At 41.7% G+C, this 288,358-nt stretch overlaps 1 protein-coding gene across 1 annotated transcript; it reads left to right on the top strand.

The window, feature by feature from the left end:
- Nucleotides 1-46,950: 46,950 nt before the first annotated feature.
- On the top strand, nt 46,951-286,173 carry LOC140205737 (cAMP-dependent protein kinase catalytic subunit beta). The gene is made up of 10 exons (XM_072273292.1): nt 46,951-47,306; nt 223,115-223,176; nt 237,700-237,828; nt 249,572-249,670; nt 258,224-258,306; nt 264,482-264,608; nt 267,381-267,476; nt 268,331-268,453; nt 272,159-272,323; nt 283,745-286,173. Exons 1-10 carry the CDS (start codon nt 47,261-47,263, stop codon nt 283,868-283,870), a joined length of 1,056 nt encoding a protein of 351 aa, XP_072129393.1. The 5' UTR covers nt 46,951-47,260; the 3' UTR covers nt 283,871-286,173.
- Nucleotides 286,174-288,358: the final 2,185 nt, after the last annotated feature.

Below are 288,358 nucleotides of genomic sequence, written 5' to 3'. Positions count from 1 at the left end.
AAGAGTCTTTCTCTGTTGATGAGTGTCAAAAAAGCCAAATTAAATACAGTGATTCAATGTTGTAAAACAATAAAGCATGAAAACTTCCAGATGTGAATACTTTTTACAGGTATTGTACAAGGGAATTACAGAGGCTTGAGAAAGGAGCTGACTAAAACTGAGTGGAAACGAACGGTAGCAGGGTTGACAGTAGACCAGCAATGGCTGGAGTTTCTGGGAACAATTCAGAAGGCACAGGATAGATGCATCCTAAAGAAGAAGTATTCTAAAGGCAGGATGACGCAACCAAACATAAAAGCCAAAGAGTATATAATAGAGAAAAAAAAGTGGGAAGTTTGAGAATTGGGAAGGTTTTTAAAAACAAACAGAAGTCAACTAAAATAGTCACCAGGAAGAAAAAGATGGAATATGATGGTAACTTAGCCAATATTGTTAGAGGATACCAAAAGTTTCTTCAGATACGTAAAGTGTAAAAGAGAGGCAAGAATAGATACTGGACTGCTGGAAAATGATGCTGGAGAGGTAGTAATTGGGGACAAGAAAATGGATGAATTGAATAAGTATTTTGCATCAGTCTTCACTGTGGAAGACACAAGCAGTAAGCTGGAACTTTGAGAGTGCCAGTGGGCAGAAGTGAGTGATGTTGCCATTACTAGGAAGAAGGTGCTTGGGAAACTGAAATCTGAAGGTAGGTAAGTCTCCTGGACCAGATGTTATACAACCCAGGGTTCTGAATGAGGTGGCTACAGAGATTGTGGAGGCACTAGTAAAGATCTTCCAAGAATCATTAGAGAGCTGGAAAATTGAAAATGTCAAGCCACTCTTCAAGAAGAGAGAGAGGCAGAAAAAAATGAAAATATAAACCAGTTAGTCTAACCTCAGTGTTTGGGAAGATGTTGGAGTAGATTGTCAACAATCTTTTGATATTTCAGTTTGCTTTATCCACACTTTGAAAAGGACTAATCTCGGTACTATACAATGGAATGATTTAACAATGCCTTAAAGCTCGGTGAATTTTCTCTCCTTTTTCTGTATTTATGGAATTTTTCATCTAATGAGGCCATTCAGTTCATTCTGCTTTGCTAGCTCTTTGAGGCAGTTATCCAATCAACCCTATCTGCTACACAAAATACTCTGCAGATACTGGGGTCAAAGCAACACTCACAACACGCTGGAGGAACTCAGCAGGTCGGGCAGCATCCGTGGAAACGACCAGTCAACGTTTCGGGCCAGAACCCTTCGCCAGGACTGAAGAGGGAAGGGGCAGAGGCCCTATAAAGAAGGTGTGGGGAGGGTGGGAAGGAGAAGGCTGGTAGGTGCCAGGATAACCTTATCTATTATTCTTTTTCAGGCCAGAAGACGTCACCTTCAGAGCTGATAACTGTGTGTTTGACTCCCTCTGCTGTCTGTAAGGAGTTTGTATGTTCTCCCCATGACTGCATTGAGGACATCTTCAAAAGGCAATGTCTTAAGATGGCAATATCCATCATTAATGACCGCCATCACCAAGGACATACCCTCTTCTCATTGGCACTATCAAGCAGGAGGTACAGCAGCTTGAAGAAATGCACTCAATATTTCAGGAACAGCTTCTTCCCATTCGCCATCTGATTTCTGAATGGACAATGAACCCACAAATACAACTTCAGTATTTTTACCCTCTCTTTTTGCACTAATTTAATTTATTTTTATGTACAATTTTATTGTAATTTATAGTTTTTTAATAATTGTGCAACAAGTTTCAGGACATTTGCCAGTGTGTAACCCTCTCACCGGGGTTTGTATACAAACTTGGCTAGTTATATGGCTCTGCTAACAGCCACATGACTCAGTGGTGAAGAGGCCGAATTTCACAAACAATTTATGTCTAGGGTCAGTATGATTTGGTGCTCAACCAAACGGGAATGTTGCAATGTTCTGATAAAACCTCGAGTTGAGCGGAAGCTGGGTAAATACTGGCCATAAGCAGTTGTCCGTCAGAAAGAAATAACAGATCGTACACCTCATAAAGTGGCAAAGAAAGTCTAGTTATAAGTATCAGCTTTATCAAACAGTTAAATGGAAAGAGAAAAGAAAAAAATTAAAAGGGCCCATTGCAGTTAAAATAATCCACTGTACACATAAAGTTGGAGCTCATTCTGGAGTTGTCTTTACTCACGCACTGGGCCCACACCACCTTCTGAATTTTGCTCGAAATCCATCTTGAAAAAATGGGCTCTCTCTCAGGAGTATTGGCCCTTCCTCCTTGGAGCTACTCACCTGCATAAAGCACTCCATGCAACAGGGACTTGCCTTCCAATGGCATTCTGTGGCATCTTCCCTTCTCCGCAGCTCCTGCCTAAAGCCCCGTGATCCAGACTACTGTCCTTCAGAAAACCCTTTCCCACATCCCTGGAACCTTCTCTCACGTCCCACAAGCCTGATTGGCTGGCTCACATTCCTAAACTGGACAACATGGCTCTTTTTCTTAGTCAAAGTCAAAACACACTTTCCAGTGTGGCACAGTGTTTTAACAAAAAGCTGCTAAAATAAACTACCCACAGCATAGCAGTAGAAATCTTAACCAGGGTATTACAGGTGATGTTAAGTCAGATTCTGATTCTGATTCGTCATCTGATATGGAGAGGCCTCTACACAGGATCGGAAAAAGCTGCATAAAGTTGTAAATTCAGCCAGCTCCATCATGGGCACTAGCCTCCCCAGCATCCAGAACATATTCAAATGGTGATGCCTCAAAAATTTGGCATCCATCATTAATGACCTCCATCATCTAGGACATGCTCTCTTCTCATTACGGCCATCAGAGAGGAGGTTCCTCCCTTCCACCTTCAGATTTCTGAATACACAATGAACCCTTGAACACTCCCTCACCATTTTGCTCTGGATTTGCACTAGTTATTTAATTCAATATAAATACCTACAGTGTATATACAGTCTAAGGCTCATGAACGAGGGGTGATTGATAAGTTCGTGGCCTACAGTAGAAGGAGATGAGTTATTGACTTCAAACTTTCTGCATTATCACTCAAAGAGTTGAACTGCACGTGCATGGAATGAGAGTGTCTTGGACCTCCAAGTGGTCCACAGAAGGGGCGATTGATAAGTTTGTGGCCTCAGATAGAAGGCGATGAGTTACACAGCTCTCGTTACATGCATGTGCAGTTCAACTCTTTGAGTGAAAATGCAGAAAGTTTGAAGTTTTTCCTCATCGCCTACTTTAGGCCACGAACTTATCAATCACCCCTGCTGTGGACCACTTCTGGAGATCCAAGACGCCGACTGCTACAAAGAAGGGATCTGTATGCTCCACGACCGCTGGACTGTGTGTGTAAATGTAGGAAAAGTAAATGTGCTAGGTTTTCTAAAATTGACGTTTAAACGTTTAAACAGAAGTAACATAACATGGTGTCAGAAGTGGTCCTGGAAGAATAATACGGGAGAATCCAGAATTGAGAATCGAAGATAATCGAGAAAAAAAAAGAAGAAAAAAGTTCGAACTGTAAACGGTAAAATGGAAGGTTTACAACCCCCACCAAAACTTAAGCTGACTGGCAATGTAACTGAGAATTGGTGGATATTCAAGCAACAGTTTGAACTGTACTTATCAGCAATCGATTATGAAGAAAGATTGGAAAAAAAACAAAGCTGCCCTTTTGCTCCAGGTAATCTGGAATGACGCAGTACAGGTATATAATAATTTTGTCTTTGAAGATGGAGATAATTTCAATTTAAAGTCGATAATGGACAGATTTGAAGTATTTTGTATACCTAACCGTAATTTAACGTATGAGCGATATACAAGTTCTTCACACGTGCGCAGAGAGCCACTGAAACAATTGATCAGTATGTTACTGAGTTAAGAAAGCATAGTAGAACATGCGAGTTTGGATTGCTCACGGACTCTCTCATTAAAGAAAGATTTGTTTGCGGCATTCGAGATAATGCTCTGAGAGAAAAGCTGTTGAGAGAGCAAGATTTAAATTTTTCAAAGCTTCTGAGACCGTGACATTGCAGGCTGAAGAGCTTTTTGTTAAAAAAATGCAAAGTAAATGCTGTAAAAAAAAAAGCGCGAATATATCAAGAAATATAATAGTATGTCGACGAAACCGACAGAGAGCAAGACGGCATTGGAAAGAAAAAAGTCATGTGATCGCTGTGCGCGGGAACATCATCCAAATCAGTGTCTCGCACATGGCAAAATTTGCAATGGCTGCGGTAAGATTAATAATTTTTCACGCTGTTGTAAAAGTAGAAAGAAGGAAAATAAAATGAAACAAGTAAATGCTGTGCTTGAAGATGAACGTGAGGAATTTTATAGAGATATACTTTGTGAAAATAAATGAAGTAAGAATGACTGGACTATTCTGTTGCAAGTGAATCAAAACAATATTCTGTTTAAACTTGATACTGGAGCGCAAGTAAATGTTCTTGCAGAATCTGAGTTTAATGCTTTAAAGTCAAGACCGAAGTTACATCAGACAAATATAGAAGTGACTGGGTATTCAGGAGCAGACATTCCAGTTAAAGGAACATGCGTGGCAAAGGTATCACACAAAAATATTGTGCACACGCTTTCATTTGTGGTCGTGCCAAAAAATGTACAGTCAATTCTGGGTTTATCTGCCTATGAAAGACTTAATTTGGTAAAAAGAATTTTTGTCTTGGATAGTGACACAGAGCTGAAGCGACAGAATGTTGCAGTACAGTCGGCAGAAGGTGACGTAACTCGACTGCAGGTCCAGCTCATGGAGGCAAATGCTGACATGGAGAATATAAAAGCAGTAGCTGCAGTGTCTGAGACGACCAAACAGGAGGCAATTGATGATGTGAAAAAGCAATGGCAGGAGGAGGTTGCTTCAATGCAAGCAATAATGAGAGAGACACTGAGAAAATATGAGATTCAGTTTCATCACCGTCTAGAGCAAGAACGCTCACAGTGGACACAGTATAAGGAAGAAGTGAAAGCACAGGTGAAGGCATTGAGAAGTATTATTGAAATGATGAAGTCTCAGCATAAAAAAGAGATTACATAGTTAATGAATGAATTAGATGAAGAAAAGAAGATTGGTATCTCATTACAAATGGAAGTGGAATATGAATTGACTGATCTAAGGAGACGTTTGTCTGAAGGACAAGGAGACAAAGTGAGGATACAAGATAAAAGTAACACATGGACACAGACCAGATCATACATGGTCCAAACAGAGGAGGGAGCAGTGTTAAGAAAGAATTGCAAAGGCTTTAAGAAAGATCCAACTTCAGAGTTTCAGTTATCTGATACAGTATAGATGTGTTTTGATTAACGTTGTTAATTATTTTTCTTTTTAAGGAAAGGAAGATGTGGTGATATCACATGCCATGATGTGCCAGAATGTTCCAGCACATGGCTGGGTTAAGACGTGTTTGTTTATTACGGTAAATAAAAGTTCTCTAATTCTTCTAGAATATGATTCTTTACTGTTAACCCATGGTACGTTTAAACAGAAATAACATAATTCCCCTCTCCCTGCCCCCTTCCCACTCTCAGTCCACAAAAGATATATTTATATTTATGTTCCTTCCTCCAGGACATACGGTTAGGGTTTGCTGTGGGCATGCAACATTGGCACTGGAAGCATAGTAACAACAGACTGCCCCCAGAACATCATCGGACTATGTTAGTTGTTGATGTAAATAATGCATTTCACTGTATGCTTTGATGTTTTGCCATAGAGTACACGTGACAAATAAAACTAACCTTTTTAAAAACTCTTTAAGTGCTGCATAAACAGTTTTCTCTGTTTCTTTGTGGGAACGTGACTTTGAAAATTCTCACTGATTACAGACAGCCCGCATGACTTATACAGAAAAGTTCACATCCAATAACCCAGAATGAAATTTTGAAGAGCTGACTAAATTGGTTTAAATGGACTCGCAAAAAACGTTTGCCAACACCCCTCACCAATGACTCATCTCTTTCCAATGTACTGATTCCATCCAAAGTGTGTGGAATGCATGATGAGATTCACCATAGAGTCATAGAAAAGTACAGCACAGAATCAGGCCCTTTGGCCCATCTAGTCCACACCGAAACATTTAAACAGCCTATTCCCATTAACCTACACTGGGACCATAGCCCTCCATACCTCTACCAACCATGTACCTATCCAAACTTCTCTTAAATATGGAAATCGAGCTTGCATGCACCACTTGTGCTGGCAGATCATTCCACACTCTCATCACCCTCTTAATGAAAAGGTTTCTCCTCAAGTTCCCCTTAAACTTTTCACCTTTCACCCTTAACCCATGATCTCTAGTTGTAGCTCACCTAACCTCAGTTAGAATAGCCTGCTTACTTTTGCCCTATCTATACCCCTCATAATTTTGTATACCTCTGTCAAATCTCCCCATGTTGCCACGAGCAGCTGTGGAGGCCAAGTCATTGGGTGTATTTAAGGCGGAGATAGATAGGTTCTTGATTAGCCAGGGCATCAAAGGGTATGGGCTGAAAGCAGGGGAGTGGGGATGACTGGTAGAATTGGATCAGCCCATGATTGAATGGCGGAGCAGACTCGATGAGCCAAATGGCCCACTTCTACTCCTATATCTTATGGTCTTATAATCTTCTCTGTTCCAATGCCTTAAGTCCTAACCTATTTAATCTTTCCTTATAACTCAGGTCCTCCAGTCCCAGCAACATCCATGTATATTTTCTCTGTGCTCTTTCAACCTTATTTACATTTTTCCTTTAGGTAGATGACCAAAAATGCACACAATACTCCAAATTAGTCCTCACCAACATCTTATACAACATCAATGTAATATCCCATCTCCTGTACATAATACTTTATTTTATGAACGCTAATGTACCGACAGCTTTCTTTACAACCCTATTGACCTGTGACTCCGCTTTCAATGAATTATGGACCTGTATTCCCAGATCCCTTTGTTATTTCGCACTCCCCAGTGCCCTACTGATCATAGTGTAAGACCTACTCCGGCTGGTCGTACCGAAGTGCAGCACCTCGCACTTGTCTGCATTAGATTCCAACTGCCATTTTTCAGCCCATTGTTCCAGCTGGTCCAGATCCCACTGCCAGCCATGATAGTCTTCCTCACTGTCCACTACACCCTCAATCTTGGTGTCAGCTGCAAATCTGCTGATCCAGTTAACCACATTATCATCCAGATCATTGATATAGATAACAAACAACAGTGGAACCAGCACTGATCCCTGTGGCATTCCACTAGTCACAGGCCTCTAGTCAGAGAGGCAAACATCTACTACCACTCTCTGGCTTCTCCCAAAAAGCCAATGTCTAATCCAATCTACTATTTTATCTTGAATGCCGAGTGACTGAAATTTCTTGACCAATCTTACATGTAGGACCTTGTCAAATGCCTTACTAAAGTCCACGTAGGCAACATCCACTACCTTGCCTTCATCAACTTTCTAGGTAACTTACTCGATAAACTCTACAAGATTGGTTAGACTTGACATACTATGCATGAAGCCATACTGATTATGCATGTCTATCCAAATACTCATATATTCAAGCAACACACATCAAAGTTGCTGGTGAACGCAGCAGGCCAGGCAGCATCTCTAAGAAGAGGTGCAGTCGACGTTTCAGGCCGAGACTCATATATTCAGTCTCTTAGACTACCTTCCAATAACCTTCCCACCACTGATGTCAGGCTCACCAGCCTATAATTTCATGGTTTATTTTTAGAGCCTTTCTTAAACAGCTGAGCAACATTGGCTTCCAGTACCTCACCAGCACTAAGGATGACTTACACATCTCTGCTAGGGCCTCGGCAATTTCTGCACTTGTCTACCACTGAGTCTAAGGGAACACCTTGTCAAGCCCTGGGAATTTATCCACCGGAATTTGCTTCCAGACAGCAAACACCTCCTCTGTAATCTGCACAGCGTCCATGAATGTGATGTTGTTTTGCCTCCCTTCTATAGACTCTGTATCCATCTCCTGAGTAAATAGAAATGCAAAAAAAAATTTAAGATCTCTCCCATCTTTTCTGACTCCACACATGGATTACCATTCTAATCTTCCAGGGGACCAATTTTCTCCCTTGCAATCCTTTTTCTTTTTTTTTGTAATTTATTTTTTATTGAATTTCATCATCAAACAAACTTTTCCATAAGATGTATTTCAGATACTGTACATATATATCATATAATCATATTTGTCACAAATCTCCACATAATATTTATCTGAGGTAAATATTTATAGAAAGGAGAGGAAAGAAAGAACAATCGAAAGAAGAAAATTATGTACAAAGTAGGGAGTGATCTTTTTTTTAGAACATATTGTGAGAATAAAATCAGGCCTATGAGGTGTTATGTAGTTAAACCATTTTTCCCAGTATGAATCAAATTGTTCCAACTTATGATTAACAGATGCTGTTATCTTCTCCATTTTGTAAATGTCCATTGTAATTTCCATCCATACATTTAAAGTTGGGCTCTCCTGAGATAACCATTTCCTGGTAAGAGTCTTTTTATCAGCCACCGGCAGTACATTCATTAAATATTTATCTCTTTTCAACCATTTTTGAGGTATATACCCAAAATATATGGTCTTACTCCCTAAGGGTACTTCATATTTAAAGATGTCTTGTAGGGCATTATGTATCCCACTCCAATAGTCTTTGATAACGGGGCATTCCCAGAAAATATGATAATGGTTTGAATTTTGATTTCCACAATTTCTCCAGCAAGCAGCGGGGTTACTATTATAATGGGATTTCTGAGAGGGTGTAACAAAATATCTTACTAAGTTTTTCCACCCAAACTCCCTCCATTTCTGTGAACCAGTACACTTCCATTGATACCTCCATATTATTGTCCAGTCTTCCTCAGATATTATTATCCTTCCTTTCTTCTCCCATTTTGTTTTAATGTATGAAGTCAAATGTGTTTTAAGATTTGACAAACCCTTATACACGCTTGAAATGATTCTACTACCGTTGTCTGAATTATATGCTTTTCTAAATAGCTCTATCAGACATGTACTTGCCTTGGCTACATTTTTAACTGTCCTGTTAACATGCTGTCGCATCTGTAAATACCAGTAAGAGTCTTGTTTTTCTAATAAGTGTTTCTCTTTGAGCATTTCAAAACTGAACAGTGTCCCTTCTTTCATTATATTGCAAATAGCTGTTATTCCTTTAGCTGTCCAGTCCTTAAATCTAGCATCCAGTTTATTCGGCGTAAAATCCGAGTCCGATGCACACCATTTAAGAATTGCAATGTCTCTCTCTAGTTTATATTCTTTTATAATAGCTTTCCATATTTTAAGAGTCCATTTCACCCACGGGTTGTCAATATTATTTATGTAACTTTGTAGGTTGTTATCAGCCAAAATTGCCTGTATGGGGATGGAAAGCATCCTCTCCTCAATGTTTTTCCATTGAGCGTCATATGATGGGTTGCACCAGCATATCACGGCTCTCAACTGTGCTGCAAAATAATAATCTCTAAGAGAAGGTAGGCCCCATCCCCCCTTTTCCTTGGCTAATTGCAAAGTTTTGAGACGAACTCTAGGCCTTTTACCTTGCCATGTATATCTTGATAGCATCTTGTTCCATTCATTGAATTGATTTTGGTTAATCTCTATTGGTAGGGTCTGAAAGAGATATAGTAGTCTGGGCAGTATATTCATTTTAATAGATTCAATCCTTGGACTGAGACCAAGATAAGGAATTAGGTTCCATCTTGTTATAGCTTCCTTAATTTTTTTATATATAGGCTGATAATTGCGTTCTGATAATTTTACCAAATCTTTTGGCATAATGATGCCCAAATATTTGATGGACTCTGTAGATACCCTTGGGCATGGCAATCCTTTTTCTATTAACATATCCCTCAGGATTCTCCTTCATCTTGTCTGGTAGAGCAACATCCTGCCTTCTTTTAGCCCTCCTGATTTATTTTATTGGCACGTACATGCACCAAAACCTCTGGCTGCTCACCCACCTGCTTAAGTAGAACGTACTGCCCAGCCACTTAAACCGAGAGCAAGGTCTGATCGATTTAGGCATTGGGCCAATTTGGAAAGGTTGGTACAGGCTGGAAAGTGATGGCTGGGTTCCGGCCCAAAGCAAATCAATGCGGCGGAGCCCAGGTCCTAGTGCGAGGAATGACCCAATGTTCAGATTATTTGAACGCGGGGCCGGATGGATTGAAAGGGCATGATGTTGGGACTAGAGGCAATGGTCGGGCTGCTTCTGCTCACTGCTCTGCAATGTTTACTCTGCTATCCGCGGCCCTGAGGCCAAGGCTGTGTTGTGCTACAGCTACACTGAGCTTGGTGTCTGCGAGTTCCACAATGTTTTGCCCCACTGACTGAGGAACTGAGGCTGAAGCTGTGGGCCTGCTCTGGACTCTGAACGCTGTTGCTTGCTTTTATTCTTTGCCCTATATATGTTTATTTTCTCCCTCTGCACCTTGTGTGTTGGTCATTTATTTTTAATTGGGTTCTTTGAGGTTTCTTGTTTTGTGGTTGCCTGCAAGCAGACGAATCTCAAGATTGTATAACTTATACATACTTTGTTAATAAATGTACTTTGAACTTTAACATTTAAGAGACTCAGAAAAAAGAGGAAAATGGAGCATTGTGCGCGAGGGATGTGTCAGATTGATCTTAGAGCAGTTAAAAGTTCAAAGTAAAATTTATTATCAGAGTACATACGTGTCACCACATACAACCTTGAGATTCTTTTTTCCTGCAGACATACTTAGTAAATCTATAGAACAGTAACTAAACAGGATCAATGAACAACAAACTGTGCAAATGCAGACATAAATAAATAGCAATAAATAATGAGAGCATGAAATAACAAGAGATCATTGGTTGTGGGAACACCAAAACTAGAATGAGTGTAGTTATCTTCTTTTATTCAAGAGCCTGATAGTTGAAGGGTAGTAACTGCTCTTGAATCTGGTGGTACAATTCCTGAGGCACTTGTACCTTCTACCTGATAGCAGCAGTGAGAAAAGAACATTGCCTGGGTGGTGAAGATCTTTGATGATGAATGCTTCTTTTCTACGGCAACATTTCATGTAGATGTGCTCAATGGTTGGGAGGGCTTTACCCTTGATGTGCTGGGCCAAATCCACTATCTTTTGTAGGATTTGCATTCAAAAGCATTGGTATTACCAGACCAGGCCATAATGCAGCCAGTCAATACACTTTCCACCGCACGTCTATATAAATTTATCAAGGTTTTTGATGGTGTGCCAAATTTCAGCAAGCTCCTAAGGAAGTAGAGCCGCTATCGTGCTTTATTTACAATAATATTTATATGATGGGTCCAGGACAGGTCCTCTGAGATAGTGAAACCCAGAAATTTAAAGTTACCAACCCTCCCCACCTCTGATCCTCTGATGATTACTGACTCATGGACCTCTGGTTTCCCTGTCCTGAAGTCTACAATCATTTCTTTGGTCTTGCTGGCAGTGAGTGAAGGGTTGTTGTTATAACACCACTCAGCCAAATTTTCAATGTCCCTCCTGTATGTTGGTTCATCACCACCCATGATAAGGCCCACAACAGTGGTGTCATCAGTAAACTTGTATATGGTGTTGGAGCTGTACTTAGCCATACAGTCATTGGTGTAAAGTGAGTAGAGCAGGGGACTAAGCACGCATCCCTGTGATACACCTGTACTGGTGGAGTTTGTGCAGGACATGCTTTTGCCAATCTGAAATGACTGGGGTCTGCAAGTCTGCAATCCAGGATCCAATTGCACAAGGGAGTATTGAAGCCCAGGTCCTGAAGATAATGATTAGCTTTGAGGGGATGATGGTATTAAATGCTGAGCTGTAGTTGATAAAAAGCATTCTGATGTTTGCAACTTTGCTGTCCAGATGTTCCAGGGTTGTGTGAAGAGTCAATGAGATGGCATTGCTATGGACTTGTTGCTTCATTAAGCAAATTGGAGCGGATCCAAGTCGCCACTCAGACAGGAGCTGATATGTTTCAACGTTAGTCTCTCAAAACTCTTCATCACTGTGGCTGTAACAGCCACAGCACAATGATGTGGGCCAAAGGGTCTGTACTGTTCTATGAAAGATTGGACAAATTTGGAGCATCAGAGACTAAATGGACAAATTTTGGATGTTCTCCCTCGAGCGATGGAGGCTGAAGGAGGATGTGTTAGAGGTTCCTTTTTAATTCTGAGAGGCATAGATAGGGTAGACAGTCAGAATCCTTTCCCCCATGGGTAGAAATGTCAAACACCAGGAGTTTTCAAGGTTAGGGTGATGGAGCAGTACAGCAATGAAACAGGCCATTTGTCCATCTAGTCCATGACAAAAGGGGTAAGGTTAAAGGTGACAGAGAGTGATCAGTGCCTGGAATGGGTTGCCAGGGGTAGTAGTGGAACCAGGGAGTTTGATATAGTTTAAGGGACTTTTAGTTAGACACGTGCAGTTGAAGGGAATGGACAGATGTGAATGATACACAGGTGGAGGACATTTAATATCAATTGGCATCAAGATCAGCACAACATTCTGGGCTGGATGGCCTATACCAGGGGTCCCCAACCTTTTTTGCACCGCGGACCGATTTAATATTGACAATATTCTTGAGGACTGGCTAACCAGGGGTGGGGGGGTAGGGGGAGAGGAAGGGGAGGGTTGCCAACGGAAAAGAGTAGCAGTCAAATACGTTGTGTTTACCCCGAGAAAGACTACCATGACCATGAAGCTTTGCGCATGCGTGTACATGCCGATTTTTTTCTACAAATCATTTCTGGCAATTCTGTTCGGTGAAACTACAGTGTACATACATTATTTCTACTTTATATAGGCTGTGTATTTATCATATCATTCCTGCTTTTACCATATGTTAGTGTTAGTTTAGGTTTTATGTAACACAGCACATGAATATAGTGGTAAGTCAAGTATAAGTCACTTATAAGTCAATAGCATCATAACATTTTAAGTAACGTTTGGATATTAAACACACAGCACATATTTCCCTCGTATGAACATATAAAATCATTGCAACACACCAATATCGCTGAATCAGTGGGAGCCCTGGGCTTGTTTTCCTGCAACAACAACACGGTCCTATCGAGGGGTGATGGGAGACAGCGATACTCGAAGGGGGTTCCTTATGTCCAGTCTATTCCGCAGTTTAGTTTTCGTTGCATTCATTGCAGAAAAGCCCGCTTCGCAGATATGTTGGAAATGGAAGCAACGTTTTCAGTGCTTTCGTGGCTATCTCAGGATATTTAGCCTTGACTTTGATCCGGAATGCCAGCAGAGATGATATGTCAAACATACTTTTCAGCCCACCGTCAGTTGCAAGCTCGAGGAGTTGATCTCCTTCCCGTTTTGACATGGATGACGCGTGCATTCAAGTTCAACAGTGCGTGAGAGGGAATGAGGAAAGGTGTAGCTGACTCATATCGCCAAATCATATCGTTTCCTCGCGGCCTGGTAGCACATGCTTTGCAGCCCGGTGGTTGGGGACCACTGGCCTATCCAGTCCTGTGATGTCATATGTTCTGTGCTCTAATAGTTGACATCGGATTTTTTCTACAAATTAGACGGTGTGGCCCGTCAAGTCTGCTCCATCATTGCATTGTGGCTGACTTATTATTCCCCCCAACTACATTCTCCTGCCTTCATCCCATAACCTTTAACACCCTAACAACTTCCATTTTAAATATACCCAATGACTGCACAGCCATCTGTGACAATAAACTCCACAGATTCATCACCCTCTGGCTAAAGAAATTCCTCCTCATCTCTGTTCTAAAGGGATGTTCTTGTACTCCGAGGCTGCGCCCTCTGGTCCTAGACTATCCCACTGTAGGAAACATCCGTTCCACATCCACTCCTTCCTGGCCTGTCAATATTCAATAGGTTTCAATAAGCTCCACTCTCATCCTCCTAAACACCAGTGAGTACAGGTCTAGAACCATTAAACACTCCTTATACGTTAACCCTTTCGTTCCCAAAATCATTCGGTGAACCTCCTCTGGATCCTGTCCAATGCTAGTACATCCTTTCGTAGATAAGGGTTCCAAAACTGCTCACAATACTCCAAGTGCAGTCCAACAAATGTCTTATAAAGTCTCAACATTACATCCTTGCTTTTGTGTTCTAGTCCTCTCAAAATGAATGTCAACATTGCATTTGCCTTCCTTATCAATTTGCAAATTAACCTTTATGGAATCCTGAACAAGGACTCCCAAGCCCCTTTGCACCTCTAATTTATGTATTTTCTCCTCATTTAAAAAATAGTCTATGCCTTTTTCCCTTCAACCAAACTGCATGGCGATACACCTCCCTACACCATATTCCATCTGCAATTTCTATGCCTTTTCTCCTAATCTGTCTATACCTTCTGCAGCCTCCCTGCTTTCTCAACACTACCTGCTCCTCTGCCTATCTTTGTATCATCTGCAAATTTAGCCAACCAATTCCATCATCCAAATCATTGACATATAATGTGAAAAGAAGCAGTCTCAACATCAACCCCTGCGGAACACCGCTAGTCACCGGGAGCTGACCAGAAAAGGCCCTTCTTGTTCCCACTCTTTGCCTTCTGCCAGTCAGCCAATCTTCTATCCATTATAATATCTTTCCTGGAACATCATAAGCTCTTATCTTGTTAAGCAGATTCATGTGCCCTGTCAAAGGCCTTCTGAAAAACAAGAAAACGACATCCATTGACTCTCCTTTGTCTATACTGCCTGTTATTTTCTCAACAAATTCTAACAGATCTATCAGGCAAGATTTCCCCCCAAAAAACTCATCCTTAATATTGGACTCCAACATCTTCCCAACCACTGAAGTCAGGCTAACTAGATTTCCTAGCTTTGGTCTCATTCTTTTCTTAAAGAGTGGAGTGACATTTATAATTTTCCAGTCCTCTGGAGCCATTGCAGAATCTAGTGATTCTTGTTAGATCATTACTAATGCCTCTACAATCTCTTCAGCTACCTGTTTCAGAACGCTGAGGTGTAGTCCATCTGATCCGGATGACTTACCTACCTTCAGATCTTTCAACTTTCCAAGCACCTTCTCCTTTGTAATAGCATTTACACTCACTTGGGCACTCTCAAATTTCTGGCATACTGCTAGTGCCTTCCACAGTGAAGACCGACGCAAAATACTTATTGAGTTCATCCACCATTTCTTTGTCCCTCATTACTACCTCTCCAGCATCATTTCCCAGCTGTAATATATCCTATTAATCTTCGTGTCATCATCGAACTTTAAAATTTGACTTTCATATCTTCTAACCTCTAATTTAAATTGTTCAGATGGGAGTTGGAGCCCCAGCAACTATTGACATAAAAATCAACCTGCAGATACAGAAAATCTTAAATAAAAACAACAAAATGCTGAAATAGAAGACAGGGAGCAAGAGAAACCAGATAAAGTTTCAGGTTGAAAACACTATTTGAGGACTGAGATTCCCTCCCACAGATGCTGCTCAACCTGCTCTCTGTTTCAGCATTTTACTGTTTTAATTCAAAATTTATTCAAAGTCAAAGACATTTATTGTTATATAATAATAATAATACACCACTAACCTTAAATGAAAACTCAACCCAGAAAAGTGAAGAAATTATCACTACAGAAGAAAAGTTAACCAATGGAAGGGCATGACCCCCCATGGAAGATATCCCCATGATCTGAGCAGACTAGATGTTGTCAAGGAAGCATCAAAGGCCTGGCTCATCCTAGAAAGAGTGGGGTTCCTTGTGGCAATGCAGGACCAGGTGACTAGATAGATCTGAGCTGCTCTGCTAATCTCAATACATAGCGAAGTAAAAAATCACCCATTTATAAGAATTCCTTTGCTAAATGCTTGTACGTTTAGCTCTGCCCCTGCAGTCTACACTTAAATCCCGCTAGAGTCTAAATTATGTTTTTCAGTTTCTTATTTCTAGCCATGTCTTCAATGCTTGCTTATTCTTATTCCTCAATCACTGAAATTAATTCATTCATAAGTACAAAAGGTATTCCTTCTCAGCCAGCTCTCTTCCATTCTGACCTTTTGTGTGCACTCTTCATCCCACTCTTCAAGGTGGGGTCCTCAGCTAGTTCCCTACTTTCTTTGCATGTCCTTTCTGATAAACCATCTCAGTCTCCACTAACTTCTGATCTCAGCTGCAGTTGCATATCATAGCACATACAAGTTGTGCAAAGTAAAATTTATTATCAGGTACATATGTGTCAACACATACAACCTTGAGATTCTTTTTCTGCAGGCATACTTAGCAATTCTAAAGAACACTAACTTTAAACTGTAAACATCAAGAACTGTTAACTGCAAATAAACTGTGCAAATGCAGATAAAAATAAATAGCAACAAATAGTGAGCACGAAATAACAATATTATAAAGTCCCTAAGACCACAAGATCATAAAATATAGGAGCAGAATTAGGCCATTCAGCCCATTGAGTCTGTTCTGCTATTCCATCACGGCTGCTCCCGGATTCCACTCAACCCCATACAACTGCCTTCTCGCCATATCCTTTGATGCAGCCAGTCACTGCACGTTTATAGAAATTTGCCAAGGTTTTCGATGACATGCCAAATTCAGCAGACTCCTGAGAAAGGAGAGGAGCTGTCGTGCTTTCTTCGCAGTAATATTTATATGATGGGTCCAGGACAAGTCCTCTGAGATGGTGTGTGTAAAGTAGGCTCAGATTGAGTTTTATTTTAGCACATGTACATTACAACATACAGTGAAAGGTGTTGTTTGCACCAACAACCAACACACCTGAGTGTGCGCTTTGGGAGAACCTGCAAGTGTTGCCACACATTCCAGCGCTAATATAGCATGCCCAGCATGTTCAGCAGAACAACACAGAACACATCCAGCAACAAAACAACAACAATAAAACAAGACTCCCTTCCATCCCAAGACCCACCCATGCATATACTCAGCCCTCTAACCACAGACTTGGGACCCCAACTTCCCCAGCGGACTCGCAGAGATTCACAGACTCGGGGCCCCGACTTCCCCAGTGGACTCACAGAGATTCGCTGACTTGGGACCCCAACTTCCCCAGCGGACTCGCAGAGATTCACAGACTCAGGGCCCCGACTCCCCCAGCGGACTTGCAGAGATTTGCAGAATCGGGGCCCCGAGTTTCCCAGCAAACTCACAGTGACTTCCAGACTTGGGGCCCCAACTTCCCCTGTGCACTCACAGAGATTTGCAGACTTATGGCCTGGGCATTGGGCCTCGACTTCTGAACTTCCAATCGACCTTCAGCTTTTGATTTTTGGTATCGACCCGGGACTCAAAGATGATGACGAAGGAGGTCCCTGGATGAATTGATGAAACTCATTGTTTCCTTTCAATTCTAGTTTTTTGGTGGATCTTCATGGATTTTATAGCCGGGGTGGGGGAGGGGTTATTGGGATAAGCTCCCACTACCTATTAAATGCTCCCAATGGCATATGTTTCAAATAGTCTCTGACAACTAAGTCCAGCTCCTGACCTTTACCTTTGGCAAAATACTAAGCCTGGCGGAACTGTCTCTACTGACAGGAGAAGGGGCAAAGACAGGTTACTGGATCCTTAAAGCCAATCTCTTCAGGCAGATGGGACTCATCAGCCATGGATGGCAGCTCATCTAGGAGAAGGAAAACTGAACTCAAACTTCCGCTGCCTTGGGAAGACTTCGGGAGTAAACCTGAGGAAAAATCTGGAGCTGGAGTCCCTTAGGCAGACCCGCGTTGAGTTCAACTCCTGCGGCACCAGTGGGGGCAAAACTGTATTGGTCTCTGTTGTTCCTTCCTTTGGATTCATCAGCTGAGTGGAGAGGAGGCGGCTACAGGGGCAACAGCTTACCCTCCATATTGTACTGCCCTGGGCTGTGTATCATGCAGACAGCTGGGACATAACACCTATGGTCAACTCGACCAACGAAGGCCTCAAGTTTATTGTCGTTTGCTGAAGTACATGTATGGGCAAGTAAATTTGTAAATCCGTTTATTATTATCATATGTACAGTGAAAAACTTATGTTGCATACCACTCATACACATTAGTTCATTATAACATTGTATTAAGATGGAACAAGGTAAAGCAATAACAGAATGCAGAATAAAGTGTTACAGTTACTATGAAAGTGCAGTGCAGGCAGCCGTAAGGTGCAAGGCCGTAACAAGGTAGATTGTGAGTTCAAGAATACATCTTATCATATCAGGGGCGATTCAACAGTTCATTAACAGTGGTTTGGAAGCTGTCCTGGAGTCTCTGGGAATGTGCTTTCAGGTGTTTGTATCTTCTGCCCGATGGGAAGGGGAAGAAAGAGTACGTCCGGAGTAGGTGGGGTTATGGCTGACTATATCGGCTCCTTATTGAGTGAGCGGAAAGTGTAAACTGGAATGAAGAACTTCCTGGCAGCAGCATCTTAGACATGTAGCATCAGATAAGCAGAATCCACAAGAAAAACATCAATCAAATATAAATTATACACAATTCTTTTACAAGAAAGAGCAATTAGGGCAAAAAACAAAGTGCATTTTAGTGCAAAGATGTCAGGGTGTTGCTGAACTGTTGTGAGCCAACCGTCTCACAAAATGGAGCAGACTCATTGGGCTGAATAGCCTAATTCTGCTCCAATGTCTAATACAGGTTTCCCCCCGCCATCAGAAGGTAGAGTGTTCCTATGAAACGGTTCGTAAGCCGGAATGTCGTCAAGCGAAGAAGCAATTACCATTTATTTATATGGGAAAATTTTGTGAGTGTTCACAGACCCAAAAATAACCTACCAAATCATGCCAAATAACACATAAAACGTAAAATAACAGTAACATATAGTAAAAGCAGGAATGATATGATAAATACACGGCTTATATAAAGTAGAAATACTTTTCCACAATCATTGCCTGAACTGTTCTCCGTAGCGAAAATCTCACGCAAGCGCCGTTGGCAAAAGCACAGCGCAAACGCTCTCCAGTAACCTTTAAGCTATGAAGCTGCCAAATCGTACCAAATAACACATAAAAATACACAGCCGATATAAAGTAGAAATAATGTATGTACAGTGTAGTATCACTTACCGGAATTGGGAAAGCGTGGAGCACACTGATGATGGTGTGTTAGACTGAGTCGTCGGAGTTTGGGTGGTGCAGTGGCCCCCACCCTCCAGGCAGCGACCCAATACCAACCCACGAAGCATGCAGCGGTAGCCGGGAAGCACACAGCACACCTTTAAGAAAAAAGCCAAAATAAACATTCTAACTAATTCGGTGCCGCCCAGCACGTAATTGTCGGCCCAGATCAGTGCCGATTGCCGACTGCGTCGCCTCTTATCTGGGCCAACGGTTACGTGCCGGGCGGCACCTAATTAATTAGCATGTTTATTTCGGCTTTTTTCTTAAAGATGTGCTGTGTGTCTCCCGGTTGCTGCTGCATTCTCCGCGAATCGGTATCTGTCCACGGCCTGGGCGTTGGGGAGGTAGGACACTGGGGTGTCTGCTCATCATCATCTGTTTCTATAAGAACAGGCAGCTCATCTTCTCCTATGACTGCCCGCCTCGATGTCGAAGGTCGAGGTTCGTCGTCTGCTGTGGCTGATGTGGAAGGCTTGCTTGACTGCTGAGCCTTGTGCATTTTTCTATCATACAGTTCTTTGTAAGCACTCAAACCATCCTGCAAATATCCCCTAACCCGACGTACCCTTTCAAAATTAAAGTCATACTTTATCATTACTCATTCGGTTTTGATTGTTATCCTTTCCTCTTCCAATTGCATCAGCTCTTCATCTAACAGTTCTTGGTCATGTGATGCCAAAACCACTTCAACATCATCTTCGTCAGCTTCCACAATCCAAACTCACTTAGTCCTTACTTCGTTCACCACGATCAAAACGCTTAATTATGTCTAGTTTTACGCTAAGTGTAACACCCTTACAAGCTCTTTTAGGCTTTTCTGATACCATAGAGCTCACCTTGCAAACGGCTGCTCACAGGCAGGTGTTTAAGCAATGCTGGCGAGATTGCAGTTCCAAATCCAGGGGAGAGTGGCTGCTCGGGGCGCGTGCTGCCTTTTATCGCGCGCTGATTTTTTCATAACAGTGAAAACACCTTCTGTTAGCGAAAACAGGGTACTAATGTAGGTCTTTCGTAACAGTGAGGTTTCGTAAAGCGAACGTTCGAAAAGCGGGGGATACCTGTAATCGTATTATCTGTTACTGGTATCTGAAATATACAAGACCTGAATTAACTCTCCAATGTTATTTAATAATACTGATATTAAAGTACTGGTAGTGGAATTGGTTTATTATTGTAGTGTATATGGATTTTAGCAAGGGATTTGATAAGGTACCCCATGCAAGGCTTATTGAGAAAGTAAGGAGGCATGGGATCCAACGGGACCTTGCTTTGTGGATCCAGAACTGGCTTGCCTACAGAAGGCAAAGAGTGGTTGTGGACAGGTCATATTCTGCATGGAGGCTGGTAACCAGTGGTGTGCCTCAGGGATCTGTTCTAGGACCCCTACTCTTTGTGATTTTTATAAATGACCTGGATGAGGAAGTGGAGGGATGGGTTAGTAAATTTGCTGATGACACAAAGGTTGGGGGTGTTGTGGATAGTGTGGAGGGCTGTCAGAGTTTACAGCGGGACATTGATGGGATGCAAAACTGTGCTGAGAAGTGGCAGATGGAGTTCAACCCAAATAAGTGTGAGGTGGTTCATTTTGGTTAGGTCAAATATGATGACAGAATATAGTATTAATGGTAAGACTCTTGGCAGTGTGGAGAATCAGAGGGATCTTGGGGTCCGAGTCCATAGGACACTCAAAGCTGCTGCACAGGTTGACTCTGTGGTTAAGAAAGCATATGGTGCATTGGCCTTCATCAATCGTGGGATTGAGTTTAAGAGCCGAGAGATAATGTTGCAGCTATATAGGACCCTGGTCAGACACCACTTGGAGTACTGTGCTCAATTCTGGTTGCCTCACTACAGGAAGGACGTGGAAACCATAAAAAGGATGCAGAGGAGATTTACAAGGATGTTGCCTGGATTGAGGAGCATGCCTTATAAGAATAGGTTGAGCGAACTCGGCCTTTTCTCCTTGGAGCGATGGAGGATGAGAGGTGACCTGATAGAGGTGTACAAGATAATGAGAGGCATTAATCGTGTGGATAGTCAGAAGCTTTTTCCCAGGGCTGAAATGGCAACACAAAAGGGCACAGTTTTAAGGTGCTTGGAAGTAGGTACAGAGGAAATGTAAGTTTTTTTATGCAGAGAGTGGTGAATGCGTGGAATTGGCTGCCGGCGGTGGTGATGGAGGTGAAAATGATAAAGTCTTTTAAGAGACTCCTGGATGGCTACATGGAGCTTAGAAAAATAGAGGGCCATGGGTAAAACCTAGGTAATCCTAAGGTAGGGACTTGTTTAGCACAGTTTTGTGGGCCGAAGGGCCTGTATTGTGCTGTATGTTTTCTATGTTTCTATGCACCAAGATACAATGAAAAACTTGTCTTGCATACAGTTCGTACAGATCAAATCATTACATTGTGCACTGAGGTAGAACAAGGTAAACCAATAACAGTCTTACTTGCCTACTTAAGCCCATCACCCCTATTGGGGCATTGCTGTCAACAGAAGCTTGCCTTGGTCCTCTGTTATGGGCCAGTCTTTCAAGTTATTCTCCAGGTGTAGCCAATCCTAACTCTCCCAGGGATGAGGTCTTTGGAGGTTCTGCTGGCGTTTCTATAGCTATGGGATTTCATGGGATGGGGTTTCAAGCCCATTGCCCAAATCTTCTACATTCATAGCCAGACTTAACACCATCCATGGCGGATGTCCTGGGCCCAGCACATAAGTGAAAGCATGGCAGCACCTCTGGAAGATCAGGCATAACTCTGACAAACTTCCATAGATGTGTGGTGGAGAGTATATTGATTGGTTGCATCACAGTCTGGTATGGAAACATCAATGCCCTTGAACAGAAAATCCTATAAAAAGTAGTGGATACAGCCCAGTTCACAACAGGTAAAGCCTTACCCACCATTGAGCACATCTACACAGAGCACTTTCAAAAGAAAGCAGCCTCTATTATCAGAGACCCCCACCATCTCGGTCATGCTCTCTTATCACTGCTACCATCAGGAAGAAGACACAGGAGTCTCAAGACACACACCATCAAGTTCAGGAACAGTTATTACCCCTCAACCATCAGGTTCCTGAACCAGAGGGGATAACTTCACACGTCCCATCACTGATATATTCCAACAACCTATGGACTCAACTTCAAGGGCTCTTCATTTCATATTCTCGATATGTATTGCTTATCGTCTCAGAGGCGGATGTTAGACTGTCTTTAAAGAGAGTGAACCCTCGCAAGGCAGAAGGTCCCTGGTCGGTCAGTCAATCAGTCAGTGGGTGCCATCCCGAATCCGGGGTTGGCGGCTATGCACCTCCATCTTCTTCGATCTTGTGACAGCACCGAGTACAGCCTCTCCTCCAGTTTGTTCTCACTGGCCACCTTGGCACCGCCCACCGCACTCGAGCCCGAGGCCGTGTCAGCTTCCAGCCGCAGCTGCTTCTTCAAGCTCAGCCCTTCCTTCCGTGGAGGACTTGGGCAGGTCCAGGCACACGATGCAGCGCCCAAGTTCATCATGTCTCTTCTAACTCGGTGCACAGCATACAATTTGTAGATACGTGGTGAGGCTTTAATCTCTTCTACGGAAGATGGCCATTGACTCACAAGGAGCTCATCCGCCCTTTGTCAGGTCTTGTTTTTTTTAGTCCTGCTGGGTGTCCTCACACCCTCCTCACTAGACTAAGTCCAGTGGGGAAGCCAGCCCAAGTCGTCGACTACTCGACCATGGCACCCAGCCCCCGCCGTATCTCTCCGAGCGCCCGGCGCCTGACCGAGAACCATGGTCGAGCAGCCGGCAACCAAAGCTGGTCAGGCTCTGAAAACCTGTGCCAATCAATTACTGGGAGTATTCAAAGACATTTTCAAACTCTCACTGCTACGAGCAGAAGTTCCCACTTGCTTCAAAAAGGCAACAGTTATACCAGTGCCCAAGAAGAATAATGTGGGCTGCCTCAATGACTATTGCCCGGATGCACTCACATCGACAGTGATGAAATGCTTTGAGAGGTTGGTTATGACTAGACTGAACTCCTGCCTCAGCAAGGACCTGGACCCTTTGCAATTTGCCTGTCACAATAGGTCAACGACAGACGCAATCTCAATGGCTCTCCACAAGACTTTAGACCACCTAGAGAGCACAAACACCTCTGTCAGGATGCAGTTCATCAACTATAGCTCAGCATTTAATACCATCATTCCCACAATCCTGATTGAGAAGTTGCACAACCTGGGCCTCTGTACCTCCCTCTGCAATTGGATCCTCGACTTCCTAACCAGAAGACCACAGTCTGTGTGAATTGGTGATAACATATCTCCTTCGCTAACGATCAGCACTGGCGCACCTCAGTGGTGTGTGCTTAGCCCACTGCTCTACTCTCTCTATACACATGACTGTGTGGCTAGGCATAGCTCAAATACCACCTATAAATTTACTGACGATACAAACATTATTGGTAGAATCTCAGGTGGTGACGAGAGGGCATATTCGATTGAGATATGCCAACTAGTGGAATGGTGCCACAGTCAGTAAGACAAAAGAGCTGATTGTGGACTTCAGGAAGGGTAGACGAAGGAGCACATACCAGTCCTCATAGAGGGATCAGAAGTGGGGAAAGTGAGCCGCTTCAAATTCCTCGGTGTCAAGATCTCTGAGGATCTAACCTGGTCCCAACATATCGATGTAGTTATAACGAAGGCAAGACAGCAGCTATACTTTGTTAGGAGTTTGAAGAGATTTCGCATGTCAACAAATACACTCAAAAACTTCTATAGTTGTATCGTGGACAGCATTCTGACAGGCTGCATCACTGTCTGGTATGGAGGGGCTATTGCACAGGACCGAAAGAAGCTGCAGAAGGTTGTAAATCTAGTCAGCTCCATTTTGGGCACTAGCCTACAAAGTATCCAGGACATCTTTAGGGAGCAATGTCTCAGAAAGGCAGCATCCATTATTAAGGACCTCCAGCACCCAAGGCATGCCCTTTTCTCACTGTTACCATCAGGTAGGAGATACAGAAGCCTGAAGGCACACACTCAGCGATTCAGGAACAGCTTCTTCTCCTCTGCCATCCGATTCCTAAATGGACATTGAAGCTTTGGACACTACCTCACTTTTTTTAATATACAGTATTTCTGTTTTTGCATATTCTTTTAAATCTATTCAATATATGTAATTGATTTACTTGTTTATTTATTATTACGTTTTATTTTACTTATTATTTTTCTCTCTCTACTAGATTACGTATTTCATTGAACTGCTGCTGCTGCTACGTTAACAAATTTCACATCACATACCAATGATAATAAACCTGATTCAGATTTTGTTGCATTTTGTACATTGGTTGTTTGACTGTCCCATTGGGTACAGTCTTTCATTGATTATTATTTCCAATGAGAAAATGAATCTCAGTGTAGTATATGGTGACATATATACACTTCGATCATAAATTTACTTTGAACTGTGAGTTAAAATGATAACATAATGCAGATTGGTTCCTTACGTTTGTCATAGCCAGGAGAGGTAGTGGGGATAAGGTTCCATTATCTATTAAATGCTCCTAACGGTGTCCACCTCAAGTGGCCTCTGACAACTAAGTCCAACTCCTGACCTTCATGTGTGGCTTAGCTAATAAGTCCAGCAGAACCATTTCTACTGACAGGAGAAGGGGCAAAGGCAGATTACTGGCGTCTTAAAACCGGTCGCTTTGGGCAGATGAGGTTGGCCAACCATAGTGGGAGTTAGGGCATATTCTGGACCTAGGTTATATAACAAATATTAAGTTCAATGGCAGCCATTCTTCAGATTTGAAAATGGATTGCAGATGGAACTTAAGTTGCAGCCCTGAACAATAGTTTTCCTTGAGGTGTGCACTCGAGTTGATTGCAGACCAAACAATGCTGATTAATGTTCATTCTGGGTGCCTGGAGTGTTGGTGCAAAGAAGTAGGTGGGTGTGAAAACTATATACAGGCAGACCCCCGGTTACGAACGTCCGACTTACGGACAATTCGTACTTATGAACAGACTGCCATAAAGCCTATTATATAAAAAAATTTCAGTTAAATACAATGGTTCGTAATAACGAACGCACACACTACTTTGTGACGCTCATGAAAACATTGTGCAGCTTCAGCGGTTCGTCGGCTCGAGGAAGGAGAACGCTGTCCACCATTTTAAGTCAGATCACGATGCCGTTAGCTCTGTGCTGAGTGTGTAACTTTGTACTTGGCTTAAAATTTTCTCTTACTTACCCTTGTAACCGTGCCTCCAAAGTGTAAATCTGATGCAAGTGCTGGTGATGCATCAAAGAAAAGGAAAACTATCACGATTGAAAATAAAGTGGAAATAATAAAGCAATCGGAAAGAGGTGAAATGCCATTGGTCATGGGAAAAGCCTTAGGCTACAGTCGGTCAACAATCGGAACAATTTTAAAGGATAAAGTTATGATAGCATTTGAGGAAGAAGACTGGACCTAAAAACTCCAGAACCGAATTAGCTGAAACCTTTCGTCTTATTGAAGCAGGGATGGCAAAGTTAGAGGAGCAAGATCCCAATACAGAGAGGTTCACCAAAGTTTACCATACAGTTACCGAGGGCCTCAGCTGCTACAAGACCATTTATGACGAGAAAAAGAAAAGCTCTGCATAGAAAGGTAAACTATATACTAAGACAAACATTTGACTAACTGACGCTAAATAAGAACCGTATGTACCTGTTCCAACTTACCTACAAATTCGACTTAAAGACAGACTTAGGAACGGATCTCGTTCGTAACCCAGGGACTGCCTGTAATTCAAAAGAAGCATTGTAGATACATTGTAACTATTGAACTACCCTGCTGTTACCTTTGATCTTCCTCCAAGAGTGTCTCAGTTTGTTGAATAAAACACTTCTGTATCCACTAGCTTCAATATCTCTCCAGTGAGTTTGTTCACATTACAACAGTTGGCAGCTCATCTAGCAGAAGGAAAACTCTGATCTCAAACCTCCATTGCATTGCGGCTATACCACTCATGGGAAAGGCTTTGGGAGTAAACCTTGAGGTAAAATATGGAGCTGGAGTCCCTAAGACAGTCCTACATTGAGTTCAACGTTGACTGGAGACCCCACGACACTGCTGGTGCCAAGGTATACTGGTCTCTGATGTTCCTTTGCATTCATCAGCTGCGTGGAGAATCGGAGCCCTGGTTTGCGTATCACATAGACAGCTGGCAAGCAATATCCATAGTCAACGATGCAGAATAAAGTGTAAAAACTACAGAGAAAATGCAGTGCAGGTAAACAATAAAGTGCAAGATCATAGTGAGGTTGCTTGTGAGATCAAGAGTCTATTTTGTCATACATTTTCACTCCATTCACAAAAAGTGGAACTTCCCAGTGGCCAAACATTTTAATTCCTATTCCCATTCTATTTCCAACATGTCGGTCCACAGCCTCCTCGTGCCAAGATGAGGCTGCCCTCAGAACTGGGTGGCCTCCAACCTGATGGCATGAATGTAGATTTCTCCTCCCAGTAAAAAAAATTACCCTCCCCCTCCCATCTTCTATTCCCCACTCTGGCCTTTTACCTCTTCTCACCTGCCTATCACCTCCCCCTGTATGGCCTCCACCTTACCTTTCTCCTATTGTCCACTCTCCTCTCCTATCAGATTCCTTCCTCTCCAGCTCTTCATTTTTCCCAGCTACTGGCTTCACCTCTCACCTTCCGGCTACCCTCCTTCACCTCCCCCCACCTTTTTAATCTAGCATCTTCCCCCTTCCTTTCCAGTCCTGAAGAAGGGTCTCAGCCTGAAACATCGACTGCTTATTTATTTGTATAGAGGCTGCCTGAACTGCTGAGTTCCTCCAGCAACATCAAACAAGAGAAAATCTGCTGATGCTGAAAATCTGAGCAACACACAAAATGCTGGAAGAACTCAGCAGGTCAGACAGCAACTATGGAAAAGAGTACAGTCGACGTTTCCGGCTGAAGCCCTTTGGCAGGAATGAAGAAAAGTAGCTAAGGAGTAGATTTAAAAGGTGGGGGGACGGGAGAGAGAAATCTGAAGGGGAAGGGATGAAGTACAGAGCTGGGATGTAAAGTGGTGAAAGAGACAGAAGGCCATGGAAGAAATAAAAGTGGGGAGGAGCATCAGAGGGAAGCGATGGGCAGGCAAGGAGATAAGGTGAGAGAGGGAAATGGGGATGGGAAATGGTGGAGATGGTGGGGGTGGGGGGTGGAGGCTTTACCAAAAGTTCAAGAAATCAATGTTCATGCCATCAGGTTGGAGGCTACCTGAATGGAGTATAAGGTGTTGTTCCTCCAACATAAGTGTGGCCCCATCACAGCAGTAGAGGAGGCTATGGGTAAGCATATCAGAATGGGAATGGAAAGTCGAATTAAAATAGGTGGCCATTGGGAGATCCCATTTTTTCTGGTGCTCAGTAAAGTGGTCTCACAATCAATGTCAGGTCTCATGAATATACAGGAGGCCACACCGGGAGCACCACAGTGTATGACTCCAACAGATTCACAGGTGAAGTGTCACCTCACCTGGAAGGACTGTTTAGGGCCCTGGATGGTAGTGAGGGAGGAGGTATAAGGTCAAGTGTAGCACTTGTTCCACGAGGGAGATTACTGGGGAGGGACAAATGGACAAGGAAGTCGCATAGGGAGCAATCCCTGTGGAAAGCAGGATGCGGTGGGGGGTGCAGGGAAAGATGTGTTTGGTGGTGGGATACCATTGGAGATGGTGGAAGTTTCAGTGAATTATGTGCTGGACGTGGAGGCTGGTGGGGTGTTAGGTGAGGACAAGAGGAACCCTATCCTTGGTAGGGTGGCAGGAGGATGGAGTAAGAGCAGACGTGTGTGAAATGGAAGAGATGCAGTTGAAGGCATCGTTGATGGTGAAGGAAGGGAACCCCCTTTCTTTGAAAAGGAGGTCATCTCCTTTGTTCCTCCAGCATTTCATGTATGTTGAATTGGTAAACTGGTTTATTAATGTCACAGTTATTAAGGTACAGTGAGAAAATTTGATTTGCATGCCATGCATACAGATCATTTCAGCTGACGTCTCAACTGCAGGAGGCTGAAGGGGTAGCCCCAGCTAAATGTTTCAGTTTGGAGAAACTTAAACAGCAGCTACCGATCGAGGGAATGAGGAAAAATACGGATTCGAAGGATGATGTGCTGCACATGTGGTACATGTTGCCTTTCGCTAACTTCCCCGTGATTGAGGAAGAGACCTTTGGCCCTTCTCCCACTGAGTCAGGTGTAGTGGGGAGGGCTAGCTGTGGGCAGTCTGAGTTACGACAGCATCAGGAAGGAGGAGAGGCGGGACCCCGGACACGGGACAGGGGGCTCCGAGTTGTAGTGGTGGCCTGAGTGAGAGAGGAGTTGGCAAGCAGGCCCGAGGTATCCCTAGTAGTATCTGAGCCTTTTGGGTTTAGGTGAGGGGGTACGGAGGTCTCGGAGGGTTAAGAAGCTCCCAGATAGGTTGGCCTATGTAGCGCCCGTGGGACGGGAGTAAGGTCCACTGTCACTGTGTGTACCTGTGTATATGTGTGTTGTGTGTCTGCAGGACTGGTTGGCGAGTTATTTAGAAGTCATGAGGACATGACTTTCTTTGGTGGGGGGAGAGTGTAAGGGGGTTTCGACTTTTATGTTACTGTGGAGGCTAATCAAAATGGCGTCTTTATTATGTTAATCTGGGGAATGCGGCTTTGTTGTGTTAAACACTGAGAAAGTTTGCACTAGCAGCTTGTTTTGGTTTAGAGTGTGATAAGAAAATACTATTAACCAATTGGGATAGTTGTTATGGTTTTGGTGTATTTGAAGATACTGTATGCGCGGGGTTTTGGGGGAGAAGGCGGGAGAGTGAGACAGAGGATGGACGAGGTGCTGTGATGTCCGCTAACGGGGTCGGACCCCGAGGAGGGCGTTCGGCGAGGAGATGGAGACGGACTCGGACTCATGTGGAGCGTCTGGTCGACCACCATTGTTGGTCCCAGGTGGCTGGTCGAGGTGGCCCGAGGGGTCGCAGGGAGAAGAAGAAGGTCCTTGAGCTCCAACTGTTTGTGCACGAAGAGATTGGACTTTGATAAGTGTGGCGCCTTTTATTTTCCTTTTATATTTTATTCTCTATTAATTATGTATAGTTCCAGTAATATCTATAAACTGTAAATTATTTAATTGCATCTGGTGTATTGTCTGTTATGTGGGCGGGGTGGGGTACCTCACACAGCATCCACACAAACTAATTACCCAGTTTGCCGGGGCCAAGGGCTGTTTCCCTAGACTACAGCGAGCCGAGCGACCCTGAGGGTGGCCGGGAGGGGCTACGTGCATTTAAGTAGTACAAGGGAAAAGAAATAACAGAAAGCAGAATAAAGAGTTACAGTTACAGAGAAAGTGCAGTGCAGGCAGACAACAAGGTGCAAGGAAGATTGTCCTTGAGCCTGGTAGTACGTGCTTCCAGGTTTTTGTAACTTCTGTCTGATGAGAAAGGGGAGAAGAGACAATGCTCGGGGTGCATAGAGTCATATTTACTTAATTAGCAATACAGTGCTAAGTAGGCCATTCTGGCCCTTTGGGCTGCGCCGCCCCAGCAACCCTAAGAAATCCAAACCTAATCATGGGACAATTTACAATGACCTCTCCAGTCCGTCTTTGGACTGTGGGAAGAAACTGGAGGACCCGGAGAAGACCCACTCATTATACGGGGAGAAGTACAGAGACTGATTACAGCACAATGCCAAATTGAACTCCGGGGTCCAGAACCCCAAGCTGTAATAGTGTTATGCTAACCGCTACGCTACCATGGCATCTTTGATTATGTCCTCTGCTTTACTGAGGTAGCAAGAAGCGTTGTCATAGAGGGGACGCCAGTTCAGTTGATGTGCTGAGGAGAGTCCGCAACTCTCTGCAGTTTCTTGTAGTCATGGACAAAGAAGTTGCCATATCAAGCTGTGATGCATCCTGGGTAGGATGTTTTCTGTGGTGTATTGAGAAAAGTTAGTAAGGATCAAACTTCTTTAACCTCCTGAGGAAGTAGAGGCGCTGGTGCACCTTCTTGGCCGTGACATCTACATGGTTGGACTATTGGTGATATTCACACTGAGCAACTTGAAGTTCTCAACCCTCTCAACCTCGTCACCATTGATGTAGACAGGAGCGTGTGCATCACTTCTCCCTTCCTGAAGTCAGTAGCGAACTCTTATGTTTTGCTGACATTGAGGGAGAAACTGTTGTCATGACACCATGATACTACATTCTCTATCTCCTTGCCATACTCTGCATCGTCGTTGACAGCAATCCAATTAGCCCACTTCACACAGTTCCAGAAAGTCTCTTCTCATTTCAAAGAAACCTTTCTTGCATTGATTAGGGGTTTCTTTTTTGCTCTCTTGTCCTCCACAAAATCTTTAATTGAGTGCAACAGGGAAGGTCCTCAGCCTGAAAACTGACTGTTTATTTCCCTGCATAAGTGTTGCCTGACTTGCTGACTTCCTCTACCAATTTGTGCATGTTGCTCAAGATTTCCAGTATCTGCAGAATGTCTTGCGTCTATAAGAGGGAAGGAAGCTATTTGGCCTTTTGCCAGCCATCCAGTCACTTATTTTCCAATTACTCTGTGTTTTTTAACTACCAAAACCACAAGTGCATCAGCTTCCACCTTCTTACAGGCAGTGGGTTCCAGATCACAACCAGTCCATTCCTTTAATTTTCTCCACTTCTCAGTGAGAGGCCATTGAGTAAGAAGAGCAAGCGCTCATGAGAAATGTAGTTTGACATCTAGCCTCTGGGGCCACATCAGAATCAGGTTTATTATCTCTGATAGACGCGTTAATCTGGTTGTTTTCTGGTAGCAGTACAATCCAATACGTAAAAATCACTTATTTCTTACAAAAAGAAATATATTATACACATATAAATATGTATCTACTAAAGGAGATGTAAGGCACTTCTTCCCTCCGCTAGCCTGCAGGTCACCCCTCGGCAGGGCGTGGCACCTGCTTAGCTCCGCCCCCTGATCAGGGTCACGTGAAGCCATGGGAGCAGGTGGTGGATGGTTGTACGAGCAGCTGGTGCAGATCACAAGTCCTGGTTATGTGACCACTGACACCAGGCAGACAATTTCTGAAGGTATTGGTAATGGCTGGGGTTACCCGTCTTGTAAAGACACTGCCCAGAAGAAGGCAATGGCAAATCACTTCTGTAAAAAATTTGCCAAGAACACCCATGGTTATGGAAAGACAATGATCGTCCATGTTATACAACACAGGACATAGTATATATAAACAAATAAGTAGTGCAAATGATGAGATGGTGTTCATGGGTACATCGTCCACTCAGAAATCTGATGGTGGAAGTGAAGAGAGAAAGAAGCTGTTCCTGAAACATTGAGTGTGTGCCTTCAGGCTCCTGTACCTCCTCCTTGATGGCAGCATTGAGAAGAGGGCATGTACTGGACGGTGGGGATCTTTTACTTCCTTTGTTCATGCTTAACCCCTGCTCTCAACCCAACAAGACTGCATTTGCCTGGATTTGCATTTGCTGAGGATTCTGTCTGGTGTGCAGACAGAGTACACTTGTGGTACAGTGTGTGGAAGGAAGTCAGAAGTTGGAACAAGATTTATGGAAGTGTTTGTGTTTCTTTCCAGAGCTTTGCGCAATGGGTTTCATTTTCAGTGGGTGAGAATAAGCCACATCAGGGTGACAGGAGTAGCACATTAGCACAGCAGTTAATGTAACACTATTACTGCCAGTGACCCAGGTTCAAATACGCCGCTCTCTTTAAGGAGTTTGTTGGGTCTCCCCATGACCGTGTGTCTTTCCTCTGGGTGTTCCAGTCTCCTCCCACATTCAAAAGACGTATGAGTTAGAGTTGGTCAGTTATGGGCTTACTATGTTGGTGCCAGAAGCATGGTAACACTTGCAGGCAATGTTCCCTCTAATTTTTAGTAGTCAGTGTGCGCAAAAATCTTATGTTGTGCAAATTTTTTTCCTGTGACAAAAGAATGTGCACATTGAATGCACACATGGCACAGTTTTTAGATTATGAAGAAACGTAGTACTATTTTATTGTCATTTAGTAATGCATGCATTAAGAAATGATACAATATTTCCTCCGGTGTGATATCACAAAACACAGGACAGACCAAGACTGAAAAAACTGACAAAACCACATAATTATAACATATAGTTACAACAGTGCAACAATACCATAACTTGATGAAGAAGTCCATGAGCACAGTAAAAGTTCAAAGTCTCTCAAATGTCCCACATCTCACGCAGACGGGAGAAGGAAGAAAAACTCTCCCTGCCATGCCAACCACAATCCGACTCTGAGTCATCCAAAAACTTCAAGCTCTGATCAGCTCTCCGACACCGAGTACTGAGCGCCATCTCTGTCCGAATGATTCGACCTCTTTCTCGGTTGCCAAAAGCAGGCAAGGCCGGGAATTTTGAGGCCTACCCTCCAAAAAATTTCCGACCACGCAGTAACGATAGCAGCGAACGAGCGTTTCAGAAATTTCTCCAGATGTTCCTCTGTGCTTTCATGTCCATTCTCCATCAAATCAGAATTGTCCATGGCCCCCATTTAACAGATACGATATCATTTTTCACCGGAGGGCTGCGCAGGCGCACTGCCATCTTCTCCTCCCATCTCAAATATTATGTAGGTTTACAAAATATTTGACATAAAACTGCACAGAATAACAACAAAATAACATACATATTTAAGTCACTCAGTTATTTTTTCTCTCTCCTGTCTTAGGCATTTACCCATTCTTTGTAAACTCTATCTAGACTATTAGAACTTCCATCCAATTGATAGCTTTTGATTCTCATTAACATATCCAAATGACGTTCACCTAAACGGTCTCTCAGCTTGTTTTTGAGTTGACTCACAGTCCGCACTAGACACAAGAAAGGTTCCCCCAATGTCCATCAACTGTGCAAGGTCACAAAACTGTTCATTTTGAAGTACAAATGCCACCATTTGAGCAAAGTTTGAAATCAGTTTGGATTTAATTTTTTCTTGTACAGGAAATTTGAAATCATTAAACTATTACAGTATTTTCAGCTAGAAAATCATGATATTTTAGACATAAGGCATTAACTTGTTCATCGCCAAATGTGAAGTCACAATCTGCAATTGCAGAGAAATCAAAAGCTGACCATTCTTGTACCTCAACTTTGATTGTTTTCACTCTCGCTCATCTGCACTCAATCGTTATATGCGTAGCACTCCTGTAACGGGTAATGACGGGTTCTGTTGCCTGAGCTTTTGCACACTGTCCAAATGCGATTTACTTGCCAAATGTCGCTCCAAAAAGTCAAGTTTCCAAACATCATCCCACTTCTTTCCACTAGCAAATTCTCCAGCAACTTTCGCATCACGACAATACAAACAGATAACTCCAGTTTCCAAATCATACATAAATATTTCTTGTAGCTGAACTTTCATGCACTCATGAGCTTTCGGTGTAGCAGTTTCTACTATTTTGTTAAGCCATTCAACTTTAAACAAATTTGCGGTTCTTTTGCGCTTCACGCCTTTCGCTTCTTTTGAATTCGACATAGTGAATAAATACTTTTTTCAATAAAAACTTAGTAAGCTATCTACAGGATTTGAAACAGGTCTTTGTAAACTTTACGATATGAACACTGTCCGCCAAACATGGCTGCCGCCGTGATGCAGCTGTACAACCTGGAACAGGAAAGGTGAGGTGACGTAAATTAGTGACGTGCATTGTGGTGTTTGAAAAACCGACTAGCTCGTTAACAGCGCAAACACAAGGAAATCTGCAGATGCTGGAAATTCAAGCAACACACACACAAAAATGCTGGTGAGTGCAGCAGGCCAGGCAGCATCTATAGGAAGAGGTACAGTCAACGTTTTGGGCCGAGACCCGTTGACTGTACCTGTTCCTATAGATGCTGCCTGGCCTGCAGCGTTCACCAGTATTTTTTGTGTGTGTAACTAGTTAACAGAAACAGTTCGCTAAAAGATTATTTTCACTAAGTATAATTAGTAATTACTACATTATTTTAGGTAACTAACCTTTTGTGTGCACATTAATTAAATTTGTGCACTGGTCGAAAAACGTGTGCATGTGCACAGCTTAGAGGAAACTATGCTTGCAGGCTGCCATCAGCACATCCAGAATCAGATTTATTATCACCGGCATGTGTCGTGAAATTTGTTAACTTAGCAGCAGCAATTCAATGCAATACATAAGATAGAAGAAGAAGAAAAAAATAGTAATAATAAATAAATAAGTTAATCAATTACAGTGTGTGTGTGTGTGGCCTCCGTCGGTCATGGTCAACCATGGGTACTGCGCCTCTGGGAGTCACTGGTTTGTCGAGCAGCGTCGACTGTGGCTATTGAGGCCAATCCTGGAACGGCAAACTCTGCCACAGTTGCTGCATGTGTCTGCTGTGCTCTGCGCTCCTCAAACTGACTCAGGATCACTCTTTCGCCTTGCTCTAGGTGTTGCTGAAGAGTACCTCGCCATTTGTTGCAGTCATCTGCTGTATCCTCCCAGCACTCTGTGTTGATTTTTAAGGTTTTCATGTCGTGCTTGCAGAGGTCCTTGAAGCGAAGCTGGGGTCTACCAACGTTCCTCTTGCCTGTTGCTGGTTCACCGTAGAGGATGTCCTTTGGCAGTCTACCATCCTTCGCATGATGGACGTGGCCCAGCCAGCGCAGTCTGCGTTGTCTTAAAAGTGTGAACATTGTGGGAAGTCCAGCGCGGGAGAGGACCTCAGAGTTTGGCACTTTGTCTCTCCAGGTGATGCCAAGGCTGTGGCGAAGGCTGCGCAGGTGAAAACTATTGAGTTTCCTCTCCTGCTTGGAGTAGATGGTCCAAGTCTCACTACCATACAGGAGGGTGCTGATAACGCATGCACTGTACACAGCGGTCTTGGTCTCTGTAGCGAGTTTCGGATTCTCCCAGACCCACGAGGAGAATCGAGCAAGGATCGATGCTGCTTTGCTGATACATCTATTGACTTCAGCATCAAGGGAGAGCATGTCGCTAATGGTCAACCCCAAGTATGTGAACTTGTGGACCACTTTTAGATCGTAATTGTCCATGGTAATGACTGGTGTCTCCACTACGTTCTGGGCAAGGACATTTGTTTTCTTTAGGCTGATGGTAAGCCCGAAGCCCTTGAATGTGCGGTCCATGAGAGTTTGTAGTTGCTGTTTGGCGTGCGAGGTTATAGCAACGTCATCAGTAAAGAACATGTCACGTATTAAGATCTTTCACACCTTTGTTCTTGCTCTCAGGTGCGCAGGGTTGAACAGCCGCCCATCAGACCTGGTGTCCATGTAGATGCCTTCTGTCAATGTCCCAAACAATTACAGTATAAACAGAAATAATGTATATTGAAAAAGTGAGGTAGTGTTCACAGGTTCAATGTCCATTTAGGAATCAGATGGCAGAGGGGAAGAAGCTGTTCCTGAATCACTGAGTGTGTGCCTTCAGGATTCAGTACCTCCCACCTGATGGTAACAGTGAGAAAAGGGCATGCACTGGGTACTGTAGGTCCTTAATAATGGACGCTGCCTTTCTGAAACACTGCTCTTTGAAGACCTCCTGAGTACTTTGTAGGTAGTACCCAAGATGGAGCCGACTAAATTTACAACCCTCTGCAGCTTCTTTCGGTCCTATGCAGTAGCTCCAGCACCACCCCTCCCCCCCCCCGATACCAGACAGTGATGCAGCCTGTCAGAATGCTCTCCACAATACATCTATAGAAGTTTTTGAGTGTATTCTTGACATACCAAATCTCTTCGAACTCCTAATTAAGTATAGTTGCTGTCTTGCCTTCTTTATAACTGCATCGATATCTTGGGACCAGATTAGGTCCTCAGACACCCAGGAACTTGAAGCTGCTCGCTCTCTCCACTTCTGATCCCCCTATGAGGATCGGTATGTGTTCCTTTGCCTTACCCTTCCTAAAATTCACAATCAACTCTTCCGTCTTACTGACGTTGAGTGCCAGGTTGTTGCTGCGACACCACTCCACTAGTTGGCATATCTCACTCTTGTACGCCCTCTCGTCACCACCTGAGTTTCTACCAACAATGGTATCGTCAGCAAATCTATAGATGGTATTTGAGCCCAGCCACACAGTCATAGGTATAGAGAGAGAAGAGCAGTGCGCTAAGCACACACCCCTAAGGTGCACCAGTGTTGATTGTCAGCGAGTAGGGGACGTTATCACCAATCTCAACAGATTGTGGTTTTCTGGTTAAGAAGTTGAGGATCCAATTGCAGAGGGAGATACAGAGGCCCAAGTTCTGTAACTTCTCAATCAGGATTGTGGGAATGATGGTATTGAATGCTGAGCTGTAGTCAATGAACAGTATTGTCCAGGTGGTCTAAGGCCATGTGAAGAGCCATTGAGGTTGCGTCTGCCGTTGACATATTGTGGCGAAAGGCAAATTGCAATGGGTCCAGGTCCTTGCTGAGGCAGGAGTTCAGTCTAGTCATGACCAACCTCTCAAAGCATTTCATCACTGTAAATATGAGTGCTACCAGGCGATAGTCATTAAGGTAGCCCACATTATTCTTCTTAGGCGCTGGTATAATTGTTGCCCTTCTGAACTCTGCCTGTAGCAGTGAGAGGTTGAAAATGTCCTTGAATACTCCCACGAGTTGGTTGGCACAGGTTTTCAGAGCCTTACCAGGTACTCCATTGGGACCTTCCGCCTCGTGAGGGTTCACCCTCTTTAAAGACTGCCTAACATCAGCCTCTGAGACAGAGATCATACGGTCACTGGGTGCAGCAGGGATCTTCACAGCTGTAGTTGTGTTCTCCCTTTCAATGCCGGCATAGAAGGCATTGAGTTCATTTAGTAGTGAAGCATCGCTGCCATTCATGCTATTGGGTTTTGCTTTGTAGGAAGTAACGTCTTCCAAACCCTGCTGGAGTTGTCGTACATCCAGTGTTACCTCTAAACTCATTTGAAATTATCTCTTCACCCTTGAAATAGCCCTCTGCAAATCATTCCTGGTTTTTTGGTACAAACCTGGGTTGCCAGACTTGAATGCCACAGGTCTAGGCTTCAGCAGATGACGTACCTCCTGGTTCATCCATGGCTTTTGGTTTGGGAATGTACAGTAAGTCTTTGTTGGCACGCACTCATCCATACAGGTTTTAATGAATTTGGTATCAACTTCAGCATACTCATCCAGGTTCGAAGATGAAACCCTGAATACAGTCCAGTTCACTGATTCAAAGCCATCCGTAGGCACTCCTATGTTTCCCTTGTCCATTCCTTATTGGTCCTCACTACTGGTGCTTCAGTCTTCAGTCTCCGCCTATACTCAGGGAGTAGAACTACAGCTAGGTGATCAGACTTCCCGCAGTGGGGGCATGGAATAGCATGGTAGGCATTCTTGATAGTGGTGTAACAATGTGATATTTTCTTTGGTACTGTAAGTGATCTGTTGATGGTAATTAGTATTTTTTTCAGAATAGCCTGGTTAAAATCCCACAAAACAATGATGAAGGCGTTAGGGTGCACTGTTTCGTACATGTTGAACTGTGTTGGCTGTTGACGCAAATGACGCATTTCATTGTATGTCTCGATGTTTCAACGTGACAAATAAAGCTAATCATTTTGTTATCCTTAATCATTATCTGCTTTTGATAAAGTTTTATAAATGTTTTTGGTAGCACACTATTGGGGGCAATTAATAAGTGCTTGGATTGAAAAGCCAATTTCCAGTAAAAATAGTGACAGAATTATCCAACTGTTATTAAGAACTGCTTTAAGCAGGTCAGCAGCAACACAATGGAAAGTGATCACTTTTAAGAAGGAGCAAAGTGAATTTAATCAGTGCTTAAAAAACAAGCTTGATCCCCAAAATATGGTAGCTATTACAGAAGCAGCATCCCAGGTTCAATTGCTGCTGCTTTCTGAAAGGAGTTTGCATGTTCTCCCTGTCCCCACATGGGTTTCTTCCCACATCCTAAAGATGTCTGGGTTAGTAACTTAATTGGCCACATAGGTGTCATTAGGCAGCATGTGTTCATTCAACTAGCAGGGCCTCTTACCACGTTATATCACTAAATAAAGACACAAGCTATACAAATATATGCATAAGCTCAGTAAATGAGCATTTCAAAACTGACAGCACTTTAATAAATTACAGCCTTGCCAGTAGTGTGTATGTTAAAGATGGTGAACATGATCTTTTATTCCCAGGGAACTAAAAACTAAAGAGTTTAGGTTTAAGATGAGAGGTGAAAATTTTAAAAGGGATGCAGAGGTTGCAGAGCATGGAATGAGCTGCCATAGATTCAGACTTACTTATCACATGTACATCAAAACATACAGTGAGATGTGTCGTTTGTGGTAACAACTAACTCATCTGTGGATTTTGTCCACACTTCTCACTGCTTCAGTAAAGCAGACAGTATAATCAAAGATCCCACCTACACTGGGCATTCTCTCTTCTCCCCTTCCCATTGGGCAGAAGATACAAAAGCCTAAAAGCACGTACCACCAGAGTCAAGGACAGTTTGTACCTCACTGTTGTAAGACTATTGAATGGTGCTTTGGTGTGATAAGAAGGACTCTTGGCCTCACAATGACATTGCTTTGGTTTTCACATTGTTGTTCACCTGCACTGCATTTTCCCTGTAGCACCTTATTCTGCATTCTGTTTTCATTTTACCTTATCCACCAAGAACATATGCAGCTAATGGCAAGGTCTGCACACCAACACAGACTTCAAAGCTAAACGCAGTGGTGCTGCCAACATCGCTGCCTCTCTCCCAGATGAGCTAAATCTTTTTTACTCTCAGTTCGATGTCGCCAACACTGAACTCCCAAGGAGAGCCGCTGAAGCGACCTGCACCTTGGTCATCTCTGAGGCTGAAGTACACAGGTGTATCCAACGGGTGGACAGTCACAAGGCTGAAGGACCGGATGGCATCCCAAAGTGGGTTTTCAGGATGTGCACGGCACAATTAGCAGACATTTTTAATCTCCCTCTCTCCCAGCGTAGAGTGCCCACCTGCTTCAAAACATCCATCAGGTCCCTGTACGTAAAAAGATCACGGCAACATGTCTAAACAACCGGCATCTTGTCCTACTCATCTCAATAATAAGCAAATGCTTTGAGAGGCTGGTCAAGGACTACATCTGTAGCTTACTACCACCCAAACTGGACCCTCTACAATTCACCTCCTGACACAACTGATCAACAGATGATGCAATAGCCACAGCTCTACAACCGTCCTTACACACCTGGAGAAGAGTAATGTTCTTGGACTACAGTTCAGCATCCAACACCTCCAGGCTTGACAAGAAACTCACCCTCGGCCTTCACCCTGCCTTGTGCAGCTGGATCCTGGACTTCCTGTCAGATCACTGGCAGGTGGTAAGAGTGGGCTCCCTCACCTCTGCCCCTCTGAGCCTCAACACAGGGGCTCCCCAGGGCTGTGTACTAAGCCCCATCGTTTACTGTCTGTATACCCATGACTTTTTCGCCACCCACAGCTCCAATCTGCTAATTTGCTGACAACACTACACTGATTGGCCTTATCTCAAATAATAATGAGGCAGCTGACAGAGAAGAAGTCATCACCCTGACATAGTGGTGTCAAGAAAACAACCTCTCCCTCAATGTTGCAAAAACAAAGGAGCTGGTTGCGGACTACAGGAGGAATGGAGACAGGCTAACCTCTATTTATGTCAATGGATCTAGGGCTCAGAGGGTGAACAGCTTTAAGTTCCTTGGTATACACATCACCGGGGACCTTACTTGGTCTGTACATACCAGTTGTGTGGTGAAAGAAAGTACAACGGTGCCTCTTTCACCTCAGACGGTTGAAGAAGTTTGGCATGAGTCCCCAAGTCCTAAGGACTTTCTACAGGGGTACAGTTGAGAGCATCCTGACCGGATGTATCACTGCCTGGTACGGGAACTGTACCTCCCTCAATCGCAGGAGTCTGCAGAGAGTGGTGTAGACAGCCCAGCAGATCTGTGGATGTGAACTTCACACTATTCAGTAAATTTACAGTGACAGTGCATAAAAAGGGCCCAAAGGATCATTGGGACCTGAGTCACCCTAACAACAAATTGTTCCAGCTGCTACTATCCAGGAAACAGTATCGCAGCATTAAAGCCAGGACCAACAGGCTCCGGGACAGCTTCTACTACCGGGCCATCAGACTGATTAATTCACCCTGACACAATTGTATTTCTATGCTATATTGACTGTTCTGTTGTATATCTTAGTGTACATACTATTAATTACTAATTACTATAAATTGCACATTGCACATTCAGATGGACACATAACGTAAAGATTTTTACTCCTCCTGTATGTGAACGATGTAAGAAATAAAGTCAATTCAATTCAATTGTGCAATGAATTGATCTGTATGAACAGAATTCAAGACAGAAAGTAGTGGATAAGGCCTCGTCCATCATAGGCAAAGCCATCCCCACCATTGAGCACACTTACATGGAGCAATAGAAAGCAACATCCATCATCAAGGACCCCATCATCCAGGCCATGCTCTCTTCTTACTACTAATATTGGATAGGAGGTACAAAGGCCTTAGGTCCCACACTATTAAATTCAGGAACAGTTAAAACTTATACTTTATACTTTATTGTCGCCAAACAATTGGTACCAGAACGTACAATCATCACAGCGATATTTGATTCTGCGCTTCACACTCCCTGGATTACAAATATTAAATATTAAAAATAGTTAAAATTAGTAAATATTAAAAATTTAAATTATAAATCATAAATAGAAAATAGAAAAATGGGAAGTAAGGTAGTGCAAAAAAACCGAGAGGCAGGTCCGGATATTTGGAGGGTACGGCCCAGGTTCATGTCAGGATCTGTTCAGCAGTCTTATCACATTTGGAAAGAAGCTGTGCCCAAATCTGGCCGTGCGAGTCTTCAAGCTCCTGAACCTTCTCCCGGAGGGAAGAGGGACGAAAAGTGTGTTGGCTGGGTGGGTCGTGTCCTTGATTATCCTGACAGCACTGCTCCGACAGCGTGCAGTGTAAAGAGAGTCCATGGATGGAAGATTGGTTTGTGTGATGTGCTGCACTGTCTTCACGACTTTCTGCAGCTTCTTTTGGTCATGGACAGGATAACTTCCATACCAGGTTGTGATGCACTGTAGAAGAATGCTTTCTACGGTGCATCTATAAAAATTAGTGAGGGTTTTAGGGGACAGGCCAAATTTCTTTAGTTTTCTCAGGAAGTAAAGGCGCTGGCGGGCCTTCTTGGCAGTGAACTCTGCTTGGTTGGACCAAGTCAGGTCATTTGTGATATTGACCCCGAGAAACTTAAAGCTTTTGACCTGTTCCACTTGCACACCACCGATGTAAATTGGGTCGTGCGGCCCGCTACTCCTTCTGAAGTCAACAACCAATTCCTTCGTTTTGCTGACGTTGAGGGATAGGTTATTGTCTTCGCACCATTCCACCAGGTTCTTAATTTCCTCTCTGTACTCAAACTCATCATTACCCGAGATATAGCCTACAATTGTGGTGTTATCAGCAAACTTATATATTGAGTTCGATGGAAACTTGGCTACACAATCATGGGTGTACAGTGAGTACAGCAGGGGGCTGAGTACACAGCCTTGTGGGGCACCGGTGCTCAGAGTGATTGTAGAAGAGAGTTTGTCCCCTATTCTTACAGCTTGGTTTTTTACAGTTTTTACCCTTCAACCATCAAGCTCCTGAACCAGAGTGGATAACTTCGCTCACCTCAACACCGAACTGATTCCCCAATCTTTGGACTCACTTTTAAGGATTATACAACTCATGCTCTCAGTGCTAAATTTTTACTTGTACTATTTGTCTTCTTTTGCACATTGATTGTTTGTCAATCTTTGATTATGTATGGTTTTTCATAAAAATTATTGTATTTCTTTATTTCCCTATATATACCTGCAAGAAAATGAATCTCATGTTAACATTTTAATTCCACGTCCCATTTCCATTCTGATATGTCTATCCACGGCCTCCTCTACTGTAAAGATGAAGCCACACTCAGGTTGGAGGAACAACACCTTATATTCCATCTGGGTAACCTCCAACCTGATGGCATGAACATTGACTTCTCAAACTTCCGCTAATGCCCCACCTCCCCCTCGTACCCCATCCGTTATTTATTTATATACACACATTCTTTTTCTCTCTCTCCTTTTTGTCCCTCTGACTATACTCCTTGCCCATCCTCTGGGCTTCCCCCCACACCCTTTTCTTTCTCCCTAGGCCTCCTGTCCCATGATCCTCTCATATCTCTTTGCCAATCACCTGTCCAGCTCCTGGCTCCATCCCTCCCCCTCCTGTCTTCTTCTATCATTTCTGATCTCCCCCTCCCCCTTTCGAATCTCTTACTAGCGCTTCTTTCAGTTAGTCCTGACGAAGGGTCTTGGTCCGAAACGTCGACTGTACCTCTTCCAATAGATGCTGCCTGGCCTGCTGCGTTCACCAGCAACTTTTATGTGTGTTGCTCATGGTAACATATATAGTACATACTTTGATAATAGCAGGGGCTTTACAAGGCATTGGTCAGACCACACATGGTGCATTGTGATCAGTTTTGGGCTGCTTATCTAAGAAAAAATGTGCTGGCATTGGAGAGGGTCCAGAGGAGGTTCAGGAGATTGATTCCAGGAATGAAAGGGTTAACATATGACGGCTTTGGGCTTGTACTCACTGGAATTTAGGAGGATGGGGGGGGGGAGGGTCTCATTGACAGCTATTGAATATTGAAAAGCCACGATAGAGTGGATGTGGAGATGTTTCCTATAGTGGGAGAGTCTAGGGCCACAGGATATTCCTTTAGAACAGAGATGAGGAGGAAATTCTTTAGGCAGAGGGTGATGAAACTGTGGAACCCATTGTCATGGATGGCTGTGGAGGCCAATTTATTGGATTGATTTAAAGCATAGGCTGATGGGTTCTTGATTCGTCAGGTATTGGGAAGTAGGCAAGAGCGTGAGGTTGACAGGGATAATAAATCAGCCATGATGGAATGATGAAGAGATGCAATAAGCTGAATGGCCAAATATTGCTTCTGTGTCTTATGGTCTAAATTTAATTTTACCTTAAAAGCCTGAAAGAACATAGCAACAGATTTAAAGACAGCTTCTATCCCACTGTAATGGTCCCCTAGAAAACATAGAGGTTAGCACAATGCTTGTGACTGAGCTTATTTCCCACCGCTGCCTCCGGGTGCTCCGCTTTCCTCCCACAGTCCAAAGACGTACCGGTTAGTAGGTTAATTGACCATTGCAACATTGTCCTGTGAATAGGTTAGGGTTAAATTGGGGGACTGCTGGGCCAGAAGGGCCTATTCCGCTCTGTATCTCAATAAAATAAGGAGGACACGACCCCACAAAGTACCCCTTGCACTCAATTGTCCAGCTGCACTTCACTTTAGTCTGCTTTCTGCTATTGTTTTCCCTTGTACTAGCTCAATGAACTGTTGTAATGGAATTATCTAGATGGATGGCATGTACAACTAGGTTTTTCACTAATCGCATTATGTGACAATAATATTGCAGTATGTGACAATAATAAACCAACTTACCCTTGATAGTTGTTCTTATTTTACTTATTTAGAGATTTAGTGCATAACAGACCCCTCTGGCCAAACGAGCCACACGGCCTAGCAACCCACCTACTTAACCGTAGCCTAATTTCAGTACATTTTACAATGACCAATTAACCCACTAACCCGTACATCTTTGGACCGCGTGAGGAAAGCGGAGCACCTGCAGGAAACCCATGCATTTCATGGGGAGGACGTACTGTACAAACTCTTTATAGACGGTGTCAGAGCAGAACTCCAAACTCCAAGCACCCCAAGTTGTAATAGCGTTGTGATAACCGCTAGGTGCACTTGTACAAATCCTTCTCAAATGCAAGTCCTGACGAAGGGTCTCGGCCCGAAACGTCAACTGTGCTTCTTCCTATGGATGCTACTGTGGTAGTGTTCTGTTTCATTTGCGTCAATGACAAATACAGTCTGAGGATGTGCTAGGAGCAGCCTGTATTTGTTGCCAGGCTTCTGGTTCCAACATAACACCATAAAATATAGGAACAGAATTAAGCCATTTCGCCCAATGAGTCTGCTCCACCATTTCATTATTGCTGATCCATTTCCCCCTCAGCCCCAATCTTTTGCCTTTTCCCTGTAACCCTTCATGCCCTGACTTGTAGCACACCCAGCACTCACTAACCCTAACCCATACATCTTTGGAATGTGGGAGGAAATCAGAGCACCCAGAGGAAACTCTCATGGTCACAGGGAGAACATACACACTCCTTATGTTTGGAATAAGGAATTGATTCCTGATTCAATACTAGCTGTCCCATATTCCAGGGAATATAGATACACACACACCCATACCCACCAAATATGTTTTGATATAAAATCTGGCAACACAAGAGGTTACTGAAGCTTGAATCTGGAGTAACAAACAAAATGTCTTTTTGCCTGTCCCCCAAGTCCTGATGAAGGGTTTTGACCCGAAATTGTTGGTTGTCTGCTGCACTCCAGTGCTCTCTCAGTGGAAGACAAACTGGATTGAGTTTGTACGTATGTTCATCTGCGGACTTCTGAAGATTGCTTGCCTACCACACCCATATACCATCAACTTACAAGATATGTCACTCAGAGACTTGGGCTAAATATATGTGTGACTGGATGTTTACTTGTTATCTTACATGTGCCTTGTGCTGTATATGACTGTAGACACTGTATTCTGCACTTCAGTCCTGGGGTGAGGGGGAGTGCAGAATACAGTTGGCTATATTCATATATGGTTGAATGATAATTAAACTTGAACTTGGCAAGAAACCAGCGCAGGAGAGTTTTTAAAAGTGGAAAAGCCATTACACTTGGGCAGTTCCACTTTCCTGGCCTTGGAAGTCTAGTGACAGGTGTATTTGTCACAAACTGGGGTTTTCCTTGGTTGCAATGGATGACCATGCTTTCTTTCCTCGAAGCCTTGACATGCCCTTTGCTCTCTGGGAAGCATTGCCTTCCTGGCCATTGCATCACATTCACTGGAGCTGATTTCACATGCTGGGACAGGCATGTTCCTCTCTCACCGGGGTACGAGGCCAGCTGGCTGCACTCAACTTGCTTAGCTCACCTGTCGAAACAGTATACAGGTACCGCAGACATCCCACCTCTCCCGGAAGTTCTGGGAGTCTCCCGCAAATTAATAGCGGCTCCCTGATGCCCGCAAATTATATATGATGTCCCGGAAATTGATTTTTTTTGAGAGCGAGCGTGAGAGAGCAAGCGCAAGAGCGAGAAAGCGAGTGAGAGAGAGTGAGAGTGAGAAAGCAAGCGTGAGAGCGACCACGAGCGAGAGCGCGCGCAATAGAGAGCGAAGGCAAGAGCGAGAGAGTTCCAAAAATAAGTCAGAGTGGCAATGTGTTCCAAAAAAAGAAAATATAAAACATACGTCACTCCAGACTACCCTAAAGTGTACCCCTGCCTAATAGGGGTCAAAAATAAAGACAGTGTTGCTCACAGCACTGTTTGCAACAGTGACTTTTCTATTGCCCATGATGGGTTAAAATGTAAAAGACATGTTGAGGTGAGATTAACAGGTGTCATTCATTCATTAGCATAGCTAACGTGATTTAAACTAGCTGGCTGGCTGCTAAGGAGCTACTCTATTGCAAACATCCCACCTCTCCCGGAAGTCTCCCGCAAATTGATGGTGTTACCTCCCTGAAATGAGTTTTTGCAGGGTGGGATGTCTGGGTACCGGGGTGTGGCGGCTGTCGCATGCAAAGTTGGAGCCAGACTAGTAGAGAACGAAAGTGAGTGAACTGCCCCATAATGGACATGGCAAGCCCCCACACCAGAGGTGCCAACCCTCCCTGGGCATACACTTTTCAGCCTGGAATGTCGACAGTTTATTTCCTTCCGTAGATGCTGCCAGATCTGCTGAGTTTCCCACGCATTTTGTACGTGGTGTTGTGGATACAGCATCTGCAGTCTCCTCTGTTTATGCAAGGCTGTGAATATTTAATAACTAATGTACATAAAATGCTGTATGTAAATGTGTATGAAAAGTTTTTATAAAAAAGCTTCAGAAGCGACGCTATTTAACAGATACATGAGAATAGATCAAGTTTAGAGTTGGAGTTTGCAGGGAGGGGCTGAGGGCCGGGCACTCTCGCCCCTCCCCCTGCGGAAGTGCCTCCTGTCCCCAGGGGGTGAAGAGCCCAGAATAGCCCGCGGCTCGCGCCGTTAACGTGGAAACAGCGGCGAAGCGCGCAGAGCCAGCTCGTGTCCGCCTGCGCCGCCGAGAAGTAGTGCGGATAACGTTGTGGGGTCGGATAGCGGCGGCGCGGGCCCGACTGATGCAATGAGCACCGACCCCCAACTCCCATTCCCATTTGACAGGAAAGTCCGAAATAAACACGTCGGCCGCCGGATAATTAAACCCGTTGGGCGCATTCGGTGACTTTGATCCCTATAAACGGTTTGAGTAGAGGGGGGAGGGGACGGAGAGCGCAGTCAAAAGCTGAAGTCAACCTAACCTGCTTAACTGTCTGAAGCCCGGCCTCCCGGCTTGTTACATCATCGTCGCCCCGCCCACCCCTCAAACCACTATAAGAGCCGCTCTTCCTCACGTGACCTCGCGGCGTTCCTTTTATCCCCGCGCGCCGCCCTCTCCAGTGACGTCATGCTACGTGTAGTTCTAGGCGAGCCGGGTTCGCGGTGATGTCATGGCGCCGCTCTCTTTCGCGCGGTAGCCGGAGAGCGAGCGTGCGCGTGGCCCGGCCTAACCAGCGAGTATATTTGTTTGTGCGAGCGTGTGCGCGCGCGCTCGCGCTCGTTTTCACGTCACTTCCGGCAGCGAGTTGGGTTGCGGAGTCGCGGTGAAGGGGCCCGTCGAGCAGACGGAGGGTCGCGGGGCAGCCGCATCCGACCCGTATGCGCACGGCGGCCGGAGACATCGCTAGTTCCCGCGGATTTACTCTTTCCTCTCTCCGCTTCGCCTTGCGGGCAGTTGTGTGTGAGTGAGTGAGTGCCTGGGGGGGTGTGGGGGCAACCGAACCAGCCGCCGCAGCAGCAGCAGCAGCCGCCCGCCCACCAGCTTCAGCCGTTGAGCCTCGGCCCGCTCTCCCGAAGGATGGGAAACGCTGCGACCGCCAAAAAGGGCAACGAGATCGAGAGCGGTGAGTGTGGGGAGGGAGACCACGGGGGCTCATTCATTCCCAACCCCCACCCCCTTCCACCCTGCCGGCCAGCCTGGGCCCTACTGCAATCTGGGCCTGGCCTTGGCAGCACATCTTCTGTCTGTCTGTGTGTGTATGGACTCAGACACAAACACTGGCACTCAGACACACCAGCATGAATTGACACAGACGGACACAGGCAGGCTCAAAAAGACCGGGGCAAATGTAGTTAAGATAAAACCACAATGAAAGGGCATAGCAATAGCAAACTACACAACGTATCCACAAAAACAGACTACAGTGTGCAAACTACACCCTAGAAAAGGCACACACCCATGTGCAGGCACTGTGACACCAACAGAGTGCATTACTTTCAATCTTCTACTATTTTCAGTATTCCTTTTAGAAGCATTGTTTGTTCCAATTCAATTTGTTGACTGTTTTTGGGTTGTAGAACTGTCTGTTTTTAGAAATTAAGTTTTCTTTCAGGAGGTAAGCGTTGATTGTATCTTAAGGCCTAAATGAGAGTATCAGCGAGCAGAGATTTTCAGATGAGTGTAATTTAGATTTACACTACAAGAAGAGTGATACTTGATTACTACCTGATTGTTTTGATTTATACATTTCTTTCAGAACCTTTAGTTTCATACCCTTGTAGCTTTTAGACATTGCTATTATTTTAAAACTCCTTTGTATAACTACCTAATTGTGCAAGGTAAGTGAATTGAGTTGGTTGCTGTCAATCTATTTTTGACAACTTCTGCGCACAACAATGCAGTCATTTGCAATCTGCATATATTTTCATGTGGTTAAAACCGGGTAGGAAATCGTTTGGATGTATTGCAAAATATCTTTTGTTAGGCCTCAAGTGCAGTGAGCTAACTTGTGAAATTTGAACTGTTGAATCTAGCTGAGTGTTGTTTTATTACCTGTGTACAGTTTCCACACAATCTCTCTAGAGCCCACATTCACAACCAGCAATAAAATGTCCCATGTCATTTTTAAAACAATTCCCTAGTACAATTAGAAATGAAACTCAGAAAATGTTATGTGTCTGGCTGTCTAAAAGCAAAAGTGTTAGTTGTTACAATGGTGATCTATTTTTGGGATGTGGTTTTGCAACGTTAGACTCTGACCATCTTGTTATCTTTGAAATGTTTAAAGTATTTGGCAAGTTATTGGGAAATGTGAGGACTCTTACCTGCTTTGTTAAGTGATTAATTCTTTGGAAGTTTTATAATGCTGTCACAAAATGCTAAGCTTTGATGTTTAATGGAATTTTAAACTATCCAAATTATAATGTCATCAAACCCATTAAATATTTTAACTTGTCATTACTTATTCTACCATTTTGAAGAAAAAATTACATGTAAAGCTTTTTCAAACAAGTAGTTCTTTGCAGTGTATTGCATGATTTATGATGGTTGACTGCACATGGACAGGTCAAATGGTGGTAATTTTGGTTCAGTCATTGACCTATTGATAAGAATATGATCATGCACCAAGCATGGTGTCCCATGGCTGTTGGTGGCTATCACAACTTGTATTGCTCTGGAAAGTAGTACAGTGAAAACAAAAAAAAACTTCTATATCTAGACTAATAGAAATGCACACCAGCTAGTAATCTTATTGAACTTGGAATTGTTTATTGGCTTTTTTTTTGTGATGCAATTGGTCATTAATTGTGCATGATAACTTCAATCTATTGTTCTCTTAATAAAATGTTAGATTTCTTAAAAAAAAAAGTTTCTAATATTTTAGGTGCTCCAATTCCAGCTAGACTTGATGGTTCTGACTGAGTAGACTGGATCTAAATAGGGTTCTTCATCAATTTTAGATGCAAGCATATGCATTAGGAATTTTCTCTGGGCACCTTCCCAATGATCAAGTAAGTCCCCTATATATCTGTTTCAACCTGCATTTTTCTGTTGGGGTTACTTGGAGCTTGTTGAGAAACCCCCAGGAAAATTGTCAGGCAATTCAAATATATCGTCCGTTTAATTCTCTGAGCCTTCTCCATTCAGAGATGGTGTACAGTTACGTACTGTGCCTTTGAAGTGTGGGAACATAGAACAGTACAGCACAGTACAGGCCCTTCGGCCCACAATGTTGTGCCAACCCTGCCTTCCATATAACCCCCCCACCTTAAATTCCTCCATATACCTGTCTAGTAGTCTCTTAAATTTCACTAGTGTATCTCCCTCCACCACTGACTCAGGCAGTGTATTCCATACACCAACCACTCTCTGAGTAAAATACCTTCCTCTAATATCTCCCTTGAACTTCCCATCCCTTACCTTGAAGCCATGTCCTCTTGTACTGAGCAGTGGTGCCCTCCGGAAGAGGCGCTGGCTGTCCACTCTATCTTTTCCTCTTAATATCTTGTATACCTCTATCATGTCTCCTCTCATCCTCCTTCTCTCCAAAGAGTAAAGCCCTAGCTCCCTTAATCTCTGATCATAATGCATACTCTCTAAACCAGGCAGCATCCTGGTCAATCTCCTCTGTACCCTTTCCAATGCTTCCACATCCTTCCTATAGTGAGGCGACCAGATTCTGGGAAAAGACCAGAAATAATCTGCATGTCCACTTTTCTGCAGAGTTTTCCAGGCCCCTTTTGCATGATTTACCAAAAAGGCTATTTAGCCTCTAAGGCAGTCTGTTCCCTTTTCCTGTGGTTTTTTCCACTAATCTGACTTTGCTCAAGGCTTTTGAGTTCTTTACTTTTTACCTGTGCTGTGCACCACTGGAATTATATTTTATTAATTTACAATATTTTGTATGTGCTGTATGTGATATGTATTGTGAGTGCAGAAGAACATTTTCATTTGGTTGTATTTATGTCAGATGACAATAAACTTGAACTTCTAAGTTGCCAGAAAAAGCTGAAAGATCGTTGTCCATCTTTTAAACCCTGTCCATTCATTGGTCCCTTGTTGTGTTTTTTCTTTTTTCCGTCCCTTTGTCAACTTGGCCTAGAGTTACTTGTACTTTGACTTTCTAGTTAATTTTTGCCCCATATTGCAAAACTTTTTAGAGTTAATCTCATCACTGACCCCAGCCCCGTTACTGTATAATTTAGGCTCTTTCATAACCCTGTTTCTTGGAAACACTCAAAGATATTTTTGGACTGTTGAATGTTTAGTTTTCCATCTTTTACTGGAATTCTTCTTAAATAAAATTTTCATTTCATGCATATTTTTCTCATTAGGTTATGCACAACTTCAGCCCATCACCCCCTACTGTGGCACAGTAGCTCGCCAGAGTTCTCTGTCCTGGGCTGGTCTTTTGGATTGTCTTCAGGTCTAATATATCTTGGTGCATCCTTCCTCTCCCAGGAATGAGGTCTTTGGAGCATCTGTTTGTGTTCCTGTAGCGCAGAGTTCTTGACAGGATGGTGTTGCTAGTCCCAAGCCCAGCTTGGAACTGTCCATTGTGGTATTTCCATGTGGAATTGCATGCACTTACTCTGTTGAAAATGATTTTGTGTCACAGATCAGTACCAAACCTTTATGAAAATTTTATTCCACTGCTGTTAATCTGCTGTAATATTTTGTAAATTATTGGTGTGCATATAGCTCTGAAATTATTGTAAATGGTAGAGAGGTTGCACATTGATTTTGGAAAAGGAGTTTAAAAAATGGTACCCTGGTGGCATTGGGTTGCAAGTGAGCTAATCAGTTACTGTTTATAAGGAGGACCTAAAAGGAACCAAATCATCCTAATGTGGGACTTGGAAACTGGGAATCAGTGTTGATAACATGCACCAATTTTAGAGTTAAACATACATAATCATATGCACCTTGACCTTGTGCTAATCTTCCAATCCATATGTGAACTTTATTCTCAGAACCCTGTTGTGAGCACTCCAGTTCCATACATAGTTTTTTAAAAAAAAGTTATATTCCTCTTTTGTGCCATGTTTTATTCTAGTCGTGTTCACTGGATTAGCTGCTAGACAGTTCTACTAATAGCACAGGAAGATGTGCTGAAAAAAACAGCTTGAGAGAGAAAAAATAATCTGCTTCAGTTCATGCAAATTTGGCTGTTGAAAATCCCAAATAATTTAGCTGGTGGTACAACCAATGCTAGTTTAGATGTAGGGTTTTGACTTGAAACATTGACTGTCAATCACCCTCAGTATATGCTCCAGTTTGTGTGTTGTTCCAGATTCCAGTAGTCTCGTCTCCATAAAATAGTAACCACTTTTGTTGTTCTTTGCTCTCAACAACAAAGAAGTTTTTGATGTTTCGTCTCCTTTGCAAATTGTTAGAGTACTGGTGAGAGAAGGAAATTGCTTTGGGATTGCAGGTGAAAGTGTTACAATGTGATCACAATAATTCCAAGTGTATAAAGATTTCTTAATCCGTTACTAGTTTTGCCACTGTGAAGGAAGCAGGGGTTTACATTAAAGGGGAACAGTTATTACTCATCAACCATCGGGTCCTTGACTCAGAGGGTATAACTTCACTTGCCCCATCATTGAATTGCTCCCACAACCTATCAACTCACTTCCATGGTCTTTTCATCTCCTCTATTTATTATTATTATTACTTTTTCTCTTTGCACTTGCATAGCCTTTAATCATTTGTTGTTTCTCTGTATGGTGTGGTCTTTAATTGATCCTGTTGTTTCTTTCTTTTTACTGTATATGCCTGCAAGAAAATGAATCTCATATGTACTTTGGTAATTTATTTTGAACTTTTTAATCAGTAGTAAATATTGGAGTTTATTGTCAAGCAGGCATGGGCTGTTGGAATGGACTCGTGACAGATAAAGTTGCCTTAAGAGAATTGCAGGGTCTTTCATTACAACAGGAAGAACAACAGCGCAATTCTAAAAATGATGACAAATAGGGTAAAATTGTGAAAGTGATTAGCTAATAAAGGGTTTGAATAAAGTTATCGTGCAGCCCCATTCTAGAAAAAAGCTGCTTATGCAATAGAAGTTCACAATAAGAGACTTAAGTTTTGCTACCTTAAAGTTCAAAATAAATTTATTATCAATTTCCCCCGGGATCAATAAAGTATGACTATGACTACTATGACTATATACATGTCACCATATGCTACACTGCAATTCATTTTTTGCAGGCATTTACAAGGAAAAGTGAAATAGAATAGAATTTATTTAGAGAAAGATTTGATATAATGTGCAAAAGAAGACAAAATGTACACACAAAAAAACTAAATATTGAGAACAAGTTGTAGAGTCTTTGAATGTGAGTGGAATCAGTTCATAGTTGGGAGTGAAGTTATTGACTCTCATTCAGGACCTTGACGGTTGTAGAGAAATAACTGTTCCGAACTTGGTGGTATGGTACCTCAGTACCTCCAGCTTGATGGTAGTAGTGAGAAGAGGGCAAAGCCTGGAAGGTGGGGTCCAAACATGAGTGATCAGGTGAGAAACCCAAGATACCTCTATAGTTCTTCCTACTACCTCTCAATGAGAGACAATTTGCACCATTTAACATTTTTAAAAAAATATACCTAAAGCACCTGACTTTTGTAAATTAGTTAAAACTAATTAAAAGCTTCCTTCATTAAATTTCAATGATCAATGGCCATTTTGGGATACATAGTGTGATAGTTGATGTGTAGCTGAGAAGCCCAATATGAAGTCTGTGTGGTTCCTTTGGGCAGTATAACACATAGAAGTCAGTGATTTTCTGTCTCTTTTGGTCAATCTTCAGTCTGACTCTGTGAAATGTTGACTAGCTTACATCTGGAGTGTTGTCCATAAAACGCAGGAGATTCTGCAGCTGCTAGAAATCCATTGTAGCAAACACAATGCTGGAGGGACTCAGCAGGTCAGACAACATCCGTGGTGAGGAAGAAACAGTCGTTGTTTTGGGCCCAGGCCCTTCAGGGCTGAAAAGGAAGTGGGAGGATGCCCCAGAATAAGGTGGGGAAGGAGTACAAGCTGGAAGATGTTAGTTGTAGTCAGGTGAGGGGGAAGGTGGGTGGGATCATGTGAGAAGCTGGTCGGTGGAAAAGGTAAAAGACTGAAGAAAGACTCTGATAGAGGACAGTGACCATGGGAGAAAGAGAAGGAAGAGTGGGTACTAGAGGGAGGTGATCTGCAATTCATGAAGGGAGGAGAGGGGCGCCGGAATGGGGAATGAAAAAGGAGAGGGGGTGGAAAGTGTTGTCCACTTCCAGTTACATTCTTCTTCAGGAAAGACAAGTTCAAGAAGGCATAAGAGATATTTCAAGAATGGTTTAAGGAAAGACAGATTTTGGTTACAAAGTTTCTGTATTTGCCAAACTTGGGCTGAAGGGACGAGCTCTACAAGTTCTTGTGTACTTGTAGATCTTTGAAGCAAGTTCCCTATTGCTGTTGCCAGGCACTAATGATGAAATCAAGATTTAAGGCTTGTAGCACCTTAATGATTGGCTTGGATATTTTTTTGTGGTTGCGATACTGCAAGTCCAGTTCACTGGTTCGTTGGCGAGACTGACAGGCGTGTTTGGTTGTTGTGACCAGGCCTGCATGCCATGGGGTTGTCTGTTATAGCCATCCAGGGCCAAAAATGCCAGAGGTAGCATGGAGTTGGGAGCTGACCCCTCGTGTCCATGCTGCTGTGCAGTGTTCGCTCTGAAATGAGCTGGATTATATTTGTCTGCAGCTGCACAAGAGCAGTTGAGGAGCTGTGCTTGTTTTTGCAGAAAGGTAGCTCCAGGACAACATCCCATGTAGCATTAATCTACAGGCCTTGACACTCGGACTTTGGGTATATTATTTTTTGTGACTATATTTTACTGCTATTGTAATTATATTGTGTGTTGTGTGTGACTGTTGGTACTGTAGTTTGGGCCTTGGCCCCAGAGAAATGATGTTTCATTAGGCTGTACTCATGTGGATGGTACTTCAGAAATTGTTGTCAGATTATTAGTCAGGAATGCCTTGCATTTTATTATATCATGGATAATGTTTAAATGGTGGAGTATTTCTAAAAAGACAAACAGTATGTGTTTTTGCATGTCATTGGATCTGATGTTTGTTTAATGCATCTTGTGCTTGAGATTCCTTCATTCACACACATTAAATATGTAAAAATGTTAATTGTGTTTGGGCTTAAATTCATTCCTTTGAACATCAGCTTTGGCATTTCCCTAATATGTTTGACTTTTTATGTAAGCAAAGTAACTTGAAACATTTTAGTATTTTCAAGGTGTATTGATGCAAGTTTTATTTTTTTTAAAGTGGGGAACATTGGGCATAGTTCAAAATTAATTATCATTCAACTATTCATGAATACAGCCAAATGAAACAGTGTTCCTCCTGGGCCAAGATACAAAACACAGTGCCAACAGTCATACACAACTCAAGGTACATAGAACACATATGAGATAGCAAGTAAACATCCAGTTGCACATATATTTAGCCCAAGTCCCTGAGTGACATATCCTGTAAATTGATGGTGCATAGGCGTTATCGGCAAGAACAGCAGTCCTCAACATTCTGCAGATGAACTCGCGCGCTACAACCGAGGCTATGCAGCTCCCGTGCTATCTGTCTCATCATTAGACAAGGGAAACAAACTTGGCAGAATTTACATTACCAATGCCCAACAGGTTCTTGCAATTGGAAGAAAAACATCCAAAACAATCATTAGACTATATGGTACAGGTGTCAGAATTTAATTTAAATCAAAGTAACAGTATAATAGAATTGATTTGTCAGTTATTAATTCCATGATTTTGGTTTCTGATAGAACGTCATTAAAATTGGAGTGGGAAATTGCACCCCTCCACAACCCCCACCACCACTGCTTTATCGTTTCCTATCAGTCACTTTACGTACAGACAGTCCTGTGCCTTTGTGTCATTTTATGGTATTGCAATCAATCTACTGCATGTATCTAAAGTTATCTTCAAGATGATGACACACCTGCCACTTCACTGCCAGTTTTCCATCCAGGCAGATATACTTTAATTTCCCTGTATTTCAAAACATCTTCAGTTTCAGCTTCACACAAAATGCTGGAGGAGCTCAGCAGGACAGGCAGCATCTATGGAGGGGAATAAATTGTTGGCACTTTGGGCCGAGTCTCTTCATCAGGACTGAAAAGGAAGGGGGTCGAAGCCAGATTATTCTGTTTACTGCCCTCCAAAGATGCTGCCTTACTTGCTGCGTTCTTCCAGCATTTTGTGTGTTGCTCAAGAATTGCAGCATCTGCAGAATCTATTGCCTCCAGTTTCAGCTTTAAGTGTACTCTGGTAATATTTATTTGAGATACAGTGCATAGTGGGCCCTTTGAGTCATGCTGCCCAGCAATGCCCTGATTTAATTCTAGCCTAATCCTGGGACTATTTACAATGACCAATTAATCTACCAACTGGTATGTTTTTGGACTGTGGGAGGAAACTGGAGCAGCTGGAGGAAACCCACGTGTTCCAGGTAGAACATACAAACTCCTTGCAGATATTGGTGGGAATTGGATCCGGGTCACTGGTACTGTAAAGCGTTCTACTGAACATTACGCTTCCATGCCGTATATTGTGAGTAGCACAACAACCCAGGGTAGGGAGAATTTCAAAAATTCACAAATTTCCAAACAATTAAAAATTATGCAACTTTATTCCTGAATGTCCTAAACACAAACAAAATGCCATGATTGGAGGATGTTAGAAAGTTGTAGTACTTTAATTTTTACAGCATTTATTAAAATGCACTTTAAGTGACTTTACAGATATTAAGCACTGGCTCAGTTTTATTTTAAATAGATTGCGGCATTAAAAGCAATTTAGCACAAACTCGTGGCGCTTCTCAGGAATGAGTTAACATTTGAGGTAAATGTCCTTTCAGAATGTAGTCCTGAGGAAAGGTCTCAGCCCAGGACGTTGACTGTACACTCTTTTCCATAGATGGTGTCTGCGCTGCTGAGTTCCTCCAGTATTTTATGTATGTTGCTTTGAGAATTCATCTTGGTTACTGCGCCCATTGACTAGTGGATTTACACTTCAATCATTTCCTTTCATACTGTGGATTACTTTTATTTGTAATATTTCAATTTGTCCTTCAGAACATAAATGGAGACTTGCACTACTATTTTAATATACTGCATGCTTATATCCCTGGGTTGATAAATCATGATTACGTTTGCTGTTCTGTCAGCCATCAAGCTATGAATAAAATATTGCCAAGAGAGTTGTATACGAAGGGCCCGAAGTATTGTTGAGGATCCCTCCTACCCATTCCACAATCATGGTCAGGGTCTTCCTGAACCAGAAACCCTGGATCATGAGTTCCGTGCGTGCAGCACTTACTGCAGGACATAGAGCTTACATTGCCAACAATCATCTAGAGCTCAGCAAAAGCAGCTATGATCTGTGCAAAGCTATCAAGGCCGCAAAACAACAATACAGGGACAAGGTTGTGTCAAGATTCACGACGAATAGCACACATGACTTGTGGCGAGGACTGCATACCATCGCAGACTTCAAAGCCAAACGTTGTGGTGCCACCAATATCACAGTCTGTCTCCCAGATGAGCTGAGTCGCTTTTTTGCTTGTTTCAATGCCGCTACCCCTGAGCTTCCGTGGAAAGCCACCGCAACCTGGTCATCTCTGAGGCTGAGGTACGCAGGTATTTCCAATAGACAGTCGCAAGGCTGCAGGACCGGATGGCATCCCAGGTCAAGCACTCAGAATGTGCTGTGCACATCTGGCAGGTGTGTTACGACATTTTTAATCTCTCACTCTCCCAGTGTAGCGTGCTCTCCTGCTTCAAATTATCCACCATTGTCCCTGTACCAAAAAAGACCGAGGTAACATGCCTGAATGACTGGTGTCCTGTCGCCCTCACCTCAATAAGCAAATGCTTTGAGAGGCTGGTCAGGGATTACATCTGCAGCTTGCTATCACCCAAACTGGACCCCCTACAATTCGCCTACCGACACAACCGATCGACAGATGACGCAGTAGCCAATACTGTCCTTACACTTCTGGAGAAGGAGGATGCTTATGTGAGAATGCTGTTCTTGGACTACAGTTCAGCATTCAACACCATAGTTCCATCCAGGCTCGACAAGAAGCTCAGAGAATTCAGCCTTGACCCTCTTTTGTGCAGCTGGATCCTGGACTTCCTGTCAGATTGCCAGCCGGTGGTAAGAGTGGGCTCCCTCACCCCCAACCCTCTGACTCTCAAAACAGAAGGCTTTGTAGTCCAGCTTCAAGTTCCTGGATGTCAAGATCTCTGAGGATCTAACCTGGTCTTAAAATACTGAGATAGTTATAAAGAAGGCAAGACAGCGGCTATACTTGATTAGGAGTTTCAAGAGATTTGGCATGTCAACAAATACTCAAAAACTTCTATAGTTGTACTGTGGAGAGCATTCTGACAGACTGCATCACTGTCTGGTATGGTGGGGCTATTGCACAGGACCAAAAGAAGCTGCAGAAGGTTGTAAATCTAGTCAGCTCTATCTTGGGCACTAGCCCACTAAGTATTCAGGACATCTTTAGGGAGTGGTGTCTCAGAAAGGCAGCATCCATTGTTAAGGATGTCCAGCACCCAGGGCATGCCCTTTTTTCACTGTTACCATCTGGTAGGAGATACAGAAGCCTGAAGGCACACACTCAGCAATTCAGGAACAGCTTCTCCCCCTCTGCCATCCGATTCCTAAATGGACATTGAACCCTTGGACACTACCTCACTTTTTTAATATACAGTATTTCTGTTTTTGTACTTTTTAAAAATCTATTCAATATACATAATTGACTAGTTTGTTTATTATTATTTTTGATTTTATTTATTTTTTCTCTCTGCTAGATTATGTTTTGCATTGAACTGCTAAGTTAACAAATTTCACGTCATGTGCCGGTGACAATAATTCTGGTTCTGAACTTGGTCAAATATGTAGTTCAAAACCACTGACACAATGATGTTGTGAAATTTGCTGTTTACTTTAAGCTATAATAAGAAATAGTGCAAAATGTGAAGTAATGTTCATGATTGTTCAGAAATCTGATGGGGGAGCAAAAGAAGCTGTTTCTAAAATGTTGGGTGTCTCTCTTCAGGCTCCTATACCTTCTCCCTGATTGTACCAATGAGAAGAGGGCTGGTGATGAGGGTGACAAGTCTAGCAGTAAAAGCAGATAAAGTGAGAGCTTGACATGAATTGTTGTTACCCAAGTTACAAAGTATAGACATGATTATTATCATCAGTTCCATGGCTTCAATTTCTAGATGAAATGCCAGTATTCTGGGCTGGATAATATTTGTTTATGTTACTCTGGCTGTGAAATTGAGCCAGTGAAATGAAGTTATAATGTTGGTCTGAACAACTGAGATGTTGTGTACGTGTTCTGGGAAGTTAATGTGCTACATTCTGTGGCCAGCTTCTTTTTTTCCCAGCGTAAATTGTCAACTTGTATTGGAAATAGAACAGATGTTATATATCCTTGTGTGACAGTTGGAGAATTAAATCAGCATTAATTAGTGACAAAATGCTGCAGATGGTGGAAATCTAAATTAAAATTGGTTGTAGGTCAAGCAGAGACAATAAAATCCGGTTCAATATGTCGTGAAATTTGTTGGGAACGGTGCATTACAATATATGATTTTAAAAAACCCTATTAATTGCTATATATATTTATATTATATATAAAATAAGTAGCGCAGAACGAGAGCAATAAAAAAGTGAGGTAGTACTCATGGGTTCATTGTTCATTATAAAATCTAATGAGTGGGGAAGAAGCTGGTCCTAAAGCATTGAGTGTGTGTCTTCAGGCTCCTGTACTATCACCTTGATGGTAGCACTGAGAAAAGGGCATGTCCTGGGTGATGGAGGCCCTTCATGATGATGCCACCTATTTGAAGCATTGCCTTTTGAAGATTTTTTCGATGCAGAAGGCGACTTCTTGCAGCTTTTTCTAATCCTGTGCGTTGGCCCTCCATACCACATGGTGATGCAACCAGTTAGAATGCTCTCCATGGTACATGAGGAGAAATTTGCGAGAGTCTTAGGTGTCATATCAAGTATTCTCAAACTTCTGATGAAATATCACCTCTGCCGTGCCCTCTTCGTAATTGCATCAATATGTTGGACGCAGGATAGGTCTTCAAAGATGTTCATACCCAGGAACATGAAACAGCTCACCTTTCCATTGCTGATACCTCAATGAGGACTGGTGTGTGTGTTCCCTCGACATCCCCTTCCTGAAGTCCACAATCAGTTCCTTGGTTGTATTGACATTGAGTGCAAGGTGGTTGTTGTGAAACAACTCAACCGGCTAATTGATCTGAGACATTAACTTTGTGTATTTCTTTCTCCATGCATTCTACTTGAATATTTTGAGAATTATCTGTTAGGGTGGTGTCAATCTAGCCTAAGGTTCTCTGAACTGATAATTGCATTGATCTTTAAATCGTGAGGTTTAATTAAGTTAATTTGTGTGCTATTGTACTCTGCCTATTATATATGTTATGGAAATGTTTTAATTTTAATGAGTAAAGAATTTAGTTTTAACCATTTTAGGTTAAGTATCATATTACATTGGATCTTATAGTATGGAAGTTCCAGGATCTCCGATCTTAATATAGTGCTTACATGATCTTCAGTTTGAACATTGTTGCTCTTTTTAATTTCCCAAGTTATCACGTCGCTATTTGGTCTATGAAATGTCTTAACTTGCTATTAAACCTGTGAGGAAAGATTATCTTTTGAATATTCCTTGTAGTTTGCAATAACACACTACCATTTGGCCATCTGAATATAAGACACAGCAGGTCAGGCAGCGTCAGTGAGGAAAGAATTGAGAGTTGGCATTTCTCTCAGAACTGGGAATTGATAGGATTTGGGAAACTATCCAGTTCTGTCAAAAAAAAAAAGAATTGACAAAAAATTCTCCTTCTGAAGATGCCTGACCTGAGTTTTCCAGTGTTTTTTTTTTAATTTCACATCTATAATATCTGCATTTTGTAATTGTCAGTTTTATCTTTGCATTGGGTAAAGGGAGTTATAAGGGGAGTAGTTTTAATGCTTGATAGTATTGATTTTTTTGATTAGTAAAGCATTCCACTATACCATTTATGCTTGATAAATAAAAGCTACACAGAAGTTCAAATTTTTCGTCATATGACTGTACAATAATACAGCCAAACAAAACAATATTCCTCCTGGCCTGTGCAATCTCAAAACGTACGTCACTCACAGCACGTAACCAAATATTGCCATACACATGTTAATAAAATATAATTCAAAATTACATGTGCAGCATATATAGGCATCTGTTAGTCTCATGAGACCATGGATTTGCGCCTTGGAAAGTTTCCAGGGCGCAGGCCTGGGCAAGGTTGTATGGAAGACCAGCAGTTGCCCATGCTGCAAGTCTCCCTTCTCCACGACACCGATGTTGTCCAAGGGAAGGGCATTAGGACCCATACAGCTTGGCACCAGCATCGTCGCAGAGCAATGTGTGATTAAGTGCCTTGCTCAAGGACACAACACGCTGCCTCAGCCAAGGCTCGAACTATTGACCTTCAAATCACTAGACGAACGGCTTGACCACTTGGCCACGTGCCAACACAGATGCAGCATAGGTAAACAGTAAATAGTACAGTAAATAGCTCGCTGTACTAGTGACGAGACCTCGGTGGTGACAGGGTATTTATTAGTTTCACAATCTGAGGGAAGAAGCTGTTACCTAGTCTGGCAGTCCGAGTCCTGATGGTTCTGTAACTCCTTCCTGACGGTAGTGCGTCAGAGAGATTGTGGAAAGGATGTTAGAGATCCTCAACAATGCTTCAGGCGTCTTTTCTGCACTGCCGCTGTAAATGTCACAAATGGGGGAGGGAGACCTCAGTGATGTGATTGTCTTTGGCTTTTATGAAAAGATTTGGGTTCGATTGAGGCACGACTGCGCAGGTGCGTGGACGTCAGCGGATTAGACCAGCGGGAAGAGTTTAAAAAGACAGCTTTACAGAACAGGTGTTGGGAGTAGAGGGATTCAGACTATGAGGGCTTTGGCTCAACGGGGCTTTGGCAATTATGCGTTGAGGCGAGGTGAGTTACTTGTGAAGAATAAGGAGTATGTCTGCGAGGCCGGTATTATGTACTGGGTGTGGGATGACTGGGAGCCTCCCAACCTTCCTGACGGCCACAGGTGCGTCGAGCTGCAACTCCTTAGGGACTGGGTTAGGGAACTGGAGATGCAGCTTGATGACCTTTGTCTGGTCAGGGAAAGTGAGGAGATGATAGAGAGATGATACTATAGGCAAATAGTCACACCGGGGCCTCAGGAGACAGATAAGTGGGTAACAGTCAGGACAGGGAAGAGCAAGAGTCAGATGCCTGTGGCTGTCCCTCTTAACAATAAGTACTCCTGTTTGAGTACTGTTGGGGGAGGGGGGGAACCTACCTGGGGGAAACAGCAGTGGCTGCACCTCTGGCACAGTCTGGCCCTTTGGCTCAGAAGGGTAGGGAAAGGAAGAGGATGGCAGCAATGGTGGGGGACTCTATAGTTAGGGGGTCAGACAGGCGGTTCTGTGGACACAGGAAAGAAACATAGATCGTAGTTTTCCTCCCAGTGCCAGGGTCCAGGATGTTTCTGATCGTGTCCATTATGTCATGAAGTGGGAAGGTGAACAGCCACAGGTCGTGGTGCATATTGGTACCAGCAACATAGGTAGGAAAAGGGAGGAGGTCCTGAAAACAGACTACAGAGAATTAGGAAAGAAGGTGAGAAGCAGGACCTCAAAAGTAGTTATCTCAGGATTGCTGTCTCTGCCACGCGACAGTGAGTATAAGTATAGTGAGGTGGAGGATAAATGTGTGGCTGAGGGGTGGGAGCAGGGATTCAGATTTCTGCATCATTGGGGCCTCTTTTGGGGCAGGTGTGACCTGTACAATAAGGATCAGTCGTACTTCAATCTGAGGGGGACCAATGTCCTGGCAAGGAGGCTTGCTGAGGCTATTGGGGAGGGTTTAAACTAGAATTGCTGGGGGGTGGGAACCAAACTGAAGAGCCGGAGGAAGGGGAGGTTGGCTCACAAATAGAGAAAGCTTGGAGACAGTGTGAGGGGGAGGATAGACAGGTGATAGAGAATGGATGTGCTCAGACGGATGGTTTGAGATGTTTGTTTTAATACAAGGAGTATCATGAATGAAGCGGATGAGCTTAGAGCGTGGATCAGTACTTGGAGCTATGATGTTGAGGCAGGAACTTGGAAGCATAAATTGGGAGCAGATGTTCTCAGGGAAATGTGACATGTTCCAGAGATATTTGAGTGGCGTTCTGCACAGGTACATTCCAGTGAGACAGGGAAAGGATGGTAGGGTACAGGAACCATGGTGTACAAAAGCTGTAGAAAATCTAATCAGGAAAAGGTTACGAAAAGGTTAAAAAAAAACTAGGTAATGATAGAGATCTGGAAAATTATAAGGCTGGCAGGAAGGAGCTTAAGAATTAAATTAGGAGAGCCAGAAGGGGCCATGAGAGGACCTTGGTGAGCAGGATTAAGGAAAACCCCAAAGGCATTCTACAGGTATGTGAAGAGCAAGAGGATAAGACATGAGAGAATAGGGCCAATCATGTGTGACAGTGGAAAAGTGTGTATGGAACTGGAGGAGTTAGGCAGGGTACTTAATGAATACTTTGCTTCAGTATTCACTGCGGAAAAGGACCTTGGCGATTGTGGAATGATTTACAGCGGGTTGAAAAGCTTGAGCATTTAGACATTAAGAAAGAAGATGTGCTGGAGCTTTTGGAAAGCATCAAGTTAGGTAAGTCACTGGGATCGGACAAGGCTACTGTGGGAGATGCGGGAGGAGATTGTTCAGCCTCTTTGCATCATCAGTAGGGACAGGAGAAGTTCAGGAGGCATGGAGGGCTGCAGATGTTGTTCCCTTATTCAAGTAGAGTAGAGGTAGTCCAGTAAATTATAGACCAGTGAGTAGTTGTTAATTTGATGGAGAAGATCCTGAGAGGCAGGATTTATGCATATTTGGAGAAGCATAATATGATTAGGAATATTTAGTATGGCTTTGTCAAATGCAGGTCATGCCTTATGAGCCTGATTGAAATTTTTGAGGATGTGACTAAACACATTGAAAGTAGAGCAGTAGATGTAGAGTATATGGTTTTCAGCAAGGCATTTGACAAGGTACCCCATGCAAGGCTTATTGAGGCATGGGATCCAAGGGGACCTTGCTTTGTGGATCCAGAACTGGCTTGCCCACAGAAGGCAAAGAGTGGTTGTAGATGGGTCATATTCTGCATGGAGGTTGGTGACCAGTGGTGTGCCTCAGGGGATCTGTTCTGGGACCCCTTCTCTTTGTGACGTTTATAAATGACCTGGATGAGGAAGTGGAGGGATGGGTTAGTAAATATGCTGATGACGCAAAGGTTGGGGGTGTTGTGGATAGTGTGGAGAGCTGTCAGAGGTTACAGTGGGACATTGATAGGATGCAAAACTAGGCTGAGAAGTGGCAGATGGAGTTCAACCCAGATAAGTGTCAGGTGGTTCATTTTGGTAGGTCAGATATGTTGGCAGAATATAGTATTAATGGCAAGACCCTTGGCAGTATGGCAGATCTGAGGGATCTTGGGTCCGAGTCTATAGGACACTCAAAGCTGCTGCGCAGGTTGATTGTGTGATTAAGAAGGCATGCAGTGCATTGGCCTTCTTCAACCGAGGGATTGAGTTTAGGAGCCGAGAGGTAATGTTACAGCTATGTAGCACCCTGGTCAGACCCCATTTGGAGTACTGTGCTCAGTTTTGGTCACCTCACTACAGGAAGGATGTGGAACGTATAGAAAGGGTGCAGAGGAGATTTACAAGGATGCCTTATGAGAATAGATTGAGTGAACTCGGCCTTTTCTCCTTGGAGCGATGGAAGATTTGAGGTGACCTGATAGAGGTATATAAGATGATGAGAGGCATTGATCATGTGGATAGTCAGAGGCTTTTTCCCAGGGCTGAAATGGCTAACATGAAAGGGTACAGTTTTAAGGTGCTTGGAAGTAGGTACAGAGCTGACGTCAGGGTTAAGTTTTTTTTATGCAGAGTGTGGGGAGTGCGTGGAATGGGCTGCCAGCAATGGTGATGGAGGCGATATAATAGAATCTTTTAAGAGACTCTTGGATAGGTACATGGAGCTTAGAAAAATAGAGGGCTATGGGTAACCCTAGGTAATTTCTAAAGTACATGTTCAGCACAGCATTGTGGGCCGAAGGGCCTATATTGTGCTATAGGTTTTCGATGTTTCTGTGTTTAATGGATATGGTCCTTGCACATCTGGGGAAGAGGGATGCTTATGTGAGAATGCTATTCTTGGACTACAGTTCAGCATTCAACACCATAATTCCTCCAGGCTTGACAAGAAGCTCAGAGACCTTGGCATTCACCCTTCCTTGTGTAGCTGGACCCTGGACTTCCTGTCAGATCGCCGGCAGGTGGTAAGAGTGAGCTCCCTCACCTCTGCCTCTTTGACCCTCAACATAGGTGCCCCTCAGGGCTATGTACTAAGTCCCTGTTTTACTCTCTGTATACCCATGATTGTGTTGCCACCCCAGAGCTCCAATCTGCTAATTAAATCTGCTGATGACAGTATACTGATTGGCCGAATTTTAAATAATAATGAGGTAGCCTACAGAGAAGAAGTCATCATCCTGACGCATTGGTGTCAAGAAAGCAACCTGTCCCTCATTGTCGCAAAAACAAGGGAGTTGTTTGTGGACTACAGGAGGAATGGAGACAGGCTAACCCCTATTGACATCAATGGATTTGGGGTTGAGAGGGTGAACAGTTTTAAGTTTCTCGGCATACACATCACTGAGGATCTCACATACATACTGTGGTCTGTACATACTGGGTGTGTGGTGAAAAAGGCACAACAGCACCTCTTTCACCTCAGCTGAAGAAGTTTGGTATGGGCCTCCCCCAAATTCTATGAACTTTCTATAGGGGCACAATTGAGAGCATCCTGACTGGCTGCATCGCTGCCTGGTATGGGAACTGTACTTCCCTCAATCTGTGTATATACATCTATTGATGATTCTGGACACATCTTCAGTGATGTTCCTGGAATCATCGGGTGTTTCGGGTCTTTCAACATCATACAACCTCCTCCAGGTGACCCAGCCAGGGCTGATCAGACTCCAGCTTGTGTCCAGATGGCTAGCTACTTACAACTCCATGGCCCCCCTCTTTTGAGCCACAGCCATCTTGAGGCCCTCTCTGCCGCATCAGTGGTACTGCGGATGGCTCTCCTCTTCCTCCCTCCCTCGATGCCCAAAATGCTGAAGGCTCTAACTAATCACAGGACTCTACAGAGAGTGGTGCAGACAGCCCAGTGCATCTGTAGATGTGAACTTCCCACTATTCAGGACATTTTCAAAGACAGGTGTGTAAAAAGAGCCCGGAGGATCATTGGAGACCCAAATCAACCCAACCACAAACTGTTCCAGCTACTACCATCTGCGAAGTGGTAAAAGCCAGGACTAAAGGCTCCAGGACAGCTACTTCCACCAGGCCATCAGGCTGATTAACTTATGCTGACGCTACTGAATTTCTATGTTATATTGACTGTCCTGTTGTACATATTTATAAAGTACTATAATTGTACATTTAGACAGAGACGTAACGTAAAGATTTTTACTCCTCATGTATATGAAGGATGTAAGTAATAAAGTCAATTCAATTCACTCTCCCAGGTTGACAGCAGTGATATTGCTCAGCAGAGTCACTGCCTTTCTAATAGCTATGTGAATTAAAACTTGAGGAGGGAATACTTATGTAAATTAACATGGGTCCCATACAGTAAAGTTCAAAAGCTTGGCTAAAAGCTGGGTGTACCACACAGGTACACATGTCCCCCACAGGTGTACATTTTCCCTCCCTACCCTACCCAATGGTGGGGATGATTACAATTGCCAGGATTCTAACCTGTAAAATTAGGGGCCCCACAGAAGCAGAGTGGTTAGCACAATGCTATAACAGCCGGGAAAGTTGAAGTTTGGAGTTCAATTCCAATGTTACCTGTAAGGAGACTGTGCGTGCTCCCTGTGGAATGTGTGGGTAATCTTCAAGTGCTCTGGTTTTCTTCCACAGTCCAAAGACCTACTGGCTTGTAGGTTATTAGGTGTTTGTAATTTGTTCTGTAGGGTTAAGTGACATAACTCAAAGGGCCAGAAGGGCCTGTTCTATGCTGTATGTCAATAAAATAAAATTCCCTGACCATTTCTCTCCTCAAATTCTGGATATTTTGCCTAGTTTGTAGTCATCTTTTTGCAGCTGCCATCAGACGGGAGGTATAGAAGTCTGAATTTCCCGCGTCACCAGCTTCAGGAGTACTGTAATTGTTTTCCTTCAACCAGTGCAACCCTAATCACTACAGTTCAGCCCACTGTGACCACTTTGTTCACTTTGCACTAAAATGAACTTAATTTTTTGAGTCCTGATGGATGGCCTCAGCCCAAAACATTGACTCTTTACTCCCTTCCGTAGATGCTGCCTGGTTTGCTAAGTTCCTCCAGCATTTTGTGTGTTGCTCAAGATTCCCAGCATTTGTAGAATCTGTATTTTTGGTTTTTGATCGCTTTGCCCTAAAATGATCTTTTTCTTAATGTAAAAATAATGTTTGTTTGTGAATGCATCTGATGTAGTAATGCTGCTGTAGGTTTATTTCTTTGCACTTGTACATATATATACTTGTGCCTATGACAACAAACTCTACTTTGACTTTGATCTTGCCTAATAGCTTTTTGCCGTTAAAATGCCATTAAACTAGGTAAAAGATCTAAGTTCTGTGCGGAAGGAATTTCAGGGAATGAATTTTATTTAAACTAAATCTAGCATGGAATAGGCCCTTACAGCCATTGGAGTTGTGCTGCCCAGTAACCCACTGATTTAACCCTAGCCCAGTCATGGGACAATTTACAATGACCAATTAACCAACTAACCAGTGCATCTTTGGACTGTGGGAGGAAACTGCAGTATCTGGAGTAAACCCACACATATGGAAGGAATGTAACAAACCTGCTTAGTGTATGCTAACTGCTACGCTACTGTGGTGCACATTGTACTTAGTATTTCAGCAGCAGTAATCATTGGCTCCATTGGTGGAACTATTAACCTTTCAGATTACTAATGAGCCACTTTAAGGCGTGATAATCTTTTTCAAAGCTTAAGATATTATCGAGTATTACAAAATTTGAATGGTGAGATTTTGGATGAATTTTAAAAAACGATGAAGGTTTTAAGGTCGTGATGTTGCCGAATGAATTTCATGTAAGTGAGGTGGTAGTGAGCACTTTAAGACCTCTTCCTGAAATTATCTTGGCTTCAGAAATTCCCAAAATGTTATCATCTCTGGACCTTTGGTTTCTTCCCACAGTCCAAAGATGTGCTTGTTGGTAGGTTGATTGGTCATTGTAAATTGTTCCTTAATTAGGCTCAGGTTAAACTGGAGGATTGCTGGGTGGCACAGCTTGCCATATCTTAATAAATACATCTGTCTCTATATATGCTGTTTGATATTTGGCAGCCAATAATATGTGCACAAACCACAATATCTATAATTTAAAGGTAGTTAATGTTTTGAGCCAAGTTTCAGTAGAGGTACTAAATTGAATCTGTTGAGTCTGTTCATTTGCTTCTACATTTGTCAGTTTCATAAATTATATAAAGTCAATTAGAATCAGGTTAAATATCAGTAGCATATGTTGTATAATATGTTGTTTTGCGATAGCAATACATTGCATTACATAATAAAAATCTCTTGTTCGATTAGCTTGAGCCCCCAATTACACCCATGTGACCAATGAAATTACTAACCAATACAGACACGAGGAAATCTGCAGATGCTGGAAATTCAAGCAACACACACAAAAATTGCTCGTGAACGCAGCAGGACAGGCAGCATCTATAGGAAGAGGTACAGTCGACGTTTCGGGCCGAGACCTTTCGTCATGACTAACTGAAAGAAGAGATACTAAGAGATTTGAGAGGGGGAAGGGGAGATTTGAAATGATAGGAGAAGACAGGAGGGGGAGGGATGGAGCCAAGAGCTGGAAAGTTGATTGACAAAAGGGATATGAGAGGGTCATGGGATGGGAGGCCTAGGGTGAAAGAAAGGGGGAGGAGGAAGCCCAGAGGATGGGCAAGGAGTATAGTGAGAGGGACAGAGGGAAAAAAAGAGAGAGAGAAGAAAAACATAATAAATAAATAACGGATGGGGTACGAAGGGGAGATGGGGCATTAACGGAAGTTAGAGAAGCTCATGCCATCAGGTTGGAGGCTACCCAGAGGGAATATAAGGTGTTGTCCCAGTGGCCACACATTTTAATTCCAAGTCCCATTCCCATTCTGATATGTCTATCCACGGCCTCCTCTACTGTCAAGATGAAGCCACATTAAGGTTGGAGGAACAACACCTTGTATTCCGTCTGGGTAGCCTCCAACCTGATGGCATCAACATTGACTTCTCTAACTTCAGTTAATGCCTCACCTCCTCCTCGTATCCCATCCATTATTTATTATTATTATTAATTATTTGTTTTTCGCTCTCCTTTTTCTCCCTCTGTCCCTCTCACTATACTCCTTGCCGATCCTCCTGTCCAGCTCTTGGCTCCATCCCTCCCCCTCCTGTCTTCTCCTATCATTTTGGATCTTCCCCTCCCCCTCCCACTTTCAAATCTCTTACTGTCTCTTCTTTTAGTTAGTCCTGATGAAGGGTCTCAGCCCAAAACATCAAATGTACCTCTGCTGCCTGGCCTGCTGCGTTCACCAGCAATTTTTGTGTGTAACCAATACTGTATGTCTTGGGATTTGGGAGGAAATCCACACGGTCATGGGGAGAATGTAAAAGCTCCTTGCACACGGCAGCAAAATTGAACCTGAATCGCTGTGCTGTAAAACTGCTTATACTACTACGTTTTTAATGGCGCTGACTCAAATGCGGAGTTCTGTAGCATTTTGAATGCATTCCATTTATGATTGTACAAACTTTATTAGTGACTCTGCAGTTTTAGGGTTGCCTGTCATATTTAGCAAGTTTAGATCAGATGTGTTTGAGGTATTTTTCAGCATTGTGTGAATTTAGATACAAATCATAAACACGATTTTGCAGAGGCTGGAAATTTTGAGCAACGCAGTGTTGGAGGAACAGCAAATCAGGCAGCATGTACAGAGAGGAATAAACAGTGGATATTATACGCTGACACCATTCATCAAGACTTACCAATTGACTCTTATAGTTTTATATTGTGTACCTGGCACCCATCATTTTACGAAGTTCTGATAGGAACTTGGTAAAGGCGTGGTTGAGAGTGTGCTGACCTTTTGCATCGCAACCTGGTACTCCACCTGCTGTGCTATTGACAAAAAAGCCTTGCAGAGGGTGGTTAGGGGAGCAGAGAAGGTTATTGGGGTCTCCCTACCTTCTGTCCAAGACCTCTTTCAGAGTCGATGCCTCCAGAAGACACGGTACATCATAAAAGACCCCTCACACCCTCTCCATGAACTGTTTGTTCTTCTGCCATCAGGCAAACGTTACAGGAGCATCAGAACTAAAACCACAAGGCTACTAAACAGCTTCCTCCCACAGGCAGTCAGACTGCTAAATAGCTGCTCCACCTGACTCTGCTTTGGACACTTTTAACTTGCACTGGACACTTATAACTGATTTTAACTGATGTGTGGCTGTTGTGTTTTACCATTTATTGTTATGCTTATTATTTAGTGTTGCGTTTGTTAATGCTATGATTGCACTGCCCCTGAGAAACACTGTCTCATTCTGCCCTGCAGAGCTGATGTATGGTTAGAATGACAATAAAGTTTTTTGAATCTTTTGAAATGTAAGCGTGGCAGACTGCAAGGGAGTCTCAGCAGCAGATGACTAATTGCCCTGCAGAAATTAGCTACTGTGGTGTGGCTTTTTAGCACCTGTTCATGTTCTGCAGCCGCTTCATCTGGAGGAAATGTGCTGCTGCTCTACTTTGCCTGGGAGAGATGCACTAGTGGAACTTTTTTGTTAATGGCCAGTCAATTTCACAATTTCTGCACTGAAATGTTGCAGGCACTGTACTGGATTCCTCGTATACACTCACAGTCGGTGCTGTTTTCAAGGTCTGTTTTGTCTCCTATTTGTCATTGAACATAGGGACATGTCATCAGACGTCCGTCAGCAGATCAGCATAATTATAAGCTTTTAAATGGTTTGACGCAATTGGTCTTGGTTTCTCTTCTATTTGCCAGAGCCCGCAGTATGCTAATACTTGATCTGTGTGTTGTCAGTGACTTGTTCCAACTAAACCAATGCTACAATGAAATTGTCCAGTGCACTTGATGCACCTCCCTTTTTTTGTCATATTGGATTTGCCTGCGTGGTAATGCAGATGTGGGGAACCTCTGCATTGAACCCAGCTAATCCATATCTGTATTTGTTCAATGCAAGAAAAATTCCATTCATCTTCATGGAGCCCTGTCACTTTATCCCCTTTTTCATAACTTTATATAGCTTTCTTTTAAATTTATCTTGCAATTAACTGTCATAGTGGCAAAATTTTACGCATGAGCACACTCATGTGCAGCTGTTCCTGTTTTGGACTACTACAGATGAAATCCAGTCTGTCAGACATTGGTAATTCAGTAAGCAACATTGTTTTAAGATGTTTAAAAAAATCTATCGCAAAAAATTTAATGACATACACCAGTGATTTCAATGTAATTCTGATATCAGTTGAATGGATTTGCTTGTAGAACCTGGCTTTCAGAGTTAAAAGTACATTTATTATTGAAGTACGTATATGTCACCATATACTACCCTGAGATTCATATTTTGCAGGCATTCACTTTTAAAACAAATACAACACGGCATGTTGTAAAATTTGTTTCATTGACCATTCAGAAATCTGATGGTAGAGGGGAAGAAGCTTTTCCTGAAACATTTGAGTGTGTGTCTTCAGACCTCTAAACCACTACCTTGATGGTAGCACTGAGAAGAGGGTATGTCCTGGGTGATAGGCATCTTTAATGATGGATGCTGCCTTCTTGAGGCATTGCCTTTTGAAGGTGTCCATGCTGGAGTTGGCTGAGTTTACAACATTCTGCAGCTTTTTCCAATGTGCAAAAGAAGACAAACTGCAAATACATACAAAAAATTATAAGTAATATTGAGAACATGAGTTGTTGAGTCCTTGAGAGTCCATACGTTTGAAGCTTTCAAGATAGATAGAGCTGTCTTCTGTATTAAGCTTTGTGGTTTCTACTGCATTAGTTACATACAAGTTATGCCAGTGTTATTGCAAGAGCTTCTGTTGCACAATGGACCTTTCCAGACAGTGTTTAATATGAGTCAGTGAATGTTCTTAGTTGTACCTGATGAACGCCTGAAAAGCAATTGACTGTTTTCTTCAGCTGAATGGGTTTTTAAAACAAAATAAACTGTAACATCTTGGTGGTCATAGTTGAGATGTCCTTCCTGTTGAGCAGCATTGCTAACTACCAGCCGCTTCTAATTGTGCAAAAAAACTTTATTTCAGACGAGAGGATTAATCCAGTTGCCAGTTTGTGAAAGACAGGGAATGAGGCATAGTTAGGGTATATTGCTTTTCTTTAAACTGACCTCCATTTCAGCATCTGAAATGGATGGGAAAAATGTAAGTTAATGATCAGGGAATTCTTCAATGTCCTGTCCAATTTTTGACCTTGCCATTTTTGTTTTAAAACAAAACTCAATGTAGTTAAGGGATCTTGGTTATACAACTATAAGACACAGCAGAATTAGGCCATTCGACCTATTGAGTCTTCACTATTTCATCGTGGCTGATTTATTATCACTTTCAGCTTCATTCTCCTGCCTTTTCCCGTAACCTTAGACATTCTTACTAATCAAGGACCTATTCGTATCCACTTTAAATATATCCAGCAAATCAGCCTCCAAGGCAATAAATTCCACAAATTCACCACCCTCCTGCTAAAGAAATTCCTCCCCATCTGTCAGTTTTTTTGTAAAGCAGAATACTTCATTGGCTATGATACTTTGAGGTGGATTTAATAGCAAGCTCTTAGCTTATTGCTATTTGATTCATCTTGCCATGCACAAAATGGCATCGTGTACTTGTATTGATAAATTAGTTCTGCTAAGCCCTGAGTTATTTAACATGCAGTGCAGTTCTGCAGTTCATGATGCACTTGTACTGTATTATATAAACTTAATCCTGCTATTCAGGGCAGCTTTGGGAGGCAGTGTTAAGCAAGTGTAACAGCTTCAAGCTGTTGTACTACAGTTTCTCTCACTTCTGTATGTTCAATTGTGTGTGTATGTGTATGTACACACACAACAATTGAAGAATTTAAGAAGTACTACTAGATGCAGGTTGATACGGTGTTCACTGTGACAAGACAGTAATAAATGACTACAAATTCTTCATGGGTAGCTATAACCTGCAACCGTTGTTGCGGAAAGAACTTCCTCTTTGAAGGCAGATCTCATTGAAATGGTTCAAGTATTGGAAAGGCTTAGACAGAGTAGAGGTGGAAAGGAAGTTTCCTTTGCTGGGGGAGTCTAGTACCAGAGAGTACAGTCTCAGAATAGAGGGGTGTCCATTTAGAACAGATAAGGAGGAATTTCTTTAGCCAGTGGGTGGTGAATCTATGGATTTCATTGCCACAGATGGTTGTGAAGGACAAGTCATTGGGTATATTTAAAGTGGAGGTTATTAAGTTCTTGATTCGTCAGGATCTTAAAGGTTATGGGGAGAAGACAGGAGAATGGGGTTGAGAGGAAAGATAAATTAGCCTTGATGGAATGGTGGAGGAGACTCGAGGGCCAAACAGTCTTGTGGACTACTTTCCCTCCATTTCAAAAAATTAAGCTCATGGCGAAAGTTTGTGAGTGGAGAGTTAGAGGTTCTTCCAGGACGTCCAGTGCCTTCATGATGTCCAATCTTTGTAGGGCAGTTGCGGGAGGCCAGTGATTCTCTTGCCTGAAACCAACTCACCATAGAGGATATCTTTTGAGATGCAACCATCACACAAGTGGCAGGAATTACCTAGCCAATACAGCCTATGCTGCCTAAGCAGCAAAGTTTCTAGCATCTGCAGAATCCCTTGTGTTATCTGAAAATGATCTTTAAACAAAGCTGAAGCAGTGCCTAAACCTCCACTTTACATTTTGTTTTTGAAACTCACTCCATTTATGGGCCTCAGAATGATGGTCAATGTTAATTGGTCATTAAAAGCCAACCTGGCAGCCATGACCTGTGTCTATGTGTGCAGGAAAATTAATCTTCAGCTTCAATCAACATGTGTCCCCCTCCCAACATGTTTGCCACCCAGAGTTCATATCAAGGTTTTTTAAAGAGTTCTGTCACCTTGTTTGCTTTTGGTCAACAAATGCTAGTAGTTTGTGATGGTATTCAGTTCAAAATGATCATGTGTAATTTGGGAAAGTCAGTATCTGACTGTATAAGGTTTGATGCACTCTTTTTGGCAAGCATACTATCTTTCCGCCTGCTGCTTTGCTTTGTCTTCATGTTACTTTTTTCCTCCCACTGTTAGAATATAGAACATAGAACAGCACAGTTTGCCTGTTTTTTGCTTATGATGTGTCGACCTTTTAACCTACTTCAAGATCAATCTCACCTTTCCCTCCCACATAGTCCTCCATTTTTCTCTCATCCACATGCCTTTCTAAGAGTTCCTTAATGTCGGTTCAAAATACATTTATCAAGATAGGTATACTTTATACAACCTTGATATTTCTCTGTTTACGGACAGCCACAGAGCAAAGAACCGCTAAAGAACATGTTAAAAACAAAAGACCATCGAACAGCCCATGTGCAGAGAGTAAACAAAATAAAGTATTTGCCTCTACCACCATTCCAGCAGCATGTTTCACACACTTACCACTCTGTTCTTTTTTAAAAAAAAGTTTCCCTCTGACATTCCTCTACACTTCCCTCTAATCATCTTAAAATTATACCCCCTCATATTAGTCATTTCCACCCGGAAAAGGTCTCTGGCTGTCCACTTGATCTGTGCCTCCTGTTCACCTCTATAAATTCATTTCTCATCTTCCTTCATTCCAAAGGGTAAAGCCCTAACTTGCTCAGCCTTTCCTTATGAGTGTTGGCATGGAGGCAAGGTGACACTTGCGGACGGTGCAGCAATATCCTCATTGATTTGATATGCAAATGTAATTGCGATGGTGCTTACCATTGCAGCCCAGTGGGTGTGGGGTGCCGTAGTGGGGCATCAGAGTTCAGAGTTGAATTCTGGCATCCTCTGTAAGAATATGTGTACATTCTTCCTGTGAGCATGAGGGTTTCCTCCCACTGTCCAAAGAACTACCAGTAAGCATGAGTGACTCTGTCTTGCCACTGGATCCAGATGGGAATTGGGAAGAGAGAGTGAGGCTGATGCTGCGCAGCTCTCCCTCACTTGAATCCATATCATGTGCTAGTCTCGACACCATCATAATGGTGTTGAGGTCTTCATCGATGTTGACGATGGACGAACACACCAGTGAGTAGATTAATTGGAGAGTGCAGCGCGTGCGGCCACTCCGGTGAATGATATCTGTAATCTGTCAAGTAGGGTACAGTGCACAATTCTGATTTGATGGAGACAGACGCGAGAGTACTGAGGAACATCTGGAGAAACTTCTGAAATGCCCGCTTCGCTGCTGCTGCTACTGTGTGGTCCGGAATCTCCGGAGGAGAAGGCCCTGAATCCTCGGCTTTGTTTGTTTTGGTGGCCGGGGCAAGGTTGAAGGCCCTCGGCCGAGGATGGCGCTCGGGAGGTGGTATCAGAGGGGCTAGTCGGAGGCTCGAAGTTTTCGGATGGATGGACTCAGTGTCAGCTGTTGTCGGGTGCTTCCAATGCATCGGCAGTTGTCGGTCCCTGGAGGTTTATGGCAGGGAGTTTCTCCCTTTTGCCATCTGTTATTCGGGACTCGGGAGTCAATCGGGACTTGAGACTTTTTTTTAACTGTGCCCGTGGTCTGCTCTTCTTCAAGTTATGGTATTGCTTTGCACTGCTGTAACTATATGTTATAATTATGTGGTTCTGTCAGTGTTAGTCTTTGGTTTGTCCTGTTTTTCTATGATATCACTGGAGGAACATTGTATCATTTTTAATGTATGCATTTCTAAATGACAATAAACGAGGACTGAGTGTTCTCATAATCTAAAAAAAAATCGGTCATTGTAAATTGTTCTATGATTAGGCTAGGGTTAAATAAGTGGGTGCTGGGCAGCACAACTCCTTGGGCTGGAAGGATCTGTTCCTGAATCAGATTTAATAACGTTGGCATATGTTGTGAAATTTGTTTTGCAGCAGCTGAAAATTGCAATACATAAAACTATAAATTACACAAGAAAATAGTTAAATAGTGCAAAAAGAGTTTTAAAAAAATTAGTGAGGTTAGTGTACATGTGAAGTGCTGTATCTCTGAAATAAAATAGGTTGTTGCAGGCATGTGAAATTGCACACAAAGCTGTTGTGATGCAAGGCTGCATGCTGTAGTAAGTTAGTTCAGAAATGTTGTCATTGCCTCTTAGCCAATTCAAATTTGCAATTCAAATGTGAATTGTTATTGGGACTTCTGACTTGCTTAACCGCTTCCCTACACAGATCATATTGACATCAGTTTAAAATGCATTCAGTGACCATATCTTGCACTGAGATCATTTGCTAAAATGTTGGGCACATTCCTAACTTTACATGGTGGCGCAGTATCGGAGTGGTTAGTGCAACGCTTTACAGCACTACTAACCACAGTTCAATTCCCGCAGCTATCTGTAAAGAGTTTGTAATTATTTATTTAGAGATACTTTGCACAATAGGCCCCTTCGGCTTTTCGAGCTGCACCGCCAGCAACCCTTGATTTACGAGCCCAGTCATGGGTCAATTTACAACGACCAATCAACCTACTAACTGGTACGTCTTTGGACTGCGGAAACTCGTGAGTACATGGAAAGGATGTAGAAACATCCTTACAGAGGATGTCAGGATCAGACTTATAACTCTGATGCCCCGGGCTATAATAGTATCGTGCTAACTGCTATGCTACCATGGCGCCCATGACTCTGAACTGTACTTCTCCCCATAACTGTATGAGCTTCCTTTGGGTGCTCTTGTTTCCTCCTATTTAACATGAGTAAGTTGTGGGCATCACGAGGAAATCTGCAGATGCTGGAAATTCAAGCAACACACAAAATGCTGGTAGAACACAGCGGGCCAGACAACATCCATGGGAAGAAGCACAGTCGACGTTTCGGGCTGAGACCCTTCATCAGGAAGAGATAGTAAGAGATTTGAAAGAGGGAGGGGGAGATCCAAAATGATAGGAGAAGACAGGAGGGGGAGGGATAGAGCTAAGAGCTGGATAGTTGATTGGCAAAAGGGATACAAGGCCGGAGAAGGGCAAGGATCGTGGGACGGGAGGCAGTACAACGATTCTGGGATTGAAAGGTTTATTTGAGGAGCATTTGAAGTCTCTGGGCCGTTACTCACTGGAATTCTGAAGAATGAGGGAGGTGGAATCTCACGGAAACCTATTGAAAATTGAAAGGCCTCGATAGATGTGGAGAAGACCAGAAGACATAATCTCAGAGTAGAGGGGCGTCACTTAGAACAGAGAAGAGGAATTTCTTCAAGCAGAGAGTGGTGGATCTGTGGAACTCGTTGCCGCAGATCGCTGTGGAGGCCAAGTCATTGGGTATACTTGGATAGAATGCAGATTAGTCAGGGCATGAAAGGATACAGGGAGAAGGCAGAAGAATGGGGCTGAGAGGGAAATGAATGATGAAATGGCAGAGCAGGCTTGATGGGCCAGATAGCCTAATTCTGCCCCTATATCTGATGGTCTGATATAAATCTTTAATGATGTTCCAATAAATACTAAAAACGAGTAAGGGACATTTTGTTGTATATACTACATTATGAATATCACCATTTGTCCATCACTGCACATCGTGTGAGAGTGGAGTGAATTGCATCAGAAGTGTCTGCACAAGTCTGACTGTGGATTGCAAAGGTTAGGGAATAGGTGCAAGGTAATTACAAGTGATATTTTTGAATATCCTTGCATTTCTCTCTGGTGCTGTTGCTAATGCCACAACAAGTTTCAAATGTATAGTTACCAGAGGGTGAGATTCACATGTGCGGTGATGTCAAGCCTGTTTACAAGTTTATTGTAAAATTTTTATTGACCATAACTTGAAATCTATGCTGAAAGGCTGTGAAAGTTCAGAATTTTTTTTTGAAGCGAGGAAGCTCAAAGTAAATTTATTGTCAAACTGTCACCATATACTACCCTGAGATGCATTTTCTTGCAGGCATTCTCAGTAGGAGCAAAGAAATACAGCAGAGTCAATGGAAAAACTATACACAAAGACTGACAATGTGCAAAAGAAAGCTGCAAATACGAAAAAAACTAGTAAATAAATAATACTGAGAGCATAAGTTGTAGAGCCCTTGAAAGTGAGTCCATAGGTTGTGGAATTAGTTCTTTGTTGAGGTGAGTGAATTTATCCATGCTGGTTCAGGAGCCTGATGGTTGAAGGGTAATAACTGACTTTTGAAAGTTTGAAGACTGACCTGAATTTAGGATTTTGCAAGAATTCCAAAGACTGCAGCCTTTGCATAGGAAAAGGCAAATGTGTTAACATTCATGACATTAAGATTTGAGTAATTGAACAAATATTTTACCCAGTTTTACTTAACTGCAGTGAAGAAAATGCTTTAAATTGAATTTACTTTATTACTTCCTTCATATACATGAGTAAAAATCTTTGTCTCTGTCTGGTGGTGGTGGTGGCATCCGTTAGTCTCGCGAGACCATGGATCTGTGCCTGGAAAGTCTTGTGGAGTGTGGAGGTCTCTGAGCTTCTTGTCGAGCCTGGAGGGAATTATAGTGTTGAATGCTGAACTGTAGTCCAAGAAGAGCATTGTCACATAAGCATCCTTCTTCTCCAGATGTGTAAGGATGGTGTGTAGAGCTGTGGCTGCTGCGTCATCTATTGATTGCACACTTCATTCCGTTTCATAAAATTATGGCATTGAAAGAAGGAAAAATGATTATCAACCAGTTTCTCTGCCCTTAGCTGGCAAGCTGTTAGACTAATTCGGATTGAAAAGTTGTTTCTTTATCTCTGCAGTTGAAATGTTAATATCCAGTGAATTGGAATAAAAAAAATCCCATTTGCTTTAATGCTTGACTTTGCACTTAATGGATATTAACTCTAATCATTTATGTTCTAGTCATTTTGAAGGGCTTCAGGAACAATGTATTGCCTCATCTCATTCATCTTCAGTGTGCTAATCCTGTGAATAAGATCCAGGTCTCCTCCAAATCAGTTCTGGAGTCAGCCAATTTATACTTAAGAGTTTAAGGTGTCAGATGTTTCCTTTGATCTCACTTACAGTACTGTACAAAAGTCTTGGGTATCCAGGATGTTTGTATAAATTTTGTTTTTAGATTTTTTTTTGTCTTCTGCATTGGTGTGTCAGTAGAAAAGTGCAAATTTTAGATTTCCAAACATTCATTTCCCCAAAAAATTAAATGTTATAGGGAAAATGCATTTTGTTGAAGTGACAGTAAGTAATAGACCACTTTTCAAATAAGTACTTGATTACTTTGTAGGTCTTTAGTTCAGAGTACAGCTAAACAAAGATAACCAACAGGTGCTAATGATCATAAGACCATAAGACATAGGAGCAGAATTAGGCCATTCAGCCCATCAAGTCCACTCCGCGATTTCATCATGGCTGATCCCGGATTCCATTCAGCCCTATACACTGCCCTCACCATATCCCTTGATGCCTCGACCAATCAGGGATCTATCAACTTCTGCTTTGAATATATCTGCGGACTTGGCCTCTAATGCAGTGTGTGCCGAGCATTCCACAGATTCACCAGTCTTTGGCTTAAAAAAAAATCCTCCTTACTTCTAAAAGGTCGTCCCTCAGTTTACCAGAGGAAACATCCTCTCCATATCCACCTTATTCAGCATTTGGTAGGTTTCAATAAGATCCCTACACATTCTTCTCAATTCCAGTGAGTACAGGCTGCCAAATGCTTCTCATGTATCAACTCCTTCACTCCTGGAATCGTCCTTGTGAACCGCCTCTGGACTCTCTCCAATGACAATACATCTATTTCAAATAAAAACGATTACTTTGTAGGTCTTTAGTTCAGTCCGTGGTTAAATAAAGATAACCAACAGGTGCTAATGATCAATTCCATAATGAGTTGAATGAACTAAACTGATAAACTGAAATGGGAACGTGTGTAGAAAGAATCAAACTGGTGAAGAATAATCAAACTAAGAAGTGAGGGTGTGGCAGAGTGACAGTTTAACCGTCATATCATATAACCTCAAATCTTGTACCATGCCAAGAATGAACATGGCAGCAAGACATTCTGCATTAGCAAGCTGCAGACAGGAGTTTCAAGATGTGCTGTCCAAGCTCTCCTGAAGAAGCACAAAGAAACTGGCAAGGTTGAGGACCAGAAATGCAATGATCGGTACGGATACTGAATGCAACACATGAGAGATACATCATATTGATGTCTGTTCTAAATCAGAAAAAGTCCAGCATTGCTAGCTGCTCTGAACTCACAGAAACCACTGGGACCCAAGTACACCCCTCTACAGTCTGGAGAAGTCTTGTCAGAAGTGAAAGAATTGCTGCCAAAAACCCATTCCTCCGAAGTGGAAACGAAGCCAAGAGACTTGCCCACAAACAAAAACGTACTGGCGTGCTGAACAATGGTAGCAAGTGACTGACGAGTCCAAGTTTTAGATTTTTGGTTCAAACAGGAGGCAGTTTGTCTACTATAGAACAGTTGGAAAGTGCTACATGCATAAATGTTTGCAGCCAACAGTGAAGCGTGGTGGAGGTTCCCTACAGGTTTGGGGCTGCATTTCTGCAAATCTGGTCAGAATTAATGGAACCCTCAATGCTGAGAAGTACAAGCAGATTCTCACCTATCATGCAATACATTAAGGAGTCATCTGGATGGCTCCAGCTTCATTCTGCAGCAGGACAATGTCCTCAAACACACGACCAAGGTCATAAAGAACTATCTTCAGTGAAAAGAAGAACAGGGAGTTCTGCAGCAGATGGTGTGGCCTCCATAGAGCCCTGGTCTCAACATCATCAAGGTTGTTTGTGATTATCTGGAGAGACAGAAGCAAGTGAGACAGCTGAAGTCTGCAGAAGAAGTGTGCGAGTTCTCCAAGGTGCTTTGAGCAATCTACCAGCTGATTTTCTTATAAAACAGCACGACAGTGTACCAAAGAGAATTGATACAGTTTTAAAGGCAAGGGTAGTCACACCAAATATGGATTTGATTTTTGTTTTTTTTTTATTGTTTACTGCCTTTTATAGTAAATTTTTGATATTTAGAAACTCCTAAATTAATTTTGGAAGCATCTTTGCTTTACTGAATTTTTTTACCTGTGCCTAATACTTTTGCACACTGTATCTCTTGCTTTCATACCTGCAAGCCTTGGTGAGAATCATTGCTCAATACTCCCACCAATGTCACTACTTTATCATTTCCTGTCAGTCACCTTATGTACAGACAGTTCTCTACCTAATGTCCCTTTTTCAGTACACAATCAATTTATGTATCTTGTGTATTTATGTTTGTTGTATCGATCAAAAGCAAGGGTTCCCAATTTTTAAACATCATGGACCACTAAGCAAGAGTCGCTGTGGAAACCCCTGATCCAGAGTAACAATTATTTCATCTTGCTTTACACTTGTGCACTCAAGATTTGATTTATTTAGAGATGCAATGCAGAACAGGCCCTTCCAGCCCAAAAACCGCATCACCCAGCAACTCACCAATATAATTCTAGCCTAATCACAGGACAATTTGCAATGAACAATTGTAAATATCCAACTGGTATGTCTTTCGAAAGTGGCGGAAAGTGGAGCATGCAGAGGAAGTCTAGGCACTGGTAGGAAGGATGTGTAAACTTAAATGTTGCTGGAATTGAACTACAAATACCACCCCGAACTGTAATAATGTTGCATTAACCACTACTCCCCATGACTTTAAACGATTTTTGAGCTAGTCTTCCAAAAGGTTAGGAAATGCAGTGTTTGATAGAACAAAGCTTGTCAGATGTGGCTTTAAATATTGCCAGCATTTTGTTCAAGCAAGATTCCTGCTATCGTTGTAATTTTTCACCACTGCTTTTGAATTCTTGCTTGGAACTGAAGTTATATTTTTTAAATTGTTACGAAAACAAAACTAAATAAGATTTTTGCTTTTGTGTAATTTGCCATTGATTTCAGGATTAGCATCCAGATTTTAACTAAATTTCTTAGGCCTTTATATCTTGGTTTAAATCTGCTGGCTTTGCAGAAAACGCGATAGTTTATTTTTCAGTGAGTTGGTTTTTGGTGGGAGATCTCATTTTCTTTGACACAATTCAGAATTTAGGTTATACCTTAGAATTGTGTGTCCATCCATAAAAATAAATGTATAAAAATTAAGTACTGAGAAGTATGAACATTCAGTGCTGAATTCTGGTGTTGGTGTTCCTCGCTAATTTGAATAATTAGTTTGCAATACGATAGTGCAGTCGTTGCCGCAATTGCTTTAGAACACCAGCAATCACTGATTGAGGTTTAATTCCTGCCACTGCCTGTAAGGGGTTTGTGCTCTGCGTGACAGCATTGGTTTCCTTTGGGTGCTCCAGTTTCTTCGAACGTTCCAAAGATGTATGGTTAAAGTTAGTAAATTGTGGACATGCAATGTAGGTGCCAGAAGTATGACGGCTCTGTTTTATCATTTTGTGCATTATTATTGCATATTATTGGTAAATTATTGTGTGTATTATTCTGTACTTTAAGTCTGCACACAAGTGCATCTTTAAATGTTGCTGCTGTAGCAAAAGAATTTTTCACTCGGAATCATTAAAGCACTTATTATTATGACTCATGGCATTCACAAGGGTCACTGCTGGCACCTCATCAAATCATTTACAGATATACAAGTGCAGACAACACAAAAATTAGAAGAGCTGTGTATAGTGAAGAAGTTATCAAGTGATATAGGATATAATCAGTAGGGAATGTGGTTGAAGAATGGTAGATTCAGTTTAACCTGGACAAATGTGATGTGTTTTGGATGTTAAAGGTGAGAGGAAACAATGCAGTAAATAGCAGGTTTGTTTAAAGCAGAGATCTTGGGGTGTGAATCTATAGTTCACCGCAAGGAGATAGGTGATAAAGAAGGCATATGGCATGTTTGCCTTAACTGTTGTGCTGTCATGTGAAAGTAGAGAAGTTGTGTTTGCAGCTGTATAAAACTTGGACCTACTTCAGTACAGTAAGACTATGACCATTTAAAATTAGTTATTTTTTTACTTTTTTCACTTCTAGTTCAAGTTTATTACCGTTCAGCCATCCACATGTATACAGCTAAATAAAATATAATTTCTCTGGGGCCAAGGGGCAAAACTCAGCACATATAGTCTCATTTTCAAGGACTTGTCATCTCATGTTCTCAATATTTATTGCTTATTAATTATTATTCTTTTGCTTTTCGTTTCTTTGTATTTATTGTGAATGTCTGCAGAAACATGAATCTCAGGGTTGCATATGATGACATATGTATTTTGATAATGAATTTATATAGTTGTGTGTAATTGTCCTCTTGAACAATTTTCATATTTTTAATTTGTTTTTCTTAATGTCCTTTCTAATGTAATGATGCTGCTGCAAGTAAATTTTAAATGTACCTTTGCAGACAGTTGTCCAGATGACAATACATTTGCATTGTACTCCTTAATTTCATAATTCATGCTGAGTCTGGAGATTTAGCTATAGAACTCCAAAAATAGGTCTCTGATCCTTGAGGTTGGCAATGGCGAGTCCAGTCTTGTGGCTGATTACTGTTCTGTAATTTCTGTGATAAGAGTCAAGTTTGGAATGAACCATAAATTCCCCATTCCATAATCAAGTGACTGCCAATACCTGATGTCCGATCAAAAGTGCAGCGACTTACCCTTGCCTCTTCTCTCGGGAGAATTGGAAGAATAACATCGAGAGGCGTGGATAAGACAAGTAATTATAGGACACTGTAATTATGGTCTTGGGTCTTATGGTCTTCCCCACAGCCTGCAGCTCCTGAACTTTCAAAGGTTTATCAACATTCTTTTTAAATGCATCCAATGGCCTCTCTTTGGCAACCCCCTAGGGTAGAGGATTTCGAAGGCTCACCTCCCTCTGCAAGAAGCAGCTCTCCTCCAGCTTAACTTTAGATGTTTTAAAAGGTCCTGCAAAAAGTAGTGGATACGGCCCAGTCCATCACGGTAAAGCTCTCCCCACCATTGCAGAAAGGCAGCATCCATGATCAGGGACCTCCACCACCCAGGTCATTCTTTCTTCTCAATGCTGCCATCAGGAAGAAGGTATAAGAGTCTTCGGAGTCACACCACCAGGTTCAGGAATAGTTATTACCACTCAACCAACAGGCTCTTGAAGCAGAGGGGATAACTTCATTCAACTTCACTCTCTTCAACACTGAACTGTTCCTATAGACTAACTTTCAAGGACTTTTTATCTGATGTTCTCCATTTATTACTTATTTATTACTATTTTTATTTCTTTTTGTATTTGCATAGCTTGTTATCTTTTGTGCACTGGTTGTCTGCCTTGTTGGTGCAGTCTTTCATTGATTATATTATGGTTATTGGATTTATTGAGAATATCTGCATGAAAATGAATCTCAGGGTCCAATCACAAACAAGACAAAACCTGCAAAGGCTGGAGGTGCTCAGCAGGCCAGTAGGCCAGGCAACACCTATGAAAAAGAAGTATAGTCAACATTTCAGGCCAGGACCCTTCGTCAGGACTGGGAAAGCAAAAGATGAGTTGTGTACGCCTCAGGTTTGTGTATGGTGACATGTATGTTCCTGAAATGTTAAGAGTTCTTTCAGGCTTCTCTACCTCCTTCCTGATGATAACAATGAGAAGAGGGCATGTCCTGGGTGATAGGGGTCCTTAATGATTGACACCGCCTCTTCGAAGCACCACTCCTTGAAGATATCCAGATACTACAGAGGTTTGCGTCCCATGATGGAGCTGACTAATTTTACAACACTCTGCAGTTTACTTCGGTCCTGTGCAGTCACTCCCCCCTCCCCATACCTTGTGGTGATGTTATCAGTTAGAATGCTCTCAGTATATCTGAAGGTTCTTTCAGAAGTCAGGAAAGAGGCACAAACTCTGTTGCTTCACAATTGTTTTATTAGGCATTAATAGAACAAATAAAATTGGAAAACAGTGACAAGAGCAGAAGCTAGTAGCAGAAGGCAAAACAAAGAAAGAAGATAGTGCTGCTTTGTCATCAGCTCTTTTTATGCACATAAGCATTCCATTCAGATTTGCAGTTAAGCAGCAGCCAATCAGGAAGCCCCTATTCAAATAACACAGCACCAGAGAAGTTTCCAGAGTTTTTCAAATCATATAAATGTAACCACTGCGGGATTCGCTGAGCAACTGAATATACACGCTGTGGCCATGAGGAAGCATACTAAACAGTTACACGTACATAAGTAGCAAACAAATAATTGTGAACTGCAAAGAAAATAACAAACAGTCTAATCCAAGAATTAAACAGTCTGATCCAACAGTAGTCTGGTCAAAAATGTAAACGCACGTGAGATCCAAGAAATTGGCTCGTTGACGAAAAACTAAGGGTGATGGTTATGGACCACAGGGCGCCATCTGTGGACAGAGGAGTACAGTTAATGACGTCAGACAGCAGCTGTGGAGGGACTGATGGAAAATCATTAGTAGTAGGAAATGCTGGAATGGTTTTTAGTAAAGTGGTAACAGGGATTTTGGGGGAAAATGGGATTGAGTAGAGTCACAGGGCTATACAGCATAGAAAAGGATTTTTTGCCCAACTTGTTCATGTAGACCAAGGTGCCTTTCTGAGCCTTTTCCCTATTTGACTCCTGTTCCTTCACAACAGGGCTGCCAACCTGGGATCCACGGACCCTTTCGTCCATGGCATAAAAAAGGTTGGGAACTCCTGCTTTAAAGCTTGTCTGCCCATGAATCAGTCGGAATTGTACTTATACCACCTTCACTTTAAGCCCATGCCCTCTAGCATTAGACTAGTCTATCCTGGGAAAAAGACTGTAACCATCCCTCTTTCTGTGCCCTTCATGATTTTAGAAACTAAGTCACCCCATAGCCACCTTCTTGAAGTTCCCTGTTGGTCGTGGTCAACCATAGATGTTGCGTTCTAGCTGTCTACTTGATACTCAAGATGAGTAGTATGATGGAGGGTGAACTGTTGCCTGTGTGTAGGCTCCCCCTTTCCGTGCAGCTGCTAAATACAAAGGAATGGCAGAGACTGATACAGTTTGGCACCATTGGCATTGCAGGAGGTGCCAGTCAGTGTTATACTCAGTAGAACTTTCTCTGTTGAAGGCCACCTTCACTCCAGGGAAGAGTCCCAGCCAGTTTATTCTCTTATAACTTAAGCACTCAATCCTGATAACTTTGATCTTTCTTCCCCCTTTTTAGTTTAATCACATCTGCCCTATAGTATAGGGTCTAGAACTCTGTACAGTATTCATTTGTGAGCTCATCAATATCCTATACAGCTGTAACAAGGTCTCAACTTTTATACTTGATGTTCTGTCCAGTGAAGGTAAGCATGCCATTCATTCCCTTCACCATTTTGTCAACCTGTGCTTGACAAGATGATGCAGGTGGTCCATCACCATCTAGTATAGAAGGGCCCCTGCATAAGATCAGAAAAAGCTGCAGAAAGTTGTAAACTCAGCCAGCTCAATCATAGGCACTAGCCTCCACAGCATCGAGGACGCCTTTGAAAGGCGATGCCTTAAGAAAGACAGCATCCATCATGAAGGACCTCCATCACCCAGGATATAGCCTCTCCTCATTGCTACCTTAATGGAGGAGGTTCTGGTGACTGACGAGACACAGTCGGCATTTTAGGACAACTTCATCCCCTTCACCATCAGATTTCTGTATGGATAATAAACCCATAAACACTATCTCAGGTTTTTTGCATTAAACTTAGTTTTCTTGTGTATATTGTTGTAACCTTAAGTTTTAATTGTGTTGCAATGTACTGCTACCGCAAAACAACAAATTTCCCAACAAATACTAAATCTAATTGTGATACCACTAGGTCTATCTGTTGAACAGTGTTTTCCAGCATGCTGCTATTCACTGTGTATATCCTGATTTAATTTCCCAAAGTACATCACTTTGCACTCCTGAATTAAATTCTGTCTGCATTCACTTGCCCAATTTCCCAGTCAATCTAGATGCTGTTTGGGCAATCTTTGGCTGTCCACTGTGTGACTTATTTTGAGACCATCTGCAAATCTGCTAATTACGCCACCTACATTTTCAGAATCGGACCTGTTTACAATGGCGTGTCGTGAAATTTTCATCCAAATTGTAAATGAATAAGACAACAACAGTGGAAGGAAAATCATGTCTGACAAGTTTGTTGCAGTTGCTTATGGTCACAAAGAGCGGGAGAGGATGAGCCACATGCCATGAGACATAAGAGCAGAGTTAGCCTATTCAGCCCATCGAGTCTTCATTCGATCACGGTGGATATTATCCTTCACAACCGCATTCTCCTTCCTTCTCTCTGTGATGCCCTGACTAATCAAGAACCTAGCAACCTTCTCTTTAAATATACCAAATAACTTGGTCTCCACAGCCACCTGTTGCAATGAATTCAACAGATTCACCAATCTGTGGCTAAAGAAATTCCTCTTCTTTGTTTTTGGACATTCAGACATGATAAGGTGCCCCACAGGTGATTAAATTTGGAGCACATAGTATAGAGCATAGCATAGTTAATGGACAGAATACAGTGTGGAAGTCCCCAGGGTATTCTTGAGTTGTAGGCTTTGACCAGTGGGATGGTGCAGGAATTCAGAACCAGGTTCATTGTCATTGACATTAGTTGTGAAACTTGTTTTGTAGCAGCAATGCAGATGTTACAAATTACTGTAAGTTACAATAAAAATAGTGCAAAAGTGGGATAGTAAAGTAGTGTTCATGGACCATTCAGAAATCTGATGATGGAGAAGCTGTTCCTGAATCATTGTGTAGGCCTGCAGGCTCCTGTACCTGCTCCCTGATGGTACTAATGAGAAGGGTGAGTGTCTTTAATGATGGATACCGCCTTTTTGAGGCATCGCATTTTGACTGTGTCCCTAGTGGAGAGTGTTGGCCCTTGATGGACCTGATTGAGTCCACAACCATCTGAAACCACTTATGATCCTGTGCATTGGCAGCTTTATACTAAACAGTGATACAACCAGTCGGAATGCTCTCTACAGTACATCTGTAAAAATTTGTGAGAGATTTTGGTGATGTTCCAAGTAATCTCAACGTCCTGATGAAGTACCTTCATCACAATTGCATCAGTATTAAGTCCCTGGATAGATCCTCTGTTACATGGACGCTCAGGAACCGCTGACCCTTTCCACTGCTGATCCCTTGAAGAGAACTGGTGCGTGTCCCCTCGACTTCCCCTTCCTTCAGAGTCCACAATCAATTCATTGTTGTTACATGTTGTTGCTGTGACCACATCTGTTAAGTCTACAACATTGTACTATAGCTGTAGATTACTTGAAATGAACCATCACTGTGAAACGTAAACATAAGGAACCGCATGTTAGGTAGAATTTCATTGAAAGGTTGCCTTGTTATATTTGTAGTTTATGGAATAAATCCATGTTAAATGAGGAAAGTTATTCTGAACCTCATCTTTTGTGTTCGGAAGGCAAAAGTTACAATTTTATTAATTTCAAACCAACTATCGAAAGCTTGGCCTGCTGAATCCCATATGCATTGATTGTGTCAAGTTGTGTGGCCTTTTGGATTGCCAATTCCGATTGGCTGTATTCCTGGAGGTTTCATCATGTGACCTTCCTCCAACCTTTTCCTCGTGAAATGGTCTCTTTTTTTCTTAGATCTATTTTTTAAATATATTAAAACAATGTTCCAAATAATCAATTCTTACAAACTTCGGATATTCTGTAACCTGCTGCTATTATCTGTTCACGTGTGTGTCAGTTCCATGTTAATACTATCTTGCATGTCTCTACTATTAACTTCTCTTTAATTTTCTAAATCATTGCTAAACCTGTTGGAAGAAAAACACAATTGTCTTCTGGCATTTATAAGGAGTAGTGTTGGTCTACGAGGAGCTGCTGTCCAATTGTTTGTTGGATCAAAGAAAAGTTAAGTGAGTCACCTACTGGCACAGCCCTAGAAGTGCAGTAACCAGCACCTTGTAAGAATTCAGCAGGTCAGGCAGCATCTATAGAGACAAGAAGGAGGGAAGAGGAAGGATTGCACATGCTTAGCAGGGCTGGTGAGTGATGGATGGCACCATTCCATTCCGTCAACCTCTCCTCATCTGGCTCCACCTGCAACCTGCCAATCTTCCTCCAATCCACCCCACATTATGCAGAATACTAGCAAACTATCCCGTTGCAGGGCCTCAGCCCAAAATGCTGACTTGCATCTTTTCCTCCTCAGATGTTGCTTAACTCAGACTTCTAAAGTGTTTGGTTTTTGCCTTATTTTTCAGCACCTGCAGTTTATTTGTCGTAGAAATGACATGCCTGCCTTTTAATTACAAATGATTCTACAGATGCTGGAAATCCAGAACAACACACACAAAATGCTGGAGAAACTCTTGAGTCCTGATGAATGGTCCCAACCTGAAACATCGACTGTTTATCCATCTCCATAGATGCTGCTGTCTTTTAGTTTAATAAAATCCAACATAATTGTGAAGGAAAGGACTGCATGAAGAATAGTAAAAGGAAGGCGAATCTGTTGAATTCATTGCCATGGACGGCTGTGGAGGCCAGGTCTTTGGGTATGTTTAAAACAGAGGTTGGTAGGTTCTTAATTAGTCAAGGTGTTAAAGGTTTTAGGGAGAAGACAGGAGAAATGGGTTTGAGAGACATAATGAATCATATCCGATGGAATGGTGGAGCAGGCTCAATGGGCTGAATGGCCTAATCCTGTTCCTATGTCTTGTAAGTGCCATGCGGATGTTCTGAATTACTCTGAATTATTTGCCCCATTTGACTTGTGTTAGAAATAAACCTTGGGCCTTACCGGCTCTGTCAGCGCAGGCACTTTCCATGTGTTCAGATCAAGTTCAGGCTGGCAGTTTGACAGCAAGTAGATTCTGCAGCTGCGTTCACTGTTTTCATTTTATATCTACATCTCCAAACCCATTCACTGGAATGAAATGATCAATAAAAACATAAATTGTTTTTATTATGAACAGGTCATTATTATGAATGTTGAAGAAGTTCCAGTGTGGTCTGTGAATGATAATGTTCTAAGTACAACATCGTATGTAGAAAAATATGAGTTCCAGTTTTAACATAGCAAATACCCATGAATGAAATCCCAGCTGTAAATCCAATTAATCTATTTTGCTTAGCAGTCATAGCATGTACAGGTTTTAGACTTCGAAGAAAGCGTATTGCATTTTTTGCTATGTATTCAGTTTCAAATCTGTTGGTATATCTATATATGACAGTGCCTAACTTTGTGGGTGTCACTTAACTCACTGAACTTGACCAAAAATACATACAAATCTCAAGCTAGTCCAAGCTGGGCATGCTGATTTATTTTTTATTTTTTTTTTATTTTTGCAGCTCTCAGGTGAACTCTTTTGCTGTGAAGCTACTTGAAGGAGAACTGGGAATGTCTCCCAGTATATTTTTCATTATTAGAGATAGAGCACAGTAGCAGGCCCTTCTGGCGTAATGAGCCCACGCTACCCAATTGCACCCATGTAATTAATTAACCTGTGTGTTTTTGGAATACGAGAGGAACCCGGGGCACCCAGAGGAAACCCATGCAATCATGGGGAGAACATACTAACTCCTTGCAGGCAGCGGCGGAATTAAACCCGGGTTACTGGCACTGTAATTGTGTTAGGCTAATTTAACACTACCGTGCCACCTCATTCTGTATATGTTAAAGGTCTTCAGCATGAACACTGTTTTAGTGTTATCAGTTTGTCTCAGATAACATTATTTATCACATCACCTTTTGGCTACTGATTGTCTGGTTTGTTTCTGCACTTCACAGTAAAATTGCATTCTAAAAATACTTCACTGGTTGAGGTGCTTTGAGGAATTAGCACTAGAGGGATGTGCCAAGCTTCGACACAAAATCAGTTTATTAATATTGCCTCAGATTCAAACTGCAAATAAAAGAAATCACAGTGCTTACAAAACATGATTAAAGATATACAGAAAACATGAAACTGAAGAATGTGACTATATTTTGTGAATTGTCAGCAAAATAAGGTAACATAATGTTCTTACACTAATTCTACCACTGCCGCAAGTGATTAATAAAGATATCAATGCAGAAACTACCAAACTACCCACCCTTAACAAAACTAAACACCTCAGTAGTACCTTGGAGAAACTTTTTAATTAATTAAAAGGGTACAAAGTTCAAAGTAAATTTATTATCAAAGTACACGAAAGTACAACATTCTGGTCGGGGAGAGTGAGGAGGTGATAGATCAGAGCTGTAGGCAGGTAGTCACACCAGGGCCTTGGGAGACAGATAAGTGGGTAACAGTCAGGAGAGGGAAGAGCAAGAGTCAGATGCCTGTGGCTGTCCCCCTTAACAATAAGTACTCCTGTTTGAGTACTGTTGGGGGAGACGGCCTACCTGGGGGAGGCCTCTGGCACAGAGTCTGGCCCTGTGGCTCAGAAGGGGAGGGAAAGGAAGAGGATGGCAGCAGTGATAGGGGATTCTATAGTTAGAGGGTCAGACAGGCGATTCTGTGGACACAGGAAAGAAGCACAAACGGTAGTTTTCCTCCCAGTGCCGGGGTCCAGGATGTTTCTCATCATGTCCACGATAACCTTAAATGGGAAGGTGAGCAGCCAGAGGTCGTGGTACATATTGGTACCAACAACATAGGCAGGAAAAGGGAAGAGGGCCTGAAAACAGACTACAGGGAATTAGGAAAGAAGTTCAGAAGCACGACCTCAAAGGTAGTAATCTCAGGATTGCTGCCTGTGCCACGCGACAGTGAGTATAGGAATAGAGTGAGGTGGAGGATAAATGCGTGGCTGAGGAATTTGAGCAGGGATTCAGATTTCTGGATCATTGTGACCTCTTTTGGGGCAGGTGTGACCTGTACAAAAAGAACGGGTTGCACTTGAATCCCAAGGGGACCAATATCCTGGCGGGGAGGTTAGAAACAGAGAAACAGAAGAAACATAGAAAACCTACAGCACAATAGAGGCCTTTCGGCCCACAAAGCTGTGCCAAACATGTCCTTGCCTTAGAACTACCTAGGCTTACCCTTAGCCCTCTATTTTTCGAAGCTCCACGTACCTATCCAGGAGTCTCTTAAAAGACCCTATCGTTTCCGCCTCCACTGTCGCTGCCAGGAGCCCACTGTTTTTTTTTAAAAAAACTTACCCCTGACATGCAGATAATACTAAGATAGGTGGAGTTGTGGATAATGAAGTAGGTTTTCAAAGCTTGCAGAGAGATTTAGGCCAGTTAGAAGAGTGGGCTGAAAGATGACAGATGGAGTTTAATGCTGATAAATGTGAGGTGCTACATTTTGGTAGGACTAATCAAAATAGGACATACATGGTAAATGGTAGGGCATTGTAGAATGCAGTAGAACAGAGGGATCTAGGAATAATGGTGCATAATTCCCTGAAGGTGGAATCTCATGTGGATAGGGTGGTGAAGAAAGCTTTTGGTATGCTGGACTTTATAAATCAGAGCATTGAGTATAGGAGTTGGGATGTAATGCTAAAATCGTACAAGGCATTGGTAAGGCCAAATTTGGAGTATTGTGTACAGTCTTGGTCACTGAACTATAGGAAAGATGTCAACAAAATAGAGTACAGAGAAGATTTACTAGAATGTTACCTGGGTTTCATCACCTAAGTTACAGAGAAAGGTTGAACAAGTTAGGTCTTTATTCTTTGGAACGTAGAAGGTTGAGGGGGGACTTGATAGAGGTATTTAAAATTATGAGGGGGATAGATAGAGTTGATGTGGATAGTCTTTTTCATTGAGAGTGGGGGAGATTCAAACAAGAGGACATGAGTTGAGAGTTAAAGGGCAAAAGTTTAGGGGTGATATGAGGGGGAACTTCTTTACTCAGAAAGTGGTAGCTGTGTGGAACAAGCTTCCAGCAGAAGTGGTTGAGGCAGGTTCGATGTCATTTAAAGTTAAATTGGATAGCTGTATGGACAGGAAAGGAATGGAGGGTTATGGGTTGAGTGCAGGTCGGTGGGACTAGGTGAGAGTAAGAGTTCGGCATGGACTAGAAGGGCCAAGATGGCCTGTTTCCGTGCTGTAATAGTCATATGGTTATCTCCTCTGTACCTACTTGCAAGCACCTTAAAACTGTGCCCTCTCGTGCTAGCCATTTTATCCGTTACAGTGGGACATTGATAGGATGCAAAACTGGGCTGAGAAGTGGCAAATGGAGTTCAACCCAAGTAAGTGTGAGGTTGTTCATTTTGGGAGGTCAAATATGATGGTAGAATATAGTATTAATGGTAAGACTGTTGGCAGTGTGGAGGATCAGAGGGATCTTGGTGTCCGAGTCCATAGGACACTCAAAGCTGCTGCGCAGGTTGACTCTGTGTTGGCCTTCCTCAATCGTGGGATTGAGTTTAGGAGCTGAGAAGTAATATTGCAGCTTTATAGGACCCTGGTCAGACCCCACTTGGAGTACTGTGCTCAGTTCTGATTGCCTCACTACAGGAAGGATGTGGAAACCATAGCATAGAGGAGATTTACAAGGATGTTGCCTGGATTGGGGGCATGCCTTATGAGAATAGGTTGAGTGAACTCGGCCTTTTCTCCTTGGAGCAACGGAGGATGAGAGGTGACCTGATAGAGGTGTATAAGATGGTGAGAGGCTTTGATCGTGCAGATAGAGGCTTTTTCCCAGGGCTGAAATGGCTGAGAAGGCACAGTTTTAAGGTGCTTGGAAGTAGGTACAGAGGAGATGTTGGAGGTAAGTTTTTTATGCAGAGTGGTGAGTGTGTGGAATGGGCTGCCAGTGACAGTGGTGGAGGCTGAAACAATAGGGTCTTGGATGGGTACATGGAGCTTAGAAAAATAGGGGGCTATGGGTAACCCTAGGTAGGTTTTCTATGTTTCTATAAATGTTACCATTTACCCATGCAAGCACAGGGAGAATATACAAACTCCATACAGGCAGCAGTGGGAATTGAACCCCAGTTGCTTGTACTGTAAAGTGTTGAGCTGACCACTATGCTAATGTGTCACTGACATCCCAATATTGCTCACCAGACCTGGAATACTTTGCAATTAAGTGCTGTCCATTTTACCTGCTGCGGAAGATTTCAGCGATCATTTTGGTAGCGGTGTACATTCCATCCAGGCCAATGTCAAACAGACTCTAGACGAACTGAGCAATGGGATCAACAGGCACGGAGCAGCACATTCTGATGCCTTCCCCATCATTTTGAGGGATTTTAACCAGGCCAGTTTGATAAAGTTGCTAAATAATTATCAAAAAATCACCTGTAGTACTAGAGGAAATAACACACTGGACCACTGTTACACTAAGGTCGAGTGCTTACTGTGCTGTTCCACTCCCACACTTTGATAAGTCTGATCACTTGGCTTCTACTCCCTGAGTATAGGCAGTGTGTGAATACTGCAGCACCAGTAGTGAGGACCAAGAAGGTATGGTCTAGGGAGGCACAAGAGTGCTTACAGGGCTGGTTTGAATTGGTAGACTGTACTGTATCCAGGGATTCATCTTCGAGTCTGGATGAAAGTGCCACAGTTGTCACTGACTTCATTAAAACCTGTGTGGATGGTTGTGGGCCTACGAAAACTTACTGTACAGTCCCAAACCAAAAGCCGTGGATGACACAGGAAGTTCGTAGTCTTTTGAGGGCTAGATTTGTGGCATTTAAGTGTGGCGACCCAGGTCTGTGTAAGAAAACCAGGCATGACTTGCGCAGGGCTATTTCAAGAGGCAAGAGACAATTCCGGGAGAGGCTGGAGCTGATTTTGGATGCACGTCAACTCAGGCAGGTTTTGCAGCCTACTTCCCGGTACATGTTTAGATAGATATACTTTATTGATAGACTGTAGGAGGATACTTGTGCAGGGGCACAATAGGTGTAGTGTGAAGGCAGCAGTCGCACTTTGAGTTAAAAGCATTGTATGAGCAAAACCCTTTGCTCTGTAGTACTAAAGTAATAGCAATACACTTCATTTCTTGCAGAATTTAAAATGTTAACATTGTGTGTTTTAAATCTACCAGTATATATGTGTGTGTGTGTGTATATATATATATATATAGCCAATAGAAAACATGAATGAAGATATCTTGTAACCTCATTGTGGAAAACAGGTGCTTAACAAAATAAGTTCATAAAAAGATTTAAATATTGCTACCTCAAAGTTTAAAGTAAATTGAATGTCAAAGTAGAGACAAAGAAACACAACAGAATGAATGAAAATCTATACACAAAGACCGACAATGTGCATAAGAAGCCAAGCTATGCAATTAAGAAAAATCAAACTCTTGTTTATTGTCACTTGACTGAGTGTGTGTATGTATGTCTGTACATATTTGATTTGTCAACTAAAACACTGAAAAACATCTACAATACCGTAGAGAGTATTTTGAATGGCTGAATCACCATCTTGAATGGGAGGGGGTGCATTGTATGGTACACCTACAAAACATATATTGCACACAGCACATAAAACAAAATAATACCACATGTAAGTTAATAAAATATAATTCAAAATGCATGTAGTGCACAGCACAGGTAAACAGTACATAGCTCGCTGGTGGCAGAGTTTCGCAATCTGAAGGAAGAAGCTGTTACCCAATCTGGCTGTCCTAGTCTTGTTGCTCCTGTACCTCCTTCGTGAGAGTGTTGTGTCAAAGATACTGTGGGATGGTAAATAAGTATAGTGGATCCTAGTTAATTGGGACACATCAAGACTGGTACTTTTTGGTTCAATTAAGCAGCTGCCCCAGTTTGCTGAAGTTTCATGGAAATAGTTAAAAGGCATAACAAAGAAACTACCATTTAACTGAGTAACAAATTATGCATTCAGGTTAAATGCAGAACAAATTAGAACACTAGCAATACTGCTGCAGTATTATAAAATTGTATTCTCATAGTTATTGACAGAAGAATTCATCGCTACTATGTTCTTTTGATTGACTAAATGAACAAAAGCAGCCCAGACAACTAATAGGGATAATAGACTACCTTCATTGCCTTCCTGCATAAAGTCAAAATAAAAAAACAAAATATCAAAAACTCTCTACTTTTTTCAATCAATGTTCTGTGGTCCTAATGGATAACATAACAACTGATGCTATTTTAAAAACTGTTCGCTCTGTAATGTCTAACAGCCATTTTTGGCATCTCCGTGCCTGAATGCTTGAAACTGCAGTGGGTAAAACAGTTCTGAATTGTCTTATTGCTTATTTCTTGCCAACTATCAATGATAAAATCAATGCTTTTTGAACAGAAGCTGACACTAGTTAGAAGTGCATGCTACTGACACTAGTTAGAAACTGTTAGCAATATCTCCTGCCCAATTAAGTGGCATAATGTCCCAAATACACAAAGGGAATCCTGGCTATTTTAATGGTTCTTTGAGCTGTCCCAAATAATGGCTGCGCCGATGGCCCAATTAATCAGGATCCATTGTAATAGATAATGCTGAAAACATGAGTTGTCAAATCCTTGGAAGTGAGTTCGTAGGTTGTGGAATCAGTTTGGTTTTGAGGTGAGTGAAGTTATCCGTGCTGGTTCAGGAGTCTGATTGAAGAGTAATAATTATTCCTGAACTAGATGGTGTGGGACCCAAGGCTTCTGTACCTCTTGCCTGACCCCATTTCATTTAAGCCCCTAAACAGAGTGGCTGAGGGAGATGTATTTCTGCAACTTGGTATCTGTTTCTCTTGCTCTGAATACCAGATTGGAGGCTACTTAAGCAGAACGGAGGGACAAATATTTTGACGAGATTTAGTGTCAACTGATCTTTGTTTCGGCTCACCATGAAGTGTGACAATTGACAGTTGAAGCATTTTGAAATGCTGTCATCACCACAATAGCCATATTGTCTGCTGCTAAGAACTTTCCCTTTCCAAAACTGAGGGACAAAAATTCTATATTTGGTTACATTTTTTTGGCATGTGCGTGCATGCATGTGTGTGCGATGTTGGCGGAACGATGTTTTTTTCATGCCTTTACAAGGCGCGAATCGACAGACAGACTGTGTGGCGCACCACTCCTCACACAGACATTTCGCAGTATTTTTCCCTTTATTTCATGAGGTCGAGTTGCGATCTCGACACTCAACCCGGCACGGATGGAAAGTGTACTCGGGAGCGGCTCCGACTGGATTTGAACCCAGAACCTTCGTCCCAGAGTCCTGCGCTGATGTCATTGCACCACTAGCCGTTTTAAGGTAACTGTGACCCATTTGTTAGTGCATTTAACAGAGCTGTTGTCACTGTTTGACTATTAACAATAAACAATTCTTGAAGTTCTTGTATAAAGTAGTTAGAAATTTTGTCATAAGAACTTGTTTTGAAATGTAAGAATGACTTCTGTACTTCTCCCAAAGTTATATTGTAGTACCAGTGTTAGAATGTAATGAATATATTGAAAGATTAATTATCTGATTAGAACAGAAGTTGTGTTTTATTGTGCAAATTCCATGTTAAATGCGTAGTCCTAGTATCTATCTTGTATTCTTACACATTAAATTCCTGCATCGCTTGATCTTGAGGCTGGTTATATTTATTCATCTACCGCCCCATCAGAAATAACATCACCAACCTCTCCCTCATCACCACTGAGCTCAGAATCAGATTCATTATCACTGAGATGTCATGAAATTTCTAAATTTGTGGCAGTGGTGCAAGTGCAATACATAAAAACTACTATAAATTATAATAATATATACAATAAAGTACAAAAAGAAAGCAAAAATAGTGAGGTATTTGAGTGAATGGACAGTTCAGAAATTTAATAGCTGAAGGAAAGAAGCTATTCTTAATGTATGTGGGTGTTTAGCCTCCTGTACCCTATCTCTGATGATATATGCAAATAGGGTGCTTGTTATGGTAAATCACTAAAAGTTGGTAAGGGTCAAAGCTGACATGTCAAATTTCTGTAGCCTCCCAAGAAAGCAGAGGCACTGGTGAGCTTTTTTGACTGTGGTATCTACATGGTTGGTCATGTTCACTCCCAGTATTCGTTAGAAGTTTGTGCAGATTTGACAACCATCCAGATGCACAGTGGAGAGTATCCAGACTGGTTGTATCGCGGCCTGTAGGGAAACACTGATGCCCAAGAATAGAAAAGCCTACAAAAATTAGTGCATTCCTGGAAAAGTACTCCCCCACCATTAAGCATATCTACATGGAGCGCTGCCAGAAGGAAGCAACCACTATCTCGGCCTTGCTCTCTTCTCACTGCTGCTATTGGGGGAGGAGGTGCAGGAACCTTGGGTTTCACACTACCTGGTTCAGGAACAGTGATGGCTTTGCAGTCATCAGGCTCTTGAACCAGCGTGGATAACTTCACTTAGTCAACACTAAACTGATTCCATAACCTTGGATTCACTTTCAAAAATTCTACATCTCATGTTCTCAGTGTTATTTATTATTTATTTATTTATTATTGGGTTTTGCATTTGCACAGTGGCTGTCACTCTTTGTGGTGCTTAACTTTTCATTGATTCTGCTGTATGTGTTTATTCTACTTATACAGCAGCACACCTTTTTTGCACAGAAATTGCATTTACTATTCCCTAATTCTGTATCCGATGGTGTCTGGCCCCAAATCTGTCCATGACCTTGCCAGGCTAAGTGATTTGTTTGTTCTAATGCCTGCTCATCAATATCTGTGCTTCCATTATCTCCACTGCAACCTCCACTTGAAATTTGTTGGCATCTGCTTTCTAGATAAGATCAATACAAAGCACTCATTTAGTTTTCCAGCCTTTCCCTCTCCCTCTGTGCAGATCACTTTCCTGGTCTCATTGGCTCCATCCCTCTGCTCTGTGTTTATAAGTTACGTGCCAGTAGAGATGTTCTGAGTTTTCTTTTTTTCAGTCCTGCTGCCATTTCTTCATTGTTTTGTTCCTTACTCAGTTTATTGTATTCAACTTTTCATTTGAAGTGTCATGTTTTGCTGTCATTGGAGAAGGTCAAGAGAAGAATCCTGGGAATGAAAAGGTTAACATACGAGGACCTTTTTATGATTCTGGCCCAGTGCCTGTTGGTGGTGTGGAATCTCATTGAAACCTATCAAAAATTGAAAGGTCTAGAACACAGGTTCCCAACCTAGGGCCCATGGACCTCTTGGTAATGGTTTTGATTTCTGACATTAAAAAGTTTAGGAATCCCTAATTTAGAGATAGTTGATGTGGAATGGGTGGGGAAGTCTAGGACCAGAATGCATAGCCTTAGGATAGGACAACCCTTTAGAACAGATTTCTTCAGTCAGAGAGTGTTGAATCTGTGAAATTCATTGCCACAGATGACTGGAGACCAATTCATTGGGTGTATTTAAAGCAGAAGTTGATAGGTTCTTAGTAAAGGGTATCAAAGGTTATACGGAGAAGGCAGGAAAGTGGGCTTGAGAGGTATAATAAATCAGCCATGATGGTACAAGTTATTGGTATCTGCATGATGGTATTATCCTCTTTTAGTGACATACCATTATTGCCAAGGATTAAATTATTCAATGGTCATTTTCTTCCTAGTTGAGGAAATGGAAATTTAATGTACATTAATTGCTCATAAGCATAAGAGACTAAATTTTCAGATATTTTATCGTTGCACCTTTCTCCATTTTGTTAAGACCACAACTGACTTTCTCTTTTCAACCCCTTCTCATTTACTTCCCTGAAGCTTTTTCAAATTAGCACCTTCCATCTCCAGTATTTCCAACCACACTTGCCATAGACCTTTTTAGTGATACAGCATGGAGTAGGCCTTTCCCCAGACAACCCCGATTTAACTCGAGCCTAATCACCGTACAATTTACATTGACCAATTACTAACCAGTATGTCTTTGGACTATGCAAAGAAACTAGAGCACCCGGGGGAAACCCATACATTCCACAAGGAGGACATAAAAACTCTTTACAGAAGGTGCCAGAATTGAACTCCGATGCCCTGAGTTGTAATAGCATCGCGCTAACCGTTACTCTACTGTAGTGTCCAGATTGAGCATCTGGTTGCAACCTGATGAATTGTGCCCATATTCTATCACTTCCAAGCAAAATATATACTTGCGTCATTTTGTTCTGGAACTTCGAATTTCTAAAGCTTCTAGAAGAGTAATTTGAGCAAGATGAAATGTTTGTACCACCTCAGCACAACTTAGCAGCCATATCTTCCAGTACTGTCAAATCCTACAACTGTAAGGAACTAAGCATTTCAACAAAAAAATTTGGTAAGAAATTAGCTAACAGCACTCATAGCAAGCAAGTAGAGGTTGAGAACCCCTTATCCGAAATTACAAAATCTGAAAGTTTTTGTGTGTTGACATTACATCACAGTGGAAAATTCCATAAGACGCAGGGAAGGTTCCCAGGTGATGTGCTGGTCTCCACCACAGATAGTTCTAAGAAATGACCTCACATATGTAATGGACAGCAGTTAAAAAAAAAAAGTAGAAAAACAAAGCGAAAAATGAAGAACTTGATTGTGTATTCATAAGTGTCAGAATGAACGTGCTGCATAATAGTATGCTGATCATGAAACAAGCAAAGATCTATCACAACTGAAAATTGAAGATAATTATGAATATTCAGCAGGCTGGTTGCAGAAATTTAAGAAAAGGCATAACCTTAAAGATTTGTGGTGATAAGTTGTCTGCTGATCACAAGGCAGCATAGAAATTCACTGAGTTTGCTGAGACTGTCACTGATGAAGATCTAACATGCTGAATGGCTGCATCAGTACATACTGTCTGTGTAAGACAAAGACTGCTTATTGGTATAGTCAAATGACGGGGATCACAAGCTACCTCACTGTGTATATATAAAATTCTGAAAAAATTCTGAACTCCAAAACACTTCTATACTCAAGCTTTTCAGATAAGAGGTACTCAACCTACATACAAAGTTAATAGTTATGCCCTGCTGATTCTTAAATGATGGAATATCTACTGAACTGTAACTGAAACATGGTATTTTTACATTTGTGTTCCATTTAAACAAATGTAGATCATTACATAGATGGGGATATTTGACCAGTTGTTCTGGTTTGACCATAAGGTGAAAGGGGTCACAGAATCCTGACCACACCAACAGAGACTCTGCCAAAGTATCTCGACCTGAAGTGTCGACTGTACTTTTTTCCTGAGATACTGCCTGGCCTGCTGAGTTCCTCTAGCATTTTGTGTGTGTGTTGCTTGGATTTCCAGCATCTGTGGATTTTCTCTTGTTTGTGATAGGAACTTATTCACTGTTTGCTACCAAAGACACTTTTAGACTTTTTAAAACAGAATGTTTAAGTTCTATCCTGGAAAAATTTAAATTTAAAACAAAAGCCAGCTAGCTCATGAAGGTGCTCAAGATCAACACACAAGTGGGGGAAGAAAACCCAGATGCTGCAAATCTGAACTAAACTCATTGTATAATAGTATGCTGGCATGGTACATTTATTCAGAGCAAACATCAGAATGGGGGAAGAAATGTGATCTAAGTGACTTTGACTGTGGGAAGATTGTTGGTGCCAGCGGGGTGGTTTGTGTATCTCTGAAACTGTTGATCTGTTGGGATTTTCATGTGCAGCAGTCTCTAGAGTGGGGGTTCCCAAGGTCCCTACTGTTCCTTTGTGTTCGTCAGCTTCATGGATGGGGAGTCTGCTACGTGGGCATAATCTACTGTTGTGGTTTGCGTATCATGTGACAGCTGGCATGCAGCATCCATAGCTGACCCCGCCCAACGGAGGGTCTCAAGACACAAAACAAATTGCTGAGAGTGTTTGACCAACATCTGGGGAGAGCAAAACAGACCGAGAAATCTGTTTGCTCGGTGACTTCTCATCAGGATGATGTGTTTAAAAACATTAAGAACAGACCAAGTACCAGCAGGTTGAAAATTAAGTTGTGAAGAAGGCAAAACATTGGAAATGTGGCTAATTGAGCAAGTTTCAATATTATATCAGGAAAATGTAAGTAATTCATTTAGGAATACAGCATGGAATAGGCCCTTCTGGCCCAATGTGCTGCACTGCCCAGCAATCCACCTATTTAACCCTAGTCTGATCACAGTGACCAATTAACCTACTAGCTGGTTCATCTTTGAAATGTGGGAGGAAACCGGAGCACCCAGAGGAAATAGGGGAACACAGATGAAACCCACACATTCATGGGGAGGATGTACAAACTCCTTACAGAGGACATCAGAACTAAACTCTGCACTTTAGCACTTCAAGCTGTAATAGTAGCATGCTGAGCACTAGGCCCTTAATGATAGAAAGAGTGTTCACCCCTTAATGGGTGAATCTCATAAACAATTGTACCAATTCTTCCTTGATGAATTTAAAAGATAGTTGGACAGGTACATGGATAGAAAGGTTTACAGGGAAATGGGTCAAATGCAGGCAAATAGTTTATTGAATTAATTTATTGTCACATATACCAAGGTACAGTAACAAGCTTCTCTTCACTGTACATACAGATCATTTTATTAATCAGTACATCAAGGCTTAATAAGGTACAATAATAACAGGATGCTATTGTCTGTAAGGTAAAAGTGTAACAGCTACAGCATGGGTAGAATAAGGTGCAAGAGCATAATGAAGTGGTTTGTGTGGTTAAGTATCCATCTTATTATAGAGGACCAGTCAATAATCTTACAACAGTGGGTTAGAAGCTTGAGCCTAGTGGTGCATGCTTTCTTCTTCCTGATGGGAGACTGAATGAGTTGGTCCTCGGGGCTTGTTTTTGTGCTGTGCTATTTGTTTACTAATTAGTTTATTAATAAAAATTGTAAAGAGCTAGAAACTTGACATGTAGCAGCTTTGATCACGTCTGTTAGTCTCTGGAGGCAGCCATTGACTTCAAGTAGTTATTGTAGGGAGGAGGGGTGTGGACTTAGCTGTGAGAACAACCAAGGGTTTCATTCAAAAAGTTTGGGAACCATGAGGTTGAAGTGCATTGGCAAGACTTTCAGGTCTCTCACGGGCCCCTTGGCTATTTACAGTATTAATAATATAAGGCAAACTGCTGAGAATTCTTAACCAACATCTGGGAGAACAAAACAGACATAGTAGTGGGTTTGATTGGTGGCTTTTCATCAGGATAATGTTTAAAAACTTGAACGAGCAGATTAAGTACTGTCCTTTTCAAAGTTCGCTGCTGATATGAAGCCAGGTGGAAAGTTTAAGTTATGAAGAAGACACAGAATCTGAAAATGTTGGTTAAGTTAAGGAAACAAATTTCAATATTTTCTGGGGAAACTAGACATCTAATTATGGTGCTAAACAGAATTAAAGTTGTTTTTTTAGGGGGTGAATCTCGTAAACCTTTCTACAAATTCTTGGTGATTCAAGAATTTAAAAGCTAGTTGGGCTAGAACATGGATTGAAAGGTTTACAGGGATATTGATCAAATGCAAACAAATGGGGCATGTGACAATAATAAATTAATTTGAATAAACATGTACCAAGGTACAGTGCAAAGCTTGTCTTGTGCACTGCACATACAGATCAATTTATTACTCAGTGCCTTGAAGTTGAACAAGGTAAAGCAATAACAGGATGCTATCATCTGTACTGTAGAAGTGTAATAACTAGAGAGTGCAGTGCAGGTAGGTGCTTAACTGTCCATATTATTGTGGGGGGCCATTCAATAGTCTAAGCCAGTGGTCCCCAACCACCAGGCTGAGGACTGGTACTGGGCCATGAGGAAACGATATGATTTGGCGATATGAAACAATATGAGTCAGCTGCACCTTTCTTCATTCCCTGTCACGCACTGTTGAACTTGAACACCACCACCACCCCCCCCACCCCCGCCCCGGGTCGGCCAGTCCGCAAAAATATTGTCAATATTAAACTGGTCTGCGGTGCAAAAAAGGTTGGGGACCCCTAGTCTGAAGTAGTGGGGTAGGAGCTGTCCTTGAGCATGGTGGTCTGCACTTTCACAAGCATTGGCTTTTGTTATCGTCTTCCTAATGGGAGACTGGGTGAATTGGCCTAAGGGTCCATATGACTTGGGTGTTCTCGAGACTGCAGGTCCTTACCAAGTTGTGAATGCCTGACCTGTAGATACAAATGAGTGTGGGAGTCTGGAGGAATGGCTGGGTTGCGAAGGCTGAAGTCATCTACCTGGTGAGAATAGAGCATTTCTGTCTGCTTTTTTTCCTCCCATTCCTCCCTCCTGACCCTCCACTGTCTCTATAACTAGTCAGAGGCTAGGTGAAGTCATGGAAAGCTGGGAGTGCTGAACAGACTGGTAGCCATTCTCCCTATTTCTTGGTCTCATGTCACAGCTGCTTCTGTGATCCTCTCCCACACTGTTTTCAACTTTTGAGCAGTTTGTGATAGAAACGACTGTTGATAAATGGGAATTACCTGTACAGCAAAAATATTATGAGGCAAATGTGTGGTGGCCTTTAATGCAGGGGCTTTGATGTACAGAATGAAGAAAGTCCTGCTGGAGTTGATACAAAAGGCTGGAGGAGGAACTCAGCAGGCTAGGCGGCATCTATGGTGAGGAATAAACAGTTGACGTTCTGGGCCGAGTCCCCTGTTGGCGTGGAGTTTGTGAGACCACATCTGGAGTACGCTGGGCAATTTTGGGCTCTGTGTGCAGATATTTGATTTTCTGGTAGATGAAAGAAGAAAGCTATACATTTGATAAAAAGCACAAGCTTCTGAATTAGATTGAGCGGGTAGATATGTGCTGTGTGCCTTTGGTACTATGCTTTGCACCTTGGCCCGAGAGGAATATTGATTCATTTGGCTGTATTCATGTATGGTTCAATGACAGACTTGAACTTGAGATGCCAAGCTCTATTTTCTCAACTAACACACAAATGCCGGAGGAGCACAATAGGTCAGGCAGCATCTGCTGAGGGAAATGGATAATCGACGTTTCAGGTCTAGCTCTTTTACCTGGTCCAATCCAAAATCTTACCTGTCATTTTCCTTTTACAGATGCTGCCTGACCTATGTTTATTCAGCATCTTGTGTGTTGTTCCGTATTTCAGTGTCTGCAGTCCCTTGTGTCAGTGTTACTGTTTTCCTCAACCTCGGCAGCTTGTACACCTCCCCCTCACCCCACCACCTTATTCTGGCTTCTTGCCCCTAACTTTCCAGTCCTGATGAAGGGTCTCGGCCTGAAATGTCAACTCTCTGTATAGAGCTGCCTGACCTGCTGAGTTCCTCCAGGATTTTTTGCATGTGCTTTGTACAAGACATAGCCTGAGAAATCATTCACTTAGGATGCAAAGGAGGAAAATAGTTGCGCTGAGAGCGTTGTGATTACTTGAAAACAAAACAAAACCGCTGAGAGACTAGGCCAGGTTAATGGACAACATATGATATGCTTCCAAATAACGAATTTCCACATCGAAAAAAGTGCATTTAACATAATAAATAAACAAGTAAATCAATTACATATATTGAATAGATTTAAAAAATGTGCAATGTAGGATTTACCAGGGCTCAGTTCTCATTTCCTTCATAAAGTAGTTTTCTTGTGGCACAGGGGTAATTGATCCGAATTGGAAGCTGCGCATGGAGTTTAGTCTGAAGACAAGTAGCCTGGGGTAAAGCCTGGAGTAATACTATTTCATTTACCTGCATTCCTATATGGTTGAATGACAATTAAACTTGGACTTGAGGTGTCGTAAATACTTAATGTCAAAAGATGCTTCCTGCAGGCATTTTGTTTTATTTTGCTCTTTATTGAAGTCTTGAAACTGGTAGCCCAGTTAATCACTTTATCCTTGGAAATTAACTGCAGAAAACTCTCCTTAAATTGGAGCAAAAAACAAACTGGCAGAGGAACATCATAGCTCAAGCAGCATCTGTGGAGGCAGAAGGGGAGTTAAGGTTTTCTCTGTACAGTAATAGAACATGGAGTATAGCACAGACCCACAATCCTGTGCCAAATCAATTAAATTAATAATCAAATGGCCAACTAAACTAAGTTTTCTGCCTACGCAATGTCCATATCCCTACATTTTCATCATATTCATGTGCCTATCTAAACGTCTCTTAAAAGTCTCTAATGAACCTGCCTCTACTACCACCCCCAGCAGCATATTCCAGGCACCCACCACTCTGTGTTCTTAAAAAAAAACAAAAAGAAAAACAACTTGCTCCTCACGTCTTTGAAATTTCCCCCTCGCACCTTCTTAAATGCATGCCCTCTGATAGTAGACATTTTGACCCCAGGGGTTGGGGGGGGGGGGAATGCTGTCTGTCTACCCTATCTATGCCTCCCATAATCTTGTAAACCCCTCAGTCTCTGGCGCTCCAGACAAAACAACCCAAGTTTATCCAACCTCTCGTTATAACACATACCCTCCAATCCTGGCAGCATCCTGATAAACCTCTTCTGTGTGCTCTCCAAAGCCTGGCAATCTTCCTAAAATGGGGTGACCAGAACTGTATGCAGTACCTAGATGGGGCCTTAACTAGAGTTTTTTAAGCTGCAATCTTAAAATGCCCATAGGGGTGCTTTTGTTTTTGAAGATGGAGATATAGATGGATTGTTTGATTTCCCAAGTACTGCAGATAGCTCATTAGGCATTTTATGAATCACTGCCTAGGCTCTGTAGCATTCTGAGTGTGTGTGGAAAGGATATTTCTTATGGTTGGAGTGTCTTAAGACCAGAGGACACAACCTCAAAATAGAGGGGCCTTTTAAAACGGAGATGAGAATTTCTTCAACCAGAAGGATGAATCTATGGAATTTGTTGTCACAGGCAGCTGTGGAGGTAAGTCTTTATGTATATTTAAGGCAGAGATTGATAGATTTTTCATTTATCCAGGGCATGAAGGGATATTGAGGAAAGGCTGGAGATTGGGGCTGAGAGGGAAAATGGATATGCCATGATGAAATGGCGGAGCAGACTGGATGGGCAAAATGGCTTAATTCTGCTGCTACATCTTATGGTCTTTGACATTTAGTTCAAGGCCTAGCCCTTAGCTCCAGACTTGTAGACATCAGAACTCTAACATCCAGTTTCTGGCCCAGACTATCAGACTCAAACATTGGGCATCTAACCATTGGTCCTTTGCCAACCCCGTGACTCTCCTATCATGTGTTTGACCTTCAGGCCTTGATGTTAGGACTCGTATGGAGCTCCAACCAAGGTGACAGGAAGATGTTTTGGAAATCTTTGTATCTTTGTTTGGATAGAATAACCATGGAAGAACCATAGGTTGGGCATAGAATATAAGAGCTGTGAAGGTTATTTTGCAACTTTACAGATCTCTGATTAGGCTACACTTGGAATAGTGTGTGCGGTTCATAGAATAGTACAACACTGGAACAGGCCATTTGGCCCACAATGTTGTGCCAGACCACCTAAATCAAAAACAACCAAAAGCTAATCTCCACTATCTACACAATGTCCATATCCCTCCATCTGCCTCACATTCAGATGCTGTCTAAACGTCTCTTAAAAGCCTCTATTTGCCTCTATCACCATACCAGGAAGCACATTCAGGCATCCACCACTCTGTGTATGTATGTATAAATAAATAAATAACCCCTCAAATTCCCTTTGAACCTACCTTCTTTCACCTTCAATGCATGGCCTCTGGAGTTAGAATTTTCTACCCTGGGTAAACAGATAATCCCTGTCTACTCTATCAATGCCTGTCATAATCTTTTAAGCCTCAATCAGATCTCCCCTCAGCCTCCGTCGCTCCAAAGAAATCAACCCAAGATTTCTCCCCCATCCAACCTGCTTGCGCTAGAAAGTCCCATCTTATTTTAGGGAAGTTTAAATACCCCCCATGACAGCAACCCTATCATTTTTACACATTTCCTTAATCTGTTCACATACAGTATCTGTTCCTCAATGTTCTGGTGGCTATTGGGGGGTCTGTAGTACTATCCCATCAGTGTGATTGCACCCTTCCTATTCCCGAGTTCCACCCAAATGGACCCAGTGTCTGAACATCATGTCTTCTCTGAGTGCAGCTGCAATATTGTCAGAAATTCTCAGCACCAAATCAAATGTGAACAATTTCTCCTTCATGAGCACGCAATTTTGTACCTTGTAACCCCCTTTTTGCGTAATCCATGCCCTGCTTGCGGAAGAATTCTACCCCTCCTGCACCTCTTCTAAAGCATCTGCGTACCACTTCCATGGGACAGACAGAGCAAGACCTCCCCTCCCCCAGGGCTGAAAATGGCAGGGTTTGGGGGATAGGGAATCCCAGTTGCTATTGGTGAGATGCTTCATGTGGATTCCAACCACCCAAAGACAGAAAGGGTCCCTGTGACCAGGCGCATCTGACGGTCCCCTATCAGAACTCAGCAGTTACCTGGACCCACCTACGAGACTTTGCATCCAGCAACCATTGGCTTCTTCAGCCCAGCATTGGGGCTTGTCCTCCTACCCAGATCTGAGCTTGCAGACCCTTGGGTTGAAACGCAATGCAAAGGATGTGATGGTGCTGCAGGATGATTCACCTGTTTGCCTGGATTAAAGAAATTGCATTGAATGGGCATAGGTGGGGAGAGATATTGATTATGTTGTGCTTATTTACCCTGGAGTGAGACAGACAGAGGAGTAACCTGATTCCCAAATCTTAGCCTAATCAGGCTCCTGAATCAGCATTGGTAACTTCACTCACCACTACTCTAAGCTAGTTCTACGGTCTACAGACTTAGTTTCAAAGACTCTTTACAATGCACTCTCAGTAATTTTTATTTGCACAGTTTGACCTATTTTGCACATTGTCAGTTTTCTTCTGTTTATAGATTTTTGTAAATTCTAGAATTTATTTACCTGTAAATGCAAGGAAATGAATGTTAAGATAGCAGGTATATACTTTCTTATAAATTTACTTTGGAGGAGGAAGAATTCAAGGTAACAAGAACCAAAGAAGTGCTACAGTATAGAGACTCAAATGACCCGAAGGTGGCTAGAGCAGGGATCCAAGTGAGGACTGGCAGGAAGTGGAGGGCAGAGGAAGCTGTTCAGGAAGCAGAGGCGAGGCTGCGTCACAGGAGGCTGGTGGGAGCGGTCACACGAGGCCGAGCTGGGCTAGGATCCTTTCCAACTCCCCAAATGGACACCAGAGGGAAGGAAAGGTGTCGTCTAGTTCAGGAGGAGGTGAGAGCAGTAGTGGAGGAGACGAGAGCCTGCAAGGCGGTGGGAATGAAGCAACAGGGAGCTTGGACAAGATGGGAGAATGCGGTTGAGAGAAAAGTGACCTGGGCTGATCTTTGGAAAGCCGAACCACACCGCATCCAATTTCTCATCCAGGCAGTGTACGAAGTGCTTCCAAGCCCATCAAACCTGCACACATGGGACAAGGCAGAGTCATCTACGTGCCTACTGTGCTCCAAGCGAGGAACCCTGGAGCACATCCTCAGCAGCTATGCAAGGGCACTTGGTGAGGGACAGTACAGGTGGAGGCATGATCAGGTACTGAAGACCATCGCTGAAGCTGTCAGTGCAGGAGTTGAGTGGGCGAAGTGGTCCCGACCCTCCAGGTAGACTATTGCCTTTGTCAGAGCTGGGGAGCAGCCAATACCTGCCAAAAGAACATCTGCAGGCATCCTGACCTCTGCAAGGGACTGGCAGCTGTTGCTGGACCTCGAACGGCAGCTGAAGTTCCCCAGCCATATCGCAGTCACCACCCTGTGACCAGACATTGTCCTAGTGTCTGAGTCTACTAAGCAAGTGGTGCTGCTGGAGCTGACAGTCCCATGGGAAGATCGCTTGGAAGAGGCCTTTGAAAGGAAGCTCTCCAAGTACACAGGACTGGTCAGCAACTGTCAGCAGGCTGGATGGAGAGCGAGGTGTCTCCCAGTGGAGGTTGATTGTAGGGGATTCGTAGCCCGTTCCTTAGTTAGAGCCTTCAGCATTTTGGGCATCGAGGGAGAGAGGAAAAGGAGAGCCATCCACAGAATGCAGCAGAGAGGGCCTCAAGATGGCTGTGGCTCAAAGGAGGGGAACCATGGAGTCATAAGTAGCTAGCCACCTGGACACAAGCTGGGGTCTGATCAGCCTCGGCTGGGTCACCTGGAGGAGGTTGTATGATGTTGAAAGACCCGATACACCCGATGATTCCAGGAACGTCACTGAAGATGTGTCCAGAAGCATCAGTAGATGTTTGTACACAGTGACAGCAGTATGTAAGATAGCCATGGCAGGGGTTTTGAAAACAAGTCCATATGTTTGTTTATTAACTGATACAGCACGTAATGGCTCTTTTGCCCAGCCCTTTGAGCCACGCCACTCTGTGCTGCCTGACAACCCCTATTTAAGCCTAACCTAATCATCAGATAATTTACAATGACTAATTAACCTACTAACCAGTTCATCTTTGGAGGAAACCAGAGCACCTGGAGAAAATCCACTCATTCCACGGGGAGGACGTAGAGATCCCTTACAGATGACATCAGAATTGAACTCTGAACTTAGCTTTGAGCTGCAGTAGTCTGAAACGCACTACCAGAGTAGGTAGTCAATTTGGATACAGTCACAATTTTTAGGAGGCTTTTTTACTGAAACTTAAATAATCAAGCCTTGAAGGATTTGGTCCTAATGTGGGCAAATGGGATTAGTCTAGAAGGGTAGTAAGGCTGGCATCCACATGCAGGGCCGAAGGGCCTGTTTGTGTTCTATATGACTCTCTGATTGTGATAACCAAATGAGGTAGATTTAAGCAAATGAGAGGCAAGATTTTAATATGGCTATTATCTTTCTATTGTGCTGCCAGAAATAGATGTAGAATAAAGGGATGTTGCAGGATATGATGGAAGTGGCAGGATAGTACTTTCAGTATATCGTGAAGCAAATGGCCCTCAGTACTGCATTGTTCAATTTTACCATGGTGAGGTATAATATGCTGATTTTTGAGAATTGGTGCTCAGGATATCCATCGCATTCAGATGAAGAGATTAGTATTTTATCTCCATCAGATTTGTATATTTGCAGTTCCAGTGAACATAATGTAATAAACGCAAACACGAGGAATTCTGCAGATGCTGGAAATTCAAGCAACACACATCAAAGTTGCTGGTGAATGCAGCAGGCCAGGCAGCACCTATAGGAAGAGGTGCAGTCGACATTTCAGGCCGAGACCCTTCGTCAGGACCAACTGAAAGAAGAGCTAGTAAGAGATTTGGGAGGGGGAGATCTGAAATGATAGGAGAAGACGGGTGGGGGGTGGGGGAGATGGAGCCAAGAGCTGGAGCTGGAGCACGTCCCATTCCCATTCTTATATGTCCATCCACGGCCTCCTGTATTGTAAAGATGAAGCCACACTCAGGTTGGAGGAACGACACCTTACATTCCGTCTGGGTAGCCTCCAACCTGATGGCATGAACATTGACTTCTCAGACTTCCGCTAATGCCCCACCTCCCCCTCGTACCCCATCTGTTATTTATTTATATACACATGTTCTTTCTCTCTCTCTCCTTTTTCTCCCTCTGTCCCTCTCACTATACCCCTTGCCCATCCTCTGGGTTTTTCCCTCCTCCCTCTTTTCTTTCTCCCTGGGCCTCCTGTCCCATGATCCTCTCATATCCCTTTTGCCAATCAACTGTCCAGCTCTTGGCTCCATCCCTCCCCCTCCTGTCTTCTCCTATCATTATGGATCTCCCCTTCCCCCTCCCACTTTCAAATCTGTTACTATCTCTTCTTTCAGTTAGTCCTGACGAAGGGTCTCGGCCGAAACATCGACTGTACTGCTTCCTAGAGATGCTGCCTGGCCTGCTGCGTTTGCCAGCAACTTTGATAATGTAATAAAGCTTGTTTTCAAGCCTTCAAGATCAGAATTAACTTGAAACCCTTGTGTAATGGATGCCTTGAAGTGTTTACAATCTTTTTTACTTGAAGCTTGAGCATAGGAGCCTGTCTCTCAGAGGTACCATTGGAAGGTTAAATTAGTGTCCTCTGTTAAAGATTCATAATGCTATTTTAAAGACCTGTGGAAGTGATGGATGTTGCGTCGATTTCAACATTTAAGAGAAATATGGAATAGTATATAGATGGAAGGGGTATGGAAGACTATTGTCCAAATGCAGGTAGATGGAACTAGGCAGATTAAGAATTTGGCATGGACAAGATGGGCCAAAGGGCTTGTTTCTATGCTCCAGTGTTCTGTGACTCTGTAATGTAAATCTAGTTTTAGCAACATGAATCTAGAAGCAGGATTTCATTTCAATAAAAATCACATGCCATTACACACAGTAATCCTAAAAGTTATTATAGAAATTGTGGCAAGTAGCCAAGTCCAAGAATTTTCAGAAGATCTTGTGATATTTTCCTTTGTTTGTTGAAAAAGGGAATGGCTGTAGGAAGGATGGAACACCCATCAGGAAGTGCTCTAGTTAATGAATAAACATGGTGACTGTGGTTAGGAAAGGCCACTGCCAATGGGAATGGAATATTTATGAATGGAAGATCATTTTAGGCTGGGAACAAGAAAGAGCACTTGGGCTATTGGTCAGCTCTTTTGAAGGAATGATCTATTTATTTGTTTTATTTTTGAGATACAGTGCAGAATAGGCCCTTCCAGCCCTCCAAGACGTGGCGCCCATCAACCCTTGATTAACCCAAGCATAATTACGTGACAATTTACAATGACCTAACGGTATGTCTTTGGACTGTGGGAAGAAACTGGAGGACTCGGAGGAAACTCATGCATTTCACGGATAGGACGTACAGATTCCCTACAGTTGATATTGGATTGAACTCTGAACTCTGCTGACCCGAGCTGTAATAACATCTCGCTAACCACTACGCTACCAAGATGAATGGAGTATTATCTTTCTGGGCTGTATTGCTATGACTGGGGTAAAAACCATGCTTGGGAAACCATAGGCTATTGAAAATGAGATAGAGTATGCACCTCACAATTGTGGTCACCAATGACAGAGTTGACTACTGACTTCCAGGTAGGTTATTCCAGTTATGTTGACTATGTTCCTTAATTCAGATTATTGGAACATTATCTGGGCATTGCTATATTGATGTTTGTAGGAGCTTGCCATGTACAAATAGAGTTAAGTATTTGCTGTGTATTCATAGTTAGAGAATGGTGGTTGTGAAGAACTTTGCAAGATCCTAATGTTGTGAATTGTCACATGTACAGGTTCCTTTTTATTGTTCATCAACCTTTCTGTCTGCCCTTGATCTTGTATCCGGAATTCGTTGCTTTTATTAATTTTAATGCCAATCTACTACAGCCCATAGACTTCGCCAGAACAGCAGTAAAAAAAAAACAGCTGTCTTTTAGATGACATTTTTTGTGGTTGAAGAATAGGAAGGAAGATGGTGCTATTACAGGCTTGGGTGTAATGTGGACAAAATTAGTTTTCTGAGAAATGTAAACCTGTCAGACAGCTAAAGAACTGTAACTCCTTCAGTTGTCCTTTTTGTTACCTGCAGAGTCAAATATTGTAGTGCTATACTTCCCAGCCCCTCATCTCCAACTTTAATGTAGTTCTGCTTAACCACATCTACCACATCCTCCCTAATTATACTGGGTTCCTAATTTAGTATTAGTATCTGCTGCTGTCTTGGCCTCACCATAACACTTAGAGCTTGATACTTTGCCTTTTCCTTGTTGAAATGACTTCATCCTTCTTCTACCCCCACCCCCCCCATACATTCTTACATATACGTGAGCACGCGCACACACTCTCTTTCTCATTACTATCATCAGGGAAGAGGTACAGGAGCCTGAAGAGAGATGCTCAACATTTTAGCAGCAGCTCCCTTCCCTTCGTCATCAGATTTCTGAGTGGACAGTGAACTCATGAATGCTAATTCACTACTTTGCTCTCTTTTTACACTTTCTTTTATGTATTTCTAGTTTTAACTCAGTATTTTTTATCTATTGCTGCCAGAAAACAACATAACATGTCAGTGATAATAAATCTGGTTCTGATTAAACACGAAATTCTTTCTTTTTCAATCTTTTTATTAATTTCAAAATAGAAACAAAACATAGCAATAATACAGATAATATGAGATGTATTGTTACATTTAAAAAAAGAGTAATTGCAAAACCAAATAGTGGAAATTACCAAAACTCCCATACATGTAGAACTGATCACGGATAATATAAAGCAAAAAAAAAGGAAAAAGACAAAAAAAAGAAAAAAAAAACCCATCCCAAAAGAAAAAAAAACTAAGCTAAACTAAAAGACTTGGGCAAAACTAACAACTTAAAAATGGAAGAGAAGAAAACCTCAGTGTCGACGCCTCCACTCCCCTCCAACAACAGTACAGAGAAATAAAACCAGTTTGGAAATGATCAAATTACATCAAATGAAAATGCTGAATAAATGGCCTCCAAATTTTTTCAAACTTAATAGAAGGGTCATAAACTGCACTTCTAATTTTCTCCAAATTCAGACACAGCATAGTTTGTGAAAACCAATGAAATACTGTAGGAGGGTTGATCTCTTTCCAATTCAACAAGATGGACCTTCTAGCTATTAAAGTAAGAAATGCAATCATCCTTCGTGATGAAGAGGTTAAATTATTTGAGTCTATCATTGGTAATCCAAAGATAGCAGTGATTGGATGAGGTTGTAAGTCTAGATTTAGGACCGTTGAAATAATATCAAAAATATCTTTCCAATATTTCTCCAACAAGGGACATGACCAAAACATGTGAGTTAGAGAAGCAATCTCAGACTGGCATCTGTCACATATTGGATTAATATAAGAGTAATAACGAGATAGTTTATCTTTGGACATATGAGCCCTGTGAACTACTTTAAACTGTATCAACCTATGCTTAGCACATACAGAGGATGAATTCACCAACTGAAGAATTTTTTCCCATTTTTCAGTTGGTATATTAATCTCAAGTTCTCTTTCCCAGTCAGCTTTAATTTTATTAGAGGCATCAGGACATAAATTCATAATTATATTATATACAATTGCTATTACACCTTTCTGAGAAAGATTTAAGTCTAAGATTTTTTCCAAAGTGTCCATTGGATATGGGTGTGGAAAATTAGGAGAGACAGTAATTAAAAAGTTTCTAATCTGTAAATATCTAAAAAAGTGAGATCTGGGTAAGTTATATTTATTAGAAAGTTTGTCAAAAGACATAAAACAGTTATCCAAAAATAAATCGCGAAAAGATATTATGCCTTTGGTTGTCCAATCAAAGTAAGCTTGATCCATCATGGAAGGTTGAAAAAGAAAATTTGATATAATGGGACTTGCTAGAATGAATTGATTAAACCCAAAAAATCTTCGGAATTGAAACCATATACGTAAAGTATGTTTAACTATTGGGTTATTCATTTGTTTATATGATTTAAAAGAAGTAAAAGGAAGTAAAGTTCCTAAAACCGAACCCAAGGAAAACCCTTGTAATGAATTAGATTCAAGATTTACCCAATGAGGGTTTAAAGATGCGTCCAAATCTTGTAGCCAAAATTTTAAATATCGAATATTAATTGCCCAATAATAGAATCTAAAATTTGGGAGGGCAAGTCCCCCCTCCTTCTTGGATTTCTGTAAATATCTTTTACCTAACCAAGGATTTTTATTCTGCCAAATATATGAGGAAATTTTTGAATCCACGTTATCAAAAAAGATTTTGGGATAAAAATTGGAACCGATTGAAATATATACAAAAATTTAGGCAAAATGATCATCTTAATAGCGTTAATCCGACCAATCAAAGACAAAGAGATTGGGGACCATTTGGTAAATAAAAGTTTAATCTGATCAATTAAAGGTAAAAAATTAGCTTTAAATAAATCTTTATATTTTTTGGTAATTGTTATCCCTAAGTATATAAATGAATCAGTAACCAATTTAAATGGTAAACGTCCATAAATAGGTACATGCTTATTTAAAGGGAATAATTCACTCTTACTAAGATTCAATTTGTAACCAGAAAAGTTACTAAATTGAGCTAACAGATCTAAGATAGCAGGAATTGACTTCTCCGGGTTAGAGATATATAACAACAAATCATCTGCATATAATGATAGTTTATGTATTTCATTTCCACGGGTAATACCAACAATATTTGGCGAGTCACGGATAGCAATTGCTAAAGGTCCAAGAGCAATATTAAATAGTAAAGGACTAAGAGGGCAACCTTGCCTAGTACCGCGAAAAAGACGAAAAAAGGAGATCTATAATTATTTGTACAGACCGAGGCTACCGGGGAGTAATATAACAATTTAATCCAAGATATAAATGTCAAATTAAAATTAAATTTCTCAAGAACATTAAATAAATAAGGCCATTCAACTCTATCAAAGGCTTTCTCAGCATCTAATGAGATAATACATTCCGGGGTAGTAAGTGAGGGGGTATAAACAATATTCATTAACCTCCTAATATTAAAAGATGAATAGCGATTTTTGATGAATCCGGTTTGATCCATGGAAATAATTTGAGGTAACACCTTCTCCAGTCTAGTAGCTAGAATTTTTGAAAAAATTTTTGAATCTACATTCAGAAGAGATATCGGTCTATAGGATGCACAATCCATAGGATCTTTATTCTTTTTAAGAATTAAGGAAATAGAGGCTTCATAAAACGATTGTGGTAATTTACCTAAACTAATTGCTTCCTTAAATATTCTAGACAACTTAGAAGAAAGAATGGAGGAAAAAAATTTTTAAAATTCCACTGTAAACCCATCGGGACCGGGTGCTTTACCGGAATTTAATGATGAGATTGCAGTTATTATTTCTTCCTCTGAAATGGAAGTTTCTAATGATAGGCAATCTTCGGGAGATAGTTTCGGAAAACTCAATTTACTTAAAAAATCATGCATGAAATTAGAATCATGAGGAAAATCAGAATGATATAAAGAGGTATAAAATTCTTGAAAGGTTTGGTTTATCCCAACATGATCAACTGTGAAAGTATCATCCTGTTTGCGGATCTTAGTAATTTGGCGTTTAACCGAATCAGATTTCAATTGGTTAGCCAGTAATTTACCCGATTTATCACTATGAATATCAAAATCACTTCTAGTTCTCATTAATTGATTTTCGATCAAGGATGTTAATAATAAGCTATGTTCCAATTGGAGTTCAACTCTGTGTTTGTACAGCTCCTTGCTAGGAGAAATAGCATATTTTTTATCAACTTCTTTAATTTTATCAACCAGTAGAAGTATTTCATTGTTAATACGTCTTTTCAAACCGGCCGAATAGGAAATAATCTGACCACGGATATAAGCTTTAAAGACGTCCCAAACAGTTCCGTTGGAAACTTCATCCGTAGTATTAGTTGAAAAGAAGAAATCAATCTGCTCCTTTATAAATTTGACAAAGTCCTGATCTTGAAGCAAAATAGGGTTAAATCGCCATTGTCTGGTAGTACAAAAGGTATCCATTAACTTGATGGAAAGTTTCAATGGAGCATGATCTGAAATAGCAATAATGTCATAATTACAATCAACTACATATGGAATCAAACGAGAGTCAATCAGGAAATAATCAATTCGAGAAAAAGAACGGTGAACATGTGAAAAAAAGAATTCCTTATCATTTGGATGTAGAAATCTCCAAATTTCTGAAATCCCAGCATCCAACATAAAAGACTTGATAATAGTAGCCGACTTATTCGGTAAAGCCGGACTACTTGTGGATCTATCCAACATGGGATTCAAACATAAATTAAAATCACCGCCCATTATCAACATATACTCGTTTAAATTAGGAAGGGAAGTAAGTAAATGTTTAAAGAATTCAGGATAATCCATATTCGGAGCGTAAACATTAACCATAGCGACCTTTTTATTAAAAAGTACCCCCGTAATTAACAGAAATCTGCCATTAGGATCTGAAATGATGTCTTGATGAATGAATGTAATTGAGGGATCAATAAAAATTGAAACGCCTTTAATTTTGGCTTGAGCATTTGAGTGGTATTGTTGATCTTTCCAAAACTTAAAGAAGCGTTGACTGTCCTCTTTCCTTACATGAGTCTCTTGAGCAAAGATAATGTGAGCATTCAGTCTTTGGAATATTTTGAAAATCTTTTTCCGTTTTATCGGATGGTTTAAACCATTTGTATTCCAAGAGACAAAATTAATAGAATGAGCCATAACTAAAAATTAACCCTTTGGTGAGTAAGGGGTTAACCATAATGTGAGCTCATGAAATCGGAAGAGGAATACATGATTAGAGAGGAACCGGAAATCTCGACACTGGGGACATCTTTGTAGTTCTGAATCAGCCCAATAGAAAAAATTAAAAAAGAGAAAGACCACCCCCTCCCCCAACCCCAAATAGAAACCCGAACTGAGCCAGAGAAGGCTGAAAAAAGCGCTAACTAATACTAACTTTAACCCCGTTTCTGCAGGGGGCAACTCCAAAAATATATGTTAGATAAGTGACCTCCCAAAGACTAATATGTGAAAAATAAACAGTATTGTAAATTAGTCTCCACAGTAAAAATTACTAAAATATATAAAATAAAGGAAACCAGTATCAGTGCATATAATTAGTTAATTATAAACGAGTAAATAAAAAAACGCTTCCAAAATAAGAAAAGTGGATTATGAGAAGAAGAAGCATAAGAACATGGCGTCCCGAAAAAAAATAAAAATTATAGAAAAAGTAAGACAAGTCGCCATTTTAATTATGCGAAAGTCAAAAATAGGAAGCATATAACTACAAATGACCATCGGATCGGATCATTAGTAATAACAAAAAAGGATAAATTAAAACAAAAGGTTAACTAAGGGAAAGTGATGTTATTCACAGAAGATAAATATTCTATATAAGTTATAAAATAATCACTATAGTAAAGAACAAAGAACAAAAATCTTAAACTTATAAAAAACCTTCATCGCACAGTAGTAGAAGGTTTATTTTGAAGGAAAACACCAGAGAGAAAAAAAAATTGGTGCTGGAAGCACCCAACACAGATTAAGAGAGGGTATCTGTATCAGATGGGAAATTATCATCCAAGAAGCTCTGAGCGGCAGTTGTAGAGTGGAAAACACGACGATTTCCATCGGGAAGAGAGATTCTGAGTCGTGCAGGATACAGTAGTGCCGGTTTGAGATTTTTTTGATAGCATTCCGACATTAAAGGTTTAAAAGTCAGTCGTTCCTTCATCACTTCAGGACTGTAGTCTTGAACTATTCTGAAGGAATGCTGGTGATACTTGATCATCCCTTGTCGACGAGCGATCTGGAGAAGTTGTTCTTTAACATTAACATAATGGAAACGAAGAATAACTGGTCTGGGTTTGGAAACAGCCGCTGCCGACTTTACCCACAGTATACGATGGGCGCGATTGAGTAATGGAGGATCGTTGGGAAAAACTGAACCAAACGAATCCTTTAAAAGTTTAGCAAAGAATATTACAGGATCTCCAACCTCAACATCCTCGGGTAGGCCAATTAAATGTAAATTTTGTCTTCTCGATCGATTCTCAAGATCAATAACTTTGGATTTAAGTTGTTGGAGCTGTTTAGTAGTCGAAGCTAGATTCTTCTCTAAGATCTCAACTTTTGTATCCGTCTTCTGAGATTTAGCATCCAGCTCAGAAATTTTTGCATCGTGTTTTTGAACATCAGCATTCAGGAATTTCAAAGATTCCGTGATTGATTTTAAATCTTCATTAAGGCTTTGACGATGTTGTTCAAATTGAGCAGTTAAACTTTCAGATAATTTTATCCGATGCTGCTCAAACATTTCCTCCAAACACTTCACCATAACTTCGTAAGTTAATTCCGTTGGTTTAGAGTCACCTTTCTTCTTTCCTCCGTTCCCATCAGCGTCTTTCCCATCTTTGGTTTTAGATCTCGTACTCATTTCTTTAAGCTCAAAAGTTGCGATTGACAAAAGGAAGTCAATTAATCGATAATTCAGAGAGATAAAGTAAGTCTTCTGGTGTACTTAAAGTTGATTAGATCAAGGAGATCATAGGTTAAAAAGGATAACGGGAATGGAGCGAAGCCAGAGAGACAACCTCACTCCATGAGCGCTCCCTGCAGAATTCCCTAAACACGAAATTCTACAAGTGCTGAAAATCCAGATTAACACACCCAAATGCTGGAGGAACTCAGCAGGTCAGGCAGCAACAAAAGAGAGGAATAAACGGTCAATATCTCAGGCTGACACCTTTCATCAGGGCTTTAATTCTAATTCCTGACTTCAGCTTGGCTTTGTGTTGTGCAATGCACTACTTCGCTCTTGATTACTCCAAGTTTTATTTTTAAACCTGTAGGTCTTGTGTGACTGGTAATGATACCGAAATAAGTTGGATTTGTGAATAAAATAATGAATCTGTCAGCCTTGATCAATTAGCATATTCATTATAATGATGCCACAAGTTATTTGGAAACCACACATCAAAAGCCTGCAATGTAAAATACCCGAAGCAGTTCTAAAAAGCAGTTTTGATTTCAATGTTTCAGTAAATGGGTTCACTTCTGCATAAATAAAATAGTAAAATTCATTGGATACAAGTCTTACGCTCATATTGTACAGGATCGATATACCATTTATGTCAAAGTGATGCCAACAGCCCTTTCGTTTGTTAAGCAGTTTATCCAACACAAGGCACAAAAATATCAGTCCACCGAGCCTGCTCTGCCATTTCATCATGGCCGGTCGCAGATCCCACTCAAATCCATTTTCCTGTCTTCTTGCCATATCCTTTGATACCCTGACCAATCAAATCAACTTTCACCTTATACCCATGTACTTACCCTCCACTACAGTCTGTGGCAGAGCATTCCACAGATTTACTACTCTCTGGCTAAAAAAATTCCTCCTTACCCCTGTTCTAAAGGATTGCCCCTCAATTTTGAGGCTGTGCCCTCAAGTTCTGGATACCCCCACCATAGGAATCATCCTCTCCACATCCACCCAACTAAGTCTAGTGAACAGCTGAGAAGCAGGACCTCAAGGGTAGTAATCTGGGTCGTTTCCTGTGCCATGAAACAATGAGGGTAGGAATAGAATGAGGAAGCAGATAAATGTGTGACTGAAGAATTGAAGCAGGGGGCAGGGATTCAGATTTCTGGATACTGGACATCTTCTGGGGCAGGTGGGACATATGCAAAAGAGGCAGGTTGCACTTGAATCTGAGGTTTAAACTAATATGGCATGGGGAAGGGAACGAGTAAGATAGAGCTGAAGATGAGCCAGCAGGTTTACAAGTAGATGATGGATGTAACATAAGACCATAACATAGTGGAACAGAAGTAGGCCATTCAGCCCATCGAGTCTGCTCCACCATTCAATCATGGGCTGATCTAATTCTTCCAGTCATCCCCACTCCCCAGCCTTCTCCCCATACCCTTTGATCCCATGGCCAATCAAGAACCTATCTATCTCTGCCTTAAATACACCCAATGACTTGGCCTCCACAGCCACTCGTAGCAACACATTCCACTGATTTACCGCCCTCTGACTAAAGTAATTTCCCCGCATCTCTGTTCTAAGTGATCGTCCTTCAATCCTGAAGTCATGCCCTCTTGTCCTAGAATCCCCTACCGTGGGAAATAACTTTGCCATATCTAATCTGTTCAGGCCTTTTAACATTCAGAATGTTTCTCTGAGATACCCCTTCATCCTCCTGAACTCCAGGGAATACAGCCCAAGAGTTGCCAGATGTTCATCATACGGTAACCATTTCATTCCTGGAATCATTCTTGTGAATCTTCTCTGAGCCCTCTCCAATGTCAGTATATCCTTTCTAAAATAAGGAGCCCAAAATTGCGCACAGATACTCCAAGTGTGGTCTCACGAGTGCCTTATAGAGCCTCAACATCACATCCCTGCTCTTATTTTCTATACCTCTGGAAATGAATGCCAGCATTGCATTTGCTGCCTTCACCACCGACTCAACCCGGAGGTTGACCTTTGGGGTATCCTGCACAAGGACTCCCAAGTCCCTTTGCGCCTCTGCATTGATGTAAGGAGCATCAAGCCGATGATTGAAAGGAACGACAAGCCAATGACTGGATACAAGTGTAGACAGAGCAAAGAGTTAAATTTTACCACAGAGGCAAAATACAAAAGGACGAAGAATACAGTTCTCAAGATGCTGTGTTTAAATGTGTGTAGCATTTGGAGTAAGGTGGACAAACTCATGGCACAGTTAAAGATTGGTTGGTATGATGTTGCGGGCATCACTGAGTCGTGGCTGAAAGAATGCCATAATTGGGAGCTTAACATCAAAGGATATACTTTGTGTCGAAAGGACAGCCAGGAAGGCATAGGTGGTCGTGTGGCTCTGTTTGTAAGAGATGGATAGAAAGACGTGACATAGGGTCAGAAAATGTTGAATCTTTATGGGTGGAGTTAAGAAATTGCAAAGGTAAAAAAAACATTATGGGAATCATATCTAGGCCTCCAAATAGCCAAGATGTGGGCTTGAGATTGCAAAGGGAGCTGGGAAAGGCACTTAATAAAGGTAATGACACAATTGCAATGGGGGACTTAAATGTGCAAGGGGATTGGAAAAATCAGGTTGGTGTTGGATCACAAGAGAGAGAATTTGTTGAATGCTTACAAGATGGCTTTTTAAAGCAGCTTTTGCTTGAGCATACTTGGAGAAAGGCTGTCTTAGATTGGGTGTTGTGTAATAATCCAGATCTTATTAGGGAGCTTAACATAAAGGAACCCTTAGGAGACATAGTCATACTTTATTGATCCTGGGGGAAATTGGACCATGATCATAATATAAACAACAGGAATTCTGCAGATGCTGGAAATTCAAGCAACACACATCAAAGTTGCTGGTGAACGCAGCAGGCCAAGCAGCATCTGTAGGAAGAGGTGCAGTCGACGTTTCAGGCCAAGACCCTTCGTCAGGACTAACTGAAGGAAGAGTGAGTAAGGGATTTGAAAGTTGGAGGGGGAGATCCAAAATGATAGGAGAAGACAGGAGGGGGAGGGATAGAGCCAAGAGCTGGACAGGTGATAGGCAAAAGGGGATACGAGAGGATCATGGGACAGGAGGTCCGGGAAGAAAGACGGGGGAGGGAGGACCCAGAGGATGGGCAAGAGGTATATTCAGAGGGACAGAGGGACAAAAAAGAGAGTGAGAGAAAGAATGTGTGCATAAAAATAAGTCCCTTACCACCATTCAGGACCCCAAACTGTCCTTCCAGGTGAGGCAACACTTCACCTGTGAGTCGACTGGGGTGATATACTGCGTCCGGTGCTCCCGATGTGGCCTTTTATATATTGGCGAGACCCGACGCAGACTGGGAGACCGCTTTGCTGAACATCTACGCTCTGTCCGCCAGAGAAAGCAGGATCTCCCAGTGGCCACACATTTTAATTCCACATCCCATTCCCATTCTGACATGTCTATCCACGGCCTCCTCTACTGTAAAGATGAAGCCACACTCAGGTTGGAGGAACAACACCTTATATTCCGTCTGGGTAGCCTCCAACCTGATGGCATGAACATCGACTTCTCTAACTTCCGCTAATGCCCCACCTCCCCCTCGTACCCCATCTGTTACTTATTTTTATGCACACATTCTTTCTCTCACTCTCTTTTTTCTCCCTCTGTCCCTCTGAATATACCTCTTGCCCATCCTCTGGGTCCCCCCCCCCCCCGTCTTTCTTCCCGGACCTCCTGTCCCATGATCCTCTCGTATCCCCTTTTGCCTATCACCTGTCCAGCTCTTGGCTCTATCCCTCCCCCTCTTGTCTTCTCCTATCATTTTGGATCTCCCCCTCCCCCTCCAACTTTCAAATCCCTTACTCACTCTTCCTTCAGTTAGTCCTGATGAAGGGTCTCGGCCTGAAACGTCGACTGCACCTCTTCCTACAGATGCTGCTTGGCCTGCTGCGTTCACCAGCAACTTTGATGTGTGTTGCATGATCATAATATGATTGAATTCATACTGTTAAAGTTGAATCTGAATAAAACTCGGGAGACCAGCTTCTTGTAGTTACAACAGTTAATTGTGCACCCTCCTGCTGGAGTTTGAGACCCAGTTGTCAAGGGGAAGGCACATAAGTACTGCCACCATCCGACAAGTGGACACGCTCCCTCAGGTTACAGCCGTATATTTATACATAGTAAGCCCCATACATTACTGTTGCAAGATGTTATTTGAACTGGTACGCCCACCAAGTCTGCTGGTGCGAAACTTAGTTACAGATAAGAGAGTCCGGTAGATCAAGGCTTAATTACAGATGGATGTGCTGTCCGGTCCTTATCAGTTATTACCTTTGCTAGGCCCTGACTTAATTACAGATGGATGTTCCTTCCTGTCCTTATTGGTGAGTCCTCCTTCCCCTACTCAAATGAGAGTACAATGTTATCAAACTCTCAATGTCACTCTGCAAGCCGGGCAGAACTGGTAATGAGTCTGTCTTAGCTGGCTGCTGAAGGCAGAGTTTACTTCAGTTCAAAAGTTCCTATTCAGTCCCAATTATTCTTTTAGCCAGAGGTTACATAGGTTCAAAATGATTTTTTTTATATCCTTAATTCCTCAATACTGCAATTTGAGAGGGAGAAGCGCAAGTCACATATATCAGTATCTCAGTGGAATAAAGGGAGTTACAGAGACACGAGAGAGGAGCTTGCCTAGGTGGATTGGAGGAAGACACTGGTGGGGATGACGGCAGAGCAGAGATGGCTGAAGTTTCTGGAAATAGTTCACAAGGCACATGATAGGTATGTCCCACAGAGGAAGAAGTTCCCAAATGGTAGTGGTTTGTAATTGTGACTGACAAGGGAAGTTAAAGACTGCGTAAACACCAAGAATAGGGCATAAAAGGCAGCAAAAGTGGGTGGGAAGTTAGGTCGTTGGGAAGCTTTTAAAATTCAACAAAAGGCAACTAAAAGAGCTACAAGAAGGAAAAGATGAAATATGAGAGCAAACTAACCAATAATATAAAGCAAGATACTAAAAGTGCTTTTTAATGATATAGGAAGTAAAAGGGAAGTGAGAGCTGATATTGAACCACATGAAAATGATGCTGGTGAGGTAGTAATTGGTACTTTGCATCAGTCTTCACTGTGGAAGACACCAGCAGAGTGTCAGGGAGCAGGAGTGAATGTCATTACTATTACAAAGGGAAAAAGTGCGAGACAAGCTGAAAGGTCTTAAGGTGGATAAGTCACCTGGACCAAATGGGCTACATCCCAGAGTCCTGAGAGAGGTGGCTGAAGAGATAACGGTTGCATTGGTCATGATCTTTCAAGAAGCACTTGAGTCTGGCATGGTTCCAGATGACTGGAAGATTAGAAGTGTCACTCCACTCTTTTAACAAGGGAGGAAGTCAAAAGAAAGGAAATTATAGGCCAGTTAGCCTAACCTCAGTGGTTGGGGAAGTGTTGGAGTCTATTATTAAGGATGAGTTTTCGGAGTACTTGGAGACTAATGAGAAAAGAAGTCAAATTCAGCGTGGTTTTTGTAAAGGGAAATTTTGCCTTCCTTCGAGGAAGTAGCAAACGGTTGGACAAACGAGAGGCAGTGAATGTCATTCACTTGGATTTTCAGAAGGTATTTGATAAGGTGCTACACATGAGGCTGCTTAAAATAAATCCTATAGTGTTACAGGAAAGATATTTGCATGGATAGAGGAATGGCTGACAGGCAGAAGGCAGCGAATAGGAATAAAAGTGGCATTTTCTAGTTGGCTGCCAGTGACTAGTGATGTTCCTCAAACGTCAGTATTGGGTCCACTACTTTTCATATTGTTTGCCAGTGATTTGGATAATGGAATTGATGGCTTTGTGGCAAAGTTTGCAGATGATACGAAGATAGGTGGAGGGGTAGGTAGTGCTGAGTAAGTGATAGATTGTGTCAGGATTTAGACAAATTAGAATGGGCAAAAAAGTGGCAGATAGAATACAGTGTTGGCAAATGTATGATAATGTATTTTGGTAAAAGGAACAATAGTGCAGACTATTATCTAAATGGGGAGAAGGTTCAAAAGGGACTTGGGAGTCCTCATTCAAGACTCCCTGAAGGTTAATTTACCAGTTGAATCTGTGGTAAAGGAGGTAAATGCAATGTTGGCATTTCTTTCAAGGGGAATAGAATATAAAAGCAAGGAGATAATTCTGAGTGTTTATAAGGTACTAGTCAGGTCACACTTGGGGCCCCATATCTCAGAAATGATATGTTGTCATTGCAGGGAATTCATAGGAGGTTCATGAGATGATTCCAGGATTGAAGGGGTTAACATGTGGATCATTTGGCAGCTTTGGTCCTGTACTCACTGGAACTTAGAAGAAGGTGGAGGGATCTCATTGAAACCTACTGAATGTTGAAAGGACTAGACAGGTTGGATCTGGAGAGGATGTTTCCTATTGTGGGGATACAGCCTCAAAATTGAGGGGCGACCTGTCAGAACAGGTAAGGAGGATTTTTTTTAAGCCAGTGAATAGTGGATCTGTGGAATACTCTACTACAGACTGCAGTGGAGGCCAAGTCTGGGCATAGTTTAGGTGGAAACTTCAGAAGTTTTCTGATGACTCTGCCATAGTTGAATGCGCAGCAAGGAAGATGAGGCTGAGTACAGGGCTATGGTAGGAAACTTTGTCACATGGTGTGAGCAGAATTATCTGCAGCTTAATGTGAAAAAGACTAAGGAGCTGGTGGTAGACCTGAGGAGAGCTAAGGCACCGGTGACCCCTGTTTCCATCCAGGGGGTCAGTGTGGACATGGTGGAGGACTACAAATACCTGGGGATATGAATTGACAATACACTGGACTGGTCAAAGAACACTGAGGCTGTCTACAAGAAGGATCAGAGCCGTCTCTATTTCCTGAGGAGACTGAGGTCCTTCAACATCTGTCGGACGATGCTGAGGATGTTCTATGAGTCTGTGGTGGCCAGTGCGATCATGTTTGCTGTTGTGTGCTGGGGCAGCAGGCTGAGGGTAGCAGGTACCAATAGAATCAACAAAGTCATTTGTAAGGCCAGTGATGTTGTGGGGATGGAACTGGACTCTCTCACGGTGGTGTCTGAAAAGAGGATGCTGCCCAAATTGCATGCCATCTTGGACAATGTCTCCCATCCACTACATAATGTCCTGGTTGGGCACAGGAGTACATTCAGCCAAAGACTCATTCCACCAAGAGCAAACACAGAGCGTCATAGGAAGTCATTCCTGCCTGTGGCCATCAAACTTTACAACTCCAACCTTGGAGGGTTAGACACCCTGAGCCAATAGGCTGGTCCTGGACTTACTTCCTGGCATAATTTACATATTACTATTTAATTATTTATGGTGCAACTGTAACGAAAACCAATTTCCCTCGGGATCAATAAAGTATGACTATGATAGTTTCCTGAACGGTCAGAGCATCAAAGGATATATCAAGAAGATATGTGTATGGGTTTGACTGGGATCAGCCATGATAGAATGGCGGAGCAGACTCGATGGACTGAGTGGCCTCCCTGTGTCTTATGGTCTTGTATTCTGTCTGCTGACTGACTGTCTCAAAAATGCAAGATAATCTGCAGATACTGGAAATCCAGAGTAACGCATACAAAATACTGGAGGAGCTCAGCAGGTCAGGCAATATCTCTGAGAAGATGCAGTCCTGATGAAGGGTGTTGGTTCAAAACATCGACTGTTTATTTCTTTCCATAGATGTCTGACCTGCTGAATTTCTCCAGCATTTTGTATGTGTACTATGATACAATTTCTGCCCCTCCCGCCACCAACTCTGTCCCTTTGTTTTGTGTGGTAAGCCAGTTGTAAAACTAAAGAGTGATAAATTAGCTTTGTTTGTCACATGTACATCGAAACATACAGTGAAATGCATCATTTTGTGCCAAATTAAATCAACAAGGATTGTGCTGAACAGCTCCCAAGTGTCGCCAAGCTTCCGACACCAACGTAGCATGCCCACAAGTCATTGACCCTGAACCGTGAATTGATGGTTTGAGATGATGGTACACGGACATGTTAACAGAATTTGTTTGGTGTCACTTTCAAGGTAGCTTTAATGAGGCGGTTTTATTCACTCAGGATAAGTTTTTGCATTTAACTTTGGAATGTTTTTATAACTTGTTCTCCTTTGGTATGATTATAAGTAAATTTTGAACCTCTGATAGAAAGCTATTTCACACCTTCCTGTAACAGTTATTCAAGTTTAATAATTTGGTCCGTGAAACACTATATTAATTTCTCTTCAGTAATATGTAGAATATTCCAAATCAAATCAAAACAATTTCTTAACAATGTGGAGTATACTGCTCTCCTTACACAATTCAGCACTAAACCAAACTCCACTCAACTGAACATGGGAGTCAGCATATAGCATCCAAACTCCAGGTGCTTTACTGCGCAGCACTCATATACAATTGAGTAAGAGTATTTAATGCAGAGCATTTAAGACAATAAAGAACACAGTCATACGAAATTAGGAATACATGAATCCGGATATACAGGTAAAAAACCTAAAAATTGTAAACAAAGTGTTTAAGTATGTAAGAAGATGACTATGTTGCAAGAATTCCTTAAGTTACCACACCTGGTGAAATACTAATAATCAGGAATAAACATGTACATAATATCAATGCAAAGTATTGCTCAGATAGCGTTCTCCTTTATGAACTGAAGCAATACTTACAGACGTTTTCAATCGTATAAGTAGAAGTAACACAAGTCTGTGTATCTGTACTTTAGTCTGATCAAAAATCTACATTAAAAACATCACCTCTGCTGCCCTCTGAAGTGGTCCGACTGAATTTCAAAACTAAAGGTGACAGTGCTCTGAAAGTACTAGTTGGCTGGGGTATATTTCAAATTAAGAGCGTAAACACAGCCAGTTTTATTTTCAAACAATGTTTTCCTATCAGCAGAGAAGTAGGAAAAATCTAAGATCAGTGAATCTGTGCATAGTTCAAAATGATTATATAAGTAAGTGAGGAAGTGTTTATGGGTTTATCGACCACTCAGAGATCTGATGGCAAAGGGGAAGAAGCTGTTCCTGAAACGTTGAATATGTGTGTCTTCAGGCTCCTGTGTTTCTTCCTAAATGGTCATAAAAAGATAAGAACCATGAGTATTTTTGTTCTAATCATTTACAGGCAAGAAGCATCACTGTTGCCACATTCCTTTTGAACGGACAGCTGTACATTTATCTGCTAATATTTGTTAGAGGGAAGTTTTTGCAATTTTGCAGGTGCATCTAGTAATAAGAACAAAGTGAAAAATTCAATTTGCACGTAACAAGCTTTAACATAATTCTCACTGAAACATGCTGATTAGAAGACAATACATTTGTGAATTCAGATTTAAGGCTAGATTCTAAAAGGGCAGATCTGCTATATATTTAAAAAAGAAAATGGGGCAAAGGCAGGTTACTGGTACCTTAAACCAGACACTTCGGACAGATGGAGCTCCTCAGCTAAGGTTGGCAACTCATCTTGAAGAAGGAAAACTCTAATCTGAAACCCCTGCTGCCTTGCAGCTGTGACCACTCATGGAGAAGGCTTCAGTAGTATGCCCCAAGGGAAAAGTCCAGAGCTGGAGTCTCTAAGGCAGTCCTACACTGAGTTGGCAACTCCTTTGATGCTGCTGGTGCCAAAGTGGTCTCTGCCGTTCCTTTGAATTCATCAGTTGCATGGGCAACAGCTTGCTCTTTATATCGTACTGCCCTGGCTTGTGTTTGACAGCTAGGACTCAACATCCATGATCGACTTTGACCAATGGAGGTCTTGAAAGTTCTGCTAAAGACCACGATTCAATTAGGGCTGAAGTTTCATTTACAAATAAGCACTGCGAACAATAATGAGTTATAATTCATGGTCACATTCAGTATGCCACCTTATCACTGTCATCCATGGCAAAATATATATGCACCATCCATCATTAAAGGCCCCTATCACCCAGGACATGCCTGCTTCACATTGCTACCATCAGGTACAGGAGCCTGAAGACACACACTAAACATTTGAGGAACTGCTTCTTCCCCTGTACCATCAGATTTCTGAATGGTCGATGAACCCATGAACAATTCCTCACTTACTTTTCCCTCTTTACACTATTTTCTTTTTTTAATATATACTTATATACTTCAGCACGGACTAAAAGGGCCGAGATGGCCTGTTTCTGTGCTGTAATTGTTATATGGTTATTACTATGCATTGCAATGTACTGCTACAAAACACCAAATTTCACAATATATACTGTATATTAAACCTGATTCTGATACCTAGTATTCGACAAAAACAAACTGTTAAAATAGGATATGCAAGTCACTGCCTATCTCCTCAGGCTGTCTTTTCAGAACAGAGCTTGGCTTTAATGAAAGGCCTTGATAGAATGGATATCATGGATATCGAGAGGATATTTCCTATAGTGGCTTGTACAGGAGGGCACGACTTCAGAATAGAGGAATTTCTCTTTAGAGCAGATGAGGAATTTCTTTAGCCAAAGGGTGGTGAATCTGCAATTTATTTCCATAGACATGCAAAATACTTGTGTATTTTTGAAGCAGAGGTTGAGTAGGCTGTTGAAGAGTAGGGATGTTTAAGGTCATGTGGAGAAGACAGGAGAATGGGGTTGAGGTGGAGTGGCATAGCAAACTTGATGGGCTGAAAAACTTGTACTTCTAAACCTTATGGTCTAATTAATTGTAAATTCTGTAAGCATGTGGAAGCATTAGTGAAAGGTAGGACAGGTTAAAATCCTTTAAATTTTTTTCCCGATAACTCGAATATTTGATTTTTTAATTTACAAGTGGTTACTTTTTTTCAAATTCTGATGTATTATCACTAACTCCAGTTCCAATAGTTCCTATTTAGATCATCTAATAAATCTTTGAGCTGGGATCTTATTTCAGTTCCTCAACCGAAGGCACATTTGGAAGAGGTTCAGAAATAATACCTTTGCTCTGTGTAGCAATAACTGTTGAAAGATTCTGTGCTTGTTAGTGTCATTGTCATAAACTGGATACAGATGCAGCAATTTTACAGTCTGTTGTAATGTCTTTTGTTATTGTATCCTCTCTTTCATGGCTTTGTTTTGAAGCTTGTTTAGTTTTAAGGCATGTGGATTACCCTCTAATGTGGTTGAAATATCAGAACTATGTGATCACTGTTTAAATGTTTGTAATGGCTTAAAGCACTTTTCTGAAAGTTTTATGACAGACAATTGGTTATTGAGTGGTGTTTGTTTTGACAAGTTTAAAATATAGGTTCAATTTTTAATTTTTTGTTTACAGATAAAGCACAGAACAGGCACTTATACCCCTTCAAGCCAAGTCGCCCGGTAACCCACTGATTTAATCCTAACCTAATCACGGGGCAATTTACAATGACCAATTAACCTACTTTGATAGAGGTGTACTTTAAATAATAAGAGGCATAGACTCGATGGCCTTTTACCTAGTGTAGCAATGACAAATACAAGAGAGCATAATTTCAAGGTGATTGGAGGAAAGTATAATGGAGGTGTCAAAGGTGAGTTTTTTTTTAAACAGAGTTGTGGATGCATGGAATGCGCTGCCAGAGTGGTGGTAGAGACAGATATGTCAGAGGTATTTAAGAGACTTTTAGATAGACACATGCTGAAAGAAAAATGGAGGCGGGGGTGCTATGAAGGAGGGAACGGTTAGATTGATCTTGGAATAGTGGGGTTGGGTCTGTTTGTTTATTTAGTAATACAGCGCTAATTCCCGATTAACCCTAACCCAATCAAGGGACACTTTATTAATCTACTGGTTATATCTTTGGATTGTGGGCGGAAACGAGGACCTGGAGAAAACCCATGCGTTCCATTGGGAGGACATACAGAGGCTCCTTGGAGAACAGCACCGGAGTTGATCTCCAAATTCTAGAGCTCCAAGTTACAATAGCATCAGGCTGTTAAAATACTGCACACTTCCTTCTTAATTTCTTTGTATGGTATATTTTAGAAATTCTTTGATCATGCTGCAAATTCACTTGACTGTATAATGAAGTGATTTTGTTTTAGGCAGCTGTTACTGTAGGGAATGAAAATTACAGCCTGAGACTGTTTGACTATTGCTTCAGCATTGACTTAAGCAGAGCTAAATATGCCTCAGTTCTCCTGGCAAAATTGATTTTGTGTAAACTTCAGTCATGGTATCAGATGCTGCTTGTGATACATCATCACTGACAATATCATACCTTTTTGTGCCCTCTAGTGGTCTGATTCACTTTATATTTCAATTGTGTGAGCTATAATAGGTGTGGTTTAATCACCAAATATTTCCAGCGTTTTCATGCTGACAGCAACAGACTCAAAGAATCATTAGGGTTTACTTGTTCAGTAAATTACAAGCCAGTCTGAAAAATTCTTTTGGAATGTGTAATATAGGAAAACACTACATTTAGTCCACAGTTACTTTTGTTACGAGTTGCCAGCAGAAATGAGATGCAAGTTTGATGACACCATTTAAGAGAAGTTTGGATGGATGTACGTGGATGGGGAGAGGTGTGAAGGGCTATGGTCCAGGTGCCTAGATGGGACGAGGCAGAATAATAGTTCTGCACGGACTGGATGGATCATAATGTTCTATGACTAAAAACCCTGCTTTTAAATACACTTTTATTTATTGAAACTTTTTAAATCCTTTGTATCCAGAAGAACTAGATTGCTTGTGTATTTGTTTTGAAGTGTTGGGTATATTTTGTAGTTTTCTAAATGGAATCACTACTTTATATGCAGCTTTCAATCTGACACTAGTTCTATCTTGGCCTAATTCACCGAATTCTACCTGGTCCAGTAGGTTGAGTTTATCACCTTGCTGTACCACGTAGGATTAATGCTGGATCTTTATAAGGCATTGGTCGTACTTGCAATATTGTGAGCAGTTTTGGGCCCCTTATCTAAGAAAATATTTATTTATTTTTGAGATACATTGTGGAATCGGCCATTTGAGCCATGCCACTCAATAGCCCCCCAATTTATTCCAAGCCTAATCGTGGGACAATTTACAATGACCAATTACCTACCAACCGATCCATCTTTAGCTGTGGGAGGAAACCGGATCACCCATAATAAACCCATGCGCTCACGCAGAGAATATGCAAATTTACAGGCAGTGGCAGGAATTGAACCCAGGTCACTGGTACTGTAAAGAATTGTGCTCACCACTACACTACTGAGCCACCCTATGTTGGCATTGGAGAGGTTCACAAGAATGAACTTGGGAATGAAAGGGTTAACATATGAACAGTGTTTGATATCTCTGGCTATCTGGCCTATATTCACTGGAGTTTAGAAGAATTGTGGGGGGGAATCTTACTGAAACTACTGAATATTGAAAGGCCCAGAGATGGAATCAAAGTTCTGGAGAGAATGTTTCCTTTATTGGGGGAGTCTAGGACCAGAGAGTATAACCTCAATAGTAGGACACCCATTTAGAACAAAGATGAGAATGAATTTCATTAGCCAGAGGGTGGTGAATCTGTGAAATTCATTGCCACTGACAGCTGTGGAGGCCAAGTTATTGGGTATATTTGAAGTAGAGTTTGATATGTTATTGAGTAGTTAGGCATCAAAGGTTACAGCAAGAGAGTGGAGTTGAGAGGGAGAATAAATCAGCCATGATGGAATGGCTGAGCAGACTCAGTGGGCAAAATGGCCTAATTCTGCTCCTGCATCTTGTGTTCTGAAGACCTAAGACGTTGACTGGCTCTCTTTCGACTAGCTCAGATTCCCAGGATTGACAGATTTCATTTATTTTCCTGTGTAAGCTCTAGTTCCCTTTGCTGTTTGCCAGAATTGTTGACCCAGAAAGTGATGGTGCATTTATGATACCAAAATAAGAGAGGTAGAGGAAATTCACTCTTGGAATCGGATCTAATGTGTTGTCATTTTAACAGGCTTTGAGGCAAATCCTTATTTGGCAACATTTTTTAATCTGTTAGGCTCTCTGAGTTCAGCATAAGCACCTGAGTTTAAAATCTGAATAGCAACATGTATTTTTTTTAATATGCCAGTAATTCTAGTCTTGGATGACTTCCATACAGCAGTAGTATTGAAATCCCAGTTGGCAGCTCAAAATTTGGCTCTGTGTCTTTGTCAGAAGTTGCTCATGTGCCAAAATACCAGAGCAATTTCTGTGGAAGACATAAACTGATTTTGTTACACAAGTATGTGCTGCAGTGATACTGATGCCACTTAAAGTTCAAAGTACATTTATTGTCAAAGTATGTATACATTATACAATCTTGAGATCCAAGTGCTCCTGCCACGTTTTGTCACCCTATAACCTTATACTTCCATCTCTTTGAATTATGGAGGACAGCATGTGTATAAATGTCTCTCTCCAGCAGACTTCATCATATAGCCATATAACAATTACAGCACGGAAACAGGCCATATCGACCCTTCTAGTCCGTGCCAAACTCTTACTCTCACCTAGTCCCACTGACCTGCACTCAGCCCATAACCCTCCATTCCTTTCGTGTCCATATATCTATTCAATTTAACTTTAAACGACAACATCGAACCTGCCTCAACCACTTCTGCTGGAAGCTCGTTCCACACAGCTACCACTCTCTGAGTAAAGAAGTTCCCCCTCATGTTACCCATAAACTTTTGCCCTTTAACTCTCAACTCATGTCCTCTTGTTTGAATCTCCCCCACTCTCAATGGAAAAAGCTTATCCATGTCAACTCTATCTATCCCCCTCATAATTTTAAATACCTCTATCAAGTCCCCCCTCAACCTTTTACACTGCAAAGAATAAAGACCCAACTGGTTCAACCTTTCTCCGTAACTTAGGTGATGAAACCCAGGTAATATTCTAGTAAATCTTCTCTGTATTCTCTCTATTTTGTTGACATCTTTCCTATAGTTCGGTGACCAAAACTGTACACAATACTCCAAATTTGGCCTCACCAATACCTTGTACAATTTCAACATTACATCCCAACTCCTATACTCAATGCTCTGATTTATAAAAACCAGCATACCAAAAGCTTTCTTCACCACCCTATCCACATGAGATTCCACCTTCAGGGAACTATGCACCTTTATTCCTAGATCCCTCTGTACTGCATTCTTCAATGCCCTACCATTTACCATGTATGTCCTATTTTGATTAGTCCTACCAAAATGTAGCACCTCACATTTTTCAGCATTGAACTCCATCTCCCATCTTTCAGCCCATTCTTCTAACTGGCCTAAATCACTCTGCAAGCTTTGAAAACCTACTTCATTATCCACAACTCCACCTATCTTAGTATCATCTGCATACTTACTCGTCCAATTTACCACCCCATCATCCAGATCATTAATGTATATGACAAACAACATTGGACTCAGTACGGATCCCTGAGGCACACCACTAGTCACTGGTCTCCAATCTGACAAACAGTTATCCACCACTATTCTCTGGCGTCTCCCATCCAGCCACTGCTGAATCCATTTTACTACTTCAATATTAATACCTAACGATTGAACCTTCCTAACTAACTTTCTGTGTGGAACCTTGTCAAAGGCCTAACTGAAGTCCATACAGACAACATCCACCGCTTTACCCTCGTCAACTTTCCTAGTAACCTCTTCAAAAAAATCAATAAGATTTGTCAAACATAACCTTCCACGCACGAATCCATGTTGACTGTTCCTAATCAGACCCTGTCTATCCAGATAATTATATATACCATCTCTAAGAATACTTTCCATTAATTTACCCACCACTGACGTCAAACTCATAGGCTGATAATTGCTAGGTTTACTCTTAGAACCCTTTTTAAACAATGGAACCACATGAGCAATACACCAATCCTCTGGCACCACCCCCATTCTAATGACATTTGAAATATTTCTGTCAGAGCCCCTCTTATTTCCACATTAACTTCCCTGAAGGTCCTAGGGAATATCCTTTCAGGACCCGGAGACTTATCCACTTTTATATTCCTTAAAAGCGCCAGTTCTTCCTCTTCTTTAATCATCATAGTTTCCATAACTTCCCTACCTGTTTCCCTTACCTTACACAATTCAATATCCTTCTCCTTCGTGAATACCGAAGAAAAGAAATTGTTCAGAATCTCCCCCATCTCTTTTGGTTCCACACATAGCGGTCCACTCTGATTCTCTAAGGGACCAATTTTATCCCTCACTATCCTTTTGCTATAATATAACTGTAGAAACCCTTGGGATTTATTTTCACCTTACTTGCCAAAGCAGCCTCATCTTCTTTTAGCTTTTCTAATTTCTTTCTTAAGATTCTTTTTACATTCTTTATATTCCTCGAGCACCTCATTTATTCCATGCTGCCTATATTTATTGTAGATATCTCTCTTTTTCCAAACCAATATCCCTTGAAAACCATGGCTCTCTCAAACTTTTAACCTTTCCTTTCAACTTAACAGGAACATAAAGATTCCGTACCCTCAAAATTTCACCTTTAAATGACCTCCATTTCTCTATTACATCCTTCCCATCAAACAAATTGTCCCAATCCACTCCTTCTAAATCCTTTCACATCTCCTCAAAGTTGGCCTTTCTCCAATCAAAAATCTCAACCCTGGCTCCAGACCTATCCTTCTCCATAATTATATTGAAACTAATGGCATTGTGATCACTAGACCCGAAGTGCTCCCCAAAACAAACCTCCGTCACCTGGCCTATCTCATTCCCTAACAGGAGATCCAGAAGTGCCCCTTCTCTAGTTGGTACCTCTATGCATTGCTGCAAAAAACTATCCTGCCCACATTTTACAAACTCTAAACCATCCAGCCCTTTTACAGTCTGGGCTTCTCAGTCTGTGTGGAAAACTAAAATCTCCCACAATCACAACCTTGTGCTTACTACAAACATCTGCTATCTCCTTACAAATTTGCTCCTCCAATTCTCGTTCCCTATTTGGTTATCTATACTACACCCCCATAAGTGTTACTACACCTTTCCCATTCCTCAATTCCACCCAAATAGCCTCCCTAGACGAGCCCTCTAATCTATCCTGCCAGAGCACCGCTGTAATATTTTCTCTGACAAGCAATGCAACACCTCCCCCTCTTGTCCCTCCGATTCTATCACACCTGAAGCAAATAAATCCAGGAACATTTAGTTGCCAGTCACACCCTTCCTGTAACCGTGTTTCACTAATAGCTACCACGTTATACTTCGAGTTATCAATCCATGCTTTAAGCTCATCCACCTTTCTTATAATGCTCCTAGCATTAAAATAAATGCATTTAAGAAATTTTCCACCTCCTACTCTCTGTTTATCACTAACAGTGCAAACAACTTTACTATTTTCTTTTTCTTCCTACTCACCTACATCTGTTCCTACACTCTAGTTCCCCTCCCTCCTTGTATCTAGTTTAAATCCACTGACGCCTCTCTAGCAAACCTACCTGCAAGAATATTTGTCCCCTTCCAGTTCAGATGTAAAACGTTCTGCCGGAACAGGTCTCCCTGGCAAACTGCCTAATTATCTATAAATCTGAAGCCCTCCCTCCTGCACCATGTCTTCAGCCTGTCCTTTAACTTGGCGCCCAACTCCCTAAACTCACCTTTCAGGACCTCCTCACTCTTCCTACCCATGTCATTCGTCCCTACATGGACCACGACATCTGGCTGCTCACCGTTCCTCTCGAGAATGCTGAGAATTCGATCCGAGATATCGGTGACCTTGGCACCACGGAGGCAACAGACCATCCAGGATTCTCGATCTCTTCCACAGAACCTCTTATCTGTCCCCCTAACTATCGAATCCCTTATCACTACTGTTCTCCTCTTTTCCCTCCTTCCCTTCTGAGCTGAGGGTCCCGTCTCGGTGCCAGAGATGCGACCACTGCAACTTGTCCCTGGTAGGTCGTCCCCATCAACAGTATCCAAAATGATGTACTTATTATTTGTGGGAACGGCCACAGGGGTGCTCTGCTCATTCTGTCTATTCCCCTTCCCTTCCCCCTCCTGACAGTCACCCAGCTACCTGTTTCCTGACTCTTAGGGGTGACTATCTCCCTGTAACTCCTGTTTATTTCTGCCTCTGCCTCCCAAATGATCCGAAGTTCATCCAGCTCCAGTTTCCTAACTTGGTTTGTCAGGAGCTGCAGCTGGATGCACCTTTTACAGGTGTAGTCATCAGGGATGATTGTGCTCGCCCTGACTTCCCACATCCTGCAAACAGAGCACTCAACTGCCCTAACTGCTGCCTCCATTACCTACTCTTAGGATAATTAGATTTATTAAAGGAACTTACCCAGCCTCTGCTCGCCGAAGCCATGACTCCAGTATTTCTACTATTTTTTAATGTTTCTTAATTGTACATATGATTTTTTTTGTGTTCTATTGCTGAGCAGCAGTGAACTATCTGATTGGCCTATCAGAGTTCCCTTCGGGAACTAGTTGACTTGATCAGCATTTCTGATCTGGCTATTGTTCACGATTGCATTTAATAAAAAAAAATCTCCTTACAGGCAGCTATAAAACAAGAAACCCAAAAGGACCCATTAAAAAAACCAACAAACAGCCAATATGCAGAGTAAGAGGAAAAAAACAAATCGTGCAAACAAGAAAAGTAAGCAAATCGCATTTAGAATGAAAGTAAGTCATCTGACGCAAAGGCCAGAGCAGCCCCACTACCTCAGCCTTAGTTCAGCAAATAGAGTAAATGTTGCGGAGCAGCAAGCGGAACCGGCCTGATTCTTGCCTCTGGCCACAACAACTTCAGTTTTCAATCCATTTAACCAGGATTTAAATCATCCGAACATTGGGTCGTTCCTCACTCTGTGAATTGGTATTAGACCACTGGAAAATGATGCTGGTGAGGTACCGATGGGGGACAAAGAAATGGCATATGAACTTAATGGATCCTTCCATCAGTCTTCACTGTGGAAGACACTAGCAGTATGGCAGAGGTCTGTGAGTGTCAGGGAGGAGGAGTGAGTGCTGTTGCTATTACAAAGGAAAAAGTGCTAGGCCAGCTGAAACGTCCTAAGGTGAATAAGTCACCTGGATTGGATGGACCACATCCAGAGGCATGAAAGAGATAATGGATGATCTTTAAAGAATCACTTGATTCTGGCATGGTCCTGGAGAACTGGAAAATTGCAAATGTCACACCACTCTTTAAGAAGGGAGGAAGGCAAAAGAAAGAAAATTATAGGCCAGTTAGCCTAACTTCAGTGGTTGGGAAGTGTTGGAATCTATTATTAAGGATGAGGTTTCAGGATACTTGGAGACTAATGATGAAATAAGTCAAATTGAACATAGTTTCTGTAAATTCTGACAAGTCTGTTAGAATTCTTTGAGGAAGTAACAAGTAGAGTTGGACGGAGGAGAGTCAGTAGATGTCATTTACTTGGGTTTTCAGAAGGCATTTGATAAGGTGCCACACATGAGGTTGCTTAACAAGATAAAATCCTATAGTGTTACAGGAAAATTACTGGTATGGATAGAGGAAGGCTGACAGGCAGGAGGCAGTGAGTGGGAATAAAGGGGGCCTTTCTGGTTGGCTGCCAGTGACTAGTGTTCTTTAAGAGTCAGTATTGGAACCACTACCTTTCACATTGGTTGTCAATGATATGGATAATGGAATTGATGGCTTTGTGGCAAAGTTTGCGGATGATGTGGAGATAGGTGGAGGGGTAGGTAACGCTGAGGGAGCAATGAGATTGCAGCAGGATTTAGACAAATTAGAAGAATGGGCAAAAAAGTGGCGGATGGAATACAGTATTAGCAAACGTATGTAAATGCATTTTGGTAAAAGGAACAATAGTGCCAAGCTCCTTATTAATATGATGTCTTGTACAGATTGATAGAAATCTCATGAAACTTTGCAGTTCTATCAGGTGGATGAGAACATGGAGGGGTTTGATTATTGCAGGTAGTCATAGAATTCTACAGACTAAAAATAGGCCCTTCAGCTCATTGTATCTTTACTGTTATGCCTATCTATACTAATCCAACCTCCCTGCATTAATTGCATAATCCTGATCATTCAAATGCCTGTCTTTTCCTGCCTCCACCTCCTCTTGTATCAGGTCATTCCTGAGACCCATGTGCTTTGTCTGGAAAAACTTAGCAGATTCCCTGTAAACCACCTCCCTTTAACCTTTAGCAGGTGTCGCCCTTATTTTTAGGCACCCAGGCAATGGGAACTGGATATCTACCTTATCTCTGCCTTTCATAATTTTATACACTTCTGTCTAGAGTCATGATAATGCAGTATGCACACAGGCCCTGCAGCCCAGCTCCTCCATGCTGATGACAAACTTCCTCAAACGATAATTGGCAGCTCAGCTTTTTTGATATATCCTCCTAAACTGTGGAATTCAATACCAAAGCTATAGGGGATGCTGACTCAGTTGACACTTTTAAATGCCAGCTCAAAACCTATTTATTTAATCTTTCTTTTAACCAACATCTTTTTATCTTTTATTTCTATGCTTATTTTTATTTTCATGTTTGCAATTTATCCCATTGTAAAGCACTTCGAGCTGCATTGTCTGTATGAAATATACTTTATTAATAAGTTATTATTATCAAGTTGCTTTTCTGAACTGGAGAATTTTTAAAAAATGGGAAGAATGTAAATGGGTGTGAGATGAGCACTGTGGATTTAGTAATCCAGGATTACTCTGTGCTCTGTGATTCTGTAACCTCTAAATTATACCATTTGCAAATAGCTGAAGTAATCCCACTGTTCTGAACTGCTGTACTGTGAGCCAGTAACTGACCTGTTTAACTCTACACTCTAACGTCAGTTAATTTGCCCATTTCATGCTCAATTACACCTGTTTTATAGTAATCTTTGATGAGGTGATATGTGACAATACTTGTGGGCTGTCCCCAGCAGCCTCTTGGGTATGTTGGTTGTTAACACAAACAGCCCATTTCACTGTATGTGTCAATGTACAGGTCAGAATCAGGTTTATTATCACCGGCATGTGACGTGAAATTTGTTAACTTAGCAGCAGTTCAATGCAAAACATAATCTAGCAGAGAGAGAGAGAAAAAAATAAAGCATAATAAATAAGCAAGCAAATCAATTACATATATTGAATAGATTATTGAAAAAATGTACAAAAACAGAAATACTGTATATTAAAAAAGTGAGGTAGTGTCCAATGCTTCAAAGTCCATTTAGGAATCGGATGGCAGAGGGGAAGGAGCTGTTCCTGAATCGCCTTCAGGCTTCTGTATCTCCTACCTGATGGTAACAGTGAGAAAAGTCCATGCCCTAAGTGCTGGAGGTCTTTAATAATGGATGCTGCCTTTCTGAGACACTGCTTCCTAAAGATATCCTGGGTACTTTGTAGGCTAGTACTCAAGATGGAGCTGACTAGATTTACAACCTTCTGCAGCTTGTTTTGGTCCTGTGCAGTAGCCCCTCCACACTAGTGATGAATAATAAATAAACTTGAATTTTGAACCTTGAATGGGGCACAGTATCAAATTCTTCTTCATCTTTCCACATTATTAAAGTTTTTACTGATTAGCTTGTCATATGTGTATCAAAACATACAGTGAGATGTGTCATTAGCGTCAACTACTGACACAACCTGAGGATATCAAGTCAAGTCACCTTTTATTGTCATTTCAACCGTAACTGCTAGTACAGTACACAGTAAAAACGAGACAAAGTTTTTCAGGACCATTTTGCTACATGAACAATACAAAAACTACATTGAACTACGTAAAACAACACAAAACTACACTAGACTACAGACCTACCCAGGACTGCATAAAATGCACAAAACAGTGCAGGCATTACAATAAATAATAAACAAGACAATATGCACAGTAGAGGGCAGTAGGTTGGTGTCAGTCCAGGCTCTGGATATTGACGAGTCTGATGACTTAGGGAAGAAACTGTTACATAGCCTGGTCGTGAGAGCCCGAATACTTTGGTGCCTTTTGCCAAATGGCAGGAGGGAGAAGAGTTTGTATTAGGGGTGCATGGGGTCCTTCATAATGCTGTTTGCTTTACAGATGCAGCATGTGGTGTAAATGTCTCTAATGGCGAGAAGAGTGACCCCAGTGATCTCAGCTGACCTCACTATCCGCTGCAGGGTCTCGCGATCCGAGATGGTGCAATTTCTGAACCAGGCATTGATGCAGCTGCTCAGGATGCTCTCAATACAACCTCTATAGAATGTGGTGAAGATGGGGGGTGGGAGATGGACTTTTCCCAGCCTTCACAGAAAGTAGAGACGCTGCTGGGCTTTCTTTGCTATGGAGCTGGTGTTGAGGGACCAGGTGAGATTCTCCGCCAGGTGAACACCAAGAAATTTAGTGCTCTTAACAATGTTGGCTGCCCCCAGCAAGTGTTGCCACGATTCCGTCATCTACATAGCATGTTCACAACCTTCTAATTCTTACTAACCCATACATCTTTGGAATGCAGGAGGAAAGGCATGTGGTCACGGGGAGAGCAAACAAACTCCTTCCACACAGCATCAGAATGGAACCCTGGCGCTGTAAAGAGTTGTGCAAATGCTATGCTTCCATGCAGTGGTGTTAAGCATGTCATCAAGCAACTTACTAAATTCATCAAGTATTAAATTCAAAGTACCCTTATTATCAAAGTATGTATACAAAATACAACCTTGAGATTCTTCTTACAGGCAGCGACGAGGCAAAGAAACCCTAAAGAACATATATATTTACAAAACTCTGGCAATTTTTGAGTTTACTTTTTAATTTGCATATTGCCTTAAAGAAGAAAACTAGAGGAATTGCCATGATGAGCTTTGAATCATTAGTTTCAATCTTTGGGCTGCTAATTCAGTAACATAATCACAGTGTTACCAGTAATTGGCTTGTAACCCGGGGATTCTCTTTAGATTAATTAAGGTTTTTCTTTCTTTGTTCTGCTGTGCAAAGGTTGGCAGCAGAAATGTGTATTGCAATTGCATCAGGCAATTGTTAGGAACTCAAGTTTCAGTTCTCTATTGGAGTAGAATTGTTCTCACTTTATGATCCTGTTGGTGCTTGACAACAATTAAACATGGACTACGTTACCATTGAATTAATATGTACTATATTACCATTGAATTAGCTGCAAACACGAGGAAATCTGCAGTTGCTGGAATTTCAAGCAACACACATAAAGGTTGCTGTTGAATGCAGCAGGCCAGGCAGCATCTCTAAGAAGAGGTACAGTCGACGTTTTGGGCCGAGACCCTTCGTCAAGACTAACTGAAAGAAGAGCTAGTAAGAGATTTGAGAGGGGTAGGGGGAGATCCGAAATGATATGAGAAGGCAGCAGGGGGAGGGATGGAGCCAAGAGCTGGACAGTTGATTGGCAGAAGGGATATGAGAGGATCATGGACAGGAGGCCTAGGGAGAAAGACGCAGACAGGGAGATCGTTTCGCTGAACACCTATGCTCTGTCCGCCAGAGAAAGCAGGATCTTCCAGTGGCCACACATTTTAATTCCACGTCTCATTCCCATTCTGATATGTCTATCCACGGCCTCCTCTACTGTAAAGATGAAGCCACACTCAGGTTGGAGGAACAACACCTTATATTCCGTCTGGGTAGCCTCCAACCTAATGGCATGAACATTGACTTCTCAAACTTCCGCTAATGCCCCACCTCCCCCTCGTACCCCATCTGTTATTTATTTATATACACACATTCTTTTTCTCCCTCTGTCCTCCTCACTATACCCCTTTGCCCATCCTTTGTTTTTCCCCACTCCCCCTTTCTCCCTAGGCCTCCTGTCCCATGATCCTCTCATATCCCTTTTGCCAATCAACTGTCCAGCTCTTGGCTCCATCCCTCCTCCTCTTGTCTTCTCCTATCATTTTAGATCTCCCCCTCCCCCTCCCACTTTCAAATCTCTTACTAGCTCTTCTTTCAGTTAGTCCTGACGAAGGGTCTCGGCCCGAAACGTCAACTGTACCTCTTCCTAGAGAAGCTGCCTGAATTAGATAGCTGAGCAACTTTCTGAAATTTTATGAGCTATACAAATGATTAGCATGAAATACAGTGAAGTAGAAGATCGGGTTTCAGCAATCACTGTAAGATTTAATGTGACTATTTTTAGATTAAAGGTTATAATTTTGAAATTCATTTAATGATGAAAATCAGCTCTACAAAGCTTATTCTGAACAAATGGGCAGTTGTTTAAGAAATGAATCATTTGCCTACTTACAGAAAAGTGCAGGAAAGCATCTTTAGATCTGTCAACGCAATCTCCGTTACAGTTACTAGTCACTGGAAGACATAAATCAAAAATTCCAAGTAAACTTATTATCAAACTATTTATGTCATCATATACAACCCTGAGATTCATCTTCTTGTAGGCATACTCAATAAATCCATTTATTGACAGGGTATTTCATTGAGGTTGAGTGAAATTATCCCCTTTGGTTCAAGAGCCTGATGGTTGAGGGGTAATAACTTTTCCTGAACCTGATGGTGTGAGTCCTGAGGCTTCTGTATATAAATGTGCTTAATGCTGGGAAGGGCTTTTTACTGACGATGGACTGGGCCACATCACCATGTTTTGTAGGATTTCCCATTCAAAGGTATTGATGTTTCCATAGCAGGCTGTGATGCAGCCATTCAGTATACTCTCCACCACATGTCTATAGAAGTTTTTCAAAGTTTTAAATGTTATGCCAAATATTCTAAAGTAGAGGTGCTGCCATACTTCCTTTATAATTGCACTTACATGCTGGGCTCAGGGCAGTTCCTCAGAAATATTGATGGAAATTGGGGCACCATTTTATCAAGCACTAATGCTCTATCCATCAAAAGTGGAATATCCTGGTTTCCAACCATTTTAATTACTATCCCCATTCCTGTTCCTAAATTTTGGACCGTGGCCTCCTCTTGTGCCATATTGAGGCCACTCTCAGGATGGAGAAGCAATGCCTTGCTACCTAGATGGCAACCTGATGGTGTAACATTGATTCCTCCTGGTGTTTTTTTTTCTTTTCCCCTCCCTCTTCCATCTTCCATTTTCCACTCTGGCCTCTACCTCTTCTCACCTGCCTATCACCACCCCCTCGTACTCCTCCCTTGCTTTTCATGGTCCACTCCCTTCTCATCAGGTTCCTTTTTCTCCAGCTCTTTACCTTTCCCACCCATCTGAATCTTTTCCATCCACCTGGCTTTACCTATCATCTTCTAGCTATCCTCCTTCACACCACCTCTCCCCACCACCTTTTTATTCTTGCATCTTCCTCCTTCCTTTCCAGTGCTAAAGAAGGGTCTTGGCCCAAAATGTTGACTTTTTACTTAGGGTACGTCCACACTACGCCGGATAATTTTGAAAACGAAGCTTTTTCTCTTCGTTTTGCCCTCCCGTCCACACTGAACCGGCATTTTCAGCCCCCGAAAACGGAGATTTTCGAAAACGCTCTCCAGAGTGAATAAATCTGAAAACGCTTAATATCCGGCGTAGTGTGTACGGGGTAAACGGAGAGATTTAAAAACGTTGTCATGACAACACCACAACAACAATGCTTTTTTTCTGCTTCTGCTTGGTACTGCGCAAGCTGTTATAACACGCAGTCGGTATGAACGGTGTGAGAGTTAAATTGTAAAGTGAGCTTTTCTGACTATTTAAAAACGCTGTCATGACGTGCCGGAACAGATGTTTGTTGTTTTAACAACGAAGTGAGGAAGTGAATAAGTATACTCACTTCGCCCTGTTTTCTGTCCTTGCTTGTATGAAGGTGGTTTACCTATTTATGCAAGTACTTCTTTGACAATAGATGTGTAACAGCCTAATGTAACATTGTGTGGAAATACAAGATAACGCTGATGCAGGCGTTTTATACATTTAACAAGGTGCTTTATTAATGCAACAGAGTTAGTCAGTTTTTCAATGTTCGTCGTCAGCCGGGTCATACTGTCTGTGAACTCCCTGTCGGTTGCCTCCAGACGCTCCAGTATTTGTTTTTTTTCCCCAAGTTTTAAGTCCTCCTGTGCAAGAGCCAAGAGCAATTCCTTTAATGTTTTTCTACTCTGTAACTGGACAAACATGCACTAAGTATATCGTTTCCTCTTCGCTTGTTTTCTGTGTCCTGCGCATGCCCAGTAGGAGGAGATTCGCCCAAGTATCCGCCTAATGTGGACAGAGATATTTTGAAAAACGCTTCGTATGGACGCCTGTCGTTTTTACTCGAAACCGGCGTTTTCAAAATTATCCGGCATAGTGTGGACGTAGCCTTATTTTCATAGGTGCTGCCTGAATTCCTCCAGTATTGTGTGCGCGTTACTTTGGATTTCCAGCATCTGCAGAATCTGTTTATTCTGTAAATTTTAGCTGCCGTTCCCTGACATTCTTTACTATCTCCTGTTAAGTACTGAAATCTCTCTCAAATTAGGCTTATAAAGTTAAAAATTTCTCTGCACGTTGAGTTTGGGAAAATGTACGTGCTTGATGGAAATTTTATTTCTTATTTTGGAAATAGGATATTGAGCGTTGTTTCAAGAACATTGATTCTGTTAATTCAGTACAAAACCCCATAATCTGGAAGCCAGTTATGATGCTGGCTAAATGAGATCAGAGAAGTAAAATCAAGGGAATATCTATTTACATCAACAGGCAACTCAAAATTCACACTATCGCCCTTGAGCCTGACATCTCCCATGACATTGTTATTCCCATTTCAATTGCAGATGATGGCAGGATTATTTATTTACTTAAACAACAGTTTAAAAAACAGTCCTGACGAAGGGTCTTGGCCTGAAACGTCGACTGCACCTCTTCCTAGAGATGCTGCCTGGCCTGCTGCGTTCACCAGCAACTTTGATGTGTGTTATTTATTTACTTATTGTCTTTGTATTTACCTAGGTTGTCTTTTGCACATTGGTCGTTTGTCATGTAGTTTTTCATTGATTCTATTGTATTTCTTTGTCCTACTGTGAACACCTGCAAGGAAATGAATCTCAGGGTAGTGTATAGTGATATATATGTACTTTTGACAATAAATTTACTTTGAACTTTAGTGTTGACCTAACCATGCTCTGTTGAATGTCTTATGGACAGATTTCCTTACCACCCAAGGGAGGAAAAAAATAATCAGTCTTGTTCGTCTGACGTGACTTGCACTTTGGGACACAGTGTGGCTGTCACTGACCAGCTAAAATGTGTCAGTTCCCAGTCATTCCTCACTCTTCAATTCCCTGACCACCAGTATTAGATTAGAAGTTACCTACTTGCCCTCTTTACCCCTTCCTTCAGTAGTGGGAAATAGTTTTACAAAAGAACAATTCCTGAATCAGTTGAACTTGCAGCACTGTTCCCTCTAACCTGCACGAGTGTGCAGCCACACAGTCACTAAAATGCTCCCTTGCACATCGCCGTTGCCATGCAGCTAGAAAAAGTTTATGGAATGTGAAATAACTGTATTTCATTATACCCCTCAATTAATAAGTAAAATCAAAAGCATGCGCGTTTTCATTCTAAGTATTACAAAAAAATTTAATTTTTTTTTAAAAAAGGGTATGTTGCTTTGCAGATTCCTCATTCATAATCTTCCAATGTAATCTTGATCAACAATCTCAGGGACGACTTTGCTGCCGTAATTCTTTCATTATTACTCTTTACTGACGCAGAATTGTTGAGGCAACTTTACTGATTCAGGTAAAAATAACCTGCTAGTCGCACTCAATAGGTTGAGCAGCATCTGTTGGAAGAAAAGAATGGTCAGCATTTCAGGCCAAAATCCTGCACCAGTGTTGACATGGTTCTAACCCAAAATGTCGGCAATTCCTTTCCCTCCCATAAATGCTGTTCCACCTACTGTGTTGCTCCATATTCTGCTGTTCCACCTACTGTGTTGCTCCATATTCTAGCATCTGTGGTTTTTTGTCTTCCCTTTTTCGGTATTAATTTCCTTACAGTCTAGAGTTGTATAACTATTGAGCAATTACTATGACTTACTGTCCAGTGTTCCCCAATTTTCATTAACAAGTGCTACCCAATTGTTTTTCTATCCAGCAAGCCATTCCTCTCAGTGTCACAGTTAGAGTCAACATCAGAACTGGACAACAAATTGTTGAATTGCTTTATTATTGACACTCTACTGGGGTAATAATATCTCCACCTCACTGCTAATCAACACTGGTGCACTTCAAGAGTGTGTACTTAACCCACTGATTTACTCCTTCTACCCCTATGATGAGGCACAGCTCAAATGCCATCTATAAATTTGCTGACAAAAGAATTATGGTGAAGAGGATGTCAGATGGTAATGAGGAGACACTCTGGAACATGAGAGATCAGTTGGTTGAGTGGTGTCACAGCAACAACTTTGCACTCAACGCCAGTAAGATCAAGGAATTGATTGTGGACTTGAAGGGAAAGTCGAGAGAACACACCAGTCCTCATCAAGGGATCTGCAGTGGAAAAGGTGAGCGCTTTCAGGTTTTTGGGTGTCAACATCTGAGGTTCTATCCTGGGCCCAACATATTGATGCAATTACAAAGAGGTGATATTTCATCAGCAGCTTGAGAAGACTTGGTATGACACCAAAGGCTCTCTCAAATTTCTCCTCGTGTACCATGGAGAGCATTCTAATTGGTTGCATCACAATCTGTTATGGAAGGGTCAATGCACAGGATCAGAAAAAGCTGCAGAAAGTTGTCAGCCAGGCAGGCACTAACCTCAGCATCCAGGATGCCTTCAAAAGGTGATGCCTCAAAAAAGCAGCATCTGTCTTTAAGGATGGTAGCTCTCTTCTCATTTCTACCAACGAGAAGGTACAGGAACACTCAAATGCCTCAGGACAGCTTCTTCCCCTCGGCCATCAGATTTCTGAATGGGCAATAACCCATGAGCACTATCTCAGTATTTTTTTCCTCTTTTATTTGTACTTAACTTTTTTTAATACATATTTTGTGCATTTTATAGTTTTTCTTCATAGGCATTACAAAGTGCAGTGCGGGTAGACATTAAGTGCAAAGTTTTGATGTAGGTTGTGGGGTCAAGAATCCATTTTATCATACAAGTGCAGCATTCAGTAACCTTATAAAAGGGGGATAGAAGCTGTCCTTGAACATGGTGGTCAGTGTTTTCAAGCCTTTGTCTTCCCAGTTGGGAAGTAGAAAAGAGTGATATCCAGGCTGGGTGAGTCTTTGATATTGTTGTGTGTCTCTGTCTGTCTGTGTGTGTGTGTCTCTCTCTCTCCCCGTGTGTGTGTGTGTCTCTCTCCCCCTCTTCCCCTCCCCTCTTCCCCTCCCCTCTTCCCCCTCCCCTCTTCCCCCTCCCCTCTTCCCCCTCCCCTCTTCCCCCTCCCCTCTTCCCCCTCCCCTCTTCCCCCCTCCCCTCTTCCCCCTCCCCTCTTCCCCTTCCCCTCTTCCCCCTCCCCTCTTCCCCCTCTCCTCTTCCCCCTCCCCTCTTCCCCCCTCCCCTCTTCCCCCTCCCCTCTTCCCCCCTCCCCTCTTCCCCCCTCCCCTCTTCCCCCCCCCACCAAGGGAGGTGGGATCTTTGTCAGAGTTATATATATGATCAAAAAGCTTGAAACCTGTTTAAACTCATTCTGTTGACTAATCTATATATGCTTCATTGAGGTAAAATCCAAACTATTTAAGGGTTCATTTCCTTTGCTGCGTCTTTATTTCCTCTTTGTCAGGACGTGGTTGTTGACGCCCCCTGCCTTCCTTTTGCAAAAGTTGTCGATTCAAGTGGCATTTGTGCTTTGAGCATACAAATTTAAGTTGCTGCTGTAGATGGAGTATTTATTTGGCTCTTGACTGTGACTTACTTTGACTGAAGTTGAACTTGGGTGCCGTCCCTGTTTTTGGTCATTCAGGATCCTTCCTATTATTTTGAAAAATGTTGAAGTATCCTGTGTCCTGGCCAAAATTTACCTCACATAAAATGCTCAGCTTTTAAAGTAAAAATGATCAAAGTGTGCATATGTTACCATGAGATTTATTTTCTTTCAGGCATTTACAGGACAATAACATAAAATTTACATAAATAAAGCAAGGCAAACACAGCTAATGAGCAAAAGAAGGCAAATTGTGGAAATAAAAATTACTTATTGAATACACTTTGTTTTCTTTTTTTTTCTATTCCTGGCCATTGGTGTTTCCATACCAGGCTGTGTTGCAACCTGTTAGGATATTCTTCAGTTTGCATCTATAGAAGTTTGTCGGTAATCGACACAAACTTCTAAGAAATTAGAAGTGCTGCTGTGCCTTATTTGTAATGACTCTTGGGTGCTGGCGCCAGGAATTTAAAAGTACTGCCTATCCCTGATTTCCCTTAATGAGGACAGGCTCTGGATCTCCGTGCTTGCTCCTGCTGTAGTGAATAATCAGTTATTCGGTTTTGCTGATGTTGTGTGAGAAGTTGAAAGGAAACAAGCTCGAGTATTATCAGATTTTCATTTGTGATAAACTATGTGTGAGTTGGCTGCCTTCATTACAATAGTGCTTTCAAAATGTGCTTCAAGAACTGATATTCTTTGCATTTCCGGAGGTCATGAAATGGCAGTGCAGAAACTCAGGTTTGTGCTTGAGTGGAAGATATGCTGCTGAGCGGAGGCCTCTGTCAGTCAGGTTGACCATGGATGTTGTGTCCTAGCTGTCTAGATACGCGAACCTGGTCAGCACGATAAGGAAAGTAAACTGTTGCCCTTGTAGAATGTTTACCCCTCCACGCATCTGATGAACCTAAAGGAACAGCAGAGACTGATAGTTTGGCATCAGCAGTCTCAGGAGTCCCCAGTCAGCAATGAACTCAAAATAGGATTGCCTTGGGGACTCCAGCTCTGGATTTTTCCCTCGGGGTTTACTTCCAAAGCCTTCCCCATGAGTGTGTAGCCACGAGGCAGCAGTGGTTTGAGATCTGAGTTTTTCTAGCCATCTGCCCAAAGGGACATGTTTTACGGCAACAATAAACTGCATTTTCCCCTTCTCCTGTCAGTAGAAACAGTTCTGCCAGGATTAGTAGCTAAGCGAGAAGTGAAGGCCAGGAAATGGACTTGGTTGTCAGAGACGATTTGAGTCTTACGCCATTGGGAGCATTTAATAGCTCCCACTACGGGAGCTATCCCCACAACCACCCCCCAACTCATCCACCTCCAGTGACATTTGCAGGCCTCTCCCAGCACATCCTTCGTTGTTGAAGCAAATTATGTATTTCATTGTAGAAGATATATTCACAAAGTATTTAACAAAATTCCAATTGTAAGTAATGCAGTGGTTCCCTCCATAACAACGTGGAATTGTGTTTGGCTTAAGCTTTGGGTGCTGAATTTGCATATTCAGTAACACATAAGCTTCCTTCTGGTTCTCCTTCCCAAAGACACACAGATTTATTAACTGACACGGTGCTGCAGCACAGTGGTGTAGCGGTTAGAGTCCAGCACAAGCATGATGAGCTGATTGTGCTCCTGTGCTTATAGGGGAGTTCAATAACAGATGCACTCTGTAAATTCTCAAGCCATTTTGCAAATCCTTTCAGGAATGTGAAATTCACGTGGAGTGGTTGGACCAGTGATTTTGTTCAAATGGAACCTGATTATGCACAGGAAGGAGATTGGAGTAGGGAACCAGGAAGTTTGAGATAATTAGAGAAAGTGGAAGATCGAATACCATATAAACAGTAATATGAACAATGGAGTCATAGAGAAGTACAGTATAGAAAAAGGCCAACTAGACCATTTAATCTGCTTACTCCCATCAACCTGCACAGGGACTATAGCCCTCCATATCCCTACTATCCAAACTTCATTGAAACATTGAAATCGAGCTCGCATGGACTACTTGTGCTGGCAGCTCAATCCACATTCTTACAACCCTCTGAATGAAGAAGTTTCCCCTCTTGTTCCCCTGAACCTTTCACTTTTCACCCTTAACCCATGACATCTGGTTGTAGTACCACCCAACCTCTGTGGAAAAAGCCTGCTTGCATCTATCCTATCTATACCCCTCATAATTCTGTGTACCTGTACCAAATCTCCTTTCAATCTTCTACATTCCAAAGAATACAGTCCTAAACTATTCAGTCTTTGCTTAGAACTCAGGTCCCCCAGACCCAGAAACATCCTTGTAAATTTTCTCTGCACTCTTTCAATCTTTCCTGTACATTGGTGATCAAAAATGTACACAATACTCCAAATTGGGCCTCACCAGTGTCTTATACAACTTCAACACAACATCCCATCTTTTGTCCTTAATACATTGACTTATGAAGGCCAATGTGCCAAAAACTTTATTTACCACCCTATCTACCTGTGACACCACTTTCAGTGAATTATGTACTCGTATTCCTAGATCCCTTTGTTGGACCATACTTAGTGCCCAAAAGTTCCTATCTTTTAAGAACTAATACCAGGTTTTAAGATTACTTTGGTATTAAATAGATTATTTTTCTCTGTTAATCAATACTGTTTTGAAGATGGTTCACTAAGCTAAAAGCAGAACAGTATAATATCATCTCAAATTCCAAAAGTAGACTTCTCTTAGATATAGTGAATACAATTAGATTTGGTGCTCAGTTGTTCCACCAAAGCATTAGGGTTTCTAACCCTGGGTTAGATCGGTGGGTTGCTGGGCAGTGTGGCTCATTGGGCCTGAAGGGCCTCTTCTGCACTGTATTTCGAAATAAAATAACTGAGATCTATTTATGCATCTCAAAATGTTTCTCAACAGCTATTGCAAGCACTGTCATGGTTGTAATTTGATTATTGCAGCTGGATACTTATCTTCATTTGTTCTGTGTAAAAAGAACACTTCCTTTTATGTTGTGAGGCATGTTATTTTAGCACTGCAATGCATTGCATTCCATTTGTAAAACACTTACGTATAAAATTGTTGCTATTTACAAACTATAAGTTTATTTATTTAGAGATACAGTGCTGAACTGGTACTTCCCAGCCCAGTGAGCCGTACGGCCCAGCAACCCACCTACTTAACCCTAGTTTTATCACAGAACAATTTACAATGACTAATTAACTTACTAACCAGTACAGTCTGTCTTTAGGGTATTGTGGAAACCCACATGTTCACGGGGGGGAACGTACAAGCTCCTTACAGATTATATCGGAATTGAACTCTGAGCTCCTGACACCTTGAGCTGTAATAGCATTGCGCGAACCACTATGCTATTGCAGCACTACCATAAGACATAGGAGCACAATTAGGTCATTCAGCCCATCAAGTGTGCTCTGCCATTCCATCCATGGCTGATCCCGGATCCCACTCAACCCAATACACCTGCCTTCTCACCATATCCTTTGATACAATGACTGATCAGGAAGCTATCAACTTCCACCTTAAATATACCCACGGACTTGGCCTCCACTGCATTCTCTGGCAGAGCATTCCACAGATTTACTACTCTCTGGCTTTAAAAAATTCTTCCTTGCCTCTGTTCTAAAAGGTTGCCCCCTCAATATTGAAGCTGCGTCCTCAAGTTCTGGATACTCCACCATAAGAAATATCCTCTCCTCATCACCCTATTTAGTCCTTTTATCATTTGGTAGGTTTCAATGAGGTCCCCTTCCATTCTTCTAAATTCCAGTGAGTACAGGCCCAATGGTGCCAAACGTTCCTCATATGTTAACCCCCTTCATTCCCAGAATCATCCTCGTGAACCTCCTCTGGACTCTCTCCAATGACAGTGCATTTCTGCAGATGCTGGAAGCCCGGAGTAACACACAAAACAAGACCTTATGAAGGGTCTCAGCTTGAAACTTCAACTCATTATTCTACATAGAATAATAATGACCTGCTGAGTTCCTCCCGCATTCTGTGAGCGTTACCAGAAGGGGTTAGTTTAGTTGGGCATTTGATTACTAATTAAGTTCATTCAGTTCAATCAGTAGGACTTTGGTGAAGGGTCTGTACTTGTGCTGTCCTGTTCTATGTTCTACGAAGGGGCAGATCAGTTTTAGAACTCAGCTAGACATTTTCTGTGGGCACCCTTAGATTAGGCACCAATTAGTAGGACCCACAAAACAATGAAATGACCAGGGAGGTGCGGGGGCGGGGTCTCACTGAAACCTGAAAGGCCAGATAGAGTGGATGTGGAGAGGATGTTTCAAATAGTGGACGAATATAGGACTAGAGGGCATAGCCTTGGGGTAGGAGGCTGACCCCCTTGGAGCAGAGATGAGGAATTTTGTTTTTGCAATCGAATTTCAGCACACCATGTTACTTCAGGCTGAACCCTATCTGTACATGCTCTACCTCAAGGATCCACACTCCATTATCATTGGGCATTGGGTATGTTTAAAGCAGAGGTTGATAGTAAGGGCATCAAAGATTACTGGGAGATCTATTTAAGATGGAAATAGGTAAACATGTGAGAGATCAAGGAATTGAAAGGAACTGACCCAGGAGAGACTTTGAGACAAGCGTAGACATGCCATGATCACTTTAGATGGCAAGGCAGACATGAGGAACCTGCTGTCCCCTTTCTGCAATATTCCTGTTTTTAGATGTGGAGTTTCAAAATCTATCATTTTAATTCTAGCACTTTTTTCATTGTGTAATCTTCTAATCACTATGTGAACAGGAGTTCAAGCAACTTATTCTAGAGGGACAATTATAAAATGGATTGGCTTGGTTGATTTATTAAAAAGAATGCCCTTTGTCTTAATATTTATTTTAACCGGTGGAACAATTAAAAAATACACTTTTAAGGTGCTTGCACTTGGTTATAAAAAAATCTTAAGCCTTTAAACTGAATCATAGAATAAATTAGTTTGAACTCCCTAGCCTTATTCTTTCCTAATTTAGATTTTGATTTTTTGATATGCAATATTAAAATTTCATTTGGCATTTCATTAAAAAAATCATTCCTTCTTTGATTATCTGTTTAAATGTTTTCTTAATTAAGTGTATTTTTTGTCTGCTTGCAAGAGCCACAAATGATTACCATGCTCTGATGTTCAATCTAAGTATGTAACTTAAATTAAATAATTATTTATCCCAAAGTTCTTTTCCACTGAGAAGAAGATACCAAAGCAGATAAATGCACAATTCTACACAATTCAAGTAAGTTCACCAATGCCTCTATTTCCTGAGGAGTTGGATTATGCGCATCTATACTCGTGTCGTGCACGGAAACAGCCCCTTTGGCCCATCAAATCCCCGATCAACTATTAGTCTGTCTATTCCCATTTACCTGCAATTGGACAATAGCACTCCATGTGACTATCCAAACCACCAACAGGACCACAACCTTGTCTTGATTTGGAGACTTGGGTGTCTCAAAAACTTGGAGAGCTATGCTGGCTGGAGTCAAAGTTTTACGCTTTGGCTCTTGATAGGGTCACCCATGCCAAGCAGGTCAAATGGTAAGAACCAGACTAAAGGTGGCCTACTAGTCCTCGAGGTTTTGGGGGTTCAGCTCAGGGCTAACAACCCTGACTGGGGTAAAAACAAAACTGGAACAGCAATCTTTCTACATCTGAGTGCCACGGTATTCCTGAGTCTCCATCTGACACTTGAATGACTGACAATAGTGAAAGCGAGAATAAGCTACTAACATGATAACGGAAGCCCTGAACACCTCCCAAAAATAGAGATTCTTCATTACTGCCCCAAATGCTAGCAGTGTAACAGGCAGTAAGTACCTATCCAAACTTCTCTTAAATGTTGAAATTGAACCCGCCTCTACCAATTCCACTGGCAGCTCGTTCTGCACTCTCACCACCCTCTCGTGAAAAAGTTTCCCCTTGTGTTCCTGTTAAATATTTCACCCTTCACTCAACCCATGTCCTCAAAATCTAATCTTGCCCAATGAGAATCATGCTGAAACATGAAATTGAGTTAAGTTCCTTTAAATCTTCAGTATTAACGCTCTCTCAATGGAGCTATTTTGGTTCCTATTGTTGTTGTTTAATGCTGTTTGTTTAATGTTTAATGTTATTTTCCAGTACACAAATGTAAAGGAAAACGATTCGAAGCAGTACAAAAAAAACAATAAGCTTAAAAAAAAACACTAAATAAATACTTCAGATAGAATGCATAAGCAGTTTCAATTGCAGTAAAGCAGAGTTTCAAGTATTTAAAGTGCTTTGCATCTGAGTGTAAGGAAGCATCTGAAACTGTAAGCCTTTATTGTTTCCTGAAAAGTCATTATGGATCACCATAAGATTGTTTTGTTTTCTTCACGGTGGCATCAAGATTTTGTCTGGGAGCAATTAAAATTAATTGTTAGCTGAATGATGACAGGGAGGCCTATAATTAATGGGATTATATAGTGTAGTGAAGGAGGTAATAACTAAAACTGCATCTAAAATGGAAATTATTTTAAGAATATAAGGTTTCGGTGTTGTGAGCAAACTTTATTCAATCATTGACTCTTGAAGAGCACATTTTTAGTGGGCCCCTGAGATTGTGAAATTTGGATTCAAATTCATGTTCAGAGTCGTGTTTATGTTTGTTATCACTGATATATTGTGAAATTTGCTTGGTGCATTGCAGTGCAATACCGTAGCGTAGTAATGGGGGATAAAGAAAGGGGATATGAACTTAATGGGTACTTTGCATCAGTCTTCACTGCAGAAGATACTAGAAGTCTCCCAGAGGTCTGTGAGTGTCAGGGAGCAGGAGTAAATGCCATTGGTTTTACAGTGGAAAAAGTGCTAGGCAAACTCAAAGATCTTAATGTGGATAAGTCACCTGGACCAGATGGACTACATCCCAGAGTCCTGAGAGAGGTTGCTGAAGAGATAACGGATCTATTGGTCATGATCTTTCAAGAGTCATTCGATCCTGGCATGGTCCCGGAGGACTAGAAGATTACAAATGTCTTTCCACTCTTTAAGAAGGGAAGAAGTCAAAAGAAAGGAATTATAGGCCAGTTAGCTTAACCTCATTGTTTGGCAAAGTGTTGGAGTCTATTATTAAGGACGATATTTCAGGTTATTTGGTAGACTAATGATAAAATTCAGCATGGTTTCTGTAAGGGGAAATCTTGCCTGATAAATCTGTAATTTTGAAGAAGTAACAAGCAGGGTGGGCAAAGGAAAGGCAGTGGATGTCATTTACTTGGATTTTCAGAAGCTATTTGATAAGGTGCCACACACGAGGCTGCTTAACAGGATAAAATCCTGTGGCATGACAGGAAAGATATTGGCATGGATAGAGGAATGAGTGGGAATAAAGGGGACCATTCCAGCTTTTCACATCGTTTGCCAAGAATGCCTACCGTGCCATTCCACGCCCTCACTTTGGGAAGTCTGATCACCTAGCTGTACTTCTGCTCTCTGAGTATAGACAGAGACTGAAGACTGCAACACCAGCAGTGAGGACCAAGGAGGTATGGACAAGGGAAGCACAGGAGTGCCTACAGGACTGCTTTGAATTGGTGGACTGGACTGGACAGGGATTCATCTTCGAGCCAGGATGAATATGCTGCAGTTGTTACCGACTTCATTAAAACCTGCGTGGATGAGTGTGTGCCCACAAAAATTTACTGTACATTCTCAAATCAAACACCGTGGATGAACGAGGAAGTACATCGTTTGCTGAAGGCTAGATCTGTGGCATTCAAGTCTGGCAACCCAGGCCTGTACTAGAAAACCAGGTATGATTTGCGGGGGGCTATTTCAAGGACAAAGAGGCAATTTTGAACGAGGTTGAAGGAAACGTCCAATGCATGACAACTCTGACAGGGTTTGCAAGATATTACTTCCGACAGAGCAAAACTTAATAGCATGAATGGCAGCGATGCTTCACTACCAGATGAACTCAACGCCTTCAATGCAGGCTTTGAAAGGGAGAACACAACTATAGTTGTGAAGATCCCTGCTGCATTTGATGACCCCTGTGATCTGGATCTCAGAGTCCGATGTTAGGCTGTCTTTAAAGGGAGTGAACCCTCGCAAGGGAGAATGTCCTGATGGAGTACCTGGTAAAGCTCTGAAAACCTGTGCCAACCAACTAGCAGGAGTAGTCAAGGACATTTTCAACCTCTCACTGCTACAAGAAGAAGTTCCCACTTGCTTCAAAAAGGCAACAATTACACCAGTGCCTAAGAAGAATAATGTGGGCTGCCTTAATGACTATCGCCCGGTAGCACTCACGTCAACCGTGATGAAATGCTTTGAGAGGTTGGTCATGACTAGACTGAACTCCTGCCTCAGCAAGGACCTAAACCCATTGCAGTTTGTCTAGCGCCACAATAGGTCAACAGCAGACGCAATCTTAATAACTCTCCATACAGCTTTAGACCATCTAGACAACAGAAACACCTATGTCAGGATGCTGTTCATGGACTGTAGCTCAGCATTTAATACCATCATTCCTACAATACTGATTGAGAAGTTGCAGAATCTGGGCCTCTGTACCTCCCTCTGCAGTTGGATACTAGACTTCCTAACTGGAAGGCCACAATCTGTGTGAATGGTGATAACATCTCCTCCTTGCTGACGATCAACACTGGCGAACCTCAGGGGTGTGTGCTTAGCCTCTGCTCTGCCCTCTATATACACATGACTGTGTGGCTAGGCATACCTCAAATACCATCCATAAATTTGCTGTTGAAGCAACCATTGTTAGTAGAATCTCAGGTGGTGACGAGAGGTCATACAGGAGGGAGATATACCAACTCGTGGAATGGTGCCGCAGCAACAACCTGGCACTCAATGTTAGTAATAAAAAGAGCTGATTGTGGAATTCCAGAAGGGTAAGACAAAGGAACATATACCAATCCTCATAGAGGGATCAGAAGTGGAGAGAGTGAGCAGCTTCAAGTTCCTCATTGTCAAGATCTTTGAGAATCTAACTTGGTTATAAAGAAGGCAAGACAGCGGCTATACTTTATTAGGAATTTGAAGAGATTTGGCATGTCAACAAATACATTCAAAAACTTCTATAGTTGTACCGTGGAGAGCATTCTGACAGGCTGCAGCACTGTCTGGTATGGAGGGGCTACTGCACAGGACCAAAAGAAGCTGCAGAGGGTTGTAAATCTAGTCAGCTCCATCTTGGGCACTAGCCTACAAAGTACCCAGGACATCTTAAGGTAGCGAAAGGCAGAAAGGCGGCATCCATTATTAAGGACCTCCAGCACCCAGGACATGTCCTTTTCTCACTGCTACCATCAGGTAGGAGATACAGAAGCCTGAAGGCACACACTCAGCGATTCAGGAACAGCTTCTTCCCCTCTGCCATCTGATTCCTAAATGGACATTGAATCTTTGGACACTACCTCACTTTTTTAAAAAAATATACAGTATTTCTGTTTTTGCACGGTTTTTAATATATTCAATGTACGTAGTTGATTTGCTTGTTTGTTTATTATTTTTGTTATTGTTATTTTATTATCATTTATTTATTTTTTCTCTGTTAGATTGTATTGCATTGAACTGCTGCTGCTAAGTTAACAAATTTCACATCACAAGCCGGTGATAATAAACCTGTTTCTGATTTAAATAGTGGAATTGATGGCTTTATGGCAAAGTTTGTGGATGATGTGAAGTTTGTGAAGATAGGTGGAGGGGTAGGTATAGCTGAAGAAGCAATGCGATTGCAGCAGGGTTTCGTCAAATTGGAAGAATGGGCAAAAAAGTAGCAGATGGAATACAGTGTTGGGAAATGTACGATGATGCGTTTTGGCAAAAGGAACAATAGTGCAGACAATTATCTAAATGAGGAAGAAGATTCAAACATCAGAGGTACAGAAGGACTTCGAAGCCCTTGTGCAAGACTTCCTAACAATTAATTTGGCTGATTTGGGTCTCTTCTCACTGGAATTTAGAAGAATGTGTGGTGATATCATTGAAACCTACCGAATGTTGAAAGGACTAGGTCGGGTGGAGGTGGAGAGGATGTTACCTGTGGTGGGGGTATCCAGAATTGGAGAGCACAGTCTCAAAATTGGGGGGCAACCTTTCACAACAGACGTGAAGGGGAATTTTTTTAGCCAGAAAGTAGTAAATCTGTGGAATGCTCTGCCATAGACTGCAGTGGAGGCCAAGTCCATGGGTATATTTAAGGTGAAAGATGATAGTTTCCCAATCAGTCAGGGCATTGAATGATATGGTGAGAAGGCATGTGCTTGGGGTTGAGTGGGATCTGGAACTACTATGATGGAATGGTGGAGCAGACTCACTGGCTGAATGACCTAATTCTGCTCCTGTGTCTTATGGTCTTATGGTAGTAGTTAGCACACCACTGTTACAGCTCTGGGATAGCAGAGTTCACTTCCAGCATCGTCGAAGGAAGTTTGGGTTTCCTCAGGGTGCTCTGGTTTCTTCCCACAGTTTAAAGACATACTGGTTAGTACATAAATTAGTTGGTCATTGTAAATTATCCTATGATTAGCCTAAGGTTAAATAAATGGGCTGTTGAGCGGTACGACTCATTGGAGTGAAAGGACCTGTTCTGTGCTGTATCTCTAAATAGTGATTGTGGGCTCTCATTGGTCAGGGTCAACCATGGACGTTGCATAATAGCTGTCTGGATATGCAAGTATGATATGGAGAGCAAACTGTTGCTCCACGCATCTGAAACTCAAAGGAACTGTAGAGACCAATACAGTTTGGTACCAGCAGCATCGCAGGAGTTGCCAGTCAGCGTTGAACTTAACATAGGACTGCCTAAGGGACTCCAGCTCCCGATTTTTCCCTCTGGGTTTAGTCCTGGTTCCTTCCCCATGAGTGGGTTTGAGATCAGAGTTTTCCTTCTGGGTGATCTGCCAACCGCTGACAAGCCCCATCTGGTTTTAAGGTGCCAGTAACCCATTTCTGCCCCTTCTCCTGTCAGTAGTAACTGTTCACCCAGGCTTAGTAGTTAAGCCACATGTGAAGGTCGGGAGCTGGACTTGGTTTTCAGAGGCTATGTGTGAGACACGCCATTGGGAGCATTTAATAGATAGTGGGAGCTTGTCTCTATTACCACTCCAGGTTATAATAATCTTGAGGAACCAATAAATAAATACATTAAAAATTACTAAGTTGCAATAAGAAATATATTAAAAAAGTTAGTGGTGCAAAAAGAGCAAAATAGTGAGCGTAGTGTTCATGGATTCATAGACTGTTCATAAATTTGGTGGTGGAGGGGAAAAAGCTGTTCCTAAAACATTGTTTGTTTTCAAGCTGTTATACCCTCCTACCTGTCCTGCGGTGGGGGGGGGGGGGGGGGGTCGTCCTTAATGATGGATGCTGTCTTTGAGGCATCACCTTTTGAAGATGTCCTCAGTGGCTCTTCACAATCCTCCCAATCGGCAATAGAGTGTGTGATTTTTTTTATTGGTTAGCAGAAAGTATGTTGTTCAAGTTGTCCTTCCATCTTGTGACAGCTTGGATCAGTAACAGGTCATTGGCTGCAGTTGAGGTCCAGACTGAGGTTCTGAGCTTGTCCTGCTCTGACATTCACTTGATTATACTTTACAGCAAAGCTGAAAGGGATGTTGAGGGAAACCTCTTGGAAGTAAATAAACAGTCAGAGTTTCAGGCCAGTACCCTTCTTCAGGATTGGAAAGAAAGGGGGAAGATGCCAGAATAAAAAAAGGTGCGGGGAAGGGAATGAGGACTGCCGAGAAGATGATAGAATGGTGAAAAATCACCTCTTCGTTCAAGTGTACAGTGGTATGATTCAGCAAGATGACACAAAGCCATCAATTCCGTCATCTAAATCATTAACATGTAGTTGAAAAGCAGTCCCAACACTGATATTTGCATAACGCCACTGATCACTGGCAGTCAATCAGAAAAGACCCCATTTGTTCCCATTCTTTGCCTCCTGCCAGTAAGCCAAACTTCTATCCATGCTAGTAACTATCTTCTAATATGATGGGCTGTTAGCTTGTGTGCCAGGCTCACGTGCAATTCCCTGTCAGAAGCCTTCTGAAAATTCAAGTAAACAACATCCACTGACTCTCCTTTGTCTATTTTATTTGTTATTTCCTCAGAGTTCCTACAAATCAGTAAGACAGCATTTCCCCTGAAGGAAACCATGCCAACATTGGCCTACTTTGTCGTGTGCCCCAATTGCCCTGAAACCTCATCCTTAATAATGGACTCCCAGCATCTTCCTAAATCTGCTCCAATGTCTTATAGTTACCATAGCCAAGGTCAGGAATTTTCTTTATTGGGTGTTTTCACATAGGTTGAGTAGTGTGACAAGTATCACAGAGGATTTCAGAATTTCAGCGTACTGTGTTACTTTGGACTGAAACCCTATCCCCATCTGCTCTGTCTCAAGGAGAAACTGGGGAATTATAGACCGGTTAGCCTAACATCGGTGGTGGGGAAACTGCTAGAGTCAGTTATCAAAGATGTGATAACAGCACATTTGAAAAGCGGTGAAATCATTGGACGAAGTCAGCATGGATTTGTGAAAGGAAAATCATGTCTGACGAAGTTCATAGAATTTTTTGAGGATGTAACTAGTAGAGTGGATAGGGGAGAACCAGTGGATGTAGTATATTTGGATTTTCAAAAGGCTTTTGACAAGGTCCCACACAGGAGATTAGTGTGCAAACTTAAAGCACACGGTATGGGGGTAAGGTATTGATGTGGATAGAGAATTGGTTGGCAGACAGGAAGCAAAGAGTGGGAATAAACGGGGCCTTTTCAGAATGGCAGGCAGTGACTAGTGGGGTACCGCAAGGCTCAGTGCTGGGACCCGAGTTGTTTACAATATATATTAATAACTTGGATGAGGAATTAAATGCAGTATCTCCAAGTTTGCGGATGACATGAAGCTGGGCGGCAGTGTTAGCTGTGAGGAGGATGCTAAGAGGATGCAGGGTGTTAGGTGAGTGGGCAAATTCATGGCAGATGCAATTTAATGTGGATAAATGTGAAGTTATCCACTTTGGTGGCGAAAACAGATTATTATCTGAATGGTGGCCGATTAGGAAAAGGGGAGGTGCAACGAGACCTGGGTGTCATTATACACCAGTCATTGAAAGTGGGCATGCAGGTACAGCAGGCGGTGAAAAAGGCGAATGGTATGCTGGCATTTATAGCAAGAGGATTGGAGTCCAGGAGCAGGGAGGTACTACTGCAGTTGTACAAGGCCTTGGTGAGACCACACCTGGAGTATTGTGTGCAGTTTTGGTCCCCTAATCTGAGGAAAGACATTCTTGCCATTGAGGGAGTACAAAGAAGGTTCACCAGATTGATTCCTGGGATGGCAGGACTTTCATATGATGAAAGACTGGATCGACTAGGCTTATATTCATTGGAATTTAGAAGATTGAGGGGGGATCTTATTGAAACGTATAAAATTCTAAAGGGATTGGACAGGCTAGATGCAGGAAGATTGTTCCCAATGTTGGGGAAGTCCAGAACAAGGGGTCACAGTTTGAGGATAAAGGGGAAGCCATTTAGGACCGAGATAAGGAAAAACTTCTTCACACAGAGAGTGGTGAATCTGTGGAATTCTCTGCCACAGGAAACAGTTGAGGCCAGTTCATTGGCTATATTTAAGAGGAAGTTAGATATGGCCCTTGTGGCTAAAGGGATCGGGGGTATGGAGGGAAGGCTGGTACAGGGTTCTGAGTTGGATGATCAGCCATGATCATACTGAATGGCGGTGCAGGCTTGAAGGGCCGAATGGCCTACTCCTGCACCTATTTTCTATGTTTCTATGATCCCTACTCCATTATTGTTGGATATATTTAAAGTTGATATTGATAGACTCTTGATTAGCAAGGGCATCAAAGATTTTGGTAAGATGCTGGGCGAATGCGGTTGAGAGGGATAATGCTCTCAGTGGCCACTCTGTTTGTTATCTCCTGTGGTGTTCTGCTGCTGCAGCCCATCCACTTCAAGGTTTGATGTGCTGTGCGTTCAGCAGTACTCTACCTCACACCACTGTTATAACGTGGTTATTTGAGTACTGTTGCATTTCTATCAAAACAGGGATCATGTGGTAGTGTTCATGGACCGTTCAGAAATTTGATGGAGAAGAAGCTGTTCCTAAATACATACTGCCAGGGTAACAGTTGACACAGATCAGATGAATATTCAGAAGGGAGCTAGAAGGAGAGAATGAGGATCAAGGGAGTGGGATTAATTAGATAGCACCTGGGTGGAGCCGGTACATCCTCCTGTTCTTTAACAGTTATGTCTGTATATAGAGTTTGATAATAAATTTACTTTGAAATTGAGTGGGGGAGGGGGTGAAATTAACCTGGGATTAAATATTGATCATCGTTCTTCATTGGCTTCTGTGTGTTGTGAGAATCGTAGATGAAACTTAGAAATGGGCATTGATTTGTCAGTCTTGCAAAAGGTCGAACAATTGGAAAATATCACAGGATATCTGCTGGCACCTAAACAGGAATCTTCATCTTTCAGAGAGAAAAGATTTTGAGAAAAGAGCCTAGTAGTTTATCATCTTTATGACTGGTGTAAACGTGGGCTATGAATATTTCTGAAGTATTTTCAGAAAGTTCTGTGGTTTCTCACAGGCTCACACACAGGAAGTATTGTTTTAGCTTAAACTTTTACACTTTCAAACTTTTTAAAAACTAAATTGATGTTCAGAGATTTCAACCTTTAGAATAGTTTTAAAATCAAAAAAAATTTGAACCTGATTGATAAAAATAGATTTTTAAATGAACTTAAGTGGACATTATGGATTGATACTGTTTCACGTCAACAGGAAAGTGCAGTAGTAGCTCGGCGCGTGGTCAAACTGCTGATTGGAGTGGCAATCTTTTGGTTACAGACAGGAAGTTTGTTCAATTTAGACCCCAGCTACTTTTAGAATTGTAATGTGCAACACATTTGGTACAGTTATTAATTGTTATAAAAGACTTTAATGTGACCCAAAGAGGCAGATGGCCCAACCAAAGGATCAGATCGGTTGCCAGTCCACAGGGCCAGAGTCATGCAAAACTTCGTCAGCTCTGGTTAAGTTGGAAGTCTTAGCAAGCAGAATTTTTCACAGACAAAAGGTGCCTACTGCCGAGCAAAATCAGTATGTGGAAATTGATGGTGTCTGTGTCTCTGGATATACTCTCCTTTGGGATAATTGTAGTAAGTTTACATTTATATCTAATGTTTCTGTATAAAATTGCCTAAAATATGGTATATAACTGTGGTTAAGCCTTGCTGCTACTGAATTACCCTTCAGACTTATTTGTGTTCAAGGTTTGTTCTATCAACATCTTTAGGCCATTGTACAGGGGAACGAATCAGTATATTTCAGCCACATGCGGAAAATGCTGGAGGGACTAACATGTCAAACCTATCGAATATTGAAAGTCCCAGATAGAGTGGATGTGGTTAAGGTGTATTCTATAGTGGGGGGGGGGGGGGGGGGTCTAGGACCAGAGGGCAGAACCGCAGAATAGAGGGGCATTCATTTAGAACAGAGATGAAGAGGAACTTGAGCTGAAGGTTAGTGAATCTGTGGAATTCATTGCTGTGGACAGCTGTGGAGGCCAACTCACTGGGTGTATTTAAAGTGGAGGTTGATAACTTGATTAGCCAGAGCATCAGAGGTTAAGTAGAGAAAGCAGAAAAGTGGGGTTAAGTGGGATAATAAATCAGACGTGATAGAATGGCAGAACAAACTTAATGTGTTGAATGGCTTAATTCTGCTCCTACGTCTTATGGTCTTATTGATGGAGGGAAGCGAACTGTTGATATTTTGGATTGAGACCCTCAAGATCCAATGTTCACCCTCCCACATCGTTTCCTCTCTTGCTAAAAGTCCTCCTGATATGTTACTGAATTCCATGCGTAGTTGTGATAGAAGCAGACTAATAGGCAGCAAAAAGCACTGGTAACGTGTAATATTTCTTTGTGTACAGTTTCACGAGCAGTCATTAACAAACAAGTAAATGAGCTGTTCTTATTTTTCTCCAACTCAGAATCTGAATCAGATTTATTATCAGTGGCATATGTCATGAGATTTGCAGCAGCAATACAGTACAGTATTTTTTTTAAAAAGTGTGTTCCACGCACCCACCAGTCTCTGTGTAAGCAAACCTACCCCTGACATAGACTTTTCCTCCAATCAACTTAAAATTATGCCCCCTCATATTAGGCATTTCTGTTCGGCGGTGGGGGGAGTAGCTGGCTGTACTCCTCATCTTTTACTCCTCCTCAATTCACTTCTCATCCTCCTTAGCCCTGACTCACTCACCCTATCCTCATAAGATATGGTATCCGATCCAGGCACTGCTAAATCTCCTCTGAACCCTCCCTTAAGTTTCCACATCCCTCCAGTCCTGGTGATCAGAGCTGAACACAATACTGCAAGCGTGGTCTAGCTGGAGTTTTATAGATCTGTGGTGTTACCTTGCGGCTCTTGAATTCAATCCCCTAGCTAATGAAGGCCAACATTCCATATGCCGCCTTAACCAGCTTGTGCAGCAAATTTGTGAAAGTGGAACCGGCTTAACTTTAACCAGTGTTAACGACAGGAATTCTGCAGATGCTGGAAATTCAAGCAACACACATCAAAGTTGCTGGTGAATGCAGCAGGCCAGGCAGCATTTCTAGGAAGAGGTACAGTCGACGTTTCAGGCCGAGACCCTTCGTCAGGAGTACTGACGAAGGGTCTCGGCCTGAAACGTCGACTGTACCTCTTCCTAGAGATGCTGCCTGGCCTGCTGTGTTTAACCAGTGTTGTTTAATTTATAGTGGCTAAAATGCATTCTATTGTGCTTTACACCATTTTTTTTAAAGTTATTTTGTTACATTTTAGTGTAGGGTGCATCATAAGGATTATTGTGAGATTCATTCTCCTCAGTAATCATATACCACAGCTGTATTGCATGTCCCGTACTTAATAGCAATGATCCCCAAATGCATGGCTCTTGCCATTGAAAAGCAGGTAGGCAGCATGTAGTAAATTGGTAAACTAGACACATGTACTGAGTTACATGGGGAAAACTTACAAACAGTTCAAAATGCATATGTCACCATAAGTAACCCTGAGATTCATTTTCATTTTCTTGGTGGGAATTCACAGTAAATATAAGAAACACAATCCAATTAGTGAAAGGCCATACCCAACTGGATGGACAAACAATGTGTAAAAGACAAACTACACAAATATGCAAATATGAAAGAAAAAAAATTCATTTCATTATACAGTGGATTGACATTATAAGGAAAAACAATGCAGTATAATCACTTTACAGCATCAGCGATCACTGATTAGGGATCGATTCCTGCTGCTATCTCTAAGGAGTTTGTACATTCTCTGAGTGACTGGGTGGGTTTCCTCTGGGTGCTCTGGTTTTCTGCCACATTCCAAAGACGTACCGGTTAGGGTACGAAAGTTGTGGGCGTGCTATGCTGGTGCTGAAGCATTGTGATGCTTGTGGGCTGCCCCCTGTGCAATCTTTGCTCATTCGATGCAAACAGCTCATTCAGTGTATGCTTCAATGTGCATGTGACAAATAAAGCTCATCTTTAAAATGTTACAGTTAGAAAAGCTACAGTGCAGACAGACAACAAGCTGCAAGGCATTGACAAGGTGGATTTTAGAATTAAGAGTTATTTTTTCCTTACAAGAGGATCATTCAACAGTCTTGTAGCAGGATAAGTGTTCTTCTTGAACCTGGTGGTATGTGCTTTCAGTCTTTTGTATCCTTTGCTTGATGGAAGGGGGAAGAAGAGGGTATGGGTGGGGTCTTTGATTATGCTGGCTGCTTTACTGAGGCAGCGAGAAGTGTTGACAGAGTCCGTAGAGAGGAGGCTGGTTGCCATGATAATGCAGAGTTGTGTCCACGACTGTGTGTGTGTGTGTGTGTGTATACGTACGCAACCCTAACTCGTATGTCTTTGGAATGTGGGAGGAAACTGGAGCACCCAGAGGAAATCCACAGGGAAAACATACAAACTCTTTAGAAATGAATCCCAATCGCTGGCACTGTGAAGCGCAGCGCTAACTGCTACATTACTATGCTGCCCACGGGTCCTGTTCCTGTACCATACAATGTTCTCTATCTGCTGTATTTCAAGGAGACCAAAAATATCCTGGCTGCTAAATGCTTGCCTTTTTGATAATGCTCACATCCCTAAGTGAATACTGAAAAATAAAATCTGTTACTATTCAATACTTGGTTTACCTTTTTGGGATGAATTAAAAATCCTTGTGGGCTCAACAGTGTAGATGCAGAGCTAAGATGTGTAAAAATTTGGGTCACAGTTTCAAACTAAGATCAGCCATTCAGAAAAGATTGGAAGAAATTTCTGTACCCAGGTTGCTATTTTTTCAGATGTTCGAAGAGCTGAGAAATGTGGAGTTTTTTTTATTTAGAGATACAGCACGGAATAGGTCCATCCAATCTTCGAGCTGCACCACTCAGCAACTATCGATTTAACCCTAATCTAATCATGGAACAATATACCATTACCAGTTAGCCTACTAACCAGTGCATCTTTGAACTGTGGAAGGAAGCTCACACATTCTATGTGGAGAACGTACAAACTCCTTTCAGAGGATGTCAGGATTGAACTCCAAAATTTTGACACCCCAGATAGTGTCACGCAAAACTCTGTTACTGTGGCACCCTTGAGTTACCACACAAAAGCATCATAGAGATACAATCAGATGGTTTCTTACTGAATTGGGGAACTAGGCACAAGCAGCAGATTGGCCTTTACTGCTTTGTTCTTTGCTCAGGTAAAATTGGGTGGGCGATATAAAATACTCAATTTTCGCCCCTACTAAATCTATCAATTGCAGGTTTGGTTTCATTTATTCACCTTAGAGTGAAGCATTTCCTTGGACACCAGTTTGGGCCATTTTTGTTTTAATTTCGAGCCATTTTAATGAAAAGAACAGATGGATTCTGTGGAGGAACTTGTGCATTATTTGCTGTTGTGGTTCGAGGGAAGTTCAGTTACATTTCAGAAATTTGCATGGAATGTGAGGCCATGGAAGGGCAGAGATGGAAGTTGATAGTTGTCCTTGAATACTTACTTGTTCCAGGTGTAAGAATGTTTTTAAAAAGCTGAGTTTTTCAGAATTGGTAATGTGATGAACAGTAAAACTTGAGCTCAAATCTTTTTTGAGGACGTTAAATCAGGAATGCTAGCTTTATACTTTATTGTCACCAAACAATTGATACTAGAATGGACAATCTGTAGCTTCTGTACTTGGTAAAACCATAAGGCATAGGAGCAGAGTTAGGTCATTTTATCCATTGAGTCTGCTCCACCATTCTATTCTAGCTGATTTATTATCCTTCTCAACCCCAATTCCTGCCGCCTTATAACCTTTGATGCCCTGATTAATCAAGAACCCATCAACCTCCACTTTAAATATACCCAATGACTTGGCCTCCATAGCTATCCGGGGCAGTGAATTCCACTGATTCACCATCCTCTGTCTATAGAAATTCCTCCTCATCTGTAAAGGGATATCCTTGTATTCTATGGCTGTGCCCTCTGGCCCCAGACTACCCCTCTATTGGAAATAACTTCTGCACGTGCCATCTATCTAGACCTTACAATTTTCAATGAGTTTCAGTAAGATCCTCTTCTCCTCCCCCCCCCCCCCCACCATTCTTCTAAACTCTGGTGATTATAGACCTAGAGCCATTAAACGCTTTTCCTATTTTCCTATGATAATTCGTCTTTCCTGAGATAATTCAGGCTTTAGACCACCTAGACAACTCAAACACCTACATCAGGATGCTGTTCATGGACTGTAGCTCAGCATTTAATACCACCATTCCTACAATACTGATTGAGAAGTTGCAGAACCTGGACCTCTGTACCTCCCTCCGCAGTTCGATCCTCAGCATCCTAACCTGAAGGATTGGTGATAACATATCCTTGCTGACAATCAACACTAGCACACCTCAGGGGTGCGTGCTTAGCCCATTGCTCTACTCTCTGTATGCACATGACTGTGTGGCTAGGCATAGCTCAAATACCATTCATAAATTTGCTGACAATATAACCATTGTTGGTAGAATCTCAGATGGTGACGAGAGGGCATATAGGAGTGAGATGTGCCAACTGGTGGAATGGTGCTGCAGCAACGTCAGTAAGATGAAAGAGCTGATTCTGGATTTCAAGAAGGGTGAGACGAAAGAGAACATACCAAACCTCATAGAGGGATCAGGAGTGGAGAGAGTGAGCAATTTCAAGTTCCTCAGTGACAAGATCCCTGAGGATCTAATGGGGTCCCAACATATCGATGTAGTTATAAAGAAGGCAAGACAGTGGCTATACTTTATTAGGAATTTGAAGAGATTTGGCATGTCAACAAATACACTGAAAAACCTCTATAGTTGTATCGTGGAGAGCATTCTAACGGGCCGCATCACTGTCTGGTATGGAGGGGCTACTGCACAGGACTGAAAGGTTGTAAATCTAGTCAGCTCCATCTTGGGTACTAGCCTACAAAGTACCCAGGACATCTTTAGGGAGTGGTGTCTCAGAAAGGCAGCGTCCATTATTAAGGACCTCCAGCACCCAGGGCATGCTTTTTCTCACTGTTACCGTCAGGTAGGAGATACAGAAGCCTGAAGGCACACACTCAGCGATTCAGGAACAGCTTCTTCCCCTCTGCCATCCGATTCCTAAATGGACATTGAAGCTTTGGACACTACCTAACTTTCTTTAATATAACTTTCTGTTTTTGCACAATTTTTAAAATCCATTCAATATACGTAATTGATTGACTTGTTTATTTATTATTATATTTTATTATTTTTTTCTCTCTCTGCTAGATTATGTATTGCATTGAACTGCTGCTGCTAAGTTAACAAATTTCATGTCACATGCCGGTGATATTAAACTTGATTCTGATTCTGAACGTTCTCTGGACTGTCTCCAATGCCATTGCGTCTTTTCTTAGATACGGGTTATTTGAAAACATAAAGTGATTGAAAAGATTAGCTTTATTTGTCGCATGTACATATTAGCTTTAAAATATACAGTGACCAACACAGTCCGTGGATGTGCTGGGGGCAGCCCACAAGTGCTGCCATACTTCCAGTGCCAAAATACCATGCACACAGCTTAGCTTAGTTCATAGATTTTTGCTTTGTGGGAGGGAACCCAAACAGTCACAGGGAGAATGTACAGAATCCTTACAGACAGCAGCAGGAATTGAACCCCGATCTTCCAAATGCCAGTGCTTTAATATCTTACCCTAACTACTATGTTATTGTTGCAAAGGGCATATTTCTATGTAGTGTTTTCTTACTGTTAACAAGAAGCCCCAAAAGAATAAGATGTTACTAAAGTTAGTGTGATGCTAACTACTATTCCACCATGTCATCATGCATCTCCAGGAATAGCCAAGAGACAAGAGATGCCTGTCTGTCACATTTTACAAGTAAAAATAAAACTACCCAAAATTGTTTATAAGGTGAAACTTTTGATCAGCATCTCTGAATATGAACAGAAATTTAATCCGAACAGGTGGCTTTTTAGGCCATTGGGAAGAGAATAACTGGAGTGGTTTACTTTGAGAGATTTCAGAAATGAAGGTGAAAGTGGTTGGTCTTTTTCATCAGCAGTTGGTAAAGGTTGTACAAATGGATAGAAGTAGAACCAGAATGTCATTTTGGCTCATTACCAGTGTTTCTGATTGTATATCAAAAGAAAATGCAGTCTTCCTGACATTCACAATATTGCTGCCTTGGCATTGTTGAAGCTGTCCTTTCTTTAATGGAACATTCAGACTGAAAGCAGCAAAGCATTAAGTGTAATTGAAAGATTCCTTGCCACTTGTATTTCTGGCATCGCCTTTCCAAATTCCAAGCTTTTCATCGGATCATGAAAGAGTCTGGGAAGCTCACAAATTTTCATTGATGTTTTAATTGACTTAAATTTTATTTCTTGAAAAATGCAATACTGTTTAGCTTACCCATTACCCTTTGTACTTTCTCTGTGTACACCTATGAAAATTTGTACACCATACGACACAAGAACAAAATTAAGTTAATCAGCCTATCAAGTCTGCTCCGCCATTCCATCATAGCTGATTTATTTCCCTCTCAACTCCATTCTCCTGCCTGTTCCCCGTAACCTTTGACGACCTGACCAATCAAGAACCTATCAAAAACAAGGGAAAATCTGCAGATGCTGGAAATTGAAGTAATACACAAAAGATGCTGGAAGAACTCAGCAGGCCAGGCAACATCAATTGAAAAGAGTAAATGGTCAACGTTTCGGGCCAAGGCCCTTCATCAGGACCCAGTCTTCTGTCAGTCTTTTTTGCTGATTCTATAGTATTTTTTGGTTTTGTGAATGCCTGCAAGAAAATGAATCTTGGTAGTATATGGTGACGTATACATATAGATATGTAATGGAGAGTATATTGACTGGCTGTATCACAGGCTGGTATGGAAATCCCAATGCCCTTGAACAGAAAATCTTATAGAAAGTAGCGGATACAGCCCAGGCCATCACAGGTAAAGCCCTCTGTACCATTGAGCACATCTGCATGAAGCACTGTTGCAGGAAAACAGCATCTATCATCAGGGGCCCCCGCCACCCAGATCATGCTCTCTTCTTGCTGCTGCCGTCAGGAAGAAGGTACAGGAGCCTCTTTTTGTACTTCAAAAGTTTATTGTCTTTTGCACACTGGTTGATTGTCCAATTTGGTGAGGTCTTTCATTGATTCTACTCTGGTTATTCTATTCTGAATTTATTGACAGCATGCGTGCAAGAAAATGAATCTCAGGATTGTATATGATGACATGTATGTACTTTGATAATAAATTTACTTGAACTTTGAGGATATTGGAAGTTACCTGCTTTTATAGAATCAGAATCAGGTTTAGTATCATTGGCTAAATGTCATGGAATTTGTTTTTCAGCAACGGTACATTGCAATACACAGCTTTAAAAAATGTACATTAAGAAATATAAAAAATTAATTAGGTAGTGCAAAAAGCGAGCAAAAAAGTGTGGTGGTGTTCAGGTGTTCATTGTCAATTCAGAAATTTGATGGCTGAGGGGAAGTAGCTGTTCTTGAAATACTGAGTGTGCCTTCAGGCACCTGTACTGCCTCCTTACTACTACATTGACTCAGGCCTGGGGGGCTGGCGTCAGGCAAAAGGCATAAAGCATGCCTCCTTGATGAAGTACAAGAGCCTGAAGCACCGAGAAAAGGGCGTGTCTTAAGTCCTTAATGTTCGATGCCACTGCCTTGAGGCATCACCTTTTGAAGATGTCCTGGATGTTTGTGAGGTTAGTATTCATGATGAAAGTTTACAACTTTCTGCAGCTTTTTTAGATGCTGTGCAGTGGCCTCTCCGTACCAGACACTGATACAACCAATTAGAATGCTCTCCACGGTACATCTGTAGAAATTTGCAGAAGTCTTTGGTGACATACCAAGTCTCCTCAAGCTCCTAAAGAAATATAGCCACTGTCATGCCGCCTTTGAAATTGTATCAAAATGTTGGGCCCAGGATAGCTCTTCAGAGATGATGACACCCAGGAACTTGAAGCTGTTCACTCTTTCCACTGCTGATCCTCAATGATGACTGGTGTGTGTTCCCCTTCCTGAAGTCCCCAACCAATTAATTAATCTTACTGACACTGACAAGATTGCTGTATCTTGCTCCTGTATGCCAAATCATCTCTATCTGAAATTCTGCGAACAATAGTTGTCATCTGCAAATTTATAGACAGTGTAAGCTGTGGTGGGTGTAGAGAAAGTAGTGCAGTGGGACAGCAGCCTGACGTAGGTATTGCTAGTGTCCAGGAGATACAAAGCTGAGTGACCTATTGTGGCGAAATGCAAATTCTTGTATAGAACACAGATGCTCGAATGCATTGGCAAATGAATTGACTATATTTTCTGTCAGACGTCTCATCCCATCTCCGTGGCTGACTGTTGTGATATGAACAAATGTGGGAAGATGGTCTCTGGTCAGATCAACATTCTTAATAGAAACCTCTATTTACGATGATGCTGTACATTGCAAACAATCCCACAGTGAAATGTCAGAGCCCTGTAGCGTTCATTTGTACAGCGCTATTGGAAAATTCAGATTTGCCTGTCTATGAAATAACTGGAAAGTGCATGGTAGATGCATTCTGTTACTTGTTAGTTTAAAATGCAGGATCACATTTGAAGAAAGAACCCATTCATCTGCCAATTTAACCAGCAACCTGGATATATCTTAGAAATATTAGAGCTTGATTTGTTTTATTCTTGTAACTATTTTTTTAAAGAAATGGAGTTGTTATTGTCAGCACAGTCTGTTGTTGAATTGGCGGTAGGTTGGAATACAAGACAGCAAATAAAATCAAGGAACACAAACAAAATGCTGAGTTTTGAGTTTCTGATAAGAAATTAGAGCAAGAAGGTGGGGGAGGGAAGGAAGTAGTACAAGGTGGTAGGTGATAAGTGAAATTGGGAGAAAGGGAGAGGTGAAGTAAAGAGCTGGGAAGCTCATAGGTGAAAGAGACAAAGGGCTAGAGAAAGGGACAGAAGACTGTTTAAGAAAGGGAAGGGAGAGGAATATCAGAGGGAAGTGATGGGCAAGTAAGGAGATAAGATGAGAGAAGGGAATGGTGAAGGTGGGAGGGGGGCAATTACAAGAAATTTCCATCAGGTCAGAATATTCCCAGATGGAATATAAGGTGTTGCTCCTCCAATTTGAGTGTGGCCTCATCGTGACAGTAGAGGAGGGCATGGGCTGGCATGTTGAAATGAAGCTGAGAGATAGAATTGAAACAACTGGCCAACAGAAATTTCCGCCTTTTCTGGTGGATGGAGTGTCGGCGATCTACATCGGGTCTCACTGATATACAGGAGGCTGCACCAGATACAGTAGATGACCTGAACAGGCTCACAGGTGAAGGATTGAGGGAGGTGGTGTAGGGGCAGGTATGGCACTTGTTCTACCTGCGAGGATAAGGACCAGGAGGGAGATCACTGGGGTGGAATGAATGGACAAGGGAGTCACACAAGGAACAATCCCTGTGGAAAGTGGAGGGGGGAGGGAAAGATGTGCTGAGTGGTGGGATCCCGTTGGAGATGGCGGAAGTTACAGAGAATTATGTGCTGGGTGCGGAGGCTACTGGGGTGGTAGTTGAGGATAAGCGGAACCCTATCCCTGGTAGGGTGACGGGTGGATCTGGTGAAGGCAGACGTGAACAAAGTGGAAGAGATGCAGTTGAGGGCAGTGATGATGAAGGAAGAAGGAAAAGCTCTTCCTTTGAAGAAGGCCATCCCACTAGTTCCGGAAATAAAAGCCTCGTCTTGAGAGCAGATGTGGCAGAGACAGAGAAACTAAGAGAAGGGGGTGGCAGTTTTACAAGTGACAAGGTGGGAAGAGTAACTGTGAGAAATAAAATCAATTCACTTTTTATGCAATCCATTTAAAAAGCTGAGGAAGTCGACTTCAACAGCTTCTCTCCACAAAAATTCCCGAGTGTAGTCAGAATACTCAGAATAGCTCAGAAAGCTCATAGAAACATAGAAAATAGGTGCAGGAGTAGGCCATTCGGCCCTTCGAGCCTGCACCGCCATTTATTATGATCATGGCTGATCATCCAACTCAGAACCCCGCCCCAGCCTTCCCTCCATACCCCCTGATCCCTATATCTAACTCCCTCTTAAATATAGCCAATGTACTGGCCTCAACTGCTTCCTGTGGCAGAGAATTCCATAGATTCACCACTCTCTGAGTAAAGAAGTTTTTCCTCATCTCGGTCCTAAAAGGCTTCCCCTTTATCCTCAAACTGTGACCCCTCGTTCTGGACTTCCCCAAGATCGGGAACAATCTTCCTGCATCTAGCCTGTCCAATCCCTTTAGGATTTTATACGTTTCAATCAGATCCCCCCTCAATCTTCTAAATTCCAACGAGTACAAGCCCAGTTCATCCAGTCTTTCTTCATATGAAAGTCCTGCCATCCCAGGAATCAATCTGGTGAACCTTCTTTGTACTCCCTCTATGGCAAGGATGTCTTTCCTCAGATTAGGGGACCAAAACTGCACACAATACTCCAGGTGTGGTCTCACCAAGGCCTTGTACAACTGCAGTAGTACCTCCCTGCTCCTGTACTCAAATCCTCTCGCTATAAATGCCAGCATACCATTCGCCTTTTTCACCGCCTGCTGTACCTGCATGCCCACTTTCAATGACTGGTGTATAATGACACCCAGGTCTGGTTGCACCTCCCCTTTTCCTAATCGGCCACCATTCAGATAATAATCTGTTTTCCTATTTTTGCTACCAAAGTGGATAACTTCACATTTATCCACATTAAATTGCATCTGCCATGAATTTGCCCACTCACCCAACCTATCCAAGTCACTCTGCATCCTCTTAGCATCCTCCTCACAGCTGACACTGCCACCCAGCTTCGTGTCATCTGCAAACTTGGAGATGCTGCATTTAATTCCCTCATCCAAGTCATTAATATATATTGTAAACAACTGGGGTCCCAGCACTGAGCCTTGCGGTACCCCACTAGTCACCGCCTGCCATTCTGAAAAGGTCCCGTTTATTCCCACTCTTTGCTTCCTGTCTGCTAACCAATTCTCCATCCACATCAATACCTTACCCCCAATACCATGTGCTTTAAGTTTGCACACTAATCTCCTGTGTGGGACCTTGTCAAAAGCCTTTTGAAAATCCAAATATACCACATCCACTGGTTCTCCCCTATCCACTCTACTAGTTACATCCTCAAAAAATTCAATGAGATTCATCAGACATGATTTTCCCTTCACAAATCCATGCTGACTTTGTCCGATGATTTCACCACTTTCCAAATGTGCTGTTATCACATCTTTGATAACTGACTCCAGCAGTTTCCCCACCACCGACGTTAGGCTAACCGGTCTATAATTCCCCGGTTTCTCTCTCCCTCCTTTTTTAAAAAGTGGGGTTACATTAGCCACCCTCCAAGCCTCAGGAACTAGTCCAGAATCTAACGAGTTTTGAAAAATTATCACTAATGCATCCACTATTTCTTGGGCTACTTCCTTAAGCACTCTAGGATGCAGACCATCTGGCCCTGGAGATTTATCTGCCTTCAATCCCTTCAATTTACCTAACACCACTTCCCTACTAACAAGTATTTCGCTCAGTTCCTCTATCTCACTGGACCCTCTGTCCCCTACTATTTCTGGAAGATTATTTATGTCCTCCTTAGTGAAGACAGAACCAAAGTAATTATTCAATTGGTCTGCCATGTCCTTGCTCCCCATAATCAATTCACCTGTTTCTGTCTGTAGGGGACCTACATTTGTCTTTACCAGTCTTTTCCTTTTTACATACCTATAAAAGCTTTTACAGTCAGTTTTTATGTTCCCTGCCAGTTTTCTCTCATAATCTTTTTTCCCCTTCCTAATTAAGCCCTTTGTTCTCCTCTGCTGAACTCTGAATTTCTCACAGTCCTCCGGTGAGCCACTTTCTCTGGCTAATTTGTATGCTGCTTCTTTGGAATTGATACTATCCCTAATTTCTCTTGTCAGCCACGGGTGCACTACCTTCCTTGATTTATTCTTTTGCCAAACTGGGATGAACAATTGTTGTAGTTCATCCATGCAACCTTTAAATGCTTGCCATTGCATATCCACCGTCAATCCTTTAAGTGTCATTTGCCAGTCTATCTTAGCTAATTCACGTCTCATACCTTCAAAGTCACCGCTCTTTAAGTTCAGAACCTTTGTTTCTGAATTAACTATGTCACTCTCCATCTTAATGAAGAATTCCACCATATTATGGTCACTCTTACCCAGAGGGCCTCTCACGACAAGATTGCTAATTAATCCTTCCTCATTGCTCAAAACCCAGTCCAGAATAGCCTGCTCTCTAGTCGGTTCCTCGACATGTTGGTTCAAAAAACCATCCCACATACATTCCAAGAAATCCTCTTCCTCAGCACCTTTACCAATTTGGTTCACCCAATCTACATGTAGATTGAAGTCACCCATTATAACTGCTGTTCCTTTATTGCACACATTTCTAATTTCCTGTTTAATACCATCTCCGACCTCACTACTACTGTTAGGTGGCCTGTACACAACTCCCACCAGCGTCTTCTGCCCCTTAGTGTTACGCAGCTCTACCCATATCGATTCCACATCTTCCCGGCTTATGTCCTTCCTTTCTATTGCGTTAGTCTCTTCTTTAACCAGCAACACCACCCCACCTCCCCTCCCTTCATGTCTATCCCTCCTGAATATTGAATATCCCTGAACGTTGAGCTCCCATCCTTGGTCACCCTGGAGCCATGCCTCTGTGATCCCAACTATATCATAATCATTAATAACAATCTGCACTTTCAATTCATCCACCTTATTACAAATGCTGCTTGCATTGACACACAAAGCCTTCAGGCGCTCTTTTACAACTCTCTTAGCCCTTATACAATTATGTTGAAAAGTGGCCCTTTTTAATGCTTGCCCTGGATTTGTCGGCCTGCCACTTTTACTCTTCTCCTTAGTACTTTTTGCTTCTACCCTCACTTTACACCCCCCTGTCTCTCTGCACTGGTTCCCATCCCCCTGTTGTGAACTAACCTCCTCGCGCCTAGCCTCTTTAATTTGATTCCCACCCCCCAACCATTCTAGTTTAAAGTCACCTCAGTAGCCCTCGCTAATCTCCCTGCCAGGATGTTGGTCCCCCTAGGATTCAAGTGTAACCCGTCCTTTTTGTACAGGTCACGCCTGCGCCAAAAGAAGTCCCAATGATCCAAAAACTTGAATCCCTGCCCCCTGCTCCAATCCCTCAGCCACGCATTTATCCACCACCTCATCGCATTCCTACTCTCACTGTCGCGTGGCACAGGCAGTAATCTCGAGGTTACTACCTTTGCGGTCCTTTTTCTCAACTCCCTTCCTAGCTCCCTATATTCTCCTTTCAGGTTTTCCTACCTATGTCATTGGTACCTATATGTACCACGACCTCTGGCTCCTCACCCTCCCACTTCAGGATATCTTGGACACGATCAGAAATATCCCGGACCCTGGCACTAGGGAGGCAGACTACCATCCGGGTCTCTGGACTGCATCCACAGAATCGCCTATCTGACCCCCTTACTATCGAGTCCCCTATCACAACTGCCCTCCTCTTCCTTGCCCTACCCTTCTGAGCTACAGGGCCAGACTCTGTGCCGGAGGCACGGCCACTGTCGCTTCCCCCGGGTAAGCTGTTCCCCCAACAGTACTCAAACAGGAGTACCTATTGTTAAGGGGTACAGCCATCGGGGTACTCCCTATTACCTGACTCTTCCCCTTCCCCCTCCTAACCGTGACCCACTTGTCTGCCTCCCATGGCCCCGGCGTGACCACCTGCCTGCAACTCCTCTCTATCAACTCCTCACTCTCCCTGACCAGACGAAGGTCATCGAGTTGCAGCTCCAGTTCCGTAACGTGGTCCCTTAGGAGCTGCATCTCGATGCACTTGGCGCAGATGTAGACGTCCGGGAGGCTTGGAGACTCCAGGGCCTCCCACATCCGACACCGAGAACAGCAAACTGCCCTCACACTCATACTGCCCCTCTCCTCAAATAACAACAGAAAATGAATGCCAAACCTTCTTCGCCTCGCCCGTTGAGCCGAAGCCCTTAAGCCTTCTCTCTGCTCCCGGCTCACTCCGCAGCCCGCAAACTACACTGCCCGCTCTATGAGGCTCTGTTCCTTTTAAATCTACCGCGCTGCACTGCCCGACGTCACACGCCTGCACAGTCCCGCCTCTCAGAACGCCGTTGGAGAAAAAAAAATAATGAAAATTTCAAAAATATCTTTCTCGGCACTCCCACTCAGACTCTCAGACTCCTTCTTCGAATCAAACCCAAAGAAGGATTTCTGCCCTTTTAAATCTGCCGAGTGTGGCCAGAAAAACAGCATTGACAATACCTTCAGACAATGCAAGGGTTTCTCCAACCAGTGTACTCTGTACAACTCTGGATCCTTTTTGATTGCCAGTAGAGTAGTGAAAATCTTCCTCCTCCTCCTCCAATCAGTACAATAAAATGTCCCTCTTGAGTCCCTCCATCAGGGAGATTTCCAAGTGAGGGATCACTAAAGACAACAAGCCTCAGTGAGCTATCTTTTCCAAGTTGTTGAAACTTCAAGACTACATTTTCAGATTAAATTCTGCGCACTGTTTTGTTTGCCTCATTTAAAGTTTTTTTGCCGGATGTCAAATTGCAAGCATCAGTTGTGTCAGGTCTGCTCTGCTTTGCCACCTGTAGAATCTGACCAGTCTTTGATCCAAGTTGCTCAGCTTCAACTTCACAGAGGGGTGTAACCCATTGAGTGGCACATGAGGATTCCGTGCAGATTGTCTGAAGATTCCTGATGTAGCTTTCTTCGTGCAGTTGTACTGTTCTGTCAACAGCAAGGATGTCTATCCCTACATAGCAGAATCTGTCATGTTCCTCATGTTCAACCTGAAAGGCTGACTTTAGCTTTGTATGAGATACAAAATCTTTGTCTACAAATCTCAAACACAAGAAAATCTGCAGATGCTGGAATTTCAAGCAACACACATAAAAGTTGCTGGTGAACACAGCAGGCCAGGCAGCATCTCTAGGAAGAGGTATAGTCGACGTTTCGGGCCAAGACCCTTCATCAGGACTAACGGAAAGAAGAGCTAGTAAGAGATATATAGAGGCACTCTACAAATCTCAGTTTGCCCTGTTTTAAGACTGAGACTTCCATGTTATCTTTGCACTTGTAATTTCTGTTCAGGCAAGTTTGTTGAGTCCCCAGTTGTAGTCTTTTCCGCACTGTGTATGCCACTGTTGAACAATTCTGGTGGGTGCTCAACTGCATTCTCCTCATCCCTATCAGTGCTATGTGACCATGTCTGGTAACTGCTTATCAATTTTTGTGTCGTTCTCCATGGAGTTCTGATGGTCTTCAGTTTGTGCTTTACTTGGTCTGGAAGGATTACCTCTCACGAATACCACAACTCCATCATGACCAATGACAACTCCAAGACCTTTCCATTCTGTACAGTCTGCTCATTTGTAATAGACTTTGTCCCCTGTGTCCTATTTGTCATTTGTAGGATGGACCTGTGCCCTCAGTGCTCCTTGAATTCTCTCTGAACACTCTGCTTCAGTGAAAAGTAAACACACAATATTCTGCAGAATCATATTCCTCCAGCGTTTTGTGCATGCTGCTTCAGTGAAAGCCTTCCTTGATGCATGCAGTGCTGTAATATGTGTCCCAACTCATTCACTTCTTGTTGTACCCTCTAGAGCAGCTGGTCTGTCAACCAGTACAGAGGGAAGGTTAGGATTCTGGCTGAACACCAATTTATACAGGCTATTGTCATGTACATTGTGCATGGTATTCTTCGCCATAAGGGCCCAGTTTTAATCACAGCCATTGCTTTTAGTAAGTGTTTGATTGTGTCGCATCAGAAGTCCATTACTTGGAGAAATATATGCTGCTGTTGTCTTTGTTGTCCAGTTGAGGCTTCTTCACTAAATATATTTAAGAAACAGTTAGATAGGTTTTTAACATAGTAAGGGAAAAGGCAGGTAGATGGAGCTGAGTTTACGGACAGATCAGCCATGATCTTTACTGAATGGCGGGGCAGGCTTGATGGGCCAAATTGTCTACTCCTGCTCCTATTTCTTATGTTCTTATTAAATTCACCACCATTATCACTGAATACTTTCAGAGGTGAGCCATGTACACTTATCCAGGAATAGATGAAGTTCTTTTACTATCTCAGGGTCTGTTTGTATTTACAATGCTACTAGCACTGAAACATGTGAACTCACCAGTGATATGGAGATACCACACTCCTTGCTCCAGTTTATGTAGATCTACAGCTACTGTTTCATTGTATTCAGATGCTAGTGGCAGACCAACCAGGCTTGGGCTTTCCAAACTTTTGACATGTCCCACAGCTGTCAATTATGTGCTTTAGAGTGGAAAAATAATCTGCATCTGAGTTTCCTGAACTCCTGAGTAGTTTCTGAAGTCTATGAATTGAAGCATGTCCAAACTGCTTGTGAAGTTTGAGCAACAGTTTGCATTTTATGTGATAGTACTTCATTCTCACATTGATTCTCTTTAATGTCTTTATCTGAAATGTTCGCACAGTAACGTCCAGAGCTGGTGACCTCAAGTGACACTGATTGTTGCAATACTGTTGCTTGGTCATTCTCTATACCTAGTACTGCTCTTGCTTTCTCTTGGGAAGTTTTACTCAAGAGTAATGGAATGTTCACCGGTACCACCTCTGCTTCAAAGTAACACTTCTTTTTGTGGGAGTTTTCAGTCTTTTGGTGGAATGCACAGTCTTTCCATCTCCAAACTAGAATGCTTTGTTACTAGGTGTATCTACGTTCACCAGTTTCTGCACTTCATTCTGGTTTAGTTCACTTACAGAGCTTTCAAACCATTTTTTTTCCACAATAACAGCAGATCCTAGAGATTCCATCATCAAAATCCTTCACAAACAATATGATATGGTACTCTTCTACATCTTCAAAATTGTTAGTTTCTTCAGTTAACCTAACTTGTTTGGTTTATTGCAGACTTTTTCTTGCCTCATGGTAAATACTTTGACATACTGTGCATTTCGATCTCCTACTGTACTTGTTTATTGGATTTATTCCAGGCAATGGTACTCTGGTCTGGTCCCTCTGGGACCTACGCTTGCTATACTGTTGTTTCCACTCAGTGAAGTATGCCATTTCCTGACTCAAACTAATTCCCACTGTTGTCTTAGCGACTTTTTTCTAAAAATTCTCTTCAATGCTGATTTCATAGAGGCAAGTGTAAGTTCTGTGTATGCAGTTAACACGAATTGTCTGTCCTTTATGTCTAGACGCACAGTATCCAAAAATTAAAAAGCTAATATAGTGTCGTGTTGGTGCGTGGCCAAGTGGTTAAGGCGTTGGTCTAGTGATCTGAAGGTCGCTAGTTCGAGCCTCAGCTGAGGCAACGTGTTTGTGTCCTTGAGCAAGGCACTTAACCACACATTGCTCTGTGACAACACCGGTGCCAAGCTGTATGGGTCCTAATGCCCTTCCCTTGGACAACATCGGTGTCATGGAGAGGGGAGACTTGCAGCATGGGCAACTGCATACATACCATACAACCTTGCCCAGGCCCGCACCCTGGAAACCTTCCAAGGCGGACAAGACTAACGGATGCTTATAATATAGCGTCAGGAAGTTCCATTTTGTATTTACATATGCGACTGTACTTTTCAAAATCAATAATATAATCAACCATATTTTTAGAATTGTCTCATAAATTTTGTCAAAATCTGAATGTACCTCATAGATCCAATCCTTCCTTCAAAAAAAAACGAGTCAAGTATATTTATTATGTATTTATACCATCATCTTCGTTCAACTTTTCCGTCAAAATTCCTTTCGCGGTCTCTCACTCTTCCTGAAAGTGACAACACAACATCTAAGCCTTGCTTTGTCTTCAGTTCCATAACACAAGTCAAAATTCCAGTTTCATTTTTCCAGCTTGCTACTGTCAAATACTGGTGGGATTCTATATTTGGAAGCCATCCATCCCTGTTAACGCCAAAATAACAAGGACATGTTTTTACTTTGTTTAAACAACTTTACTTTCAACGTATTCATTCAATACCCAAGGCCAGCCACTTTTACATCCTACAATTCCCCTTTCTCCTCTTCTGCACATGCCAATAAGTGCGCATGTGTACTAAATACTTACATAGTCCAAATGAACAGAATTCTTACAGGCTGCATCACTGTCTGGTATGGAGGGGCTACTGCATAGGACCAAAAGAAGCTGCAGAAGGTTGTAAATCTGGTCAGCTCCATATTGGGTACTAGTCTACAAAGTACCCAGGACATCTTTAGGGAGCTGTGCCTCAGAAAGGCAGAGTCCATTATTAAGGACCTCCAGCACCCAGGGCATGCCCTTTTCTCACTGTTACCATCAGGTAGGAGGTACAGAAGCCCGAAGGCACACACTCAGTGATTCAGGAACAGCTTCTTCCCCTCCGCTATCCGATTTCTAAATGGACATTGAATCTTTGGACACACCCTCACTTTTTAATATATAGTATTTCTATTTTTGCACTTTTTTAATCTATTCAATATACCTAATTGATTTACTTGTTTTTTATTTTTTTCCCTCTGCTGGGTGATGTATTGCATTGAATTGCAGCTGCTAAGCTAACAAATTTCACGTCACATGCCGGTGATAATAATCCTGATTGTGGTTCAACACATGAGCATGACAGTTAAACTTTAATTGAATTGAACCTATGCCCTCAAATAATTCTCGAGTTCCATACAATGATTCTTAGCTTGATCTGTGTTTAGAGGACTATATCCAGGTGGGAAGAAGAACGGGGTTTGTCCTGCTTTTGTTTTGTTGTGTGCTGTGTTCTGTTTTGTTGTGTGCTGTGTTCTGTTTTGTTGTGCTTTGTGTTGTTCTGGTGGCAGCTCTTGCAGGCTCCCTTCTCTCTCTCTCTCTCTCCCCCCCCCCCCCCAACCCCAGTACACCCTTGTGATTGTTGGCTGTTAATGCAAGCAATGCATATCACAGTTTAAATGTACATGTGATATATAATCTGAGAAGGCTCACCTATGATTGGTGAAATTTGTACAGTTGGTGAACATTGATGTCCATCAAGGGCACATATACAGAAAGGTGCTGGAAAAGGGCCAGTCACATCATTGAGGATTCCACCCACCCTGCTTGTGGACTGTTTGTCCCACTCCCATCAGGGAGGAGGCTACGTAGCATCCACACCAGGGTCACCAGACTCAGAGACAAACGAGAAAATCTGAAGATGCTGGAAATCCAAGCAACACACAAAATGCTGGAGGAACTCAGCAGGCCAGGCAGTATCTATGGAAAAGTTGATGATTTGGGCCAAGACCCATTAGCTGGACTGGAGAAAAAAAGATGAGTAGAGTTAAAAGGTGGGGGGAGGGGAGGGAGAAACACAAGGTGATAGGTGAAATCAGAAGGAGGAGGAGTAAAGTAATGAGCTGGGAAGTTCATTGGTGAAAGAGACAGAGCTGGAGAAGGGGAAATGTAAGAGAGGACAGAAAGCCATGGAAGAAAGAAAGCGGGGGGGGGGAGCATCAGAGGGCGGTGATGGGCAGGCAAGGAGATAAGGTTGCAGGGTGAAGTGGGCGGGAGGGCATTGCCAGAAGTTTGTAAATCGATGTTCATGCCATCAGGGCTACCCATTGGAATATAAGGTGTTGTTCTTCCAACCTGAGTATGGCCTCATCACGACAGTTGAGGAAGCCATGAATTGAAACATCAGGATGGGAAGTGGAATTAAAATGAGTGGCCACTGGGAGATCCTGCTTTTTCTGGTGGATGGAGCATAGGTGCTCGGTGAAGCAGTCTCCCAATCTACATCAGGTCTCACCAATATACAGGAGGCTGCACCAGACACAGTAAATGACCCCAACAGGCTCTGAGGTGAAGTATTGTCTCACTTGGAAGGACTGTTTGGGCCCTGAATGGTAGTGAGGGAGGAGGTGTAGGCGCAAGGATAAGTGCCAGGAGGGAGATCAGTGTGGGGGTGGGGGGACGAATAGACAAGGGAGTCGTGTAGGGAGCAATCCCTGTAGAAAGTAGAAGGTGGGGGGGTGGGAGGAAAGATGTGCTTGGTGGTGAGATCCCCTCGGAGATGATGGGAGTTGCAGAGAAGGGCGCGGAGGCTGGTGGGATGGTAGCTAAGGACAAGAGGAGCCCTGTCCTTGGTAGGGTGGCAGGAGGATGGGGTAAGAACCAAAAGCAGTAAGGCCTCCACCTCCCACACACCAACCGCCACTTTTTTTTAATTGTTTCCTGTCCATAAGAACATAAGATATAGGTGCAGATGCAGGCCATTTGGCCCATTGAGTCTGCTCCACCATTTAATCATGGGCTGATCCAATTCTTCCAGTCATCCCCACTCCCCTGCCTTCACTCCATACCCTTTGATGCCCTGGCTAATCAAGAACCTATCTATCTCTGCCTTAAGTACACCCAATGACTTGGCCTCTACAGCTGCTCAAGGCAACAAATTCCACAGATTTACCACCCTCTGACTAAATTAATTCCTCTGCATCTCTGTTCTAAATGGACGTCCTTCAATCCTGAAGTTGTGCCCTCTTGTCCTAGAATCCCCTGGAAATAACTTTGCCATATCTAATCTGTTCAGGCCTTTTAACATTCAGAATGTTTCTATGAGATCCCCCCATCAGAGACACTTTATTTACAGACACTCCTGTGCCTAAAGTGTCACCTTATGGACATACCATCGATAAATATTATCTTAAGTATTTATATTTATTGTGTTTTCTTGTTGTATTCTTTATTTCACTGTGTTTTTTGTGCTGCATTGGTTTCTAGAGTAACAATTATTTTGTTCTCCTTTCCACTTAACTGAATACAACATTAAAAATTTTGAATTTATTTTCTTGTGAAATAATTGTATGCCATAATTTATTATTTTCCAATTATGCAGATCTTCTGTTTTATTCCGCAAGTAGTTTGGGAGATGAATTGTGATATTCAGCCTGGTCCTGACACTGTCCATCATTAGAACACAGATATTTTGAGCTGAATTTTGCACTTCAGAAGGCATTTACACGATGCTGCTGAAAATGTTGTACCAATCCATTTTGGGAACATCAGCAATTTACTCTGCTGATACTTGTAAAATAAAAACTAGGCTTGGGCAATATAATTTGCCTGGTCTTACACCAACCCTGTATGTAAGCTGTAATTACTTTAGAATTGTAGCTGCAAATGGAAACTTTGTTATGGAACAGTAGCATAGCAATTAGCATTACACTATTAAAGCACCAGTCACCCAGGTTCATTTCCGCCACTGTCTGTAAGAAACTTGTATGTTCTCCCCATAATCACATGGGTTTCCTCTAGGTGCTCCAGTTTCCTCCAGCGTTCCAAAGACCTACAGGTTGGTAGATTAATTGGTCATATGGATATAATTGGGCAGCGTGGGCTCTTTGTGCCAGAGGGTCTACTGTTACTGTGTTGTTTCTCTGAATAAAAAGAATTTCCAACTGCACCAACCAATTAGATCTTGAGCTGTTTCCTTCCTGGGGACTGCCTTTTAAAGTTGCATTATTGTGTTAGTATAGAATAAACGTCACATCCCCCTAGAGTAAAATATCCTGGAGGAGGGTGTCTGACTTAATCTGGTAGTTATGTTGGGCACCTGCTTGGTTTCATGCCATAACAAAATAGTCAAAACATAACCACTATGTATAGCTGCTACAGTGAACAGTAAAAACTGTCTAGTGATCACTTCTGAATACCCTGCTACCACCCAGTACACATTATTTATGACAACGTTATATATATGTATATTTATAAAATATATTTAATTATATATTGTATATGCACTTTATGTCAACTTGTATATCTACAGAATACTTTTTACTCTGTTAATATTATTCATATTATTTTCTGTACTGTATTTTGCATTTTGGTCCTGGAGCAGGAGTTCCCATCCTTTTTTATGCTATGGGCCAATACCATTAAGCAAGGTGTCTATGGAGTCCAGGTTGGGAACCCCTATAGAGGAACATGGTTTCATTTAGCTGTATACATGTGTAGAGCTGAATGACAATAAATTTGAACTTGATTTATCTCCTGGTAAACAAAGATGTAGTTTTTTGTATTCACTAACATTGCAATTGGACTCAAAGAGATCGAAACTGGCCCATTCAGCCACCATATCCTTGCCAACCATCCTGTATCTATTTACTCCATACTAATCCCATTTGATCTATAGCTACCTACTCCATGGTATGTCTGGTGCTATCGATATATTGCAGCTGGGTAAATGGTTGCTCAGTGAACAGTGCAAAACTTCACATTTAGATTCAACGGAAGTGTAGCTCCTGTTGAAAATGGCTTAGCTACAATCATCATAACAATGGTATATGACCTTGTTAACTACAGATGTTGGAAATGTAAAAGAAAGAATTCAAGTTTATTGTCATCTAACTGTACATGTATGCAACCAAACAAAACAGTACCCTTCAGAACCAGGGTGCACCCATAACACACACATCACACACAGCAGGTAAAACAAAATATTATCACAAATAAATTAATAAAAGGTAATTCAAACTGTAACTAGTGCACAGCTTGCTGTCCAAGTGCCAAGGCTATTTATTAGTCTCAGCCTGAGGAAAGAAGCTGTTACCCAGTGTGGGAGTCCTAGTCCTGATGTTCCTGTACTTCCTCACTGAGGGTTGTGGGTCAAAGAGATTATGGGATAGGTAGTAGGGGTGCTTTGGCCCCTTTGTTTACAATGCTCCTGGTAGATACTGCAAATAATGGGAGGGAGACACTGATGATCCTCAATGGTTTTTACTATCCTCTTGTGGGAAAAATGCTAGTTAGGTTAATTAATGTATGGGAGAAATTCTTCCCTGGATTTTGATGGTAAGCACTTCAGTACTAATCATAGAATCCTAGAAACGGACCCTTGGGCTAGATTGTCCATGTTGACTGAGATGCCCATCTAAGTTAATCCTGCCTTTTGACTATATGCCTCTCGCCCCTTTCAGCTGATGTACCTTTTAAGTGTTATTGTACCTGCTTCCACCGCATGTTATGGCAGCATCCATCGTCAAGGACTCCTGCCATCCGGGCCATGCTCTCCCTGTTGCTGCAGAGGAACCTCAGGACTGACCCATAGCACCAGGTTGAGGAACAGTTATTACCCCTCAATCATCAGAACCAGTGTGGATAAATCCACTCACCTGAACACTGAACTGACCTTTGAACAAAACCAATGGGCTCACTTTCAAGGTCTCGGCACTCATGTTGTCAATATTTATTACTTACATTTATTATTGTTTATTTGTATTTGCCGAATTTGTTGCCTTTTGGTTGTCTGTCTGCCTTGGTGTGAAAATTTTCATTAAATCTGTTGTGCTTCTTTGTATTTATTGTGAATGCCTGCAAGAAAATGAATCTCATGGTAGTATGACATATATGTACTTAAGATAATAAAATTACTTTAAACTTTGTATACCTATCACCCTATGGGTGACGATGTTGTCTGTTAGATCCCATTTCAGGTCCTTCCCACCTGAGTCCTCCTTGACTATTCAGCAAGCACTCCTTTGTGTAAACACCATTATTCTTATATCCCTTCATTCGTTTTATTATTGAAAGATTCAAAGTACGTATACAACCCTGAGATTCATCTTTCCGCAGGCAGCTACGAAACAAACACAGTGGAGCCTGTTCAAAGAAAAAAAGCATCAAACACCCAACATGCAAAACAAAAAGACCAAATTGCGCAAACGGCAAAAAAAAATGAGCAAATAATACACAGAATATTGAACATCAAACAGCAGAGTCCTTGAAACAGTCTAGGAATAATCAGTTCAGTTCAGTTCAGTTCTATTTAGCTTATTGCCATCATTCATTGACTGTAGCTGCAGAACCAGTCTGTCCCAATCAAAATTGCACACAATAGCAATAGAAAAGGGGAATAACCAGAAACATATAATATGAACTGCGGAGTCCTCTTAAAAACAAGCCCCATCCACAAACCCTGTCAATCAAACCTTGCCCAATACCCAAGATTCCTGCATCTTCCTTCCTGGGCAGCAGTGAGGGAGAAGGCAACCTACAGTTTCTCCCCACCTGCATTGCACCCCTGTGTTTTCTGGTTACTTTGACCCTCACTCTGTTCAAATCTATGCATCCTCCTTATTCCCACAGCCTAATCCAGCTGAGGTAGTGTAGTAGATGGTCTGAAATTTTTGTCTGAGTTTGGTGAAGTAGTGTAGTTCTATTACAACAGCAGCAAATAATGGTCGGGATTCTTGCCACTACCTGTATGGAATTTGTATATTCTCCCTTTGCCTTCATGGGTTTCTTCTGGGTGCTTCAATTTCTTCTTACATCCCCCAGTTTTCTCCTACATCATGTGGGTTAGTGCTAGTAAGTTGTGGGCATGCTATGTTGGTGGCGGAAGAATGGCAATATTTGTGGGCTTGCCTAGTTCAATTTTCACTGATTTGACACAAGCATTGCATCTCATTCTGTTTCATTGTTACAGTGAACATGTGATAAATAAAGCTGATCTAATCTCATATTTCATCTGTCCCACAGTAAGTTTTTAAATTCCATTTCAGGTCCTCATGGTAAAGGACTCCTTTTGGTTCCTTTGTGTACTTGATTGATTATTTTTCTTGTAAGAATCACCTTCTACATTTATGAAGTTCAAAGTAAATTTATTATCAATATACTTTTTTTTTACCATCTACTACCTTGAGACTTATTTCCTTACAGGCATATATAAGAAAAATACAAATACAATAGAATTTTCCATTGAAACTATACAGAAGTTCCAAGTAAATTTATTATCAAAGTACATATATGTCACCATGTACAACCCTGAGATTCATTTTCTTGTAAGCATTCACAGTAGCTAGAAACCCAATAGAATCAATGAAAAGCTGCACATCACCTAGACTGATAACCAGTTTGCAAAAGGCAAATCCTGCAAATACAAAAGAAAGAAAAAAAATCTATAAACAATAAATATCAAGAACATTAGTTGTAGAGTTCTTAAGAGCCTGCACAGATTCCCCATGTCAACTATACCTTAAACAGCTAAAGGCTGACTGTGCTGCCTTAGTAGTCAGTTATTTTTATTTGTTATTTAGCACCCTTTGCTGGTAGTTTTGTATAGCAGTCATTTCAGTCATGTGATCTGTGTCTCTAGTCGATGACATCAGGTCTTTGAAAGCATCGTTGGTATGTAAAAGTAATCTTTGGGTTTATTATTTATTGATGTATATGCATATTTCCACAAATCAGAGATATTTGAACAGTTTATGTGCAGGTAAAATACAGATGGAATATTCATGCAGGCCACATGTTCTGGCTAACCTGTAGTGAGAAAATGTGCGTAAGATACATTGTATGTAGCAACATCTTGCTTACCAGTAGCCTATTTTTATGATATATTTGGAACTTGTATACGGTATCTTGTGTATTATTTTGTATCATTTGTGGTACACTTAATACCTGCCTTGTACTTACAATCAAAAGGTGTCCAAATTCCCATTATGGTATGTTTTTCTTTCTGTCAGTTTTACCCTGCTGCCAGTTGCTATGTTAATGAAAGTCAACTTGGAATGCCTTTGTCAGTGTAGTAATTGGGGATGAAGTTCATCTGCCTGTCAATTCATGCAAGAAGTATGACGAGGCCAGGACACTGACAAACAACCATTGTGCAAAAGAAGACATAAATAGTTACCATCCAGTTTCATTGTCTTTTATTACATTTATTATTAGGGGAAGGGGCTTATTTCAACTGCATAAATTCTAGTGCTTGAAGTATATGGCCAAACTGCTATTTTAAATTCATAGATATTGAATATTTATTGAATGTTTTTCCTTCTAGAATGTAGGTATTAACCCTCTGAAGCCAAGTGAAACAAAAAGAAGTGACAGAAAAATACTCAATTTGCAACACTACTAAACAACGATTTTCCTCTTATAAAGAACCAGCTTAAAATGTCTATAAACTTGTCTTGTTACTTATTAAGCTCATCCCCAGTATTGAGGCATAGGTCTCCAACAGTAATCACCAGGGTCCTTTGTCCTGAGTTAGTCTTTCTCATTGTCTCCAGCTGTAACCTATCTTCTTGGTTCCTCTCCCAAGGATGAGGTCTTTCAAGCTTCTGTTGATGTTTCTGCTTTTAACGGGCTGGGGTTGCTAGCTCCATGGTCAACTCTCCTATTTTCGCAGCTAGGCTTGGGACTATCCTTGGTAGACTTACAACATTGTCTTGTTTCAACCATATTAAATAAGTATGTTTGACAGTTCAAGACTTAAAGCAAGATGTGGTGCAGTTCCTTCCAAATAAAATAGTGATTGACTTGACCTCCTTATTTAATAGTGTTTACCATGCAGCCCCCCATTAGAGAAACCAAATATATACTGACTGGCTACTTTGCAGTATCCTGACTGGTTTCATCACTGCCTACTGTGGAAACACCAATACCCAAAAATGGAAAGGCCTACTAAAATTAGTGGATGCAGTCTAATCTGTTACAGGAAAAACCCTCCCACGAGTGCATCTACATGGAGCAGCGCCAGCAGAAAGCATCCATCATCAAGGGCAACCACTATCCAGGCCATACACGATGAAATCTGCAGATGCTGGAAATTCAAGCAACACACAAAAAAATTGCTGGTAAACGCAGCAGGCCAGGCAGCATCTGTAGAAAGAGGTATAGTCGAGGTTTCGGGCAGAGACCCTTCGTCAGGCCTCACTGAAAGAAGAGATACTAAGAGATATGAAAAGGGGGAGGGGGAGATCTGAAATGATAGGAGAAGAAAGGAAGGAGAGGGCTGGAGCTAGAGCTGGACAGTTGATTGACAAAAGGGATACGGGGCTGGAGAAGGGAGAGGATCATGGGACAGGAGGCCTAGGGAGAAAGAAAGGGTAGGGGGAGCCCAGAGGATGGGCAAGGAGTTATAGCGAGAGGGACAGAGGGAGAAAAAAGGGGGAAAGAAAAAATAAATAAATAAGAGATGGGGTACGAAGGGGAGGTGGGGTATTAACAGAAGTTAGAGAAATCAATGTTCATGCCATCAGGTTGGAGGCTACCCAGATGGAATTAAGGTGAACGTTGACTTCTCTAACTTATGTTAATGCCCCACCTCCCCTTCAAACCCCAACCCATATTTATTTATTTATTGTTTTTCTTTTCCCTTTTTTTCTCTTTTTTCCTCCCTCTGTCCCTCATTATAACTCCTTGCCCATCCTCTGGGCTTTCTTCCCCCCCCCCCCCTCCTTCTTTCTCCCTAGGCCTCCCGTTCCATGATCCTCTCCCTTCTGCAGCCTCATATCCCTTTTGACTTTCCAGCTCTTAGCTCCATCCCTCCCCCTCCTGTCTTCTCCTATCATTTCGGATCCCCCCCCCCTCCCACTTTCATATCTCTTACTATCTCAAAGGGTCTCGGCCCGAAAAGTGACTGTACCTCTTCCTAGAGGTGCTGCCTGGCCTGCTGCGTTCACTATCCGGGCCATGCTGTCTTCTCATAGCTGCTATTGGGCAGGAGGAATAGAAGCCTTGGGTCCCACATCACTAGGTTTGGGACAGTTATTACCCTTCAACCATCAGGCTTCTGAACCAGTGTGGATAACTTCACTCACATCAACACAACCTATAGACACACTTTCAATGACTCTATAACTTGTTCTCGGCATTATTTATTTATTTATTGGTTGTGGGGTTTTTGTGTTTGCGCAGTTCTCTTTTCCACAGTGGTTGTCAGTCGTGTAGTTTTTCATTGCTTTTACTATATGTCTTAGTTCTACTCTGAATGCCTGCAAGGAAATGAATCTCATAGTCATATGCGTACATTGATAAATTTACTTTGAACTCTTGGATTTTAAGCACTTCTATTCAATTCACAAGTGTCAAATCAAATTAAATCAAGTTTAATTAACATTTGACCATACATAAATACAGCTGAATGAAACAGTGTTCCTCTGGAGCCAAGGTGCAAAACATACACAGCATATTCAAAATAGTGAGCAAAAAAGAAAAGCAGTCACAGAACAAAAACATCTACAGTCCGAGACCCTGAGCAACATTTCCCACAAATTGTCAATGTAGTCTCCCAGCAGTGCACATATGCACGCAATCTAGCCTGCCATGGAAGGGTAGCACCAACAGGAGTGGCCAGCCCCCAACCGTGTACACATGCACAGCCTCTGGCATCTCCTCACCTGGGCTGCAGCAGCTTAAGGTCCAATCCTCATTACAACAACCAAGGCTACGCAGCTCCTATGCTGCCTGTCTCCCCACCAATTAGGGGAAACAGGTCTGCGGCATCTTGCATTTTCAATATCCAACAGAGTCTTGTGATCACAAGAAACCTTCCATGATGATCACCCACAGTTACTCTTCAGTGCCTTTGTGCACCAACTCCGATGCCTTCGAGTAGCAGGCTTATGAACTCAATCCGGCTCCTCCACGGACACACCGGCCAGCTGCTCTGATCAACAAGCAGCTCATTGATGCGGTAGACCTGCTGTACCCAAAGTTCTTGGAGTCCAGTATGGTTTTGCAATCATATAAAAAAACACACTTAACAAAGAGAAAAACTGCTTTGGTTGTCCCCAAGAGCTGCTGTGTCAGAATGCACCACCACCTTGCCAGAAGTATGGCTCTGAGTTTGGATTTTGATTGTCACTTCAATGCCCCACTCCCTCTCTAACCTGCCTTTAGCTTCCTATACAATTCTAGCTTAAGGAATCCTTTTTCTAAGCAAGTTCCAGCATTCTGGACTCAACACTGAACTCAGGCTTGCATAACAAGTTTTTACAGTTTACAGAACTGGATTTCAACTTGTAATGTTAATTCTGCTTTTCTGCTAAATGTTTTCATCCTTCCTGTTTTCAGATTCTGAGTAACTGCTGTATTCTGTATCACTCAGATCTCATGTAGATTTTCCTCTCTGATCTCCTCCCTCTGACAGATGGTGCAGTTTCAAACTTTGACCCTTTCTCAGCTGTAGTCAACACCGCCTGACAATCAGGTTTGATTGTTCTCTACCTCTATCCAATCACAGATATCTCCTTTATTAATCCCCCCCCTTCTCCAAGTCGCACCAAACTAATTTTCAAACCTCTCCACCACTCGCTGCCTCTCACTGTGCCTGAAATAGTGATTTCAGTATTTAATTTTACCGCTTATTTCCTACATCTGTATTTTATTTTGCTTTTTATTGGCTAAGAGTTTATAAATAAGGCACATGTCTGGCATTCTCCAGCAAGTAATTTGCTGCTCTTTGCTTGGTGCTTATGAATTTTAGGTAAATGTCAGTTTGCTTACATATTGGAACAAGTAATTTAAGCTTGACCTCAGAGTGCAATCTGAAAAGCATGCCTAAAAATGTAGAAGTAAAAAATGTTGAAGCAATCTACTTCCTCAGTACAATTGTCTGGGGCGGGGGTGAAGAAAATGAAGCCAGACCTAATTTACAAGTGATGTGTAATGTTAGGTGTTCCTGTGGAAGGGCGATGAAGTTAGTTAGCATGAAGCCTTTCACTGGACGGGGTCGACCATGAATGTTATATCTTGGCTGTCTGTGACTTGGTTCATCACTTGGTTCGCCATTCAATAAACGATGCAGGGCGGTGCGATATGGAGAGCAGGCTTTTGCTCATGTAGCAGGCTCTTCCTCTCCACTCAGCCGATGAATCCAGAGAAGTGGCAGAGACCAATACACTAGTGGTGTTGCACAAGAGGAGGGAGGCCGTGGACTGACATGTTGGAATGGAAATGGGAATTGGAATTAAAATGTTTGGCTGCCGGGAAGTTCTGCTTTTGGTGGATGGAAAAGAGGTGCTCAACAAAGTAGTCCCCCAAATTATGATGGGTCTCGCCAACATAGAGGAGATCAGAGTTTTCCTCTCTTCGATGAGCTGCCATCCTGGGCTAATGGGCCCCATCTGGCCAGAATGACAGGTATTAAGGTGCCAGTAACCCACATTTGCACCTCCTGTCAGTAGAAGTGGTTCTGCCAGGCTTAGTAACTAAGCTACACTTGAAGCCAGGAGCTGGACTTGGTTGTCAGATGCTATTTGAGATGCACTCCATTGGGAGCATTGAGTAAATAGCGGGAGTTTATCCCCACGACGCCTCCCCCCTGTCATCCCAATGATTATTTATTCTATCCCAATCGTTAGCATGCAAGTGCAGCAAATAATTAGGAAGGCAAGTGACTTATTAACCTTTATTGCTAGGCATATGTACATCAAAATTTACAGCGAGACAAGTAATTTGTATTATATGGCCAACGCTGTCCGAGGATGGGCTGGGAGGAGCATGTGTCATCATACTTCTGTCCACAACTTACTCCTGTATGTCTTTGGAATGTGGGAGGAAATCAGAGCACCGGAGAGAACCCATGCAGTCATGGAGGGAATGCACGAACTCCTTACAGACAGTGGGGGAAATTGAACCTTGATTCTAACCTCTATACTAACATGCTACCATACAGGGTAAGAGGCCAGTCAGTGAAAGCTTCAGATTGGAGACATTGAAACTAATTCTCGCTCTCGCTCTCTCACTCTCCCACTTTCCCACACCACAGAAGTTTTCAGACCTGAGTGTCTCTAGCATTCTCTGGTGTTATTTCAGCATTGCATGTTTGTTTTTGTTTTCCTGTTTAATTCAAGGCTACCTCCGCGTATCAAGTTGTTTACTGATGTCAGTAGGAAACTACTTTGGGCAAATACTGACTGTGCCTATAGTGAAAGACCAACCATCAGTAGTGTTACTATGATAATAACCGTGCCTGATGCAAGTAAAATATTCCCCTGCATTTCATGGTTTACCACATGTCCTTTTCATGTTATTTTCCTCAAGGTCCATGGCTCTTGTACGGCCACATGGATAAATTAAAATAGTGAGACTTCAGTAATTTAAATTTTATTGTATATTATTCAGTTATAGAGAGGCCCTCAGCTGGGTGAGATCGACTATGGATGTTGTGTCAATGTGACACATCGCCAGGGCAGTACAATATGGAGAACAAGCTGTTGACCATTCACCAGGCTTCCTCTGTCCATGTAGCTGATGAAACAGCAGAGACCGATACTTAGGGGCTCGAGCTCCAGATTTTTCCTCCTGAAGACTTCCTCATGAGTGGGTATAGCTGCAAGGCAGCAGAAGTTTGAGATCAGAGTTTTCCTTCTCCTAGATGAGCTGCCAATCACAGCTGATAAGCCCCAAGTCCAATATTCAATAATATCATTACAGAAAAATACCAGTTGATGGAAGTGTGCTACTCAAATTCTACAAATTCTAAGTTCGTGAGTTCATGATAATGCATGATGAGACGAATTTGTATCCAGCATTTTATCATGCTTTCGGCTTCCATGTTTGTGAAAGGTCTGTGGTTACGCACAAGTTGTGAGTACAATTGAGATATAAGTAGTGCTTCTTTGTGTAATGAAAACAAGTTAAAGCTTTTTTTTCTCCAATTTGCATTTAAGTATTCACACCAGTGTTATTTCATCAGGATCTTTGGGACTTAATCATTTCTTTTGAAGCAATATTATGAATTATTTTTTACATTGCATAACTTGTTAACACTATGTATATTCTTTCTAGCTCTCTAATTGATGTTAGCTGGGTTTTTGTTCTTCTCCACTTAACTTTCACACAGAGCAAAAGCCAATTGGATTAATTATTCTTCAACTTTTAAGATGAGTAATATAAATACTGATAGAACAAGTTACAGAGTTCCTCTGCAGATAATTATTCACATTTTAAACTTTTAGTCGCATGATGAATTGACTTATGGCTAATGCACATATTACCCATAACATAGCAGAAGAATTAAGCCATTTGGCCCATCAAGTCTTGATGAGATTTCTTCCCCCAGAGTGGTAATGGCTTATACCGAGGTTATAATTTTAAGATAATTGGAGAAACGTATTTGGGGGATGTCAGAGGTTTTTTTTCCACAGTGGTGGGTGCATGGAACAGCTTGCCAGGAATGGTGGTCATTTAAGAAACTCCTAGTCAATCACGTAGGTGATAGAAAAATGAAGGGCTATATAGGCGGGAAGGAGTCAATTGATTGTAGAGTAGGTTGAAAGGTTGGCACCCAAGAGTGAACCAAAGACTTTTGTGCCTAAGACTTGCCCAGTACTGTATATCGTAAGTTTGCTCTGCCATGCGATTATAGCTAATTTGTTTCCTCTTGGCCCAGTTCTCCTGCCTTCTCCCCATAACCTCTAACTAATCAAGATCTGAATTGGTATGAAAATATTTTGATCAGTTTTTCAATATTTTTGATACTCTTAACAACTCTGGCATACTAAATAATTAAAGGTATTGCTGTGTACAGATGTTAATTACTGTCCAGGTTACTCTGATAGTATCTCTACCAGTAACAAGACCAAGGGCTTCAAAGGCTTCACAACTCTACAAGTTCTTAGTCCCTGTTGTCACTCCTTAACCATCGCTAGACCTGAATCCTGCTCAACAGTGTTGTTGCAAGTATCCAGACCAGAAGGAATGAAGAGAAGGTTTGCTTCTCACTATCTTCTCCTGGACAATAAAAGCTGGCTTCACCACTGGTGCCCAACTCCCAGAACAAATTAAAGAACATTTGAGGCTTTATAAGGCACTGGTCAGACCACAATTGGAGCATTGTGATCAGTTTTGGGCCCCTGATCTAAGAAAGGATGTGTTAGCATTGGAGAGTAACCAGAGGAGCTTCACAGGTATGATACAGGAATGAAAAGGTTAACTTGCAAGGATGGCTGTAGGCCTGTACTTGCTGGAGTTTAGAAAAATAAAGGGGGATCTTACTGAAACCTATCAAATATTGAAAGGCTGAAATAGAGTGGATGTAGAAAAAAATGTTTTCTATAGTGGGGGAGTCTGGGACCAGAGGGGTACAGCCTTAGAATGCAAGGGCATCCATTTAGAATAGAGATGATGGGGAATTTCTTTGGTCAGAGGGTGGCGAATCTGTGGAATGTAAGCCACAGATGGCTGTGGAGGACAGGTCTTTGGATTAAAGTAGAGCGTGAAAGGTTTAAAAAGGCAAGGAATCTTCAGTGGTTTTTAATTCGGAGCAACAAGGCTGTGAGTGAACAGCTGATTTTTCAGAGTGAAGGGAGTTTTTTACTACTCAGGTTAAAGAGAGGCAAGACTGCGCAGGCGCATGACGTCAGCCAGTAGAGCGCAAAAGGTTTAAAAAAAAGACCGCCGTATCCAGTGGGCAGCGGAGTGAGAGGCAGCAGAGTGGTAGGGTTTTGCTCAACGGGCTTAGATGGTAATGGGACGAGGCGAGGTAGGTTTAACTGTTATTTACGGAAAGGAGGAAGTACGTGTGTGAGGCCAGTTTTCTGTGCTTGGTGTTGGATGTGGGGGGGTTCCTGGAGTCTCCCAGCCTCCTGGACTGCCATATCTGCGCCCAGTGTCTCAAGCTGCAGCTCCAGAGAGACCGAATTAGGGAACTGGAGATGCAGCTCGATGACCTTCGCCTGGTCAGGGAGAGTGAGGAGGAGGAGTTATAGGCAGGCTGTCACACCAGGGCCACAGGATGCAGACAAGTGGGTCACAGTCAGGAGGGGGAAGGGGAAGAGTCAGGTACTAGAGAGTACCCCTGTGGCTGTACCCCTTGACAATAAGTACTCCTGTTTGAGTACTGTTGGGGAGGGCGGGGGGAACAACCTACCTGGGGGAAGCGACAGTGGTCGCGCCTCTGGCACAGAGTCTGGCCCTGTGACTCAGAAGGGTAGGGAAGGGAAGAGGAAGGCAGTAGTCATAAGGGACTCTATAGTTAGGGGTCAGACAGGCGATTCTGTGGACACAGGAAAGAAACTCGGATGGTAGTTTGCCTCCCAGGTGCCAGGGTCCGGGATGTTTCAGATCGTGTCCAAGTTATCCTGCAGTGGGAGGGAGAACAGCCAGAGGTCGTGATACATATTGGTACCAATGACACAGGTAGGAAAAGGGAAGAGGTCCTGAGAAAAGAGTACAGGGTGTTAGGAAGGAAGTTGAGAAGCAGGACCGCAAAGGTAGTAATCGTAGGATTACTGCGTGTGCCACGCGACAGTGAGAATAGGAATAGAATGAGGTGGAGGATAAATGCATGGCTGAGGGATTGGAGCAGGGGACAGGGTTTCAGATCTCTGTATCATTGGGACTTCTTTTGGGGCGGGTGTGACCTGTACAAAAAGGACAGGTTGCACTTGAATCCCGGGGAGGGGACCTATATCCTGGCGGGGAGGTTTGCCAAGGCTACTGGGAGAGTTAAAACTAGAATTGTTTGGGGGTGGAATTGAACTGAAGAGATTGGGGAAGAGGAGGTTAGCTCACAAATAGAGAAAGCTTGTAGACAGAGCTAGAGGGAGGATAGGCAGGTGATAGAGAAAGGAGGCGCTCAGACTGAAGGCTTGAGATGTGTCTATTTTAACGCAAGGAGTGTTGTGAACAAAGCGGATGGGCTTAGAGCCTGGATCAGTACTTGGAGATATGATGTGATGGCCATTACAGAGACTTGGATGGCTCAGGGACAGGAATGGTTACTTCAAGTGCCGGGTTTTAGATGTTTCAGAAAGGACGGTGGGGAGGAGGCAAAAGAGGTGGGGGTGTGGCACTGTTGATCAGAGATAGTGTCACGGCTGCAAAAAAGGTGGACGCCATGGAGGGATTGTCTATGGAGTCTCTGTGGATGGAGGTTGGGAATAGGAAGGGGTCAATAACTTTACTGGGTGTTTTTTATAGGCCGCCCAATAGTAACAAGGATATCGAGGAGCAGATAGGGAAACAGATCCTGGAAAGGTGTAATAATAACAAAGTTGTCATGATGGGAGATTTTAATTTCCCAAATATTAATTGGCATCTCCCTAGAGTCAGGGGTTTAGATGGGGTGGAGTTTGTTAGGTGTGTTCAGGAAGGTTTCTTGCCACGGTATGTAGATAAGCCTACAAGAGGAGAGGCCATATTTGATTTGGTATTGGGAAATGAACCTGGTCAGGTGTCAGGTCTCTTAGTGGGAGAGCATCATAATTCTATCTCCTTTACAATAGCATTGGAGAGAGATAAGAACAGACAAGTTAGAAAAGTGTTTAATTAGAGTAGGGGGAATTATGAGGCTATCAGGCAGGAAATTGGAGGCTTAAATTGAACCATAGAACCATAGAAACAACAGCACAGAAGCAGGCCCTTTGGCCCTTCTTGGCTGTGCCGAACCATTTTCTGCCTAGTCCCACTGACCTGCACACGGACAATATCCCTCCATACACCTCCCATCCATGTATCTATCCAATTTATTCTTAAATGTTAAAAAAGAACCCGCATTTACCACCTCGTCTGGCAGCTCATTCCATACTCCCACCACTCTCTGTGTGAAGAAGCCCCCCCCCCAATGTTCCCTTTAAACTTTTCCCCCCTCACCCTTAACCCATGTCCTCTGGTTTTTTTCTCCCCTTGCCTCAGTGGAAAAAGCCTGCTTGCATTTACTCTATCTATACCCATCATAATTTTATATACATTCCAATTTTATATAATTGGAAACACATGTTCTCAGGGAAAAGGACAGAAGAAATGTGGCAAATGTTCAGGGGATATTTGTGTGGAGTTCTGCGTAGGTACCTTCCAATGAGACAGGGAAGTTATGGTAGGGTGCAGGAACCATGGTGTACAAAGGCTGTAATAGATCTAATCAAGAAGAAAAGAAAAGCTGACAAAAGGTTCACAGAGCTAGGTAATAGTAGAGATCTAGAAGATCATAAGGCTACTAGGAAGGAGCTGAAAAAGGAAATTAGGAGAGCCAGAAGGGGCCATGAGAAGGCCTTGGTGGGCAGGATTAAGGAAAACCCCAAGGCATTCTACAAGTATGTGAAAAGCAAGAGGATAGGATGTGAAAGAATAGGACCTATTGAATGTGACAGTGGGAAAGTGTGTATGGAACCGGAAGAAATAGCAGAGGTACTTAATGAATACTTCAGTATTCACTATGGAAAAGGATCTTAGTGATTGTAGTGATGACTTGCAGCAAACTGAAAAGCTTGACCATGCAGATATTAAGGAAGAGGATGTGCTGGAGCTCTTGGAAAGCATCAAGTTGGATAAGTCGCTGGGACCAGACAAAATGTACCCCAGGCTACTGTGGGAGGCGAGGGAGGAGATTGCTGAGCCTCTGGCGATGATCTTTGCATCATCAATGGGGACAGGAGAGGTTCCGGAGGATTGGAGGGTTTCGGATGTTGTTCCTTTATTCAAGAAAGGGAGTAGAGATAGCCCAGGAAATTATAGACCGGTGAGTCTTACCTCAATGGTTGTTAAGTTGATGGAGAAGATCCTGAGAAGCAGGATTTATGTACATTTGGAAAGGCATAATATGATTAGGGATAGTCAGCATGACTTTGTCAAGGGCAGGTCGTGCCTTACGAGCCTGACTGAATTTTTTGAGGATGTGACTAAACACATTGAAGGAAGAGCAGTAGATGTAGTGTATATGGATTCCAGCAAGGCATTTGTCAAGGTACCCCAAGCAAGGCTTATTGAGAAAGTAAGGAGGCATGGGATCCAAGGGGACATTGCTTTGTGGATCCAGAACTGGCTTGCCCACAGATGGCAAAGAGTGTGGCAGACGGGTCATATTCTGCATGGAGGTCGGTCACCAGTGGAGTGCCTCAGGGATCGCTTCGTGATTTTTTATAAATGACCTGGATGAGGAAGTGGAGGGATGGGTTAATAAGTTTGCTGATGACACAAAGGTTGGAGGTGTTGTGGATGGTATTGGAGGGCTGTCAGAGGTTACAGTGGGACATTGTTAGGATGCAAAACTGGGCTGAGAAGTGGCAGATGGAGTTCAACCCAGGTAAGTGTGAAGTGGTTCATTTTGGTAGGTCAAATATGATGGCAGAATATAGTATTAATGGCAAGACCCTTGGCAGTGTGGAGGATCAGAGGGATCTTGGGGTCCGAGTCCATAGGATACTCAAAGCAGCTGCACAGGTTGACTCTGTGGTTCAGAAGGCGTATGGTGTATTGGCCTTCTTCAATCGTGGAATTTAATTTAGGAGTCGAGAGGTTATGTTGCAGCTATACAGGACCCTGGCCAGAACCCACTTGGGATATTGTGCTCAGTTCTGGCCACCACACTACAGGAATGATGTGGAAGCCATAGAAAGGGTGCATAGGAGACTTACAAGGATGTCGCCTGGATTGGGGAGCATGTCTTATGAGAATAGGTTGAGTGAACTCGGTCTTTTCTCCTTGGAGCGACAGAGGATGAGAGGTGACCTGATAAAGTGTATAAGATGATGAGAGGCACTGATCATGTGGGTAGTCAGTGGCTTTTTCCCAGGGCTGAAATGGTTGCCATAAGAGGACACAGGTTTAAGGTGCTGGGGAATAGGTACAGAGGAGATGTTAGGGGTAAACAACAGGAATTCTGCAGATGCTGAAAATTCAAGCAACACACATCAAAGTTGCTGGTGAACGCAGCAGGCCAGGCAGCATCTGTAGGAAGAGGTGCAGTCGACGTTTCAGGCCGAGACCCTTCGTCAGGACTACTAAAATAGAGGACGAAATAACGGGTAGGACCATTACAGATGGCGAAGAAAGTGTCCCAAAGGTGTGGAAGGGTCTGGGATAGGGACACCAAGTACCTCCTCATGGCGGAGAGAGTCGCCTTCAGAGCTTGACGGGAGAAGCGGCGAGAGGCAGAGTCAATAAAATGTGAGTACCTGGGATCCTCAGAAGGTCCAAATTGAGAGGCTTGGAAACGAATTCTAAAGCCAACTGGAGTAAGTTGGCGACGGAAGCACGTTCCAAGAAAGGATATATGGCTGTGATAGCGAGTCTGAGTCAAAGTGTGGTCGAAAAGTTGAAGAGCCGAAGAAATTACAGATGGGGAGCAGTGAGAGGTGGTTTCACTGAACTCCCGTCGAAGAGAGGATCTAAACTTCTTCGGTGTAGGCATCACCGGAAGAGGCTTCGCAGTAGTGAACTTAAACGCAAACAACAGGAATTCTGCAGATGCTGGAAATTCAAGCAACACGCATCAAAGTTGCTGGTGAATGCAGCAGGCCAGGCAGCATCTGTAGGGGGAGGTGCAGTCGACGTTTCAGGCCGAGACCCTTTGTCAGGACTACATTACCCCTAGATGTTAGGGGTAAGTCTTTTACTCAGAGAGTGGCGAGTGCATGGAATGGGCTGCCGGCAACGGTGGTGGAGGCGGATACGATAGGGTCTTTTAAGAGGCTTTTAGATAGGTACATGGAGCTTAGTAAAATAGCAGGCTATAGGTAAGCCTAGTAATTTCTAAGGGAGGGACATGTTCAGCACAACTTTGGGGGCCGAAGGGCCTGTATTGTGCTGTAGGTTTTCTATGTTTCTACAGTGGATTCTGGTTAATTTGGACACACTGGGACCAGTACATTTTGGCCCATTAAGCAGTTACCCTAGTTAGCTGAAGTTTCATGGAAATAGCTAAAACAGTGTAAAAAAAAGACAAACTACCATTTAAACTGAGTAGCAAATTGTATATTTGAATAAACAAATTAAAACACCACTGTACAAAACTGTGTCTTCATTCCTAGTAGTTATTAAAGGAGGAATTCATCCAGTGTACGCTGCTATGGTCTTTTGACTGTAAATGAACAAAATCAGCACAGACACCTGTGTAGATAATGGAATGCCTTCATACAATTTTCAGGCATCGTGTTGTGTCTAACAACCACACAAGTACACACGTCTGATGCCAGTTCGAATCTTTTTGGCAACATTCTCGTGCCCCAATTAAGTGGCACAGTGTCTTGAATAAACAAAGAGAATCCCAGCTATTTCCTGAATTAGTTTTTATTTTTTAAGAATTGTCCCCGATTAACCAATTCCGGGTAGTGGCAGAGATAAAACTGAGTTTTTGACGCTGTTTTATAGCACTCCACTTACACAGAGCTACCATTCCTTAGATATTTTGAAGTAAATTAAAATTTGTTTTGAGATATCTCAAAGGGCTGGGATGCTGATACTGCAGCACCAGTACATGCTGGAATGCACACTGCATTCCCTGGGAAAGTGAAATGTGAATATAACTGACATAGAGGCAACTCAGTTGAACCAGTACAGCATAGGAATAGCCCCGAGTTTATGCAGATTCTGGAAATTCAGAGTAATACTCTCAGAATGCTGGAGAAACTTAGCAGGTTAGGCATCATCTAAGGAGTGGAAACAAACAGTCAACGTTTCAGGCCAAGACCCTTTGTTCTGGCTTTTTACCCCTTCCTTTGTAGTCCTGAAGAAGAATCTCAGTCCAAAACATGAACTGTTTATTCCCCTCTATTGATGATGCCTCGCCTGCTGAGTTCCTCCAGCATTTTGTGTGTCTGGTATTTTGCCCTTTGGCCCACAATGAGAGAAAAATATGATAAAATATATCAACCATCCTGCCTTTATGTAGGATGCCTGTGCAAGACTAAGGCAGCCTAGATTTTTCACATAAATTTTATTTTAGATGTTTTTTGTCTTATGCATTAATGTGTCAGTAGCAAAGAGCAAATTTTAGATTTACAAACATTTATTTTACAAAAATAACAGTGAAAGATGGTGGAGGTTCTCGGCCAGTTTGGGGCTGCATTTCTGCAAATCTGATCAGAATTAATGGAATCCTCAATGCTGAGAAGTACGAGCAGATTCTCACCTATCATGCAATACATTAGGGAGGCATCTGGATGGTTCTAACTTCATTCTGCAGCAGAACAGTGACTCCAAACACACGGCCAAGGTCATAAAGAATTACCTTCAGCAAAAAGAAGAACAAGGAGTTCAGCACATGCCTCACCAGAGTCCTGACCTCAACATCATCGAGGCTGTCAGGCATCACCTGGAGATTCAGAAGCAATTGAGATGCCAAAGTCTGCAGAAGAACTGTGGCAAGTTCTCCAAAATGGTTGGAGCAGCCTATCAGCTGATTTTCTTATAAAACTGCACAGCTGTACACCTAAGAGAATTGATGCAGTTTTAAAGGTGAGGCGGTGGGCCCATTATCGAGAGCATGGAAGGACATGAAAGTCAAATCAAAGCTGTGGAGTCCAGATGCCAGAAGCAACTGAACATGCTGTGCGGACAGAGATTTGCAGGCCAAATCGAAGCGGCAAAGTCCAGCATATGCAAGCAGCAGAACCTGTTGTTTGCATGGAGGGTTAAGAGCCAACCCAGATTGAAAAAGAGTGTCAAGGGCCGAGGCAAGGTACAGGCCAGTTCAGATGACTGCTCGAAGAAGCAGAACCTGATGTTTGGGTGGAGGCAGGCCAGACTGAAAAGGTCAAAGTTTCAGAAAGGGCAGGTGTTGGGGCCTGAGGTGAGATACAGACCAATTAAGATCATTGCTCCACAACATTTACTCAGCTCTGCACTGAACTATGGGACTCTCTTGTGGACTTCAGTTCAGAAACACTATTTGCTTGCAGTTACTGTTTGCATGATATTTTAAATTTTCTGCACATTGGGTGTTAGACTATATTTTTTTCATATATATGGGGCTTGTTTTGGGGTCTTTGTTTCGTGGCTTCCTGAATCCTGGAGATCCTAAATTGACGAATCTCAAGGTTGTATAATATATACGTTCTTTGATAATAAAATGTACTTCGAACTTTAAAGGCAAAGGGTTGTCAATCTAAATATTTATTTTACTGTTTACTATTCTTCTGGCACGTGGCCAAGTGGTTAAGGCATCAGTCTAGTGATCTGAAGGTCGCTAATTCGAGCCTCAGCTGAGGCAGCATGTTGTGTCCTTGAGCAAGGCACTTAATCACACACTGCTCTGCGACGACACCGGTACCAAGCTGTATGGGTCCTAATGCCCTTCTCTTGGACAACATCGGTGGCATGGAGAGGGGAGACTTGCAGCATGGGCAACTGCTGGTCTTCATTACAACCTTGCCCAGGTCTGCACCCTGGAAACCTTCCAAGGCGCAAATCCGTAGTCTCAGGAGACTAACGAATGCCTATAAAAACTATTCTTCTGAGTAATTTCTTGATACTTAGAAACTTTTCATTACTTTTGAAGGTGATTTTGCTTTCCAGATTTTTTTCATGCACTTTTGCACAGAACTGTAATAGTCAATAAACTCACAGACTTGGAGCATGTACCAGAATTCAAACCAAACAGATAACCACACCTAGTATATCTTTGCATAGACAATTGCTTCAAGAGAAGAATGACCTACTTCCAATTTCAAGTTCCAGTTTATTGTCATCTGACTATACAGTACATACATTCAGCCAAATGGACCAACAGTCCTCTGGACCATGCGTACCCATATTACATGTATCACACGCTGCACAAAAAGTAAAATATTACCACAAATAAGTTAATAAAATATAATTCAAAATGCATGTAGTACACAGCGCAGGTAAACAGTAAACAGCTTGTTGTCCTAGTGACGAGACCTCGGTGGCGGCAGGGTATTCATTAGTTTCTCAGCCTGAAGGAATTTAGTTCTGAGCTGTAGGAAACTGGGCTGGAATTCTTTTGATGAGGGGTGAACAGTGGACAACAGCTGCTGCACAAGTCAAGTCTTGATCCAATGGCAAGGAAGTTCAGGGTAATTTATGATTAGGCCTTGCTACAGAGACCTGCATCCAGTTCACACCAAACCACATATACCCCTAATCTTTCTGTACAATTCTTTACTGTTCCTTTGGCCTGCCACCTCTACCTCAACCCTCCCCCCAGCCCAACATTTTCTCTGCCATTCCAACTGATGACTGTTCACTTGACGAAAATAAATCCACTTTGTGCAATATGCACCCTCCAGGATTGCTCTCTAATCATTCTCTCAACCTGGAAGTCGTACCGCTCAGTGCTTTCTGGGCCTGCCCACGGGCTGTATGTCTTACTTCACAGATACTGATTCACGGTCATTCCTAATTGAAAGTAATTAGCAAATACCAGCTGGCCCTTTGAGCTTCATCTGCCATTAATCAAGATCATGTCTGATACTGTACTTTACATCCACACCATCTCCCTGTATCATCCCTTAACAAGTAATGGTTATAGAACAATACACCATGCTGAACTGCTATTCTGCCTAGTCCTATTGAGCTGCACCCAGACAATAGACCTCCATTCCCCTCCTGTTTATGAACCTATCCAAACTTCTCTTAAATGGTGCAATCAAACCTGCATGCACCACTTCTGCTGGCAGTTCATTCCACACTTCCACCAACATAGTTCCTCCTCAGGTTCCCCTTAAATATTTTGCCTTTCATCCTTAACCTATGATCTGTAGTTCTAATCTCGCCCAAGGTCAGTGGAAAATGCTTGCTTGCATTTACCCTAATAATACACAAGCACTGGAAGAACGTAGCAGGTTAAGCAGCATCTACAAGAGGAATAAACAGTAAATGTTTCAGGCCAAATCCCTTCATTAACCCTGATGATACCCCACATTATTTTGTATACTGCACATCTCTCTTCGCTCTCCTAATGCATTGAGCAATACCTTGGTATGAGAATTTTTTGGCAAAAAAAAAAGTTCTTCACTTGCAGTTTTAACAGGATCAGACTTGCATGAGTTAATAGCAGAGAGGCAGACTGCTCAACCTGACTGAGCTCTCCTGCCATTTATGTTCCACCACAAGCATCCTCTCAGCATACCTCAAACCTCAAGTGTGAAAGGTCCTCCATTTGAAACATGAATCTTGTTTTTCAAAACAAGACCTACATTGCTAGCACAAACGACGGGCGCAGAGTTACTTTTTCACTGCATGAAGCACACATACATGAGCTAACTGCAGTTGAACCGTGTAACAGTACGTTCATATAGTTCGAGATTTGCTAAAGTCAGACGTGCAGATAGAGCAAAGAGGTTTTTAAATAGCGTCAGTTGTATGGGCTTGTGTTTTTTAAAAAAGCACAAATATTTTGTCACTGATGGCTAGAAACAAGTAACAAGGCAATTCAGAACTGTTCTGACTGTGGTTTCAAACATTCAGGTTTGGAGTTATCAGAAACTGCTAGGAGTGAAAATGAAATGATTTTACTATTTCAACCACTGAGGAACGATGAAGAATTTGAAGTTATCAACAATCATCTTGAATGTTATAATGAAAATAAAGATTTGGAGGATGCTGTAGTTAAAAGCATTGCATGAAGGCACTTCATTTTCTGCATGTGTGCCTGCACTGATGTTGTTCATTTACAGTCAATCAAAACAACACAGCAGATACAGTTTTATAATATTTTGTTAGTATTGGTAATGTTCTGATTTATTCTGTATTTTATTTAAATACATTGTTACTCAGCTAAACAGTAGTTTGTGTTTTTTATACCTTTTTAACTATTTCCATGAAACTTTGGCAACCACTTCATTGAGTCAAAATGTACTGGTCCCAATTTACCCCAATTAACCGGATCTGGATTTGCATAATTGGTCAGTTTAAGGTTCAGTGTAGTGGCGTTGTATAATTTCTCCTTGACTTATTGTTTTTGAAGTTGCTTTTTACGAAAGCATAATCAATCAAATGGATGTTTTTAATATTTAAAGCTGTAATGGGTAGCAATCAGTTATGTAGCCAAGTATTCTGTCAGTAATTTAAACAGCATCAGTATTTCAATGGAAATTTTCAAAGGGATGATAGTCAAGTAAGTCTAGATTAATAAATTTTGCATTGTCGCTTTTCACACAGATATGCAGTTGCTACAGGGAACAGCCTTTTATCTTTAAGTCCACAGTAAATTGTTCGCATCTGTACAACTATGACAGGCCTGTAATGAGCAGTTCTTCACCCTGGTATTAAAGAGCTTAAAGTCACCACCACAGATGTAATTAAGCCTTGCAGGGTCTGTCTGTAATTGCATTGTTAGAAATCATTGACAATTCAAGTGGACATTGATTAAAATTTGACATGATGATCACTGTTTGCCTGAAGTCTTGGTGATAATTCTCAATAGCTTGGTTTGAAGAGATTGACAGACACATCAAAACCATCAAGTATACTTCTTGTGCACATTATATCTTCTTAATGCTTCATGTTTTTATTTACCAATGTGAGCCTTGTGAAGTGTAACTTACATCAGCTGCCAAAAAAATCTTCATTCAAGTTTTAAATGTGAGATTCTGCAGATGTTGGAAATGCAGATCAACACATACATCATGTTGGTGGAACTCAGCAGGTCAGACAGCATCTATGGAAGGGAATAAGCAGTCGATGTTCCAGGAGAGACCTTTCTCCAGCATTTTATATGTGTTAATTCAAGTTTCTTGTTCGGGCATACATACCCATGGCATAATTGTCATGAAAATGAGCTTTCTGCAGCAGCTGCACAGTACAAGACAAATACAAGTTAACAGACATGAATTAATATAAATTACACAGCAATATAAACCACAGCATTGATGCAGGATGAGAGGATGGGCAAGAGTGGAGGGATGGGAAGTTGTGTTCTCCTATGAAAGATCTATACTAAATGCTCGAGGATCTGCAGGTCAGACAGCATCTATGGAAGGGAATAAACAGTCAACGATTCGTGCAGAGACCCTTCATCAGGACCGGCCCAGAATGTGGACCGTTTATTCCCTTCCTCAGATGATTCCTGACCTCCCGAATTTTTCCAGCATTTTGGGTGTGTTGTTCGGGATTTCCAGAATGTGCAGAATCTCTAATACCTATAAAAGATCCTCTTAGACTATAACATATAGGCACAGAATTAATCCATTCAGCCCATCAAGTCTGATCTGCTGTTCCATCAGGGCACATTTATTATCCTTCTCAGCCGCATTCTCCTGCCTTCTCCCTGTAACCTTTGACACCTGCAATCAAGAATCTGTCAACATTTGCTTTAAATATATTCAATAACTTGGCCTCCACAGTTGCCTGTGGCAATGAATTCCACAGATTCACCACCCTCTGGCTAAAGAAATCTTCCTCATCTCTGTTCTGAAGGGAGACACTTCTGTCTGGTGCCATGAACTGTTGTCTTGAGCATGTTTATATATTGAGAAGAGAGGCAAACTTGCTTCTCATTGCTGCTATTGGTAAGGAGATACAGGAGCCTTGGGGTCCCATGCCACCAGGTTTAGGAACATTTATTACCCCTCAACCATCAGGTTCCTAAACTAGCATGAATAACTTCACTCACCTCAACTCTGAACTGATTTGCACATCCTATGGACTCGCTCTCAAGGACTCTACAACTCAAGTTCCTAGTATTATTTATTTATTATTATATTTTTATATTTGCACAGTTTGCCTTTCATACATTGGTTGTTTGTCAGTCTTGTATGTATGTAATTTTCCATTGGTTCTATTGTATTTCTTTGTTTGACCATGAATGCCTGCAAAAAATGAATCTCAGGGTAGTAAGACACACAAAATGCTGGAGGAATTCACCAGGCCAGGCAGCAAAAGAGTACAGTCGAGCAGTAGGACCCTTCTCAGGGTAGTATATGGTGACATACATATTTTGATAAAAAATTTACTTTGAACTGCTGCTCAGGCAGCAAGGCCAGGTCATTTTCACTTTGAAGGTTTCAACAAAGCTTAACAAGTGTTGTATATGAAAGCCAGAGGGCAAGTTCACACTTTTCTCCAGAAAGCAATCACAGATGATTAACAGTGGTAATTTTTATGCCCTCCTAATCTGAGGATAATCAAATTAGATTAACCCACTGGTGATTTGGATGAGTTAATTTTGTATAAATGAAGTACCAAGTAGAGCCTCTTCATAAAGTCTACTGAAGTCCAGATAATCTTTCATAATGCCAGCATTTTATATTTGTATTTTGTGGATCGTTTCCATTCTTTTGTGAAATTATTTATCCAAGGTGGACTTCAAATCCTTATCCTCGAACTACCATTCAGCGTTAGGCTAAATGAATTTGGTCATAAAGACGAGAGATTCTACAGATCTGGAAATCACAGGAACGCACACAAAATGTGGAGGAATTCAGCAGGTTAGGCAGCATCTTTGGAGAGGAATCAACAGCCAATGTTTTGGGATGAATCCCTTCATCGGGGCTGGAAAGAGTCAGATGCCAGAATAAGAAATATAAAAAACCTACAGCACAATATAGGCCCTTCAGCCCACAAAGCTGTACCAAACATGTCCTTAGAAATTACCTAGGGTTACACATAACCCTCTTTTTCTAAGCTTCATGTACCTATCCAGGAATCTCTTGAAAGACCCTATCGTCACGCACTCACCACTCTCTGCGTAAAAAAAACTTACCCCTGACATTGCCTCTGTACCTACTTCCAAGCACCTTGAAACTGTGCCCTCTCGTGCTAGCCATTTCAGCCCTGGGGAAAAGCCTCTGATTATCCACGGTCATATGCCCAGCAACAATGAATATAGAAATGAGTCAGGTTTTATAAACAAATAAACATTTATTAAACTCTGCTCAAAATTAGTAAAAAGATAAACAAATGGAAACCTTAACTGGAAGTAAACTGCTATGCAGTCTTTTAGCAAACCGCTAAACTCAGTACTAGTTCTTAAAGCGTTAAATGCGAACACAGTCTTAAAGTGGTAAATTGGAACACAGTTCTTAGAATGGTAAATTTGAAAGTCCAAGAGATTTATACAGTCAATTAGGAGAGACTTTCTTGAAATAAAGAATTCCTCGAAGACATGACATTACTGCCAATCCCAGCCAGAACCTGCCTTATCCACAGGATTCACGACGACAGAAATAAAACGGTTTAAAGGCACTGATCTTTTTCTCTGTAGAATAGACTAGATACTGCACAACCTTTTCTGCTTCTTTTAGCAGAGGTTATCTCATGCAGATCACTCTTACTTGACGAATTCAGTAATGGTCAATCCTCTCCAAAACCGCCGAACAACTCCTTCAGGTTCCCGTCTTCACTCTCCAATATTACTGAAAAGGTACGTCAACAAATCTGGCAGCTATTGGTGAAACTACCGGCCCAACACTTCTGTACCTTACAATAGAAAGTAAAACTCCGTTTTAAAACTATACTGCATCGTGAGATTAATACGCAGCGTAGCGTAGTATCTGACTGACGATCTAACTGAAAACTAACTGCGTCACCAGGGGTCTACACTTATATACCTGGTGAGAACAGGTCATCATGTGACCTCACATCAGCAGGCAAATTACATCATGTGACCTCTGCAAAACCATTACATCATCCTCATAAGACAATCACAAGATATCCATGAGGTATGTAACAATGATCAATGCCTTTCATCATCTTATATACCTCTATCAGTTAACCTCTCATCCTCCGTCTCCCCAAGGAGAGAAGTCCGAGTTCACTCAGCCTATTCTCATAAGGCGTGCTCCCTAATCCAGGCAACATCCTTGTAAATCTCCTCTGCACCCTTTCTATGGTTTCCACATCCTTCCTGCAGTGAGGCGACCAGAACTGAATGCAGTACTCCAAGTGGGGTGTGATCAGGGTCCAATATAGCTGCAGCATTCCCACGATTGATGCAGGCCAATGCCCCATATGCTTTCTTAAGCACAGAGTCAACCTGCACAGCAGCTTTGAATGTCCTATGGACTCGGACCCCAAGATCCCTCTGATCCTCCGCACTACCAAGAGTCTTACCATTGATACTATATTCTGTCATCATGTTTGACCTCCCAAAATGAACCACCTGACACTTATCTGGGCTGAACTCCATCTGCCACTTCTCAGCCCAGTTCTGCATCCTATCAATGTCCCACTGTAACCTCTGACAGTCCTCCACATTATCCACAACACCCCCAACCTTTGTGTCATCAGGTAATTTACTAACCCATCCCTCCACTTCCTCATCCAGGTTAGTTATAAACATCACAAAGAGTAGGGGTCCCAGAACAGATCCCTGAGGCAGACCACTGGTCACCGACTTCCATGCAGAATATGAACTGTCTATGACCACTCTTTGGCTTCTGTGGGCAAGTCAGTTCTGGATCCACAAAGCAATGTCCCCTTGGATCCCTTGCCTCCTTACTTTCTCAATAAGCCTGGCATGGGCTACCTTATCAAATGTCTTGCTGAAATACATAAGCACTGCACCTGCTGTACCTTCATCAATGTGCTTAGTCACATCCTCAAAAAATTCAATCAGGATCATAAGGCACAATCTGCCTTTGACAAAGCCATGCTGACTATTCCTAATCATATTATGCCTCTCCAAATGTTCATCAATCCTGCCTCTCAGGATCTTCTCCATCAACTTACCAACCGTTGAGGTAAGACTCACTGGTCTGTAATTTCCTGGGCTATCTCTACTCCCTTTCTTGAATAAGGGAACAACATTTGCAACCCTCCAATCCTCTGGAACCTCTCTTGTCCTCATTAATGATGCAAAGATCATTGCCAGAGGCTCAGCAATCTCCTCCCTCGCCTCCCACAGTAGCCTGGGGTACATCTTTGAATTTTTTGCTGTTGAACTCCAGCCATATTCCACCGAGATACAACACTGGGCGTCATGGGAGGTTGTTCCTGCCTGTGACCATTGAACTTTGCAGCTCATCTTGCGGAGAGTCAGACACCCTGAGCCAGTAGGCTGGTCCTGGACTTATTTCCACCTGGCATAGTTTGCATATTGTTGCTTGATTGTTTGTGGTTTTTGTATTGCTACATTTATGCTCTATTCTTGGTTGGTGCAGCTGTAACGAAACCCAATTTCCCTCGGGATCAATAAAGTATGTCTGTCTATCTATCTCATCTGGTCCTGGTGACTTATCCGACTTGATGCTTTCCAAAAGCTCCAGCACATCCTCTTTCTTAATATCTTAATGCTCAAGATTTTCAACCCATTTTAAGTCATCCCTATAATCGCCAAGATCCTTTTCCGCAGTGAATACTGAAGCAAAGTATTCATTAAGTATCTCTGCTAACTCCTCCAGTTCCATGCACTTTTTTCCACTGTCACACTTGATTGGTCCTATTCTCTCACGTCTTATCCTCTTGCTCTTCACATACTTGTAGAATGCCTTGGGGTTTTCCTTAATCCTGTCCACCAAGGCCTTCGCATGGCCCCTTCTGGCTCTCCTAATTTCATTCTTAAGCTCCATCCTGCTAGCCTTATAACCTTCTAGATCTCTTATCATTACCTAGTTTTTTGAACCTTTCGTAAGCTTTGCTTTTCTTCTTCACTAGATTTACAACAGCTTTTGTACACCACTGTTCCTATACCCTACCATCCTTTCCCTGTCTCATTGGAACGTACCTATGCAGAACTCCATGCAAATATCCCCTGAACATTTGCCACATTTCTTTCGTACATTTTCCTGAGAACATCTCTTCCCAATTTATGCTTCCAAGTTCCTGCTTGATAGCCTCATATTCCCCCTTACTCCAATTAAACACTTTCCCAACTTGTCTGTTCCTATCCCTCTCCAATGCTATGGTAAAGGAGATAGAATTGTGATCACTACCTCCAAGAAGTTGGGGCTGAGGGGAAGAAATACAAGCTAGCAGATGACAGATGAAGCCAAGTGAGGGAGAAGGTGGGTGGGTGGAAGAAGAATGGAGTGAGAAGCTGGTAGGTGATGGGTGGAAGAGATAAAGCACTGAAGAAGAAGATTTCAGATGAAGAAGTTGGCAAAAATCCCCCAAACAAGAATTGAAAGATTCTTAGCTGGCTACAAAAAGTGTTTACAAGCTGTGATACTTGCCAAAGGGGGTGTTACTAAGTACTGCCATGCAGGGTGCCCAAACTTTTGCTTCGGGCCCTTTTCCTTTTTTGTGATTTTGAAACTGTAAAAGATGGAAATAAAAAAGTTTTCTTGCTTAAAATATTAAAGAAATGTGTCATCTTTAACGTTATGCCTTTTGGAAATCAGTTCATCTTTTACTCGCTTAGCTATTCACAGTAACAGAAATTTTGACTGGGGTGCCGAAATTTTTGCATGCCACTGCAGGTTTTGGGAACATTAATGATGGGGCGAGTAAAATTCTCCCCTTTGGTTCAAGAGCCCTGATGGTTGAGGGGTAATAACTGTTCTTGAACCTGGTGATGTGAGACCTGAGGCTCCTGCACCTTCTTTCTGATGACAGCACTGTGAACAGAGTGTGATCTGGGTGGTGGCAGTCCCTGACGATGGATGCTGCTTTCCTGTGACAACCCTTCATGTCGATGTGCTCATTGGTGGGGAGGGCTTTACTGGTGATGGACTGGGCTATATCCGCTACTTTTTGTAGGATCTCATGGTAGTGTATAGTGACATATATGTACTTCGATAATTTCTTTTGACTATGGAAGCGCTTCTTCATTTACCTTGCAGTAGTTATGATTTGAGGTGTTAGTGTGAAGTTCTCTGTGAATCAAATGGAAGGAGTGATGCAAAGTATCTTTGCATCTTTTAGTTCCCTTTCTACAAGTTCTGTGTTCTTGGCTCCAGACATACACAGAGCAGGTAATGATTTGGAAGGTCTGTCCAAGTACTTTAAGAAAGAAATTCCATGGCATGTTTTGTAGACAAAGCTCTGACAGACTTGAAGAAAATATGAGGCCACATTTCTGTCTCTTTTCAGATACGGTATATACGGTGGCATGCAAAAGTTTGGGCACCCCTGGTCAAAATGTCTGTTACTGTGAATAGCTAAGTGAATAAAAGATGACCTGATTTCCAAAAGGCATAAAGTTAAAGATGACACATTTCTTTAATATTTTAAGCAAGATTGCTTTTTTATTTCCATCTTTTACAGTTTCAAAATAACAAAAAAGGAACAGAGCCTGAAGCAAAAGTTTGGGCACCCTGCATGATCAGTACTTAGTAACACCCCCTTTGGCAAGTATCACAGCTTGTAAACGCTTTCTGTAGCCAGCTGAGAGTCCTTCAATTCTTGTTTGGGGGATTTTCGCCCATTCTTCCTTGCAAAAGGCTTCTAGTTCTGTGAGATCCTTTGACCGTCGTGCATGCTCTGCTCTTTTGAGGTCTATCCACAGATTTTCGATTATGTTTAGGTCGGGGGACCGTGAGGGCCATGGCAAAACCTTCAGCTTGCACCTCTTGAGGTGTCCATTGTGGATTTTGAGATGTGTTTAGGATCATTATCCTGTTGTAGGAGCCATCCTCTTTTCATCTTCAGCTTTTTTACAGACGGTATGATGTTTGCTTCTAGAATTTGCTGGTACTTAATTGAATTCATTCTTCCCTCTACCAGTGAAATGTTCCCCGTGCTACTGGCTGCAACACAAGCCCAAAGCATGATCGATCCACCCCCATGCTTCACAGTTGGAGAGGTGTTTTTTTCATGAAATTCTGCACCCTTTTTTCTCCAAACATACCTATGCTCAAAATGTTCTATTTTAACTTCATCAGTCCACAGGACTTGTTTCCAAAATGCATCAGGCTTGTGTAGATCTTCCTTTGCAGACTTCTGACACTGAATTTTGTGGTGAGGAAAGGTTTTCTTCTGATGACTCTTCCATGAAGGTCACATTTGTGCAGGTGTCGCTACATAGTAGAACAGTGCACCACCACTCCAGAGTCTGCTAAATCTTCCTGAAGGTCTCTTGCAGTCAAATGGGGGTTTTTATCTGCCTTTCCAGCAATCCTCTTGGAAAGTTTTCTTGGTCCTCCAGACCTCAACTTGACCTCCACCATTCCTGTTAACTGCCATTTCTTAATTACATTACAAACTGGGGAAACGGTTACCTGAAAACGCTTTGCTATCTTCTTATAGCCTTCTCCTGCTTTGTGGGCATCATTTATTTTAATTTTCAGAGTGCTAGGCAGCTGCTTAGTGGAGCCCATGGCTGCTGATTGTTGAGACAAGGTTTGAGGAGTCAGGGTATTTATAAAGCTCTGAAATTTGCACCACCTGGCCTTTCCTAACAATGACTGTGAACAAGCCATAGCTCTAACAAGCTAATTAAGGTCTGAGACCTTGGTAAAAGTTATCTGAGAGCTCAAATCTCTTGGTGTGCCCAAACTTTTGCATGGTGCTCCTTTCCTTTTTTTTCACTCTAAAATTGTACGAAACAAAAATAATACAGTAATCTTGCTTAAAATGTTGAAAAGAATGTTTCATCTTTAACTTTATGACTTTTGGAAATCAGTTCACCTTCTACTCACTTAACTATTCACAGTAACAGAAATTTTGACCAGGGGTGCCCAAACTTTTGCATGCCACTGTACATACTTTGGTCATATCTTTCAACTACAATGTTGTGGAAAAAATATAATGGAGCAATATAATTTGGGCTATTACCCAAAAAAAGAGTAGAATCAGGACTGGCATGTTGTTAAATTTGATGTTTTGTGGCAGCAGTGCAATGCATAAAATATACATTACAATAAGAAATAATATACTAAAATTGAATAAGTAGTGCAAAAAAGATCAAAAGTAGTGTTCATGAGTTGGTTCATTGTCTGTTCAGAAATCTGATGGTGCTTTTCAACATTTCAATCTTTTATGTTGGTGTATTCCAAATTTTCTTTCTGGATGCTGTAGATTGATGCAGTCCATTGCATTAGGTTTTTTTTGAATGAAATTTGAAAATTAGCGACTTGATGGTTTAAAGGTAGCTATATACTGAAAGTGATTTGGACATCTTCCATAGAATAAATAAATAACTTTGTAAGATATCATATATAAGATCAGCAAAGAAAAATATTATTTTCACTCTGGGTGTACGTTGCTTGAAAGGGTGGTATAAAAAGATCAAATTCTAGCTTTCAATGATATTTGGTATTATGGAGGTAGTATGATTCTATGAGTTCACTAATTTATTGCCTAATGGAGGATTTACAACTTGCACTCTGTGTTGTTGCTGGTAGTATAATTAGTTAACCAAGTAACTAGAGACAGAACAGCTACTTTGATTTACTTGTCAATTTAAAGTGTAGAGTTTTAATTTTATCATTGGGTAATAATATCCACTTAATGGCTTGAATAATAGTATCAGTGGCTGACCATGGATTTTGCGTCCTAGCTCGCTGTGTTGTTGGTGCATCGCCATCTATGGCTGATGAAACTAATGCAAGATTGGCAGCCTGTATTGCAAAGGTCGCTTCTATAAGTGGTCTTAGCTCTGCTAGAGATGCAGCATTCCTTTCAATGGGCCCGTGTGTCCTGTGCTTTCAGGGATTTTTCTCCACCTGGGTTTGGAGTGCTTCTCCACCTGCTGCGGTCAGCTACATAAGAAAATGCAAGGTTCCTTAATTGGTGGTTATGTAAAAACAAAAAGATCTCATTTTAAATCTCACACCTTACAAATCTTATGTTGCTGAATATACCTTTGTGAGAGCTCCAGATGACTAAACAAACATGTTGTTTACTGTTGGATTCTGTGTAGTGTTAGACACTACACTAGACATTTTTCCCAAATGAAATCAGCTATGTCGATCCAGTATTGCAATTAAACTAATGAATGTTTGTATTTATACAAAAACTGTCCATGAAGAAATATGAAGTAGCTTGATTTTTCTGCGCATACACGAGGAAATCGACAGATGCTGGAATTTCAAGCAACACACACAGAAGTTGCTGGTGAACGCAGCAGGCCAGGCAGCATCTCTAGGAAGAGGTACAGTCGACATTTCGGGCCGGGACCCTTCGTCAGGACTAATTGAAGATTTTTCTGACCTATTTGGCCTGAAAAATGGTCAGATCTTTCTATAATATTGTGTTCTAAGCTTAGCAAATCTAATTTTGCATGTCTGCTACCTGGTAGAAGACTGCTAACTATCCTGGTTTGCTATATATATAAGTAGTGGATACAACCCAGTGTACGTCTGTAAGAAGCATCCATCATCAAGGGCCCCCACCTTCCAGGCCATGCTGTCTCCCTACTGCTGCCATTTAGTTGGAGACACAGGAGCTTGAGGACCTGTACGACAAGGTTCAGGACCAATTAGTACCCCTCAACCATCAGGCTCTTGAACCAGAGGGGATAAAATGAAAGATTTGAAGATAAAATTATTTTCAAAATGGAGAGAAAATACATTTTAAAAAATTGAGGTGCAAAGGGACTTTTCAAGAGGACTCAAATATATAAATCAAAGATGTAATGTTGAGACTTTATAAAGCATTGATGAGGCCTCATCTGGAATATTGGGAGTATGTTTGGGCCCCTTATCTTGGAAAGGATGTGCTGAAACGGGAGAGGGTTTAAAGGAGGTTCACGAAAATCATTCCAGTATTGAACGGCTTTTCATGTATAGAGTGTGTGATGGCTCTCATGAATAAGGGGTGACCTCATTGAAGTCTATCGAATGGTTAAAGGCCTTGATAGGGTGAATGTGGAGAAAATGTTTCCTATGGTGGGAGAGGCTAAGACCAGAGGGCACAGCCTTAAAATAGAGGGCGTCCTTTTAGAACAGGGATGAGGACTTTCTTTAGCCAGATAGTGGTGAATCTGTGGAATTCATTGTCACAGGCTGCTGTGGAGGGCAAGCCATTGGGTATACTTAAGGCAGAGGTTGATGGATACTTGATTTGTCAGGGCATGAAGGGATACAGGGAGAAAGCAGGAGATTAAATCTGAGAGGAAAATTGGATTAGCTGTAATGAAATAGCAGAGCTGAACTCAATGGGCCAAATGGCCTAATTCCTCTCCTATATCTTATAGTCTTATAACATCACTCTGCCCATCACTGAACTGTCCCCAGAACCTCTGAACTCACTTTCAAGGAATCCTCATCTCATGTTCTCAATATTTATTCATTCATTCATTCATTCATTCATTCATTTATTTATTTATTTATTTTGCTTTTTTTTTTTTCCCCCTTTTTGTATTTGCAGTTATCTTTTGCACATGGGACATTTATCCATCTTATGTGTGCTTTTTCATTGATTATTTTGTGTTTCTTTGTATTTACTGTGAATGCCTGCAAGAAAATGAATCTCAGGGTTGTTATGGTGACATATATGTACTTTGATAATAAATTTACTTTGAGCTTTGAGATTTAAAATGTATAAAGTCCTATATCTTATAGTCTTATAACATCACTCTGCCCATCACTGAACTGTCCCCAGAACCTCTGAACTCACTTTCAAGGAATCCTCATCTCATGTTCTCAATATTTATTCATTCATTCATTCATTCATTCATTCATTTATTTATTTATTTATTTATTTATTTATTTTCCCTTTTTGTATTTGCAGTTATCTTTTGCACATGGGACATTTATCCATCTTATGTGTGCTTTTTCATTGATTATTTTGTGTTTCTTTGTATTTACTGTGAATGCCTGCAAGAAAATGAATCTCAGGGTTGTTATGGTGACATATATGTACTTTGATAATAAATTTACTTTGAGCTTTGAGATTTAAAATGTATAAAGTCCCAAAGTTATCGGTTCTCACTCTATAACTTTGGAATTTTATTTTGTAGAATATGTTCTCATATGATTCCTATCCACACTGTTCTCATTTCAGTGAGTGTATTCCTGTGCCGATTCTTGTAAATTAGATTATTTCCTTCAGACCCTCAACACATTCTGTGCCTGTATTTTGTTTAAAGAGGGTAATTGAATTTTAATGGTTGAGATATGGTCTATGAACAGAATGTCTAAATATTTAACATATGTCCTGTTTACTTGGTCGATTTCATTTGAGGGAGATTTGGTTAAAGATTCAAGGTTGTTTAATGTAATTTCCTGTTCACAATTGTAAAGGAGAACAAAATTAATTGTTACTTGGGATCTGATGCTACATAAAAAAACTCAATAAAATAAAGAACACGATAATAATAAAAGATACAATAATATAAATGACAGAAGATAGCTTATATACATTGATTGCATGTCCATAAAGTGACGCTAGGCACAAGAGTGTCTGTACATAAGGTGACTCTGACAGGAAATGATAAAGTAGTGGTGGTTTGGGGTGTGGAGGGGTGGGTTAGTGGGTAGAGGTGTTGAACAGCCTTACTGCTTGGTGAAAGTAATTGTTTTTTGAGTTTTTTTGAAGTGATGTACAAATTGGAAGACAAGTTCTGCTTTCTGAAAAAGTTTTTTTGTATTATTATGCTTGCAATTGCTTTGTAGTATTATGGATTCTAATAACATCAGACTATTTGTTTCTGCTCAGTCTGTCCTGAGAATACCCTGCAAATGTCTTGTGTTTGATGTTGTAGAAATTACCTTATTTTTGACACCTCTTTGTGTAGGTATGCTTTATTTTCCTGGAATTCCATTCATAGCTTTCTTTGTGGGGGAAAAAAGTTGTTTTCCTGGGAATTAACTTGGCAGAGCTAATAGCTTGCTCCCCATTTCATACTGCCCTGGCATGCATATCACATAGACGGTTGGGACGCAACATTCGTGGTCAACCCCAACCAGTGGAGGGCCTCAAACTCAGTCGAACCACCTCCAATTTGTTCACCCCAAGAGTAAGCCATCAATTTGAAACCTAGCCATAACTTGCATTCCATTTTATCTGGATGTTGGCCAAATATTGCAGATTTGCTTCCCGTAATAATATTTGAATGTGTTCAGATCAAAGGCAGTTGAAATTGAGAACACAAAGAATTTATCTATCATTGGCAGAGAATGTATCCTTTCCTCATTCAAAAGGAAATGCAGTGCTTGTACCTTGACACAGTTATGGCTGTTCATTGATTCAAAGAATCATTCAGCCACTTTGTCAAGAAATTGGTTTTGTCCCTCCTGGATAGTGTTAACATTTCACTCGGAGCACTTAAAACACTTGCTGAATAGTTCTTTTCTTCTCATGACTACGATAGCTCTCCTGAGATGAGTGTTGCCCTTTTATTCCCAGGTTCTCATCTTTTCCACGCCATGGTTGGGTATTGTCATCAGTACTGTACTGAAGTGGAAAATTGTTTAAATATATATTGTTGATTTTTGGGAGTGTGTAATGTACTGTATGTTCTACTTGTAATTCATCCTTTCTACTGTGGTTAAATTCATAAACTTTTTTCTCTCCTTCTTTTCTTCTCGTCATCTCATCCCTTTGGTTACTTGGGGTGATTGTCCTGAAAAACCCTTGATGAACTGTAGAGACCTTTGGTATGCGCGTTATTTCATAAGAAGCCCAAAGTCACAGAAGGTCAATTTTTGAATATTTTGGGAAAGGGAAAAAATTCAAATTGTTTTGTTTCAATTTCCACTGGTAATGCCTGAACAATTATTGATGAATTGTTAAATCAGTTTATGATTGAAGGTGAATACTAATAAAGCTGATCACCTAAATAACAATGGTAATTATTCAATTCAAATTTAATTGTCATTCAACCATACATGAATACCCATGAACACAGGCAAACAAGACTGCGTTATTCCAGGGCCAAAATGCAAAGCACAGTATCATCAGTCACACAAAGCACACATTGCACATACAAGATAGCAAGCACAGGTAAGATAACAATAAAATACAGCCACACAAAAAAAGTAGTCCAGACCCTGAGTCTGTGAATGCAGCAGAAATCTGCAGTCGACCACAATACAACTTGTCTTCTGCCAAGCGAACACCGGGGGCAGCACTGACTCCAGCCTGGATGCCACACCCACCACACCACCCCTGTGGAGTGCACCAGCTCCGCCATCTCTCCTGGTGGCTTTATATCATTGATTCAATTTAAATAATTGTTCAGAAATTGAACAATTGTGTCCTGACGAAGGGTTTCGGCCCAAAACGTCGACTGTACCTCTTCCTAGAGATGCTGCCTGGCCTGCTGTGTTCACCAGCAACTTTGATGTGTGTTGTCAGAAGTTGAATAATGTTTTATGTGTCACTTACAAATTGTGGAACAAGATTCAATGCAATTGAATAAATAACTATTGATATAATACAGAAACATTTCATCTATGTGCATTCTAGTGAATGTCCATTGTTCTCATGACAACACTTATTTATATGCACGTCAAAAAAAAAGGTACTTAGATTAAAAAGCCTACTTCCTAATGGCGATTTAGTTCTCTGGTGTCAAAGTTGCTACAATTAGAAAGTCAGATCAGCCTCTTAATATTTAAAAGAACTTTTAAAAAAATTCAATCTTCTGTGACTATGAGCAGCTTTGGTTTGCGTTATTTTACTGCTTTTGTGTGTCTTTGCCTGTGGCCCTTTTGCATTTCCAATCCATTGCTTTGTAGCTACATAACATTAAAACTGCTTGCTTAGTTGTTGCTTGGGATTTCTTTTTACTTTTTCTTTTGAAATTGTTTGTTGCAAACTAGTAGCAATAGCTGATTGATAAAAGATAAAAGTCCTCCACTGAGAAGCTTTTAAGTTTGTGCAATGAAAATGTTGAAAAAATAATTTTGTATCCTGTGTGCAAGTAGTTTTATGTATTTGGCAATCCTCAAGTGGTTTGATTATAAATTTTTTAGAGAAATTAATACTACTTGTACACCTGATAATTCAACTATTTTTTATCTTCATGAGCCATGCTTCTGACAGTTCCATTGCTGGTGTTTCTAATCATTGCACCTCTCTTTGTTTCATAGTGAAAGAGTTCTTAGCAAAAGCCAAAGAAGACTTCTTAAGAAAATGGGAAAGTCCACCACAGGTATGTATTGATGATTTTATTTTGTGCTTTGCTCGTGTAGACCGATAACATCATGTGAGACCGCCTGAGGGCATCGTGTATATGAAAGAGCAGCCGTGTTATGCATTATCACTCCAGTCGAGATGTGGGATCAAATCCCTTTCAAAAAATTGAAAGTAACTATTAGACACACATGCCAAAGTCTTGGCAATGGTTCCAATAGTTCATAAATGCACACCTAATAACAAAGATTTGCTGAACAGATGAAAACCAAAAGTATAGTAAATGGAAAATATGATATTGCTGCAGGAAGGTGCAGCCCCAGTGAGATATATTGCATTGGTGCAGAACAGTAGCATAGTGGTTAGCTCAATGCTGTTAGAACAGCAGTGACCCAAGTTCAATACCATTGCGTCTGGGAGACATTTGTACATTGTCCCTGTGATTGCATGGGTTTCTTCTGAGTTTCCACCCACTTTCCAAAGACCTGTGCATTAGTAGGTGAATTGGTCACATGGGTGTTATTGGAAAGTGTGGGCTCATTTGCCAGTATGGCCTGTTACCATGCTGTATCTCTAAATATAATGCATTTAGGGAGAAGATAGGACCACTTGAGGGCCAAGAAGAGAATTTACACCTGTAGCAAGAGAATATTGGAAAAGTACTAAACAAGTGCTTCACCTCAGTGATCACTGAGGAGGAGGACAGGGAGGATAGTCAGATCAGAGTCAGATTTATTAGCATCGACTTGTGTGATGTGTAATTTAAATTCACTGTAGTATTGTGGCAAGCTTAACACTTTACAGCGCCAGGGATCGGGATTCAATTCCTGCCACTCTCTTTAAGGAGTTTGTACATTCTCCCCGTGACCTCATGGGTTTCTTCTGGGTGTTCCAGTTTCCTCTCACATTTCAAAGACATACTTGTTAAGGTTGGTAAGTTGTGGGCACGCTATGATGGCAGTTGTGAACTGCTCCCAGCACATCTGTGTTGGATATTGACGCAAGTGACGCCTTTCGCTGTAGGTTTTGTTGTTTCAATGTACATGTGACAAATAAAGCTAATCTTTAAATGTATTGTTTTGTGGCAGCAGTACAGTGAAAAGATATTAATATTGCTATAAATTGCAAGGAAGTGGGAAGAAAGAATATCAGGCGGGGGGGGTATACAGGTACTCTTGGGCACTTTGATATCAAGAAGGTGGTGCTGTTTGGTTTATTGAAGAACATTAAATTTGATAAATTCCCAGGGCCTAGGTTCGCCCCCAGATTATATAAGACCATAAGATATAAGAGCAGAATTAGGCCTTTTGGCCTGTCAAGTCTGATCTGCCATTTCATCATGGCTGATCTATTTTCCCTCCCAGCACCAATCTCCTGCCTTTTCCCCATATCCCTTCATGCCCTGACTAATCAAATATCTATCAACCTCTGCCCTAAATATACGCAATGACTTGGACGCCACAGCCGACTGTGGCATCAAATTTCACAGATTCACCATTCTCTGATTAAAGCAGTACTTCCTCATCTCCGTTCTAGAAAAATGTCCCTCTGATTTGAGGCTGTGTGCTCTGGTCTTATAGACTCCTCCACCATAGGAAACTGGAGAGAAGGGATTGCTGGGACCATGAGAGAAGTCCTAGAGGACTGGAGAATAGCCAAGATTATTCCTATGTTTAAGAGTGGCAGTTGAGACAAGCCAGGAAGTAATAGGTCAGTGAGCCTTGCATCAGTGGTAGGGAAACTTGGAGAAGATTCTCAAGGGTCGGATCTACTTGCATCTGGAAAAGCAAATTCACATTAGGGATAGTCTACATGGCTTTATGTGAGGGAAGTCATGCTAACAAACTTCAGTTTTTTTTTGAAGAGGTAATGAAGGTGATCACAGAACATAGAACATTAAAGCACAATACAAGCCTTCAGCCCACAATGTTATGCCAAACTTTTAACATACTTTAAGATTAATCTGACCCTTGCCACCCATATAGGTCTCTATTTTTCTTTAATCCATGTGTCTATTTAAGAGTCTCTTATATGTTTCTAAAGTATCTGCCTCTACCACCATGCCTGGCAGGGTGTTCCACACACCCACCACTCTGTTTAAAAAAAACACCTACCTCTGACACCACTCACAATTTTCTTCCTAACACCTTAATGTTATAAGACCATTAGACAAAGGAGCAGAAGTCGGCCATTCGGCCCATCGAGCCTGCTCTGCCATTTTATCATGAGCTGATCCATTCTCCCATTTAGTCCCACTCCCGCCTTCTCACCATAACCTTTGATGCCCTGGCTACTCACATACCTATCAATCTCTGCCTTAAATACACCCAATGACTTGGCCTCCACTGCTGCCCATGGCAACAAATTCCATAGATTCACCACCCTCTGGCTAAAAAAATTTCTTTGCATCTCTGTTCTGAATGGGCGCCCTTCAATCCTTAAGTCATGCCCTCTCGTACTAGACTCCCCCATCATGGGAAACAACTTTGCCACATCCACTCTGTCCATGCCTTTCAATATTCGAAATGTTTCTATGAGGTCTCTCCTCATTCTTCTAAGCTCCAAGGAATACAGTCCAAGAGCAGACAAATGTTCCTCATATGTTAACCCTCTCATTCCCGGAATCATTCTAGTGAATCTTCTCTGTACCCTCTCCAACGTCAGCACATCCTTTCTTAAATAAGGAGACCAAAACTGCCCACAGTACTCCAAGTGAGGTCTCACCAGCGCCTTATAGAGCCTCAACATCACATCCCTGCTCCTATACTCTATTCCTTTAGAAATGAATGCCCCCTTTTATTAGTCATTTCCAACTTGGGAGAAAGTCTGTAACTGTCCACTCGATCCATACTTCTTGTACATCTCTGTCAGGTCAATGAGTATAGAGCAATGGATGTTCTAAGCATGGGCTCCAGCAAAGCTTTCAATAAGGTCCATCATGGCGGGTTGATCCAGAGACTTGGTAGATTGGACTTACAATTGGATTGGCTATAGACGATGGAGGGGTGTTAGTGTTTCTGGACATCTGTGACCCAGTGGTGTTTTGCAAAGATCAGTACTGGAATTGCTCTTGTTTGTGACCATGTGTAAATGGTTTGCCCAAAAACGTAATTGAGTTGATTAGTAAGTGTGCAGATGACAAAAATTGACAGAGTTGTGGATAGTGAGGAAAATTGTCAAAGGAAATGATCAAAATAAGTTTATTATTAGAGTACATATAAGTCACTCGATACAACCATGATATTGTTTTCTTGTGGGCATACACAATAAATCCAAGAAATACAATAGTCCCAATGAAAGACTGCACCTATCTGGACAGGCAAACAACCGATGTTCAAAGGACAACAAACTGCAAATATGAAAAAGAGAGAAAAGAAAAAATAAATAAGCAATAAATATTGAGAACTTGAGCTGAAGGGGTCTTTAAAGTGAGTCCACAGGATGTGGAAACAGTTCAGTGAAAGGGTTAGTGAAGTTATCCCTCTGGTTCAAGAGCCTTATGGTTGAGGGGTAACATCTGTTCATGAACCTAGTGGTGTGGGTTCTGAGGCTCCTGAACCTCCTTCCCAATGGCAGCTGCGAGGAGAGAACATGGCCTTGATGATGGATGCTGCTTTACTGTGACAGAAGGATTCATCAGGCTCGGGACCAACTGGAAATGTGGGCAGAGAAACAGATGGACAAGTATTGGGAGGTCAAATGCAAGGAGAGTATACAGTAGATGACAGGATCCTTGAAAGCATGATTGTACCTTGCTACCAAGCTTATTGGGCTTTGCCCATAGCTCACTGAAAGTAGACTGAAAAGACTAGGACATACACAGTATTGAAAAACATAGGCTTTAGTAGGTGGTAGCACAGGCAGACATAAATAGGGTGGTAAAGAAGGCAGGCTGCACAGGGGCATTGAATATATAAAAAAAAACGTCCATTCTTCTTGTGAGCAACATCAGTTTCCTCCCACACACCTAAGATGCATCAATTAGGTTATTTGGCCATTGTAATTTGTCCTGTGATTAGGCTGGGGTTAATTAGTTTGGTTGCTGGACAGCATGGCTCACTGGGCTGAAGGGACTGTTCCGTGCTGTATTTCTAAATAAGTAAAAGTCAGGAAGTCATGTATAAAACTTTGGTTAGGCCATGTTTGGAGCATTGTGTGCAGTTGTGGTCCCCACATTCCAGGAAAAATGTAGAGGATCTGAAGAGGGTGCAGAAGAGGTTCACCAAGATGTTGTCCAGATTAGAGTTTTAGATATAAGGGGAGTGTGGACAAATTTGGATTGTTTCCTGAAACAGTGAAAGCTGGTTGCATAAAGTTATGAGAGACATAGGCAAAGTATATAGTCAGAGTCTGGAAAATGTGTGCATCAGGCAACAGGAAGTGTTTGATAGCATTAAGCTAGACAAATCCTTAGGAACTGATGAAATCTATGTTGGGCAGTTATGGGGAGTAAGGAGGAGCTAGCTGATGCTCTGCTGGAGAATTTTACGTTGCCCTTAGCACTGGCAGACTGGAGTAAACAATGTTGTTTCCATATTGAAGGGTGGTAGGGATAAGAGGAATCTACAGGCTAGTAAACTTTATATCAATCTCAGAGAAACTATTGGAAGATAATTCTTAGGGACAGGATTTATCACTTGGAAATCTGGGACTGGTCCTAGGGAATCAGAATGATTTTGTTTATAGAAAATCCTTCCTACCTCTCAAATCTTAGTGTTTTTTGAGAAGTCACTAATTGAGAAATAAAGATTTTAAAAGATTAGCTTTATTTGTTCTATGTATGTTGAAACATACAATGAAATGCGCTGTTTGCATCAGTGACCAACACACTTTGAAGATGTGCTGAGGGCAGCTCACAAGTGTCACCAAGCTTCCAGTGTCAACATTGCCAAGTCCTCAACTTAGTAACTCTTACCCCTATGTCTTTGAAATACGGGAAGAAACTAGAGCGCCCAGAGGAAACAAGTGGTCGTGGGGAGAACATACAAACCCCTTACAGACAATAGCAGAAACTGAACCTTGATTGCTGCCACTATTAAGTGCAACACTACTGTACCAGCCCTTGATGGAAAGAAGGTAGGGTATGCATGGACTTCAAGGTTTTTGACCAGATCCCACACTGTCCAGAAAGTTAAGGCATATGGAGGTCCAAGATATCTAGGCTAGTAGTAGGTCAACATTTGTAACCAGTGTGTACCGCAGAGGTGGTTCTGGGGACCTTTGTTTGTCATATGTAAGTGATGTGGATGAGAATGTCTGTTGTTTGCTGACAACACAAGTTGAGGATGGTTACCCAATGATACAGAGAGAGACATATAGTTGGGTGGAGCAGTGTCAAATGGAATTTAAACTGGGTAAGGGTGAGGTAATGCATTTTGAGTTGTCCAGTACTGGCCAGATGTATATAAATCTAATGTATACGTATTGATATACAACTGATTCCACAACCTACAGGTTCACTTTCAAGAATTCTACAACTCTTGTTTTATTGTTTTTTATTTGCACAGTTTGTCATTGGTTGTTTGTCAGTGTCTGTATAATTTTTCATAAATTCTATTGTATTTCTTTATTTTCCTCTATATGCCTGCAAGAAAACGAATCTCAAGGTTAGTATATGGTGACATGTATGCATTTGTGATAATAAATTTACTTTGACCTTGACCGTACATTGCAGGGATCTTTGAAATGCTGATGCACAAAGGGAGCTTGGGGTGCAGGTCCATTGCTTCTCAAATGACAACACAGGCGGGCAGTGTAGTGAAGAAAGCATTCAGCTTTTTTAAACAAGAAATTCCGCAGATGCTGGAAATTTGGAGTAGCACATTCAAAATGCTGGAGAAACTCAGCAGGTCAGGCAACATCTATGGAAAGCAATAAACAATGTTTTGGGCCAAGATGCTTCATCAGGACATCATTAGTTTTCTTGCTGTCATAGGCAGAGACACTGAGTATAACAACTGGGATATCATGGCACTGGTACAAGGATTGACGTGCCCTCTGACCTGCTCGTGCTCCTAATGTGTTTTGGAATTTGTGTTGGGTGACTTCATTGTTCAAAGAAAATTTACTATCAGAATACATATATGTCACCATATGCAACCCTGAGATTCATTCTCTTGTTGGCATTCACAGTAAATACAAAGAAAACAAAAACAAATAATTAATAAATGAACATTAAATATCAAGAACCTGAGGTGAAGAGTCCTTGAAAGTGAGTCTATAGATTGTGGGAAAAGTTCAGTATTGGGATGGGGGAAGTTACCCCCTCTGGTTCAGGAACCTGATGATTAACAGTAATAACTGTTCCTGAACCTGGTTGTGTGAGACCTGAGTCCTTCCTGATGGCAGCAGTGAGAAGAGAGCATGGCCTGGATGCTCATCATCTCTGACCTTGTTAGCTCTGGTGATCTCCCATCCACTGCCACCAACCTATACTTCCTGCAACCCGCACCTCCTGTCTCTACCTCCTACTCAAGGTCCACAAACCCACTTGGCAAGGTAGACCCATTGTCTCAGCTTGTTCCTGCCCTACTGATATCTGCAAACCTCGACTCTATTTTATTCCGCCCCCCACCCCCCCCAACCAATTCAGTCCTTTCCTACTTAGATCTATGACACTTAACATGTTCTGGATCTTTTCAATTATTTCAAGTTCCCAGGCCCCCATTATCTTACTTTTACTATGGACGTCCAGTCCCTGTACACCTCCGTCCCCCACCAGGAAGGCCTCAAAGCTCTCTGTTTTTTTCTGGACACCAGACCCAATCAGTTCCCCTCCACCACCACTCTCCTCTGTAGGCGGACCTTGTCCTCATTCTTAATAATTTCTCCCTTGGCTCCTCCCACTTTTTATTTGGTTCCTTCAAATCATGCATGGGCACTCGCCTGGCTCCCAGCTATGCCGGCCGCCTTGTCAGCTATGTGGAGCAGTCTATGTTCCAATCCTACACTGGTGGCTGTCCCCCACTTCTTCTACACTACATCGAATGCACTGGTGGACTTCATCCACTTTGTCTCCAACTTTCACCCTGCCCTCAAATTAACCTGGTCTATTTCTGATACCTCCCTCCCTTTTCCCAATCTCACTGTCTCTGTCTCTGAAGACAGCTTATCGACTGATGTCTATTATAAACCCATGGATTTCTCTCACCTTATCTCCTTGCTTGCCCATTGCCTCCCTGTGGTGCTCTTCCACCCTTTTCCTTCTTTCATGTCGTCTTGTCCTCTCCTATTAGATTTACCTCTTTCCCCGACCCTGTACCTCTTTCCCCAATCATCTTCCCAGCTCTTTACTTCACCCCTCCTCCTCCCAGTTTCAATTATCACCTTGTGTTTTTCCCTCCCCTCCCCCCACCTTTCAACTCTACTCCTCATCGTTTTTTCACTAGTCCTGCTGAAGGGCCTCGGCCTAAAACATCGACTGTACTCTTTTCCATAGATGCAGCCTGGCCTGCTGAGTTCCTCCAGCATTTTGTGTGTGTTGCTTGGGTTGGGTCCTTGATGGATACTGCTTTCCTGTGATAGCACTCCATGTTGGGGAGGGCTTCACCTGTGATGGACTGGGCTGCATCCACTTTCTGTAGACTTTTCCATTCAACTTGGTTAGGTTTCTATATATTTTTCCCCCTCTATTTCATGTAACTGGGTATTACTTATAAAATATGAATTACACTAGAGAGAGACAACAGAATTAGACTAAAGTTCAGCAAGCAGGTTGCCAATATATTTTACTAGCATTTAGTCATTAGTAACTGATTTTTACAAGCACAAGCTGCAAATATTAGCATCATATTTCTTAAACCTTCCAATATGTGAAACTTATTTGCTACCTCCCTTAAATATAAGGGGCATAGTTTTAAGATGTATGGCGGAAAGTATAAGGAGGATGTCAGAGGTAGATTATTTTTACACAGGGTAATAGAGTGAGTGGGCAGCCAGAGACTTTTTCCTTTTTCCCATGATGGAAATAGCTAATGCAACAGAGCATAATTTTAAGGTGATTGGAGGAAAGTATGGGGGGTGGGAGATGTCAGAGGTAGATTTTTTTACACGGAGTGATGAGTGCATAGGATGTGCTGCCAGGGATGGTGGTAAAATACATGAGGGACATTTAAGAGACTCTTAGATAGGTACATGGAAGGTTATGTGGGAGGGAAGTGTTGGATTGATCTTGGAGTAAGCTAAAGGGTCGGCACGACATCATGGCCTGTATTGTGTTGTTATGTTCTACGTGCAGAAGTTGGCCACCTATTCCAAGGCAGTTGTTCCTAAGTGCCAGTTGTTGCATGGTTGCTTTACTGAAGTGGCCATTTTTAAATAAGCCTGCACAGTAAGAGTTAAGGTAAATCATGTTTTAGGTGAAGACAAGATCAAAGCCTAACCAAGTGTTAGCATTAATTGGTGCCCTTACATGCCTGACCATGTAAGATGATCTGATAATTAGAAGCACAAACTTGGCAGTTATTTTCCATTTATATCTAGATCATGGTTTGAGATCAGCGCGCATTCTGGTATCTAAACTTGAGTGGGCTTCATCTATTGGACTGTAACTTTTAGGTTAGGGAGTTGAATTGTACTCCATTCTGAGACTGTGGTCTAAATGAATGGATTTAACTGTAGGCCTGTAATTTGACATAATTGATTTAACAGCTGGTTTCCAGTATTAGACCAGTTGATTATTGCTTTAAACATTTCCATTGTCTGATGAAAAGGTATGCAAAGAATTCATTATTAAGCATTAAAACCATAAAACACCGGAGCAGAATTAGGCCATTTGGCCCATTGAGTCTGCTCTACTTATTCCATCATGGCTGATATATTTCTCTCAAACCCACTATCCTGCCTTCTTCCTGTAACCTTTGACACCCCCTTACTAATTAAGAACCTATCAACCTCTGCTTTAAATATACCCGATACCCAATAACTTAGCCTCCATAGATGACTGTAGCCATGAATTCCACAGATTCGTTACCACTCTGGCTAAAGAAATTCCTTTTCATCTCTATTCTGAGGCTGTGCACTGCAGTCATAGACTCACCCACTGTAGGAAGTCCACTTCCACGTCCACTCTATCTAAGCCACCGACTGACCATCCATTTGCAGCTGATAATTACTTTTTTGAAACTTTATGTCCCCTTTTGTCCTTGAATGTTTATTTTTCTCCTTTAATTAGTAGGGTAACAGGCCCTTCCAGCCCAGTGAGCCCACACTGCCCAAGTACAATTAACCTCCTAACATCTATGTGTTTGATAAAAGCCACTTTACAGCTGGAGCTTAGTATGAACAATGAATATTTCTTTTAAAATTTTCATTTATTACTCAGATAAAATACAGTTGCTTTTTACATTGAATGTCAACTTGAAAGTGCTTTTCCAAATTTGCTTTTGTATAGGGTTCAAGATTAGCTTTATTTTTTTCACAGGTACATCGAACTATTCAGGGAAATCTGTCATTTATGTCAACAACCAACACAACCATAATTTATACGAGGTATAAGTGAGCTGGCAGCCTGCTTGCACAGCAGATCAGAATGAACTCCATTCCTTTTTGGATTCTGTATTTAAATCCCATTTTAAGATTTTTAAACCAGTATGTTGCCCATTCAGGTTCCATGTGCATTGATTCCAAAGGTCACCTCTGTTACTGAGCATTAATCTATATCTGCTTAAGGATCTTGCAGAGTAGCTCTGATCAATGGTGGGAAAGTTATTGGAAGGGATTCTGAGAGATGGGGTTTACTTGTATTTGGAATGACAAGGTCTTTCTGTGACCAGAACATGACTGTATTTATTTGATTTATTTATTGATACAGCACAGTAATAGGCCCCTCTGACCCAATAAGCCCCCAATTGCCAAATCACACCCATATGACCAATTAACTTATCATCTGGTACGTCTTTGGAATGTGGGAGAAAGCCAGAGCACCGAGAAGAAACCCAGGTTATCATAGGGAGAACGTACAAACTCCTTACAGACAGCAGTCAGGAATTGAACCCAGATTGCTGGCTCTGTAGTAGGACCATAAGACATAGGAGCAAAATTAGGCCATTTAGCCTATCGAGGTACTCCGCCATTCCATCATGACTGATTTATTGTCCCTCTCAATCCCATTCTCCTGCCTTTTCCCCATAACCTTTGATGCTCTGACTAATCAAGAACCTATCAACTTCCACTTACAAATATACCAAATGACTTGGCCTCTGCAGCTGTGGCAATGAACTGCACACATTCACCACCCCCTGGCTAAAGAAATTCCTCCTCATCTCCGTTCTAAATGGATGACCCTCTATTCTGTGGCTGTGCCCTCTGGTCCTAGACTCACCCTCTATAGGAAATGGGTAGTAGTATTATGCTAACCAGTATGCCACCTTGCTGGCCTGATTATGTCCTAGAGAATTGACTAAATTTAACTAAGTCTAGTTAAGGACTGATTTTCCATTTTAGAAATTTGGTCAGTTTTTTTTGAAAAGGTGACCAAGAGGATAGGGCAGATGGTAGACATTGTCTACACGGACTTTGACAAGGTCATGCATAGTAGGCTGCTCTGGAATGTCCCACCACATTCAATCCTGGATGAGCTGGCAATTTTCAGGCAATGTTGGCTTTGGGGATACAAGACAAAGAGTGTTTGTTTTCCAGATTGGATGCCTGTGACCAACTGTGTGCCACAGGGGTCAGTATAGGGTCATCTTGTTCTCACATATAGAACATAGAACATAGAATAGTACTGCACATTACAGGCCCTTCGGTCCACAATGTTGTGCCAACCCTCAAACCCTGCCTCCCGTATAACCCCCCACCTTAAATTCCTCCATATACCTGTCTAGTAGTCTCTTAAACTTCACGAGTGTATCTGCCTCCACCACTGACTCAGGCAGTGCATTCCACGCACCAACCACTCTCTGAGTAAAAAAACCTTCCTCTAATATCCCCCTTGAACTTCCCACCCCTTACCTTAAAGCCATGTCCTCTTGTATTGAGCAGTGGTGCCCTGGGGAAGAGGTGCTGGCTATCCACTCTATCTATTCCTCTTATTATCTTGTACACCTCTATCATGTCTCCTCTCATCCTGCTTCTCTCTAAAGAGTAAAGCGCTAGCTCCCTTAATCTCTGATCATAATCCGTACTCTCTAAACCAGGCAGCATCCTGGTAAATCTCCTCTGTACCCTTTCCAATGTTTCCACATCCTTCCTATAGTGAGGCGACCAGAACTGGACACAGTATTCCAAGTGTGGCCTAACCAGAGTTTTATAGAGCTGCATCATTACCTCACGACTCTTAAACTCTATCCCTCGACATTTAAAAGCTAACACCCCATAAGCTTTCTTAACTACCCTATCTACCTGTGAGGCAACTTTCAGGGATCTGTGGACATGTACCCCCAGATCCCTCTGCTGCTCCACACTACCAAGTATCCTGCCATTTACTTTGTACTCTGCCTTGGAGTTTGTCCTTCCATGGTGTACCACCTCACACTTCTCCGAGTTGAACTCCATCTGCCACTTCTCAGCCCACTTCTGCATCCTATCAATGTCTCTCTGCAATCTTTGACAATCCTCTACTCTATCTACAACACCACCAACCTTTGTCTCGTCTGCAAACTTGCCAACCCCGCCCCTCTACCCCCATATCCAGGTTGTTAATAAAAATCACGAAACGTAGAGGTCCCAGAACAGATCCTTGTAGGACACCACTAGTCACAATCCTCCAATCTGAATGTACTCCCTCCACCACGACCCTCTGCCTTCTGCAGGCAAGCCAATTCTGAATCCACCTGGCCAAACTTTGCTGGATCCCATGCCTCCTGACTTTCTGAATAAGCCTCCCATGTGGAACCTTGTCAAATGCCTTACTAATATCCATGTAGCTCACATCCACTGCACTACCCTCATCTATATGCCTGGTCACCTCCTCAAAGAACTCTTATCAGGCTTGTTAGACACTACCTGCCCTTCACAAAGCCATGCTGACTGTCTGATCAGACCATGATTCTCTAAATGCCCATAGATCCTATCTCTAAGAATCTTTTCCAACAGCTTTCCCACCACAGATGTAAGGCTCACTGGTCTATAATTACCCGGACTATCCCTACTACCTTTTTTGAACAAGGGGACAACATTCACCTCCCTCCAGTCCTCCGGTACCATTCCCGTGGACAACGAGGACATAAAGACAATGTTGGCTTTGGGGGTATAAGACAAAGGGTGTTTGTTTTTCCAGATTTTAACAACTTCCCACTCACTTTTGCTTCCTTATATGCCCTTTCCTTGGCTTTTATACAGTCCTTCACTTCCCTTGTCAGCCACGGTTGCTTAGCCCTGCAATTTGAGAACTACTTCTCTGGGACATATCCATCCTGCGCTTTCTGAACTATTCACAGAAATTTCAGCCATCTCTGGTCTGCCATCATCCCTGCCAGTATCATCCCCAATCCACCTGGGCCAGTTCCTCTCTCATGCCTCTGTAATTTCCTTTATTCCATTGTGATACTGATACATGTGACTTATGCTACTCCCTCTCAAATTTCAGTCTGTATTCAATCATATTATGATCACTGCCTCCTAAGGGTTCCTTTGCATTAGGTTCCCTAATAAGACCTGGGTTATTACACAACACCCAATCTAAGATAGCCTTTTCCTCAAGCAGGCTCAAAACACACCCTGCTCTAAAAACCCATCACGTTCTCAGCTTCCTTTCTAACTCCCTGTATTCTGTTTTCAGGACCTTCTCCCTTTTTCTGCCTATGTCGTTGGGACCAATATGTACCATGACTTCTGGCTGCTTACTCTCCCTTTTCAGGATATCATGGACACATTCAGAAAGACCGCGGACTCTGATACCTAGGAGGGAAACTGCTATCTGTGTTTCCTTTACGCATCCACAGAATTGCCTAACTGTCCCCCTAACTATAGAGTGCCCTGTTACTGCTGCCCTTCTGAGCCGCAGGGGTAGACACAGTCAGTGCGAGGGGCATGGCCACTGTTGCTACTCACAGGTCCCCCCCCCCCAACAGTACTCAAAATAAAGTACTACCTGAAATCCCATTTCTGACACCCAGAACAGAACACTGACTCTACAGACATATCCCCTATTCACCTAACAGTTAATTCAGAAAATAAGAAATAAGGAGTGAACTTACCTGTTTACCTTGCCTCTGCCTATTCTCGCTGAAACCTTACTACTTGGACTCAGATTACTCCCACGATGACCATTCCGCTAAGCGGTACGCTTCTTTTCTTGAGACTGGGTTTTTAAAGTTCTTCACCGGACCTGTGCGAGAACACTTCTGCTGTGTCTGTGCATTACTCCTATCAACTAGATCCAATACAGCACAAAAACAACAATAAGGTAAAGAACATAATAAATTTTAAAAGTACAGTAAGTATATACACATAAGGCAGCTTATATACATAGGTTGATTGTATGTCCATATAGCAATGCTAGGCACAGGAGCACCTATACATAAAATGCATAAGGTGATTAACAGGAAATGATAATGTACTGATGGTTGGGGGTATGGAGAGTTGGGATAGTGGGTGGAAGTGTTGATCAGCCTTATTGCTTGGGGAAAGTAAGTCTGGTGTTCCTGGTGTGGATGCTACATAGCCTCCTTCCTGATGGGAGTGGAACAAACAGTCCATGAGCAGATTAATTGGGATCCTTCATGATATTACTGGCCCTTTTCTGAGCTAGGTGATTTAAAAGAGGTAAATTCTTCACGTGTAATTGATAGCTGAAATGAGCTGCTAGAGGAAGCAGGAACAGTAACAACAGTTAAAAATAAACAAAAGATTCTGCAGATGCTGGAAATACAGAGCAACACACAGAACGTGCTGGAGGAACTCAGCAGATCAGGCATCATCTTTGGAAGAGGGATTAAGCACGTGATGACAATGACCCTTGAAATGATGACATTTCTGGCTGAGACCTTTCATCAGGACTCCAGTTAAGAGAGCTGCTTAACAACAGCTAAGAGGTGCTTGGACAGTTCCTTGACAGAGCAGGACGTAGAAGGATGTGGAATTAATTGGGGGTGGTTGTTGGGGAATAGTATAAATAGGCACGATGGTTGGCAGAGACATGGTAGGGAAATCAGTTCATATCAGTGCGTATTATGGCTGGGTCCATGATGCTGATGTACCTAAAAGGGGAGAGGGGAGTATCAGTTGCTAATAATTACAGTAATTTCTCACAAATTGCAGATAATTTGCCAAGGTGTTAATGGGGTTGCTAAAATTGGCTTCACATGTCTAGATTCCGTGGCAGAAATTATTCAGTTTCTGTTGGAAATCTTTTAAATTGTATGCTGAAGTATTTTATTGTGGTCCTTCAGAATGACTACGTTTGCTTGTATAACTTGCAAAATCTATTAAGTAAGTCCCCTTCCTTGAGGTGAGTTTCATATTTGAGTACTATACCCTCTGAAAGAAGCAACTCCAGAAAAGTCACAAGGTGTTTGGGAAAATTAAGGAGAAGGCACACCAATGAAATATTTCTGGATATCGAAAAAAACTAAAAAAAAACAATATCTATATTTTTCAGAATACTGCAGGCCTAGATGATTTTGAAAGGCAAAAAACACTTGGAACGGGTTCTTTTGGAAGAGTTATGTTGGTGAAACACAAAGGCACAGAACAGTACTATGCCATGAAGATACTTGATAAACAAAAAGTAAGTATGTCTCTTTATGTGAAGTAGCCAAGAGAGTTTTTTTTGTTTGTCATTGACTCTTGCTATCACTGTACTAAAATATTTTCAATAGGATCTTGTAGATTCCTTACTGCTATATACAACATTAGCATTTAAAGCAGCAATGAAGGTCCTCCAACCTTGATGTTGGTGGTGTTCAGGATTTCCTTCATCATGTCAGTAGCTTCTTCTCAGTTCTCACTGCTGTCAGCCATATAAGTCCCGAGTGGAGACTCACGTATACCTTCACACTCAGATATAGAGGATTCTTCATTGCTGTTTCCATAACAGCTTTGTTTGACTCAGCAGGGTTGTTAGCCCTGAGCTGAACCTCTGAACATGGAGGACCGGTGGATCATTCTTAGTCTGGCCTCTACCTTTTGACCTGTTTGGCGTGGGTGATCCTACCGAGAGGAAAAGCATAAAGCTCTGGCTTCCAGCCAGCATGATTCTCCAGGTCATTGAGGCACACAAACCTTCAAACCCTATGACAAGGTTGTGGTCCTCTTGGGAGGTTTGACAAAATGTTGCTATGATTTGTCCTAATTACTAAATGCGGGGTGCTGTCTGGAAAGATGTGCACAAATCTCGTTTAATCTTCACAGAGAGAAGCAATGCTTACAAATACAGAAGTGTCTTTGGTAAACTTTGTGCTTTGGCCTTTTCCACATAATACAGAGAGATGCTGAAAAGGTCATCTTAAGATAACATCAGAAGTGTAGCACAACTTCAAAGACCATTTCCTTCTAAAGTCTAATGTTTTGAGACTGCAGTGAGCACATCGTTTAACTGTATCAAGCCACAAGCTATGAAACTGAGCAATTTTATACCACTTGGTAATGCATACCATTTGATTATTTTATTTTCAAATAAATCTTGCTTTGAGAATAAATAGCATTAAGAATGTCTGGGTCTCCAAATATTGGAATTCACCTGACAATGTTAGCAGGGCTGCCTACCACACCAGATGTGTCAAAGACTGGCACAAACATGATTGTAAATATGGTCAAATATGATGGCAGAATATAGTATTAATGGTAAGACTCTTGGCAGTGTGGAGGATCAGAGGAATCTTGGGGTCCGAGTCCATAGGACGTTCAAAGCAGCTGCACAGGTTGACTCTGTGATTAAGAAGGCATACGATGTATTGGCCTTCATCAATCGTGGAATTGAATTTGGGTTCCTAGAGGTAATGTTGCAGGTAGATAGGACCCTGATCAGACCCCACTGTGCTCTGTTCTGGTCGCCTCACTACAGGAAGGATGTGGAAACCATAGAAAGGGTGCAGAGAAAATTTACAAGGATGTTGCCTGGATTGGGGAGCATGCCTTATGAAAATAGGTTGAGTGAACTCAGCCTTTTCTCCTTGGAGCAACGGAGGATGAGCGGTGACCTGATAGAGGTGTATAAGATGATGAGAGGCATTGATCGTGTGCATAGTCAGAGGCTTTTTCCCAGGGCTGAAGTGGTTGCCACAAGAGGACACAGGTTTAAGGTGCTGGGGAATAGGTGCAGAGTTGATGTCTGGGGTAAGTTTTTTACTCAGAGAGTGGTGAGTATGTGGAATGGGCTGCAGGCAACAGTGGTGGAGGCGGATTCAATGTGGTCTTTTAAGAGACTTTTGAATAGGTACATGGAGCTTAGAAAAATAGAGGGCTATGGGGAAGTCTAGTAATTTCTAAGGTAGGGACATGTTTGCCACAACTTTGTGGGCCGAAGGGCCTGTATTGTGCTATAGGTTTTCTATGTTTCTATATTTCTTTCTTTCTTTTTTAATCTTTTTATTAATTTTCAAATTCATAAAGATAACAACAATACAAATACAAAGAGATTGGGATTACATTATTGGTAATTGACATATGCAAGTAAAAACTACAATAATATTAGTATATTAGGCCTCCCAAACTCTTAATATAATTAAACATGATAAAAAGAAAAATGAAAAAATATCAAGAAAAAAAACAAAATTAAAAAAAACTAAACTAAACTGAACTAAACAAAGCTGGGCTATTATATTACATCGAATACAATCATTAATGTCATTAACTCCGCTCCCCTGTCTGTATATTTTAGGTTAATAAAAAGGATTCAGGTAAGGTTAAGCTACACCAAAGTGACACCTCTGATTTTTTCTAAATTTAAACAAGATATAGTTTGGGAAAACCATTGAAATGTAGGGGGATTGATCTCTTTCCAATTCAATAAAATGGATCTTCTAGCCATTAACGTAACAAATGCAATCATCTGACAAGCTGAAAATGATAAATAACTATGTTCCATCATTGGTAAACCAAAAATTGCGGTAATAGGATGAGGTTGTAAATCAGTACGCAAGACTGTTGAAATAATATCAAAGATGTCTGTCCAAAATTTTTTCAAAAGAGGGCAAGACCAGAACATATGAGTCAAAGAAGCTACCTCTGAATGACATCTGTCACAAACAGGACATATGAGAGGGAAAACAAGCTAGTTTATGTTTAGACATATGGGCCCTATGCACTACCTTAAAATTGTATCAACGTATGTTTAGCACATATAGAGGAAAAGTTAACTAATTGAAAAATTTTCTCCCATTTCTCTATAGGTAAGTGAAGTTGAAGTTTCCTTTCCCATTCATTCTTAATTTTATCAGATATACATGCTGTATTTTCATAATCATGTCATAAATAGTTGCTGTTGTTTCTGATTAGGATTTAAACCTAAAAATTTTTCCGTGATATCAGTTGGATATGAAGTCGGAAAGGTAGGTAGCATAGTATTTTTAAAGTTTCTAATTTGTAAATATCTAAAAAAAATGGGATCTGGGCAAATTATATTTATTAGACAACTGTTCAAAAGACATGAAACAGTTATCCAAGAATAAATGATGAAAAAATATTATACCCTTCATTTTCCATATCAAAAAGGCTTGAGTTTCTATATTTCTAAACACCTTAAAGGCATAGATTGCGACTGACTAACCTAACCCACTTCCAGACGCCTGCAGCCTAGAACTGGAAAGCTGAAAGCAAGTTCAAGAATGGAGAACCAGAGTTTTAATTGGTATTTGAGCATTGGCTGTCATCAGAATCAGACCTAATATCACTGGCATATGTCATGAAATTTGTTGTTTCACTGCTGCAGTACATTGCAATTCACATTAATTTTAAAAGCCTATAAATTACAGTAGAAGTTTATATAAAAAAAAAGTTGTGCTACAAAAAGGAGGAAAAATAGTGAGGTAGTACTTATGGATTCATTGTCCATTGAGAAGGCTGATGGTGAAGGGGAAAAAGCTATTCCCGAAATGTCGAGCGTGGCTTTTGATGCGTGTACCTCCTCCTTGATGATAGCAATCAGAAGAGGGCATGTTCTGTGACTGGGGATCCTTAATGATGGATACTGCCTTTTGAGGCATCGCTTTTTAAAGGTGTCCTCAGTGCTGTGGAGGTGAATGCTTATGATGGAGCTAGTTGAGTTTACAATGTCCTTCAACCTTTTCTGATTCTGTGCAGTTACTCCTCCATACCAGAAGGTGACGTAACTAGTTAAGATCAGTTGTAGATCTTGTGCTTTGTAACTTGTCAACTGAATGTGCTCTTGGAGGAACACACACAAAATGCTGGAGGAACTCAGCATCTATGGAGAGGGGTAAACAGTCAGTAGTTTCAGGCAGAGACCCTACGTTTTCCAGTACCTGCATAATCTCTTGTATTTATGCTCTCTAGAGAAAAGCTGCTATTGTAGTAGTCAGTTAAATGCAGCTGGTGACTGATGCACTTGGAGTGTGTGGTTTTACAGTACAAGAATTCAAAATGCAAAAATGCTGATCCAACACAATTAAACATATGGAAAGAGGTTTGATACTTTAAAAACAAATTGTTAGGAGCTTGTTAGAAGCACAAGAGATTCTGCAGATGCTGGAAGTCCAGAGCAGCACACACAAAACACTGGAGAAATTTAGCAGGTCAGGCAGCATCTATGGAGGGGAATAAGCAGTTGACATTTTGGGCAGAGATCCTTCATCAAGACTGGAAAGGAAGGGGGCAGGAGGCAGAATAAGGTGAGGAGGGGGACAGGAGTACAAGCTGCAGGTTGATAGGTCAAGGAAGGACATGTCTGTGGTAGCTAGTCTAGATGAGCACATAGTCGAAGAGTCAAAGACCAGCAGAGATAATTTAGAACTTGGAGCCTCACTTTCTCAACAAGTGTATTTTAAAGAGAGTTATTTTGAATCAGTTTGTAGAAGTGTAAAGCGAGTTAAATGAATCCAGAGTAGTGCATCTTTCTTTAGCATACAATATTGTGAGGTTGCTGCATTTTATTGCAGATCAAAGGCAGGAAGACCTTGGCCTCTAATTATAATTGAGGTGTGCTTCTGGGTGGTTATGGAATGTTATCATTGTTTTTAGTAGACTGTTCTACTGACAGTGGTTTGCAGTGCAAATATATACTTATGTTCTTTCAAAACTGAACAGAGATGAGGAGGAATTTCTTTAGCTAGAGGGTAGTGAATCAGTGGAATTCATTGCCACAGCTGGCTATGGATATCAAGTCATTGAGTATATGTAAAACAGATTATTGATAGATTCTTGATTAGTCAGGGAATCAAAGGTTATGGGGAGGTGGCAAGAGAATAGGGTTGAGAGGAATAATAAATCAGCCATGATGGAATGGCAGAGCAGTCTCAATGGGTTGAATGGCCTGATTTTTTTCTTATGTCTTATGGTCTTAAGGTAACTGGTAAATGTGTTTTCAGTTACATGATGTGGTTGGATATAAGCATGCCACTTAAAAGCGCATTAGGAAGAAAGTATAGGACCCTTAGGTCCCACACCACCAAGTTTTGGAACAATTATTATCCCTCAATCATCAGGCTTTTAAACCAGTGCGGATAACTTCACTCACCCCGACACTGAACTGATTTCACAGCCTATGGTCTCACTTTCAAGGACTCTGGAAGTTCACGGTGGCTGATTATTTATTTATTTGTTTGTTTTTTGCACAATTTCTTCTCCTTTGCAAATTGGTTGTTTGTCCATCTCTGTTGTGTGCAGATTTGCATTTATTCTACTATGTTTCTTTGTATTTATCATGAATGCCCACAAGAAAATGAATCTGAAGATAGTATATGGTGACATATATGTACTTTGATGATAAATTTACTTTGAAGTTTGTCAGGAACATTCTAAGTTCCCAAATTGAGAGGATGACAGAACAATTGTATTAGCATGCAAACATGGCCATTTTTCTAAAGAATCTGAATCAGGTTTAATATTACTGGCATATGTCATGAAATTTGTTGTTATCTGGCACCAGTACTTTGTAATACATAATTTAAAAACTGTAAATTACAAAAAGTACATACATTTAAAAAGTTAAATTAAATAAATAGTGCAAAAAGAGAAAGAAAAAAATAATGTGTTAGTGTTCATGGGTTCAATCTCCATTCAGAAATCTAAATGCCTCTAAAACACCAAAATTTGGAGGTGTGCTGCTAAGGCTAGTTACATGGATGGCAGGTTTGCCATATGGGTGTAAGTGAGTGGGGCCCATACTCTGGGGTTTAGAAGGCTGAGTGGTGTTCTCATTAACACTTACAAAAATCTTGCAAGCTCATCAAGATGGATGCAGGGAGGACATTCCCCCTTGCTGAAGGATCATAGTCCCAGAAAAGGGGGAAGACCACTTTGAACTGAAGTACGAAATCCCTCCGCAAAATTGGTAAAATGGTTTATTATTCTCATCTGTACCAAAGTACAGTGAAAATCTTGTCTTGGATACCATTCATACAGATCAAATTATAACAACAATGTGTTGAGGTAGAGTCATAGAACATTACAGCATAGAAACAGGCCCTTTGGCCCGTTTAGTCCATGCTAAACTATTAATTGACCTAGTCTCATTGACCTGCATCCAGACCATACCCCTCCATACCACTCCTATCCCCACACCAATACAAATTTCTCTCAGGTGTTGAAATCAAACCCTTAACCGCCACTTCCGCCGGTAGCTGGTTTCATGCCCTCACAGGCCTCTGAGTGCAGATTCCCCTTATATATTTCACCTTTGACCTTTAATGCATGACCTCGTTCTAGTCTCACCTAACCTTGGTGAAAAAGCCTGCTTGCATTTATCCTATCTTGAGCGGGCTCTGTGTGAATATTTTTGGTTATAATTTTATATAGGTAGGACAAGGGAAAACAATAACAGTGCAGAATAATGTGTTCCAGTTACAGGGGAAGTGAAGGTTGATAGTAAGGTGCAAAATCCTAATGGATGGATTGAGCCAAATTGACTAGGGGACCATTTAATAGTCTTAACAGTGGGATATATGCTGACCTTGAGCCTGATGGTGCATGCTTTCAAGCTTTTGCAATGTCTTTCTAATGGAGGGGTTGCAGAAAAAGAGAGAATGTTCCAGAGATGGGTGATGTCTTTATGCTAGCTGCTACTCTGGCAGGCTGTGGAGGATCAAATTTCATTCAACACAGTTCGATTGATGCTTGGATGTGAGAGAAATATGGCTCTAAATGTAACTTGTCAACTTGTACACACCCAACAACAGTACCTCAACTGATGAAGGCGGGTATGTCATGCGCTGCCTTTCGCACCCTATCTACTTGTTCACACCCTATTTCTATGTTCATCATGGCTCTTAAAGGTCCTGACATTTACAGTATACTTAGTTTGAGCCCCCCCCCCAAAAAAAATCAGTACCCCTCACTTGTTTCAAGGAACCACAAAGTCATGATCTTTCATATTGAGGGTGATATTGTGGTTGTGTTGTCATATGAGGAATATTATAAATGCAGTCTGTCCAAGCAGGAATCCCATAACAAAACCCCACTGCCGTTAGGCGCCACAATAGGGTAGTGATTAACATATAACATATAACAATTACAGCACGGAAACAGGCCATCTCGGCATTATCCACAACTCCACCTATATTAGTATCATCTGCATACTTACTAATCCAATTTACCACCCCATTGTCCAGATCATTAATATATATATGATAAACAACATTGGACCCAGTACTCATCCCTGAGGCACACCACTAGACACCGTCTTCCAATCTGACAAACAGTTATCCACCACTACTCTCTGGTGTCTCCCATCCAGCCACTGCTGAATCCACTTTACTACTTCAATATTAATGCCTAACGATTGAACCTTCCTAACTAACCTTCCGTGTGGAACCTTGTCAAAGGCCTTACTGAATTCCATATAGACAACATCCACCGCTTTACCCTCGTCAACTTTCCTAGTAACCTCATCAAAAAATTCAATATTTGTCAAACATGACTTTCCACGCACAAATCCATGTTGTCTGTTCCTAATCAGACCCTGTCTGTTCAGATAATTATATATACCATCTCTAAGAATACTTTCCATCAATCTTCCCACCACTGACGTCAAATTCATAGGCCAATAATTGCTAGGTTTACTCTTAGAACCCTTTTTAAACAATGGAACAACATGAGCAATACGCCAATCCCCCGGTACCATCCATCCCTGTTTCTAATGACATTTGAAATATTTCTGTCAGAGCCCCTGCTATTTCCACACTTAACTTCCGTCAAGGTCCTAGGAAATATCCAGTCTGGACCCAGAGACTTATCCACTTTTATATTCCTTAAAAGCGCCAGTACTTCCTCTTCTTTAATCATCATACTTTCCATAACTACCCTTCTTGTTTCCTTTACCTTACACAATTCGATATCCGTCTCCTTAGTGAATACCGAAGAAAAGACATTGTTCAAAATCTCCCCCATCTCTTTTGGCTCAGCACATTGCCGTCCACTGTGATTCTCTAAGGGACCAATTTTATCCCTCACTATCCTTTTGCTATTAATATAACTGCAGAAACCCTTGGGATTTATTTTCACCTTACTTGCCAAAGCAGCCTCATATCTTCTTTTAGCTTTTCTAATTTCTTTCTTAAGATTCTTCTTACGTTCTTTATATTCCACGAGCACCTCATGTGCTTCAAGCTGCCTATATTTATTGTAGATCCCTCTCTTTTTCCAAACCAAATTTCCAATATCCCTTGAAAACCACGGCCCTCTCAAACTTTTAACCTTTCTTTTCAACCTAACAGGAACATAAAGATCCTGTACCCTCAAAATTTCACCTTTAATTGACCTCCATTTCTCTATTACATCCTTCTCATAAATCAAATTGTCCCAATCCACTCCTTCTAAATCCTTTCGCATCTCCTCAAAGTTAGCCTTTCTCCAATCAAAAATCTCAACCCTGGGTCCAGTCCTATCCTTCTCCATAATTATATTGAAACTAATGGTATTGTGATCACTGGACCCGAAGTGCTCCCCAACGCATACCTCCGTCACCTGCCCTATCTCATTCCCTAACAGGAGATCCAACACTGCCCCTTCTCTCGTTGGTACCTCTATGTATTGCTGCAAAAAACTATCTTGCACACATTTTACAAACTCCATGCCATCCAGCCCTTTTTCAGAATGGGCTTCCCAGTCAATGTGTGGAAAATTAAAATCTCCCACAATCACAACCTTGTGCTTACTACAAATATCTGTTGTTTCCTTAAAAATTTGCTCCTCCAATTCTCGCTCCCCATTAGGTGGTCTATAAACACCCCTATAAGCGTCACTACACCTTTCCCATTCCTCAATTCCACCCAAATGGTCCACTAATCTATCCTGCCAGAGCACTGCTGTTACATTTTCTCTGACAAGCAATGCAACACTTCCCCCTCTTGTCCCTCTGATTCTATCACACCTGAAGCAACGAAATCCAGGAATATTTAGTTGCCAATCACACCCCTCCTGCAACCATGTTTCACTGATAGCTACAACATCATATTTCCAGGTAGCAATCCATGCTCTAAGCTCATCCACCTTCCTTACAATGCTCTTAGCATTAAAATAGATGCATTAAAGAAACTCTCCACCTCTTACTCTCTGTTTATCCCTAATGGTGCAAACAATTTTGTTATCTTTTTCTTTCTTCTTCCCTACATCTTCGGTCTGAGTGCTCCTAATCTCTGCCCCCTGCCTATCCTCCCCCACACAGTCTACTAGCTTTCTCTATTTGTGAACTTACCTCCTCTCTCCTAGTCTCTTCAGTTTGATTCCCACCCCCAACCATTCTAGTTTAAAGTCTCTTCAGTAGCCTTAGCAAATCTCCCCGCCAGGATATTGGTCCCCCTAGGATTCAAGTGTAACTCGTCCTTTTTGTACAGGTCACACCTGCGCCAAAAGAGGTCCCAATGACCCAAAAACTTGAATCCCTGCTCCCTGCTCCAATCCCTCAGCTACGCGTTTATCCTCCACCTCATTGCATTCCTACTCTCACTATCACATGGCACAGGCAGTAATCCTGAGATTACTACCTTTGCAGTCCTTCTTCTCAACTCCCTATATTCTCCTTTCAGGACCTCTTCCCTTTTCCTACTTATGTCATTGGTACCTATATGTACCACGACCTCTGGCTCCTCTCCCTTCCACTTCAGGATATCTTGGAAGCGATCAGAAACATCGCGGACCCTGGCTCCAGGGAGGCAAACTACCATCCGGGTCTCCTGACTGCATCCACAGAATTACCTATCTGACCCCCTAACTATCGAGTCCCCTATTACTACTGCCCTCCTCTTCCTTTCCCTACCCTTCTGAGCTACAGGGCCAGACTCTGTGCCAGAGGCACAGCCAATGTTACTTCCTCCAGGTAAGCTGTCCGCTCCAACAGTACTCAAACAGGAGTACTTATTGTCAAGGGGCACAGCCACTGGGGTACTCTCTAGTACCTGGCCCTTCCCCTTCCCCCTCCTAACCATGACCCACTTGTCTGCCTCCCATGGCCCTGGTGTGACCACCTGCCTGTAACTCCTCTCTATCAACTCCTCACTCTCCCTGACCAGACGAAGGTCATCAAGCTGCAGCTCAAGTTCCCTAACGCGGTCCCTTAGGAGCTGCATCTCGGCGCACCTGCCACAGATGTGGACGTCCGGGAGGCTGGGAGACTCCAGGACCTCCCACATCCGACACCGAGAACAACAAGCTGCCCTCACACTCATACTTCCCCCTCTCCTCAAATAACAGGAAAAAAATAAAAACCAAACCTACTTCGCCTCTCCTGTTTCCGCCTAAGCCCGTTGAGCCAAAACCTTTAAGCCTTCACTCTGCAGCCCGCAAACGACGCTGCCGGCTGTATAAGGCTGTGTTCCTTTTAAATCTTCCGCCCTTCACTGCCCGATGTCACACGCCTGCGCAGTCCCGCCTCTCTGAACTCCGAGGTGGAAAAAAACCCGAAAAATTAAAAATGACTTCCGCCACACTCCCGCTTTGATTCTCAGACTCACTTCTCCGAATTAAACCCGAATCAGGATTTCTGACCTTTTAAATCTTCCCCACTTCACTGCCCGATGTCACACGCCTGTGCAGTCCTGCCTCTCTGAAGTTCAGAGTTCAGTTCCAGTGTTCTCTGGAAGAAAGTTTGTACGTTCTTCCCATGTACACATGGGTTTCCTCTGAGTACTTCAATTTCCTCCCACGGTCCAAAAGAGGAACCAGTTAGTACGTCCTGTGAATAGGGTGGGGTTAAATAGGTGGGTTGTGGGGCAGCACATCTCAAAGGGCCAGAAGGGTCTGTTGCTGTATCTTTAAATAAATAATTTTTTTTTAAAGTTCATGAAACTTAAAATAACATTGATGTTGCTATGGTCACAGTGGTGGTGCTGGGAATAGGTTTTTCTATTTTTAATTGAGTTCTAATAGTGAATTAGAATATACAGCACATCTGCTAAGTAAGTGCATCTAATGTCTATAGAGTTAATTATTGCCTGCTTAACTTTCTCTTTGTTTCTGTTATTGAGTAACCCAGGTAAAATGTGAAAGGCCAGGGCCATAGTACAGAACACTGTGCGGGACCAGAAATGAAAAGAGTAGTAGCGAAGACAAGATAAATCAACACTCAGTGGTTAGGTGATGCCAGGATTGCGTTTTAAAAACCTGTAGATTATAGAAGGAAGGGAACCCTGCAAGGTAAGAAACTCTTATAGTTTTGAGGTCCTTTGTAAGAGTGAGCCTAGTGCAGGAGATAGTGTGATGAGTCTTGCTTTCAACATGGGCACCACTGTAGCGTTGCGGCTAACGCGACACTATTACAGCTCGGGGCGTCGGAGCTCAAAGTTCATTTCCGACATCATCTGTAAGGAGTCTGTATGTCCTCCTGTGGAATGTGTGGTTTTTCTCCGGGTATTCCAGTTTCCTCCCATTTTCCAATATGCCACTTAGTTGGTTAATTGGTCATTGTAAATTCTCCTGTGATTAGGCTAGGGTTAACTCAGTGGTTGCTGGGCAGCGCAGTTCGAAGGGCCTTCTCCACACTGTATCTCAATAAATAAATAAATAAATAAATAAGCAAACAAACAAACACTACATCTTCAATACAAGACACAGTGTGGAATTAAACTCTTCATCGTGCTGTATTTTTGCATTCTGTTGTCAATGTGGACCAAACTTTAACTGTTTAGACAAGACTCATTTCTCTTCTCCACCCCAAATGAAGGGGTAGCAATCAAATAAGAACCAATACCTATGAATAGAGAGTATTGATATCGTGGATATTCACTGGTTATCCCTGATGAGATTTACATGTTACTTCTTCCATTCTTACCCATGAAGTTCCAATAAAATGAATGACGATTGCACAAATTAGCAATGTAATCCATTCACTGTGAATGTTAATTGATGTTTTTGTGTTGTAGGTTGTCAAACTGAAACAAATCGAACACACACTCAATGAGAAGAGAATATTGCAAGCAGTTAATTTCCCATTTCTGGTGAAATTGGAGTATTCCTTCAAGGTAAATAATTCATAAACATCAGACTTTGAAAGTGCATTGATGTGACAGTACAGCCTACCATTTAGTTTAGCGCTTTACGACACTAACTGTAAGATCGGAGTTCTATTCTTACCTCTAACTGTAAGGAGTTTGTACATTCTCCCCATGGCCGCATAGCTTTCCTCCGGGTGCTCCAGTTTCCTCCCACATCCCAAAGACATACAGTAAGAGTTGGTGAGTTGTGGGCATGCTATGTTGGTGCCAGAAGTGTGGCAACACTTGCAGGCTGTCCCCAGCACAGTCCTCACTGACTTGATTTGACATTAACAATTCATTTCACTATGCATTTCAATGTACATGTGACAATTAAAACTAATCTTAATTTTAATCATGTGCCAATTAAAGTTAATCTTGAATCTTAATCATTCCATACCTTTAAAATGGATTATGAACCCTTTGCATAAATCAGCCGCACACTCAGCTTAAGAGAATTTCTAAAGTTTTATGTATTGAAGAGCACTGAATAGGATTCAAAGTAGACTTTCAACTGTTACTCAAGATTAGAGTCACGGAAGTCATAGTCGTAGAAAAGTGTAGCACAGAAACAGGCCATTCGGCCCATCTACTCTCTCAAACCATTTAAACTCCCTACTCCCATCAACCTATACTGGGACCATAGCCCTCCATATGCCTACCATCCATGTACCTATCCAAACTTAAACATTGAAATTCAGCTTGCATGCACCACTTGTACTGGCAACTTGTTCCACACTCTCGCAACACTCTGAGTGAAGAAGTTTCCACTCATGTTCCCCTTAACCCATGACTTCTAGTTGTAATCCCACACAGCCTCAGTGGAAAAGGCCTGCTTGTATTTATCCTATCTAATACCACGCAATAATTGTTACACCAGATCTGATGCAACACAAAAAATAAATGCCATAAGAGATGGGGGAATGGGGTACACATGTTGAGGATGATGGGAAGAGAGGAGTGGTTGTGCATCCTGATTATGTGAGGTCTTGGAAGTCCATGCAGATGAGACCTGGAAGCTGTCAAGATTTTGTGCAGTATTACTTTATTACTCTATTAGGACTGAACTGTTAAAAGAATTGCTTTAATCGCAATCTTATGCACCTTCATTGCTAGTTGTTGGAGTTGGGTTTTAATACTAGATAGGGCAATACAAACATTAGTTTACCTTCATCACAGCACTGTAAACGCTTTAACCACTTTTATAATGCTGTTTACGTTGCAAAATACCTGCTGGAATTTATGCACATATTGCTCCATATCCACAAATTAACCTTCCACCTCACCTAGTTTTGCCCGTCACCTAGCAGCTTGTACTTCCTCCCCTCCTCCCACCTTCTTATTCTGGCTTCTTCCCCCTTCCTTTCCAGCCCTAATGAGGGCTCTCTGTCCAGAATGTCGACTGTTTGTACTTCTCCATAGATGCTGCCTGACCTGCTGTGTTCCTCTTGCATTTTGTGAATGTTCCTTAGTTTGTACTGTTACCTCGTTGGTTATAGTGGATCAAACTATACCCAAACATTGAATGATTCCTGGTTTTTCATTCCATTAGTGTGCTAGCAAAGCTCCCTGCCAGTTGGCAGCCTTGCTGGCAACTTCACTTGTGCAATTTTGCTGTTCGTCATTGCTTAAGAAGTTTCTATTAATGTGTTTGGCCAACTTAGACTTCAAACCTTCATTTCCTTCAGCTTGTACATATTTGTAGCAGAAGCAACTAAAATCATATCAGAACATCTGATTAGTCAGTATGCGTGATCTTTATGTGGAATTGGTGTCACTGGATTTTGCTTGATGGAGTTCCTCAGTTTTCACTGCATTCTGCTGTTTGATTACTCCAATTTAAAATCTTAACTCCAGGCTCTTTAAAAGGCATTCCTTTAAAGAGACAAAAAGATTAGTTTCATTAAATAATCAATCAAGATTGTACAATGTCTTTTCCAGTGCACAAGTGCAAAGGAGAATAAAATAATCATTATTCCGGATCCGATGTAACACAAAAAACGCAATAAGTAAAAAAAACACAGCAATAATTTAAAAAACAATGAATACAGATGCATAAGGTAGTTTATATGCGTTGATTTTATGTCCATAAAGTGATGCTAGGCTGTACATACGGTGACTGACAGGAAGTAATATAGTGGTGGACTTAGTGGGAGGTGTTGATCAGCTTTACTGCTTGGGGAAAGTAACAGTTTCTGAGTCTTGTGGGACTGGCATAGCCTCCTCCCTGCTGGGAGTGGGACAACAGTCCAGGAGCAGGGTGGGTGGGATCCTACATGATATGACTGGCCTTTTTCTGTCACCTTGATGGTGGGTAGGCTGGTGCCAGTGATGCGTTGGGCAGTCTTGACCACCCAATGTAGAGCCTTCCCGTCCACCACAGTGCATTTTCCATACCGTGCAGTGATGCAGCTTGTTAGGATGCTCTACTGTACATTTGTAGAATGATGCAAGTGTGGATGTGCAAAATCCAGCTCTTCAGCCTCCACAGAAAGTAGAGCCATTGATGAGCGTTCTTACTATGTAGAATGTGTTCTGGGATCGTGAAAGGCTATGTTTTCACATTTATGTCAACTACGGTGAAATGTGATGTATGCGCCAAATCAAATCAGCGAGGATTGTGCTGGAGGCAGCCTGCAAGTGTTATCACACTTCTGGTGCCAGTGCAGCATGCCCACAGCTTCCTAACCCTCACTCATGCGCCTTTAGAATGTGGAAGGAAACCAAAGCACCCAGAGGAAGCCCACATGGCCATAGGGAGAACGTACGAACTCCTTACAGACAACAGCAGGAATTGATTGCTGATCAGTGATCACTGGCATTGTAAAGCAATGCTGATTTGTTCCTTTGTACCAAAGTTCAGGACCCATCCAAAATTATGATCTCCTTGTAAACCTACTTGGTGTTCAAAAAAAAACAAATTATACCCTTTCATGGTTGGCAATTTCTTCTGACAATGACTGATTATTCATGATGGAATAAGGCCCTTCTAACAATTGAGCACATCTATAAGAGCATAAGATAGAAACAAAATTAGGCCATTCAGCTCTGCCATTCCATCATGGCTGATCCTGCATCCCATTCAACTCCATACAACTGCCGTCTCCCATATCCCTTGATGTCTCGACTAACCAGGAATCTTATCAACTTCTGCTTTAAATATACCCATAGACTTGGCCTTCACCGCAGTCTGTGGCCGAGCATTCCACAGATTCATTACTCTTTGGCTAAAAAAAAAGTCCTCCTTACTTCTGTTCTAAAAGGTCGCCCCTCAATTTTGAGGTTGTGCCCTCTAGTTCTAGATACCACCACCAGAGGGAACATCCTCACACATCTATCTTATCTAGTCCTTTCGACATTCGGTAGGATTCAATGAGATCTCCACAAAATTCTTCTAAATTCCAGTGAGTGCAGGTCCAAAGCCATCTACATGAAACAGAGTTATAGGAAAGCAGCATCTATCATTAGAGATCCCCACCACCCAGGATGTGCTCTCTTCTTACAGTTGCCATCAGGTAGAAGGTATGAGAGCCTCAGGACTCACACCACCAGGTTCAAGAACAGTTTCTACCCCACCATCAGGCTCTTGAAGAAAAGGGGATAACCGTACTCAACTTCACTTGTCCCATCTATGAACAGTTCCTACAGCTAATGACCCTTCGTCAGGACTAACGAGCTAGTCCTGACGAAGGGTCCCAGCCGAAAACATCGCCTGTACCTCTTCCTATAGATGCTGCCTGGCCTGCTGTGTTCCGCCAGCGTTTTGTGTATGTTGCTTGAATTTCCAGCATCTGCAGATTTCCTCGTGTCTACAACCAATGATCTCACTTTTAAAGACTCTGTGTCTCATTATCTCATGTTCTTTTTATTTATTGCTATTTATTTATATTTGTCTTTGCATAGTTTGTTTTCTTCTGCACTCTGGTTGGTCTTTCATTGATCCTGTTATAGTTACTATTCAATAGATTTGCTGAGTATGCCCACAAAAAAATGAATCTCAGGGTTATATGTGGTGTAATATTTTGATAGTTTGATGATAAAATTTGCTTTGAACTGTGAACAAGTTCACTGTTCCCTCTAAGCTGCGCAGCTAGAATTTTCTTATATATAATCTTACTATTATTTTTAAATTATGCTAATTTTGAAATCCGTTAATATAATTGTGAAATGCCCTGTAATTAATAGTTAATAAATATAATCTATAAACTTTCCAAATAATAAACATACCAGAGCCTTTACTTTGAAACATTTTAGAGTTTCAGTGTATTTACATTGTCAATGTTTCAAGTGACTCTGTACTGTGGAAGTCAGTAGCTCATTGTTAACAAACCACTGGCCCGCTGAACAATATTTAAAAGTTTACGAAATAGGAAAGATTTTCTTTGTTGTACTGTATTTCATTATAACCTTCAGTTAATAAATGAAATCAAAAGTATGTCATTTTTTGATTTTTATTCTAAATATTCGTGATACATGGTGGTTGTCCATCATATCCGACAATGACAGGAAACCTGTGCAAGAGGGTTTTTAAAGTGGAAAGGCCATTGCACTCCAAAGTCCGGATCCAGTGGAATGAACAAGTGTCGCAAACATGACCGTGAACTCTTCTGTGCCTTGTCATGCCCTTTGCTCTCCTCGGAGCGTTGCCCTTCCCGGCTGTTGGATCTCACTGTAGAGTCCGCCGGAGCTGACTTCACATGCCAAGACAGGCATCTCCCTAACTCACCAGAGTACGGAGTGCTTCGGCTGCCCTTACCTGGTTTAACCCAACTATCAAAGCAGTGTACCAGGACGTTTCCGCTGTCGAAGGCAAACAGCTACTTGGAGCTGCAGGTGAGAGCTGAGTGTCTGGTGGGGACCAAAGGTGAGTGAGCTGCCCCAGAATGGACACGACAAGCCCCTTCACCAGAGGTGCTGTCCCTCCCTGGACACCTCGTACGTCCCACTCAAAATAAACATTTAAAGTGCCATGCAGTTTTCAGTTCGTGTAAAAACATTTCCTGCCCAAGGCACTGGTTGGTCCTCGCAGTTGTTAAAAAATATTAGAGGGAATGTTGGACAAATCCATAGTAAACTCAACCTGCCTGACCACTATGATGGGCAGGGTTCAAACGATGAAGGCAAAATTTAGTATTTAGTGTGTCCTGAGCAGCAATTGTAATTACAGTAGAAATAGCCAGGGTTACATGCCTGCCATCAACATGTATCGTAGCCTGGTATGCAAACACCAATACCCTTGAATGGAAAAGCCCAATGCATCACAGGTAAAGCCCTCCCTACCATTAAACACATCTGCATGGAGTACTGTTGCAGGAAAAGAAAACAGCATCCATCATCAAGCACCCCCACCGTCCAGGCAATGCTCTCTTCTTGCTTCTGCCATCAGGAAGGAGGTACAGAAGCCTCAGGATCCACTCAGCCAGGTTCAGGAAAAGATTCTACTGCTCAATATTCAGGCTGAAGAGGGAATAACTTCACTCAACTTCACTGAAATGTTCCCACAACCTGTGGATTCACTTTCAAGGATTCTTCATTGCATATTCTCGATGTTTATTGCTTATTTATTTTCATTGTTACTTTATTCGCTTTACATTTGTGTAGTTTGTTGTCCTTCGCACAATCGTTGTTGGTCTTGAGTGTGGTCTTTTCTTGATTCTATTGTGTTTCTTTGCATTTACTATGAATGTCTGCAAGAAAATGAATCTCAGGGTTGTATATGGTAACATATTTACTCTGATTACAAATTTACTTTGAACTTTCAATCTGATTTGCGTGACTAATAAAAATAAGACGAGATGCTGGAAATCTAGAGGAACACACAAAATGCTGGAGGAAACTTATAAATGCTTAGATATGGTTTTTTGTGCCTTACTGTTCTGTTTAAACCAGTTATCATTGTTCTGTTCCTAAAATTGTTTCAAAAGCTCCCTTCTGAAAAGCGCTATAGGGCATGCTATCTTCTTACTACCACCAAGGAGGAAATACAGGAGCCTGAAATCTCACACTCAACATTTTAAGAACAGCTTTTTCCACTCTGCCATCAGATTTCTGAACAGACAATAAACCAGCCCATGAACACTACCTTACTATTTTTGCATTCTTTTAGCACTCATTATTTAATTTTTTTTATATATACAGTGGATCCTGGTTAACTGGGGCACATCATGACCAGTACATTTTGGTCCAATTAAGCAGCTGCCCATTTAGCCAAAGTTTCACAGAAATAGTTAAAGAGATATAAAAAAGACAAACTATTGTTTAACTGGGTATCAAATTATGTACAGTATTTAAGTGAAATACGGAACAAGTTAGAACACTATCAATACTATTAAACTTATAATCCTAATAGTTATTGACAGAGGAATTCATCCAGTATACACATTCTTTTGAATGAATGAACAAAAGACATCCAGTGTAGATTGTGGACTGCCTTCATAGAATGTTATTGACATCTGCATCCTTCAAATCTTCATCTTAATTTTAGCATCAAGATGATTGTCGATACCTTCAAATTCTTCATAGTTTTTAACTTTGAAGAAATGAAATCATTTCATTTTCACTCCCGACCATTGTAATATCTCCCATCCTGAATGCTTGAAACTGCAGTAAGCCAAACAGTTCTGAATTGACTTACTGATTATTTGTTGCCAACTATCAGTGCCAAATAGTTTTGAACACAAATACACGCAACTGATGCTATTTTAAAAATTGTTCACTCTAAGCACAGTGTGTCTAATGGCTGCACAAGTGCATAAGTCTGACACTAGTTAGATACTGTGCGGCAAAAGTCTCCTGCGCCAATTAAGTGGCGTAGTATCCCAAATGAATGAAGGGAATCCTGGCTATTTTCTTGATTTGATTTTGTTCTTAAGAATTTGTCTCAATAAGCAGTTGCTCCAATTAACTAATGGTCCAATTAACTGGAATCCACTGGATTTCTAATTACAATTTTTTGTATTTTTATGTATTGCACTGTAATGCTGCTGCCAAATTTCTTGAGCTATGTCAGTGATATTAAACCTGATTCTGATTCTATTAAAGCAAACTTCATGCCATCTTAAAAGCTGCTTCCACCAGGCAGTTCATCTGGTCAACCATTCTAGTTAAGCACCTCACCACCTTCACTTACCTTAGTCACTGCACTGTACTTTAAACCACTTTTTATAATGATGTTTACTTAGTAAAGAGATGCTGGTGTTATGTATTTATGCATGTTTTATTCCATATCTGTACTTATAGTTATTTTTAAATAAATTTGTACATAATGCTTTATATAATTCAACGGTGTTTAGCTTGTTGCTTACGAGGTTTACTCACCTCTGCGCTGAACTGAAGCTGTGGCCTGGATTGACTTATTGACTTCGGGGCTGTGGACTCATTTTCATGAACTTCAGTTCTGAATGTTGTTTGCTTCCTTTTACTGATGGCATGATTTTTTTTCTGTACATTGGAAACATAGGTTTTTGGCTGTTTGGGCGTTTGGCTGTTTTTTTTTAATGGGTTCTATTGGGTTTCTTTGTTTTGTGGCTGCTTGTAAGGAGACAAATCTCAAGGCTGTATATAGTTATACATAATAATGAATGTACTTCAAACTATGAACTTTAATTATGGAATATTGTTAGTTGTTAAATATTGCACCCTAACCAACACACCACAACAAATTCCTAATACATATAAATAAATATATGGCAAATGAAATTGATTTTTCATCCTTGTTGGCATTAATTTACATCTAGGTTGAAATTTTTCACAGATATTTCATTGCTGTGATAACAAGCCAGTTTTCTTCTCCTTTGGAGTTTTATTTATAAATAACTTGCCCTAAACTTAATAGGTATGTTTGCTTTAGTGGAAGTGCACTCAATTGCCACTTGCACTCAATTACCCAGTGAGCTCTTCTGCTTGTAGCCCATCCACTTCAAGGCTGAACATGTGCATTCAAAGATGTTTTTCTGCACATCACAGTTGTAACATGTTGTTATTAGAGTTACCGTACTGTCGCCTTCCTGTCGGCTTGAACCAGTTTTGTCATTGTCCTCTGAGTTCTCATTAACAAAGTGCTTTCACCCTCCGAACTGCCCCTTACTGGATGCTGTTATTTTTCACACCATTCTCCATAAACTGGTTGAGACTGTTGTGCGTGTAAACCTCAGGAGATCAACAGTTTCTGTCATACTCAAACCACCCCGTCTGGCACAAACAATCATTCCATTCCACAGTCAAAGTCACTTAGATCACATTTCTTCCCCATTCTGATGTTTGATCTGAACAACTCAACTTCTTGACCATGTCTTTGTGCTTCTATGCATTGAGTTTCTGCCACTTGATTGGCTTATTAGATATTTGCATTAATAAGTGAGTGTAGAGGTATACCTAATAAAGTGGCCACTAAGTGTATTTAACCTTCTAACCCAGGTGGTATTTGCAGATGTTCAGTTTACCTGTAGCCTTCTCTGTTGTTTTGCTCATTACAAAGAGGTAACCATTGTACTCGATGTTCACGGCTACCACTTTAATTCATAATCTAACTTTATGTTTCAGGACAACTCTAATTTATATATGGTGATGGAGTACGTACCAGGTGGTGAAATGTTTTCACATCTTAGAAGAATTGGAAGGTTCAGGTAAGATTTAAGTCGCCCATGGACTGATGAATAATATAAAATATTTGTGATGAACATAAGTGTTCCTCAAGGCACTGTCCATCGTTGAAAAATCAGCATCTAGGCAACCTGTCCAGTAACTTGAGTGCATCATCCATAAGACATAAGACATAGGAGCCAGATTAGGCCATTTAGCCCATTGAGTCTTCACCATTCCATACAGGATGTAATGCTGATGCTTTATAAGGCATTGGTTAGATCGTACTTGGAGTATTGTAAGTAGGTTTTATGCCCCTTATCTAAGAAAATGTGCTAGCATTGAAGAGGATTCAGTTGAGGTTCACAAGAATGGTTACAGGAACAAAAGGATTAACATATGAGGAGCGTTTAATGGCTTTGGGTCTGTACTCACTAGAGTTTAGAAGATCTTATTGAAACCATTGAATATTGGAAGGCCTAGATACTGTGCATATAGAGAAGATGTTTCCTATAGTGGGGGAGTCTGGGACCAGAGAGCACAGCCTCAGGATAGGGGGACCTTCATTGAGAGTAGAGATTAGGAGGACTTTTGTTTTCTTTAGCCTGAGATTAGTGCATCTGTGGATTTCAATGCCACAGACAACTATGAACGGCAAGTCACAGGGTACTTTTAAAGTAGAGTTTGATAGGCTTTTCATTAGTCAGGGTGTCAGAGAGTATCATAAGACATAGGAGCAGAATTAGGCCATCTGTCCCATCGAGTCTGCTCTGCCATTCAATCATGGCTGATCCTTTTTTTTCTATCTCCTCCTCAACCCCAGTTCCCCGCCTTCTCCCTGTAACCTTTGATGCCGTGTCCAGTCAAGAACCTATCAATCTCAGCCTTAAATACGCCCAACGACCTGGCCTCCACAGCTGCATGTGACAACAAATTCACCACCGTTTGGCTAAAGAGATTTCTCCACATCTCTGTTTTGAAAGGGTACCCCCTCTATCCTGTGGCTATGCTCTCTTGTCCTAGACTCTCACCATCCTTTCCACATCTACTCTGTCTAGGCCTTTCAACGTTCGAAAGGTTTCAATGAGATTCCCCCTCAACCTTCTGAATTCCAGCGAGTACAGACCCAGAGCCATCAAACGTTCCTTGTATGATAACCCTTTCATTCCTGGATTCATCCTTACGAACCTCCTCTGGACCCTCTCCAATGTCAGCACATCTTTTCTAAGATGAGGAGCTCAAAACTGTTCACAATTCTCAAGGTGAGGCTTCACCAGTGCCTTATAAAGCCTCAGCATCACATCCTTGCTCTTATATTCTAGACCCCTTGAAATTAATGCTAACGTGGCATTTGCCTTCCTCACCACCGACTCAACCTGCAAGTTAACCTTCAGGGTGTTCTGCACAAAGACTCCCAGGTCCCTCTGCATCTCAGATTCCTGGATTTTCCCCCCGTTTAGAAAATAGTCTGCACATTTATTTCTGCGACCAAAGTGCATGACCATGCATTTTCCAACATTGTATTTCATTTGCCACTTTCTTGCTCATTCTCCTCATCTGTCTTTCTGCATCCTACCTGTTTCCTCAACACTACCTGCCCCTCCACCAATCTTTGTATCATGTGCAAACTTAGCCTCAAAGCCATCTATTCCATCATCCAAATGCTTTATATACAGCATAAAAAGAAGTGGTCCCAACACTGACCCCTGCAGAACACCATTAGTCACTGGCAGCCAAACAGAAAAGGATCCTTTTATTCCCACTCACTGCCTCCTACCAATCAGTTAATGCTCTAACCATGTTAGTAACTTTCCTGTAGTATAGTGGGCTGTTAACTTGGTAAGCAGCCTCATGTGTGGCACCTTGTCAAAGGCCTTCTGAAAGTCCAAATATAAAACATCCATTGCATCCCCTTTATATATTATATATTTTACTTGTAATCTCCTCAAAGAATTCCAGCAGATTCGTCAGGCAGGAGTTTTCTTGAAGGAAACCATGCTGACTTTGTACTGTCTTGTCCTATGTCACCAAGTACTTTATCACCTCATCCTTAACAATTGACTCCAACATCTTACCAACCACTGAGGTCAGGCTAACTGGTCTATAATTTCCTTTCTGCTGCCTTCCTCCTTTCTTTAATATTTGCAATTTTCCCGTCCTCTGGCACCATGCCAGAGTCCAATGATTTTTGAAAGATTATTTCTAATGCCACCACAATCTCTAATGCAATCTCTTTCAGAACCCTAGTGTGCAGTTCCTCTGGTCCAGGTGACTTTTGTACCTTTAAATCTTTCAGCTTTTTGAGCACCTTCTCTCTTGTAACAGTAACTGCACCCACTTTTCTTCCTTCACACACTACAACATCAGGCATACTGCTCGTGTTTTCCACAGTGAAGACTGACGCAAAATACTCATTTAGTACATCAGCCATCCCCTTGTCCCCCGTTATTATTTCTCCTGCTTCGTATTCTATCAGTCCTATATTCACTCTCATCTCTCTATTTTTAGTATACTTGAAAAATCTTTTACTATCCATTTTGATATTATTTGCTAGCTTGTTTTCATATTTCATCTTATCCCTTCTAATGATTTTTTAGTTGCTCTCTGTAGGTTTTTAAAAACTTTCCAATCTGCTATCTTCCCACTAATCTTTGCTTTGTTGTATGCCCTTTCTTTTGCTTTTACAATAGCTTTGACTTCCCTTGTTAGCCACGGTTGTACCATTTTACCATTTGAGTATTTCTTCATTTTTGAAGTAAATCTGTCCTGCACCATCCTCATTTTCCCAGAAATGCACTCCATTGCTGCTCTGCTGACATCTGTGCCAGCAGCTCCTTCCAATTTACTTTGGCCAACTCCTCTCTCAAACCACTGTAATTTCTCTTACTCCACTGAAGTACTGCTACATCAGACTTTACTTTCTCCCTATCAAATTTCAAGTTGAACACAATCATATTGTGATCACTGGTTCCTAATGGTTTTCTTACCTCAAGCTCCCTAATCGCCTCCAATTCATTACATAACACCCAATCCAGTATAGCTGATCGATCCCCTGGTAGGCTCAACAACAAACTGCTCTAAAAAGCTCTTTCTTAAGCATTCAACAAACTCACTCTCTTGAGATCCATTACCAACCTGATTTTCCCAATCGACCTGCTTGTTAAAATCTCCCATGACATTGCCTTTTTGACTGGCCTTTTCTATTTCCTGTTGTAACCTGTGGTCCACCTCCCAGCCACTGTTGGGAAGCCTGTATATAACTGCCATCAAAGTCCTTTTACCCTTGCAGTTTCTTAACTCAACCCACAGGGATTCAACATCTTCCAGTCCTATGTCACATCTTTCTACTGATTTGATGCCATTCTTTACCAGTAGAGCCACACCACCCCCTCTGTCTACCTTCCTATCCCTCTGATATAATGTGTAACCTTGGACATACAGTTCCCAACTACAACCATCTTTCAGCCACGATTCAGTGATGGCCACAACATCATACCTGGCAGAAGTATGGGTAGAAGTCAGGAGAATGTGGTTGAGAGAGGTAATAAATCAGACATGATTTAATTTGCGGAGTAGACTTGATAGACTGACTGGTCTAATTCTGTTCCTACGTCTAAGGTCTTATGGCTGATATTTTTCCCTTTCAACCGTATTCTCCTGTAACCTTTGATATCCTTACAAATATCTATCAGTACCTATCAGCCTCCGCTTTAAGAGACTATTGAAGAGTGATATTTAAGAGGCCTTTAGATGAGGAAATAAATATGCAGGGAATGGTGTGATGTAAGTAATGTGCAGGCAGAAGATGTTCAGTTTAATTGGTTATGGTTTGCACAGACATTGTGGGCTGAAGGGCCTGGCTCTGTGCTGTACTGTTCTATGCTCTTGACGACCCAGGTTCAATCTGTTGCTGCTGAAGGTTGTACATTCTCCCTGTGACCTTATGGATTTTCTCCAGTACCCCACTTTCCTCCCACATTCCAAAGATGTACGGGTTAGTCGGTTAATTGGTCCCATGGGCAATGGGCATAGTTGGGCCAGAAAGGCCTGTTAGCATGCTATATCTTTAAATAAATGACCAAGCTGAATAATTTTAAAAGAAGTTTTGTGTGGTAATCTGAATCAGTTATTATCACTGATTTATATGATGTGAATTTTTTTGTGGCAGCATTGCAGTGCAAGACATGATTACTATAAATTATAAAATAGTGCCCAAAAAAGGAATAATGAGATAGTGTTCAAGGGTCCATGGACAGTTCAGAAATCTGGTGGTAGATGGGAAGAAGCTGTTCCTGAATCACTGAGTGTGGCTCTTCAGGCTCCTGTTCCTCCTCCCTAATGGTAGTAATGAGAAGAGGACATGTCCCAAATCTCACTTAGCATGCAGGCATCATTCCTAAGAACAAGAGTGCTAATAGAATTGACACTGAAAGTGTCATTAGGTTCTTTAGTGACAGCTGGAATCCTGGCACCACACCCCTGCCCTTACTGTTGCTGTACCAGTTATGTGTCATGAATCCCTGCCCACTGCACTGCTCCCCTGGAATGAACCTGTGCCCTCATCTCTCAGCAAACCTACCAACGCTCAGTGCGAAGATGTTGTTGATGTGTGAGTTGTGCTAACTCGCAGTGCCAGGGGCCTGGGTTTGGTCCTGACCTTGGACACTGTCTGTGTGGAGTTTGCACATACTGTCTAGGATTATGTCGTGTTCTGGCCTCTGGAGGTGCAGTTCATTTTGTGTGAACATTACTTCCGGTATGTAAGTTGTTTTTCATCCCATATCCTGCATGAGTTAGTTTGATTCGATTTGCTGCACACAATGGAAATACACACATCCCATCTACTCTTTGTTTGCCTTTGAAATAATAACATCTTTTCAAAAGTAAAAGATTTCATTCAACATCCCGAACAAAAAACTTCTGTCCCGGGTGATTTTTGAGAATCTGTTTAACTCACTGCATAGCTGTGTACCTACGCACTACGAGGACAGGGTTTAATTTGTTACCGATTTCTGGTAGCGTAGTGGTTAGCACAATTGATTTACAGCACTAGTGATCACCAAGTCAGTGTTCAATTCCCGCCACTGTCAGTAAATTGTTTGTATATTCTCCCTGTTGTGACTGTGAACAAAGTCATTGGAGAGACACTGAAGCTGGTGAATATTAGAGTCTTTATTCAGCCAAACAAGCAGGAATCATACTGGAGGCACTCTTGAAAGAAGTGGCCTCCTGACCCAATATTACATCACATTTTATATGTTAGAGAACAAAGGTAACAAGACCACTTCTATAGTTACAATGCATTCATAATGCTTCATTTGAGTTTCAAACATGTAGAGCTTCACACCAACGCACCCAAAGTGAGCATTAATCACCTCTGTCTCTGCAGCTGCATTTGTGCATATGCAGACACCTCAGCTAAATGGATGTTTCCTGGTTTGCAATCAATTGTAATCTGCAGCTTCAAGAACACCGTTGTTCTGAGCTACATTTTAAATTCAGTCTACAATCCGCATTCAGATTTGAAGACTGGATACCATTAAAATTTATATTTACTATATTGCATATCTCCAAAATATGCCTTAACACTCCCTGTGATCAGGTGGGCTTCTTCCTGGTGCTGTGGTTTCTTCCCACTTTCCAAAGACGCAAGGTTCGGGTTAATAAGTTGTAGTTATGCCATGTTGGCGCCAGAACTATGGTGACACTTGTGGGCTAACCCTAGCACATCCTTGGACTATGTCCATCAGGAAGAAGGTACAGAAGCCTGAAGGCACACACTCAACAATTCAGGAACAGCTTCTTTCCCTCTGCCATCTGTTTTTTGAATGAAAATTGAACCCATGAACACTACCCCACTACTTTTTTACTTCTTTTTTTGCACTACTAATTTAATGTAACTATTTACTGTATACTTTTTTTTACTGTAAATCACATTTTTTCTAGTATAATGTATTGCTTTGCACTGCTGCTGCAAAGACAAGCAATTTCAATACATGTGCCAGTGATACTAAACCTGATTGTGGTTCTGATTCTGTTGGCTGTTGACACAAGTGACGCATTTCGATGTATGTTTTCATGATTTGATATACATGTAACAAACACTTCTTTAATCTTTACTTTAAATAGCCCAGTGCAAATTTTGTTCTCATTTGTTAATTGATACATCTGATTTTTCTGTTAAATTAATACATTCCCTGAACTGTTCGTCCTTCACAGTGAACCTCATGCACGGTTTTATGCTGCCCAGATAGTGTTGACTTTTGAGTACCTTCATTCGTTAGACCTCATCTACAGAGACCTGAAGCCTGAAAACCTCTTAATTGACCAACAAGGGTACATCCAGGTATGATGTTCAGAGGCAGGAATGATTTCTGAAGTTCTCCTGCAGAAATTGATCAACTTTTGAATTCTTATTTGACTGTACATTAATGCATCCTTCAAATGAAGGAAGAATGATTGAAGTGACTGTACATTTAATATTTTCTACGTCAGTAACTTTGTTATTTTTGGAAACAGCACTGTGAGCTTGGTGGATTATTTTGGTGACCTCTGAGCTAACCTTCCCCAAAACTCAAGCACTATTTTTAATGAGTCCCTTATTGAGTGAGGACATATACAACAGTATTACTGTTACTGGCGCAGTCATAAATAATGTGTACTAAGTGGTAGAGAGTGTTTTCCACACTCACATTTTCCCAGTCAAATTGGGAAATAGAAATACTAAAAATGATGTCATGGTTAAGATGGACTTGAATTTATTTCACATCTTTTGTTTGTCATTAATCATTGCAAATATTCTGAAAATCAAATGCCAATTTTGGCATTTCACATTACTGATTTTTATCATCACTATAAATGATTGCAATTCTTTATCTCTCTGATTACAATAGCTCCGATTATGCAATCTGTAAAGAAAAAACAACCAGTATTTGAGATCTGTCAATTAGTCTGAATAGTACTGTCTTGTGGGAACGTGGTTTATCCACCAGTCTTCTACCATCACACCTTCTACCCCTGTCATTCAATGATTTTTAGTGGAAAGCATGATTTTTTTTATTTGTGTTTTGAAGATTTTCCTTCCATATCCAATTTCCATTTTTCTTTACAATAGTATAGTGATTCCTGTGCTGTAACCAGTATACGGTACTGTTCTGAACTCAAATCCAACTGTGGTAGGACAGAAATTAGCAAACTGGCACTAGGTAATAATGGGGGTCGCCGATTATTATATACACTCACCTAATATTCTCCAGTAAAGAAAATAAGCACCCATGTCCTATCTGGTTCGTTGTTAAAGTCAATAATTTATTATCATATCAACCATCAAGAACATACATAGAAAGGTGCTGGAAATGACCCAGTAACATCATGAAGGATCCCACCCATCCTGCTCATGGATTGTTTGTCCTACTTTCTACGTAGCATCTATGCCAGGACCACCAGACACAAAAAACATTACTTTCCCCAAGCAGTAAGGCTGATCAACACCACCTCCCACTAACCCACCCCTCCACACCCCCAACCACCACTACTTTATCACTTCCTGTCAGTCATGTTACGTACAGACACTTATGTGTCTAGCATCACTTTATGAACATAGGATCAACATAAGTATATAAGTTATCTTATTTATCTATATTTATTGTGGAGGTTTTTTGTGCTGCATCAGATAATTATTTCATTCTCCTTTACACTTGTGTACTGGAAATGACATTAAACAATCCTGAATCTTGAATCTGCACAAGTCCATGTGTGCACAGGTACAATGAAAACATACCTGCAGCAACATCACAGGCACAGAGCTTCAGATAAGCAGCATTCACAAAAAAAAATCTTAAATTCATCATACATTTAACACAAATTTTACAAGAATGAATATAATTAGAACAAAAGAGAACAAAGTCCATTTTAACGTAGTGATCATAGCGTTTTTAAACTCTGGTGGTTAGGGTTGTGCCAGTTGGTTAAAGAACCAAATGGTTGAGGGGAAGTAGTTGTTCATGAACCTGCTGGTGTAGGAGTTGAGGCTTCTGTACCACCTGCTCGATATTAGCTGTTAGATAATTAATGCCATCTTTTACCAACAGAGTTTTTAAAACAAGTGACCTGTCCATAAGTGTACCAAAAGGCAAACAGTTGGGCCCAACTGTTGTTTGTTTATGTGTAAAGTTAATGTTTTTAAAATTAAGTTGTAAATCACCTTCATAAATCAAAGTCATTGAGTACCGGAGTTGGGATGTTATGTTGAAGTTGTATAAGACATTGATGAGGCTAATTTGGAGTATTGTGTGCAGTTTTGGTCACTTACCTGCTGGAAAGATATCAGTAAGATTGAAAGAGTGCAGAGGAAATTTACAAGAATGTTGTTGGGACCTGAGGACTTAAGTTATATGGAAAGGTTGAACAGATTAGGTCTTTGTTCCCTAGATCATAGAATGAGGAGAGATTGATAGAGGTTTACAAAATTATGAGGGGTAAAGATAAGGTAAATGTAAGCAGACTTTTTCCACTGAGGTTGAGTGAGACTAGATAGAACTAAAGGTCATGGGTAAGGGTGAAAGGTGAAATGTTTAAGGCAGGGGTTTCCAAACCCCTTGGTAAATGGTATGGGCTATGGCATAGGACAGGTTGTGAATGCCTGATTAAGGGGAACATGAGGAACTCAGCAGTTGGTGCAAGTGGTGGATGTGAGGTCAATTGCAACAATTACAGACATTTAGATAAGTACATGGATGGGACGGTTTGGAGGGCTATGGTCCAGGTGTAGCTTGATAGACTAGGCAGGATTATAGTTCAGCATGGACTGGATGGGCCTGTGTATGTGCTGTATTAGTCTATGATTCTAAAACAAAAATACAGATGCTTGAAATCCGGAATAAAAAAGATGAATATATTTTACAGACCAGGCAGCATCTGTGGAAAGAAAAACAATGGTTGATGCTTCAGGTTGATTATCTTTTGGGACAATTTTAATAATGAACTAGCAGCATTCTGTCACACTTTCACTCTCCAGTGATCCAGTCTGATATCATTTTCAACTTTTATTTAAAACTAAATTTAAACTTACAAAGAGATGTAACTGGTTCAATTTGATATTTACCCCATGCATCTGTAGGTCACAGATTTTGGTTTCGCAAAGAGGGTAAAGGGCAGAACCTGGACACTTTGTGGAACACCAGAATATTTGGCACCAGAGATTATTCTCAGCAAGGTAAGCTGAAACAGGAATAGATTCCTCAGTACATAACAGTCCAGTATGGATTGCATGGTAGTGTAGAGGTTAATGCAATTGCTTTACAGCACCAGCAATACCCGATCAGGGTGCAATTCCCACCCGCTGTCTCATAGGAGTTTTACGTTCTCCCTGTAACCACATGTGAGCTTCTCTGGGTGTTTCGGTCTTCTCCCAGATCTCAAAGATATATTGGTTAGAGTTAATAGCTTGTGGCCTGACCCCAGCACATCCCCGAACTGTGTTGGTTGTTGACACAAAATGACTTATTTAACTGTATGTTTCAGTGTACATATGACAAATAAAGGTAACCTTTATCTTTAATCTTTATAGCTGCTGCCTTTCTCTGACCATGAGACAGTGTCATGAGGTGCTGCAGTACATGTGGCAATGGTCCTTGCACACTTTTTGGAGGAGTATTAAGGGTTAGATTATGATGTCGTGACCATGAACAGCAACATATCAGCAAGTCAGAAGGGAGTGTGACATGGAGAGAAACATCTAGGTCCACTGTTTTTGTCCTTTGTGATAGGAGGTTTGGGAAGGCTTATGAGTGACGTGGGTGATCGTGGACTTTGACCATGATTGTTCTTGGCAAACCTTTGTAGAGAGTGGTTTTCCATTGCTGCCTTCTAGGCAGTGACTTACAAGATGGGTGACCCCAATCATTATCAATACTCTTCAGAGATTGTTTACCTAGTGTCAGTGGTTGCATCACCAGACTTGTGATATGCATTGTACTTTATAATCTTTTATTTTGAGAAAATGTAATTAGTTTTGTGCTCCCACATTGTATAGAGTGCCTGAATGTTTTTGTATGTTGCAATTTGTAGGGCTATAACAAAGCAGTGGACTGGTGGGCACTGGGGGTTCTAATCTATGAAATGGCAGCTGGATACCCCCCATTCTTTGCAGACCAGCCGATACAGATCTATGAAAAGATTGTCTCTGGAAAGGTGAAGTTGGATTTTAATTTTTTTTCAAGACTCCTATCTTTTCTTTCTCATTTTGCTAATTTACCATTCTGTGTTGTGTTGCTACCACTTCATAGTGTTTACAGTTTTCTCATCCGCTCCACTATTTACTAAGTGTCAGAATCAGATTTATGATCACTGACTTACATAGCAGGTAATTTGCCTTTTGTGGTAGCAGTACGAGGCAAAGACATAAAAAAAATTACTGTAAATTGCATAAATACAGCATAGAATAAAAACAGCAATAACGAAGTAGTGTTCATGGACCCTGCAGAAACCTGATGGCGGATGGGAAGAAGCTGTTCCAGGATCATTAGATTGTCAGTCTTCATGCTGCTGTAGCTCCCTGCAGAAGGTGGGGCGCAGATGGTGAGGGTCTTTAATGAATTGACGGGCATCCCTTTAGAACAGAGATGAAGAGGAATTGCTCTTTAGCCAGAGGGGGGTAAATCTGTGGAATTCATTGCTGTAGATGGATGTGGAGGCCAAGTAATTAGGTATATGTAAAGTGGAGGTTGATAGGTTCTTGATTACTTAGGGCGTCAAACATTGCCAGGAGAAGGCAGGAGAATGATGTTGAGAGGAGTAATAAATCAGTCATAATGGAATGGCAGACAAGACTCAATGGGCCAAATAGCCTAGTTCTTCTCCTGTGTCTTATGTTCTTATAAGGGTGGAACTTACTTTAAATGATATCCTCAGTGGTTGGAGGGTTGTGCCTGTGATACAGCAGTCTGCTGCCTCTGTGCACTGGCACCTTCATACCAGATGGTGATGCAACCAGGCAGAATCACCTGAATAAAAATGCTAGTCTTTGGTGACATACTAAATCTCCAATCCCTAAGGAGGTATAGATGCTGGCATGCCTTCTTTGTGATTGTACCTGTACCTCCTCCCCAATGGTAGTAATGAGAAGAAGGTATGTCCCAGATGGTGAGAGTCTTCAGTCATGAGTGTTCATAATGTTCCATCCAGTGGTTGAGTGGGTATAATGCAATGCTAAATTGGTTTGTTACTGTCACATATACTAGGGTATTGTGAAAAACTTGTGTGCTGTTCATACTAATCAATTCATTACAACAGTACATCGAGATAGTATAAGGTAAAACAATAGCAGAATGCAGAAGAAAGTGTTACAGTTAGAGAGAAAGCACAGCACAGGTAAACAAGGTGCAAGGCCTTAATGAGGTAGTGAGGTGAAGAATCCATCTTATTCTGCAGTGGCCCATTCAGTACTCTTATATAGTGGGGTAGAAGCTGTCCTTGATCCTGGTGGGACATGCTTCCTGACTGTATTGGACAGAGTCCATGGAGAGGAGCTTTCTCTGATGTGCACAGCTTTAAGGCAGGTTTGTGGTAATTCTGCTGAAGTCTTGTCAAATGACAGAGCAGACAAGAGGGCCCAAATGGCCTCCTGTTCTCTTGTGTTCTTTTATTAGTGGGCAGTTGGTGAATGAGGAGGAGGAAACATTCACCCTTCAAAATCCCTCTTAGTAGACAGGCATTTGCCAATTGTGAGGTATGTAGTTCCATTTGCCCGAGAGATGGTTACTGCACACAAATTCATCTAAAGCAGCTTGAGACTTTGGATACTGGAGCTAATACCCTTTGTATGGAAAACTTTGCCCCTCAGGTTCCTATGAAATCTCTCCCCTCTCATCTTAAACCTATGCCCTCAAGCTCTTGATTCCTCAATATTGGAAAAAGACTGTGCATTCACCCAATCTATGCCCCTCGTGATACTATGCAACTCTATATCATCCCTCATATCCTACGTTCCAATGAATAAATTCCAAGCCTTCACAACCTCTCTCCATAACTCAATCTCTCAGTTACCAGCAACATCCTTGTAACATGGAACATTACAGCACATGTGACAAAAGACCAAGTTATCAGAAGATTGATGCTGATAAGAGAGACAAAGAGAGAAACATTCCAAATGTTAATGAGAGACAAGAGAGATTAACGAAAAGAGACACAGTTCCGAGTATTGACAGACCAGTTGCTTTGAACCTGAACTGTTTGAAGTTTGATGGACAGGCGATACCCCAGCAGGGGGATAAAAGGAACAGGTTCGCTAAGGCAAGCGACACACCACGACACCACGAGATAACGAGACCCTGGAAGTGTGTTGTGCCCCCCCCCCCACAAGTTGGTGGAAGTTTTGGAGGTCTGATCGCGGGACCGACCATAGACGCACAGGGTGGAAGGGTACGATCGGTGGGAACCTGGTGTGTGTGTCCGCCCTTGCCTGGGTGCTGGGTTCACCGCAGAAGAACGATCGTATCCGGAACGGAGGGGTCACAGTTGGTGACCTCAGAAGACATTACAAAGGGCTCGCCCGAAAGCTAACTGCGAGGAATATCAAAGGTCTGTTTGAATCCGATTTGAATATTATCATTCACGCGCACTCTCTCTCTCTCTCTCTCCCCCCCCAACGGCACAACAGCGATTACTGCGAACTGAACTCTGCGACTGATCATTTTACCCCTAGACTGCAATAGAGCTTGATTGATCCTATTATCTTAGTTCTGTGTACAGGCGTGTTTTATCATTGCTAATCTGTTGCATTTATATCCTTATGATTAGAGTACTGTGTTACTTATTTCTTTAATAAAACTTTCTTAGTTCCAGTAATCCAGACTCCAACTAAGTGGTCCATTTCTGCTGGTTTGCCAACCCAGTTACGGGGTACGTAACACACAGTACAGGCCCCTTTGGGCCACCATGTTGTGCCAGACCTTTAACCAACTCCAAGGTCAATCTAACCCGTCCCTCTCACATAGCCCTCCATTTTTCTATCATCCGTGTGCCCATCTAAGAGTCTCTTAAATGTCCCTCGTATATCCGCCTCTACACATTCCACACACCCTCCACTCTGTAAAAACCTACCACTGACACCCTATACTTTCTTCCCAATACCTTAAAGTATACCCCTTTACATGACACCCTGACTTTTATCCCCAGTGTCCTGACTGATGAAGGCCAGCATGCCTAAAGCTGCCTTCACCACTCTGTCTTCCTCCCCTTTCAGGGAGCCATGTACTAGTACTCACAAACAGAAGAAATTCTGCAGATGCTGGAAATCCAGAGCAACACACACAAAATGCTGGAGGAACTCAGCAGGTCAGGCAGCATCTATGGAAAGGAATAAATACTTAACGTTTCATTCCTGATGAAGGGTCTTGGCTGGAAACATTGCTGAGTTCCTCCATCATTTTGTGTGTTGCTATGAACAGTTATTACCCCTCAACCATCAGGCTCTTGAACCAGAGGAGATAACTTTTCTCAGCTTTACTCACCCCATCACTGAACGGTTCCCATAACCTATGGACTCACTTTCAAGAACACTTCATCTCATGTTCTCGATTTTTATTGTTTATTTATTTATTATTGTTATTTTCTTTTTGTATTTGTACAGTTTGCTGTTTTTACAGGTAGATTGTTTGTCCATTTTTGTGCAGTTTTTCACTGATTCTATTGTGTTTCTTTGTATTTTACTGTGAAAACCTACAAAAAAGTAAATCTCAGGGTTGTGATATATAGGTATACTTGGAACTTGTACACAGTTCCTCTGTTCTGAAACATTAATTGGTAATCTGTAATTTTAAAGTGCCCATGAGGTCCACAGTACAAACTTGCATGGGATCCCATTATCAAATGGCTGACACTCTACCTTAATTTCAGGTACGGTTTCCTTCTCACTTCAGTTCAGACCTGAAAGACCTGCTGCGAAACTTACTTCAAGTAGATCTGACCAAACGATACGGGAATCTCAAAAACGGTGTGAATGACATCAAGAACCACAAATGGTTCGCCACTACAGATTGGATTGCAATTTACCAGAGGAAGGTAGGTGCTTTGCCCAGCTCTTCAAACTTGATAAAGTTTGAATTTAGATGACCTCTGAGATTTCATGAAGTGATTCCTGTCAGTATTGCTGTTTTTTTTTGTCAGAATCAGGTTTAATATCACTTCTAGTGTCTTCCAATTCCAGACCATAGCCCTCCATACTCTCCCCATCAATGTACTTATCCAAGCTCTCTTAACTGTTGAAATCAAACCCACATCCACATTCATTCTGCACTCGCACCACCCTCTGAGTGAAGAAGTTGCTGCTGTTCTGTTCAGAAGACGTTTAGTTACTGATTCTTTGCAATTTGAAATCTCGATGCTGCCCTCCTGTTCTGGTAAACTTCTGACGAGTAATTGTGTACAGTTCTAGTCACCTACCTACAGGAAAGATTTCAATAAGACTGAAAGAGTGCAGAGGAAATTTACAAGGATATTGCAGGATTTGCAGACCTGACTTACAGGGAAAGTATAAGTAAGTTAGGACTTCATTCCCTTCTGCACAGGAAAGTGGGGAGATTTAATAGAGGGGGGAGGGAACGTCGACTCAGACCATGCGAGGCCTGCATCGGGCATTTTCATACCTTACAAGGCGCAGATTGGAAGTCTGCCACAGCTGAGGCTCGAACTAGCGACCTTGAGATGACTAGATGAACACCTTAACCACTTGGCCACGTGCCCAACACGATTTAATAGAGGTACACAAAATTGTGAGGGGTAGAGGTAGGGTAATTGCAAGCAACACACATCAAAGTTGCTGGTGAACGCAGCAGGCCAGGCAGCATCTCTAGGAAGAGGTGCAGTCGACGTTTCAGGCCGAGACCCTTCGTCAGGACTACACCTCTTCCTAGAGATGCTGCCTGGCCTGCTGCGTTCACCAGCAACTTTGATGTGTGTTGCTTGAATTTCCAGCATCTGCAGAATTCCTGTTAATTGCAAGCAGTCTTTTTCCACAGAGGTTGGGTGAGATTAGAACTCGTCATGGATTAAGGGTGAAAGGTAAAATGTTTAAGAGGAACATGAAGGGGAACTTATTCGCTCAGAGGTGTTGTGAGTGGGGAGCGAGTTGCTAATGGAAGTGGTGGACAGAAGTTGGATTGCAGTATCAAAGAGAAGTTTGGATAAGTCCATGGAGGGCTATGGTGCATATCAATGGGACTAGGCAGAATAACAGTTTGGCACAGACTAGATGGGACAAAGAATGGTTCCGTAGTGCTCTGTGACTGTAACTAAATCCCAAAAGAGTCAGCCACAACCTTTACAGCTGGCTAAATTCTGCCCCCAGCTGTGCTGGATGTCATAGGATATTTTGGGGACTGGACCTCTGGCGTTTTGCCACCGGGAGTCCTTGCACCATCCAAGAACACACCTGGAATCCAGTGAGTGAAGTGGTGCACCACGGTAGTATAGCGGTTAGCGCAACACTATTACAGCTTGGGGTGTCAGTTTCAAGTTCAATTCCAGCGTACTCTGTAAGCGAATCTGCATATTGTTTCCCATGTATGCGTGGGTTTTCCCCAGGTGCTGCAGTTTCCTCCCACCGTCCAAAGATGTACGGTTTAGTAGGTTAATGTGTCATTGTAAACTGTCCTGTGATGAGGCTAGGGTTAAATAGGTGGGTTGCTGGGCAGTGCAGCTCAGTGGGCCAGAAGGGCCTGTTTCGTGCTGTGTCTTTAAGTTAAAATAAAAATGGGCCTGGATCAGTTCCATCCACAAAATGCAGCTGCCCTTAATTTGTAAGAATTTGGGTAATTGGAGTCTGAGTTACAAGGTACAGGAAATGATATTGTTGCTCCGTATAAATGAACTGCACAGATGTGCCTTGTGCATGAGGTGTGTCTGTTGGACTGAAAGAGTTGAGCTCCAAGTTCCAGCCTGTGAGAACCAGGAATTATTTTAAAGGTGCCCAGCTTTAGGACGTACAGCACTAAAGCATGGGAACTGGTTACAGGGAGAAGGCAGGAGAACGGTGCGCCATGATAGTGTAGCAGTAGCACAGGGCATTGTTTGTAGTTCAATTCCAACGCTGCCTGTAATGAGTTTGTATGTTCTCCCCGTGACCAAGTGGGTTACCTCCAGGTGTGCCAGTTTCATTCCACGTTTCAAAGACATACCAGATAGTACATGGGTTAATTGGTCAATTAAGGCTAGGGTTAAATAGGTGGGTTGCTGGGCAGTGTGGCACATTGGGCTTGTTCTGTGCTGTATCGCTAAGTAAATAAATAAATAAAGTGGAGTTAATCAGGATAAAAAAATCAGCCATGATGGAATAGCAGAGCAGACTCAATGAGTTGAATGACTTAATTCTGCTTCTATGTCTCATGGTCTAACGGGCCCTTCAGTCTATGATGTTAACTAATTAAAGTAATGGTTAAATCCCTACCTAAGCTAATCATTTCTTACATCATGTCCATATCCCTACATTCTCTGCTTATTAATGTGTATGTATGTAGGGGTCTTTGAAACACCTCTGTATTTCCCTCCACTACCACCTCTGGCAACGAATTTCAGCAACATGGCACTCTGTGTACAAACAAATCTTGCCCCACACAGCCCCTTTGAACTTGCTCCTTTTTACCTTAAATTCATGCCCTCCAGTATTAGATGTTTCAACCCTGTGGAAAAGATATACCACCTGTTTATCCTATCTCTGTCTCCTGATCTTTTACACTTCTATCAGATCTCCCCTCAGCTTCCACGATTCCAGAGAAAACAACCCAAGTTTGTCCAAACTCTCTGCATAGTATGTGACCTTTAAACCAGGCAGCATCCTGATAAACCCCTACAGTACCCTGTCCAAAAGTCTCCACGTCCTTCCTATAATGTGGTGACCAAAACTGTATGCACCCTAACCAGAGTTTTATAAAGCTGCAACATAATTTTCGGACTCAAATGCTTCATCTACTAAAGGCAAGCATATCATACAACTTTTTTTTAAACAGCGCAGCCACTTTCAGGTTCCTGTGGACTCACCCTAACACCCTTCTGCACATTAGATGTAAGCATTGCAGAGTTAATGTTCCCCTTTGATATTATTTTCTCTCAAGTGATTTTAATAACCAATAGTTCTCTTTCAATATTTTTATTAATATTATATAAATTGCATAAATACAAATACAAAATTCATAAGGATACTAGTAATACAAATTACATTACATTTAAATCACAGTAATATGATGACAGTATCCCATATTCCAAATCAATCATGTAGAAAAAAAAGATTGAATTATGAAATGAAATAAAATAAAATCATTGTATTTTATTTAAAAAAATGTCTACCCCCACTACCAAAATGAGCTGGTTGGTAAAAAAAAAGAGGAAAAAAAAGAAATACCTTACCATATAATATTATAATAATAATGGCTCAGATTCATACTTTAATTAGTTCAAAGATTATGAAAATAATTCAGAAAGGGTCCCCATAACATTAGAAAATCATGTTTAGAATCAGAAATCGAACAACGAATCTTCTCCAGATCAAGGCACAACATAACATCAGACAGCCATTGAGCATGAGTGGGCGGGGGGGGCTTCTTCCACCTGAGCAAGATCACCCTCCTGGCCATAAGAGACATAAAGGCCAATACCCGCAAATTAGATATTTTGTTGCACTATCCTCGACAATAGCAAACATGGCAGTCAAAGGATTGGGCTTAAAACTAGCATTGAAAAGTACAGAAAAAGTTCGAAATACATCTTTCCAAAATTTTTCAAGGCTCGGACATGTCTAAAACATATGGATTAGTGTGGCCACTCCATTAGTACATCTATCTGCGTAGAAACGAGAGAGCTTGTCTTTAGACATATGAACTCTTTATACTTTATTGTCACCAAACAATTGATACTAGAGCGTACAATCATCACAGCGATATTTGCTTCTGCGCTTCCCGCTCCCTGGATTACAAATCGATAGTAAATATTAAAAATTTAAATTATAAATCATAAATAGGAAATAGAAAAATGGAAAGTAAGGTTGTGCAAAAAAACCGAGAGGCAGGTCCGGATATTTGGAGGGTACGGCCCAGATCCAGGTCAGGATCCGTTCAGCAGTCTTATCACAGTTGGAAAGAAGCTGTTCCCAAATCTGGCCGTACTAGTCTTCAAGCTCCTGAGCCTCCTCCCGGAGGGAAGAGGGGCGAAAAGTGTTTTGGCTGGGTGGGTCAGGTCCTTGATTATCCTGGCAGCACTGCTCCGACAGCGTGCGGGGTGAAGTGAGTCCAAGGATGGAAGATTGGTTTGTGTGATGTGCTGCACCGTGTTCACGATCTTCTGCAGCTTCTTCCAGTCTTGGACAGGACAACTTCCATACCAGGTTGTGATGCACCCTAGAAGAATGCTTTTATGGTGCATCTATAAAAATTAGTGAGGGTTTTAGGGACAGGCCAAATTTCTTTAGTTTTCTCAGGAAGTAAAAGCGCTGGTGGGCCTTCTTGGCAGTGGACTCTGTGTACCACTTTGAATTGTAATAAAGAATGATGAGCACATAATTTATCAATTTCAAAATAATCTTCCAGCTCTCTTCAGATATGAAAATCTGTAAATCCTTTTCCCAGTCTCCTTTAATTTTATCTAAAGAGGCCTTTTTCAGTCCCAACAGCAGACCATTAATGTAAGATATTGAACCATTGTCAAAGGGTTTCAAATTAAAAATTGTATCTATTATATTCTTATCTGGACTTGTAGGAAATGTATGTAATTGAGATCTTAAAAAAATCTCTAATCTGTAAGTATCGAAAAAAGTGTGTATTGGAAAGGTTAAATTTCTTTGAAAGTTGCACAAAAGAGGAGAGATTCCCTCCATCAAATAAATTTAAAAGATAAGTTAATTAAAGATGGTTTAAAAAAACAATTAGTAAAGATGGGACTTGAGAGGGAGAATCTCAATAAACCAAAATGTTTTCTAAACTGTAACCAAATCCTCAAAGTATGTTGACCACCACATTGTCAGTTAGTTTATTTAAAGATAAAGGAAGCAAGGATCCAAGTAAAGAAATAATGGAAAATTTCATTACAGAGTTCACTTCCAAAGAATATAGGGCAATTCTCGTGGTTAACATAATATATCCAGAACATAATATTTTGTATATTAACTGCCCAATAATATAACCTAAAAATGGGTAAGGCAAAGCCTCCATTCGGTTTGGTTTTTTGAAGGTGAGCTTTATTTATACGAGGTTTTTTATTCTTCCATATATAGGAAGAAAGAATTGAATCCAAAGAGTCAAAAAAAGATTTAGGAATAAAAACAGGCACAGTTGAAAAAGGTATATCAATTTAGGTAAGATATTCATTTTAATAGAATTAATTTGGCCAATCAGTGATAAAGAGAGAGGCGACCAATTAGAAAGTGTTTTTTGAACATAATTCATTAAAGTTAAAAAATTTTCCTCAAATAAATCTTTATAATTCTTAGTATTGTTTAGTATTATAATTGTTACTCCTAAATACGTAATTGTTTTCTTAAAATTTTAAAAGGAAGGTTAATATCAGTTGGTATTAAATTGTTTAAGGGAAAGAGTTCACTCTTATGTAAATTTAATTTATATCTTGAGAACTGACTAAAATTAGTAAACGGAACACAAATGGTGAAGAGGTTGTAACATTAGATATAAAAAGCAGTAAGTCATCAGCATAGAGCGACACTTTATGGATAGTATCTCTCCTTGAAATACCAGTAATCTCTTTAGACTCTCGAAAAGCAATTGCTAAGGGTTCTAATACCAAATCAAAAACCAGAGGGCTCAAAGGACAACCATGTCTAGTTCCACGTTGGAGTTTAAAGGGTTTAGAATTCTGAAGATTAGTGAGAACCCGAGCGGAGGGAGATAAATAAAGTAATTTAATCCAATGAATAAAATTAGGTCCAAAATTAAATTTTTCTAAGGAGGTAAATAGATAATTCCATTCAACTCTGTCAAAGGCCTTCTCCGCATCCAAAGATATCACACATTCCGATATTTCCTTAGATGGAGAATGCATAACATTTAACAAACGCCGTATATTAAAATGGGAATATCAATTTTTAATATATCCTGTCTGATCATCCAAAGCTATAGAAGGTATAATATTTTCAAGTCTGCGAGCCAACACTTCAGATAAAATTTTAGTATCAAAATTGAGTAAAGAGATAGGTCTATACGAAGAACATTCAGTAGGATTCTTATTCTTTTTGAGAATAAGCAAAACGACTGCGGTAATCTTCCTACCTTAAAGGAATCTGTAAGGGTAGAACATAAGTGTGGTATAAAGCCTTATGAAACTCTCCAGAGAATCCATCGGGTCCTGGGGATTTCCCAGAATGCAATACTCGAATAGCCTGAGCAATTTCCTCCTGGGAAATGGGTTGATCCAATTGCCTACGATCATCTATCGAAAGATTAGGAATATTTAATTGATCTAAAAACTTATTCATTGCAATATTATCCTTAACAGAGTCAGAACTATACAATTTGGAATAAAATTCCCTAAAAGTGTCATTAACTTCAAAGTGGTCAGTTGTCATGTCCCCATTAATTTTACGTATTTCTTTAATTTGCCGCTTGGCTATAAATGGCTTCAATTGATTAGCCAGTAGCTTACCAGTTTTATCTCAGTGAATATAAAATTGACTTCTATCTTTTAAAAGCTGGCTTTCAATTGGATACGTTAAAAGAAGATCATATTTAGTTTTGGTTTCAATACGTATCTTATATGTTTCAGGATCAAGTACCAAAGCATATTTATGGTCCAGTTGTTTTAACTGATTAGCTAGTCCATTTCTCTCTTCGTTAGCTTTTTTAATGATGTTTGCAGTATAAGAAATAATTTGACCCCGTATATATGCTTTAAAAGTATCCCATATAATAAGGCTAGACGTCTCTTCCAACGTATTTTCTTCAAAAAAAAGAGTAATTTGATTCTCCATAAATTTTAAAAAGTCCTCGTCAGATAACAGAGTTAAACTAAATCACCAAAATCTACTCATAGGGATAGGACCAGGGAGATTTAAAGATAGGAGTACAGGAGAGTGGTCAGAAATAGCAATCTCCTTATATTCGATCGATCGAACCAATGGAATTATTTGACTGTCAATAAAAAAAATAATCAATCCTGGTATAAGAACGATGGACATGAGAGGAAAAAGAATACTCCTTGTCCGTCGGATGAAGAAAATGCCAAGCATCAACTATATTATGCTGAACAAAGGAAACTGTATTATCTACAAAAATCAAAACTCCAAGTGATTTTGCATTAAACAAAGAATGAAATTGCATACTCTTCCACCGAGTAAAAAAACGCAAGCTATCACAGCTGCGTATATGGGTTTCTTGTAAGAAAATAATGGCTGCTTTTAATTTTTTAATATAAGCAAACACTTTGTTGTGTTTACTGGGGTGATTCAGCCCTTTCACATTCAAACTAAATAAGTTAATATTTCGAACCATTTTAAATACAAATCATCATGTAATTAAAAGATCTGGCCATAAGTTATTAAAACTAGAAAGCAAACCGTAAGGTAAGGTTGTCAAACAGGCAATCATATAATCAACCCAACACAGCTCCCAGAGAGAAATAAGCCCTATCCCCTCCCCACCCAAAGCAAGAAAGCTGACTGATAGACAGTCAGCGAGCTAACAACTAAGTTCCCTCCCCAAAAAATCCTGTTGACAGAAACTCCGATCCTACAAGGTCAAATATGTCCCTACCAAGATACAGCATAAAAAAATAAGTCAGTATTCAAAAATATAAAAGGATCAGTTTAAACAAATTCAAAGAAAGCTATATTAAAATAGAAACCCCATTTCCAGAAAAGTTGGGATATTTTCCAAAATGCAATAAAAACAAAAATCTGTGATATGTTAATTCACGTGAACCTTTATTTAACTGACAAAAGTACAAAGAAAAGATTTTCAATAGTCTTACTGACCAACTTAATTGTATTTTGTAAACATACACAAATTTAGAATTTGATGGCTGCAACACACTCAACAAAAGTTGGGACAGAGGCATGTTTACCACTGTGTTACATCACCTTTCCTTTTAATAACACTTTTTAATCGTTTTGGAACTGAGGATACTAATTGTAGTAGATTTGCAATTGGAAATTTTGTCCATTCTTGCTTGATATAAGACTTCAGCTGCTCAACAGTCAGTGGTCTCCGTTGTCTGATTCTCCTCTTCATGATGCACCATACATTTTCAATAGGAGATAGATCTGGACTGGCAGCAGGCCAGTCAAGCACACACACTCTGTGTCTACAAAGCCACACTGTTGTAGCCCGTGCAGAATGTGGTCTGGCATTGTCCTGCTGAAATAAGCATTGACATCCCGGGAAGAGACGTTGCCTTGATGGCAACATATGTCTCTCTAAAATCCTAACAGACACCTCAGAGTCAATGGTACCTTCACATACATGCAACTTACCCATGCCATGGGCACTGATGCACCCCCATACCATCATAGATGCTGGCTTTTGCACCTTTCGCTGATAACAATTTGGATGGTCGTTTTCTTCTTTGGCACAGAGAACTCGACGCCCGTTTTTTCCGAAAACTAGCTGAAATGTGGACTCATCTGACCACAGCACATGGTTCCACAGTCTTTCGGTCCATCTGAGATGAGCTCGGGCCCAGAGAACTCACTGGCGTTTCTGCATAGAGTTGATGTATGGCTTCCTCCTTGCATAATACAGCTTCAAGTTGCATTTCTGGATTCAGCACCAGACTGTGTTGAGTGACAATGGTTTTCCGAAGTACTCCCGAGCCCAGGTGGCTATAATTGTCACAGTAGCATGATGGTTTCTTAGGCAGTGCCGCCTGAGGGCTCGAAGATCACGCGCATTCAACTGTGGTTTCCAACCTTGCCCTTTACTCACTGAGATGTCTCTGAATCCTCTGAATCTTTTCACAATATTATGTACTGTAGATGTTAAAAGACCTAAATTCTCTGCAAACTTGCATTGAGAAATGTTCCTTTTGAACTAACAATTCTGTCACGAATTTTGGCACAAAGGGGTGAGCCACGACCCATCCTTGCTTGCAAAGACTGAGCCTTTGATGGACGCTACTTCTGTACCCAGTCATGATACCTCACCTGCTACCAATTAGCCTGCTTAATGTGGAGTCTTCCAAACCGGTGTTACTTGAATATTCTGTGCACTTTTCAATCTTATTTTAACTCTGTCCCAACTTTTGTTGAGTGTGTTGCAGCCATCAAATTCTAAATTTGTGTATATTTACAAAATACAATTAAGTTGGTCAGTAAAACTATTGAAAATCTTTCCTTTGTACTTCTGTCAGTTAAATAAAGGTTCACGTGAATTAACATATCACAGATTTTTGTTTTTATTGCATTTTGGAAAATATCCCAACTTTTCTGGAAATGGGGTTTGTAAAACCTCAAAAAGGGATATAATAAAAAATTATCCAAAAAAGAAGCAAACGACTATATGAACAGCCAAAACGTAAGCTTATTGAAACCTTATTTCAAATTCATATTAACAGAGGAAAAAATTGATCAAATAAGAAATATAACAGTTTTAGACTTCATCCTTCAGAAACTCCTTTGCGTCTTCAACGGACTTTATTCTTTTTCGCAATCTGTTCTTCAAAACAATAGTCAGACGAGCAGGAAATCGAAGGGATGGTTTAAATCCTTTATTATAAAGTTCTGACATAACCTCTTTATATTTCATACGATCAACCATAACTTCAGGCGAATAATCTTCCACAAATCTGACCTTGTCGATCATTCCTTGTCGACGGGTATGGCGAATTAAAAGGTCCTTAATATGAGATTCATGAAAACTTAGAATGACCGACCTGGATCTCGCTGCTGACGACAATGGCTTTGAAGTCAGCGAGTGATATGCTCGATCGAGCTTCGGCTCAGAAGTGAATAGAACAGGGAATAGCTGTTTCAGAAAGTTTGCAATGAACTTCGTAGGGTCAGCGCCTTCAATTGATTCTTCAAGACCCAGAATTCGCAAGTTATTTCTCCGGTTTCTAGTTTCTAGACTGATAATCCTTTTCATCATTTTTTCATTGGATAAGGATAACTCTTTGCAGAGTTTAAATGTATCTTCAAGATCCTCTTCAAGTGTCACCAGCTTTGCAGTGTTTTCCTGAATTCGGTTCTCATGCTCAGTTAAAGTTTGTTGGATTGTATCCAATTTGCCATTAAGTCGCTGAAACTCCTCGGAAAATTTGGATTTTTGCCATTTAAGGAAGTCACTGATTGAATCCAAAGTGACTGGGGATTCATCTTCTGTTTCTCTTGCTTTTGCAGAAGCTTTTGTTCTTTTCCCAGCCATAGTAGAGCAGTATTAAAGTATTATAATAAGGTTTCAAAAAAAACTGGTAGGAGACAATAAAGTAAATAGGGTAGGAGCAATCTGAAACGATGTTACTCCATCAGCTGCCAACAGGCTCTGATATTAGATGTTTCAACCCTGTGGAAAAGATATACCACCTGTTTATCCTATCTCTGTCTCTTGATCTTTTACACTTCTATCAGATCTCTTCATCTTCATCTACTAAAGGCAAGCATACCATACAACTTTTTTTTAACAGCGCAGCCACTTTCAGGTTCCTGTGGACTCACCCTAAGACCCTTCTGTGCATTAGATGTAAGCATTGCAGAGTTAATGTTCCCCTTTGATATTATTTTCTCTCAAGTGATTTTAATAACCAGTGGTTCATGTATAAGGACCATTTGATGGCTCTGGGCCTGTGCTCACTGGAGTTTAGAAGAATGAGAAGGGGGATCTCATGGAAACCTATCAAATATTGAAAGGCCTGGATAGAATGGATGTGGAGAGGATGTTTCCTTCAGAGGGGAGTCTAGTATCAGAGACAACAGCCTCAGAATAGAGGGATGTCCTTTTAGAACAGAGATAAGGAGGAATTTGTTTAGCCAGTGGGCAGTGAATCTGTGGAATTCATTGCCACAGATGGCTGTGGAGGACAAGTCATTGGGAATAGTTAAAGTGGAGGTTGATAACTTCTTAATTAGGGTGTCAAAGGTTATGGGAAGAAGATAAAAGGGATAATAAATCACCATGATGGAATGGCAGTGCAGAGTTGATGGGCCGATTGTCCTGGTTCTGCTCCTATGTCTTCTGGTCTTATGAACCATTCAGGGAAATGCATTGTCTTCCATCAACAATCAACACAGTCCAGGGATGTGCTGGGGCAGCCCACAAGTGTTGACACACTTCCAGTGACAACATAGCATGTCCACAACTCACTAACCCTTCTAACCCTTACTTGCAGTCATAGGGAGAACATGCAGACTCTTTACAGACAACGGCAGGAGTTGAACCCAGACTGGTGATTGCTTGTGTTGGCCGCTAGCCTAATGTGCTTAATGATTGTATGGTGACAGGGAGGTGGTTTTCAAATACCTTATCTCTATCTCATATGTGTTTATATGTTTTCCAGGTGGAAGCTCCGTTCATACCCAAGTGTAGAGGTCCAGGTGACACCAGCAATTTCGATGATTATGAAGAGGAGGACATCCGTGTCTCTTTAACTGAAAAATGTGCTAAAGAATTTGCTGATTTTTAGAAAGAGTAAGAGACCATCAGGGCTTGTATTGGGATCTTTGCACTCTGCTAACAGATGGGGTGGAGTTGAAACCATCTTACTCGTCGAAACAATTACTTAGTTTCTTCATTCCACGTGGCTGAGATCCTCCTTTGCCATAATTCATGTGTGCATTTGGCACAACCCTCATACACAGGCACATTTACTCAAAGCACTACCTGTGCTGCAACACAAAAAAAAACTTAGACCACTTTCTTATCATTTCCTTCCCACCCTCCCCCCCCTCACACTTTGTTCTATAGCCCGTCACCTTTGTGTTATGTCATTTGACCACCCCCCCCCCCTTTTTAAAACAAAAAGATTACGGCAATTTGCAGAGAGTGAAACATTTTAAGTGTAAAGATAGAGCAAGTGTTTCAGGATTTTTTTTTGCACTCGGTGTGAGTTAACTCAAGGTGAAAGCTGAACATTGCTTCTAGTGCTTGCCAGCCACAGCTCCTGTCATGTCTGAGAGACCACAGTCGTAGAACACCTTAACCTTGTAGAATCAGTCTCCTGGAACCTACCTACAGAGCATCTTTGACATTTTTCTTTTGAAAGTAGAATTGTTCTGTGCATTTATATATATACTGAATGAAAGTGATTCTCCTGGACAGGACCAAACTGAAGTAGAATTATAATTGGATGAATGGAGCAGGGTACACACAGATGGTGCCTTGAATTCTCCTGTACTGTCAAATTCAGCTGCACTTCCCAGTTTTCTTCTTGTGTGCACATCTGGGCAGGCTCCAGGTCTGACATTACCAGACACTGCAACTGCAGCATGTAGCCTCGATAAAGCTGCCGGCAGGCAATCTTCAGGACAGCTCTGTCCACCCATTTTTGTGTCATGTCAAACCATGGTCTGTCTCTGGATTTGCCCTCCTACTTGAACAGGGTTGCATTCTGCTCATTTGGAGATGAAAAGGCAGGGAATTGGATGTTGGGGGAGGGGTGGGTGGGAAGAGGGTAGAAAGGGTTACAAAGCAAGTTTTCTTCAACCACAGCAGCATCAAATACTAACAGGGAAAGGCGGCATGAAATGGTTCTCCTCATGCTGATTTGACATCAGAAACTTGAAGTGGCATGGGCGAGTGGTCTTGCAAGTGGATTCTGTCCCTGTCAGCAACCACAGTGGTGAGCAGACACGGTGTGTGTGCAGCGGGCCCATATTCTATTTTAGCTAAAGATGCTGCAGCAATAGTGGTGGTCACTGCCAGGAGTGTGTTTGATTCCAAAGCAGACATTGTGATGCTAAATAAAAGGTTTGGGAAACTACTAAACGATTAAATCACTCCGCAACTGGCTTTTCAGAAGTAAAATTTTGGTTCCTGCATTGCGAAATACTTAACACAGGTAACGACTGCCATGTTTCCACAATTTTTTATATAAATATATATATATTTGTGTTTGTCTCCCTGGGAACAGATCATAGAGTTTGCAAGCTTTACGTTCAGCTACTGGTTAGATGCATTGTCACATAATGACATAATCTGTTGCTACAGGAAAGACTAGCCAAGACATTGCTAGTTAAAGCAATTTTCCTCTATTTCACTGTTGGTAAGTCATAGATAATGGATTCAGTGGATCTGTACATGTTAGCATTTTTAACCAATTCATTTTAATCAAATTAGTTTTATTTGTTCCAATTTTGATCTTTCTTTTGCATATATATAGATAGATGTGTATTTATATGTATATATGTGAAACGATCCTCAAACAGTTTAAATTGAAATGGTTTCTTATGTACAGACGTAGGCTGGATTCAGATTGGTTCCGATATTTACAGGAAAGAAAGGCTATGAAGTTTTAATAAATCAACTTAATTTGGCATAGAGCTGGTATATTTGCTTGTGTTAGCACTAAAGAAACATGGACACACACTCTTAACCTGAAGGGCACTCGTCAAAGTAAGGCCTTTGTAGACATTCGCATTACCAGTGTGAGCTGTAATATCAGACATTCTGTTTGTCCTCTTGGCTGTTCCGACATTTGCATAATGTCCAGTACAAGGCTGGCACCAACAGCAGTTTTCCATTTCCCCATATTTACCTGTATGTGCAAGGGAAGTATACAATCTTTGCTGTAGCAGATTTTATGTAACTAAAGAAATGTAAGGTCACATTAATAAATTTAAAAGTTCCTTTGTATGAAAATGTTAAAATCTTTTGTATTTCATTTAGACCGAAGACATGCTGTTGTATGCTAGCTGTATGCGATAAATTCTACAGTAACGTTGTTGTCGTTTATGGACTTAAAGGTTTTAATAAACGCTGAAGATCACATTTCTGGCTGGCTTGTGTTATTAAAGCATCAATGATGTGATGCTCTTTAAGCTTACGGCTTGAGTCTGGGAAGAATTGTAGTGGAATGTTTTGTTTGAAAGGAGTGGGTAAGATCTTTGTGATTCCTGTTTTGACTCGTACCACCACACAGTTGTTTATATTCTAATTTCTGTTTTTTTTAAATCACACTTGTTGAGTTGATTAATAGCTCACACAAATGGCTCATTCATTTTCCTTCAGACATTCACAGTAAATACAAGAAAAGCAACAGAATCAAAAGGTTTCAAAGGTACGTTTAATGTCAGAGGAATGTACAATATACATCCTGAATTTCTTTTTCTTTGCAAACATCCACGAAAACAGAGGAGTGCCCCAAAGAATGAAGGACAGTGAAATGTACCCAAACCCACCCCCCCAATGCATAAGCAGCAGCAAAGCAACAACCCCCCCCCCCACCAGCAAAAAAAGCATCGGCACCCCCCACCAAGCACTCAAGTGTGCAGCAAAGCATCAATAAAGACGCAGACTTGCAGTGCCCCAGAGACTACTCGTTCACCCGGTAATTTGACATACCACGGTGTATGTGTGTCTGTCTCTCTCTCTCTGTCTCTCCCTCTCTCCCTCTCTCTCTCTCTCTCTCCCCCTCGCTCTCTGTCCTCCTCTCCCCCTAATAAGGGAAAAAGAGGTGTTCCTGTTTCACAGCGAAAGGGGAGACATAACAAAGCAACTTGCAGAATTATGGTGTTAAAAATCTGTTGCGTCACGTTTTCCAAGCTCTGTGCCCACAGTACCCGGGTCTCTGGGCATACGGCCAGCTCACTGCTTACGATCTTCCGTCTCCCACAATGCATCAGGCGGCGGCACCGGCCTTGAGTCCACCTGCCTCCAGAGCCACAAAAATCTGACACCCTGAAGGCGCGCTAGACTTCTGGGCTGCATCCTTGGCATATCGAAAAGTGGCCGGTGTGAGGCCCCAGGAGTAGGTCCCATTTCCACAAAGAACCGAAGTCAGTGTGTAACTCCAGGTCAGGGTCTTCAAAAGAACCCTGAAAAGGAAAGATTGCATCCAACAGGACGGATAAGCAGCCATTGTGCAAATACAAAAAGAAAGAAAAAAATAAGTACAAACAATAAATATCAACAATGAGATGAAGAGACCTTGAAAATGAGTGGATAAGTTGTAGGAACAGTTCAGTGATGGGTCAAGTGAAATTAACTTCTCTGGTTCAAGAGCCTGATGGTTGAGGGTTAATGACTGTTCCTGAACCTGGTAGTGTGATTCCTGAGGCTCCTGTACCACCTCCATGATGGCAACAGTAAAAAAGATGGTGGGGGCCTTGACGATGGATGCTGCTTTCTTGCAACAGCACTCCTTGTAGATGTAGATAGTTCAAATGATTCATTTTACAAGTCTCTGCCAGATTGCTTCTTGCTAGAGGATTCCTAACAGCAGACTTATCCCATTTTTTGCGAATACCATGGTTGTGTTGCATAAATACAAGAGATTCTACAAATGCTGACAATCCAGAGGAGAGAAAGGTTTGATTAATCTTAGAGAGCTTAAAAGCTCAGCACATTGTGCTATAAAGTCCTTATGAAAGGTCTCAGCCTGAAACGTCGACTGTTTATCTCCTTGGATGGTTCCAAGCCTGCTGAGTACCTCTAACATTTTGTGTGTTACTATGGATACATTACATTGAATTTTCTAGTCTTAACGATGTCCAAAGTTCTTGCTCATTAGAAACGTTTATTCCTTCTTGTGGTATGTTCGTTGACTCGTCTATTACATTGTGAACTGAATGTTTGCATTAGTACCATTAACTGAGGGGTCCATGGATCCCAAGTTGGTTTAAATGAACCCTGACTGACCCCTTATTCCATAGAGTTGTACAATGTGGAAATGACCCTTCAGCCCGACTCATCTATGCCAACCAAGATGAAATTATCCCTCATCATTTCTAAGCAGAGACACCAAAGTTCAAGTTTATTGTCATCTGACTGCACATACATACAACCAAATGAAACAGCGTTTATCTCCACTGTGGTGCACCCAGACAACATATATCACACATAGCACATAAGACAAAATATTACCACAAATAAAGTTATAAATATAATTCAAAATGCATGTAGTGTGCAGCACAGGTGAACAGTAAACAGTTCACAGTCCTAGTGATGAGACCTC

Source organism: Mobula birostris, chromosome 12, assembly GCF_030028105.1.
Source record: "Mobula birostris isolate sMobBir1 chromosome 12, sMobBir1.hap1, whole genome shotgun sequence".
Classification (NCBI taxonomy): Eukaryota; Metazoa; Chordata; class Chondrichthyes; order Myliobatiformes; family Myliobatidae; genus Mobula; species Mobula birostris.
The sequence above is the reverse complement of the archived record's forward strand: the minus strand, read 5'-3'. Positions and strand labels throughout refer to the sequence as shown.

Coding starts and splice junctions, on each gene's coding strand:
- LOC140205737 (XM_072273292.1), top strand. CDS start 47,261: ATGGGAAACGCTGCGACCGCCAAAAAGGGCAACGAGATCGAGAGCG. Junction 249,671..258,223: donor AATTGGAGTATTCCTTCAAG/GTAAATAATTCA, acceptor TTTATGTTTCAG/GACAACTCTAATTTATATAT. Junction 268,454..272,158: donor AAAAGATTGTCTCTGGAAAG/GTGAAGTTGGAT, acceptor CCTTAATTTCAG/GTACGGTTTCCTTCTCACTT.